This window comes from Panicum virgatum, chromosome 9N, assembly GCF_016808335.1.
Source record: "Panicum virgatum strain AP13 chromosome 9N, P.virgatum_v5, whole genome shotgun sequence".
NCBI classification, from domain to species: domain Eukaryota; kingdom Viridiplantae; phylum Streptophyta; class Magnoliopsida; order Poales; family Poaceae; genus Panicum; species Panicum virgatum.
In genome coordinates, this window is record NC_053153.1 from 5,935,869 (window position 1) to 6,214,225 (window position 278,357).

Below are 278,357 nucleotides of genomic sequence, written 5' to 3' on the forward strand. Positions count from 1 at the left end.
TCTTCGTCGTCGACATCAGACTCCTCCTCTTCCAATTCCAACTCATCAAGCCCGTCGCTCTGTCCCTCAACCCCCTCGTTCAACTCCTCCCCCTTCACGACCCTCAGTACCTTCCCACTCCACTCCTCGAACACCGCCTCGAGGTCCCCACCATCCACATCGCCCTCCCCGTGGGGGACCGCCTCAACAGCGCCGAGCGCGCGTAGCCACCGCGAGAAGCTCCTCGCGGCGGCGTTGAAGGTCTCTCCATAGGCCCGGGACCCGACCCCGAATACGGCGAAGCGAAGACCAGACAGCAGGAGCGCCCCCGCGCGGAAATCGGCGGCGGACTCCTCGAGCCAGCGAGCGAGGAAGGCCGCGGAGGGTGGCGGCGCGCCACCGTCGTGGGTGGGGACGAGGAGAAGGAGGAGCGGGACGGAGGGGAGGTCTTCGGGGTCGAAGGAGGTGGCATCAGTGGCGCTTACGGGGACTCCGACGTCCGCGGTCAGTCGGGCGGAGAGGCGCGCGGCGAGGGTCTTGGAGGTCCCGGTGGCGGAGGCGTAGAGGAGGGTTGGGATGGTGGTGCGGGCGGGGCCGGTGGCGGGGGAAGGTTTGCGGCGGAGCCGGATAGATTTGTAGAGGAAGAAGAGGGAGGAGGAGAGGAGGAGGAGAAGGGCGAGGTGGGAGGTGGCGGAGGCGGTGGTCGCCGTCGGGAAGGGAGGCATCGCGGCGGCGGTGCTTGGGGGAGGTGCCGGTTCGGCCCTTGGGTTTTGGGGGTTTTGGAAAACTCGCCTTTGGGCCGTGGTAGATGGGCCAAACGTATGTGATTGGAGACTTCATCCAAGAAAAAGGCAGAAACGTGAATTTGTGCAGATTCAAACTTGGATGTTTGATCGAAGGTGGAATTCTTGTGCAAAGGCTGCAGTATCTACACTGATAACACAATAACCTTTGAACAAGGAGTCAGTCTGAGCATCTGACAGCTGAATGTGAGAATATCACCATGCATCTAACTGATCATGTTATGAGCAAGGAGTTTATGTAAAATTGCTGGTCTCTTCTGCACAAATGCAAGAACAGAAACAGCTCAAAATGAGAGCAAAATACACATTGCAAAACTTTGCTGCTTGCCCGCATTTTACACTCAAATGTTCAGGTGTATGAATCTTTACAGAATGTTGGAACTTACAACAACACCAAGCAGTTGATTCAGTGTTACAATCTTTACATATTGTTACATTTTGAAACAACACGAAACTTGTATCTTGTACAACACCGTCTATATAATCAAGAATACTTTTCTCCGAACATGATGTTGCTTCGGAGGAACTAGTCGATGTAGCAGCAACCACAACCAACCATCGTTTTGGGCTTAAACTTGCCGGCAGATAGTTGTAGATGATTACCATATTGTGGTGTGCAATGAATGAACAAGTTTTTGTACATCTATTTCAGATTCACAGTTGATGATATCACACATCCAGGGGAAATCAACAACAGTATCACTCAAAAATTGGTAGGCCGGAATTCAACGGTTAGCTTATGGCCGCCATGTTGTTTTCTTTACAGACATGATACCCTCCTTATCCTTTCTGAATGTCATGACAATTTCCCAGTGTAGTGACTTCAAAATGGTCTCCAATGGGTCAAGGATCTCAAGTTTATCCCTGATGATGGCCCAACCTCCAGGCCTCAAAATTCGATCCATCTCAACAACAATAGTGACAGGTTGCCTACATCTACACAATACAAGAGTTGCACTTAGTAGAACTATAATAGGCTTTCCTGGTAATATAAATAAAGCATATCTGCAGACATGTCTTAGATATGGAGTTGGGACCTAAGAATTCATTGCAAGTACATGTGTTCTAAGAACTGGATGAGATACAGAACAAATAAGAACAACACAACAAAATTCCTAATCAAAGCAAGGCTACTTTTCAATGGCATACCTGATCTTCAAGCGTGAGAATAAATGATCAGCATGTAAAAGATCATAGGACCTTGGATACGTGCTAAATGGCTCACACCAATCATGATAGACACCAATCAGGCCACGCTCATAGATTATGGGCAGGGTGTCTGCAGCATGCACAGGAACAACATTCATGACCCAAACCTTTTTAGATGCCAATGCAGCTGCAAATCTGCAACAAAATAATCATCAGATGTTTCAATACGTGTATTTAAAGTACAGTGCATATTGTTGAGAGTAATTCTATCGAGCAATTTGAGGATTAGAATAGGAGATTTATACCCTCCATATACAGCCCTCATATCCATTACATTTCTGATATTTGACCAGTCAATGCCCAATCCATCCAGATATGATTTCTCAACAACAGCCTTCCAGTGGTTATGATCAGTAGCCACTCTTGTTTGCAAGTCCCCAAGCCACTCTGGGTAACTCTCAAGCCTCTTGGGCCACTCCTCTGGCCAGTCACTACCTCTTTCTTCAATACCAACAGGTGCTTTGTGCAGGCAATGTTTGATGTGCGTATACCTAAAAAAGGGAAAAGTGAACTTATTGGTGTATGGGAAAACATCTGAACCCATTGGCTAATAGCACAATGATGTAGCCCAAGTATCCATGATCCAAGTTACCATGCATTAGCTTTGTTCTGCTCTTCCTTACAAAATGGAGGGTCTTTTTTTGCTCTCAGATCATATTCCTCATTTGTGGCTGGTCGCTGAAATATCTTTACTCCAACCTCACTGACATCATCACTATTGTAAGATATTGCATTCCAACAAAGCGCAGTCATTGAAGCTGATATTCCTGAAACAGGAAAAGGTAACGGGTAAATGTCAATTGGCAGAAAGAAATATGAACCAGATTCATAAGATAGAAATAAAAAAAGCACAGGTAGTCACACCATACAGTACAATCTACAACACATTGATATTTGTGTTATTTTATCCCTTTTCTGTATATATATTACATAGTTGTACCGTTGCATACCTTCTTCGCTCTCTAGGTCAGCATCTTTACTTGATATAATGAAGTATCCTCCAGGGCGAAGAATTCTATTTATCTCTAGGAGGAGTTTTCCACCTAAACCATGGAATACACAATGTTGTTCAACATGCCAGTAGATAGTCAAATTATGATCGGAAGAAAGGAATGAAGCAAAACACATATGTACCATTAGAATGCCATGGTATGTTGCATTCACCACAGTGTATAGCATCAAATGCACCACTAGGGAAGGGTAATCTTCGTGATCCCAGACTGCCAACAGTTGCAGGGATTCCACGTTCAAGGGCAACTTGCGCAAGGTCTGTTTGATCATTTGTAAGGCCTAAAGATAGCGTTATCACATCTTTCTCAAGTAGAGCAATACCAAAGCCAGCACTTTTGCATCCGATGTCCAATATTATACGAATATTTTTTCCCCAGTCAATGTCAGGAGCCATCTGAATGACAAAAGAAAGTCACGTGCAGATTGAGCAAAGCAATAGAATACACACGTGTGTAAATGCCTAGAAGATTCGTTACGAAACACAGGTGGAATTAAAAATACAGATAATGTTAAATCTAAAATTTTGGCCAATGATTATATGTTCACGTAGGAGAACTGAACCTTTGGGATTCATAACATTTTGCTAGGACACTAAATACAGTATCATTCTACGTATCATCATAAAAATTAGACTCAAGATGATGCAACCACCTAGCAATCACCATATCGGAATCAGGACACATTAATTGAGGAAAACTATGAGCCAAGTAAATATGATTCATTACAAAATGCATAGAAGACTCATTATAAAACTAAAAGCCAGGTGGAATTGAAGAAACAAATAATATTCAATATAAAATTTTGGCTAATGTCCATTACGTTCATTATAAGTTCACATAGGAGAACTGAACCTTTGGGATACATAACATTTTCACTATGACACTGAATGCAGTATCATGCTATCATCGCAAAAGCAGTGTTTAAAAGGCGTCGCCTAGGCATCCAGCGGACCCAGCTTGCCTTGGGGAATAGTTACGCCTTGTCGCCTTTGAAACACTGGTAAAAAGGGGCTCAAGATGATGCAGACGCCTAGAAGTTACAATATAGGAATCAAGACACATTAATTGAGGAAAACTATAAGCCAAAAAGTAAGCATGATTTTCCAAGCTAGATCCCTCAATGGTGAGGCCATCATCACAAGTCACACCTAGCCTTTTACCGCATTCCGAGTGGCATGGGCGATCCTCGACGAACGCCAACTGTGTGCACTTGGGCAACTATTTTCCAAACATTGTTTGCATATTTCATTTCTAATCCCATCCCTTCAGATAAGCCAACTTAATAAACTTAATTTACAATTCAAGCTATCAAATAGTGTGCCGAAACTATTCAAGTGCTTTTTCTGCATACAAGTAGCTTGTATCTGATCCAAATGTGAAGGTCCAACAATTACCTCATCAATTGATTCCACATAATGTCTTGCTCCACCTTTGAACTCCCATTCATCCGGTGGGAACATCAAGTAGTCGCCACTGTGGTTCAGCCAGTTGTGGCCCTTAACATAATTTGACAGTCTAGGATGTGCAACATTCCCATACCAAACCTTCAAGCATCACAGTTCACCACAAGAACAACCTCAGCAATAAATCAAAGTTACTCATGTCTGATTATGAGCAACACCTTTTCTTGAAACATGAATTATGGTCCTCACCTTGTCCTTCCTCTCCGGCCATGGTGCGGGCTGTTTATAATCCTTGGGCAGTGACACCAGGCATGTCACAGGCGACCTTGGGCAGCTGCGTTCATGGTGCCTCTGGCTCCCATCCCCGTTGAAATCCACGCAAGGGATATAGTGGTAGCCGCTCTTGGCACCGCAATGCTTCCAGTGGTAATGCGCGCTAGAGCTGAACAAAGGCGGAAGCTTTCTCTTCTTACTCGGAGCCTTATTCTTCGCCACCTCAAAATCCTCGTCGCCATCACCCTCACCGTGCTCCTCTTCCAATTCCAGCTGCGGCGACTTCTCCTCCTCCCCCTCTGCAGGCGCCTTCCCCGAGTTGTCCCCGCTTTCCTCGGGCATAGGCAGCTCTGCCTCCTGCTCCGGTTCCATCTCCATGTCTGGCTCCTGCTCCTGTTCCGGCTCCTTCTCCTTAGGCTCTGTGTCGGTTATTGGAGCCGACTCGGAGTGATCGGCCTTTGCAGCGGCGGCATCCAGCGAGGCGGTGGCATTGGCGCGATGGGGATTGGCATGAGATCCGGACGGAGCAGGATGGCGCTTCTTGTGGCCGTGCGGGACGGGGCGAGGCTTTCGGTGAGCATGCCCGCCGTCGGCGCTGGTGCTGGTACGATTGTGGGAGGCGGTTGGTGGAGCGGCAACTTCGGCGGCGAAGGAGGATCGCTCAGTGGAGATCTGCTGGGAGGAGGAGGTCGGGGAGACGGAGGTCCAGATGATGGCGAAGGAGAAGCCGAGCCCGATGGCGATGCCGACCTTGGCGCCGAAGCCCAGCGGGGGACGGCGGCGCCAGCAGCCCAGGAGCGCGGAGGAGGGGCGGCCGGGCGGGCCGCGGGCCACCGTCATGCGGCGGCGGGCGGTGGGCCGGTGAGTTGGTGGGGGCGAGTCTGTCGGTGCGAGTGGTTGGCGTGGACTCTTGGAGGCGGAGCCGTGGAGGGCTGGAGGCTGGGAGAAGCCAAGAGAAGAAGCAGTGGCAGCGGCGGCAGTTGGGACAGGACTGGGAAGTGGGGAGCAGTCGAGCTCGAGCAGAACATGCCGGTTATTCTTTGCTGTTACTTCTTTTTTTTTTGCTGTTACTGTTGTGTTGGCCTGTTATTACAGCTGTGATTTTCTTTCACTAAAAAGTTGGCATCTGAAGCAGAACCTTAATTATCAGGGGAAAAAAAGAGCACAACCTGTGGTTCAGTAAACAGTATAGAATCTTATATTTCTTATAATTTGTGCATTAAAAAATCCTTATAATTTGCTGATCAAACACTATTTGGATTTTTGTGCATTTCCAGCACTAGATATTGTTACTCCGAAGTAAAGAACGTCCGCTCTCACGGAGAAAGGAATACTAGTTGCTCTGAATTTTGTTCGATTTGAATTACGGAGAGAAATGTGGCGAGTCACTGAGCTAGGACAGGCCACCAGCAGGTAGGTTTGGTGGATGTGGATGGTCTCTCTGCCCCTGAACAGGAACACCGGCACTTTGGTGCGCCGATCGATTGCACATGAACTCATGAAGAGATAGAAATCGCTGTGATCCTGCAGTTTAAGCAACTGAAAATCAGTTGCCCCAAGCATTGCCTCCGTGATTTGTAATTCTGCACCGAGTTCCTCACTTTTTCTTCTGTGTTTCTGAACTTTGTTGATCTTCCTGAAAAGGCTGAAGCAAGAAACCGTTCATCGAATCCAACACGTGCATAGCTAGCGCAATCTTTTCTTTTCTTTTTCGGAAGGGATGAATCTATATATCTTATATAAGTGCAATCTATTAAAAGTTATTAATGGTTATTTCTCTCACATGTGGTGAAGTCATATCATCATTTTATTTTCACCATTAAATCTGAATGAAAGCTCGTATCTTGGAGTCCGGCAGGCGGAGGTCTTGATCAAGTCAAGGTTCAGGGCGCGCCCGAGGGTCGTGCCCATGCCGTTCGAGGGTTCTGCAGAGGTGAAAATACGAGGGAAGGACGAGAAGTTGGCAGCACAGTGGCGGGAGCAGCGCCGAGCACGTCCCGCACAGCGTCGCAGGTTCCCACAGTATCGCCACAGCACTGGGGATGGCCTGAGCAGTGACCGGAGTTGGCAGATAAGACCCTGGTCGCAGCCACTGTGTGGAGTGGTGGCCTGACACCGTCTGATCTGGGTGCTGCGGCGGAGTGGTTGGCATTTAATGCCTCCGTACGGCGGACGAGCGGACGGTCGGCCGTTTTGTCCTTTCCGTCGAGGGGTGGCCTCGAGCGAGGCGAAGTTGGTCTGCTTCCTCGAGGGTAGGCTCGCTACCCTCGAGCGAGGCGGAGTCGCGGAGCGCTTGCCGAGGGTCTTGTCGGGGAGCCCTTGAGCGAGACGGAGTTTGCCCGCGGGTTCGAGGGGGTCCGAATGTGCCGCACTAAGTACGTGGGCCGTGGATTGAGCTTCTTTAAGTCCTTTCCTTTCCTTTAGATCGGAGAGAGGCTGTAGGCCTTCGTGGGCCCGGTTACCTAACGTGTGTTTGCGTTTTTAGGGGTGATTTAGTTCCCTGATGAGGGTGCCCCTAATCATGGTACCCGACAGTTGCCCCCGAGCCTTTGTAGTGGTAGGCATCAGCCCTGCAGAGGCTTGACCCCTTGAGGGCGTGACCCGGGTGCTGACCGTGGGGATCTTAGCTTGCCCGACGGTGCTCCGAAGAGCGTTGTCGGAGGAGATTGATCCAAGGGTTGGGGTTTGTTGTCGGAGAAGCAGTGAGGTGGCCACTCCGAGTTGTCTATGCAGATCACAGTCATCTCAAGCACCATGGCGTTGCTGCTAGGGATGAAAGCGGGAACGGGAAAATCCCGTCCCGACCGCTACCGTCTACCGTGTAAACCGATCGGATATCGTATTCACGGGAAAAACAGGAAACGGGGAAAAATCCGGGAAAAATCGGCAGTTATGGGAACGGAAACGGTTGGGGCATTTTCCCGACCGTTTTCACAGTTCCCGTATTTAGACTGGAAAATTCCAGCGGTTGTTCCCGTATTTAGAGAGACATACCTCCCTTTAAGCCCACGTGTTGTTTGCTCGGCTCGGCCCAGCCCAGTGCCGCCCCGATGCCCCGCCCGCGCCTGCCTACCTGGGACCAAACCCTAAGCCACCCCTCCTGGCCGCCACCTCCACCTCCCTTACCCAGCCGCCGCCTCCTCCTCCCATTCCGGCTGCCAACTCCTCCCTTCCGCGGTCACCTCCTCCTCCCCTTCCGGCTGCCACCTCCTCCCATGCAGCGCGCGGTGGAGCTCCCTCGTGTCAGCGCAGCAGCCCGCTCCTCAGATCCGCACGCCCTTGGTCGAGTTGGGGCGCGGCTGGGCGCCGTGCTGGCTGCTGCCGTTGTTGCAGCTAGGCACGGGCATCGCTTCGGGCCAGGGCAGTGCCCCGGACAAAGCTGCTGGCGCGCGCGGGCGTCCCCGCCTCAGCGCGGCGCGTGGATGATGTGCCGAATGAGAGCGTGCAGGTGCAGTCCACTGAGATCCCGTGGGAGCCGACCGCGTCGAAGCCGGCCTCCTCGCCGCTGAAATGCTCGTAGTAGTGGCTGCGGTGGCCCCCCTCCGACGCGGCGAACAGCAGCCCGCACGTGCAGGGCTCCGCCAGCTCGTGCAGCATCCTTGATGGGCTGGCTGCTCGCTGGAACTAGATGGGTCATGTGTGTGTGTGTGGATTTGTGATCTGTTGCTTGTTGATTCTGTGATGTACTTATTAGTTATGTGTTTTCTCAGTATAAGTTATGCATAGTGGTAACTATTTCACCGAGCTAAATGTTTGAAGTGGTAATATGTGATGGTGTTTCCGTTTTGAATTATCGATTCCCGATCGTAATCGGCATGTTCCCGATCGAAATATTTCATTCCCGATATCCCGTAATATCGTTTCCGTTTTCCCGTCCGGCTATTCCGTTCCCGTTCACGACCAGAAAATATAGTTACGGAAATGGTTAAGGGGGTTTTCCGACCATTCCCGACCGTTTTCATCCCTAGTTGCCGCTGGGAGTGTCACCGTCGTGCTGATGAGGGCGTTCGAGCTGGTCTACGGAGGATTTGATCCTCGAATGTGTGAAGTTTTCTCCACGGGGGCGCGTCAACGCACCCGCGGGTGTAGCCCCCGAGGCCTTGGAGGAGTGCTTGCACTCGTCCAAGGGCCATACGCGTTGCCCTGTTTGATCGACTGGGGTGGCTGCCCAGCGTCTTTTTCAGCCGGCCTCGGCGTGCCTTTCAACCGGCCTCGACATTTTTTTGTGCTGGGGCAGCGACCTGTGATTCTGTTGAACCATCTGGCATGCACGCATTGAGTGTGTGGGGTTTGGTTAGATACGTGGAACTTCACAATCGACGATTGCCGATTTATCCGAGGGTGCTGTGGTGCGCGAGGAGCCCCCGAGCCCCAGCCTGCGAGAAGGCGTTCAGGGGTCCCTTGACTTAGTTACGACCCTCGTCGCCCTTCCGCAGGGAGGAGGGGCGAAGCGCGCCGTGCTACCCATGCCCGGGCTGCGAGTCATGGCTGCTTCAGTGAGCTGTTATTGGGTGGTTCAAGTGGACGTCCGTGCCCCGTTCGATAAGGGTCGGCTTGTGGTCTGGAGACACGTCACATAAAGCGCTCGCAAAGGTTCACTAGGTGGGGCTCGGATCTGTTCGATAGGGTCCGAGGGCTCATGCTCTCCCTCGACGGGACCCCCCTGCTAGGCACCTTCGACCGGCCTCGAACACTGCGTAGGGCATCTCGAACTCCGCATTTGAGGGTAGCTTGTACGGCACACCCAAGTAGTCAATGGCTCTGGCGATCTGGGGCACCTGTCGAACCCTCGACAGGCCAGGCTTCGAACCCCTGATTAGTAAGGCCTCGAAATTGATTTCCTTCGACGGTAAGGAATCCTCGGAGGGAATATTCCGTGATGGTTTGCTTAAACATCGCGGAGTCGCTGGTCGTGCGCGCGGGTCTTCCGCTAGTTGTGGGTGACGTGGCCCAGTACGCGCTGGCTGTGCGGGCGCGCCTTTTTCAGGCGGCTGCCTCGGGTAGGCGGAGAGGCGTGGGTGGCGGCTGACGGATGGGACAGTGCTACAGTCGCTCCGCGCCTATCGGTTACCGCGCCACAATTATCATCGCGCGCGCTTGGGAATCAATGTGGCAGATTTGGGCTGCGGCGGCGAATCCGCCCGTCTTGATGGATAAAAGTGGGGAAGGGGGAGCGTTTGGGCTCACCTGGCCATCTTGCCTTCGCCTCCCTTGCCTTCTTCACCTCCACTGCACCCGGAGCTCAGAGCCGAGAGCGTGAGGAGGAAGAAGAAGAAGAAAGCGAGAGCGCACCTTAGCCATCGTCGAGCTAGCCTTTCGTGTTCTCCGCCCAGCTTGAAGCTTTGTCGAGGACGGAGGAGCCGCTGCCGTGGGGGAAGTCCACCGCCACCACGACGGTCTTGGAGCAGCTGGTCGTCGAGAGGCTGCTTCCGCTGAACAACAACCCGGAGCGACCGGTGTGGATTCCCCCGCGTCCGGAGGAGACCAAGCTGAATCACCCCGACGGCTACATCGTGAGCCTCATGCGGCTCCACGAGAGGGGATTCGGCCTCCCCATCGGTCGATTCATGCGGGCGCTGTGCGACTACTACAGGGTGGAGTTGCACAACTTCGGTCCCAACTCCATCTCGCAGGCGGCGGTCTTCGTCGCCCTCTGCGAGGGTTACCTGGGGATCGAAGCACACTGGGATCTGTGGATCCATCTATTCCACGGCGAGCTCTTCGTTGAGAACGCGCAAGGCTAGCCGAAGAGGTACGCCGCGCCGGCGGCCTCATGCTCCATTTGCGCACGAATAGGTCGGATCTGTACATCCCCTGCAGGATGACTACGAACAACGCCGGGTGGACCCGAGGGTGGTTTTACATGCGCAACGACGGCGGGCGGCTTCCGGCGTTCACCAACAAGGTGCTTCGGGAGAGGCCGGAGAATTGGGGTTGCGGGGTGTCGCCCTAGAGCAAGCAGGCCAAGCTCGAGGTGCTCACCAAAGCGCTGCAGCGCTTGACGAGGAAGGAGCTGACGGTGGCTGCCGTCATTGCGAATTTCCACCGGCAGAGGGTGATTCCTCTCATGGAGAGGGCGCTGCCGATCTTCGACCTTACCCTCGAGGCCCAGTACCAGGGCTCGAGAACGTCGGACGTGCTGCTCCCCCACAATGTTGCCACCCGGAGGGCGAAGAGTGCGGTGGCGGAGTTCCCCGAAAACCCAGATGATCTCTGGAAGATCAAGATGCGCCCCGAGGAGGGGTATATTAGCCTGGTATGTCTGGTTTTTAATCGTTGTTACTTTGGCGCTATTTCTCCCCCACTCCTTGCTCCTGACTTGGTCGCGTTCGCAGGGCGTGAGCCACAAAGGCTACGTCTCGAAGTCTCCGGTCCTGGAGGACCGCCAAGCCAACCGCCTGCGTGATCAGGCGGCGAAGATGAAGAAGGATGCGGCAAAGGAGGCCAACAGGAAGAGGGAGAGGAAGGAAAAGCACGCCAGGGAGTGCAAGATTGCAGAAGCGGAGGGCGCCCCGCGTACTGCCACGCTTGAGTCCACCGAGGAGGACTCCTCGGACGTGGAGCTCAATTTCTCGGATGACGACGACGAGGCGGTGATAGACGCGAGTTCCCCGCCGGCCTATCTAAGGGCTGACGGTGAGGGCTCATCGGTGGTGCTGGGCGAGGCGAGGCTCACGCCAGGGTCGCTGGTGGGGTCGCCCACCGCGAGGACAGAGCAGAGGTCGCCCACGCCGGCGGCGGGACAGAGATTGCCTGCGTCGGCAGCGGGCAGGAGATTGACCACGCCCGTGACGGGGTAGAGGGCATCTACGCCGGGGGCGAGGCAAAGGTCGCCCGCGCCAGCAGCGAGTGAGAGGACACCCGTGCCCGCGACAGGCAGCGGGGGGTCCGCGGCGAGCACGGGAACGCCCACGCAGACGGCCTCGAGGCCTCAGGTCGATCCGAGGGCGGTGCCCTCGGGTCAGTCATCGGGAGGTGCCAACGTGCCATCGGACCGGAGGAGCGGCACGGGCAAGCGCAGCATGAGCGCCCGGTCAAAGTAAGTGATCCTGACTTTACCCTTTGCATTCATCTTACTGGACCCTCCAATCCTGCTGACTTCAACGTTTCTTCCCCGATTGCCCAGCTCCGGGGCCACCGCCAGGAATGTGGCCCAGCTCGCGCCGACCAAGGCCCTCAAGACTGGGGCGCACGCGACGCCACACTCGGTGCCACGGCCCCTGATCGGAGTGGACCCGGTCTGTTGATGCAAAAATCAACACACTAGAAACTAAAGACACTGTTCGCCAAGCTTTAGAATGCAAACCAAGCGTGCCAGTCAGTTTGACCATTCAACAGACAAGGTGAAGATAATTCTTCTAAGGTCAAAGGGGATCGGCCAATCAGTCCGATTTCATCCTGGCACTAGTAGCGATAACAGCGCAGTAGAATAAAAGATGATAAATGAATAATCGGCCATGATAGATGAATAGCAGCACAGTTCGCCGTGAGGCCGATTTACAACATCCTGATGAGTATAAGCAACTCATAGATTCTCCAAACTACAACTTATGCAATTAATGATAATAAAGCTCAGGAGCTAACGGCTAGGAAACCGGTAGAAAATAGAGTGTCATTGGGCTTTTGATTCACCATGAACAGGACCATAAGCCAATGATGCTGCGACTAACATTACCACCAGTATTTCTAGATGAAACGACAGCGATGCACCCGGAAGTTACAGTCTAGAAATACTACTAGTAAAAGATTAATCTAATCTCACCAGCCAATAGATCTATCCATAATAGAACTCGTTCCCGAATACACTTGAGAAGCAGCCAAGATTAAGATGCAACAGGCTATTGAACAATTTATCGTCTATTTTATCAAGATAAATCTAATTAAATCAATCTGAACAACAAGACGATAGATTAAAGATAAATTAGCCGATGCAATCTTACTCAAGGCTAGAATAATTATGATTCTACCACATCTAGCAAGAGATAACTCTCACAAGATAGGGCAAAATCGATAACCGGTGAATACCGTAGATTCAGACAGAAGCGAATGTGCCGTCGGCCGAAAATCCAAGGTACTCGTGGATAAGGACCATATTCAATGACAGCCCGGAAGTTGAGATCTGGGATACCCGGTAACTTGTAGATGAATCTAGACGAAACCACAGCGATGCGCCCGGTGGTTAAAGCCTGGAACTCCTGGTAGACGAAGACCGCGGCGAACTGGAGATCGAAGGGATGCAGCCCAGCTTGCTGAAAAACTCATCAGAAATCTACATTACTACTACTCCTAGGACAGAAAGATAAATGTACTCGAGAAAGTAAATTGTTTTGTATTGGTCGTGTGACAAAACTTTTACAGAATTTGGGGACACGCATTTATACTCTAGACCAACTTGTCTGACAAGTAAAATCTAAACTAACAAAGAAATATTAAAATACATAGACTCCAATATCCTATTCGTGGAATCCTTGCTAATTAAATCCTTCGCCGCTGCATCCGTGCAGAGATCAATCACCAGGCGTAATCATCCTGGACTCCTTCCCGTGCGGCATATTTGATTCCTTATATTTTATTTAATCAACTTGCTATGCACAGGTCGCCCCTGACCTTCGTGTCCGTGAAGCCTCCTTTATTCTGTCTTGCATGCCAATCACGTAATCACCCAGCCAGATAAACCAAATAGCTCCCGCACCATTCCAATGAACTCATGCACGTGCAAACTCCATTCATTTAACTTGCCTCCATTATTAAATAATATAATCCGACCACGTTACTAACCATACTCAATTAATGGAGACTCCTCACGTGATGTAGCCAAATATGTGCATGCAAGTCTTATTAGCTTCTTGCCTTCACATGTGACCTTCATATACTCGCACGCTCCTGACTCTATCGGCAGCCGCCAAGGCATATCAACTTTCATGTTGATACTCTGTCTAAACACCAACAGCCGATTGCTTCATCATTCAAATTACATCAGATTTGTTTGTATCTGGTGTCAACACTAGCCCCCCCCCCCCCCATTTCGAAGTATGAAGTCTTCATGCTTCGAAACTCTATAAATCCAATGCCTCAATCTGCTTGATCACTTAACGGACTTGGGACGTCGGCTTCTCTTCTTTCACAGCCGATGTCCTTCTTCAATTCTCTTACCAGAATTTAGCTGATGTCTCCAGAATGACAACCATAGTACTTCAAGAACTGATAGATGAACTAGACGAAACGACAGCGATGCGCCCGAAAGTTAAAACCTAGATCACCTGACAGACGAAGGCCGAAGTGAGCTGGAGACCGTGGCGAACTTCTCTAGTACAACCCCTCATCATAGCCAATATTCACCTTCAAACTTCATCAGAATCGGTATCAGCAGCATGGGTGGCATCAGCAGCAACATCGTGATCGTCAGTCCCTGTTGCATTGGAAGTCTTGTTGCCGTCTTCGTGGTGTCACTTCAACTCGCAGCAACTTGCATCTCGGGAGAGGATGCCGTGTCTCTATTCACGGGTGCAAAGAGTTCATGCTTCAATAGCCGATTTGTTTGCAGGTCAGACTCCTCAATCGGTTACCCCTTTTAATCTATTCCACCGGCTATCACACAAAAAGCCACAGTAGCCGATGAAAGAATTTAAGAGCTGTTCGCCTGGCTAAAAAGGGTCATTCTAAAAAGGGTCATTCTAAAAAGGGTCAGGGGTTTATTTATAAATAAGTTGCATAGTGGAAGGGTTTGTTTGTGAATATCATAAAGGGCAGGGATGCTTTTGCATAAAAGCCAAAGGGTGGAGGGGTTCTTAATGAAATAGAGTAGAGGGGAGGGGGTTTTGGGCATAAATGCCCTTCTCTTCTTCCTCCCCGGGAAACAGAGGAGGGGTGTGTGAGGGGCGGCGGCGGCCCGATTCGGGCGCTCTGGCCGATGGCGTCGGCCGGAAGGGGAGGGGAAAGAGAAAGGAGGAGGAGGCGGTTTGATCCCTGGCCTCACCTCGGGCCGGGGCGGAGTGAGGCGGCGGGACGACGCGAGCGGGCGGCGACCGGCCTTGGCGGCGGTGGTGGCGGCGCTGCAGCTGGGGAGAGGAGGCGCGCGGGGTTTGGCGAGGTCGGGGTGGTGGTTGTGGAGCTCGGGGGTCTCTTTATAGCTGAGGGAAGGCGGTGGAGCAGAGGGGTGCCGGTGGTGGCCGGCCGGCGGCCATTAATGGCGCCTGGTGCCGCGGCGGCGCGATTCGCGGTGGCACAGGGTTGACAAGATGCTACGGGCAGCGGCAAGTGGCGCGCAGGGCACTGTAGGCACGTGGAGGGGCCCCCAGGAGCAGTGGCGAGCGGGACCGGGGCGGCCGGCGAGCGGCGCGGCCACGCATGCGCGTCGAGGCGGCAAGGGGCACGGCGGCTCAGCGAGGCAGGGCGCTGTGCGTGCGCGCGGCGCGGCGTGCCGAGCGCGGCGAGCTCGTGCGCGCGCTGCCGCGGCTCGCGCGGTGTGCGTGTGCGCGGGCCACGCGTGGGGTCGGCCGGGGTGGCGCAGGGTCGGCCGGGGTGGAGCAGGGTCGGCGCGTGGGAGAGGGAAGGGTGAACCGGGCCGGGCGTGAGCGCGGGCGTGGCTGCGAGCGGTGTTCGGGGGGGCACGCGGGAGCGGAATAGAGCAGAAGGGGAAGAGGGAGAAGGAAGGAGGGAGGAGAAAGAAAAGAAAAGAAAAGAAAAGAGGAAATGGAAAAGAAAAAGGAAAACGGAAAAAATGAAAAGAAAAAGGGAAAGAGGGAGAGAGATCGTGCGCGCGCCAGCGAAATCCGCGGCGGCGACCGCGGGCTGGTCGGCCACGCGCGCATTGTCGGGCGACACGCAGCGCGTCGCGCGGAGCGGGAAAAAGAAAATGGGACATCGGGTGATCGGGACAGGGAAAAGTCTCCGGAATCTAGGGTTTAGGGCTTTAGGAGTTTCTCGAGCTCAACAACGAAAATAATTTTGAAAATAACTTAGCGCGTGATTTATTTTGTGGATTTTCGGGATGTCACAGCGGGCTTGCTGGTTTTGCTGCTCCTGATAAGCCTTGAGCATCGGTGATCCGTACTCCAGATCCGTGGGGATGATGTCCTCGGCACCGTAGACGAGGTAGAATGGGGTAAAGCCCGTGGCTCTGCTTGGCGTCATCCTCAAGCTCCAGATTACCGAGGGTAGCTCCGCGAACCATCTCCGACTGAACTTGTTCAGCTTGTTGAAGATGCTCGGCTTGTGGCCTTGTAGAATCATGCCATTGGCACGCTCCACTTGGCTATTGGTCTGTGGGTGTGCCACGACTGACCAATCCACACATATGTGGTAGTTGTCGCAGAACGCCAGGAACTTCTTGCCCGTGAACTGGGTGCCGTTGTCGGTGATGATCGAATTCGGGACTCCGAACCTGAAGACAATGTTAGTGAAGAACAAGACAGCTTGCTCATACTTGATCTTGCCGATGGGTCGAGCCTCGATCCACTTGGAGAACTTGTCGATCGCTACCAACAAGTGGATAAAGCCCCCGGGCGCCTTCTGCAGCGGGCCAACGAGGTCCAGTCCCCACACAGCGAACGGCCAAGTGATGGGGATTGTCTGCAGAGCGTGGGCCGGTAGGTGCGTCTTGCGGGCGTAGAACTGGCAACCCTCGCAGGTCCGCACGACGTCGGTGGCGTCGGCGACCGCGGTGGGCCAGTAAAAGCCCTGTCAGAACATGTTGCCCATGAGGGTACGTGGTGCAGTGTGGTGATCGCAAATGCCGGCATGGATGTCCCAGATCAGCTCCCTGCCCTCGGGAATGGGAATGCGTCATTGCAGGACGCCCGAGGGACTACGCTTGTACTGTTCGTCGTCGATCAAGACGAAAGATTTGGTCCACCTAGCGATGCACCGCGCATGAGCGCGGTTCGAGGGTAGGACCCCTCAAATCATCCAGTCAAGGTACTGGGTGCGCCAATCACGTGGGGGTGGGGCCTCGTCGATCTCCATTGCTTCAGCCTCATCCGCCGAAGAGGTCTCGATGTCGGTGTCCATGGCCTCGGGCTCCTCCATCGAGGGATCCTTGGCCGATGGCTCGACGGCCGCAGCCCTCGAGGATTCGGGTGCCGCTCCGGTGGCTTCCGCAGGGCTCTTGAGGTCGACGGATGGTTTGGCATGGTCACGGGCAAAAACGTTCAGGGGAACGGTGGTCCGCCCGGACGCGATCTTGGCCAGTTCATCCGCTTCCTCGTTGTACTTGCGTGCGACGTGGTTAAGCTCGAGCCCATAGAACTTATCTTCGAGGCGGCGCACTGCATTGCAGTACACCTCCATCTTCTCGTTGTGGCAGCTTGCCTCCTTCATCACCTGGTCGATGATGAGTTGGGAGTCTCCCCGGACATCAAGACGTTTGATGCCGAGTTTGATGGCGATGCGGAGGCCGCTGAGCAGGGCCTCGTACTCTGTCATGTTGTTGGACGCTGGGAAGTACAAATGCACCACGTAGCGCATGTGCTCTCCTATGGGTGAGATGAAAAGTAGGCCCGCGCCTGCGCCGGTCTTCATCACCGACCCGTCGAAGTACATGAGCCAGCATTCCACTTGAATCTAGGGTGGGGGCAGCTGAGTGTCGGTCCACTCGGCTATGAAATCTGCCAAGATCTGGGACTTGACCGCCTTGCGAGGTGCATAGGTGAGGGTCTCTCCCATCAGATCCACTGACCATTTGGCTATCCTACCCGTGACCTCCCGGTTTTGGACTATCTCCCCGAGGGGGAAGGATGAGACCACGGTGACGGGGTGAGCCTCGAAGTAGTGGCGCAGCTTGCGCCGAGCCAGGATCACTGCATAGAGCAGTTTCTGGATCTGTGGATATCGCGTTTTTGTTTCAGACAGCACTTCACTGATGAAGGACACTGGCCTTTGGACGGGCAGAGTGTGCCCCTCCTCTTGTTGTTCCACAACAATGGCGGCGCTAACGACCTGAGTCGTGGCTGCCACGTATAGGTAGAGAGGCTCGCCGTCCGTTGGCGGTGTCAAGATTGGGGTGCTTGTGAGCGATGCCTTTAGCTTGTTAAGGGCCTCCTGGGCCTCGGGGGTCCACGTGAAGCGTTCGGACTTCCTCAGAAGTCGATACAGAGGCAAGCCTTTCTCGCCGAGGCGCGAGATGAATCGGCTGAGGGACGCTAGGCATCCCATAACCTTCTGTACCCCCTTTAGGTCTCGGATTGGTCCTATCCGAGTGATGGCCGAGACTTTCTCAGGGTTGGGTTCAATGCCCCGCTGGGAGATGATGAAACCCAAGAGCATGCCTCGAGGGACTCCGAACACGCATTTCTCGGGGTTGAGTTTTACCCCCTTAGCCCTAAGGCAATCGAATGTGATCCTGAGATCGGCTACCAGGTCGTCCGCCTTCCTAGATTTCACAACGATGTCGTCGACATATGCCTCTACGGTGCGCCCGATATGGTCTCTAAACACGTGGAGCATACATCGCTGATATGTAGCTCCGGCGTTTCTAAGGCCAAAGGGCATCGTGACGTAGCAGTACATGCTGAAAGGGGTAATAAAATAAGTCGCGAGCTGGTCGGACTCTTTCATTTTAATTTGGTGATAACCAGCATATGCATCAAGAAAGGATAAAAGTTCGCACCCCGCAGTTGAATCAACGATTTGATCAATACGTGGCAAAGGAAAGGGAACTTTAGGACATGCTTTATTTAGACTAGTATAATCTACACACATCCTCCATTTCCCATTCTTTTTCTTAACTAGTACAAGATTAGCTAGCCACTCGGGATGGAATACCTCCTTGATAAATCCGGCCTCCAAAAGCTTGTGCACCTCCTCGCCGATCGCGCACCGCTTGAGCTTGTCGAAGCACCGCAGGCGTTGCTTGACCGGCTTGGAGTTCAGCAGGATATCAAGGGTGTGCTCGGCGACCTCCCTCGAGATGCCAGGCATGTCCGAGGGGCTCCACGCGATGATGTCAGTGTTGGTGCGGAGGAAGTCGACGAGCACCACTTCCTATTTGCTGTCGAGGGCGGCGCTGATCTTCAGCGTCTTGCCGTCAGGGGTCTTTGGATCGAGGGGGACGTCCTTGGTGCCCTCGGCAGGCTCGAAGGTTCCCGTGTGCCGCTGCTTGGAGTCCATGGCCTCCTCGGCCATTCCTTGCAGCTGCGTGGTGAGGGCCTCGTCGAGCGCCAGAGCCTCGGCGAGCTCGACGCACTCGATGTCGCACTCATAGGCGTGCTCGAACGAGGAACCAATGGTGATGACACCCTTCGGGCCCGGCATCTTCAGCATGAGGTAGGTGTAGTTGGGGATCGCCATGAACTTGGCGTAGCAGGGATGGCCAAGGATGGCGTGGTAGGCTCCCCAGAACCCCACCACCTCGAAGGTGAGCACTTCCTTATGGAAATTGGCCGCCGTGCCGAAGCAAACAGGCAGGTCGATCTGGCCGAGGGGTTGGACTCACTTCCCTGGCGCAACGCCATGGAATGGCGGCTTGCTGGGGCGGAGCTTGTCCAGTCCGATCCCCATAAGCTCCTAGGTGTGGGCGTACATGATGTTGAGGCTGCTGCCTCCGTTCCTGAGCACCTTGAAGAAGCGGGTGTTGCCGATGATGGGGTCGACAACGAGCGGATACCATCCCAGGTGCAGGACATAGTCGGGGTGATCCTCGTGGCCGAAGGAAATGGTGTTATCCGACCAGTCGAGGTAGGATGGCGTGGCCTTGGTGACGGAAAAAACTTCCCGGTGCTCACGCTTGCGCTGCCGAGAGGTCATGTTCGTCGTCGGCCCTCCAAAGATGAAGAAGGTGTTCTCCACCAGGGGGAACTAGTCATCTCCACCCTTGTCGCCAGCATCATTCTTCTTGTCCGCATCGCGATTCGCGACGCGGTGGTAGTACTTGCGTAGCATCTCACATTGCTCGAGGGTGTTGTTGACCGAGCCCTTGTGGTAAGGGCATGGCTTCTTGAGCATGTCGTCGAACAAGCCGCCACTGCCTCAAGGGTTGCCTCGAGGGCCCTTGCAGTCTGGGGAGGCGACGAGGGCCTCGTCGGAGTCCTCCGCCTGCCCCTGTCCGTGCTGGTTCGGTGGGGCTGGCTTATTGCCTTTCTTTCCCTGCTTTTGTCTTTTGGCGGGGGCCTTGGTCTTGCTGCTGCCCTCTGCGGGCGCATCCTTCTTGCGCTTGTTCGCCTTGCCATCAAAGATGGCATCAACTTCCTCCTTGCCGGCGGCGTAGTTGGTGGCGGCGTCGAACAACTCGTTGGTGTTGGCGGGACGGCTTCGCGCAAGCTCGTGCACCAGGTTCCTGCACGTCGTGCCTTCGAGGAAGGCGTTGATGACCTCGACGTGGGTGACGCTGGGTAGCTCAGTGCATTGCTTGGAGAAGCGCCGCACGTAGTCGTGCAGGGACTCGTTGGGTTTTTGTCGACACCCCTTGAGGTCCCAAGAGTTCCTAGGGCGCACGTAAGTGCCCTGGAAGTCGCCCACGAAGATCTTGACCATGTCGGCCTAGTCATGGATCTGATCCATGGGCAGATGCTCGAGCCACATTCGTGTGGCGTCGGCAAGGTGAAGGGGAAGGTTGTGGATGATCACGGAGTCATCCGTCATGCCACCTAGCTGGCATGCTAGGTGGTAGTCGTTGAGCCAGACCGCAGGATTAGTCTCGCCCGAGTACTTGACGAGCGTGGTGGGCTGTCAGAAGCGTGGGGGAAAGGGAGCGGTGCGAATCTCCCGACTGAACACACGGGTGCCCAGAGGATCTAGTGACAGTCCCCTGTCTTCCTCGGGATCGAAGCGGCCACCCCGTCGAGGGGTGTACTTCCTCCCATTGATGACGTTGCGGGCATCGCCGTCGTTGGCGTGCCCGCGCATGTCGTGGAGGCGCTCCTTCGCAGGTGTCCTCTTGATGCGGTCATGCACCGAGTGTGCTCTCGCATCGTCGGCTGTGGCCGCCTTGCCCTTGTCTCCCGGGGGAGTGTGCACCGAGGCCTCGCGGCCCTGGCGTGCCGCTCATCCGGCCTTCGAAGCTGCCAAGCGCATGCGAGACGCAGAGCCCTCAGCCTGCTGCACCACAACCTGCTCAACGAGCATCTTCGCCTCATTATGCATGTTGCGTCCCTCGGTCGTAGAGGGCTCCGACATGGCTTGAAGCAGGTAAGCCGCGGCGATGAGCTTTTGGCTAGCCCTTTTTAGGTCTAGCGGTTTGTCGACGTTGCCGTCGGCCAGGATCTGCTCCCGAGCGACGCATCCCGCTGCCTAAGCTCGCGCACCGTGCACGGTGTGCTCCTGCTCAAGCGTGGTTCGTAGCAGTCGTGTCTGCCGACGCTCCTCCTCAAACTTCTTTTCGAGCTCCGTGAGTTGCGCCAGGTGTGCTCGCCACGACGCCGAACTTGACGAGGCGGCGGGGTTCGGAGGGCATGCCACCACTTGGTTTGCTGGTGGGGACTCCTCCTCGTTGTCCCCATCGTCGTTCGGTGCTTCATCGACCGCCCCATCCGCCGGCTCGACCATGAAGCACTCCCGAGTGGGATCGTAATCCCCCTCGCTCGAGTCTTCGGAGCATGTGAGGCAGTATGCCGCCGCGAGCTGGAATGAGCGGAAACCGTCGAGGTCACGGACCCCGGAGTAGTCCACGGCCTCTTCGGCCATGAAGTTGTCCATGAAGAAGTTGATGTCGTCGGCGATCGAGCCTGCCGTCTCGGGGTAGGAGTCATCTGGAGATGATGTGATGAGGTTGCGGATCACGAAGAGGTGGTGACCCGGCAGCTCCTCATACACGCTCATGTCGGTGCTAACCGACGAAGCGTAGATTGCAGCATTGGAGCGCATCTCGAAGGGAAAGGGCGACGGCGCAGTCGCGCCCTCCTTGGGAGGCTCCGGGGCTGCACTCGGTGGCGGTGGCGCTGGAGCAGGTGATGACAAAGCGGTGACACCGTCGGTCGCGACACTGAGCTGTGACATGCCAACCTCGACCCATGTGGCGGAGCTAAGGCGTACCGCCCTACGCCGCTCCATGCGCGCTAGCCCGAGCGCCTGTTGCACTGGGCTGGTGGAGCCGGAGCGTCGGGGTTGGCCTCGGCCGGGAGCAGCTCCATGTCGTAGCCGTTGCCGGTCGCGATGAAGTCGAGGCTCCCGAACCGAAGCACCGTGTCCGCCGGGAGTGAGCGTGGCTCGTCTGCCATCCAGAAAACAAGAGAGAACGAAGACAACGGTCACGCAGCGCAATCCCCTACCTGGCGCGCCAACTGTCGGTGTCCTGACCCGGCGGTCCGTCACCAACTAGTGAAGTGCTGTGTGATCTCTCTTCCTGGATGGTTGATGCAAGAGGCAACACAAAAACGCATGATTTATCCTGGTTCTAGCCACGGGGCTATACATCCAGCAAGGGGTGCCTGTAGTAGGGGTTACAAGCGAGGCGAGAGAGGGAGGGAGGCTCCCAAGTCTCTGGTAGAGAGGAAGACGATTGAGGCGAGTGCTAATATCGAGGCTCAAGAGCGTGTGTGCTCTGTGAGTTGTGCTAAGTGTGGAGAACAACCCAGATGGAGATCGTGGCACCGGGCGTGGCAGTCATCATGGGCATCGTCCTTGGCCTTACAAAGATCACGCCGGCGTCCTTGCGGCCCCCGCAGGCGGCGTGGTGGTTGCTGTAGAGGATTCGTCCTCCGCGCTCGACGTGGCGCCGTTCCGAGGGTCCGGCATGCGGAGGTCTTGATCAAGTCATGGTTTAGGTTGTGCCTGAGGGTCATGCCCATGAAGTTCGAGGGTTCTGCAGAGGGAAAAGTACGAGGGAAGGACAGGGAGTTGGCAACACAGTGGCAGGAGCAGCGCTGAGCACGTCCCGCACAATGTCGCAGGTTCCCACAGTGTCGCCACAGCGCTGAGGATGGCCTGAGCAATGACAAGCTCGAGCTGCTCATCAAGATGCTGCAGCGCTTGGCGAGGAAGGGGTTGACAGCCGCCGATGTCATCGCGAACTTCCACCGGCAGAGGGTGATCCCTCTCATGGAGAGGGTGCTGCCGATCTTCGACCTTACCCCCGAGGTCTTGGACCAGGGCTTGAGGATGTGGGACATGCTGCTCCCTCACAATGCTACTGCCCGGAGGGTGAAGTATGCAGTGGCGGATTTCCCCGACAACCCAGATGATCTCTAGGCGATCAAGATGCGCCCCGAGGAGGGGTACATTAGCCTGGTACGTCTGGTTTTTAATCATTGTTTCTTTGGCGCTGCATCTCCACCACTCCTTGCTCCTAACTTGGTTGCGTTTGCAGGGTGTGAGCCACAAGGGTTACGTCTCGAAGCCCCCGGACCCGGAGGAACGCGACGCCAACCGCCTGCATGGAGAGGAGGTGAAGAAGAGGAAGGACGCAGCGAAGGAGGCCGCCGCCAGGAAGAAGGAGAGGAAGGAGAGGCACGACAAGGAGTGCAAGATTGCACACGCAAAGGGGAGGCCACGGCCCGCCAGGCCCGAGTCCACCGAGGAGGAGGAGGACTCCTCGGACGTGGAGCTTAATTTCTCAGATGACGACGAGGTGGCGATGGGCACGGACTCCCAGCCGTTCTACTCGAGGGCTGACGGCGGGGGCTCATCAGTGGCACTAAGCGAGGCGAGGCTTACGCCAGGGTCGCTGATGGAGCCACCCCCCGTGAGGACGGAACGGAGGTCACCCGTGCCGGCGGCAGGACGCGGGTCGCCCGCGCCGGCGAGGGGCAGGGGATTGCCCGCGGCGGCGACGGGACAAAGGTTGCCAGCGCCGGTGCCGGACAGGAGGACACCCGCGCCCGTGACGGAGTAGAGGTCGCCCACGCCCATCACAGGGCAGAGGGCGTCCACGCTGGGGGTGAGGCAAAGGTCGCCTGCACCAGCGGCGAGCGAGAGGACACCTGTGCCCGTGACAGGCAGCGGGGGGCCCGCGGCGAGCGTGGGAACGCCCGCGCAGACGGCTTCGAGGCCTCAGGCCAACCCAAGGGCAGCGCCCCTGGGTCAGTCGTAGAGCGGTGTCAGTGTGCCGCGGGCCCAGAGGAGCGGCACGGGCAAGCGCAGTATGAGCGCTCAGGCGGAGTAAGTGATCCTGACTCTTCCTCTTACATTCGTCTTACTCGTCCCTCGGATCCTGCTAGCTTAAACATTTGTTCCCTGATTTCCCAGTTCCGGGGCCATTGCCAGGGATGCGGCCCAGCTCGCACCGACCAAGGCCCTCAGAACCGGGGTGCACGTGTCGCCGCACACGGCGCCGCTGCCCCTGCCCGTAGTGGACATAGCGGTGGAGGCCGCGAAGCTCCAAGAGGCGATGGCCCGGGGGACCCTAGACTCCTAGAGTCTCAGCTGTCCCGAGCGCGGGAAGGTGGAGGCGACGCCGGTTGGGCGGCGCTGCGGCAGCTGCCCGGCCCGACGCCGAGGAGGAAACCGGTCGGGGCGGCGCGGAAATCGCCGCCCGGCCGAACATCGAAGCCGGCGAGGACGGAGCGAACAACGCCGCCCTGCCGGTCGCAAGAGAAGGAGGAGCTGGGGGGAGCGCAGGTGCACCCCGCCGGCCAAAGAGAAGGGGAGATCGAGGTCCCCTCGGAGCCTTCCTGCGCCGAGGGTGGAGGAGGCGGCAGCTGGCGATCACTCGTCATCCCCTCGGAGTCTGAAGACGCCGAGCGGGAGGAGGGCGACACCTGGCGCAACCACATGGCCGTCGGGGGCCAAATCGAGGAGGGCCTCTCCCAGGTCATGGATCTTGTTCCGAAGGCGCTCCATGACTCCAGCAACGTAAGTGTTCTGTTCGCCCATTCTCAGTATTATGGGCATGTTTTCATCTTATGTTTCTTCACGCGCCTCGCCGTTTGCAGCAACTGCTATCCATGTCGAGGGAGAGGAACGAGGGGCTGGCGTGGCTACACACCAGAGTGCACTAGCTTGGCCCGCACAATGACACTCTGGTCGCGCGATTGGAGGAAGCCAATGCGCGAGCTGACCAGGTGACACCCCTAGAGGCGCACATCCGCGAACTGGAGCAGGAGCTGGCCCAAGCCATCGGTGAGCGCGATGCTCAGCGAGCCGCAGCTGACCAGAAGGCCCAGGACGCCGAGGCACGCGGGGCCGAGCTGCGGCAAGCTCGAGTGGCGCTTGAGTAGAAAGAGCAAGCCCTCGAGGCGAAGGAGTCCGAGCTCCAGAACAAGGAGTCCGAGCTCCAACGCGAGAGGGCAAACATCGCCACACTTGCTGCGGCCATTAAGGAGAAGGACGCGGCCCTCGAGGAGAAGGAGGTGGCCATCCGGAATGCGGAGGCCGCCCTCAAGGAGAAGGAGGACTCCTTGTCCTCGCTCGAGGAAGCCGCACGGGTCCAGCAGGAAGAGGCACAGAAGAATATCGCGGGTAAGTATTCAAAATTTCATTGTCATTTGACTCGAGTTTATCGCAACTTATCTTGATTCCCTTGTTCAGAGCTGAGGGAGAAGGTGACTGACGAGTCTGTGGCAAAGGAGACTGCCAACACCGCATTCACGTCGGTGCAGAACGAGTACACCGAGCTGGAGCGGACTGCCGTGGCCGTGTGTCAGGAGCTCGAGGGGGGCAGTGCTCAGTCTGGCAGCTCGGTGGCCAGCCGCCTGCGAGCGCTAGGTGGCCGGATCGCCGAGCACGCCAAGAGTACCTTCTGCCTCGGTATCTGTAACACCCTGGGTGTCTGCACAATAATTAAAAAGGTGTCTGCACAGTAATTGTGTATGTTTGCTATGCATCATGTGCTTGAATTGCTTGAAAATGATCTTTTTGTAATTATGAAAGGTTATATGTGTAATTATGATTTTATGCAAGGTCCTTTATATAGTTATTTGGGAATATAGCTTTTGTGGAGGGTGTTTTTGTAAAATTTCAGTGCATTTAATGCATGACAGCAAATTTTACTTTTAAGTCTATGTTTGAAGTGAATTTGCTTTGAAAAAGACAAAATTCCTAGAATTCAAAATCCCTTCAATGATTTTATTTTTAGCTCTTGTATCTTTGGTCAAATAAATTTTTGCGCAACATCAAAATTGTAGATCTTGAAAAGTTGAACAACTTTCATGTTGGGCACTTTTTCATTTGAGCCCTATTTTAAAAGTTATCGCTGGTTTACAGTTTAGTCCCTGGATTTTTTGGAAATTGCAAAATCGCCCTTAACCCCATCTCCCACCTCCCTGCTCTGCTTCTCGCCGCCGTCCACCGACAGCGCCGCCCGCCGGCGCCGTGGAGCGCCTTCCCGTCCATCTCGGCCATTAATTCGACGCGCGCTGTCACCCACGCGTCGCCCCGGAGCTCCTCCCCCTCCTGTTGCCTCGCGCTGGAGCCCCCCGGCCGTGCCACGCGCGCCGCCGAGTCCAGAAGCGCCCGCACCGCCGCCACCTCGCCATCGCGGTGGAGAGCCCGCTGCAGTGGCCGCCGTCCTCGTCTAGCGAGCGCCCGAGCCCTACAAATACCCCAGAAACCGATTCCTACCGCCCTTTTCCTCTCTCCTCGCTTCCACACCGCAGAACATAGCCGCCGCCCCGCTTGAACGCCGGCGAGCTCACCCCGCCGCGGAGCCGCCACCCCAGACCCGCTCCACCCCAATAGCCCCCACCATTAGCCGCGCCTCGTCCTCGCGCAACTCCCAGGCCGCTTCCCCTCGCCCAACCCTCACCGGAGCACCCTCGCCGTCGGTCGCCTCCGCCGCCGAGCTGCCCTGCTCCGTCGAGCTGCAGCTTCCGAGCCCCTCCCCGCACCCCAAGACCACCCTGTGGTGCGCCTTGAACCCGTGGAGCTCCCACACCCCTCCACCCTCGCCGCCGGTGAGCCCCTCGCCGGGAAACGGCCGGTCAACCGCCGCCTCCCCTCTCTGACCCGGCCAAGGGACCTCGGGTTGAAAGGAAAGAAAACCCAGGGGGTTATTTGAATAGGCCTAGACTCAGATGAATAGTGCCTTAGGGACTGCTTTGTAATGATTTTCAGAGATCTTTGAAATTCAATATCAATTCATAGAAAATTCATTAAATAGCAAATCTTGATGTTTTGGAATCCTCTTGAAGAGCTCTAAGCTGTAGAACCATAATATGTTAGGCTTTAGTTGCAAGTTTTTGCTGTAAAAATTGATTTGTGTTTCTAGTGCATAAATATTAGTTGTTTTCATCTTTTTCTTAACTACTGTATAAAGTCATGGCTTGCAGTGAAACTTTTATGGTAGTTTACTCATGTGACACTAGATTTGCTATGAAAATTTCATGATCAGTTCTATGTTGTAGCTATTTATTTGATTTAATCCTTGTTTAGTAGACTTTAATTATGGTAATTAGTTTCTATTCTTGTTAAATCATGAAAATATTCCTGAGTGTTCATATGGAGTATCTTAGCTTGTCCTGAAAGTTTGAGCTTCAGTTCATGGTTAGATCAGGAGCTAAAAATATATCTTTCTAATATGTTGTTCTGTTTTGTTTATTTTCTGTTATTTATTTCTTTGTAGATAAAATCATGAAAAATTCACTGTAGTTAATTCTTTTCTGTATAAATCTTCTGTTAAATTTTGAGCTTCCACTTTGCTCTAGTTTGACCTGTATAATTCAAGCTTTATCTAGGTGTTTTCTGAATGAAAGAATTGTTGTGATTATTTGGCTACATGTCTTGGCATGATTTTTGCAGGATAGCTTAGTCTGTTCATGTTCTGTTTAGGGTAATTTTTACTAAATTTATTGTTGTTTGTGATCTGAGTTGTTGATTTAATTAGCAAACCTTGAGTTAAATGCTATAGGAATCAAACACCACTCATTTTATGAAGTTAGTATCTTGCTTGTGCTGTTGATCATGATGCCTTGTGTAGTTAAATTTGTTATTTAACTACTCTATAAATGATTGCCCATGTCTGTTTTTAATGTTGTTCTTGCATTACATATAGACACGACTGCCTTATCGGACGGGACGTACGAGCTGATCCCGGAGTCTGACGGAGGTGATCTCGAAGCTCAAGTAAACACTGCTGAACTAACTGAAGCCCCGGACCAAAGTTCGGAAGAGCCTAGGGCTGAAATAGTTAGCAACTATCGAGAAGGCAAGCCCCGGACCTAACCTATATTTCAAATTAATATCATTTACTGTATTACTTACTTGTGCATTTACAGTTCTTAGGATTTGAATTGAAACCCTAGATGCATGATCCTAGGAACCTATGTACTGGACACTAGACTTGAGTTCGACTTCTTGCTAAGCTTATAGGACCGGTAAAAGTCGAGTGATTGCCTGTCACTCGCGAGCTTTATAGGAATTGCCTGTTTACTTTCTGTTATCAATATAAGGACGACGAACGGGGTTGTGATCGATATCATGACTTTATGTGAGACCCCGTCTGTGTTGATGAACTTGCTAAGGTCGCGGTGTGTGGTAGTGCTGGTTAAGTTTTTGAAAGTACTAGTCACATGCCGTAAATATGGTACGCGGCAAGCCTAGTAGCCGATTGGACCGGGGAGTGGATATACCTTTCACTCTCTCAGTAGGGATAGGTTTTATTTTTATGTTGCGCAACACTACGACTTCAAGGGACAAGGTTCGGCCTTGGAGCCCTGTAGTCGGGGAGAGTGACCCTATCCACAAGCCAGAAAGAAAGGTCAACGGTTGTTTGGGAATGACCCGACGGTGTTCCAGACGTGTGTACTAGGTTATCCTTGCAAGGTTGAATTTCGATTCAGAATCGTCCACCTCTCACGATGAAATGAGATTGCTTGATCTCTTTGCCACACAGAGTAAGAAGAGTAACAATACTTTAATCAATCGTGATGTTTGCTTAGATTTCTACCATGATTGGATAGTAGTTGCTTACATAGAATGGTTAATCAACTAGAATCTTGAAAGCTAAAACTTGAAAGTAAGGACATACTCTTTATTGCTTTTCAGCAAAAGAAAACCAGAGCCTCACAAAGCCTTGCATAGTCTAGCTAAGGTGGGCTACTTATACCCGTTGACGGTTAAGTCTTGCTGAGTATTAGAATACTCAGCCTTGCTGTTGAAACCCTTTTTCTGGTTTGAGTTTTGAGGATCAGATCGCTAGCTTGACCTATCCTTGCTCGTTGCCTCCTGGCTGGTCCGTAGAGTGGGATACGTCTTCGACCGGCAATGACTATGACGAGTGATACCATGCTTGGGCTAGCCTGGTATCCTTTTTGCGACGTGTTGTAGCCGTCGTGTTTTATCTTCCGCTGTTTAAACCCTGAAGCTTTACACTTATGGCTTGTATAACTGTTTTACTTAAGTTGGCTTTGTAATACTGGTTTTAACTGCTTTGTAATCGTTCCTATGCCTGTATTGTAAAATTGTGGTTGTAATATCTCTGGACTCGCCTTCGTGCGGGGTATGCTTGTTCGATCCGAGAATCGGTGGTTGTATCGGGACGTTACCCGACATACTAAGAATTGTTCCGTTTGAAGTGCGTTTAAGCTAATGTTGTCTTTATGGTGATGGCCTGCGCACTTGAGCCGGGATAATTTAGGCGGTTCTGCCACAGCATCCTGCGAGCCCTTGCCGTGGCCTCGATGCACTACATTATGGACCTCAAGAAGGTGTCGGCGGGGTACGTCGTCCCGAACGATGCTAGTGCGGACGTCGCGTCGGCCATCATGGACGACGCTGACGCAGCTATCGAGGAGTTCGCCACCATCCTGGCCGGGAAGCTCGAAGCTGACATCCCCCCCATAGCTAAATTTGACGCTGTGGATGACCCGCAAGGGGGGAAGATAACCTGTAGAGGATCTGGGCCTCGGAGCCCATGTAAATAAGTTAGTACTTGTCGTAATTGTACTTTCTGAATTAAGTAATTTGTTATTGTAAATCGAGAGCGTGGCCCATCGAGGCCTTGTGCGTTCGAGCCTTCATTTTTTCCTACTTTATTTCCGTGTTCTCGTATATGCCTTAGATAGGTTTCTGCGAGGAAGTTGCCGTTCATAAACGACTTAGGCGCAGGGAGGTGAGTGGGGATGCCGTATCTCGGAGGCGTAGGCGGTCCCACGGCTCAGCCGATCCCGTTCCTTAATCGTTTACGCCTTGCGTCTACCTTTCTGAGTATGCGAGAAACTTAGGCACAGAAATTTTTCAAAAAATCGTTGGCGATTTTGGGGATGTTCGGGGGTTCCCCCCGTAGTAGCCCCCGAGGGTAAAGCCAAGCGTACCTCAGTGTTCGTGCGCGTCCGAGCCCCCGAGGGTTCGAAAGATTCCCAAAAATAAATAAGTAAAGCATACTCTTTATTGCCTTGGGAAACTTTAAAAGTATAAGTACAAGCTATGCACAAAAAGCTTGGAATTCTAAGGATAGAAGCAACATAGCTGCTGTATATTCCAAGCATTGGTGAAGACTTCGCCCTTTCCGTTAGCTAGCTCGTTCGTGGGTGCAGCCCCTCGGGGGAGGCCTTCGAGGGTGTAGCACCCGAGGGTGGCCCCCGAGGGTACACGCGACGGAGAGGGAGACTTGTAGAAAATCGGCGGCTCGTAGAGCCCATGTAATCGGATTAGCGATTTTCCTTAAACATGTTCCTACGCGAGAAGACAGATTAATGTAAACCGACAGTGTGGCCGCTCGCCGTGGGGCCTTGTGCGTTCGTGCGCACCATTTTTGTTACTAAGTTTTCGTGTTTTCGTATGTGACTTAGATAAATTTCAACGAGGGAGTTTCGTGTTCATAATAGGCGTAGGGTGGTGAGGGGGATGCCGTATCCCAGAGGCGTAGGTGGTCCCGCGACTCGGCCGGCCCCGCACCGTAGTTGCTTACGCCTCGCATCTATTTTTCTAAGTATACGAGAATCTTAGATACGAAAAATTTTCAAAAAACGGTGGCGATTTCGGGGATGTTCGGGGGTTCCCCCCGTAGTAGCCTCCGAGGGAGGCTTGGCTTTGCCGAGGGTAAAGCCAAGCGTACCTCGGTGTTCATGCATGTCCGAGCCCCTGAGGGTTCGGATGATTCCCAAAAAATAAATAAGTAAAGCATATTCCTTTATTATTCCGGGAAATTTGAAATACAAGCACAAACTATGTACAAAGAGCTTGGAATTTAAGGATAGAAGCAACATAGCTGCTTAACATTCCAAGCATTAGTCCTGGGCGCCGTTCGTCGGAGTGGCTGTTGTGGGCGCAGCAGAGTTCGCCGGTGGCTCAACTGATACGTTCGCCGGTGGGCTTTCCGCGTCGTTCCTCGTGACGTCGTCCTGTTCCGCCAGCTTGACCATGAAGAACTCCCGGATGAGATTGTAGTCCCCGTCGCTGGAGTGGTCGGAGCAGGCTAAGCGGTAGTCCGCCGCAGCTTGAAATGCCAGAAACGCCTCGCGATCGCGAACTCCGGAGAAGTCCGTGGCGATGCATTCGCGTATGAAGACGTATCCCTCATCCGCGGAGTCGGGATACGGGCTGTCAGGTGGCAGTGCGACAAGGTTGCGGATCGAGATCAGATGATGACCCAGCGAGTCCTCGTACACACCCACGTGAGGGCCGACAGATGAAGCGTGGGCCGCAGCGGGAGCATGCATCCCGGAGGGGAGGGGCAGCGACTCAGCCGCGCCCTCTCCGGGAAGCACCGTTGCTGCGGTTGGAGATGGTGAAGCGGTGACGTTCTCCGCCACGATGCCGGGCTGCGACCCGCTAGCCTCGACCCGTGTGGGGGAGGTAAGGCGAGCCGCTCCCGCGGTCGGTGGTGGTGAGGTGACAACGTCCTCCGTCACAGCGCCGGGGTGTGACCCACCGGCCTCGACCCGCGTGGGGGAGGCAAGGCGAGCTGCTCTGCATCACGCTATGAGTGCTTGCCGCGCACGTCGGCGCGGGCGCCTCCTGCACCGGGGCGGCGGTGTCGGTGCGTCAGGGTCGGCTCCGGATGGGAGGATGTTCGTGCCGTAACCGTCGCCGGTCGCGGTGAAGTCAAGGCTCCCGAACCGGAGCGTCGTGCCCGCCGGGAGTGGGCGTGGCTCGTCTGCCATCCAGAAAAACAAAGAGAGAACGAAGACAACAAGTCACGCAGCGCCCCCCCTACCTGGCGCGCCAACTGTCGATGTCCAGACCCGGCGGTCTAGCACCAACTAGTAATCGAGCTGTGTGATCTCTCTTCCTGGATGGTTAGTGCAAGAGGCAACACAGGGACGCGCGATGTATCCTGGTTCCGGCCACGGGGCCGTACGTCCAGCAAGGGGTGTGCGAGTGCACTGTATCGTCTTGCACCGGGGGTGCCTGTAGTAGGGGATACAAGCGAGGCGAGAGAGGGAGGGAAGCTCCCAAGTCTCTGCTAGATGAGGGATTGATTGAGGCGAGTGCCAATATCGGGGCTTCAAGAGCGTGTGTGCTCTGTGAGTTGTGCTGAGTGTTGAGTTCTGCCCGGATGGAGAAGACTGAGACCGCCTCCCCCTTTTATAGGCACAAGGAGGGGCGGTGTACATGCACGGAAGAGGGGAAAGTCGTCGTTCTTCCCCGAATCGGGGGTGTGCAGTGGCTAACTACTGTGGAAAGTACACTGTGTTGTACTGGAGATCATGGCACCGGGCGTGCAGTCGTCCTGGACGTCATCCTTGGTCTTGCGGAGATCGCGCTGGCGTCCTTGTGGCTCCTGCAGGCGGCGTGGCGGTTGCTGTAGAGGGTACGTCCTCCAGGCATGGCGTGGCGGTGTTCCGAGGGCCATGCAGGCTGTGGTCTTGCCTTGGTCAAGGCACGGGCTGCGTTCGAGGGTCGCGCCCATACTTATCGAGGGTTCCTCCGAGGGGAAAGTACAATGAGTTGGCAGCACAGTGGTCGGCAGCAGTGCCGGGCGTGTCCGCACAGGGCGCCACAGGTGCCCACAGTGTCGCCACAGGGCCGGGGATGGCAGAGCAGTGACCGGAGTTGGCGGATGGGACTCCGGTCACGGCCGCTATGCGGCATGGTGGCCTGACGCCGTCTGACCCGAGTGTCGCGGCGGAGCCGTGGTCATTTAATGCCTTCGTACGGCGGGCGGGTGGACGGATGGCCGTTTGTCCTCTCTGTCGAGGGGTGGCCTCGAGCGAGGCGGAGACGCGGGTCGTTTGCCGAGGGTCTCAGCGGGGGACCCTCGAGCGAGGGGAAGTTCACCCCGCAGGTTCGAGGGGGTTCGGATGGGCCGCACCGCGTACGTGGGCCGCGGATTGGGCTCCTTTGAGTCCTTTCCTTTCCTTTAGATTGGAGGGAAGCTGTAGGCCTTCGTGGGCCTGATCGCCTGTTATGTGTTTTTGCGTTTTGAGAGTGATTTAGTCCCCGGGTTAGAGTGCCCCTAATTCTGGTACCCGACACGCGATGATTTTTTCACTATATGTGAAAGGGACAATCATATCTACATATTAATTTTAGAGACGAGGACTCCGAGTAGTTGAAAGATTTATTTTCTCAATAAAAGTGCATGTAAAAGCGACATTCACATGTACATACTATTTCCAGTGAGGAGGACTCCAAGTAATTGAAAAGTTTATTTATCAATAATTTTAATTTTTATTCCATATATAACCTCAATTTTGTTGTACTACCGAAGTATCTCTTAATTTTTTTAAAAATGATATCATGCCAAAAACAAAATGTTAATTTTTACTATTTTGTGACGTCATCCGTAATAATAGTTAAAAATTATAACAAACATCCTGCAGCAACACGTAGAGAATCGCCTAATTTATTTACAAGAATCAAAACATGTATATCTACCTCTATAATTTTCTAAAGTAAATAATGATTCCTTATGCATCAATTAGAATCCTAATCGGAACCGGACAAATAAATCAGAATAATAATCAGACAAATCAATCAGAATCCTTATCAAAACCAAGACAATCAAGTCTCTCACAATCACGACACATCATGCCCGCGAAGTGAATAAAGTTGGTGATCTTATATATACATATTACTAGCATAGTATTCGTGTTGCTACGGGTAATATAATAGATCTATATGATATCACTAACTTTATACTCGTTCACTTCGTGTACAGGCCGTATTGTGATCATGCGTGGTATTGATTGTCCAGGATCCGCTTGGGATTCCGATTATTTGTCCGGGTTCCGATTAGGATTCTAATTGTATTTGTGTTTTAATTAGAATTTCAGTTGACAAAAGGGCTAGTCCGACTGGCATACTGGACTATGATTTACCTGTCAATGATATAATACAGAGCAAATAAAAAATTTAAGTGGAAACTTCACTCTCTTTAGAAATAGTATACACTTGTACTCCCTCCGTTCCAAATTATAAGTCATTCAAAGAATCTTGGAGAGTCAAAGTTTTTCAAATTTGACCAAATTTATATAACAAAATGATAACATTTATAATACCAATTAAGTATCATTAGATTATTTGTTAGCTATATTTTCATAGTATATCTATTTGATATCATAAATTTTTGTGTTTTTTTTATAATTTTGATCAAACTTTAAGATGGTTTGATTCTCCAAAATTCTTGAAATGACTTATAATTTGTAACGGATGGAGTAACAATGTATGCTAGCGCAATCAGTAGCCCGTGGGGCAAATGTGCAGCGGCTGAGCTAAGCGGGCCGGGCTCGTCGATCTCGAGCTCCAACAGCCCAACTCCAACTGTGCGAACGGATTGACCGGGCCGGCACCTCGCCACGGCCGGCGCCGGCGGCACCCCGCGCGCACGTGCTTGTCCTCTCCTTCCCCAAGCCGCGACAGCGCCAGTCTCCTCCGCCTTTGCTGGTCCTCCCCCGCGCCAACTAAATACGAGCACACCGCATCGCCCGCGCCCGCGCGCGCTCACCGCCGCCGCCCGTCGCCGTCGCGCTACAGTCCGATCGGCGAGCTGAGGCGCCGTTACCCCGCCGGAAAATCACGCGCCACCCATGTCCCCCCGGGCGCAGGCGCGCGAACCGGCTGGGTGACTGGGTCGCGTACGTGTGGTCCTCCTTTTTCTTATCTCTTCCCGCCCCGGCTCCCGCCTTTCCCACGCACCATACAAAACCAACCATCGTGTACAGCAACAGCTTATGCTTAGCCATGTTCGTTGGAGATCACACGCCGACGACGCTGCTTTTCTGGTAGAGTATGGTGAACCAGCTCTTGCTTTAATCTGCTGGTGCTGCGACGGCCCGAGCATCCATATAAAGCGAGCTAGCCGCTACACATTGTGTGGCCGCGCGCGCGCCCTTGTCCAGGCTCGGAGGAGAGCGCCGGCGGCCGGCCATGTCGTCGTCGTCGTCGAAGCCGGAGAAGGAGGAGGAGAGGGAGGCGCCGTCGCCGTGCATGAATGGCGGCGCGGCGTCGTCGGAGGGCGACAAAGGCGGCGGCTATGGCGGTGAGGAGGGACAAGAAGGAGAAGAAGGCGAGCGGGAGTTCGCGGCGGTGATGGAGCAGCTGGCGCCGGAGGGCGTGCGGGCGCTGCACGCGCGGGTGGAGGCGGAGTGGGGGCCCGTGCTGCAGAGCGCGTGCCAGACGGCGGCGGCGCGGGCGCTGTGGGCCCGCGCGGTGCGCGACCCGGCCGCCACGGTGCTGGCCGGGGAGCGCTTCCTCAGGGGCCTCCACGAGAAGATGCGCCGCGACGAGCGCGCCGGCGCGCGGGAGGTGCACGGCGTCATGATCGCCGTGCGGACGCTCTGGTTCGACGCCCGCATCGAGGCCGCCGTCGACGCGCTCGGCGGCGACCCCCAGGTCGTGATCCTCGGTGCAGGTTCGTGCTACGTGAAACTCAAATTAATTAAATTAAACATCTCAGCGCCGGCTTTTTGCATGCACGATCGATGCGTGAGACCCATGCATTCTTCTTGGTAATACTCCAAACTGATCTCGATCCTGTGCCGACCGGCTTCTAGTTCGTAATTAAGTGACCTGCCTGAACCTAGTTCGTGTTTTTACAACTGTTATAATGAGAAAGAAAAGATATTGCCTTTTAATAAAAAAAACGTACTCAACACGGTCGCTAAAAAATAATAAAGAAAGACACGGCAGCTGAAGTTATCTTTCCTGTACAGAGTTCGAGTTTCTATCAATTTTAATTTGGATCCGTGCAAGGTGCAACTAAAAAAAGGTGAAAGTTACCCCCTGCAACCTGGTTGTAGGATTCACATGGCATTGGCACTTTGGTCCATGTAACTATTGTTTGGCAGTCTGACAAAAACCCGAAATAAAACGCACTTCAAAACTAGGAGCCTAATTCATGAGCAGCATTTTGTCTAAATGTAAATGACTTGGCTGGTCTTCTTCCACGCTGCCCATATATCTGTGGCGCGAAACTTGAGCCCCAGGCCCTCACCTCTCACTCTTGGACACGATCACACGAAGGGAAAAGGGACCTGTGTCCTTATCAAATAATTGTTTGAAGAAAAGCATGTAGTTGTATTGTATACAGTACACACAGGACTACAGGAGACGATCATCTCACGTACAGGGTTTACCTTTTCGTTTTTTTTCCGAATCCCGCCATTTGCCGGAAACGAAATTTCAGCCGAAATTTCGCCGAATTTCGCTAATTCCGAACGGAAAGAGAATTCAAATTCAAAAAACGAAATTTCGGTGAATTCCGACCGAAATTTCGGTGATTTCGACCGAAATTTCGGTGATTTCGACCGGAAAATGATGTCCGTTGTGATTTTCGTACTGTTCCCGAGGTCAAATGAAAAACTTTTGAATACCAACTTTGTTCAGTTTTTCGAGATCTACAACTTTTGTTTCAGGAACTTTTTCATTTGAGCAATGGTTTGAAAGTTATTTAATTATTTCAAAAACTACCAATTAAAAGTCTTGTCATTTCATGCGACAACTTTCATTTTCTCTCTTAGGCCTCAACTGGACTTTTATTATTCTTGTTATGGCGGATATTCCTATAAATTTTTAGGGACATTAGTTGATCCAATTGAAAGTTGTTTTAAATCCAGGACAAACATGATTTGAATTGGTTATCAATTCATGTGACAGTGTTTGAATTTTTTGTTTGATTCAATTTGTATAGAGAATTCCTAAAATGTAATTTGTATAGAGCGAGGAGGGGTCTGGAGAAATGTCAAGCTGCATCGGATACTAAAAAACTATAAATTCTACCTCATTAGACTACAAATAACCTTGTTTTTCAACTAAAATGTAATTTTAGCCTAGCAAATGATTTTAGATTTGAGTGTGTTCTAGTCCTATTTGCTCAGAAGAACACCTAGTTTTTTATCATATTTTTTTCGAATTTTTTATAAATATTTTTGAATTTTTAAATTTGAAAACGAAAAATGGCGAAAAATACCGAAATTTCTCTTCCCGGTAACTAGCGAAAACGAAAAAAAACACCGAATTTCGGCGAAATTCGACCGAAAAATTTAACCCTGCTCACGTACATAAAAAAACAAAAGAAAACAATTGTGGCTCGTAATGAAGACACCTGGCCACGTTACAGGCTTACATCAAGATGAAAGCTTATCCTGGCTGCAGCATTTTGATGCAAGCATGCCCAGCAGCTATTTTGTCCAGACTACAGATAGACCAAATCACACTCAACACGCTGATATTTGTGTCCTTGATGATACCGGTGTCTACTGCGATACTCTCAGATCCCTTCAGCTGGTCTCATCAGTTGGCAACTTGGCAGTTAGTATGATACACAATAGCGCGCTCCACCGCGCCCACAGTACAACATAGTAAAAAAAAGCTGTCGGTGTCCCGACCGGGGGCCCGGATCCCCACTAGTAAATCCTGCGTGTTTTCTCTTCCCAGATGATGATGCAAGAGGCAATCACAGTAACGCACGGTTTATCCTGGTTCCGGCCGCGGGGCCGTACGTCCAGCAAAGGGGGTGTGCGAGGGCACTGTATTATCTTGCACCCGGAGTGCTTGTAGTAGGGGTACAAGCAAGGCGAGAGAGGGAGAGAAGCTCCCAAGTCTCAGCTAGGAGTGGAGTCGGTTGAGATGAGTGCTCAGTAGTCCCTGAACGTCCTCATGAAGAGAGAAGCCAGAGAGACCAGACAGACCAGAGTCCAGGTAGACCAGAGTCTAGGGAGCGCTAAGGGGAGCCCGCCTCCTCCTTTTATAGTCACAAGGAGGGACGACGTACATGAGTGGGGCATGGAAGTCGCCGTCCTCCCCTGAATCGCGGGGGTACAGTGGTTGGACACTGTAGGAAGTACACTGTGGGAAGGCGGCGCGCGTCGCTGTCGTCCTTGATTCTGTCCTTGGTCCCGCGAAGATGGCGCCGGTCGTCCTGCAGTGTCCCGGAGGTAGTAATAGCGCGGGACGGCCCCGGACCCCCTGGTCGGAGTGCGGGCGTGCACACTAGAAGGTCCGGGGGACACGTGGAGGTCCCGGACTACGCAATGGGGGAGGTCCGGGCCCCGTCCATGTGCGCTAAGCGCTCCGCTCGGGAGGACACGTGACGTTACCGGACCCCTTCCCCAGTGGGAAGTGAGTCCGGATGGTCGGTGTCGGCAGAACAGGAACAGAAGCAGTGCCGGGCCTGTCTTGTCTCGCATCGCATGTCCCACAGTGCCGCTACAGCCTTCGGGATGGCGGAGCGGTGACTGAAGTCAGCGGATGGGACCCCGGTCACATCCACTGTGGGAGTGGCGGCCTGACACCGTCCGTCCTGGGCGTCGTGGCGGAGTGGCTGGCCTTTAATGCCTCCGTACGGCGAGTGGTTGGGCGGCGGGGCTGTTTGTCCCTTGTGCCGAAGGGTGGCCTCGAGCGAGGCGGAGATGGTTTACCTGCTCGAGGGTAGATCCGCTACCCTCGAGCGAGGCGGAGATAGTTTAACTGCTCGAGGATAGATCCGCTACACTCGAGCGAGGCGGAGATTGTCCGGCGGGCCCGAAAGGGACCCTCGAGCGAGGCGGAGATCGTTCCGCGGGCCCGAGAGGGACCCTCGAGCGAGGCGGAGATCGTTCCGCGGGTTCGAGAGGGATGCGAATGGGCCGCATGCTGGGATTCATTGAGTCCTTTCCTTTCTTCCAGGTTGGAAGGAGGTCGTGGGCCTTCGTGGGCCCAGTTGTCTTAATATGTGTTTGCGTTTTAAAGCGATCTTAGTACCACGATTAGGGTGTCCCTGATCGTGGTACCCGACAAAAACGCTCTCTCTCTCCGTTATCCACGGCGCCCTCTCCCTCTCCCACACACTCCGCCGCCGCGGCCGCCCCTCCGCCGCAGCCCGCCTCCTCACCCGGGCACCGCCACCGTCCCTCCCCCGCGCAGCCGGGCTGCGGTCCAGTGGTCCTCCGCCGTGCCTCCACGCCTCGTCCCCCACGCCGCGGGATGCTCCTCCACCGGGCGGACCTGCCACGTCGACCCCGCCTACCGGAACCGCCACGTCGAGCCTGACCCCGTGCGCGCCGCTGTACGCGGCTTCCTCTTCGTGCTCCTCGTCGAGCTCGTCTGTCTCCTCGTCGGTCCGGATCTCGAGCGACTCCGACGACGTGGGGCTGGTGCTGCGGAGGAGCAGCAGCGCGAGCTCGGAGGTGGAGAAGATGGCCAGCGACGTCGGGTTCCGGTTCCATGCCGTCAGCCCGGCAGATCTTCAGTGAGGCGGAGATCCGGGTGGTGTTGCCGGGGATTTGGCCCGGCGGTGCGGCGACAAAGGCGGGGAGGAGGGCGGTGAGGCACGCCGCAGCCACCGCGAGAGAGTGCGGCAACCATCGAGGCACGTGGCGGCCCGGGAGGCGCGCGCTTGCCGAGTTGGGGAGGAGCGCAGGGAGGGCGCGGTGGCCGGCGAGGTGCGCCTTGGGGGGCCTGGGGCCGGCATGGAGGCACCGCGGGAGAGAGAGCTCGGCGGCCGGTGAAGCGCGCGTCGGGGCAGCGAGGTTGGCAGGGAGGCGCGGCGTGCGGGAGGGCAGCTGAGCAGAGAGAGAAGAAAGCAGAGCAGAGTGAGAGAGAGAGACCACAGCTCCTAGGCGGCAAATCCATAGCCCGCGTCGGGTGTCTCTCCGAGGCTTGGGTCTCAGCTTTTCCTCCCCCCCCAAAGCACACGTGCCGCTCTGGGAGCAACCGGGTGCTCCCAGCCCAGCCTCCCCACGCTGTATAGTAGTAAGACTACTATATGCTAGGAAACTTTTGGCTTGTATCCTACAAAAAAAAAAACTTTTGGCTTGCAGCTAGGGGTCCCAACACTACACATACCAGAAGGCTTCAGAAACAGATTAATTTCACCTGATATTAGTGAGTTCGTATGGAGTTATTCCAACCCAGAAGCAAACTTAGGGTACACGCACAATTGAGAGCATGTCAAACCTTTGTATATGATAATGCTATCCTTCAACAATCTGATGTCTTCTCTGGAATTGAACGGAACAGGTAGAACAAGGCATACCCGAACTTTAAATGATGAAATGACTGAGCTGTAGAAATACATTCTAGGAATTTCATTTGGATGTAATGCCGTCATTGAAACCTCTAGGCTCAAAAATTCTGGTGAACCATACATTCGAACTTCTACTGTTTTCAAACAAATGTAGTACAAAGTTGATGAAGCAAGAACGACACATTTTGCGGTAGATGAAGCAGGTTGAGTTAAAATTTGTTTCACAACAAGCATCTTCATTTGCAGATAGGTTCGCCTCAAGAAAAGGCTCATTCTGATCATCAATCTATGTTCTCTCTCTCTCTCTCTCTCTCTCTCTCTCTCTCTCTCTCTCTCTCTCTCTCTCTCTCTCTCTCTCTCTTTTCAGGGATGGATGCGAGAGCCTATCGACTGAACTGCCTAAAGGAATGCACGGTATTTGAACTTGATTTCCCGGAGCTCCTAGAAATGAAATCTGATCTTCTGCACGAAGCAATGAGTTCTGCAAATCACCAGAAACTCACCCTGATGGCAAAATCATTGATTAGGGTTCCTGCCAACATACAAGATGGAGACTGGGTAACAAAGCTGCAGAGCTGTGGGTATGTTCCTGAAAGGAACACCATATGGGTGCTTGAAGGCATCATCTATTACCTTCACAATGCAGATGCAATGCAAGTCCTTGAAACCATTGCAGCCAGCCGGTTCTCAGCCTACACAGTGCTCCTGGCCGACTTCATGAACAAGAATGCGACATCGATCTCCCCGACAATGTACCATTTCTACCATGATAGCCCTGACCTCCTGCTGCCTTCAATTGGGTTCTCTAAGGTAACACTGACACAAATTGGAGATCCGCAGGCACATTTTGGGCTGCTAAGTCACCCAGAGAACCTATTTGATAAACTGAGGAGACTGCCAAGATCAATGGAAAAAAATCCGGAGGATGGCACACCATGCTGCAGATTGTATTTTGTGGAAGCCTCAGCCTCACCAGATGACCAGATCATGTGTCCACTGGATCACTACTTGGAATAGTTGGAGTACTTTTTTCATCTGATGGCATGCAGAATTCATTAGCATTCAAACCAAATATGATTTTTGTACAATATTTTTTTTGCTGAGATAATACATAAAATCTTGTCAATGAAAAATACAATATGAAAATTCCATCCTACTCTTTACACATTTCTTACGCTTTCTCAAAGCAACTGAAGTTTTGGAAAATATCACCAGTGCATATAAGCATACATTTAAATTATGGCGCATAAATATCCAAACGAAAGAAACATACTCCACTTTAGTTCCATGTGGTTTAATGAACAGTAAGGTATCTAAAGAAACTGGAGGCACAAGGTATACATGCGTAAATATTATAATGTAATAAACAGGATGATAAGTGGAGCACCACGTAGAGAACCATGTACATAGTAACAGAAACAAAATTTGGATATAGTGCCTGCTTATGGGCTTATTGCTACCATTGCATACGTCAACACAATAAATTCCTATATCTAATTCCACGTTTCCTTTGCTGGCAATTTTTTTTACCACAAGTAACATACAGATCAAATACACAATGTGTGTTCTACAACAAAAGCCCCTGATGACCAAAGGCAAATGAAACCTTAGCACAGGAATATAAAGAAAACAAAAATAATAAGTCATTTTTAAAGCCTTAAGAAAATTTGATGGAACTCAGCAAAAAAAAAGGTCTAAACACCTAGACAGTCTTTAACACTCTGTTCAAACTTGTCAAGGGCAGAGATAGTGCTCAGCAAGCCATCCTTCATCTTCTCTCTGCAGGACATTGAAAAAGATGAATGCCAGCATTTACAAAAGAATCCAAATCAATTCCATAGAAAATAAAGGTTTGTAATCCAAATCCTAAAAAAATAGATATCCATACAAAGAGTGCAGATTTTATTGTGAAAATCAGTTCATCCCGCATGACAAGACATTCCATACAGAGGAGATATGACAAATTGCTGCAGTTTGTTTCTAGTGATTTCCTAAAATGAGGTGATGGCATAGGCTATATCTTCTTTACTACAATATCAACAAACACAGAGTGAATTGATCTTCCATAAACAAGTTATCAAATAAATATCCCATAACAGAACATTGCAAAAGAAATGGCATTGCATAATGCAAAAACACGCACACATCCTGTCACCATATGAAACATCAAATTACTACATGTACTAGTAAAAGCTGCAGCATGTGAAGACTGAAGAGTCAATGCACGATAACAAATCTGGGGCTAAAATAAAACAAGATAAGCAATGCGTCCATGTTACCCACCTGTCACCAATGAGCTCAAAATTACTGTTCTCCACCACAGTTCCTAGGTCGGAGAATGACCTGCAGAAAATCAGTGAACCTTGAGTCCTGCAAAACAATACACAAAAGTTTATTGAGCTTCTCGTAACGCTAGCTAGCGATGGCCTTACTGTATGAGCTCCCCAAGCCTAGTATCAGCTTCAACCTTGAGAGGATCCTTATTGGCAAGCAGCGACGCAGCATTCTTCAGTATCAAACTGAACGTGCAGACCTGCAGGGTAATTTAATCACAGCCCTGGAGTACAAACAGCAGTCTGCCCTTGGTTGAGGCAAAACCCCCGTACCTCAACGCCAGTCTTCGACTGGAACGCGACGATCGAGTTCCTCTGCCGCGGAACGCAGTCCCTCCCCGCCGCACCGATCCGCCCCCTCACCTCCTCGGCGTCCTCGGCAGACGCAGTTGGGGAAGCTGCATTGCGCAGACACAACAGTTGCTAAGAATCTTACCGACATATCTGAACAGATCAGGCAAAACGATGGTCACCCGGGAGACTGGAATTACCGAGGAGAGCTTGGGCTTTGAGGAGGGTGTCGCGGGATGCGGCGATGGGCGCGAGGAGGAAGGACGCCGACTTCTTCTTCTGCTCCCGCAACAGCTCCTTGGGCCCAGCTGCACCGGGCCGACAGGACAAGAAGAGGGGAAGATAGTGAGAGGTCCGGCCACTGCAATGCGGAGAGAGGAGGCAGGCGACGGGAGGGACGCGGTCGTACGGATGCCGAGGGAGAAGGCGGCGGCGGCGGGGCGCGCCGGCGCCGCGGCCAGGACGAGGGCGAGGAGCACGGCGCGGCGGGAGGCGAGGCTCGGAGGCGTAGGCGGCGACGGTTGCGGGTCCGTGGACCTCCCGAGGGGAGAGGCCGCCGCCGCACCGCGGCGGAGAGGTGGCCTCGCCGGCGTTGGACCCGGTGGCGCGGCGAGCGAGTGGATGGCGCGCATTGGGCCGCTCATTGTGAGGGATACTCTGGGCGTGTGGGCCTCCAAACTTCGAGATCAACTCCAAGCCACACGCTGCACCCCGTATGTTACACATGTTCACGGAAATTACGTCTTCGGAGAGCTTTCACGGTAACAGACTCTTCCGCCTTCACGACCCCACGCGCGGGCGCCGGCACCGAGGGGGGCGTCTATTTGATACGCGTGGATGGCTGCGATTGCATCGCACAAGCCACCCACCGCCGCTCCCCTGCCGACCGCCTTTGCCTCCGCCTCCGACTGCTTTCGGCCACCTCCTTCTCGGTCACTGCCTCCGTCTCCGTCTCCAGCCGCCTCCGCCTCCTCTGCGACGCGCGCGATGAATAGACGCGCCCGTGCCGAGTGCCTCCCCTTCCCTTCCCTCCCAAGTCCCAAGTCAGAGAGGTTTAAAAAAAGTCCCAAGTCAGAGTAGAGAGCACGCACGCGCTGGACTCGGAACAGAGGCTAGTGCCCGTAGATGCGAGACGCAGCTCGCGACCACGGACGGCAGTCCAGTGGGTAAGGTGCGGCAGAGGGAGGAGGAGAATGATACGTGCAATGCAAACCATGCTGTTCAGAAACAGAATCGCATTTGCTTCCATCGATGCGGTCGAGTGCACTACTGGGATCCACGCCAACCACACCCATACGCGCGTGGATCACACCGCGGAGATCATATATATTCCCGTGTCGCTCTTTACTCTTGCAGCACCATTTTCTTCCGGACGCAAAAAGGAATCGCATTACTTTCTCACTCTGCGATGACGGGACGGTGACAATGCAGCGCAAAAGAAAAATACCAATAACTGACCGGCATCTTCACCTGGTAAGATGTGTGTACCTACCATGAAACCGGATGCTGGATTCCACGTGTCGTGGTGCTTTTAACCATGAATCAGATTCGAGCTAACTTCCAGCTGGATTAGTCTAATACTACTCTGATCCTGCTGTCACCATCGATCTCAGCATAAACAAAAGCGCACAACAGCTAGCTGGCTCGCTCTGGAGATCAGATCTCAGGAGCATTAGGCTATTCTCATCGCATCATAATTAGCAGCTAGTAGCGCCCAAGCTTGCATCACAAGCGCTGAAAAGAGCGTTAAGCTTTTGACAAAACCTATACGGTATAATGACATGCTGTATATAAGCAATGCTTATCAGCTCATCGCGTCGCATTAATGAAAAGGCCATCGCTTTACAGATCATTCGGTAGCCTAACTGACCGCCGCGTTATCCCTTGCCACTCTTGGCTGCTGCCGCTCGTTGCGCAAGGGAGTTCTGCCGTAGCGTGGCGTGTGAGAATGCAAATAGGTATCTAATAGTATTTCTTTAGTCAGATAAGTAGTTACGATAGCATGTAGTAGCAGAGCGCTCGATAAGGCAAGGTATTGCTGACAATACATACTCAATGTTGGTGTGAATTATTTTACCATTAGCATATGTGCTATAGTACTATAGTCATTGGCTTCATCAGTCTAATTGCGCTATACCTAAATTCCAATGCAGCCTCCGCCATTGATGACATGTCACTCTAGTTTATTTTCTTCTTAATTATTTAAGTAGAATATCATTATAGATCATTCATCAACTGTTTTTACCCGTCTAATGACAAAAAATACAGATAACTTGCATCCGTAGCATGGCCGTGGCGGGGCGTGCTCCTCGTGCGGTAGTCTGATAGCCGTGCACACTCACACTTGGTGGGGCCAGAAAAAGGAGGAAGAGGATGACAGAACCCAGCCTCCCAAACTCCAAAGGCGATCGATGCCAACCAAAGATTGGTGGCGAACTTTTTTCTTTTTTATATTTAAAAAGAGTCAAAATTTCAAAAATATATATTCGTTTTGAAAAATTTCAAAAATACCCCCGGTCGCCCTAAGGGGCGACAGGGGTCCTGTCGCCCAAACAACGGGCGACAGGACCCTAATGTAAATTTTTTTTGGAATTTGCAAAGAGGTCCCTGGCCGGGGGGAGGGGGCTTGTCGCCCCCCCAACGGGCGACAGGGGTCTCCCACACTATATAAGCCCTGGCCGCCATTCCCTTCTCATTTAAGCCTAAAAATTCAGAAAAAAAGAGAGGGGTGAGGAGAAGAAAAGCGGCGAAGTTCTGCCGAATTCCGCACTTGTGATCTACCGGTAACTTCCGTATGAATCCGTTGATATTGTATAATAATTAATTTAATTAGCGGATTAGCTGAATTAGATTTGGTGCTTTAGAACACTCGTTTAGTATTACAATTTCAGTACTATTACAGACATGTTTTTAAATTAATTATGAATTAGAATAGAATTATGACAGTACCTTATTGATATTGCAGCATAAGACAATAGAATTATGACAGTACCTATATTTTCACGCATCGATTTGGTATACGATAGGTGCATTATTGAAATTATTGTTCACCACACTATAGCGTCAATGTCTTCGTCAAGATCAACCTACATTCCGTGGAGCAAGTGTGACGCCACCGTACCCGAAAGAATTGATGTGCCAATGTGCTTCTGCGGTTCGTTATGCAAGTTCATGCAATCTGAGGTTTTAGGAGATGACTACGCTATGAGGTTCTTTATGTGTTAGAACTACGAATATGATCCACCTAAGCGATACGGCAAAGACCGGGCCAAGGTAGCAGGACAACAGACGCTATTTTTCTTTGTGACCTAACATTGAGTTAGGATTCTAACTTTTGTTGGACAAAGTCTCCTCCACCTCTTTGTGATTTTATGCAGTGGTTCGACACCGTGCAGTCGCAGCAGCCAAAAGACTTTATGGAACAATAAGCAAGGTGGGCTGCAGAACGTTGGTGCCGAATGAAGCACGAGGAACAGCAAGAGGAGAAGCGCAAGAAAGAGCAAGAACTGATCCGCAGGAGGATGGAGGAGGTGGATCGTAAGGCGGCGGCGGAACGTGAAGCTGACAGGGAGAGAAAGCGAGAGAGGGCACACCGTGCGAAGGAAGCCGGGCCCGAAGCAATTAGGAAGGGCAAATATCATCGGTGCACTCAGTAGAGTAGTACCATGTAATCCCGGCATTTTACATTCCATAAGGCATGGTAGGTTTAGATGCAACAAGAAATTACCTTGTCGCATGCACATGCCACTGCAATTAGTTGTTTATGTTTTCAGTTGAGAGCTTGACTCTGTGTGTTGTAACTTTTACCATTAATTTGCAGTTGTAGCCGAGAATCTATGAAATCTTTGAACTTGTCCTTAATATTTCCAGACCTTTTCATGTCACTAGAATACTAAGAAGCACACATTTAATTAATATAATGATAACAAATAAGAACTAAGAAATGCATTACATAATGTGAACCATCAAGTTTACATCATAATACAACAGTAATGAAACACACAACACACATGTAGTGGCATGTCAGAACCCGTTGCAAACTACGGTAAATAGATTCTGGACTAACCTAATATGCCTTGGGTAATTTAAAAAAATAATACAACAAACACAACGATGCAGCATATCACTAGCACTAGGTTACTCCTAGTAGCCGTACCCCCACGTAGGAAACTGTGTTGAGCCTTCTCCGCAGTATCCACCCATTGCAGGTGGTGCAGGCGGAGGTGCCGGAGGCGCAGGGCCCTTCTTCTTGTGACAAGGGCAGTTGCAGTAAGGAATAGTGCATGGTTCATCCTGTGAACCGGCAGCATTGCTGGTATCATCATCTTCGTCGTCTTTGTTACCCTCGCTCACTTCCTCATAATGGTTCACCTTGCATTCCAGATTACTCGATGAACTCCTGAACAGAATCAATTGGTGCAAGATCGACCCACCTAGTAAAACCACAGTTTTCTGAGCATCGGAAGACTGCAAAATAAATTTCATATAAGGTGTCTCATTGAAGATAAAGAAATGAAACAACCGAGTATTACCCATGCGTGTGGACATTTAAAGAAACGCCGATCGCCATCCATCCCGTCGGTGCACATATGCACTAAGCAGTCCTCACCATGTCTGCATTTTGGCCACGGTTCTCTACGGTTATCGTATTGTCGAGGAGGAGTTTCATTGGTAAATTCACTCTTGTGCTGTGGCAGAAACTTAAACACTGGTTCCGGAAATGAATCAGGTCCAAGAGGCCCCTCCCATATTATGGGGTCTCCCTTTCTTCCCCCTTTTCCTTTCCCAAAACCATAGTAATTCTTCCCGCTAGACCCACCTCCAGACATTGGGTATACAATGAGCTTTGGTGTTTGAGTGCTGTTGGGAGTTCACAAACTTCGGAGTATTTATAGGCGCACATAGGTTTGATACCCAGAGTGTGGAGTGTAAATGCACCTAAAAAGCCTACATGACAACACAGTGAAGATGCTAACTGACCTAACACTGAAAAGGCTATATTCGATTCTATAAATGACTACTCGATGCATCTCTGTGCATGTAGAGCATCTAAGTGCATGCAGACTCACAGCACTGCATTGCTGCCGCTCGGTCGATCAAGCCTAGATGCCACCTTCCCCACTACATGCCACAGACCTTTGCTGTAGAATGACAGGTCCGTCGTCCTCGCCAGAGAGACTGTTTTGAAGGTGAGCTGGTGTGGTTGCCGTGTTGTCACATCTTTTTGAAATGGTGGAAGGACACTACTATTGGGTTGTCGTCTTTTGTCACGTATGTCTGGGCAAAGAATGCGACATTTGGGAAATCCGTGATCGTCGTGCTGAGCAGTGGCAACCTGTGATCTCGTACTCGCAGCTAGATACACTATGGTCCATATTTTGAGCTATTCGAGCGTGTCATGAAGTTTACACTGTATGCGGTAGTCGTCATCATCGTCGGCGGGATCTCGGCCGCTAACTCCTACCGCACCTAACTTGTCCTTCATTAAATCACGGAAAAAATACTTGAAACTGCATCTTGCTCGACATATCTGTATATCACAGAATACTTATCGAGTTATACTCTTTACTTCACTACCTTATTTAATAATCCGTAAAAACTAAATATGGAATTCAACTACAACATATAAGTATTCATAACTACGTGATGACACTCAAATTCTATACTGCATATGCGAAATTCTATTCTAAATCGTAATTAATTTATAAACACGTCTCTAATAGTACTGCAATTGTAATAATAAACGTGTAGTATTAATTTTCTAAACTAATTTACTACTACGTAACTAAAGTATCATTAAACTCCTACTTAAATGGTTCTACTATAGCACTAATTAAATTAAATTACTCTACAATACCAATGGAAAAATACATAAACTAAATGTATTAACCTACAGATCACAAGTGTGGAATCCGACAGGGCTAAGCCGCTTCCTTTCTCCTCACCCCTCTCTTTAATAAGACAGCCCCCCTCGCCCGCGGGGGGAGGCGACAGGCCCCCCTGTTGCCCGTCGGGGGGCGTGCACGCGCGCCCCCGACTAGGAACCTCGTTGCAAATTTGAAGAAAAAAATATATTTAGGGCCTTTTGGCCCCATAGGGCGACCGGAATATATTTTTGAAATTTTTCAAAACGGACATATATTTTTGAAATTTTGATCTTTTTTAAATATAAAAAAGCGCATTGGTGGCTCCATTCCGTAGTTTCCGATTCCGGAGCGGTGGCTTTATGCCAGCGTGGAATCCAGGCCCAGGATTGCACGGTCAAGACGTGTTTCGTATTTATCGCGTGTTATCCGCAGGGGAGCAGCTAGTTTTGCTACCCATCCACCAAATATCTTCGGGAAATCGTGAAATGTGCATGTATTTTTTTAAAAAATATTATAAAGCTTGGGATCCTAAACCTACTGTCGGTACCTTGTAACAGAGATACCCACTGCTACTGCAACAAGGTAGGACTCGTGTTGTCATCCGTAACTACGCCGTAAGGGGCCCGGCTCTTACCTCACCGAGCCAACAGCTCCGGACCCGCTCCCCGCTCTGGGACGGGACCGGTGACGCCACGTGTCCCTGAGGAGGGGAAGCTCCGCGCCTTAACAGCCGGGGGCTCCGGACCTCCCACGGGTCTCGGACCCCCATATACTATCCGAACCCCTCAGCGGGGAGGGAACAGACACCCCGCCTGGGGCAGGTCCGGAGCCGCCACGTGTCCGCAGGCGCAGGCACGCGCACGGCCGCGAAGCTTCCTCGGGAAGACTCGCTCACCTACCGCGTTCAATACGGGAGATGTAAGTGCGCTCTGCCACAGCAGAGCCCGAGGCGACTTTTGCCAGGCTGCACTGTTGATCGCACGTTACCAAGGCACACAGTACAGCCGCTGGCGCCGCCCACGCCACGCATGTCAGTCTGCTACGCCAGTTGGACACGACGGTTTGCCTTCGCCCATCATGACGCCTACGCGGTAGACCCAACAGTTTACGCCGCAACCTATACTACCTCAACGGGCGCCTCGCCGATGGGACAGGTGAATCCACTCCTCGGTTAGAGAGTCCACAGGGCGATGAAGCGTATCCGGGGAGACATTCTCAACACTATAGCACCATTAATGTCTTCTGCGCAGTATACTATACATCCGCGTTGGACCCACCTGTCGGGGTCTCAACATTGTGTACGCGTCCCCTTGGGCTATAAAAGGGGACACCCGTTAGAGAAAGCCAAGGTCGAAGAAGTCCCGTCAGAGGCCAGTACCCAGCCTGGGCAGATGATAGATTCATTCTTACGCAAGAGCAATACAACTCACAGTGGATGTAGGGTATTACGCTCCGGCGGCCCGAACCACTCTAAATCCTCGAGTGTTCTTGTGTTCTTGCTCTCTAGGTAGACCTGCCGAATCGCTTAGCGCTTCCCCAAGTATTCACCCTCTAGGGTTAAGCGGGTGCACTACGTCACCCGGATGTAGGTCTCCACCTACGACACCTACCTTAGCTTATTTCCTTTTTCTTTTCTTTTTCTTTTTGCTCGGCAAGTTCTCTGCGATGTAGTAACAAAGTACTACCTCTGTTCACTAAAAACTGTTATTTTAGGCAGATATTACCGTTTTATTTTGTGCTACTTTTTCCTGTGTGAATGTCAATCTTTCATTTCTGAAGGAGTATTTGTACTCCGTCTACCAAGTCCAAAACTGAATATTATTGTATTCTTGTGATGACATTTTTAGATATTGTAGTTTTTTTTAGCTAATAACTCAATGTCTCTACCCATCTACCTTGCAAATACACGCAATACATATATTTTTCCCTACTTTTTCATGATATTTTTTAAATCCCGTATCATGGTTGCCATCATGCAAAGCTTCTGCATAATTTTTTTAAAACCATCATTACTCCTTTGTTTATTGTCAATACCGGTTTTGAATAGTAGATTGAAGCACACTAACGACTAGCATAAAATAACAAAATGACTTAATGCATGGGATATACCCAGATTGACTATGTATTGGAGCGGCGATAATTATTTTTGGCATTTTCTTTTCCATCGATGCACTGGTTTTTGTACGGATCTATGCATCAGGCACCTTCTTCTTCCTCACATTTGCATGCATGTACTCTACCTTCCTCTCCATCGGCACCCTCTACCTCTGTCATCCCCTTACTACAAACGACGTTCTTACTGCAACAACTTCAACTATTTCCTTCATAATTTGTGGCTGACACAATATCTTTTTTGCCATAACTGATGTACTTCCTCCATCCATAAAAAAAATGCAATTCTCACTTTTCGATGTGTCAAATAGTTTGAACTTTAACTAAAATTGTATAAAAAAGTACTATCATTCATGGTGCGAAATAAGTAGCATTAGATTATTTATAGAATATATTTTTATAATAAATTTATTTGGATATAAATTTAGTACTATTTACTATAAATTTGATCAAATTTAGAGTAATTTGATAGCTGCATTCTTCACCATAATCTAATATTACAGGTTTTCTAATTACAGGTATTTACCAAGCTTCAGTAAGGTAACAATTCACGTGCTGCGAAAACTTAGCAAGGCTATTTTTTTTTAAAAAAAACTTAGCAAGGCTCCTCCGTTCTGCCCTGTTTCCGCGGGTCCACCCATGACACCCTCGTGCGCTCATCTCATCTGTGGCGTGCGCGTGTGGCCGGAGCACAAGCCTCCGAACTCCGAAGGGCAGCCGAGCCGCACGCCATCCGTTACCGCCGGAGCGACGTCAGCAGCACAGCCCCCAACTCAAATCCATCTACACCCAGGAGGCCAGGACCCAGCGCCAGCGGTTCCTCCACCACCAGCCGCCCCCTCCCCGCGTCCGCCCCGCCCGCGCCCGCTGCCGCTGCTGCTTCCAACGCACTCGAGCTCCGCGGCATCCGCATCCGAATCCGCACACGATCCCCGCGCCACTTGCCCCGCCCGCCCGCCCGCCGGCCGGCCAATGCCCGGCGCGATGAGATGAGACGCCGCCGCCGCGCGGCGGTGCTCGCAGCCCCCCTCACGCGCGCCCGCATCGGGGATCCCTCCTCCTCCCACCCTTCCCCCACCAGCGCCGCATTTATTCCCTCCCCCAGCACGACAACGGTCACGCTTCCGTCGTCCCGTCCGTCTCGTCGCATCCGGCGCTGCCCCCCTATTTAAGGCGCGCGGGCTGAGAGCCAGCGATAATGCTCTTGTCCAGGAGGCCCCTCGCCGCCGCGCTCCACCTCGCGCCCCTCTCGCCTCCCTTGCTCCTCTTCTTCGCGTCCGCGTCGTCGTCGTGCTCGCCCGCCGCAGCGTCGGCCTCCGGCGGGTCCAGAGGTGCGTGCGCGATTCCGTGCATTCGTGAAGTTTTCTAAGCGGGGTGAGAATTGTGCTGTTTTCTCGTCGTGCTTTGTGAGGACGAGCGGTTCCTCTGCGATCTCAGCGGGTTGCCTGTTCCCGTGATGTGAGATGTTTTTATTTCGTGTGTTTCCGATCTCTCTCTCAGATTTTGATGGTTGTTTCCATGAAATTTCGTGGCTCCACGCTCCTTTTTTGAAAGTAATTTTACCGTTTTGGTGGAATTCATTGTGGTTGATCGCAGTGGATTTTGTTGGAATTTGATGATCCTGCATTTTGCATCCTCGTTTTCTCATCCAGCGTTTCAAGAGTTAGTGTGCATTGTTCCTGTGAGATGCGGCAATTCGGTTTACTCGTGATACCTCTACCACTTTGCCTGTATGCCCTTTTATTACGCTGTCACGTTGAACATCAAACGCTTTCGCAAACTCTGACATAATTCCCCGTCGTAACAACGAGCTTTTCTACTGATCATAAAGTACGGTTAGCATTTTTCAGTTTAGCTTGTACGGATGGTTAGCATTTTTCCTCTTAAAATACTGATCTACTATTGATCTCCTATATATCAGGTTGTAGTGCTGTAAGGATGGACAGCGGTGCAGTGGAAACAGCATCCACTTGGGCAGTATGGTCAACACCTTCGGCAGAACCGAGAAGCATTTCTATCGGGAAGGAGATATTCTGCAACAGGTCACTCAACATGAGGAACATCACAGCAGTGGGATTTGATATGGACTACACTCTTGCACAGTACAAGCCTGAGACCTTCGAGTCCCTTGCTTACTATGGTACAATTGAGAAGCTTGTGAAGGATCTGAACTACCCTGAAGAGGTTAGTTACCATAACAAACACGAATTTGCTTGATACATGAAGACAAAGTAACCAGATTGATTGCTTTCGTACTAGCTTTGTGCCTTTGTTGCTTCTAATTTATGATAAAATTGCACTGGCCCTTTCAATGCGTGCTTTAAAGAGAGGTTGGGACATAGGCCCCTGTTCTGTCTGTTCCAGATTCCACATAGTTGCTTGAACTGTTTTCTGCTGTATCTAAGACTGTACCATTCGGACGTCACAAAAGTTAGCGTGGCTCTTATGCATCATTTTATAGTTTTAGTCTCCAGACTTCACTAATGCTTTTAGAGGCCAGACTAGTTAATTTAACTAGTTACTCAGAGTTGCATGCGATTGATTACAGAGATATTCTGATAGTTTGTAATGGCATTTCTATACTTGTCTCAAGGAAGCACATCAGCTTTTGTTATGAAAGCAAAGATGAATTAGTATATTCTTTACCTGCGTTTGCTTTTATGTAGTTTTGGCTGCATAATGTCGGTGCTGTTCTTGATTGAAATTCCTTATTGGAATCATTGCTATTTGTGTTAGCAGGACTCAGTGGCCGTTGCATTGTTAACGTAGCAAAAGCATCCGAGCATAAAATTTGCTATCCACTTATTAAGCAGAATATTTTTTGTGAAATATATTTTCCTTGATTTTAGAATCCACCATTACATATTGAAATTTTATGAAAACATATCTCTTGTTGTGCTTGTTTTGGTTCAGAATTTGATTTCACTATTCTTTCATCATGCAGCTGTTGACTTGGGAGTTTGATTGGAAATACATGGTCAGAGGATTAGTTCTTGATAAGAAGAGAGGAAATATTTTGAAGGTCAGTTACAAATTAATTGCTTAAATTGCCCCCCTTTTTAGAACAAGGTTCTGGAAGCTTTGTGTCTTATTTATCGAAACCATAATGTGTTTTATCTTATTATTAACGAAGGGCCCAACCTGCTTGGGACTAAAAGGATTTGTTGTTGTATCAATGAAGGGCCAGCCACATATTTTTAAAATAAACAGAGGTCCGCATTTTGATTAATCTTTGGAACCTGTTGTTGGTGGTTGCATGATTTAGAATCAAAAGGTGTCTTGTCAAACTAATACATGCATTTGTTATTGAATATTCTACTTATTCTTATTTATCATGTATAATATAGTTCAAGCCATAATCACCAGTTTTGAGCTACCATCTGCAATTCATCAGTATTAGCATTAATTGTTCAATGAGCACTGTCATCATTATGGAAGTAGCAAGTGTTAGTTGTCAATGTGTAAATTTCAACTGGTTAAAGGGAATAACAAAAGCAGGTCTAGGCCTCTAGCATATTTTTTTATTTGATCTGTGTTGCAAAGCGGATATTTGCTGCTGTTTCTCAGTTTCTTTTGATCTTATTATTTATTGCATTTCTGTGCTGGATTTTCAATACTGTACATGTACCTTTTCAACGAAATTAACTCTTTTTAACTATTTGGGTGGTGATTATCAGATGGACCGACACAAGTATGTAAAAGTTGCATACCATGGTTTTAGGGAATTGTCGAAAGAAGAAAAAGTTGCTGCTTATGGGAGTACATTGATAAGAGACTCATTTGATGAACCTGATTATGCCCTTATAGATACACTTTTCTCATTGGGTGAAGCTTATCTATTTGCTCAGCTTGTTGATTTCATGGACAGTAATCCTGGAAAAGTACCTGCAGGCACAGAGTATGGTTATTCACATCTTAAATGTTTACCATACTGAAGGGACTTAAAATTTTAGGACATCATTTAAATACGAGTTTATGGTGCCAAATTATTAGATTAATTATTTTGCGTTTTGAAGAGCATATCCAGTTGTCCACTCTTGAATGTTTTTTACTCTTCCTTTTGGGAATTAAACAATATTTATCCAACATTACACAGCTGTCTATTCACAATTATCCAAATTTCTTTCATTGCATTTCTTCCATAAAGTTATGTGTACTATCTTTAATCCCCTAAGCAATCCGATTACCCTTTTCCTTTGATCATTTTATGTCAGCTTGTTTTTTTAATCAATGTACTGGGATCCATGTCGATTGAGTGCTGGCCATGCGTGTATTGATTCCCATGTCAATTCTTTGTCAAATCAGACATCCATCAGCCAGATTTGGACATGCCATGCCTTATCAATGACCTTTATGTAACCATGACATGCTATCCCTCATTTCTTTACTCTAGTTGTGGTAATTTAGGTTAGGTTCTTATTTGAACTAATTTCTTTTTGGCAGTCCACAAGCCTCATGCATACAGACCCCACCAGACTTTAATAGCATCCATGCGTTCAATAAAATTCCAGGATTTTTTTTGGAAGTTCTGGTGGTAATATTTCAAAGTATTAAGTTACCTGCTACCTTATGATGTGCCCTAGCACTATTAATATAACAGTCTTTTCCAATTCTGCTCTCATGAGACCAACAAAATCAGGCCTGCTGGCACATCATCGATATCTTCCACCACCATATAACAACACCATAAGCATGTAACCGAGAGGACTATCTACTTTTTAGCTTTAATTAACAGGGCAGTAGAGCCTTTTATGTCAAGGAAAGAAAATGTTGTTTACCTGTTGCTCTTTTAGTGTTTTCTTTCATTATTCTGTCTGGAGTTAACTCATCTTGAAACACAATAACTTAAAAGAAGCTTTGAAAGAGCTCAGTGCATGAACCAATATTATTTTTCTCACCTTTTCATTCCCCTTGCAGCCTTATGCTTGAGTTTGTACAAATTGAGGCTTTGTTTTTGAGCTTAAATTACTGTGTTGGTACAGCTATCCGCTTATGTATAAAGATGTGAGGTCTGCGGTTGACTTGTGTCATCGTGATGGAACATTAAAGCGGATGGTTGCGAAGGACCCTGGCAGGTAACTCATTTTCCTGTTTTTTGGTTAAGTTTTAATACCAGTCACCTGACAGTCTGGCACAATTGCAGTGCTAGATATATCTATAAAGACATACTTTTTTTTTTGCTATAGGGCTGTCTTGATTTTTATTTTGGCCCACACACCAATTGGCAAGCATGCATTCTTTCCGCAATGCTTATAATTATATTCTAGATGACCCTGCTAATTCGTGCAATTTGAATATTGCAGGTACATCAATGAGGACTTGGCAATTGTACCAATGCTTGAAATGATAAAAAAATCTGGACGCTCAACATTCTTGGTGACAAATAGGTATATGGCCCCTTTAGGAGTTTAGTAGGCTTCTTGAGACTTGTGTGCTGACAAACTTCTTTAATGTGTCTTAGTTTCTCTTAAATTGAACCCATGTGGTTCTACAGTTTCGAGCTTCTTCTTACAATCTATTTATTTACTATCTATACATGCACTTGTTCATGCAGTTTGTGGGACTATACCAATGTTGTCATGAACTACCTTTGTGGACCATACACTTCAGATGCAGGATCTGGTCTCAACCACAAGTGGCTTCAATATTTCGATATTGTAATAACTGGCAGGTTTGTCTTTTGTTCCCTGTTTCCCTCGCTCTTTTGTTGTTACTATTTATTTAGCGAAAGGATCAGAGGCAGCCGTTGCTGAACTTTCAGTTCAAAGCCAAGTTTCTTCCACGATGATAACCGTGCGGGACTCTTTGAAGTTGAGCCTGATTCCGGAAAACTTCTAAATGCTGATATTCAGGCTAGTAAATTTGTCAAGTCTATTCATCTCTATGGTAAATGTTTTTTAATTCCTTATATATTATATATACACATATATCTCCTGTTGTGAAGATTGGAAGCCCAAGATCAAGTCGTCAGCATGCAATGCCAGTTCACAAAGTTTACCAGGTACTTAATTCTTTTTGCAATTTTTTACCATTGTTATAGCAACTTCTCAGATGTGGACAATGGTCAAATGACTTTCTGTCCAACTTGTAACGGTGAAAATGATACCTGGCCACTTAACAGAATCAGTATTATTATGTTTCTTTTTTTATTTTGTATCATTATTTGTGCCGGCCGTATATCTTAGATCTAGCAACTGAATAAGTAATATCTACTACTGTAACTTTTCCAGGGAGGCAATGTTGGTCATCTTCACAGATTACTTTCTATTGCTTCTAGTTCACAGGTATGGGTACGCTTATTCTGGTTTAAAATAGTGTTTACTACATGCTTCAGTTGCCCAGAGATTCACTGACACTGAATGTGATATTAATTGTTGAATCAAATAGAATAATGTGTCGTACAATTTTTTAGATCCTCTATGTTGGCGATCACATATACGGAGATATTTTGCGCAGCAAGAAAGTTCTGGGTATGTTATTTTATCATCTACTGTTTAATTGCACTGGAATTTGATATATATTTGATAATTAAATATGGTAGTCTTAATGCAGACGAGTTTTGGTGCTGCCCACTAGTTAACTATGTGTAGAAGAAGTATACTTGCATGCTCGATCAATTTAAGTAACTATATGACAGTCATAGATCTTTCCTTCTAGAATTTGTGTTTGTGCGCCACTGCTCGTTGGAATTTGTGTGACACTTTCCTGTGGGGCTGGGGCACACACAAAATCAAATGGTACACACCCGAGCGAGCACACACGCACACATAAATCCAAGTGCCACACATACAAAGTTATTGTGTGCCTGGAACTTGTGTGCGCGCCACTGTCTTGATTTGGAATTTGTGTGACACTTTCCTATGGGACACTTCCCTTTCAATATTGCAGTTGTCCACTATATTCCATTCATTTCGTAATTCGTAAATGCTTGTGAATCTTTGAAAGGCTGGCGGACTATGCTGGTGATTCCAGAACTGGAGCATGAGGTGAAGCTTCTTTCAGAATCAAAGTCGACTCGGAAGGTATGAATAGCTCAGTTGCTTGTAAAAAGAAATTGATTCCTAACATGAGATCATATATCAACTGGGCAGAAGCTATGACATTCAGAAGCAGCTTATCAGTATATTTGAATTTTGCCAACTCAGCTTGAGACCAACATTTGCATGATCCTACTCAGAATTTCAAGTTAAACATGACCAAAAAAGTTTCGGCAACTTGCTCATATTGCTTTCATTATTTGCTATTATTTATTCTCACGAATTTAGACATCTTAGGATAATGTTAAGTTCATGTATACAGTCTATATTTGTCACCAGCTTGCTTGTATGTGGTATCCATTTCAGGAGCTTAGGCATCTTAGAATGGAGCGTGATTCAATTGAAGACAGAATCCATCATCTTGAATGGTCTCTTAAGTAAGTTGAGAATGTCTTTTAATTCAAACTTGCTTTAGCTGTTTTGCATTTGAATATGAGTATATTTGCAGTTACTTCCTAGACTATTGCTTTAGCTTTCATGAATGAACTTGAATTTTCCTAATGTATTTGTACTTCTGCAGCAGATTAGCCTTCAATCTTTCTATAGATATTTCCAGGAAGACTATACTAATAATTTTGTTAGCTGCACTTATTGTTTCCACTTTCAAAGAGCCTGTAAATACCTGCAATATGTTCACAAGAAAGTTATGCTGATCACATCCTTAAGCTTTGGGTTTATGTTCCATCTACTATTATTTTCCATTCTACATATAAATAAATGTTGTCTTTCTTTTTCTTGATGGTCTGTAGTTTCCTCATACATTTGCTACATGTAACCTCTCCTTTTTGTCCCAGATTTGATGATCTCACAGAAAATCAGAAGGAAAAGTTGTTCTCTGAACATGTCAATCTGCTGGTTGGTCCTTATTTTGATTTACTTAATTGTCGACTGGTTACTACATGAGAAATTATTTTTTTTGAACGAAATATTCACTCTCGCATGTGAAAAAAAGAGAGTAAAGGACGGTAATCAGATTTAGGCATATCTTATTAGACTAGGTATACTAGGATAACAAGTTGTGCCCTAGGATTTTTAAGGACCAGCATCCTGGCAAGCTGCTGATTGAAAATAATATTCAACTTTTGGAGTAGGACTTGTGCAAAACATTGTAGATTTCATATGGTAGTGTCAACTCCTGTAAACATTTTGTTGGTAACAATTTTTTTTCATAATACCATTTCCTTTCATTCTTTAATTGCAGCAACAGCGAGAGCATGCTCGTCGCCTTCATCAAGAGGCTCAAAGGCAACACCATCAGAAGGTAATGTGCTAGGTTACATTATTGTTGAGTATGTGCCGAACACTTTATGTACTCTTTATTCGATTTCAGTTTCATAAGGTGTGGGGACAGCTCATGAAGACTGGGTACCAAAATTCCCGATTTGCTCATCAGGTGCATGATGGATGACACAATTTGACATTTATAACACTGAAAAATGTTATGTGCAGCAATGTGTAGTGGACACGAGGTTTTATTTTTGCTTGTTTCCCCAGGTCGAGAGGTTTGCGTGCCTGTATAGCAGCCAGGTTACAAACTTCGGTTTGTATTCCCCCAACAAGTACTATCGCCCGAGCGAAGATTACATGCCCCATGAGTTCGATGTGCTTGAGCTGTAGGAGCAGTCCCTAGTTCAAAGCTCCCCGTTGTAATTGAACCACAGCAGGTTAGGTGGGTGATTTTAGCTTTGGGCATTGATTAAAATGTGTAGTTGCTGTATTTATCAAGCGAAAGATTCACTCATTGGACATGTTTTATCCGAGTATTGTGGGTTATGTATAGTAAATATAGTTTCACATAGAGCAATACATTTACCTGTATATTTTTTGTACATAACAAGTTTTAAGCAGAAGCAAAGGAAAGCAATGCCGATCGTGTCTTAATTACACGTTGTGAATTCTGTGTGTTTTGTTAAGTGTTTCAACCACATCCATTGTGTAGTGCCGCACCCTTTGTCAGGCTGAATTCTTGCTGAAAAGCATGTCTGGTCCAATATTATGTGCTTATAATCTCGCAGCTTAAAGGTTAGTGATGGAAAGGGAAGAAATTAACAAAAATGTGAATTCAGATTTATTATCTGAATCAGCTATGCTTGCGTATGAGTCTCGCAGCCAATTGCGCGCCCAAAACTCGAATGGATTGGCAAAGGGCTGAAAATAACTGGTCTCAATAGTTTCTGGAACGACCTCTAGCTACAGTAGCACGAGCATTCAAAATGAACTTCATTTTGCCGACCTCTGAGTTGGGGCTATATCCAGTCCAGTGACTATAGTTTTCATCTGTTCCCCTTTCCCATATGCAATAGTTCCAGTGTAAAATGATGATTCCTCTGACACAAATATTGGATTATGATGCAGGTTATCCAAGGAGATGTCCTCAAATTTGATCCCCCCTACATCCCATACCAGATTTCTTCACCCCTCATTTCAAGCTTTTGTTGCACCATCTAATCTTTATGTGTGTTGAATTACTAACCCTGCTTAATGGTTTGGGCTTTTTGATTTAATGGGTATGCTTTGGGCTTGCTTTGGTTGTTTTCCACTGCGCTGGGCCATCTAACAGTCTGATTCGATTTGGATTCTGCGAGGAAGCAGTTTGGTGGACATTTGAAGTATGTTGTGTTGATTTGGATCTAAACACATTTTTGCCCACGGGCTACAAACTGTAGGGTGTAAATGAATATATCGACGAAACCCTGACGGCCTTGAGGGCATGAAAATCATTCGCTGTGTTTGTTTGGCTGTGGCTGATAACTAGTGCTGATTTGTTATGAGAGAATAGTACTGCTGACTAGCTAGTAGCTGGTAGCTGGTGCTGATTTAGTATGAGAGAACAATACTGCTGGTTGATTGGCTGACAAAACAAGCCAAGCCACCTACTTCAAAAAAAAAAACAAGCCAAGCCACACTTGCTGACATCGTTATTGCCGTCGTGCGCCATACCCTTTCCCAAGCACACAACCAAGCCCCGCTGGCAAAAGTCGCAACCAGTCTAGTTTCATTTCTTCGGACTATTATTACCTCTATAGTCATATTATGTGACGTTTCAGACCAAAAAAAAACTACAAGCAATGCCAAAAACTTGCTGCCGAAAACGTCATTTAAAGTTCGCCGGAATGGGCCTCCCAAACCTTCTTGACCAGGCCGACGGCCTACGAGAGATCCAAACCGTCGATTCGCCGTTTCTTCCGGGCCAGCCCACGCCAGCCCAGGCCACGCACCCCGCAGCGCGTCTCTCTCCTCCGCCACCACCCGGCCATCTCTGCAGCCACTAACCCGCAGCCCGGCAGCTCAGACCTCCCTCCCTTTCGATCCGACCCCCTCGCCTCCGCCGCCTCGTCGCCGTTGAGGTCGCTCCACCATGGCGGCGCTCCTAGCCCGGCAGGCAGCGCAGGCGCTCCGCGCGAAACAGACGGTACGAATCATATTAACCCTATCCGCCCTTGCGCCGCGCTTCCAGATCCCCCGCAATCTGCTCGCGGATTCTCAGATCAAAGGATTGTCGTTCCTGGGTGCTCGCGTTCTGGTGCGTGTCTGATTCTGTAGTGCTGGTGTTGTTGCAGGCGCAGCTCGGCCCGGCCGCGACGGCGATGCAGGGGCACCTCCGGACCTACATGAACGCTGGGACGCCCAAGAGGTTCAAAGGTCGGCACCCTTCCCCTTTGTATTGGGCTACTTGCAGTGTTAGACTTACCCAAATTAGAAACCTCGATTCGTGTTGGATCGGTTCTAGTTCGATTACTTGGCAATTAGGCATCATGGAGTATGTAGTTAGTGCACTCAGTCTGTTGAATTGGTTGTGGTGCCCTTTGAAACTGCTTGGGTAAGTCTTAGATTATCAATAAGTTGTGATATCTAATCAGTAAGAAATGCTCAAAGCGGAAGGTCTTGTCTTGCTGCTTTGGTTAGCCAGTCAGAAGTTGATGGCCCTGTTTAGGAGAGCTTTTCTGAGACCCACTTAGAGCCCGTTTAGTTACCAAAAATTTTCACCCAAAAATTTTCACCTCCACTTTGAACACATGTATGAAGCACTAAATGTAATTAAATAACAAAACTAATTACACAGTTTGGATGTACACGACGAGACGAATCTTTTGAGCCTAATTAGTGCATGATTAGCCATATGTGCTACAGTAACCCACATGTGCTAAAGATGCGGTCAAATGCCTCAAAAGATTCGTCTCGCGGTTTCCAAGTGAGTTCTGAAATTAGTTTTTTAATTAGTGTTCGAAAAGCTCTCCCGACATCTGGTCAAACATTGACGTGACACCCAAAAATTTTCTTGTTTGGGAACTAAACGCCCCCTTATAAGCTGAGCAGGCTTTTCTGATAAGCCGCGATCTGGAGAATCTGCTGTCCTGAACAAGCAGGGTGTTTGGCTGGCCTGATTATTGTTGGTAGATTATCTGTTCTGGGTATGAAATGACTGTTATACCCCTGAGGCTGATTATACATCTTTTTGTTTGTAACACTGCTGTGAAACAATTTTTGCCATCTTTGTGAAGTTTGAGAAACCAATCTAGTTCCATTAAAATGTACCATACAGTACAATTCAAATTAACTCTCATTTGAACCATTGAAAGTGCTACAAAATACTAAAAATTACAACAATAAATCAAGTAGCAGGAAGGGCGGCCGGGCTCTGCTTGCTCCTGTCGATCTGGGCACTGCCTGCTCCTGTCGGGCAGTTGCTCCTGGCTCGAGGGCGGCGCGCCCAGCAGGTAGGGCGGCCGGGCGTAGTTGGCCGCGGGCGCTGCAGGGAGGACGACACGGCGGGCGAGCGCAGCAGGAGGAGGGCGCGGCAGGCTGGCGGGTGCTCCTTGAAGGCGGACAGGTAGGCAGGCGCAGCCGCGCAGCAGGCCGGGAAGAGACTGCGGGCGGGCGAAGCAGGAGGAGCGGCGGCCGGCGGCAGGGAGGAGAGGCTGGTGCCCAGATCCGTGCGGGGGAGAGGGGCTGGAAGGGGAAAAGCGCCGCATTTCCAGATAAGCGAGCCCCGAGCCGCGTTTCAAAACGCCGTGGTGGGGAGGATTTTTCTGCGTTGGCGGTCCAAATAAGCAGGTTCATAATCAAGGTGTTTGGCGGGATTATTTGGCTTTTTTCGCTTAAAATCTGAGTTAAGCGTTTCCAAACAGGGCCGATGATGGATTATTGTGCAAAGTTATATGTGAGCAGTGAGCTTTAACTTTTTAGATGTTGATATCCATGTTGACTTTGTTTGTGCATGCTTAATTTGAATTTTTTTGGTGCCACTGTTCTCTGGTAGTATTTAACACTCTTTAATTTACAGAGGATGAGGAGAAAGAACAGCTTGCGAAGGAGATTGCAAAAGATTGGAATGCTGGTTAGTAAGATGTTTTCCTGTGCATAAGACTAGAGTATTGCCTTGCTGTCTGGGTACTGATAGTTCTAATTTTGCACTTTCTTGCTTCAGTGTTTGAAAGGAGCATCAATACATTGTTTCTGACTGAAATGGTCCGTGGTTTGAGTCTGACGCTGAAGTACTTCTTCGAAAGGAAAGTTACTGTAAGTGAAAGTTTTGTATATGCTGTTATTTGTACTGTAATTGCTTGCTTGCATTGACTGTTTCTTCTATCTCACTACATCAGATTAACTATCCCTTTGAGAAGGGTCCTCTGAGTCCCCGCTTCCGAGGAGAGCATGCTCTCAGACGTTATGAATCTGGGGAAGAGCGTTGCATTGCTTGTAAACTATGCGAGGCTGTAAGTTATACTTTCTTAAGTCTAAGTTTATGATGATTTGAGTTCACATGATGAACAGGAAATCTAGCTGAGCAATAGTGGTTGTCCTGTTTTTCTGGAAGGATACTTAGCAAACTAAATTGGCATGGGAAAGTTTCAGTTAACGACTAGGATGGGATCTGGCTACCAGTGCCTGGGATTTTTTTTGGCTAAATTAGAATTTGAATGATTGATTGTGGAACTTTTCAGTTTCATAAGAATCAGTTTGGCATTAGACTTTTGAGTATTCTTGATTTGAAAAGAATGTTTAACTGTAAATCAGTTGGCAACAAAGTCAGTGCATCACCTCAATAGATGAGGCTTGATGCTTGAGCAGGTTGCAGTGAACACCAAACACAATCAACAACTGACCAATTATGAGAGTATGAATATGGTTCTCAAACATTTTAGGCTCCTTATGTCCACTGATTCACCAAAATACTTCTCTAAAAATTAATATATTTCTGAAAAATATTTCTATCAGAGTGATCTAGTGTATTGAAATTCTGGGTTTGTTACGCTCAAAACTGCTTAGCTAGTTAGCTCGTTCTAAAGTTTACTAGTGTAAACCAGTAGTATGGCTTAATATGGTCATATTATTGACAGTTCTCATAGAAATTAAGGTGTAGTTAATGATGCATTAAAGTCTGATTATTGAAAAGATCATTTTCTTACTTGGCATAAACAATTTCCAGATATGCCCAGCTCAGGCAATCACAATTGAAGCTGAAGAACGTGAAGATGGCAGTCGCCGAACCACAAGGTAATCAAATGGGTGCTTTTCTGTGATTTCTTGTCTGAAACTATGATTTAGATGCTTGAGGTATGTAATTGAAGTTTTATTCTGAATTTCTGATGATTTTTTTCCCATGCAGGTATGATATTGACATGACCAAATGCATTTACTGTGGTTTCTGCCAAGAGGCTTGCCCAGTTGATGCAATTGTTGAGGGGCCAAACTTTGAGTTTGCTACTGAGACCCACGAGGTAAACTACTTGATTATGGTGTAGTTTGTTATATCAACTTTCAACCTGTTGCTGGAAACTCATGTCATGCAACATACAGGAACTGCTGTACGACAAGGAGAAACTGCTTGAGAACGGTGACCGCTGGGAGACCGAGATTGCTGAGAACTTGAGATCTGAGAGCCTCTACCGCTGAATTTTTCTTCCCTTGTGATCTATAAAACTGTTGGTTCCCCCATTTCCTTGTTTTGCTGAACTAGCTGATAAATAAGCCAACTATAACTTGGGTACCAGGTACCATGTTTTTGTACCTCGACACCGTCAGACTGTTGTTGTATCCGAAGTGCCAGGGTGAAGGTGCACTGCATGTTCTTGTTACAATTGATTTCAACTGTCGTCAGGAAATACCATATTTTTGAACAACTGAACATAACACATGTTTGGTCTCCATGAATTCCCTGGAGGACCTTATGGGGCTGATTGGTTGGCTGAATTGAAGTCCAGCCAGGCTCCCCAGATACTACATACGCCTGATTGGATAGCTGGAGCAGTGGGAGAGATTCTCTCCTCAGCCTGGCTCTACGCATGCGGTCGATTTGCTCGTTTCTGGCGAGCCTGGTTCGCATGAGCATGGGAACCGTGCGGACTCAGAGAGTAGCGGTGCAAAATATTAAAGCTGACAGGGCAACCAATCAGACGTGCTACTCGTCCATGCTGCAATGACCCAGACAACCAAACAAAGAGCATTTGCATGGCATCAGCCTGGCCAGCGCGAGCCAGGCTCACAGGTGCGGGGCAGGCTGGGACGGTGCAAGAAACCAATCGCAACCTTTGTGTTCTCACTTGGCTACAGTGCCTCGGGTGGCTACCACCTCACTTGGCTACAGTGCCTCGGGTGGCTACCACGTCAGCTCGAGGAGGGTCCTTTCTCGCTTCTATTCTGCCGTGCCGTGTGAATTTGCGAATGAAGTTTGTCGTTTAGGCACAGCGTGACAGTTTTCAAAATAACTTCAGATGCCAAAAAAAAATTGCCGCTACGATATGGCTGCGACGCTAGGAACAGGGCAGGAGGACAGGAGCTCTCCAGGACTCTTCTTTTGAGCAGATCCCTGCATGACCTGGTCAAGCTCCTAGCAAAATGTGGTGGTTTCGTTCGGAACCGGCGGCACGGCCATGGTTGGTGAGCAGAAGCCTCACGATGCTGATCCGTTTTGAGCCGGCACAGGGTAAAGCGAGTGTTGTAACTAGTGGGAGGATTGAAAGTTATAAAGTACCTGTGAACCGGGGAACAAATGCTTTCGTAGCTCAGTTGGTTAGAGCACCCGTTTAGTAAGCGGGAGGTCTTGAGTTCGACTCTCAACGAAAGCAGGATAACATCTTTTTTGTCTTCTTCCTTTTTGCAATTCTTCCTTTTTGCAAACTTATGAGATCCAACAAACTTAATCTGTTCAATTCTTCCTTTTTGCAAACTTATGAGATCCAACAAACTTAATCTGTAGCTTCCGTCGGCATGGTTTGCAAGGTTAAGAGAGATCTAAAGCTTGAACATACAACATAAGGCCCTTCACAGTGTGTGCCTAGAGTGATGTCTAAAAAAGAAGAGAGAAGATTTAGGTATCACTTCGTATACTGTGGCTGGTAGAGTGATGCTAGAAAAATAGAAAGCGGTGCATCTACATTCACCGATGCCCAAACAATAAACAAATATAAAGATACTATAGCAACAAGAGGTTGATTGGAACCATGGCCATGCAGTCCATCAACCATCCTCCATATTTTATTTTTCGTGAGCCCGAGTTTGTGGATAGCATCCCTGCTAAATTTTACTCACACTGCAGCTCTTGGATAGCAATGATTGTTTTCTTCTTGTGGGGTACAGTATGTTTTCTAGCTTCACTCCACATTGTGGAGGGTCTAAAATTGTAGCCTCGTTAGCATAAAAAAGAAACGTGTTTTGGTTCAAGTGTTTAGTGCCAAATTTGTTTAGTGCCACATTGAGTAGGACCAAATTTTAGCACTAAACGACGCACACTCTGAAAGAGCAGATTTGATCATCAGGGCAGACGACCGACCAATATAGGAATAGCAAGTAGACTCTGCACACTCCCCGGTTAACAGGGTTGAAGAAAAACAGGCAGAAGTTTTCACTTCATCTGCAGCGAAATCAGTCGGAAGCCCGGGACATATAACGTATGAAAGCAAGAAAACTAGCAGGAAGAGGTAGAGTGAACCAAACAATTATTAAGCAAGACAAGATACTCAGGAGTATTCCATTACGACATGGTACTAAATCAGTTCAACAAACTGCAGAGAAGCAAACAGTAACACAACCCAAGACTCAAAGACTTTTCGACACCCATGGAGTGACGACACACAACAGATTCCAGGAAGCAGATCAGTACTCCTCGTCCTCCTCGTCCTCATCACCCCCGCCCTCAGCACCCACCTCCTCGTAGTCTTTCTCCAGGGCGGCCAGGTCCTCACGGGCCTCTGTGAACTCCCCCTCCTCCATGCCCTCGCCGACGTACCAGTGCACGAAGGCGCGCTTGGCATACATGAGGTCGAACTTGCGGTCGATGCGGGAGAACACCTCAGCGACGCTGGTGGAGTTGGAGATCATGCACACGGCGCGCTGCACCTTGGCGAGGTCGCCGCCGGGCACCACAGTTGGCGCCTGGTAGTTGATGCCGCACTTGAACCCCGTCGGGCACCAGTCCACGAACTGGATCGTGCGCTTCGTCTTGATGGTGGCCACAGCAGCATTGACATCCTTGGGCACCACGTCACCACGGTACATCAGGCAGCACGCCATGTACTTGCCGTGCCGAGGGTCGCACTTGACCATCATGTTCGCCGGCTCGAACGCGCTGTTGGTGATCTCCGCCACCGACAGCTGCTCATGGTAGGCCTTCTCTGCTGAGATCACTGGTGCATACGACGACAGCATGAAGTGGATCCTTGGGTAAGGAACCAGGTTGGTCTGGAACTCGTTCACATCCACATTGAGGGCACCATCAAACCTCAGGGAAGCAGTCAGCGATGAGATAACCTGCACACCCAAACAATTTTAACACAAATTAGCATCATTCAGGTTCACATTTTGTTCAGAAAAAAGATGTTTTAAAGCAGTACAAACAACACAGGACATCTGCAGGTGCCAAAAAAATTCAGTATGGTACCTGAGACACAAGGCGATTCAGGTTGGAGTAGTTGGGCCTCTCAATGTCCAATGAGCGCCTGCAGATGTCATAGATGGCCTCGTTGTCGAGCAGGATGGAGACATCAGTGTGCTCCAAGAGTGAGTGAGTGGAGAGCACGCTGTTGTAGGGCTCAACAACGGAGGTTGACACCTGGGGAGATGGGTATACAGTGAAGCCCAGTTTGGATTTCTTGCCATAGTCCACAGACAGGCGCTCGAGGAGGAGCGAACCAAGGCCAGAACCAGTGCCACCACCAACAGCATTGAAGACCAGGAAGCCCTGAAGGCCAGTGCAGTTGTCAGCAAGCTTGCGGATGCGGTCAAGGCACAGGTCAACGATCTCCTTGCCAACTGCAGGAATAAGAGCATAAATGGCACAATCAGGAATCAATCAAACATGGGTAGATCAACCAATTCCGTGGAACAGCAAAGTTTATAAATGGTTTGATTACTTGTGTAGTGTCCACGGGCAAAGTTGTTGGCAGCATCCTCCTTGCCACTGATGAGCTGCTCAGGGTGGAAGAGCTGACGGTACATGCCAGTGCGCACCTCATCGATCACAGTGGGTTCAAGATCAACGAAGATTGCACGAGGCACGTACTTCCCTGCGCCGGTCTGGCTGAAGAAGGTGGTGAAGGCATCATCATAGTGTCCCACAGTCTTGTCTCCGGGCATATGGCCATCAGGCTGCATGGAACAGAAAGCTGTTTAATGGCATACAGTCATACAGATTATAGCAGGACCAAAAAGGGAGAATGGTTGCACGCAGTTCTGGTTGCACGGGTTAAGCATTTCATCAATAAGGAGAGCGACTGTGCATTATGCAATGCATCAATTCAATTACTCATTTGATTTGTAAGGCGTGCTAACTAGTAGTAGTCTAGTACCAATCTGTCCAAGTCATTCACAGGAAAAAGAATCATGTACAGTCATATATAACGGTTGCACAGAGCTTTATGCACCAACACAAATTAAAGCATCACTCTAGTCCAATTTCGAATCGGATCTAAGAAATGGAACGAACATGACTAAAATTTCAAGAATCTAAACTTCATCCACACGAATTGAGTGATATTAGTGTTTCTAATTTAGTCAACTTCTAGTCCACGATAACTGAAACTTCAGAAATAGCGTAGTCCATCCACAGTTCCACACACAAACTCGTACAAACTGATCACTACGAACCGAACACACAACTGCTGACAATTGTTAACACTACATCTGACGAGACCAGGTGTGACTAGTGACCCACAACTACAAAAAAAAACAACGGGGTTACTTCTTAATTCCCTGCAAAAGGATTATGCACAACAAAACCCGCTACGAACCCAAACCAAGCCTTATCACAGTTTGAATCGCACAGAAAATGTTGAAGCATGCAGTTACTACTTAATAGCACCGATAGATATGACTAAATCCCCCAACAAATTAAGCCCAATTAGAATTCTAACGCGCTAGTAGTCTAGTACCAATCTGTCCAAGTCATTCACAGGAAAAAGAACCATGTACAGTCATATATAACAGTTGCACAGAGCTTTATGCACTAACACAAATTAAAGCATCACTCTGGTCCAGTTTCGAATCGGATCTAAGAAATGGAACAAACATGACTAAACTTTCCAGAATCTGAGCTTCATCCACACGAATTGATAAGTGATATTAGTGTTTCTAATCTAATCAACTTCTAGTTCACGATAACTGAAACTTCAGAATAGTGTAGTCCATACACAGTTCCAGACACAAACTGCTGGGGACAAACTAATCACTATGAACCGAACACAGAAGGGATGACAATTGTTAGCACTACTCAATCTGACAAGACCAGGCGTGACTAGTGACCCACAACTACCAAAAAAAAGACGGGGGTTACTTCTTAATTCCCTGCAGAAGGATTATGCGCAACAAAACCCGCTACGAACCCAAACCAAGCCTGAACACAGTTTGAATCGCGCAGAAAATTTCGAAGCATGCAGTTACTACTTAATAGCACCGATAGATATGACTAAATCCCCCCAACAAATTCAGCCCAGTTAGAATTCTAACGCGCTAATTGCATAATTCCTCGGAATTGGAAACAAATCAGAAATGAAACGACGAGGGATGGCGAGATATGGACGGGAGGAGGAGGAGGCGGCCGGACCTGGATGCCGTGCTCAAGGCAGTAAAGCTCCCAGCACGCGTTGCCGACCTGGATGCCGGCCTGCCCGATGTGGACCGAGATGCACTCCCTCATCTTGCTCCTCGGCTCGCCTCAAGATCCCGCACGCGAAGCCTTCGGATCAAGCGAACCTCTCTCTCGAACCGATCGGTTGCGGAGGCGAGCGATGGGGGGGACGATCAATCGATCGATCGAGCGTGCAAGGGCCGGCGTTTGTGAAGACGCCGCCGAGGTGAGGTGACCATCCCGCCCGTCCCCCGCGGCGGCTTTTATTGGCAGCGCGAGAGGAGGCGGCCGCGGCCGGCCCGTGAGGCCGTGACGAAAGACCTAACGGCCGTTTGATTTGTGCCTTGACGGCCTCGTTGGTGAGAGGGGCGAAGCCGTGGAGACAGGCAGCGGAGGTTAACGGCCGTTTTGTTTTGAACGTCGGGGCGAGGCTTGCGTAACCAGCGGCCGGCAACGTGGGTATGAGCTGGCCGGCGGGTCCCGCGGTGCCGGCGCCCTCTGTCTCGGCGATATTTACCTGCGGTCGTGGATGGTGTGACACTGACACGTGGGGCCGAAAGGTGAACAGATATATGTGGGGCCTATGAGTCATTAGCTGATTGCTGCGGCGTGGTGTTCGTTTGTGTGGAAGGGGAGCGTCTGTGAGGACGGCAGGGGAAGGGGAGTTGAAGTATGAAAAGGAGACGGCTGTGTTGGCCGCCCGTTTGAATTTTGAAATTTCGAAACGTGTATCGCACTGGCGCAGGAAAGTACGAGGCTACCCTTGGTCGCTTGGGCCCGCTGAGTGCTGATTCTTCATCTTCTACGCTTTGGGTAGGCCCGCAACTGTCCGTCCGGGTCGGAAGGGCTAGAGGGGCCAGGCTATCACGTAGTAGTGGCAAATGTTTGGGCCTTCTGAGGCTAAGGCCCTATTTAGTTTCCAAAAATTTTCAAGATTTCCAGTCACATTGAATTTTTGGACACATGTATGGAGTATTAAATATAGTTTAAAAAATAACTAATTGCACAGTTTAGCTGTAAATGATGAGATAAATTTTTTGAACATAATTAGTCCATGATTGGACACTAATTACCAAATAAAAACGAAAGTGCTACAGTAGCCGAATCCAAAAAAATCGCGAACTAAACACGCCCTAAATTAGTTGAGAAGCTTTTTATGTTGTTCCATGTGTCATATAATTCGTTTGGAAGAGCTTACATGGACTCGATTTTATTTCTTTTGTGCAAACCCAAGCATGTACCATGCAGCCAAGTAAAATGAGTTCTTTTTTTGGTGAAATGATTCAGGATAAATCTTTCCAAATAACCTCTTATACGATGTTTGGTTGGAGGCAATTAGTCGGAAAGAATGAAGTTTAGATGTGAAAAGTTTTAAAAATTTCCTATTTGTTTGGTGGGAATGGAAGTTTTAGTGAAATTTTATCAAATGGAAGAGGTGGTATTGAAGTGAAATTTTATTTTAAATGGAGAACGGATGTGTCTGCATCGTTATTATGGTTTAAGATTGAATCTCTCACTGCTAAACCCCACACAAAATAAAGAATATCAAAGCTTCCTTAAACCCCCACTCTTGAATCTTGATTCTCTATAGAAGACAAATAAATGAATAGAATGAAACATGAAACCCAAATGAATTCTCCCCCAGCTCCTACCACTAATTTTCAGGATGAGACTCCCCTGTTGTTACCCTTAGCTACAGACATGTGGGCCGGTTCCACGCATCAATGACTCTAAAGTTGGAGTTGCAAGTAGGGGTGGTATAAGGTCTTAATTTTTAGCCTAGATAATCTAAAGGCCGGGTCCTAAAAAGATCGGGCTCTAATCTTATTCAACTTTGAGCTAAAAAAATTAAGTGCCAAGTTGGATTATGAAGAAGTATTAAGGCCATGGTCCATTACCACCTCTACTTGCAACGTCAAAGGAATCACTTCCAAATTTCATGCCCCTACCCATCGTTTGCCAAACGGTTTTCTCCGTTAGTTTGATTTTTTTTTTTGAGAAACGGTAAGCTTTCATTGATGCAAACGGTCATTACACACAGAAGGTCAGAGAAATTCTGCCACACCATGAAGCCAAACAGATACAGAGAGATGATCAGCTGATCTAGCTAAAACATGAGCAACCTCATTACAACATCCAGTTACATGAACAAAAGAGTAGACGGCAGTAGAAGCTTGCACAACTGTTTTACTATCTTGGGTTATAATTCCTGTATGCGAACGATCATGGCTTCTAACCAGAGCTTCTGAACCAAAGAAAGACAATCAGTAGCAATTATGACATGACTGTATGGAAGCTTCCAAACAAAGAGAATTGTCTGCCTTACCGCAATAGCCTCTGCTAATTCAGGATTTGTGATCATATCAATACCCTGTCCGCAAGCAGCCAGAACTTCCGTTCTATAGTCTCTTACCACAATGCCCAAACCCATTCGATTAGCTTTTTGAAATATTGCTGCATCTACATTCATCAAAACCCATCCTTCCGACGGTGGATCCCAAAGTTTAGGCTTAAACGAGTCACACCTATTAAAAACGATAGGATCATACATATGAAGCAACACCATATCAACATATGCAAGAATCTTTTCAACTAAACAGTGGGGTGCACTTCCCTTTCTCCATTACGAACAACGTTCCTAACCTCCCAAATATGCCATAGAAATATCACAAAAATAGTTGCCTCTCTATCTGTACAGCCAGCCGAGACTTCAAAAGTCCATTGCCGAGGCGAAACAAAAGGTTTGAGCAATCTCTTAAGGCCACATCTTTTCTTCAATTCCCTTCAAATCTCAGACATATTGACAAGTGAGAAAGGCATGTTCTGTAGTTTCATCTCTCCCACAATGGCAACAGAGATCATAAATTGGGATATTTCTCTTTCTAAGCTGCTGTCCAGTTGGGAGGCAATTATGTGCCAATCGCCACATCACAATTTTCATCTTGGGAGGAACTTTGATACTTCACTTAGGCTTTGTTTGGCTCCAGGACTTTTTTCAGAAGTCCCTATCACATCAAAAGGAATCTTACTATTTTATAGTATTAAATAAAATCTGTTTATAAATGTTTTTTGACAGCTGAGTGCTTTTTTGCGAGACGAATCTAATGAGCTTAATTAATTCATAAATCGCTACAGTGATGCTACAGTAACCATTCGCTAATCATAGATTAAGATACCTCATTAGATTCGTCTCGCAGTTTAACCCCAGGGTTCTGCAGTTAGTTTTATAATTAATATTTATTTAATACTTCTAAATACTAAAAAGTCCCTAGGACTTTTTTGAAGTCCCTATTTCTAAACACCCCCTTACTCTTCCATTCTTTTGCAGTGCCCACTTGATCGATGATTCCCCTCTATCCTGTGCCAGCTCCTCATTCCATTTTGGCATGTTGCATGCCCGAACAATTCTACTTCCAGCCTGCCGGAGCAAGCAAGCGGCACACCGGCGTGCCAGCGTGCTCCTCTATCGCCGTCTCGCGGCGCCCGCGGGTTCCATTAAACTAATCTTGGCCCTGTTTAGTTGGAGCGCAAATTTTTTTGGTTGGAATTTTGCTAATTTGAAGTATTAAATAAAGTCTATTTACAAAAAATTTTGCACAGATGTGTTGTAAATTGTGAGACGAATCTAATGATGCTAATTAATCCATGATTAATTAATAATTAGCAGATGATTACTGTAACATTACTGTTGCAAATCATGGATTAAGTAGGCTCATTAAATTCGTCTCGCGATTTATAGTCTATTTATGTAAAAAAATTTATAAATAAACTCCATTTAATATTTTATGTATGTGTTGAAATATTCGATGTGACATTTTTTTGTGTGCAGGGTTTATAGTGTGGGAACTAAGATGTGTGCCGCGGCCGCTTCTTCCCGGCCCAAACTCCCGCCGCCTCCAACCCAAACTACTCGACTAGCCGCTCGGCGCGCACCTCTCCGGCAAGTAGCGACGGAAAGAAGAGACGAGCCTGCCGCTGCCGCGGAGCCATCGCCGCACCACCGCCTCCCGATCCGCCGCCCTCCTGCAGCCACAGGCCACCGGATAACGCGCGGCCAACCTTCCAAGGACGCGCGGCAACTCCCCGCCCTTCCCATCAAGAACCCACCCGAATCCCCCCCGCGGCCCCGCCTCCGCGCGCCAATCACCACCAACCCACCAGTAGCACAGCAGCAGCTCACTCTCGCCTCGCCTCCGCGGCAGGAGGAGCCATGCAGCCCGACGCCATCGCCCCCTTGCACCGCCTCGCCCGCGTCGCCGCGCACCTCAACCCGCAGGTCAGATATGTTCCTCGCCTTGCCTCGCCGGCCACGGCTAATCTACTCCCGACAGTCGAGACTGAAACGTGAAGGGTCGGTTGCTTGCTCGGTGCGTGCAGATGGAGGAGGACGCGGTGGCGCTGAGGCCCGCGGCGTGCCGCGCCAAGGGCGGCGCGCCGGGGTTCAAGGTCGCCATCCTGGGCGCGGCGGGCGGGATCGGCCAGCCGCTGTCGATGCTCATGAAGATGAACCCGCTCGTGTCCGTGCTGCACCTCTACGATGTCGTCAACACGCCCGGGGTCACCGCCGATATCAGCCACATGGACACCGGCGCCGTGGTAACATTTTCGTCCCCCATCTTTCTCGCTCGATCTGTGTCACTTTGCAGAGTGATGCCTACTAACTCTGTGACGCTGTTGTATAATCAACTGGGCATTAGCCACCGAGTGGCCCTTATGAGCTAATTATGTCGCAATTGCCGCATAACTGATCGATTTGGCATCTTGTCTAGTTTCCTAGTTGGTGTCACCCAGCTCATTATGTTACTCTATCTATTTATGCCTAGTTGGTGTCACCCAGCTCATTATCTTATCTATCTATGGTACATGGGATTGTGATGAGTCATCCGCATGTAATCACTTTTTGGTGTTCCTTGTTTGCTGATTGTTGTGATTACTCAGGCTGATGAAATTTCCGAAGTGATTAAAGAAAACATGTTTAGTGGTTCCTTCTTTTATTCAGATATGACTATGGAGTCTACAATTTCAGCAAAGCCTTTGCCTGAATCATCTGAAACTTTTTCTTTTTGAAGAAAAAAAAATCATCTGAACCTTTTTCTTTTTGAAGAAAAAAATCATCTGAACCTTGTTTCTGATGTACACTTAGTCTGGCAAATAACTATGAAAAAGTCTCTTTTCAGGTTCGGGGCTTCCTTGGCGCACAGCAGCTTGATGCAGCACTTACAGGAATGGACCTTGTTATCATACCCGCTGGCCTCCCTAGGAAACCAGGAATGACAAGGGATGATTTATTCAACAAGAATGCCGGGATTGTTCGCATACTTTGTGAAGGTGTTGCCAGATGCTGTCCTGATGCGATTGTGAATTTGATCAGCAACCCAGTGAACTCAACTGTACCCATTGCTGCTGAGGTTTTCAAGAAAGCTGGAACATATAATCCCAAGCGTCTCCTTGGAGTCACGACACTTGATGTTGTGAGGGCTAACACCTTTGTGGTATGAAGCCTAACAAAATTGCATTGCATATCATCTCTTAAAAAGCCTCGGCATATTTACATACTCAAGTACCATTGGTGTACTGCTCTCTTGGTCATTATTATAGGCTGAAGTGCTTGGAGTTAATCCAAGAGATGTCAATGTTCCTGTTGTTGGCGGGCATGCAGGGGTAACCATATTACCCCTCCTCTCCCAGGTACTGATCATGTGCTTTGCTGATGTAATAATATGGGCAGTGTTAATTCCCCATTAAGGAAACATTATCTAGCCTCTGAATATTAGGAGCTGATTTTAAACCTATTTATCTCCAGGTCACCCCTCCAAGCTCATTCACTCAGGAAGAAATCAAATATTTGACGAACCGCATACAGAATGGTGGCACAGAAGTTGTGGAGGTACAATGATATTTCAATTTTATGACCCTGAAGTTAGGCATACCCTTTTAGTGGTGGCACAGAAGTTGGCACAGAATGGTGGCACAGGAGTTGTGAAATTCTTCTAGCTGAAGGCATACCCTTTTACATGCCCTCTATGTGTTAGCATTAGTTCTAACAATATCTCAATAGTCACTATGAACTTTAAGGGAAGTATATTTCAGAATATCTGTTTCAACAACCACGAATGAAGTTGTTGGTGCCATTATCAATCGACATTTGTATAGCTCTACTTGCATATCCTGAAGCATATACATCTCTGCAATTGCCACTAGTCCAGTTTGAACCATTTCTTGAATTATTGTCGTTTCCAATTAATTCTGTCCAAGTAATTCTGTTTCCATTTGTCACTCAGGCAAAGGCTGGGGCAGGCTCTGCAACTCTGTCAATGGTATGTCATATATGGCTGCTTACTTCAGATACGTGACTACCTGAGGCAAATACTTTTACTAACACAACAAACAACTCAGGCTTTTGCTGCTGCGAAATTTGGTGATGCATGCTTGCGAGCAATGTGCGGTGAAGATGGCATCGTGGAATGCTCATATGTTGCGTCTGAGGTATCCTTACACCAGATCTGTAAATTCCTACTTCCCATCTTCTGAACATTGTTGAACGTTCAGAACAGTTCAGAGAGCTGTACTTATTTCCAGTAATCTTGGTCTCAGGTGACAGAGCTACCGTTCTTTGCAACAAAAGTGAGGCTGGGCCGTGGTGGAGCTGAGGAGATCCTCCCTCTTGGACCTCTCAACGAATTTGAAAGGTACAGTCCACTCAGTTTGTCGCTTAATAGTGCGGTTATCATAAATCTTTACATAACGGACTCTCTCAATCTAAAAAATTCCATGAGAGTAATACGTTTGCCTCTTCGGCGTTACAGAGTTGGCCTGGAAGCGGCAAAGAAGGAACTGAGCGAGAGCATTCGGAAGGGCGTCGCTTTCGTGAACAAGTGAAGTGATACGAATCGTCCCCGAGATCCTCGACCGTACATAGATGTAAGAGCGTTGTGGTATAGTGCTCCTGTACCTGTAAATATCACTTTTGTAAGACAATAGTAAAATAAGGTAATTACAATTTAGCAACCGTAACATTTCCCTTGGCATGGAATAAATCTTTCGTCTTAATTAGCAGCCAACATTGTGTTGCCCACTACTAGTGCATACTCTGGAGCTGCTTACAGTCGTCACCATGGCCGACGGGAGAAACTCGCCTAGCCACATATGGTGGTTCGGGCCGAATTGTCCGTTGGCCCAATGGGCCTTGGCAGAGGCGCTGAAACCTGAACTGACAGCCCCGTTCGTAGTTTGATTCACATGTTGTGTGCGTCTGTTTTTTTTTGGTCGTATGCTACCGCTTTCAGTGATTTCTGTTGACACTGCCACTGCCCTAAAGGCCAAAACCGAATTCTACAGGATCACAGCACATACGGGCAAGTGTAATGTGAAACAAAGCAGGAAAGCCGAGTCCACAAAGTTCTTCTCCCAGCTCAGCTTGTACTGTCAGTAACTTCAGAAGATGATGCTCTCCTAGCTAGTACAGCTACTTGCAGGATCCTATGCTGAAGAGTGTAGACCAGCTAGGGGTGGTAAAAGGTCTTACATTTTTGTTTAGATAATTTAAGGGTCGGATCTTAAAAGAGCTACGCTCTAATTTACATAATTTTGAACTAAAAAAATTAAAATTAAGTCAGATGGTGAAGACCAGCCTGTACTCTATAGACCCATCAGGGCAGCCATCACCCAGCAATGGTGTGTGCGCTAGTCATGCCACTCGCACCTGCTGCCGCTGCCACCAGTGGCGGATGCAGGATGGGAGATAAGGGAGGCTGAAACAATGAAGATGTTGATTTATACGAAGATTTAATACTGATTTGAGACTTTTGCTACAGTAATTTAAGTGTAATTAACTGCTCTTATGGGGGCTGGAGCCCCCCATCCGCCGCTGGCTGCCACGCACGGAGCAAGGAGCAAGGCTTCTTTTTCAACTGCTCCCACTCGCGCGGCACCGGCCGCTGCCTGCAACAGAAACACCCGACCACCGATCGATCCTTCGCTCGCGGCCGCGGAGCGCTTGGTGCGCGCAATCATATTGCCCCTCGACCCTGCTGCTCTGCCTCCCTGCCCGGCTGCCCGCCCGCTTGGCCTTCCAACCGTTTGACCTGCGTTCACTGCCGCCGATCGCCCGATCCTGTGCCCACTTCGCCCGGCGCGGCCGCGAGGTCGTGCCCCCATCCTCGCATGTCGTGTAGCGTGCGCATCTCGTAGCGATTCACATTGCCTGGTGCCTGCTTCGGTCCATGGAACCATGGATTGATCCGTCCGATCGGTCCGGATGGGCCAGGAAGAGAGCCCCAAGTGTGTAGACGTGTAGTGAGAAGGAAGGAAATGTTGGTTGACTTGGTTTTGTGTCGCGAAAGGATCCAAAGGCTGGCCTGTAAACGCTGCAGAATCCAGCCCTCTCCCCCACCGTCCATGCTTTCTTTGCATCCGTCTCCTTTTCCTGTGCACTTTATGGCGAGATTGGTTGCTTGCCCGCATGAATAAATATTGCACAAGATAAAAATTGTTAAATAATCATCACCATGATTCTTATTTTCCAAGATTATACTCCAATAGTCCTTAATTTATTTTATAATAGCTTAATATTGTTTTTAATATACATTAATATCAGATAATGTATACTAATTATGTACTAACCATATCATTGCTAGTGCAAATCAGTGCACCATGCAAGCCAGGTCCGCTGGAAATGGCCGCTGCCCACTTTCCTAGCCAGCATGGCTCTACCCACCCTTTTGCATCCTAGCGAGCCGGTACAGGCAATCAAACAGGGCTTGGCTTGCATCAACGGAGCTGGCCGGGCATACGTACGCGCAACCAATCAGTCCCTTACGGTGTGTTTGGTTCGAGAGCGGACTGGAACGGAGGCATTCCGTTCCGTGTTTAGTTCGAATGCGAATAGGATGGGGTTGAATAGGATGGAGCGGCTCAACAGCAGAATATTCCCGTAGATTTCAGGATGAGGCTGCTCCAAAAAAAAAAAAAAAGCTGGACGAGCTCACTCACTTCGGACGGTGTGAGCTCTGTCTCGCTCAGCTGCTATGTTGGTCCTCGGCAGACCGTGGCACCCCTCCGCGCACCTCCGCCAGCCGCAACCGCTCATCGCGGCGGGCCGCCCCTCCACGAGCTTTCACCGGCGGCGCTGCTGCCCGTTGCGGCGCGCCGCGCCTCCGTCCTTGATGCCACTCGTTGCACCTCCGCTAGCCACACCGCAGCTCGTCGCGGTGCCCCGCCCCTCCACGCGTCGTCGCGGCGCGCCGCACCTCCGTCGCTTGTCGCCGTACCCCGACCTCCGCAAGCCAGGCAGCGCCGGCCCTGGGAGGCTGGGAAGCGGCGGCCTCCATCGCTCGTCACAGTGTATGACATGTGGGCCCAACAAAATGGGGCTTAACCGAACAAGAGCCGGTTGATCCTTAACCTCTAACTAAATAGAAAATGAAGTCATTCTATCCCTCAAACTAAATATAGAATGTAGAGCCATTTCATAATCTATTATCTTATTATTTGGCCAACAAACGGAGCATTCATGTTTGCTCTCAAGGTCTAGAAATTCTCACGTTAACTAGAGAAAATAAAAGAAATTTAAATTACCCACCATTGCTATTATAAATTAAATTAGTCAGAAATACTCTTTTAACTTATTAGGCATGCACACCGCAACACGTTCCAATATGTTTATAGAAACAGAATCCATACGTACAAGAACAGGACATACGCCCGACACGGCACACCGGACAAGGCCGGATTTGACCATAGACTCAGCTAGACCATCCACGTTTACATATATGAGATAGGACGTTTCAATACGTTTGGCTTGAACACACTGTGATATTGTTGTGAACTTGGTAAAAATCATTAGAAGCTGTCCGCTCACCTCTATACTAGATGTACCGACATATAGCACGTGCGTGTCGCACGTACAGGTCGTCTGGTCCACCTTGGCGGCGCCCATGGACACCCTGCTCTGCTGCACAGACAGGACCTTGCACCCGGCGCGCCGCTCTTCTCCGCCGTCTCCGAGACTTCGACACCAACAGGGCCGCCGGGAATTGAAGTACCGCCTCACCAACCAGGCCAACGACGGCAACATCGTCGGACATGTACCCCGTGCACACAGAGAACGCCGTGGCCGCAGACTGCATACTCGGCGTCCTGGGACACCGGCTGACCGGCAGATCGATTACCCCCTCACGCGGCGCCACAATGCCGCCGGCGTGCTCTACTGAAAGACCAAACATGCGACGAGAGGAGGGTGAATAGGAGTCTCAAATCCGATTCGAAAAACCAGAGAGAAAAAAGTCCCTAAACACCTGATACATCTCAAATGGAGAGTATCAGTACCGCATAGCTCAGAACGGCTATAGTCACTAACGGCTATCGGCACTAAGAATACCCCACAGCGAATTGACGGTGGTCATGACCGGCGGTGGAGGTGGGGGGCGCGGCGGAGAGGCGCGGCGCTCCTGGCGGCCTCCGACGGCAGCGGCGGCGCTTGTGGGGGAGGAGAGAGGTGAAAGTGACGAGGAGGACGTAGATATAGAAGATGAAAAAACTCAAGGGATTTTTTGCATATATTCATGCTCCTTGAAGGGTTATGGACCTAAGTGGCACAACTTAACAAGTTCAGGGTGCCAGATTTCGATTTTGCGAGTTCGTGGGCCTAAGTGGCACCTGGGGACAAGTTCGAGGGCCGCTGGTGTATTTAACTTTTTGTGCAATTCTCTCCCCCTTGTTGACAATGCATCCATCAAGGTTCAACAATGCAAAAGAAGTGCAAAGCATGCCATGAAAAGGTTTAACCTACAAAGCTTCTCAAATAGACCAAAAGCATTGAAATATGCTACAAGTGAACTAAAACTTGAGAAGCGGGTCATAAGCAAGCATTCAAAGCCATCATGAAGATATTATGATATAATCAGGAGGCAAAAGCATGATTATGAGATTTAAGCATGTTTAAGATATATATCACCACATGAGCAAGCAACTAGCTAAAAAATCACTCTGTCAAAGATCAACTAGTTCACAAGTGCTCATACAAGGATGACAAGTTCTCAACATAAGATCATTGCTAACACATGCAAGGTATTCCTACTCATTTCCAAACTCACTGAAACCATGAGCCTACTTCTATCATTCTATGGCAAGCACATGTAACAGCAGAGCAACCTGGTGAATGGTTTTTCATTTAGCACTTGAAATAGCATGTAAACAAGCATTTCATTTGCATTTTCATATTTTGACCAAATTTAAGATGAAACATGAATGTAACCAAGGTTTATGAGGTGCCCCTTGGCACAAGTGTAGCTCAATATCAAAACTACCCCAAGAAATGCAAAGCATGCACAATGATAAGCCATATGTAAAGAAACAAGCATCCAAGCATAAGTTATCACAAGACTAGCAGTCTAAGCAAGAGCAAAAACTTAGCCAGAAGCTACTCATGGGTGAAAGACAATTAAAATTCAGATTCAAGTTAAATGCGCAGCTTCACAAGATTTCTATCGCATATCATCAAGAGCATAAGCCATGCATTGCACGAACACCACAAACTAAAGCATCAGTTCACATGAGCACATATAAATACTTAAGGTATATAAGAGAAGCTCAAAATGAATCTAATGCATAATTTACAAATGCAATGCATGTGAATGATACAAGTAGTATACAAGAACAAAAAAAATCCAAACCGAAAATCAAGTGTACACAAACCAAAATGAAAAAAAAGGTGTACAATATGATACAGAAATCGAGCAAGCCAACTCAGAAAGGGAAGCAAACTCCAAGCTCCCCTCGCAAACGAGCAAAGGTGGCTTGATCCAAAGGTTTGGTGAAGACATCGGTAATTTGGTTTTGGATAGCTACATGGTGAAGCTCGATATCCCCTTTTTCTTGGTGGTCTCTCAGGAAATGGTATCTCACATCTATGTGTTTAGTTTTGGAGTGGAGCACGGGGGTTTTGGCAACACTAATGGCACTCGTGCTATCACAAAGAAGAGGCACTCCAGAAAAGCTCAAACCAAAATCACGCAGAGTATAAGTCATCCAGAGAAGTTGAGAGCAACAGCTAGCGGCAGCAACATATTCAGCTTCAGTTGTTGATTGAGCAACGCTAGACTGTTTGCGAGAAGACCACGAAACAAGAGACGAACCCAAGAATTGACAAGTTCCAGAAGTTGATTTTTGATCCAAACGACAGCCAGCAAAATCCGCATCGGAATAACCACAAAGAGAGAGTGTAGAAGAAAATGAGTACCAAAGACCAAACTCAGGCGTGAAACGAAGGTACCTCATGATTCTCTTCACCGCCTGTCGGTGAGAGATTCTTGGTGAAGCCTGAAAACGAGCACACAGACACACGGCGAAGTGTATGTCCGGCCTCGTCGCCGTCAGGTACAAGAGGGAGCCGATCATGCTCCGGTACTCCTTCTGGTCAACCGCCTCTTCGTCTTCATCCGCATCCAAAGCTGTCGTCGTCACCATGGGAGTTGACAATGGCTTTGCGTCGGCCATGTCAAACTTCTTCAGCACGTCCTTCGTGTACTTGCCTTGATGCACGAAGGTGCCTTCCTTGCTTTGCTTGATTTGAAGGCCGAGGAAGAAGTTCAACTCCCCCATCATCGACATCTCGAACTCCCTGCTCATAGTATCTGCAAACTTGGCAACAAGAGCATGAGACGAACCACCAAAGATGATATCATCCACGTAAATATAAACAATTAGAATATCATTGCCTTGCCTGAGGAGAAAAAGAGTTTTATCAACCGAACCCATTTCAAAACCCTGTTCAAGCAAAAACGTTTTCAAACGAGCATACCAAGCTCGAGGGGCTTGTTTCAAACCATAAAGAGCCTTTTGGAGCTTGAAAACACTGTCGGGGTGTTTGGGATTTTCAAAACCTGGGGGTCGTCTAACATAAACCTCTTCCTCAATAAAACCGTTTAGAAAAGCACTTTTGACATCCATCTGAAAAAGCTTAAAACCTTTCGAAGCAGCAAAGGCAAGAAGAATTCGAATGGCTTCCAAACGGGCAACAGGAGAAAAGGTTTCTTCATAATCTATCACTTCCTTTTGGTAAAACCCCTGGGCAACCAATCTCGCTTTGTTTCAAACAACCAAACCGTTTTCACCCTGTTTGTTTTTTGAAAACCCACTTGGTTCCTATAGGATGACAGTTTGGTGGAAGTTCTACCAAAACCCAAACCCGGTTTCTTTCAAAATTTTCCAACTCCTCATGCATGGCATTTACTCAATTTGGATCAGAAAGAGCGTGTCCAACATCTCGGGGTTCAAAAGAGGCGGCAAAAGCAGAATGCGCAAAATGAGAGATCTGCTGAGTACCACACCTAGTGGTGCGTTCATGCAGGTTACCGATCATTTGTTGAGGTGGATGGCGTCGCTGAATGTGTCGCGGAGCCTGACGCTCTGAGGTAGCCTCCCCCTCAACCTCAGCTGGTTCCTCCTGGATTTCTTCTTCAACTTGGTCATGTAGGGGTTCATGTTGATGTCCTAGTGTAGTGGATGTAGATTCTGGACCATCAACAAAAGTAGTCGAGGTAGAATGTACAGGTGAATCAGCTGGAACTTGATCGACCCCATCTTCATCAGCACAATCTTCTACATCCTCTTCTTATTCTTCTTCCTCAAAGATGTCTTGTCCCAATTCCTGTTCATCTGCACACTCAAAAGTAGGGGTTGTGCAAGGCATAGTTTCATCGAATGTAACCTCACAAGTTTCTACGACTTGTTTAGTCTCAAGATTCAAAACACGATAAGCACGACTATGAGCTGCATAACCAAGAAGAATTCCATCCGAAGAACGAGATTCAAATTTATCCAAATTGCCTTGTTTCAAGATAAAACACCGGCACCCGAACGCTTTCAAGTGACTTACCTTAGGTGCACGACGATTCATAAGCTCATAAGATGTTTTCTTCAACAAAGCACGCAAGAGAATCCGATTCAAAATGTAACAAGCACTATTGACTGCCTCAGCCCAATACTTCCTAGGAGTCCTGTACTCATCGAGCATCGTCCTAGCCATCTCCACGATGGTCCGGTTCTTGCGCTCAACAATCCCATTCTGAGGAGGCACATAGGGAGAAGAAAACTGATGTTCGAGACCAAGATCACGACAAAAAGTTTTAAACCGAGCGTTCTTGAACTCTGTCCCATTGTCACTGTGAATAGCTCTAATGGGATCATATGGTCGCTCGGTCTTTAACCTCAAAATCAGATCTCGAACAAAGCCAAAAGTTTCATCTTTTGTCTCGAGAAAGTAGACCCAAGAATAGCAAGAAAAATCATCTACAATCACGAGAACGTACCATTTTCTGCCAACTGAACGCACCCGAGCAGGACCAACAGTGTCCATATGTAGAAGCTCAGCAGGGTGGTCAGTCATCACCTGATTCATAGGTGGGTGTGAAGAAGCAACCATTTTCCCGTGACGGCACGGAGCACAAACCAAATCATTTTCGAATTTCAGCTTAGGAAGACCTCGGACAAGATCCAAAGAACTCAAGCGAGATGGCAAATCAAAACTCAAATGTCCTAGTCGCCTATGCCATTTCTAAAGCTCAGAAGAAGAATTTGCAACCAAACAACGAGAAGGTCCCAAAGAGGTAGAAAAATCAGCACGGAAGATCTGACCCTCAGGGATGATCATACACACAAGCTCACCCTGGGAATCAAGAATTCGTGAAGAACCACGTTTGAAACGCACCTCAAAACCTTCATCAAGCAATTGAGAAACTGAGAACAGATTGTAGCCAAGAGGTCGAACAAGTGCAACACGTTTGAGAGTAACATTATCACTCACCTTGATCGCACCTTCAGAGATGATCTTACCTTTGTTGTTATCCCCAAAAGTGATGTACTCCTTGGTACTCACCGGGGTGAGGCTGGAGAACCATTTAGGATTTCCGGTCATATGACGAGAGCATCCCGAATCAATCAGCCGCATGTCCTCCAGACCTCCGACCTGCATTAGTAGCGAGAAGAGTGAGCAAAGGCACCGACACTGGGGTTAGAAAAACAAGTGTTGTACTAGTGTCGAGCCATCTGCTCAAAAGTGGGGTGAGCAACATCCACAAAATCACTTCTCCTCTGAGGGCGACCACCACGCGGGGGAAAGCGTGGTCCATCGAACCTCGGAGGTCTAAAGCTACGGCCGTGACCCCCAAAACCATATTGACCATGGCTTGGATCATGTCTAGCGCCCTCACGTATCTCTCCTCCACGTCTATGCTGCTCTCTTAGCACCACTCGGAGGAGGAAACTGCCTAGGCCTATGTACACCATGGACAGGGTGGTACAAGTCCTGGTTCCTCCACTGGCGCTCCCGTCTCTCAGCTCTCTTATGACGGTAACAAAACTCAGCTAAGTGACCATCTCTCCCACAATGCTCACAGTGAAACCTTACTCTCTCAGACTGTGGGTTCACTCTGGGTTCAGGCTTCTTGGTCTGTGGGTCAGGAAAGGTGAAAGCTTCTGATTTACTAGCTGACTGAGGCTTTGGTTGAAAGGGAGGACTGTTCTTAGCGTCTGAGGTTGTGCCACTTGGAATCCACACAGTGGGTCTAGGCATTCTCTGAGGCTTTGGATGTTCATGGGTAATGTCTGGGAGAGTATCAAGCTTGTTCTTCAGGTGATTTGGTTTCTCTACCCAGATAGGTTTCTTTGGGGTTTTTGGAGGTGGTTCAGTGTAAACACCATCTTTGGTAGGGATAGGCTTGGAAGTGGAAGCTTAGGTGTCAATCTTCTCAGCACACTCACCGACAAGCCCATAAACCCAATGATGATTCAAATGCTCAATGATCTTACCAACCCTAAAACCATCATGCCGTTTGAACTCACTGAAAAGCATGCCTAGTTGTGGTTCCCTACTAGACACCCAACTCAAAACAATTCTCAGATATTCATTTTCCTCCTCAGTTAAAGCTTGGATAGCCCTCAACTCATTCAGCTCATCCACTCGGGCTAAGCACAATTTGCACTCTGGAACACTTGATTTCTCAAGTTCTCTTATCTTAGCCCGAGCCTCATCAAGCTTACTCTGGAGAGTGGGACAAGCGTCACAAGCAGATAACAAAACGCGACTAGCCTTAAGCTCATCCAAAGAAGCCAAAGCAACATCTCTTTCTTCCACCAAACCAGCACACTTAGATTGCAAAGCTACTAAGTCAAGCATATGAGAAGTACATTCAGAACATTCAGAAGAAACAGACTTAGACTGAGCAGCTTTCAATTCATCAAGTTCAGAAACAACAGATTTAAGCAACTCAATTTCTTTAGCAGCATTTTCCAAATCAATCTTAAATTGAGTATGCCAAGCTTTGGTGTCCTTAATGAGCTTGTTGCGGTTATTCAAAGCATAAGTGAGAGACTCAACCTCAAGAACAAGTTCATCATAAGTTCTCACCTCGGACTCATTCTCAGAATCGCTGCTCAACCTCAAGAACAAGTTCATCATAAGTTCTCACCTCGGACTCATTCTCAGAATCGCTGATGTCGTCGTTCTTCTCATTTTTGGAGTCCTTGGCCATCAAGCAGTAGCCGTTGGAGTTCCGGTTGGCAGCGAAGTAGCAGAGGCCATTGAAGTTCTTGACGGCCTTCTTCTTCTGCTTGATGACGACTTCCTCTTCGCTTGAACTTGAGTCACTGGAAGTGGCGTTGGAAGTAGTAGAGTCGTCGTGGTCGCTCATGGTAGCAGCGAAGGCGCGCTGCTTGCGGTACTCCTCCTTGTACTTCTTCTTGTTCTTGTGACCCCCCCTTCTCGTGGCTCTTCTTTTTCTTGTCGGGGGACTTGGACTTGTACTTGTGGGAGTTGTACTTGCCTTTCTCCTTGTTCGGGCAATCAGCAGCAAAGTGACCCAGCCGGCCACACTCGAAGCAGGTGTTCTTGCTTCTCCACCTCTCCTTGTGGTTGTTGCTGAACCGCTTGATCTTCTTTGCGAACAACGCGAGCTCATCATCTCCAATTTCCTCCAGCTGCTCCTCTGTCACAGAAAGCAAAGCAGACAAAGCAAAGGCACTTGGCCTTGAGTTAGCATTAGCAGCCTGCCCAAAACTTGTTACAAGGGCCAAGGAGTTAGGATCCTTCACGTGACCCTCATGTTTAGTTCTGGGTTTAATATCAACCTCAGTTGATTTCAACTTGGAGAAAAGCTCAGTGGTGGAAAGAGTTTCATACCCAGCAGACTCGATAATAGCATCAACTTTTGTGCCCCATACACTTCGATCCAAAGAATGCAATAATTTCATTGCCTGATCATGATCAGTGTAGGGCAAAACAGCAACATTCGCTTTCATTTTGTTCACAATCGAAACAAAGCGCTGAAAGAGGGTATCAGTGGTCTCGCCGGGCAAATGTGAGAAGTTCTCGTACTCACGGCGATAGGTCTCGAAAAGACGAGCCTTCACTTGATTAATGCCCTCGTGAAAATTCTGGAGTGTGGACCAAATCTTATTGGCAAGAACAAGATCCTCCACTCGATCAAACTCAGCGTGACAAAGACTTGAAAGCAAGATATCAACAGCTTTGTTGTTTGCAAAATATTTGTCTTTCTCTTCTTGACTCACGCGATTTGGAGGAATTATGTAAGCCTCATCTTGAATAATTTCTCAAATACCCAGTCCTCTACTTTTCAGATGGGCTCGCATGCAAGTCTTCCAGTATTGATAATCCGTTCCATCAAAGTAGGGAGGGGCATTCGAGGAAGAGCTGTGAGTCGCCATAATGGATCACAGAACCGATTAAGGCAAGCAAAAGATCCTAACCGGCTCTGATACCAATTGAAGGACCAAACAGGCAACCAAAGAGGGGGTGAATGGGAGCCTCAAATCTGATTCGAAAAATCGGAGAGAAAAAATTCCCTAAACACCCAATGCACCTCAAATGGAGAGTATCAGTACCGCATAGCTCAGAACGGCTATCGGCACTAAGAATACCCCACAGCGAATTCGAATAACTCACGCGGAAGCACGACAGATAGAAACTCAAGCAAAAATCGTTTGCACAAACTCGCGAGCGACACTGAGACAAACATCGTTGGGAAGCAAAGCCACTCAAGAACTCAAGAAAATGATTAGTGCACTGGTGAAAAACAAGTTAGAGAGAGTGGAAATAAATCTAGCTAACACAAGCACAACTAAACTAATTTTTGTTTTGTTTTTCCTTTTAACTTAGCCCTAACAAAAGCTAATTAAAACTTCTCAAAAAGAAAACACCCTAACTACGCATGCAAGGATCTAGCAGAAGTTAGCTGAAATTACCATGAAGAAAAACTAATTAAATCTAGCTAATTAGCAAGAAAAGATTAGTATTAAAGAAATTAGAGAAGGGAGAAAACATGCTCACTGTGCTTGTGCTGCTATCGGCTTGCCTTGGACCCTGCACTCGTGGGCTGAACAGCTGCTAGCGCTGCTGCCCTTGCACTGCACAGCTGGCTGTCGCTCGCCGCTTGCCGAGAGCAGCGCCGCCGCCAGCTGCTGCGTTCCCCAGCGCGCGCGTGCTGCACTACACTTGGGCCCTCTGCACTTGCCGCTGCAGCCCCTGCGCAACTCGCGCTTGCATGCTAGCACTGCTGGACGCGCCAGCCAGGACCGCTGCTCCTGCTTGCCTGCGCACAACAACCAGACCAAGCGAGATCCAAACGAAAACCAAAGGGAAACAACGAATTGAATCAAAATCAACCGCCCCGAGGGCAAGAGGAGGGAAGGGCCTCCATTCCCAGCGAATCCATGGTACAAGGTCTCAAATTTCCATCACAAAATCCTAACCCTAGGGGAGAAGAGGGAGGAAGGAAGAACAGAACAGGGAGGGGCGCTCCAACACCAGAAAACCAGAAGGAAGGGTGCTAGTCGTCCAGTCCAACCATGGAAGATGACCCCTATCTTATCTCTTTAGCTCTCCACACAAAAAGACTAAATTACCCCTATTCTAATTAGCTAAGATAACCACCCACGCAGGGGCAATACAGTCCATATTTTTGTAGACGCATCGGACGGGCACGGCTCCTCTTCGACTTCTCTTCGCCTCGAAGCAAGCTCAGATATGATGCCGCGTGCCCTCCGCCCGGTTCTTGACCGCGCCAAGTCCGCCCCCGGTTTTGCGGCCGAAACCAGGAAACCAGACACCGCTGATGGTTTTGAGGCCCAAACCATCGAAACCGTCCGTCTCCGCTTGGCCGCCACGCGACCTCGCTGATGCCGGCACGTGTTGGACCTCCCGCCGCGCCTTGACGCCTTCGAGTCGTTCGTGCGCGCCCGCCGCACAGGCCGTCTACTTGACTCGCCATCGTCCTCGCCGACTCGGCCCACGTCGCCACATCCTTCCATCATACTTTCTTGTCGATCCGTGCACCATGTGGGCCGCCCGTGACTCCGCCCGGCATCTTCGGGTCCCTCGGCCCAAGTCTACTCGCGTTCATCCCCGAACCTTTCACTTGGCCTTCACCTCGCGCCGTCGACCACCGCGTCGCACCCTGCACCTGCACTTCACAACCAAGGCAAGCATCAATACGCAATGGTTGTCAATCACTCATCACATAGGGATGACCACCACTGGTCCTCATCTACCAAGCATTCGGGAGCGACAACTACACCAAGAACCTCACGCGATCGCATCCACCAACGGGCGTCGTCCAGTGGATGGGGCCGGTGCCACGTCAAGGGCGTGTGCGGGCTCAACAACTACTGCGTCCTCGGCCGCGACACACAGCCCAATTGCAGCTGCAGGTGTGTAAGGATCACCGGGGTGTCCGACCCTAGAGGGGGAGGGGGTGAATAGGGTCGCTAATCGCTTTTTAACCTAGGGCTCAAACTACTTGCATAAGATAAACCTAACACGTCCTACGCATGCTAGTTATGACTAAGGTTTATCTATGCTACTCTCTACTTACCTCTAAAAAGACTTGCAACCTAGCTAATCCTAATCAAACTAACTAGGAAAGTAAAGGTAGAGTAAGTGCGGAAACGTAATGCGGTAAGTAAAGAGGTAAGTGCAAGAGGGATGCAAACTCCCGAGTAGACACGGTCATGTAACGTGGTTCGGCATAAACGCCTACGTCCACGGGACACCGAGGCTCTTCCGATCACCGTCTTGCACTACGCTACCAATGGCGATGCCGGCAAGCAAAGGCAAGTGCCCACAAGACACCGAGTCTCGTGCACCGCCACCGTCTCTCTCGGTCACCCGGCCGAAATCCACTACGGAGCTTCTCCACCAAGGAGGGGGCCTCCTCTTCCCCCGCACAAAGTGTCGTTGCCACTCCACACCAAGACGGAGGGTCACACGACGGATCACAAGTTGCTTGCCGCAGCAAGACTTCTCTCAAGGGAGCTCTTGCAAGAACTAATCCCTATTACAAGCACTAAGCACTCTCACAAGTGTGCTTAAGCTTATATGATATACAATGAAGCTCTATGGTGGTTGGAGATGATCTTTAGCTCTTGTATACTTCCTTGAACTCCAGCACTCTCAAATGACCCGGCCTTGGGGGTATATATAGGCAGCACAAGCAAATATAGCCGTTGGAGAAAAAGCTGCCAGAAAACTGCGTAACGCCGGTTAATCCGACGTACCCCAAAAGCCATCATCGGTTTAACCGGTGTATGTAAACTGCTACGTGAAAAACTAGCCGTTAGCAATTAACCGGTGTATCGCCGGTTTAACCGATGCAATCAACCGGTGTATGTAAAATTAGCGTCGGTTTAACCGGTGATTGTAACTTCTTCACGTTCCTCCAAAAACCACCTCTCTGGACAACTGAACCGATGCAATTGACCGATGCATCGTCGGTTCAACCGGTGTATTGAATTTCTTCACAGTCTCTTCGGGCCTTGCTACGCCTCTCTTCTCTTTGTCATCACTTGAACCTAAAAGCCTGAGAATAGTCATCTTAACAATCATATTAGTCCAAGTGTTGTGTGTGTCATCAATCGCCAAAACATTATATTGAAATATGGCATGAGAGGCCATTTTCGCTACAAGGTGCCCGGTGGGGTTCGGCTTCATCGACTTCACCAACGCCATGAGCTTCAGGGGGATCCGTTGGGGCACGGTGCAGCGCGTTCGGCACGGTGTTCCGGAGCACACTGCACGAGCAGGCGGTGGCCGTGATCAAAGCGGCTGGAGAATGTGGAGGAGGAGCCACCGGAATCTGATCCAGCTGCTGGAACTGCGTGATCGCCCTGAATGTCGCACGGGCTGCATGCATTACTACCTCCTCGTGGGACGGCCAAGATCGCCAACTTGGTGCTCGCCAAGCTTGCTGGTGAAGGGGGAGGTGGCGCGGGTGATGGGCACCGACGAGGGCGTGGACACGACGGAGGTGGAGAGGACGGTAAAATGGAACCGTTCCATCCCACTCCGCTCTTCAACCAAACCCGCCCTTAGTTACACATGTGAAACCATGGAACTTTTGAGGATTGGCGGCTTGGTGGCTTGTAGCCTTGTAGGCTTGGAGGTGTGGTGTTTGTGTCTCCCTACTCTACCTTTAGCCACTTAGCCAGTATACTGTACTCATCACTTCCACTTGAGCCTGTCTGCCCGCAGCAACTCGCACCCGGTCTGGTCGGCTCGGTTGCCATCCGCAGGCTGGTCGATCCGCTGATCCTGTCAGGCGTCAGCAACTAACAGATTGTACGTCGAAGCATCAAGCACCTGCAGCGTAAAATTGGCACGCGGGTGGTGCCTCGTGACGGCGTGCGCCTCGTTTCGAGGTCGGCCCTGCCCGGTCACATGATGATGATGCCGTGCCGCCGCTCTTTCATTCCAGTGGCTGGCATTGGCAAATGGCAATGATGCTTGTTCGTAAGCTTACTTGTTCGTCGGCTCGCCGCCGGAGGCCCGGAGCGCTCTGCTCTTCGCCACTACACTGTCGCCAGGGAGAGGCAGGTGGGTGCGGAGAAAGCAGGGACCCGGCGCGGCGTCGTCTGCCATGCCATCAGAGCGCGCAGGCAGGCAGTAGCAGGACCCTCGGCATGGCTTTCGTTCCTTCCTGGCGCGGAAGCCCACGCCACGACTGCCCTGAACGGCTCTTCTTCGTCCTCACGGACGGACAGCGATGGCCGGCGCCCGCGGCCACCAGCCCGCCCAACTCCGACCGCGGCCAGCCGAGGAGATTCCGGACGGACCGTCGTCGCCGGCGTGTCTCGCGTGGTTGCTGCACGTTATCGCGGATGCCCGAGGCCATCATCCATCGATGAAATGACCTCCACACCGGATCTGCGTCGTGGGCTCGTGGCACCCCATCTCGCAGCGCTTGACATCGCCGGGAGTTGGGGACCGGTCCTGGAAGAACCATGTAGATCCGTTTGCAAGTGCTGCACGAGAGGTAGCGGCGGAGATTGGTTGACTCGGTTCGCCTTGCAACTTGCAAGCAGGTCCACGGCCACGTCTGGCCTCGACCCGGTGGTCATCGTGTCGCGTGAAATGGCGCGGCAGGCGCTGCACGTCCAACTAGCCCGTCACTTTACTGTTTGCCGCACCACCGTTTACCACAAACTGCAACAGTTACCACTTACTACTCTCCCTCCACAAGAGTACAAGACCGCCACTTCTAACTTCCTGCCTAAATTTTTCCCTTTTTCCTGCTCCTTGTCCTACCCACTCATCTTGTGTGTGTGTGTGTGTGTGTGTGTGTGTGTGTGTGTGTGTGTGTGTGTGTGTGTGTGTGTGTGTGTGTGTGTGTTTTGAACTGAAAATCCTCTCCACTCACACACTCACCCGATTCATGATTCATGAACATTGCCTTGAGGCTTCAGGTAAGCTAAGCAGCTTTATTTTACAAAAGAGAGGTAACCTAAGCAGCGATTTGCCTTGGCACCTGCAATCTGATGGATACATCAGTACGAGCGGAGAGGAGGGTGCTGCCTTTGGCGCGCTCACGTGGTAGGGGTAGGGGACTCGGCGGGCCTTCTTTTTTCTGAATGAGGTGGCCACTTAGCCAAAACCGGGGCCTACACTGCTCTGGAGAACAGCGACATTGCACACGGCAGGGAAATTGCAGGAGGGACCATTGCTCAGATCAATCCCTTTAGTTTCCTTTCTTTTCTTCTTTCAAAAAAAAGTTTCCTTTCTTTTTCTTTGCAAAGAATCCTTTTTCAGCTGCTTTTCTCGTTTGGTATATGCATCTTTTTTTTTTCAGAACAACGCTTGAACAAAGCAAGGAACGCCTGTTGCTGTTGACGTTACGCAGAGCATCTGATTAACAAGCCATCTCTTCGAACGGCACGCCTCCTTTGACGTTCTGGTCCAACTCTGTTTGCTTTCAAGGGATGCAAATCACCTTCTTTTACAACAAAAAAAAAGACGAAAAGATGTATTTTCAAAAAAAAAAGACGAAAAGAGAGACAGAAAGCAGGAACCAGATGCTTTGGCACCATATCTATTAATTCGTCTGGCAAACATGCTTTTTCTTCGCGAGCAATGTAGCAAGAGTGAGGAATGTTAAGTACTCTATCCTACTTGTGATGAGTGAATTGTCAACCGTGCGGTGTGATCGTGCGCTTGACCTTTGGATTGCAGGTACACGGGCATCAAATGTCGACAGAGAGCTGCCGTGGAAGTGCTGTGACCGATGTACCGTGCAGTGGACGGCGGTGAAGGGCAGCCGGGACCGGAGCTCGGGCCGGGCAGCAGCTGTGGCGTCCACTCCTGGATCGAGGGCGCAAGCGGTGACTGAAGTCAGGTTTCTTGGTTTGCGCCACAAAACCAAGCAGGCGGACGACGGTTGAAGACATCAAGTCGTGGAGGCACGGGCGTCGGTCTCGGGACTGATGGAGGGACGGGCGTCAACGGCGTCTAGGGCCTCGCTGCGGGCGAGGAGGTGACGGGCGTCGGGCGGCGTCTAGGGCCGTCAGAAGGCCGAGGCGGGAACGGCGTCTAGGGCCACGGCGTGGAGGCGGGAATCTTCCCGCGCGTGGAGTTTTTGCGGTTTTCTCAAAACCGGCCACCTACCCGGGTTTCGCGGACCTTCCAAAACCGCGAACCAGATCTTCATCGACATGGCGGCATCGCGGAGAAGACTTCGATTCGAAGAAAGAACCTCGGCCGTCGGATGAGTCCATGTATCTTTTCCGGTTTTGCCCCTACATGCCTTCTAGTTTATTTTCAGCTCTAGGGGTAGTTTAGTCTTTTGGGTTGAGAGTTGTTGGGGTATTAAAAACCCCCTCACCCCCTCTCTCCCTCTCGCTCTCTTTCCCTTGCCTGGCGCTCAGAGCAGGAGGGCTCTTTCTCCCGTGCGCCACCTCCCTCTCTCTGGTTCTTCCTCTCTTCTCCTCTCTAGGGATTAGAGGTATGGATTTTTGAGTTTTTGTACTGAGATTGATCGGGAAAGGAGGCCCAATCCTCCTTATGCCCTCCGGGGTTTTGAATTCAATTCAATCTCGTACGATTTGTGCTTTGTTTTGGATGAACTCGATTTTCCTTCGACGAATCTTGAGCACGAGACGACGAGTGGTTTTCTGATGATCGAGTGACTCTTTGTAGTGATTCTAATACATCTAACCTAGTACTAATCCCCCTGGAATCACGAGTTCACTCGAATCGAAGTTCTTGGCGTTCTAAAGAAAACCCCCGTTTTTGCTCGAAATTCTTCGATTCCTCCCAAACCATGGAGTGATTCGTCGATTCCTTCCGTGGACATGTTCACAAGTCCTTTGTGATCATGCCTGCAAAATTTGAGCTCCTCTAGACTTGATTTGACCCTCCAATCATCAAAGTTTCCAAAGGTCGTGGGCTGAAAAGCGTTTCTGGACTCTGTTCTTCCTAGCACCGGATGAACCGATGCTTTGAAGTTGTCCGCATCGGTTCAACCGATGAGTAGGGTGCTCTGTGTTAGGGTTTTGGCGTTTTGACTCGTTACACCGACGTATAGAAATTTCTGAGCATCAGTTTAACCGGTGTTCAGTGTGATTCGTTTTGCAGTGTCTCTGGACAACTGCACCGGTGTTCGAATTTTCGTTACGTCGGTTTAACCGGTGCTTGGAATCTCAAGTTTGTGGTCCCTCTGGACAACTGCACCGGCGTTAGTGTTTGTTTTTGCCGGATCATCCGGTGTGTAACACCGATTGAACCGACGCAGTTCAAACCCATCCATCGGATCAACCAGTGCTCACTTCTTGACTGCTGCCGGCTCTGTTCGTCGGTTGAACCGACGCCTTTCAAACTCAAGCGTCGGATCAACCGGTGAGTTATACCGTGCTGTGTCTTGCGCTGTTTCTTCACGTTTGCTTCTGCACTTGTTCACGCTGTTCCTAGGAGTGTTTAGTGTTGGTGTAACTCTTCATAGCTACTCCACACATCACCTAGGACTCGAGGGTTTGAGTGTACACTTGGAAATCAATCAAATCGCTTCTGGAGGTGAAATTTTTATTTGACTCCCATTCAAACCCCCCCCCCCCCCCTCTGGTGACTCCCATTCAAACCACCCCCCCCTCTGGTCGCCTTTTCGGTCTCTCAATGAGATCTGAATTCAAAGGCTTTTAGTGTTATCCACTTCGTCTGTTTACACAGAAGCAGAAATCGCATAAAGCAATGTAGCAAAGATTCTGATGTTAAATTCGACAGAGAGAGATAGCACTTTATACTCTAGTGCCTACATTGGAATATTGGATAAAGGAGATCAAAAGCTCTATTAAGGTGACTTGACGCGCTACAGACTCCTACATTGCAGCAGCAAAGCAAACACATTGTCAAACTGGAAACTGGGACACCACCAACGAACTTGAATATGTACAGCACAGGAGGCCAAATTTACTGCATCCTAAATTACGACCTAAGCTTGCAAGAATGGAGCGAATTTGCAAGGAACGATAACATTTTCAGTTTTGCATTACTCAGATGCTTATGAGATCTGGAGGCGGTGACGACGGAGTGCTTGTTTGCTGCTGTTGAGGATCTCTCGCTTCACCTGTTGGTGCTTCATTGGACCCTGGTGGAGCTGGATGTAGAGGACTGGATGCAGGGCCATCACATGCATTTGGTACCTCCTCTCCTTGCTTAGTAGATGGTTTTGGAAGCTCACTCAGGATCTGCACAACTTCCCTCATCGTTGGGCGCTGCACGCTCTGCTCCTCCGTGCAAAGTAATGCAACGTAGAAGACATGCATGACCTCATGTAGCGGAACAGTTGAGAGCCTTGGGTCCAGGATCTTCATCACTTGTTCTTTGCTTGAGTCTGTCATCATCTTCGCCCATTGGACAATGTCGACACCATCGCCGAACTCACCTACAGGCTTCCTTCCAGTGACCAGCTCAAGAAGCACAACACCAAAGCTATAGACATCGCTCTTCTCGTCAACCTTCAGTGTGTATGCATATTCTGGAAAGCAACAGATGACAATTGATAACAAGGTTAATCAATTAGAAAATAGCACAATCATGCTTCTGAAGGCACCAGCAGGACAGTTATAATGTTAAAACAGAAGATGCAACACTGAAGTAACTGATCTTAAGCGCATATAAAGAGATTTTTAATGAACCAAAAGCATCTGATGATTGATGGGCCCATTGCGAAAAATTAAAACATTTGATGTGTAGCAATACCAAGAAGCTAGGCTTACACGATACCTGTTTGCAATGCATGATTGAACCTAGTACAGAGAATCTTATAACAGGAAATAATCAGATAAGCATCGATACCCATCAAACAGTAAACAATGAACTCCACAAACAATGTTTCAGCATCTCGAATTTTAAAGCTACATCTTGTTTGGAAATTGCAGTGTTAATTTGAGAACTGAGATGTAATTTTTCCAGCTTGAACCATGTAATAAGCATTCCTACACTTATGATGCATCGATAATATTCAGATTCAGATTGAACTGAACTGGGACGGACTGATTTATTACCTGGCGCAATGTAGCCATATGAGCCAGCAATCGCGGACATGCATTCAGATGCCCCAGAATCCTGCAAAAACTTTGCTAGCCCAAAGTCGGCCACATGAGCTTCAAAGTTGGAGTCAAGAAGAATATTATTCGACTTGACATCACGGTGAAGTATCAATGGTGAACAATCATGGTGCAAGTAGCAGAGCCCCTTGGCTGCCTCAATAGCAATATTGTATCGGGTGTCCCAGTGTAGGTGCCCTCCCTTCTTGCCATGGAGCATCTCCCCAAGGCTACCATTGGGCATATACTCATAAACCAGCAGGTTAGTCTCATTGTTTGAGCAGAAGCCTAGCAGGCGCACAATATGACGGTGCCTGATTCTACCAAGTGTTTGTATCTCTGCTGAGAATCCATGATCATGTGATGAGCCACGGACCATAGCTGGGAGCCTCTTCACAGCGACAAGTTCACCATTTGGCATTGCCCCCTTATACACAATCCCAGCACCACCCTTGCCAATAATGTTCTCCTCTTTCAAGCAATCTAGCACGTCATCACTGGTGAAGCCCAGGCGCTGGAATGCAGTGAGTTTCCATACACGCGCTTCACTAGCTTTCTTCAGTGACCGGGCCTTCAAGATTGCTGCTGCAGCAAATGCAATGGAGCAAACCAACAAGCCAAGCACAATGAGGAGCTTGACGGTATTTGTCAACCCACCATGGCCATGGGGAGTGTGATCAGCACCAGCAATGCCGGGGCGGCATGGACCAAGGTATGGTCCACACAGGCCTGGATTGCCAACGAAAGATGTGGCATTGAAGTAGCTGAACTGCCCAGTCCCTGGCACAAGCCCAGACAAGTTGTTATATGAGAAGTCGACTGCGGTCAAGCTCTGCATTGTTGCGATGGATGGAGGTATCTCTCCATCAAGGTGGTTACGGGACAGGTTGAGGTAGTTCAGTATCCGCATTCCAGAGATGGCTGGAGGTATCTTCCCAGAGAGGTTGTTTTGGCTCAAGTCCAAGTAAGTGAGGAGCCGGCATTTCCCAATCTCTGGTGGCACACCTCCCTCAAACTTGTTGCTGCTAAAGTCAGCTTTGGAGAGCTGCTGCAGCCGCCCAATCTCCGGAGGTACATCACCAGAGAAAGAATTCCTATCAAGAAGCAGTTTCTGAACACCAGAGAAGTTCCCAAGGGATGCTGGCAATGCGCCGGTAAGCTGGTTGTTGGACAGGCTGATCTCGCCAAGACTAGGCGCTGCAACACCTGTCACAGCCGGGAAATTACCAGTGAGGAGGTTATCTTGTAGCTCAACTTGCGTCAGCTTCGGCAATTCGAAGAGCCCCTTCGGAATTGAGCCGTTCAGGTAGTTCTCCCCGAGACGGACGCGGCTCAAGGACTTGCACTGGCCGAGCGAGTCTGGGATGGCGCCAAACAAGAAGTTGCCCAGCGCGATGAGCGTCTGCAGCTTGCCACCCGCGCAGAGCTCCGGCGGAAGCGTGCCGGTGAGCTTGTTGGACGAGAGGTCGAGCAGCTGGAGGCGGCCGTTGCGGCCGAGGCGTCGTGGCACACCGCCGGTGAAGTTGTTCTCCCACAGCTGCAGCACCTCGAGGCTGGGCAGGTCGCCGACGAAATCGGGTATGTCGCCACGCAGCTTGTTCCGGAACAGGTTGAGCAGCGTCAGGTTCTTGAGCTCGGAGAAGCTCGCCGGTATCTCGCCGGTGAGCGCATTGTTGGACAAGTCCAGAGAACTGAGGCTCTTGAGATAGCCGAGCTCCGACGGTACGCTGCCGGTGAGGCCGTTCACCTGCAAGAACAAGGTGTCCAGATTCTGCAGCCTCCCGAGCTCCGGCGGGATTTCGCCGGAGAGCCCGCAGTTGGCGGCGTCGAGGCGGACGAGCTCGGTCAGGTTCCCCAGCTCCGGCGGCAGCCCGCCGGTGTAACTGTTGTAGTATCCAATGTAGAGCTCCCTGAGGCTGGTGAGGTTCCCGAGCTCCGGCGGTATCCTGCCGGAGAGCTCGTTCCCGGAGACGGCGAGGTACTGGAGGCGCGGCCACCGGCCGTACTCGGGCGGGATCTCCCCGGAGAAGAAGTTGCCGCCGAGGTGCAGGTGGCGGAGCATGGGCATCTGCGTGACCTCGAGCGGCAGCGTGGCGCTGGTGAGGTTGTTGTTGTAGAGGTCGAGGACGCGGAGGCCCCGGAGGCGCGCGAGCGCCGGCGGGAAGGAGCCGTTGAAGGCGTTGTTGGAGAGGTTGAGGTGGAGGAGCTGCTGCAGGCGCGCGAGCGCCGGCGGGATGGGCCCGCAGAAGGCGTTGGCGGCGACGGAGAGGCGCTGCAGGCCGCGGAGCCGCGCGAGCGCCGGCGGGAGCGCGCCGGAGAGGTTGAGCCCGGAGACGTCGAGCCCCACCACGACGCCGGCATCGCTGCAGGTGACCCCCGCCCACGCGCAGTGGTCGGGGGAGGAGGTGGCGTTCCAGGACGCGAGCGCGCCGGTGGGGTCGGAGAGCGCCGCCTTCGCCGCGAGCAGCGCGCCCGCGTCCGCGTCCGTGCCGCCGCCGGCCGCGCCCGCGGCGAGGGCCAGGAGCAGGAGCAGGAGCAGAGGGAGGAGGCGCATTGGGCTTCGCTTCCTCTCTCGGGTGCGGCGGCGGAGATGAGGTGGGAGGGGAGAGGCGGTCAGGCGGCTCACACCACCCGCTCGGCGAGGAGAGTGCGGACGGGAGAGAGTGGCGAGACGGAAAGAGGTGTGCTTCGTGTGGGTTTGAACACTGGAGTAGTACACTGCTGCACTGGATATCAAAAGGGGAAAAAAAAAGGTGAATTCTTTTTGGGTTTCTTTGGGTGGTGTGTGGGTTTTCATTTGGGGGATTGGGTTGCTTTTATAATGTGATCTTGGGGTCTTCCGGTCTCGGATGGATGGCCAGTTTTGACCACATTTACCTCTTGTTTCTTGTCTTGCTGCCACAATATGGTGGTAATTATTTTATTCTTCTCAAACCATTTTACTGTGCATCCGTGCTACGCTACCAAGCCCGTAGCACCTCGCCGTTCTGTGCCTTCCAGTAAGGCCGTGCACGGCGGCGTTCCGGGACGCAGCGCAGCCGGTGCGCGTCCAGCCGCGGGGGGTCGCGGAGCACGACACGATCATCCGAGGCCGGGGGCCACCAATCTGCCAGCGGCCCAGCGCGTGTGGCGTGATGGGCTCGTCGCAATAACCCTTCTCACCAACAACTCTGACCCAGCGGTACACGTACATGTACTTGTACGGTCTACGGGGGTATGGATACTACTGTGCCGGTACCACTTGTTTTTAATGATGGGATACGATGCCACCTAAAGTACCGTGGCTTGCACTCCTGGTCCAGCCACCTACGCGTTTGGTTCATCGTTGCAGGCAGCAGCCGTGCTGCTGCTGCGTATACCACACCAGGCGACGAGACGACGTGACGTGTTTGGTTTGGTTGGGCCGTTGTCTTGTATTATACGGTGGTGCATTCAGGGCTACGACGCTTCATGGCTCACCTGCGAAATTGACTTTGCATGTGGTGCAGCAGCATGCAGTGAATTGCCTTGCCTGCTCTCAGGATTTTTTAGCAGTACAGGCGGTACTGGTCGATCTTGTCCGACTGCTTGTATTTTTCTCAGGTTTATTACGCGCCCGTAAGGCTACATTAACGGCAGTTTTATAGCCTCACCAACATTGTTGACTCGCGTGTCGCAGCAGTGGCAGTGAAAAAAAAAGTTGTGCTGTTCAATTATCCCCATCAGTTTCCCCTGAATCGCAGCCAGTCTCTTGCACGGCAGGACTGGACGTGCAGCTCGGCAACCGCAACAAGCCATGAATCACAGAATTTTCCATGCTTACTACTAGTGCTAATCACAGTCACAGTTTAGTTAAGTACACTTGGACGTTCTGTCAGGTGTGCGATCATGCGTTTCCCCTGCGTGGAGTGCAGGGCTGACCCTACTATCTCATTCGGCAGATCAGAAGCACTCGAGCACGCCTGCTCGCCTGCTCCCCGTCGCTGGGCACTGGGTGGGCAACGTTCATCGACACACTAGTATCATTGCAGGCAGGCACCCTACGTACTGCCTCCGTTGCTGCCCAGACAGTGCGGGCCCCGCCTGCTGATCGCTGGCACTAGAGGACAGTCAAATCGCCGAAGCGGTCGAGCACTTCGCTGCTGCTGGCTGTTGCTGCCTCCTGCTGCGCCACGACCCAGAAGCCGTATCCCTTAATCCCTTATTCCTGGCGTCGCCTCCTGGTCGCCCCCCGAGTGGCAGGGTTAACCGAACCGTCGGTCAAACCGGTCCGGACCGGTTCCGGTTCGGTCCGGTATGAAACCGGTCCAAATTCAAAATTTAAATTTGAATTCAAAAAAATGAAAAATTCCCAAAAAAATTCTAAAAATATTTCAAGGTGCAAAGAATCTAATGGTGTCAAATTTTCTCAAAAATTCGTTCATTTAGTATGGTTTGCGGAATTTATAAGTTAAATAAAAAAATATGCATACGAAAGTATACAAATACAATATAAAAGTAGTATAAAAAAGGGTTGGAGGGTTCATTTAGACTAAAATATGTTGTACAAACATTTATTTAGTATACTTTGTGGGCATTTGAATTTAAACAAAAAAAGAAAAAAATTTGAATTTGACCGGTTACCAGTCAAACCGGCCGGTTACCATCCAAACCGGCAGGTATACCGGCCAAACCGACCGGTATACCGGTCGGAACCGGTTGAACGGGGAAGTTTGAATTCAAATTTGAATTCCACCGGTTCCGACCGGTAACCGGCCAAACCGGACCGGTATACCGGAACCGGAGGCCGGCGGTTACCGGTCACCGGTCGGATACGTTAACCCTGCACCCGACTCGCTGTTCTATCCTCCTCGCAGGTCGCAGCTTTTATGCGTCGTAGGCTGTGTTTAGATAACTGGAAAAGTGGGAGAAAAAAATCAAATGGGACACTGTAGCACACTGTAACACTTTTTGTTTGTTTGTAATAAATATTGTCCTACTATGATCTAACTATGCTCAAAAGATTCGTCTCGCAACGTACATCAAAACTATGCAATTAGTTTTTTAATACTCCATACATGGGTTATTTGTTATATTTAATGTTTCGATATGACGGAGATGTGATGGAAAATTTAGATTTGGGAGGAGGGGGGTTTTGGGGCATCTAAACACACCCGTAGTAGGAGTACTTGTCTTGGAGAAAAGGAACCGGTAGACGACGACGACTGCTATCATAGGAGCCAGTAAAGAAAACTGTTTCTGACTGTGCACCGTGAGCTTACAGCGACAGGCATTTAGATTTTCGACTGCAGTTAACTAGTGTCGAAAACACAGCGTGGTGAAAAGAAGAGGGATTTAGCCATATCAGGATGGCATCTGATCTGATCCGATGACAGGGGCAACACGCAATTTCCACGTCAGTCTGCATACTGCTGGGTGCAATCATCCACCCTTTTTTGTGTTTGCAAACTTGCATCAATCACCAAACGCCACACTTCTCATGAGCCTTTTTTTGTTAAAAAAGAACATGCTAATCGGTAGCTAACTAAAGGAGAGCTTAGGTAGTATAGTGACAGCTAAAAGAACCTCAGCTTTCTCTCCATTGTTAATACTAACTAGGCGAATGGCCCGCGCATTTGCGCGGCTAGTATTGAAAATTCAAAAAATTGCATGTCGTTATATTCTTACTTAAAGATTATACTATTTTTTACCATACATCACGAAGATTGTTGGTTAAAACAATTCAAATATGATCAACCTATAATAACAATTTGATTTGTTGAGCTTTAATAATATTATATATATAATTATTCTTAATTTTATTTTATTGTGATTGATTGTTGTTAACTTTAGTTTTATTAATAGTATATGTTTGTAACTAATACATAGCTAAATGATATTTTATATTTAATTTTTCATAATGGCATTGGTCGGTGATTTTTAATTAGCCACATGGGTATTTTAGGCTAATTTTTATCATAATGGCAGTGATGGGTAATTTTTACTTTTTCTATTTTTTTCCGATTAATGTGGGAATTTCTAGACCTTGAGAGCGAACGTAGAGGCTCCGTTTGTTGGCCAAATAATAAGATAATAGATTGATTGTTAAGCTGGTGAACGCGGAAAACCGAACGCAAAAAAACGAGTCGCCGCCTCTCTCGTCTCGCCTCCTCCCGCCGCGCGCGCCGCCTGAGCGGGCTGCCGGCATCCCGCGCGGCCCACGGGGAAGGCAGCGGCGAGGCCTCTTCCTTCTTCTTCGGTGGTTCCGGGTGGGCGCGGCCGCCAGGGCCGCCTCAAGGTTGCTCGCCGGCCACGCGGCGGCACTCCGCGGCGGCGGCGGTTGGCCACGGATCCGACATTGCCCCGGCCGGATTCGGTGGCCGCATGACGGGAGGTGCGGGGGGGGGGCGCTGGGATGTGGCGACGGCAACCGGCACGGACGGCACCGGCGGCCGCGGCTGGGGTTGGCGCAAGACGGCGGCAACGGCGGCGGCCGGTGCGGGGCGCGGCTTGCTCGGGGCTGGCAGCGGCCTGTCCAGGCCATGGCTGGCTCGGGGCAGGCTGCGGCTACGGTGGGGCTCCTTTCCCTTTCTCCGCGATGGTACTGCTGGGTCGACGTCATCTTGGTGGTGGAGCCGGGTGGTCTGTGCTGGGCATGTCTAGCACGGAGGCATGCTTCTGGCGTCGTGGTGGCGCTTTGGGCTGCGTCGGGCCTCCTTCCGGCAGTGACGTTGTGGAGGCGGAGGGGAAGTGGGCTGTGCAGCAGGTTTGGGGTGAACCGGGCGAAAGCCTTCACCGACAGCTTCTGTTGGTGGCAATGGTGGCGGCGCCATGGTGCGTCGCTTTCCCCGCTGGGGGCATTATTGTGGTGAGCTCCTCTACCATGTTGCTTGTGGGTCTCGGGTGAAAACTCTGTCCAGTTCTGGACGAGCGACGGCGGCGCCACCAGCGTCGCGCCCTTCGTGGAGGCGTCGCTTTTGAGACCCACAACGATGGTGGAATTGCGCTTAGTCTGTGTTGGCAGGAAGGTGCAGAGGGACCATGGGTGCTGAGATCTTGAGCCGCTGCATGGTGTTGTGGTGACTCCGGTGTCGGCTGGACGGAGGTGTCGCTCTCATAGCGGTTTCAGATATCTGAGTCCTTGGCAGAGGAGTGCGAGGCGGTGGGAGAGGCAAGGCCCCCACGCAGAGTGCCCATGATCAGTGTTTTCCATCGTCGCTTCGACGGGAGTGTTCTGCTGAAGATCGACTAGGACTGGGGGATTGACGATCGTGTGTGTGGCTTGAGGGCGATTTGCCCATGGTGGAGGAGTTTCGAGTTGCCGCTATGGTTTGCAGCGGGCCGCATTGGTGCAGCACAGCGTTGGCGACAACGGCGCAGCTAGTAGTGGCATCTTTTGGCTTTTCTCCCAGTTTGTGGTGGTGTAATATTTTGTTGTGTGTATTATTTACGTGCGTTGTTTGGGTGGTGGCGGTGGTGGTGTTTCGTTTCGGCGCGTGATGTAAACTTGCTATCTTCTTAAATGACATGGTAGTGCTCCTACCCTTTATTTCAAAAAAAACTGGTGAAGGCGCATTTTCACTGGCTAGGGGTAGACACTAGACAGACACGCTAGCCCAGACAGCAGCACATGAACATGTACCCTACTTCTGTATAGGCACAGCCCGGAACGAAACAAACATGGCCGCGCTGCATAAATAAACCGATCAACACAACAAAAGCACAAAAGCTATTGCTCCTAGGGATCGAATCATGAACCCCTTGCACGAGCGAGTTTTGCGTGAAATTGTGATGCGATTTCAAGGTCTCTCCTCCCTCAACCGGAAAGGCCGAGGCTCCTTTGCCCCACGCCCCATGTGAAGCGCCCTGCCTTGAGATCGGGGAAAGGAGCGGAGATTCTCCCTGCTCCTGTGGTAGGCGACCGTAGAAAAAACGGGTGGTTCCAAAGCGCGCTGGATTGGTGGTCGCCCTCGCATCCATCCAAGTTTTCTCACGCCCTGCTCGGTGCTTCATCAAACCATGCAGCTCCATGTGCGTGGTTTGAGCAGAATTCAGTCTCGGATGGATGCCTCCGTGTTCTTGCGACCGGAATTTGTGGCTTTCAAAGCAGTAAAAACCGTGGAGTATTTTGTGGTGATGGGAGCTATCTAGTGCTTGATTGGCCAGCGTTTTTCAACGGAAATGATGAGTCGAGCCCTAGGTTAGGGTGCTGATTACAAGCGCCTAGGCCCTAGAGGGACGTAAACAAGGGGGTGGTAGCGTAGTGTCTTCGCCCGTAGTGGTGGTGGTGGTGCTGAGCATTGGTAGGGTTGGAACACCTTGCTTTGGTGTTAGGGACGCCACACCACTTGCACGTTCCGAGCGGGGTGCATTTTGTCCCCTGTGGCATTTACTAGTAGTATCAGACACACGAGGTGCTGGGGGCCGTAGTACATGATTTGGACCTAAGATTTGTCTCGTCTAATACTTCTTCTATGAACTAATAGTAAAAATGTTTGCCCTCCTATGTAATTTGAGGGCACCTACTACTTAATTCGTTATTAGAGAATTGAGCTGATTCGTGTAAAATTCCTACCTTGCAAAGTACTCGAGATAAAAGGATCAGGGCTTGTTTGGAGCATTAGCCCAGAGATAATTTTGAAGATTAATAATTAGTTTTGAATTGTCAGACTAAGAATTATTTCAAGATAAATTATTTAGATCCATAGGCTAATACTCATCCTCTCTCTCCCATTCTCTCATCTAGGTGTTTGTGCAGACTCATCTTTTTTGTGGGACCCATGTAAATTAGTCTCATTAGCACTCCTTAGAGCAAGGGCAATAAGAGGGGCTTTAAGTCTCTTCTATGTCATCAAGAGACACTTTTTAGAGACATGCTATAATAACCTGTCTTTTAAATTGTCTCTTGTAGGGTATAAGGGCCTTGTTTGGTTAGGCACGCTAGGATTCTAGTGCGCCTCTTCTAGTCTCCGCATGAAAGACCAAATGAAGTCTATTTGAAAAATCTTTTCAGGAATGGGTGTAACTTTTCGCGACGAATCTAATGACGGTAATTAATCGATGATTTGCTACAGTGATGCTACAATGACCATCCTCTAATCGCGCGGTCAAATGAATCATTAGATTCTTCAGGGTCACTAGCGCGGGGTTTCTGAAGTTGGTTTTGTAAACTGACTTTGTTTGACATCGTAATTAGCGGTCAAACTGTCACTATTCACTAGCACGCTGCAAACCAAACAGGGCCAAGAACATTAAATTTGTACATAGAAAAACAATAAAAACTCATAAAATGTGTGCACAAGAGACATGTTGGGCTCTAAAATTGACTCTTGTGCTTTGTTTCTCGTGCTGGAGGCGTCTCTTAGGTAAGAGCCCATGACACTCTCTCACATCATTTCTCTCTCATCCACATAGGATTGTTGTTGATATAGACGGACTAATAAACCCTTATTATACCTGCTCTTAGAGGGTCTAAGGATTTGGGTGGTGCAGGGGGAGGGGGCTACTTCACTTTAGTCTACATGTATCGAAACATGACCTAGGTACTTCAAGAATTCAGCTAGAACCTAGATGATCCTGCTTGGAACAAAGAGGAACTCTTTTTCATCCCGTTGAATTCCTGCATGAATTAACAAATACGCATTGAGCCGTTTCGTGTCAAATACCTGCATCGAGGTAGCCTTGATGAATTGATATTGTGCATTGAACCATGACACGAGGACAAAGGCATGCGTCCAGATCAAGAGGGGCTCGCCCTTGCTTACACGAGTGGCGGTGGCCTGGTTGGGCTCCCAAAACGGACTGTGTGCTGTCTTCGTCCGAGCATCTCGATCGGATCACTTATTGGCTTCTTCATGCATTGTGCCCATGTTAATGTTGCTCTATCAAACAGCTCGTTTGGACCAAGGCACAGACGGAGTAGCTTTGATTGCCCATGTTTTTGCCTAGCACTCCTACTCAGGTTTGTTTGTACACTGCACATATAAATCAGTCACGAACGAACAATTGGCGTTTGCATTGCATTACGTTTCATGTTTTGGCACGGCAATCAACGGCAAACTCTAGCCAAATTCACCAAACTTTGATAGGTCAGGCAGACCCAAACAGAGGGCCTGCATCCTCTCATGTGAAGCAGCGAAATTGTAGTGGCGTGCTCCAGATCTTATCGACCTTCAACTGTTCAACCAGCAAGCAAACACGGCAGACGGAGATCAGAACGCTGCCATTTCCGTACTAGGTGCCTGTGCCGTCCTGTAGACACCGGCAGGTCAGGACAGCATTGCCCTGCCCCTGCAGGTCTGTAGGTCACGGCTTGCACGCCTTCTTCTGTTCCCCTGAGGCCTAGCGTTCCAGCCTTTTCGCACGGGCCTCGCCTCTTTCTTTCTGACTCCGACGCAGCAGCAGCAGCACCAGCACCACGTCTGGAGAAGCAATGGGCCGGCCGAGCCAGCACTAGCAGTCTAGCAGAGGCCCACTGTCCACAATCTACGTGTCACCTGACATTTACAGTCTCCCAGGTCACTCACTGGTGTTTTACTTTTACCACAGTGTAAACAACTTGAGCAAGGCCCTGTTTTCTTTAACCGTAAACCCTATAAAAAAAATCACATCGAATATTTTGACACATATATATGGAGTATTAAATAAAGTCTATTTATAAAACTTTTTGTATGGATGGGTTGTAAATCGCGAGACAAATCTAATGAGCCTTTTTAATCTATGATTTGCAACAATAATGCTACAGTAACCATCTGCTAATTATGCATTAATCATAGATTAATTAACATCATTAAATTCGTCTCGCGATTTACAACACATCTGTGCAAAAAAAAATCTTGTAAATAAATTTTATTTAGTACTTCAAATTAGCAAAATTCCTTTGCAAAATTTTTACATATAAACAACTAAACAAGCCCTAAAGATAATCCGTAGAAGACCGGTAGAGCGTAGCAAAGCCCTCGGAAGAAGTCAAACGGAGCCTTTGGCTGCGCCGGCGATCGGACAAGCCGCAAGGCTGGCATGTGGAATCGGAGCGCGACCGCAACGTGTGTGCCGTGCGGCTTCGGCAGCCGCCGTTCTGGCGTAGCATTCAGCACAACTGTTCTGCAGGTAGGGCATGAATGTGAAGAGGACCACCATGCTGCTGCCCGGCCCAGCTTGAATGTGGTCTCCAGGGCAGGTGAGGCTCAGCAGGGCTTATTCAATGATCTTGGACGGGAGGGATCCTACCGCACTCCGGCCACATGCTCCGTAGCCCAGCGCATCAATCATCCGACGCTATCCTGATCAACTGATCAGCAGGGATTGCTCATCATTTAGTTGCGCGTGTAAAGATTTTAAAATAAAATTTTTACACATTTAAATTATTAAATATAGACTAATCACAAAACTCATCTGTAAACTACGAGACGAATCTAATGAGCCTAATTAATCTATCGTAATGCATAATTACTGTAGCAATTTAGTGTCCAATCATAGCCTAATTAGGCTCATTAGATTCATCTCGTAATTTACAACAAACTATGCAATTAGTTTTTTATTTCGTTTAGATTTAATACTCCATGCATGTAAGATTCCTCTTTGATGTGATAGTTTTGAAATTTTGAATTTTGCAACTAAATAAGGGGCAACACCCGGCCAATTTGGCCACAGCAGCTCAGTTTGTCATGTCATCAAACTCCAGTGAGGCAGTGACCAGCATGCAGAACAGTATTCAGTTTAATCCAACAATCCTTTCAGGGTTTGCCTTTGAATACCAGCATTGAAAGCCTTTTTCATTGGATTTACTGAAGAAGGGCTTTTAAAGCCGCGGATGATTTACAGAATCTTGGTTCAAAATTCAGATTCACCCTCAGCAACCACTCTACAAAGGAAGGAAGAAAAAGAGGAGGAGATCATGAGACCTAGCATCTACTGTACAGGGTGGAGTGAGCAATGTCAGCAGGGTCTAGAGGCATCAATCTTGTGGCCGTGGCCAAAGGCAACAACTTGGCTGAAATCTGCTAGCATCTCTTCAGATCTCAGGAAGCCCATTACATTGGTGTCGGCAGCAGGCAGAAGATGATGCACACAGCAACCGAGGTTAGGAACGTCTGGCAGGCCATATTGTAGCCATGATAGCTGTTTTGTGCACGAGGAGCATCTCGAGGCCCTTCATTTCCTCTCCATGGACCACGAATCCTGCACAACAACAAAATCTTGCTCAGTTCATGCAAACTAGAGGTCTCCAAATCCTAGAATTTCTATTGGGGATATTTTTGGGCTCTTAGGCGCTATTGTACCTAGTATATCAAATTTTTCTTCATTTTACTATTTATTAACACATAATTAGATCTTATAACAACAACAACATAGCCTTTTTTCCCAAGCAAGTTGGGGTAGGCTAGAGATGAAACCCGAAAGAAATAAGTTCAAGGTTCAGGCACATTGATAGCTAGTCTCCAAGCGCTCCTATCCAAAGCTATCTCTTTAGAGATATTCCAATCCTTAAAGTCTCTCTTAACCGACTCATCCCACGTCAGTTTAGATCTACATCTACCCCTCTTTACATTATCGACCCGCTCAAGAACTTCATTACGCACCGGCGCCTCAGGAGGCCTTCGTTGGACATGTCCAAACCATCTCAGCCGATGTTGGGTAAGTTTCTCCTCAATTGGTGCCACCCCGACCCTATCCCGAATAACTTCGTTCCGGACTCTATCCCTCCTTGTGTGCCCGCAAAACCACCGCAACATCCGCATCTCTGCTACACTCAGTTGCTGGACATGTCGCCTTTTTGTAGACCAACATTCAGCACCGTATAACATCGCCGGACGAATTGCTGTCCTATGGAATTTGCCTTTTAGCTTTTGTGGCACCCTCTTGTCACAAAGGATCTTGTTAAAAAAATACTTGTTAAAAGCACCCTCCTATAGAATTTGGACATAATCAGATCTTGTTAAAAAAAATACTTGTTCCTTGAAATTTTGAAACAAACCTTCCAAGTACTTCAAGGACTTAAAAGCACAAAGTCCTATGTAAATGAAAGGGTTTATTTGGCGTGATGTTGATGCATTAATAGACATGTTAGTAGCTTGTACTAGAAGGGAAACAATTTACCTTCCTATGCAGACTGAAATCATGACTGCCAGAATGTTCCTTGCTGCCCTGGTATTGTGCGCTTTCTGTTCCTGGGTAAAATCCGCTCATCTTCCTAGGTTTTTCTGGTGTAGAAAAAAATGGCATTGACCTTCCACTGGACCACTGTTTTCTATCACCAGAATAAGGCGAGCAGCCAGAGGTCATGTAGTAAGAACTGAGGTGCTCCTGCCTACATATGGTAGGTGTCTCATGTTGATTTTGGAGCAAAGACATTGTTCTGTAACCATGTTGGAAAAAGCAAGTAGACAGAGAATAAGGCTCTGATTGTGGACTAGGGAATGACATGAACTGTGGCAGCCTGCTATGAGGTGGAAAAGAAGGTGGGGTTGTAACATCTGGGCTCGAGCTAGGCAATGGACAGCCTTCTACGGTTAAGCCTTGCTTAGCAGCCAATTTAAGAATTTGTTTCTGATTTAGCCCTGTTCCATAAAGAATGTTCCACAGGCTCCTTAGAGCCTCCCTCTGATTATGTATTACTTGATCCCGCATAGCCATCTCAATTTGGAGCTCAGCATTACTCATTCCCTAAAGAATGCATTATACACAGACAGCACGTGAGACATCACACTCTTATGATTTACATCAGGAAATATATTAAAAGTTGAGGGTTACTTACAAGAAGTCTGTACTGGCTGAGAATGTGTAGGTAGGTTTTATTGCCATTGTTACTGACAGCTTCCTCGATCATGTCCTGGAGTTGACGCCTGCGACTCTCATTCATTTCAATGTCCTAAGGGAAAAAGATCTCAAGGTTACTTGAAGGCAGCTAAACCAAAGGGAATAGAAGAAGATTAACACCTTTCTATATCCAGAACCAGCTTCATCATTATCACGGATGTTGTCAAGAATAACTTGTCTCCTTGATGTTAAGGCTTGCAGAACTGTAGAGTCCATTTCTTTCACCTGAATACAAAAGCATCAGTGTTCTGTAGCAATAGTCTATCATGGTATCCAAAAGTTAAAATTGTTCTTTGATTATACGATAATATATGTTCAAAACAGCTGCCTTGGCAAAATCTGTTTGGAAGGGCTAAAGATATCGGTGGCTTCAGATGTCCTATAAACCACAGTGTTTTTCCTAGAGAGAAAGGGGGAAATGGAAAAACACATATCCAAAGAGGCTCTCCTGAATAGTCCATGCTGTGCCTAGCTCTATAGACTGGTAACAGATTTGAAATTGATCAGGTAAACAGGAAACCTGATGCCTTGCAATAGCATCATCAAGATGCTGGAGCTCCAATCGGTTGCGCTTATTTGTTTCTTCAAGTTCAAACAGAGCCTTCTGCAGATTTATTCGTTCCTGAACATTCTCACCAGTTTCCTGGCTCAAAACATTTAACCAGGACAGCTCACTATCTGCAGCTTTTTCAGTAGGTTTTACACTTAATTGATGCTCCTTCTCAGCTAATTCCTTCTTCAACTGAGAAACCTCGACCTACAAAATCACAGTGTAATACATATCAGTATGATCTATGATGGAAAAACAGTAGGAGGTCATTTGTGTCTCATTATGGCAAACCTGGAGACTGTCAATCATCCTCTGATAGTCTTCAACATGAGTGTCAAGTGTTCCAATATTTTTCTACAAAGAACAAAGTAGCATAAGAATAATAGAAGTGACCTTAGATCTACATATTCAGAAGGTTCATTTGCTTCTATTTGAATTGGACAGATACTTATGATGAAGCAATGTGCATAAAATCTGCCATTTGACATCTTAATCTGCTTCTTACAGCAAAAAGAAAGGGAAAAGGTGCCTCACATGGACATGTGTTTTTATCTCCTTAGCACGGTCTGCATACTTGAGTGTATTGGTTGTGTGATGATACTGATCATCAGCTGGTGATATTGTAGCAACCATAACAGTTTGAGAATTACCAGACAGCCCATCCTTTAGAATTCGAGTTAATTTGCTGCAAATTGCTCCTATCAGGTAACTAACATAACAAAAAAGTGTCGCATACAGTAAAATCTGAAGTTGAAATACCTGTTGCGATAGGGAACATAGGCAAGACCTTTCTTGTTTTGCTTGCCTAGGGCATTGATGCAGTTTGCTAATGCAAGGAGCGACCGATTGATGTTGGCTCCATCTCTAAGTTTTTGCCCAAAATTGTTTGTTTCAGAGGCCCTCTCACTGCTCACAGAATGAAGCATTAGTAGTTGCTTTTCCTGAACAATGAATGAGAACAGCAATGAAACAGAATTGCTATTACCTGCCCGCAAGATCAACCAAGGCAAGCTTTCCACGAAGAACTTGGTTACCATATTGACCTTTCTGCTTTCGCTTTACAGTAATCTCGAGGACAGCATGTGACCTTGACAAAGAAAACAAAACTGAACCATTAGAATTGCATGTGCAGCTGCATAGCTTGAAATTTTAATAATATGTTTACACCGAATATCTATGACAACATTACAGAACTACATATCCATCAATAATATGAAGTGATATAATTCACCCTAATCTGGCGACATCGATCCAATTGTATTCCTTTTTCTCTTGATTAATGTTATGGTTTCTAGGATTTTTATTTTTTGTAGATTATGGTGGGAATTTGTAGCCCTCAGAGCGGAGGTGCCTTTAATCCACCAAATGTTTATATTTAACAATTAATAGAATGAAATATGTTAAATCTTATGACTGACCATCAATATCTCCATAAGAGTGTCAATAGCGTAGCAGGCTAAAGATATTAGCTACAATATAGATCTTAACCAGGAAGAAGAAAGAGTTAAGTTCTGACATGCAAGATATAAATAAATCTTAAAAATAAGCCATGGACATTCAGAAAAGAAAGCAGATGACAGATTCACAGATTACTTAATTACCGTGAAGAGGTAGCATTTGCTTCTGTACTCTCTGTCTTGCGCCTACTGTTGCCTATGTTCAACAGCTCAAGAATTCTATCTGCAGAATGAACCTAACAACAGAATAAAGTTAGAAATCATGCTGTTATGAAAAGCAAAAAATGACGCAGTGGTATATCCATTTTTTACAGAACGGCAGGGCAGAAATAAAAGCATAGGTTTTCATCACTCGCAAGGTAATTAAATAGTTTTTGAAGAAAAGGTTCATGAAACTGACATGGCATTACACTTATTTCTTAAGAATGGAAAATAAATAAATTACATATTAAAAGCGCTAAAGGTGTATCAAGGATTGACGCCCTCTGCTTAAATGTGGTGACAATGTCCCAAACATATAAAGATGGAGAAAAGCTGCTAATAAACTTAGATGTTAAAGAAATAGCCAAAAAAGTAGAAAGACAAAGTTAACTCTTTAGTAGAAGATGGAATCAATTTTCTCATTAACAGGGAATATTAACATTGAATAAAGTATAAAAACCTTAATGCTTCTCAATCCAGCAACTATTATGCCATGCTGAGGATCTTCTCGAAGCTCCAGGTGTCCAGAGGATTTCTCAAGCAAATCATAGATAACCTAGAATTCATGAAACTATTGCTTCAGAAAGTCTATAAGCATGTACGTTATAAATGGATAGTACTACAATAGTAAAAGATATATCAAACAACCTCATTATACACTTCCAGATATGAACATGAGACTTCAAATGTATCTGGACCGCCGTCCTTTTTTATCAGCTCAAAAATTGTACGAAAGCTAAGAACCATAAGGCCAGGATCACTATGGGTTCCAACCATAGTGTAAGTCTTGCCACTGTATAATCAAATAGATAAATATTAAGTGAAACACTATTACAATCATTTACCTCAAGATTAATATATTGCAGTGCTGCACCAGAAGGTAACAAAATATACAGTGCACTACTGTCAGAATGCCGACATATTGTTTTTTGCTGCTGCTAATAACTGAATGTTTAAAGAGTAGGACTGCCACATACTTCATATTATATTATGATGAAGAAAGACAAAGACAGAAACACTATATACCACAGCTCAAGGCAACTGAAAACATATAAGCAATGATATATTTTCAGTTAATGACGTAGGATATATAGCATTTAAACAAACATAAGAAAATGCAAATAAATGCATCGTGAGCTTGATTGCTGTTATCCATGATTATTATGCTTAATTACGATGGAATTTCAACAACTATGGTGCAAGTCATGCATTGCATTATCACAAAGTATTACAAACTAGAAACAAGCATGCGATTTGTATAGACAAACTTTTTATTGTGATTTGTAATTTGAAATGTATACCATGTATAGTAACGATGGTAACATACAAGATATTCAGAGCATTTCCCATGATGTTAAAAAGACGACAAGCAAAACAAAGCAGTGAATGCATACCTTCCAGTAGAACCATAAGCAAAGACTGTTGCATTAAGGCCTTGGACTACACCAGAAATGGTAGAGGATATATTCTTGTACACATCCTGAACAATTATGAACAGGATCACAAAATGAAAATGAGATTGTGTGAAAGTACATGTGATTAGCTATCACTAATTAGCTGGCAAGCACAAGTGTGTTGATGACCAAATGAGGAATATGCTAAATCTTATCTTACACTATATATACAAACAAACAATTTCAATTGTTCTTAGGCTATTCTGTCCTCGTCGTGCTATTTCCATATAAGTTCAGTAACTCAGCTTAGAGAAAAAAACTGCTTCAGTTGTTGTCGCAACAACTAAAAATAATGTAATTAATTTGTAAATTAGAAGATGAACATAATATAAAGGCAACTGATTCGTTGGGGCCATACTTTAACACATTCTTCCAGCCTAGGCTTTTGATAACGTTCTATAGTCTTGGAGATCAATACAACAAATCTACTGCTTTGTTCCCTGGACAACGTCTGAATTAGGTGCGGACCTGACGGTTAGTGTACATCACGGGTTGGCTATAGACTGAACTGAACAAAAGCTGTGCAATGGCTTTTCTAGATGCCAGCAGTACTGCTTCAACTGTCCAAAGCACGAGGCGCTCCTAATTCTAGCAAATTCATAATCAAGATAAGTAGTTGGTGGTTTGGTCTTTCAGAGCATCATTTCCTGGCAAGCAAGAAATGAGCTGTTTGGGAACAATCCAAGCTGAGGTGTAGATTCCAAAAACATACCATAATAAGCATCTGATCCCAAATGTCAAGCAATTACAGATGAGAGCAGAGAAAACCACACTCTTACATACCGAATTGGAGCATCCGGGTGGGTACACGTGATCAAATGTGTATCTCCTCTCCTTCGTCCGGTTCTGTATGAGGTCCAGGTAATCCTTTGACAGATCGGGGTCCAGCACAACCACAGTCTGGGAGAGAGAAACGCATATAAACCATCATATTGCCACCACTAATAGCGAAACAATCCGCGCATCAACAAAACCGCAGCAGCCTGTACCTTATCATCAATGACCTGGATGATATGCCGCGAGCGCCGCTGCTCGTCGTCGGTCAATGGCCTGCACTTGACAGCCACCTGCAATTGCAATGCACGATTACAATCGCGTCACCGCTATAACCAGCAATTGAGCAGCGATAATGGAAATTTCCAGGGACTCTCGTTCACAATAGAATGACGAACCTGTAGCGTGGCCGTCTGCTTGGACGCCGGAGCTCGGATGCTCGGCATTGCCCGGAACCTTCGCGTCAGCTGAGCCCTCCAAAAGATGCGATTTTATTATCTAACTACCAGAAAGGCGGAAACCAATACAAATCCCGGCAAACGCTTCGGAATGACGCCACGCCGAGGCGGCGGAAAGGCAAGGCGCATCCCCACCACCCCGCCACCAGCAGCGGCCGCTCCGAAAAGCCGACCGCGAAAAGGAGGCGCTGCGCCTGGCCGGCAACCAACCTCGAGCCCCGCCCGCCCGCCCGCCGCAAGGACAAAAGCCAAACGCCTCGGGAAGCCACTGAACGCCGGAGCGAAATGCCGCCGCGACCCGACCGCGCCCGCCGCAATGCGATCTCCCGGCGCCGCCCTCCCTTCCAGTGGCACCAAGAACGGGCCGGAAACGCTCCCAATTCCGGAACCGAACTGCCCTCCCACGCCACGCGGTTACGCGGAAAGGGAAGGAAAAAGGAAAACCGGCAGCTCAGGTGTGGTTTGGTGGGTGGCACGACGGCGCGCGCGGGGTTACGGGGATACTGACGGAGCGGGAGTAGATGAGACGAGAGGCAAGGGAGGACGACGAAGATATGGAGGAGTCGAGGAGAGGACTGAGGAAGGGGAGTGGGGGAGGAGGCGTTTTAATGGTGGAGCGAATAATTAATTGGCGGCAGCTGTCGCGGCCGCGGGGGAGAAGGCGACACGGGACGGAAGGGGGGAGGCGACCGTGGGGTTGGGACCAGTCTCCCCCGCCCGGGCCCACAGAGCGCCAACGGCCGTTTGGGCCTCCGCTGGCGCTGGGTACACGACGCCCCCGCCCGCACTGCAATGCTACATCCTCTGCCAGTGCCAGGTCTCCACCTCCACGTCTCGTCTTCCTCTAGCGCATCTCTCTACTCGCTCTCGTGCGCTCGAATCTCCTTGTAGAGCCAATGGTGGCCGAGTGGAGCTCACGATACCTCTCCCGTAAGCAACCATTAACAGACCATTAACGTTAGCGTGCGGGTACCAGCATTACCGGCAGTAAAAGCAGCCGTAACGCAATGGAGCTGAGGAGAATTAAGGTCACCACTAACCGTTGGTGACTCTCGTCTCACGCCATGCCCATCCTTGCGTTTGCGTGCGTACGCGCGTTAACACTCTCTGCGAGCTCTAATTGGCCGCTTGATCAAAGTAATTTCAGCGATAATGATGCGTGCATACTACTCCGGTGACCGTGTCTGTCTCGATGTTTAACTGTCCGCCGGTACTGCTCTGCAAAGCGGTACGCTACGTTGGATCGGATTCGGATCCGATCGAGGAGGGTGTAAGTGTAATTAGCTGAACAAATTACGTTCGCGGCCTATTTTGATTTTCGAACATGGATTGGAAGGAATTTAAAAGTGCTTGAAAGCTAGTAATGTCTCCCGAATTTACAGTGGTTTTGAATGGGGCAGCCAGTCTGTCAAATTAATCCCTTTCGGTGGTTCATATTTTCAAAACAAGGAGGGTCGCATGCATTAGCGACTTCAAGTGTGTTGCACCTAACACGAACATGTGAGACCTTTCTGGCGAGGCCGACGGGACTGTGCACTGCACGTGCATTCCCCGTCCCGGCCCACTTGAGCTGATGCCCCCAACGCGCGCGCCCTTTGAACTTGAACTCGGACTCGAATTATTTGAAGAAAAAAACGTGACAGAACTTAAGCTTCCACCTACAAGCTCGGCTTCTAGTGAATCGTGGATTCATGTCTCTGTTTCGGCCAGATGTTTGAATGCGTCAATAAAACTGGTGCCACCACGAAAATTCAAAAGTCAAACGAGCCTGGAGCCAACAACAACGAGGGGAGCACGCACGATCCTGTAGCGTGGGGCGGTGGCACCCTCCTCTTGTCCTCCGTCTTTTGAATTCAAACTCAGTCGGGAGCTTTCAAATGCCTCCACGCAAATCAAATATCAAATTCCAAGTTAGGTCATCTGCGTCCTAGAAAAACACAAAACAAACGGTCCTGGCGCGCGTAACCACCGCCCCTTGCCACGGGCGCTCGATCCGCGTCAAGATTCGTGCACCTTGGGTCCGTGCTAGCAGTACTACTACCGCGACGCGACAAGGGAGTTGGCTCGTGTGCACGTACGTACGGGGGGACCCCCCGGGGCGTGGCGTCGCCCGGCTCGGCTCGCGCATGCAATAATCGCGGAGGCGGCAAATGCAACGGTGGTTGACACGGACGCCGCTTCTGGCGACACCCGGCCCCCTCCCCCCTTCCTGCGTCGGCAGGCGCGGTCCCGTCCCGTCCCGTCCGGTTCCTCCGACCGCCGCACATCAATCATCCCCACGAGCAAACCAATCGAGCGCGAGCGCGAGCGCGAGCGGGGCCGCGGCCGCTGCGTGTCGCGGAGCTTTCCAGTGACACGGCCACGCCCACACCGGGGCTCATCTTAATCTAATCAGGGCCGAATCATGGCGCCGGTGGAACGAATGGAATCTAGCGCCCGGCGTCTTTTTGCCTGCCTGCCTAACCCCTGCTGCTCTGCTAGTGCACTATTTTACTGCCGCCGCGGGGCGGCGTACGGACGGCGTGCCGCGGCGGAGATGCGCTCGCATTTGCTCCCGCCGCCTCGTCGTCGCGGTCTCACGGGCGGCGACCGAGTCAGACCCCGACGCCTGCCACCCGGCGGCCGTGGCGCGCGTTACTCTGGTCACGGGAGGAGCAACCGAGAGCATGCGGCGAGCTGCCACTGCCAGCCAGGGCCTCTGGAGTCTGGGTGCCTGGTGGTGGCGAGCGCCCAGCCGGCGAGGCGAGGCGGCGCCGAGAGGCGAGAGAGCACACGGCGCATGTGCGCGTGGGGTGTGGGAACAAGCGCGCGACAGGATCTCCGCGGCCGCGTAAACAAATGGCATCAACTTGACCAGCTGAGGCCGGCAGATGCTGCTAGCCTGCGCTGGCCACCGTCGCTAGCAGATCAGGCGATCGCGCCGGATCGCACGAGAAGGTACGTTCCGTGAGCTGGGGCACGGGCCACGAGCACCGCTCGGTGCCGGTGGGTCACTTGGGATTTTTTTTCTCCCTCTCTGTTTCTCGTCGAGGTTTTATTATGGCGGCCGTACGCCCATGGCGATGGGTGTCTGTCCGTTCAGATACCGGCGGAATGGCCGCGGGCGGCTCATTTTAATTTCCCATCTCACTCAGATTTCACCCAGCGCGCAGCGGCAGTCCGGCAGGAGAATGATTCCGCCTGCTCCACGTCACGTAGGAGTACGTGACAAGGTCACGAGGAGGAGGAGCCAGCCAGCAGCCCATCCTGGGGATCGGGCAGTTGGGCCGCCGTGCACGGTTGCTCCGCGATTTCCTCCAAGGCCCGGGTACGCCCGCACGGCGTCGTCGTCACAGTAGAGCCCGCCCACCGCACGGCCCAACCGGTTGGTGCGTGCCCGTGCATCCTGCTGGGTGCCGGCAGAGGCCACGGCTGCTCCGATCCGCTCGCTCTTCGCTCACGCACCGGCCGCCGGCGCTCGTCGAACGGCGGCTTGAGGGACCTTGGATCGTGGTGTCCGCTCGCATTCACGCCTCCACCCCCCACCCGCCGCCGATTGTCCTTGCCCGGAGCCGCAGCCCGCGGGCGGTTATTCAAGGAAGCGGACGCGTAGCATTGAAGCGATCGCGGACGAAGAACGTAACGCGCGTACTAGTGCCTCCACCGAGCCAATAAACGAGGCCGCTTGGGGGGTGTACGTGCACGACGCGAGGCAAGATAGCGTCTGCCTGCCGGCACCTGACGCGTTAGAGCTGCCCCCAAAAAGGCGAAACGTGGATGAGAAGTCATGCAAAATCACCCGGAGTGATTTTTAGAAATCTTTGTTTCCAATGGTCTGATCCTCGACTCCTTACTTATTATTAGGTGGAGAAATCATTTTTCTGTTAGGAGCCTTGCCATTTTCTTCCAGGTCCTTTTTTTTTCATTTTTCAGTTAGGAGCCTTGCCATTTTCCTCCAGGTCCCTCTTTTTTGTTTAGAAACTCCACAACCACATCCCTATGTAGCTGCAGCCAATAGGTAGTGATTTGCAATGTATTAGGCCATGTACAACGCTAACCCTTAGCTAAGCGCTATTTAGCGGTTGCTAAATTCGCTTCTACGGAGAGTCGAACCTGCTACCAAAACTCTTGTAACCATTAGACTACAGACTCTTTCACGGCTATAGGAAATTTTTTGCACGAAAACTAGACTAGAAGGCGAGGATGAGGCCCAACACTTTAACGTGTGACACTTTTGGTGGGTTTTACACTACTAGGCCTCCATAAGAAAGGAAACTTTGTCTTGAGACCAAACAAAGAACTCGTTTTTTTAAGAAATAAACGAACTCGACAGGTTTCACCTTTTAAGCGATCGCTACACCTCCGTTATTTTTAGGAGAACGACGTGAACCTGTGATGGACGGTGCAAGCACCGAGTGACAGAGTTGGAGATGCCATTAAGGCTGAGATTACAAAGAACGAAGGAGGGAGGTAGAGCTAAATCCATCTTGATTCTACTAAACCAGCTATCAATCACACCAGAATGTTGCGAGGGGACGCGGCACTCTTCTATGCCCAAGTGCCCATCGCCATCTTTCCTTTTTGCGATGTAACAGCGCCGGCGCACGCCACTCCGATCCGAACGGAGGAGCAACCCCATGATCTCCTGCGGGAAGAACGCTGTGCCATGCCACGGACGGAGGCCTACCCGTCCGAGCACGAGATAGGAAAGGAAGCGATAAGGAGCGGCGAGGACGTGACCGGCGAGCCTGGAACCAGCTCCAGATGAAATGAAACTACAATGGCTAGTGGCTAATACTACAAGATAGGAGTCGCGGGCGGCAGGCTTGACTGGCCGGCGACGAAAGCATCACATCCACACTCTAGTCGGCTGAAAGGTAATCCGGGCCATACCGCACTACTGATGGTGCGTGCGACGTGACCTGCCGGTTAGGGGCGGACCATCGGTCACCGTTCGTTAGAGCATCTCCAACATATTAATCATATTTCTCTCCAATACTAAAAAAATTGGTGTTTTGGTGATAAAAGTGTTCCAACATATTACCAATCTGATCCCCTTACCTATAAATTTTTTGTAATTACCAAAACACAATCTGATCCCCTTACCTATAATTTTTTTTAATTACCAAAACACACCTCTCTCTCTCACCAAAATGAAGGGGATTTTCCCTCTACCCTATTCTTAGTGATTTGATTTTAGTAATCTACTGTAGCAACTATTATCTAAAATACAAAAGTAGCTATCGGTAATGAAGAGAGAATATTTAGGAGAGTATCTCCAACAGATTACTCATCCCTCTTTCCAATACCAAAAAATTAATGTTTTGGTGATGGAGATGCTCCAACAGATTACCAATCCGATTCCCATTACCTATAAGTTTTTGGTAATCACCAAAACACACCTCTCTCTCATCTAAATGAAGGGCATTTCCCCTCTACCAATAGCTGCTTTTGTTTTTTAGGTAAATATTCTCTCTCCATTATCAATAGCTGTTTTTGTTTTTTAGATAATGATTGCTGCAGCACATTACCAAAATCCAATCACCAATAATAGGGTAGAGGGGAAATCCCCTTTATTTAGGTGAGAGAGAGAGGTGTGTTTTGGTGATTATCAAAAATTTATAGGTAATGGGGATTGGATTGGTAATCTGTTGGAGCACCTCCATCACCAAAACATCAATTTTTTGGTAGTGGAGAGAGGGATGAGTAATCTGTTGGAGATGCTGTAATTTGTTGGAAATGCTCTTAGTAAGACCAGCTTGGCTGCTTCATCTCTGCCTCAAGATGGAATCAATGATCAGCTGGAAAACTCATCGTGAGATCAAATTTTCACACCGGGTGCTTTGGTATTGGTGCTCTCCTGATTAAAGTGCTGGAAAACTTTTGGTTCTAGAGAGGATCAAGTAAAAAATATCTGATTTTTCAATCACACGCTACTGATCACCACAAGTATTTGCTGAATGGGACAGGCGACATACATTCTGGGAAGCCTTGAGCCTAGAAATGGTTACCAGTTTTGCTATGCCAGAGGATTGAATTCTGAAGTTCCAACCACCGGCATTGTCTAATGCATGTGAATCTGGGCATAAGAATAGTGAAGTCCGAAGCTACTCTATCTCTGAATCTAGTTCTAAGATAAGCTTCATCTCCTGGGCAGCGTGCTCGACTGAACTTTCCTAGTCACACGGCACATCGCCATCTGGAATACCTAATCATCGTCAACCGCCGATCCACAAGACCCAAACGATACGCTGGAGACTTGGACCCGGCCGATCGGCAGCTCGGAGCATTCGGCGACGCGACGCATCATAATCATCCATTCGCGAATCAAACTAACGACTGGAGGAGACATACTATACGTCTATACCACAGAACAGCGAAGAAATTAGCAAGAATACCCGGCGGCACCGGAGCGTCGGCTGCCGGCTTCTTCTTCCAATAATTTCCACGACCATTTGTCATTTACCCATAGTTTCTTCCTCACCAAAGTGTAGTGCTCTCAACTGCTCATCGCTTGCTTTCTAGTTAACGAGCAGCTTAGCACCAACTACTTTTCATTTCCACAATTTATTCGGGTCTCAACAGAGAAATATATGTTTATCGGTAATACTTTTCTACACCTTAGGTGTAGCGTTAATTCTACACTCAGCAGTCAAATTATTGACCGAAGTGACTAGAAATTACTGAACCGAATTACCAAATTACTAAATCAACATTCAGCAAAATGTTGTTCAGTAATTTTGTGCAACGGTTGTTACTGAAAATTTCTTCAGTAATTAGTTGCGTGTAGCTACACCTAAGGTGTATAATAGCATGTGGAATCGTTTATTGCATTTTATAAGTATATTTTTAATAAAAAATATTCAAGATATGTTGCGTTGATCCTGTCACCGCATAAATATCAGAATTATGTCACCAATCTTTATAATTTTCTCATCGGCCAGTAAGGCTAGTTAGAGTGAACACATTTTCAAAAAAAAAAGAGGCTAGAGTGAACACATTTTTACAGTTCAACAAACCCGACAAGATAGAGAATTAGCGATAGGCACAATTTTAGTGGAGTCACGACCGTATTTTGCCTTTTTTTATTTATCTTGATTAATTAACATTTGTGCAGTCTAATCAAGAAAAGGAAAGGGGGTAGCGTTAACACCACACATGTTGCACGTTGTATTGTACGCGCAGAAACTGATGGAGACGCAGCGCCCCTTTTTTATTTGCTTTGCGAGATGCGAAAACGACAGCAGCCGAACACGGTGGGCGCGAGAGAACGAACATTCCATGCACCGCACGCACGGGTGATGCGGAAGCGGGCCCCGGCCCATCCCGTCGCGTCCTTGCCCCACATGTCAGTGGCACGTAGCCGCGGGTGGTTCAGCTACGCAATGCACCCCGCCACCCCGGCGTCCCAGTCGGACTCCACCACTTCGCCACTCGCGCCGCCACTGCCGCGCGGGGCCCACCACCACCAGCATCACCCGGCGCCCGCGGAAGTGATCAGGTGCGCGAGACGCATCTGCATCTGCCGCTGGTGCGTGCGTGTGTGTGTGGGTTCAGGGTTCTCCTCCCTCTCGTCTCGTCCCGGGTTCCCCGTGGTCAACTCGCTTGCCTTCCCCCCAGCGAGGCAGCGACGACCGCGAGGCGCGAAGCCGACGAAATCGGCAAAGCAGGCCACCCCCAAAAAAGCGAGCGCCCTACCTGCGCGTACCACCTCCATGGCCGCGCCATGAGGCACCCCCGGCCCGCTCCACGCTCTCACACCCCCGCCCCCACCGCTCCACTTCGCTCGGCTCCGCCTCTGCCCGCCACCTCCACCACCACCACCACCGCCTCCCCATGCTTCCGCGCTGCCGCCTCGCCGCCGGTGCCTTCTTCTGCCTCGCCGTGCTCCTGCTGCGCGCGGACGCCCAGGGGCAGCCGCCGCCTCACCAGCCCGCGCTCGCGCCGCAGGACGTCGCCGCGCTCCGCGGCCTGCGCGCGTCGCTGGGCGTGCGCGCCCGCGACTGGCCCGCCAGGGCCGACCCCTGCGCCGCGTGGCGCGGCGTCACCTGCCGCGCCGGCCGCGTCGCGGAGCTCCGCCTCTCCGGGCTCCGGCGCACCCGCGCGGGGGCACGCCGCGCGGCCTTCGCCGTCGACCCGCTGCGGGGCCTGACCGCGCTCGAGACGCTCAACGCCTCGGGGTTCCCGCTCCCGGGCCGGATCCCCGCGTGGTTCGGCCGCGGCCTGCCGCCGTCGCTCGGCGTCGTCGACCTCCGCTCCGCCCGCGTCAATGGCGAGCTCCCGGCCGATCTCGGCACGTCCGGGAACCTGACCACCCTTGTTCTCTCCGGTAACAGACTCTCCGGCCCCATTCCGGCGTCGCTGCTATCAATCCCTGGTCTCCGCGTTCTCGATCTCTCCAGCAACAATCTCACGGGGCCGCTACCGAACCTGCCTTTCCCTGGCAGTAATGGAGCTGGAGTTCTGTTCAACGCTTCTGATAATTCCTTGTACGGCGCTATCGGTGATGCCATTAGGAAGCGGTTCTGGGTTATTGATGTGTCAGGAAATTACTTCGATCAGGCCGTTGGAACTGGCTTTGAGAATTGGATCGATGGTTTAGTGGATTTCAGAATGAACTGCTTGTCTGGTGCCGCAGGCCAGCGCACCCGTGGAGATTGTGAGGCGTTCTACACGAGGAATGGGGTGAGGCTAGGGGAGGTTCCCCGGCCATCATCACCATCTCCGGAGCCACAGCCACCACAGGTGCTTCCAGTGCCATCAACGGGCAAGAGAAGGGACAAATGGAAGCACGTATTGGCTGGGGTCCTTGGAGGTGCTGCAATTGTGGTAACTCTCGGTCTTGGTGCGCTGGTGTTTTGCTTGTTGAGAAGAAGAGGAAGGGTGAGACTAAGAACAAGAGGAGTGGAGCAGATTGAGGAGGGCATTTGGTCTGGGCGGAGGAGTAGCAGTGTGAATCCTGTCACAATGTCACCCATGGCATCCCCCGGAGCCAGTGGTTCACCAAAGGGTGTTCCTATCATCATAGATGATTTCAACTATGACCTGCTGCAGCGTGCAACAAGGGGTTTTGGGGACAACAACCTTGTCAAGCGTGGGCACTCTGGCAACATGTACTATGGTGTCCTGGAGAGTGGCTTCGAAGTTGTCGTCAAAAAGGTTGATCTGAAGAGCAGAAAGAAGTGGCAGGGGGAGTTGAGCTTCCTCACAAAGCATAGCCATAGGAGGATTGTTCCATTGCTGGGCCATCTGGCCAAGGATGAGGAGCAATTGCTCGTCTACACATACATGGCAAAAGGTGACCTCACAACTGCACTTCACAAGAAGTCAGTGGAAGTTGAAGAGGGGTTGCGCTCATTGGATTGGATAACAAGGCTCAAGATTGCAATTGGTGTGTCTGAGGCCTTGTGCTTCCTTCACGACGAGTGCAGTCCACCGTTGGTTCACAGGTATCTTAAGCAATATTGTCTTCTTTCCTCATTTGCTATTGCTATTGTATACAATGAGCTGTTGGTTGGTGTATGGTAGTTATGTAAATATTTTGCTGTGATATATGGCTATTTTCAAAATTAACATCATGGTGGAACAGGCGCTTGCTATTTAATGATTAAATTCACCAGAGACAGTAAGTGGGATAGTGATAGATGCAGGTGAATTTTTCAGCATGTACATTTTAAATAGTTAGTAGCTGCATATTTGTGGGTGCCCTGCACATAGGGTCTTGTGGTCCTTCTGCATCAATTGGCGCATTGTATTAACTGAAAGGAAAATAGTATGTGCAGGCTCCCATTCAACATCAATTGCATGTGAGGACAGCAAAGCTTAAAGTTCTAAATAAACACAGCATGATCTATTTAAACGAGTATCATCACCTCCATGGTAATTGTTAATTCTAACATGATTCTGCATTCTAATAACTTGGTTGCTTTGTGAAAACATCATGTCTCCATCATGATGCTGCAGTTATTGGTCTCACCACTCATTCTTAGAAACTCAACATATTTAATTTTCAGTTTTGGTGCACTTGACTGTCTCCATTTATTGCAATTACCCAATTTGGTTGCCTCATCTTTCTATTTACATGGTTTTGAGTACGCAATTCTGAATACCAGCAAATTACTGTAGTTCTTTTGATTTGTTCATAATCATTGTTCCATTAGTGCATGCTTTATTATATCTTTCTGATATCTTCGTTTCATCTATAGAGATATCCAAGCAAGCAGTGTGCTTCTTGATGACAAATTTGAAGTGCACCTTGGGAGTTTGAGCGAAATATGCGTTCAACAAAGTGAAGGGAGCCAAAGTTTCTTCTCTAGGATTTTCAGATCCTCAAAGTAAGATTTCTACACCATCCATGTTCCTTATAGAAGGAAAAACTAGTATGTCTGATCAGCCGAGTGGTGTTAATACAACAAAATTGACACAAAAAGATGCACACTTTAGCTTCAATTTTATACCTACAGGCTACACTACCATCAGGTGCATTGAACTAGAGAATGGAGACCATGCACAGGATTTTTTTTCTTTCTAAAATACAGTGTGAGCTCAAAGATTCCCCCCTGTGAGAATGTTTAGCTATATGCTTATCTAGAGAATCCTCATAAACAATTTTTAGTATCCCTCTTGCAAATTGTAATATTATGGCCTGAACCGCACTGTCATTGCACTGTAGGAATCGATGTTTCTGTAAGGTAGGTTTGGTTCCACCATTTCCCCTAAGAAAATGTACTGGGCCAAGAAACACACTAACCATACGAACTTTAAGTTTTGTTTAGAATTATACATATACAAGGGTCCTTTGCTGATGCTAGTGCTTGTTTGTTTCTAATGGTAGGTCCCTTGACAAGAACACATCAGGTGTGTAAAGCGCCCATCAGCTCTTTCATTCAATATTTGCAATCTCAACTAAGAGCTCTGTTCTGTTATGCAAAATAAAGTAGCATGATCTAATACTATGATATATGCTTCTCACCTAACAGGTCCACCAGCTAGCTCCTCATACGACGTTTACTGCTTTGGGAAAGTGCTACTTGAGCTAATCACCGGAAATTTTGGTGTGAGTGGCTCAAATGATGCTGATTCAGATGAGTGGTTGGCAAGAACATTAGGTTACATCGACGCCTATGACAAGGAGAGTGTCTCAGGTATTGTGGATCCTTCCCTTGTCGTGGATGAAGACCATCTGGAGGAAGTATGGGCAGTGGCTATTGTCGCGAAGACATGCCTGAATCCAAAGCCCTCTAGGCGCCCACTTGCTCGGTACATCCTAAAAGCGCTGGAGAACCCACTAAGGGTGGTGCGGGAGAGGGAAGAGCTCCACTCCCATTCATCTCGGCTCAAGAGTACGTCATCTCGAAGCTGGCGTTTTGCATTCCATGGAAACAAGTACCAGAGCTGGGATGTCATGCCAACGTCGGGGAAAACACTTGCTCAGAAAAATAAAGCCAAGTCCCAGGGAACTGCAGGAAGCGATGAGGATGAGGACAATTTGTTCTCGTTCAAGAGGGCTTCGCGGGAGAATTTCCCGGATCCTGTAGAGTTGGAAGACAGTGTTGTTGTGTAGGAGTACCACAGATTAGCAATACTTTGGTGTGCATCTCTTTGATGCGACAAGGATGAGGACAATTCGTTCTCGTTCAAGAGGGCTTCGCGGAAGAATTTCCCAGATCCTGTAGAGTTGGAAGACAGTGTTGTTGTGTAGGAGTTTCAGATTAGCAATACTTTGCTGTGCATCTCTTTGATGCATCTAGGTAAAAAAACTGTGTATACAGAGTAGGCCTCCTTTACTTTCTCCCTCTCTTATAGTTTCAGTAATCTGTACTGGAAATAAAGAGCTTGAAATGACACCGCAGGTGCGCGGTCCTTGAAATGCAAGCCATAAAAAAAGCTTCTAATCAGATCCCTTTGCCAGACTTATGAATTCACAGAATTTTAGTGGATGAACATGTTGTGAATTTTAGGGGAGACTAAATTCTGGTGCTCAAGGTGGATCTTGATTATCAGATATAGAAGAAGGGAATGATTGTGATATCAGGCATAGCCACCGTTGCGTTTGGCTGCCAAGGAACAAGATCGAAGGTATCTTCATCGCGCCCTAAAAAAAGGTATCTTCATTGTTTCTTGCTTTTGTTCTTGTGTTTTTTTTTACCGTGATCAATCAGCAACGAAAGAAATTCCAGTTCCAGAAATCTGCCGAAATGAATGGAAAAATATGTTCAAAACAATTAGGTCCCACTGAGATTTGAACTCGGGTTGTTTTTTTACTGTAATCAATCAGCAACAAAAGAAATTCCAATTGCAGAAATCTGCCGAAAAGAATGAAAAATTATGTTCAAAACAATTAAGGTCCCACCGAGATTTGAACTCGGTTACTGGATTCAGAGTCCAATGTCCTAACCACTAGACCATGGGACCATTTGGTGAACATTTTGGGAACAAAAGATCCTACTTTTTTGAAAGGTCTTGTGACTGCTGCCTGCCTCCTCAACTCGTTAGTTGTTTTCTAAACTGTATACTGATACCATTGCACTGTCATAAAACGATGAAAATATTGAGAGGTAACATCATTGACTAGCGTTCCCAACTTTTTGTCCAGGTGTTTAGTTGCTTGAGAGGTACTATATGGGGTCGATCAGCGATCAGGCCTGAATCAGCGACAAAGATCTCCTTGTATAAATTTAAATATCCACAGATTCCACACACGCAGAGCTTCCGATTATTATTTTTTTTAAAATGAGCTACCGATTAGTGAATAACCATGGAGAGAACACAATCACAATGCGCACATTCCTAATCTATGTTTCTAAAAAGGCCTCTCCTGCAACACAATTGATCTTCTAACCAAACAACGCGCTAGCAGAGATGTGCAGGCTTGGTTGCGCTTGCGAATATGCATTAATAGAGGTGAGTGTGCGTACGCTAGTATCTGAGTTATACTATGTAATTGCAAAAAAAAAATACTAAGGATGATAAATGGCCCATAATTGTCTTCTGGGATGCGTATTACAGAGGATGAGATTGGAAGGACATGGAAGAGATCACCATGGTGCGGAACGATCAGGAGAGAGGACATCTAGGCATTGAAGGCTGAAGCTGCACGCCTGATGAACGTGCCATGTGCGTCTAAGTCGTCCGGCGCCAACACAGGCCGCGCCATCGGCTTCAGAAAGCTGCAGGCAGCCGCGAGGCAGGCGCCGCCAGGCAGTTTTTTCTTTTTTCTTTTTTTGAAAAGTTTCGCCAGGCAGGTATGCCACCTAGAAAAAAGAAGCCAAAATAATTAAAGAAAAACTTGGCACATGCTCATGTAGCACGCTTTCCTTGTAAAAAGTAAGTTTAGCATATACTTGATGCATCACAGCTCCAACTGCAGGGAAATAAGAATTTCCTGAGGGCTAAGAACTTTTTATAATAAACGAATTAATGCATTCTGCCCGAGAAAAAAAAAGTCTTTTGATATCTCTTAATTTCATTTCCCTTCTATAGTCACCTGGCAGACGAAAAGGCCCATTATCTATATGGGCTTCGCCGAAACAAATACAAGCCCCCGTCCACCTACCGGTTCTGCGCTAAGACCGTCCACAGCGATAGGAGTAAATGGAGGAGTAAATCTACTGTTTGACACTGTAGATGTACTGTTTGGCACTGTAGACAGAGAGGGCGTGGGAAACGAGGCAAGAGCAAATTTACTCTTGCTCTTGCCATTGTGGACAGCCTAATAGGGCCCAGAGACAAAACACGGAAATCTCTCGAAACGACCATCGCCGCCGGCGCGCCGCTACCATGGCCGCCGGCCGTGGCCAAACCCTCGGCCGGAGCAGCTTCTCCCGCGCCACATCCAACCCGGCGGCCTCCTCTTCGGGCGCTGCCTTCGTCTCTTCGGGCATCCTCGACCTCGACAGTAAGCAGCTTCTTGCTCATAAAATCTCCTTTCCAGGCCGTGTTTGGTCATGTGTTTGGCAAATTTTTTTGAAGAAATGGGTCCAACGAGGGGGGCCAGCGGGGGGACCCATGGGCGACCGCGTTATGCATCCCCGTGACCCATCCCCGCTCCCCGGCGCAACGATGCGCCCTCCTCCCCGGTCTTTTTTTTTTTGAAAAGTCCTCCTCCCCGGTCTCCCTCCACGGCTCGCGCATGAGGCCTCCTCGCGCATCGCCCCGCCGCATCCGCCTCTCCGCCGCCCCCAAACCGCCGCTCCGGCCCCGCAATCCGCCGCGCCGCCACCCCAATCCGCCGCTCCAGCACCCAATCCGGCCCACGACGGCCCTCATCCGCCGCGGGGGTACATGCCACCGCGCATTCCCTCCCCTCCAGAAGCTCGGTCCGGCCTCGATCCGCCGCCGGCTCCTTGCTCCGCCCGGTGAGCCGTCCCCCGTGGTTGCTTCCCCATACTCCGTGGGCCTGGATCCGCGAGGCCGGCGACCCTCGTGCTCCGTTGCGTGCCCCTTCCTCTGTTCACTGGCACCGGCCCCCCTCTCCATCCGGCCCCCATGCGCCCTTCAACCCCCTCCGCCGCGGCGCCCCCGTTGGTCGTTGCATCGGCCACCATCCTCGTCGGGTCGGCCCGGATCCACTCTTTGGCAGCACGGCTGTACTCCCGTATGCAGCACGCCGCCTCCGTTGCCGCTCCCATTTGCGCCGCCGCCGGCCTCACCTGCCATCCGGCCCCCTAGGCCGCTTGCCGCCTGCCATCCCCCCGCAATGCCACTTTTTCAGGGCCGCCCCATGGCCGGAGGAGGGGAGGACCCCTTCCGTACCTACTCCCAGCCGGACCCCCGGTTTGCCTCCGGGTATTACCCCTTGTTCCCCTCTTCTTGGACCCAACCGGGGGCCGCCGGAGGCAGCCAACCGCAACCGCATGGGTTCTCCGGAGCCATGAATGCGCCGTCCCATGCCTTTTCTGGGTACGACCAGAACGCCCTGTTCTTCGCCTCGTCCGCTAGCGCAACGGCGGCCGCCGGAGGCATGGCTGGCCCGGCGCATGGGTACTCAGGGTACGGCCTCACCTCGGGGTTCTTCGAATTAGCCCCACACGCTGGGTACGCCCCATTGCAGAACCCGCAAGGCATTCGACATCCTCCCCGGCACCATGGCAAGGTGGCCCCTATGCATCCCTTCCGCCGATTCCGAGGCCTCCAGTTCCGAGCTCATACGGTGAGTGCCCTCCATAGGTTTGCACAATATTCACAGCTACAACAATATGTAATTACCTTGGTTCAATTCATATGAGCAGGAGGTTATGACGAGGGCAGTAGTAGGTATGCCCCTGTTGACATGGCACCGCCCCCCCCCACACCCATGGTATGCGCCGCCTATGGGCGATGATCCCGCTTCGTCTGCAGTACCTGGACATCCAAGGACCCGAAGCCAGTCACGCAGGCAGGCCGTGTCCCCCGTTGCTGATCGGTCTACCAACGACGATTCAATGGCATCGGATGGTGGCGACGATGACTTGTCCTTGGTGAGGCAACCTAACCTGTTATCATTCCATTGCACTTGTCACTTCCACTGCTAGGTGCATGGGACATTGGCAGCAATAGATAAGCTGAATGGTCATATTCCTATTGTCTTTGCAAAATTCTGATTGTACCTTGGAAGATGCATTGGAAAATTTGTGGTTGACGTGCAAACATCTTAGTCTCTCCATTCATCTGTCTAATATTTTTAAGTCCTGTGCAGAAGTACCGAGCTTTTGTAGTTTGATTGTCCTGGTTGCTGCTTAGGATACCTTCTCCTTTCTGCCTTTTTATGAATTTGGTGTCCTAAGAATTTGACTATGCACTAAGTCTGCCAGTAATGTTGTATGCATGATATCTGAACATTGTGATGTTAGTACTCGCTCTGTGAATGTACTATGTTCTGTTATGTCATTGTTTAGGTCTTACTGAAGTAACATATGATGGATATTTTTTTCATTGTGGTATACTGCATGTTTCTTGCTGATTCGAATTCATTTGGAATGCAGGCCTCCAGTAGTGGTGACAATGCAGGATTTATTGGAAACGCTGCAGGCGTGCAAGAAGACGAAGGCGACGTGGACAGCTCGGGATCCGAAGCGGACGACAGCAGTTCCGAAGGAGAATCAAGTTGGGGAAGTGAAGGTAACTCCAGTTCTGAGGTTTATGAAGAGTTGTACAAGGATTGGGAAGAATTGTTTGGAAAAGAAAATCCTGTGTTCAAGGGCATGAAGATTGTCATGGAGAGTACGAGGATGACAACTAAACTTATGAAGAAGGCCATCGTTCTAGGTATGTACCTTGTACCATGACACTTACTTCTGCAAACAAACCTAGAAGGATACCTGTGGAGACTGGAATTCAATGGGTGGAGAGGACACTGCTAAGTCCAAGTGCTTGCACCAACATGTTTAGGTTGCAAGCTCATGTCTTTGAGTTGTTACATGAGCAGTTGGTTGCCAAATATGGGTTGCAGTCAACTTCAAAGATGTCGTCTAGAGAGGCTTTAGGAATGTTCTTGTACATGGTGGGCCCTTCACAACTAGTACGACAAGCAGAGAATAGGTTTGAGAGGTCCATCTCTACAAAACGATTCGTGGGCTCATTCCCTGAAACCTGGAAAGGGCCACGTTGATGTATTTAAAATCAGCCGTTGGATCAATGTTGGATGGTCAGAGAAAGCACCAGCGTAGCTATTCCACAGCATTCTAGATCGCTCCACCATCGTCAGTGTTAGAGTTTTTACCTGCTCCTTCCTCTCTTCCCCTAGTTGCTGCTGTTTCTTCCCATCCGAGCCACCATCACAATCGGAGCTCACAAGAAATCTCTATAGGAATATGGGGTAGCAAAAACAAAATTTTTCTACCACATAAACCAGGATTACTGCAGTTATAGATCACGGGATTACCACTAGACGCGCGGTTGTGGAACTTCTGTACCGCGTCGGTGTGGTGCAGATGGAAGCCGGCAGTGCAGTTGCGTGAACTTCCTTACGAACGGCTCGTCCTTGTGCAGCAAGCGCAGCACCTCCACGAAGTCCACACGTACGGGAAGAGCTTCGCACTCCGGATTGCCAGATCTGCGAGAACGAACTAGGGCTAGATGTACGAGGAGGAGGAACAGGGAGGGGTTGCTACTGTAGCGCGCAGTTACTATAGCAAGGGTTACTGTAGTGGGGTGCTACTGTACCCGCCCCCCTCAGTATTTATAGCTCCTTTGGGCGCCCCTTAGGTGGGCTTCCATGGGCCCCACCTTAGGCATCCCCTAATGGGCCAACTGAAGCCCCCTATTAGTGCATCTAACCCCAGTCTAATTTGGATCTCATTCTCATTAGGCTTCTGGCCCTTAAGTGTGTGACCCTATGGGCTCACGCGTGAATAGACATGGTCCAGTACTCCTATTGGCCAATAGTTGATAGCGGTCTCTAGCAAGACGTGTCAACTCCTAATCACGCGCGAATCATATCTGTCGAGCCGTCACAATCTTATACATGTTGTTCCCTTTGCCTCACGATATTTGATCTTGCTTGAAGCCGACCACTCTTTCTCGATTCTGTGATTCGGAATACTTGGTTAACTCTTAACCCCAGCATGGCCATGCATTTTCTGATCCGAATCACTCGAGGGGTCCAGAGATATCTCTCTCTTGTAGAGAGGGGCAAATCCCATCTTGACCGACTATGTCTCACGGCATACTTCTTGACAGACCCGAAACCACCTTTATGACTACCCTGTTACGGTGCAGCGTTTAATGACTCCTAAGTAAGTCGGTTCACATCTTGAGTACATACGACGATCTCAGATCTTAGGATATAACGTACATATTGTGTAATGAGAAGTCATCATCTCGTGTTGGGTCAGTTCAGTCTCATGTCTCACATGAGCCCACATTATTAGTTTGACATCCCATGTCCATGACTTGTGAAACGTAGTCAATCAACTAATACATGTGCTAGTCTAATATTCATGTGTGTCCTCACATGAACTCCGACTAGGAATATTTTAGAATATTCATACAAGTATAGAGTTTCACAAATACTTCACATAAGTATTAATCAATATAAGTTGTCATCCATGAATATTCAAGGTACACTTTATTAACCATGAATATAAGGAAGTATGATTGCCTCTAGGGCATATTTCCAACAGTCTCCCACTTGCACTAGAGTCAATCCAGAATGTATCTAATACCCATTGCTCTTGTGTGCCTCTCATACTTGGGCTGTGGAAGGGGTTTTGTCAACGGATCTGAAATGTTCAGGTCCGTGTGTATTTTGCATATCTTGATCTCACCCCGATCGATGAACTCTCGAATGAGATGAAATTGCCGCATAACGTGTTTGCTCTTTTGGTGATTCCTTGGCTCCTTGGCTTTGCAATGGCTCCACTGTTGTCACAGTAGAGATCCAGCGGGCTAGAGGCATTAGGGAACACACCAAGCTCAATAAGGAACTTCCTTATCCAAACACCTTCCTTTGCAGCTTCCAAAGCTGCGATGTACTCGGCCTCTGTCGTAGAATCGGCACTGTCTCCTGCTTGGAACTCTTCCAGCTAACAACACCACCATTTATTGTGAACACGTAACCTGATTGGGATTTTGAATCATCTTTATCAGTTTGGAAGCTAGTGTCGGTGTAATCCGTTACAACGAGCTCTTCCTCACCTCCATAGACCAAAAACACATTCTTAGTTATTCTTAAGTACTTAAGAATGTTCTTCACAGCTGTCCAGTGACTCTCACCCGGATCAGACTGGTATCTGCTTGTAACGCTTAGAGCATAAGAAACATCTGGACGGGTATTTATCATTGCATACATAATAGATTCAATTGCCGAAGTATATGGAACTTTGCTCATGCGATCTCACTCATCAGTTGTCGTAGGACACTGGCTCTTGCTAAGATGTGTGCCATGTGACATAGGCAAGAACCCTTTCTTCGCCTCTTCCATGTTGAACTGTTTCAACACTTTGTCAATATAAGTATCCTGGCTTAATTCTATAAGCCTCCTTGATCTATCTCTATAGATCTTGATGCCTAGTATGTATGCTGCTTCTCCTAAATCCTTCATCGAAAAACTATTTTTCAATGAAGTCTTTACGGACTCAAGCATATGAATACTATTTCCAATCAGCAGTATGTCATCTACATACAAGATTAGAAATGCAACATAGCTCCCACTTTCCTTCTTATAAACACAACCTTCTTTTTTGTTTTTAATGAAGCCAAACCCTTTGACTACTTTATCAAAACGAATATTCCAACTTCGAGATGCTTGCTTTAATCCATAAATGGATTTTTGAAGCTACCATATCTTTCCAGCATTGGTCGGATCGACAAAACCCTCGGGCTGCATCATATACACGTCCTCAGTCAGATTTCCATTAAGGAAAGCTGTTTTGACATCCATCTGCCATATTTCATAATCGAAATATGCAGCAATAGCTATAATAATCCGAACAGATTTAAGCATCGCCACGGGCGAGAAAGTCTCGTCGTAGTCAACTCCTTGAACTTGTCGAAAACCTTTTGCGACAAGTCGAGCTTTATAGATGTGAACATTTCCATCTATATCTTTCTTCTTATAGATCCATTTGCATTCGATGGTTCTCACACCATCAGGCGGGTCTATCAAGTTCCAAACTTGATTTTTCTTCATGGATTCTATTTCGGATTTCATGGCATCTTGCCATTTCTCAGAGTCAGGGTCTGCCATCGCCTCTGCATATGTTGCAGGCTCATCATTGTCTAACAATAATAATTCCCGCGCTGTGCGAAGCCTTGTTGACCTTCGTGGTTGCGGAGGTACTTCTGTTGCCATAAGCATCTCAACTTGTTCAGCTACATTAGCGTCACTTGTAGAGTCTTGTCCTATTGGCTCATCTCAAACTTCTTCGAGTTGCACCGTTCTTCCATTTTTCTCTCCTTTGAGAAACTCTTTCTCTAGGAAAACTCCGTTCCGAGCGACAAACACTTTGCCCTCAGATCGATTGTAGAAGTAATACCCTAAGGTCTTCTTTGGGTATCCCACGAATATGCACTTATCCGATTTGGGTGCAAGCTTGTCAGACTCGAGTCGTTTGACAAATGCTTCACAACACCAAATCTTTAGAAAAGACAAACTGGGAGTCTTGCCAGTCCATATCTCATATGGTGTCTTATCTACGGATTTTGATGGCACCTTATTTAATGTGAAAACTGCTGTTTCTAGAGCGTAACCCCAAAATGATAACGGTAGGTCCGACTGGCTCATCATTGAACGAACCATGTCCAACAGAGTTCGATTACGTCGCTCAAACACATCGTTTCTCTGAGGTGTTCCAGGCGGCGTAAGTTGTGGAACAATTCCGCAACTCTTTAGATGATTGCTAAACTGACGGTAGGTGAAGTTGCATCGTCCCGACGGCCACAGCAACAACTCTTGCATTATTGCCGACGCGGAAGTCAACTTCTCTTCCAACGCTTCTACTCTTTGTTAGTCCCTGCATCGAATTGCATATGTGAGCAACCGATCCAGTATAAATACCTAAGAATTAACATAAGAATCAGCGAGGAATATTTCTATAATATGAATAACAAGCGTACCTGAGGTGGAAGAACGATTCTTCAACGAGGCGAGGTACAACTTGCAATTCCTCTTCCAGTGTCCCTTCTCGTGACAATGAAAACACTCATTATCTGCAGCTGGTCCAGGTTTAGCCTTGGGTGCAGAGTTTGGCTTAGAGTTTGCAATCTTAGCCTTGCCCTTCTTTTTCCAAGAAGAACCTTTCTTCTTGAAAGCAGGCTTGTTCTGGACAGCCATCACATGGCTGCCGCTTGTGCTCTTCTTGATGTCACTCTCTGCTGTCTTGAGCATGCCACACAGTTCAGTCAGGCCCTTTTCAGCCCCATGCATATGGTAGTTCGAGATGAATTTCCCATAGCTTGGCGGTAAAGAGGCGAGAATGAAATTGTCGGTACCCCAGGACTGGGGTACCCCCTCTTGCTGTGTCTGGGCAAGGATCTTGTAGTTATCCTTAACTACATCCAAACAGCCGGACCCCTGAGGTCCGGAGTCCTGTTCTCCCAGCAACGCTCCGGACCGTTCCACAGTTGGGAAAGGTCCGGAGACACCACGTGTCCCGGAAGAGGCAGGAACTCGTGTGCGAGCAGCCGAGGCTCCGGACCTCCCACGGAGACCGGACCCCCACGGGGTCCCGGACCCTCATGGGGTCCCGGACCCCCTGCATAATAACCGGACCCCTCACTAAGGGAAGAGATCGACGCCCCGCGTCGGGGTGGTCCGGGGCCGCCACGTGTCTGCAAGACATGGCCGTTTGGGTTTCCATACCAACGTTTACCCACCATTGCATTTATTGCGGTAGGTGAACGTCTGCATTGATATAGCAGAAGCTGAGGCGTTTCATTGACCAGGGGATACTATTGATCGCGTATTACCAAGGCAGTGGAGCCACTGGCGCCGCCCATACTGCGTCTGCCAGTCTGCCGTAACAGATGGATACGACGGCTCAGCTTCGCCCATTATGACGCTGCATAATAGCCTCAGCAGGCCACGCCGCAAGCTACGCTACTCCAACGGGCGCCTAGCTGACGGGACAAGAAAAGACCCCCTGAGTCAGAAGAGCAGCAGTGTGCATATCGGAGGAAAGATTCGCTACAACTGTAGCCACAGTCACGTTGGGCCCACCTGTCGGGGCACCAACGTCCTATGTATCCGCTCCCCCTTGATCTATAAAAGGCGGGGCGCCGCTAGAAAACCTCAGGCTGCGAAAGAGCCAAGGCCAGCAGAGGATAGGTTCATACACACCAAGAACAATACATCTCCCAGTGGACGTAGGGTATTATGCTCCGGCGGCCCGAACCACTCTAAATCGTGTGTTCTTGAGTCCTTGCCTCAGCGTAGATTCAGCCCCATCGCCTAGTACTTCCCCGAGTACTCCCTCACTGGGAATAGGCGGGTGCGCTCCGCCACCCGGCTGTGGGTACCCCTAGAAACCCCACGATATTTTGGCGCCGTCCGTGGGGAAGTCAGGCGCAGGTTGGATCTTCGGGCTTCTGGGCCGTGCTCATCCTCTGCAACGACGAGCGAGAAGATGAAGGAAGGCAGGGCCACACTCACTCCACATGCCATGGCACCGGCGCTCCAACGCCCTCGGTGCGGCGGTGCACGGCAGCGGCGCCTGCTGTGCGTCGCCACTGCGACACCTCAGAGCCGGCGTAGCACGCACAGCGGAGGCGCCGTTGCGCGCTGCCGCTCCTACGTCGACTCAAGGTTTTCTCTCAAGCAACGGCCACACCTCCTCTGCGGTGGCATGGCGTCGGCTCAAGGCTTTCTCTCAACATGGAGCCTGGAGCCGACAGCCATCCCGGAGGAAGTTGACCGTGACGTCCTGCCGTCTCCAGCACCGGAGATCCACCTCAGCGTTGCTCGGTGCTGCTGCTGCAGACAGGACCCCGCCACCAAGTGCGGGGGCCCCTGGCGCTAGCACCAAGGACAAGCCGGCGAACGACCGCGCTTCTCCACGCGTCGCACCGGTCCATCTGCTGCGCAAGGGTGTCTGGTCTCCAACGGCAACGGCAGGGGGAGGGGCCTCTTCCATTCAAAGCCAAAGAATTTGTCTCATGCCATCTAGGCATGTGACAGCTCTTAGGCAAGGAGGGGTCCCCCGAGCTCCCGAGGTGATGCTGGATGATGCGGTTCAGGCACATCCAGGGCGCCTTCGCCTCCGAAGAAGAACGCGTTGTATAGCATGCAGCCGTAGGTTACTCCTAAGAAAGGAATGAGAGAGTTTCTCCTTTGTAATAGCGTGGCGTCTACGTGTGTGTCCAGAGCGGTCAAGGTCCGACCTTGTAAACCCGACCTCTGGCCCTATCACACAAACAGGCAAAAGCGGTCCGGAGCGGTGGAGGTCTGACCTCGTAATCCCGACCTCTGAAGTATACCGTGATAACCACAATGATAAAGGAGATTTTCTTTCTTGACCTTATCTCGGCTCCACCCCGGTTACGTTCATTCTTTCTGGTTGGCTGTTTTTTTCGGTTAACCATTTTTTCCTCCCAAACAGAGTCTTTACCTTTGTTGCTAACAATCCAAGTTAAGTTGCTGGCTTGTGGTCAGGAGAAGACACCCCTTCTAGCTGGAAGGCAGTCCGGACCCCTAAGGACCTGCTCTGGAGAAGTGATATTTGTATCCTGGGGTAGAGAAGCTCCGCGTGGCTTAGCCTGGTAATGTACCCTAAGTTTACGTACTTCACTGCCCTGTTACAAGTACTCTAGTATCCAGGACTGCTGTCTTTAGAGGTCCCGGGCTCTCTTCTAGTATAAGGCTTGGTTTCTTTGCACCTTACTATGAGGTCCGGTAACATGCTTCATCGGATTGTCAGCAACGGTCGCTCCAAGTCCACTCCGGTGGCCCGCTCCGGCGGAGACCGCTCGCCACGGTCGCTCCAAGTCCACTCCGGTAGCCCGCTCCGGCGGAGACCGCTCGCCACGGTCGCTCCAAGTCCACTCCGGTGGCCCGCTCCGGCGGAGACCGCTCGCCACGGTCGCTACAAGTCCACTCCGGTGGCCCGCTCCGGCGGAGACCGCTCGCCACGGTCGCTACAAGTCCACTCCGGTGGCCCGCTCCGGCGGAGACCGCTCGCCACGGTCGCTACAAGTCCACTCCGGTGGCCCGCTCCGGCGGAGACCGCTCGCCACGGTCGACAAGAGCCGGGTCCGGGAAGTGGCGCTTACTCCCTGAGCGATCCGAAGTCTGTGTAGCCGCTTAGCTTGGTTCCGTACCCTAAGCCTACACCTTCGTCGCCCAATGGAGAGCACTCTAGTACCTGAACCTGGCAACAGGCATACCGGCCTCAGGGGTCCGGGATGCCCGCTCTCTCCATGAGCACACCAACGCAATCAACTTGCGTAGGAACACATCACGATGGTGGCCCCACCTGCGGGTTCGTACCTCACCCGAGGTGGGCCCGGGGGCCACTGTCGGTACCCCAGGACTGGGGTACCCCCTCTTGCTGTGTCTGGGCAAGGGTCTTGTAGTTATCCTTAACTACATCCAAACAGCCGGACCCCTGAGGTCCGGAGTCCTGTTCTCCCAGCAACGCTCCGGACCGTTCCACAGTTGGGAAAGGTCCGGAGACACCACGTGTCCCGGAAGAGGCAGGAACTCGTGTGCGAGCAGCCGAGGCTCCGGACCTCCCACGGAGACCGGACCCCCGCGGGGTCCCGACCCTCATGGGGTCCCGGACCCCCTGCATAATAACCGGACCCCTCACTAAGGGAAGAGATCGACGCCCCGCGTCGGGGTGGTCCGGGGCCGCCACGTGTCTGCAAGACATGGCCGTTTGGGTTTCCATACCAACGTTCACCCACCATTGCATTTATTGCGGTAGGTGAACATCTGTATTGATATAGCAGAAGCTGAGGCGTTTCATTGACCAGGGGATACTATTGATCGCGTATTACCAAGGCAGTGGAGCCACTGGCGCCGCCCATACTGCGTCTGCCAGTCTGCCGTAACAGATGGATACGACGGCTCAGCTTCGCCCATTATGACGCTGCATAATAGCCTCAGCAGGCCACGCCGCAAGCTACGCTACTCCAACGGGCGCCTAGCTGACGGGACAAGAAAAGACCCCCCTGAGTCAGAAGAGCAGCAGTGTGCATATCGGAGGAAATATTCGCTACCACTGTAGCCACAGTCACGTTGGGCCCACCTGTCGGGGCACCAACGTCCTATGTATCCGCTCCCCCTTGATCTATAAAAGGGGGGCGCCGCTAGAAAACCTCAGGCTGCGAAAGAGCCAAGGCCAGCAGAGGATAGGTTCATACACACCAAGAACAATACATCTCCCAGTGGACGTAGGGTATTACGCTCCGGCGGCCCGAACCACTCTAAATCGTGTGTTCTTGAGTCCTTGCCTCAGCGTAGATTCAGCCCCATCGCCTAGTACTTCCCCGAGTACTCCCTCACTGGGAATAGGCGGGTGCGCTCCGCCACCCGGCTGTGGGTACCCCTAAAAACCCCACGACATTTTGCCTCTGTCGGTACCCTGCAACTGGGGTACCCACTCCTACTGTGCCAAGACTCGCGTAGTTATCCGTAACTACGCCCTAAGGAGCTGAGCAGCCGGACCCCTGGGGTCCGACTCCATCTCACCGGACCAACGGTCCCGGACCCGCTTCCCGCTCGGGGACGGGTCCGGTGTCACCACGTGTCCTAGAGGTGGAAATGCTCAGTACCTGTGGCCGCGGACCCGGACCCCCACAGGTGGGTCCGGGACCTCCACGCGCCATCCGGACCCCCGCAGGTGGGTCCGGGACCTCCACGTGCCATCCGGACTCCCGCAGATGGGTCCTGGACCTCCACGTGCCATCCGGACTCCCGCAGATGGGTCCTGGACCTCCACGTGCATATCCGGACCCCCGTGAGCTCTCGGCTCAGCTAGCTGCTCGGGAGGGGTCCGGAGCCGCCACGTGTCACGCGGGCGCGGGCGCAAGCCTTCCGCTGGAAGCTCCCTCACCCACCCGCATTAAGTGCGAGTGGTTGAGGTGAGCTCTGCTGCCTCTGGGCACGGGGCAGCTTTTGTCAGTCCACACTATGGATCGCCAATTACCGACGCGGCTCGTCATTTACCAAGACAAGCATTAAAGACTCAGCGCCGTGCGCATGCGCGACGAGTCATGATGACCAGCTACTGACTGGAGCAACAGTGCACACTGCTACAGTGGACTGAGTCAGTAGTTCGGCGCTTCATCATGACCTTGACGCGCGGCTGCAGAGGCTAGACTCTACTCTGACAGGACAGCTCAAGACCATCCCTGGTCAGAAGCTACGCACGGAAGCCGACGACAAGATCTCCAGATCTGAGGCATTGAAGGCCAAAGTGTAGTTTATAATACATCGCCGGGTCCACATGTCGGGGCCCCGCTCAGTGTACGTGCTCCCCTTGGACATATAAAAGGGAGAGCACACCCGCTAGAACACAGATCCTCAGACTCTCTCAAGACTCAGCTAGAGAGCGCAAGCAATACAACACACAGTGGACGTAGGGTATTACGCTCCGGCGGCCCGAACCACTCTAAACCAGCTGTGTTCATCGCGTTCTTGAGTGAGATCGAACTATGACTAGCTAACCCCCGAGTTCACACCCTCTGGGCTAGGGCGGGTGCCTTCCGCCACCCGGCTGTGGTTTGCAGCACCACGACAGAAATCAGTGGCCAATTCTTGGCCAAGTGGAAAGCCCAGCTTCTCCAACCTCTGTGTGTAACCAACCATCTTGATTATATGCGGACCCACTGCAGCGCCTTCTGCCAGCTTGCTCTCGACAAAGGCCTTGGACACATTGAACCTTTCAGTCCTGGCCTGAGTTTGAAACATGTCCTGAAGCGTCACGATCATATCGTGTGCCTCATGGTTTGTCTCAAACTGCATCTATATGTCAGGTTCCATGCAAGCGAGCATAAGGCAGCTTATTTCAAGGTTGTTGTCACAAGCCTTTCTGTAAGCAGTCTTTTCCTCAGCAGGTGCATCATCAGCAGGCTCTTCTGGTAATGGGGTGTCCAGAACATCTTCCTTTTTCTCTGCCCTGAGAATAATTCTCAGGTTGCGGATCCAATCCGCATAGTTAGTACCATTCAGTTTGTCCTTCTCAAGGACCGAATGCAATGAAAATGATTGGGTGTTATTGCGGACCATGATCTACAACAAAATAATAATGCTCATGTGAACAGTACCCGCCACCCCTCTGTATTTATAGCTCCTTGGGGCGCTCCTTAGGTGGACTTCCATGGGCCTCACCTTAGGCATCTCTTAATGGGCCAACTGAAGTCCATTAGTGCATCTAAGCCCAGTCTAATTTGGATCTCATCCTCATTAGGTTTCTTGCCCTTAAATGTGTGACCCTATGGCTCACGCGTGAATATACATGGCCCAGTACTCCTACTGGCCAATAGTTGATAGCGGTCTCTAGCAAGACGTGTCAACTCCTAAGCACGCGTGAATCATATCTGTGGAGCCGTCACAAGTTTATACACGTCGTTCCCTTTGCCTCACGATATTTGGTCTTGCTTGAAGCCGATCACTCTTTCTCGATCTTGTGATTCAGAATACTTGGTTAACTCTTAACCCCAGCATGGCCATGCATTTCCTGATCCGAATCACTCGAGGGGCCCAGATATCTCTCTCTTGTAGAGGAGCAAATCCCATTTTGACCGATTATGTCTCACGGCATGCTTCTTGACAGACCCGAAAGCCACCTTTATGACTATACTGTTATGGTGCAGCGTTTGATGGCTCCTAAGTAAGTCGGTTCACATCTTGAGTACATACGATGATCTCAGGTCTTAGGACACAACGTACATATTGTGTAATGAGAAGTCATCATCTCGTGATGGCAACACCACTGACTTTCCTATTAACATAAGCCTACACCAGGGGTCAGCATTGAGCCCTTATTTATTTGCTTTAGTGATGGATGAGGTCACAAGGGATATACAAGGTGAGATCCCTTGGTGTATGCTCTTTGCTGATGATGTGGTGCTAGTTGACGAGAGTAGGGCAGGGGTTAATAGGAAGTTAGAGCTGTGGAGATGCACGTTCGAGTCGAAAGAGTTCAGACTTAGTAGGACCAAGACCGAGTACATGATGTGCGATTTCAGCGCGACTAGGCATGAGGGGGGAGACGTTAGTCTAGATGGACAAGTGGTGGTCCAGAAGGATACTTTTCGGTATTTAGGATCGGTGCTACAAAAGGATGGCGACATTGATGAAGATGTGAGGCATAGAATTTCAGCTGGCTGGTTGAAATGGCGGCAAGCTTCTGGCATCCTTTGTGACAAGAGGGTGCCACAAAAACTAAAAGGCAAATTCTATAGGACAACAATTCGTCCGGCGATGCTATACGGTGCTGAATGTTGGCCTACAAAAAGGCGACATGTCCAGCAACTGAGTGTAGCAGAGATGCGGATGTTGCTGTGGTTTTGCGGGCACACAAGGAGGGATAGAGTCCGGAACGAAGTTATTCGGGATAGGGTCGGAGTGGCACCAATTGAGGAGAAACTTACCCAGCATCGGCTGAGATGGTTTGGACATGTCCAACGAAGGCCTTCTGAGGCGCCGGTGCGTAATGGGGTTCTTGAGCGGGTCGATAATGTAAAGAGGGGTAGAGGTAGACCTAAACTGACGTGGGATGAGTCGGTTAAGAGAGACCTTAAAGATTGGAATATCTCTAAAGAGATAGCTTTGGATAGGAGCGCTTGGAGACTAGCTATCAATGTGCCTGAACCTTGAACTTATTTCTTTCGGGTTTCATCTCTAACCTACCCCAATTTGCTTGGGAAAAAAGGCTATGTTGTTGTTGTTGTAGAAGTCATCATCTCGTGTTGGGTCAGTTCAGTCTCATGTCTCACATGAGCCTACATTATTAGTTTGACATCCCTATGTCCATGACTTAAAAAACATAGTCAATCAACTAATACATGTGCTAGTCTAATATTCATGTGTGTTCTCATATGAACTCCGACTAGGAACATTTTAGAATATTTATATAAGTATAGAGTTTCACAAATACTTCACATAAGCATTAATCAATACAATTTATCATCCATGAATATTTAAGGTACACTTTATTAACCATAAATACAAGAAAATATGATTGCCTCTATGACATATTTCCAACAATCTCATGTCAAACGGAAGGTGTGTGATCTTCTCTATTTTCTATCTCTCAAATGCCTGCTTTTTGCTCCACCATGGCAGCACGCCAGCTCCACGCGGCCGCAGATTCCCGGCCCGCCTCCTCCAGCACGCCATACGGCTGCAGCGTCCTCCCTCCCGCTGTGACGCGGAACGCGCTAAGGAGCTCGACGGCGATGCGCGTGCAGGCGACCTCCACGACGATGGCGACGGGGTGGTGCTGGTGGAGAACGTGGTGCGCCAGCCGCACGCCGCGCTCCCGCGGGTGCATCGCCCATAGCACCATCAGGCCGCACTCGACCTGCCTCCCTCTCTTGCTCGCCTCCGGTTCTCCTCCTCCCGAGCTAGCACACTAAACAGCTCACCCCCGACTCCCTGAAGCCTCTTCCCTACCTCATCTGTTGGTGGAGAAGCTGCATGGTGACACTTCAAATGAATGACACCCAGCCGCCCACCAACCACTCGGGAAATGCCTCCAAGGCAATGTGTTACCTGGACAACATCCTCAGGAGTTGTAGCAACTAATGTACACGGACATCTAGATAAATCCGATATTATTTTCCTGCTATCTAGTTATTTCTAATGCAGGAACAAGTCATACAAAAAAAAAAGCTGAAAGCACATACATTGGCCACTGTACTACCCATTTCTTCCAAGTTTTGTGGAATAGCTATGTGTGTCATTTGTGGTAAGCTTACCTATTATTGGCCATTGTTCTACGCATTCAAGTAAGCCTACCTATTATTCATGTTGTAGCTCTGATTGATTCAAGTTCTGAAGATGAGAGTCCCAACAGCTGACAGTATCATAAGGCGTGGAGGGCAAGCGATTCTGATCTATCAGTTGTGTCAAGCAAGGGATGAATCGACAATGCACCTTATGGCCAAGTGCTCATATGGAGAACAAGTGTGGAACATGGTGGCGGCACGAATCAACCGGTGATTCCCCAACTTAATGATGTGCACCAAATCAAAGAATGGTGGGCTGGAATGACTACTGCAAACAACCTGCAATCACACTTGCACGTCATCATATACACAGCATAGATTCTACAGATAGGAGCAGGGTTATTCGACTGACTATGTATAGATAGATTGTACTTTTGTGCATAATCTTGTTTTCTCTCGCTTACCCAAATTGTAAATACTTTGCTTCCTACTATAATGAAAGAGCAGAGCACCTGTTATTTTCCTCAAATAAAAAACTTCTGATGAAGAGGTTGCTACTGCCTATTATGCGATTCTGATATCATATCTTTATCCTATTTATCCTTAGATTTTATTTTCTTGGAGCACTATTTAGATTAATATTAGGTAATTTTCTCACCATTTTCACCAAGAAATTATGCTTCTGCATTTAATAGAAAATATACATGTTGATGCATGATCCGCAGTTTATAAGATATATATGTTATGGTTCCTGCATCATATATCCTTATATGCTATCATAATATCTTTATGCTGCATAAAAAAAATATGATCTCCCTATTCGAATATCCCATGTATGAACAAAAATTTCCAGTTCTGCTAGATAGTGAGATGCACCAAATAAAACAATTTATTGGATCCAAGTTTTCACCATAGTATATCATGTCTCAGCATTCCACCATCAGGCTAATCCACCATACTCTATGGTCACTACCTGGAAACTGGCTGACAACAAGCTATGAACATATACAAAAAAGATCAATGAGCACTCCCAAGGGCAACAATTAAGTGCAAAAGAAAATATTGGGCTCTTGCCATCTTGGCTCTTAGATTGGCAAGTTCATTGAAAGTATTTTTTGTCATAAAATCAAATATAAATAACTTATTAAATTGGGCAATTCCTCACTTTCGCAATTGTAGATGGTCTAAAGTTTTAGGTGGATATATAATCTCAATTGCATGCAAGGCATGCTTCATGTTTCTGCTTATACATTTGATGCATTATTACAAGTTGTACTAGAAGGGAATAGGTTGGTGATTAAACAACTTCTTCCACAACCTCTCACAATATGAGCTAATTGCTTGATCCTATGTCATAATGTTGCTCCCTTTATCCATTAACCTACAAAGGGATTGATTATTTGTTTTTAATTTACCTTGCCATGATTCTAATCGAAATTTCTATAACAATACTTTTCTAATCTTTTATTCATTTATAGTGGAAACACCATTGAATTATACTTGCGCAGTGCAGGAGTTCTTAAATGTGAAGGAGAATCAGTATTTCCATCATAAAATAATACTGCTAAACCTATATTATTAATAATTAATTAATCACAAGTTTTCTACAAATGGTCAGGTCCAGCTGGCAAGGCAACGCCGCGCCCCACGTTTTCTAGTGGAGACTGTTAGCCGCAAATTCAACCATGTCTTGTCTTGTGTGACCAAGCTTGCCAAAGATATAATTGCACCCAGGGATCCCACATTCAGTTCTGTCCACTCGAAGGTCGCCAACCATAGGTCAGCTCCTTTCTTCAACAATGCAATTAGGGCAATAGATGGAACACATGTGAAAGTGATGGTTCCTTTTAGTAAAGTCGGGCAATATGTCAATAGGAAGAATGAAAAAACTCAAAATGTCCTGGCCATTTGTGACTTTGATCATCGCTTCACATTTGTTGCTGTGGGGGTTCCTGGCTCAGCACATGATTGGACCATCCAGCAGGATGCCGTTATCAAGTATGGGCCAAATTTCCCCCATCCACCCCAAGGTACAATATTGGTATTTCTGAAGTTTTTCTTTTGTGCACTTAATGTGTATACTAGTTCATGTGATTGGTGCAATATACATGCAGGGAAGTTTTATCTGGTCGATGCGGGGTACCCGAACTGCCTGGGATATCTATCACCGTACAAGGGGTGTAAGTACCATCAACAACAGTGGCGACATGTAGCTGAACCATCTGGTGAAAGAGAGGTATTTAACAAAGCTCATTCATCTCTTAGGTCCGTCATAGAGCAGTCTTTTGGGGTGTTAAAGATGAAGTGGAGATTGTTGTTGGCTGTCCCAAGCTATCCGAACGTACCCAAACCAAAATAATTCTTGCATGTTGTGGGCTCATAATTTCATTGTGGACAATGATGATGAGGATGTGGACTTTAATGTCACTGCGGCTTTTCGACGTTTGGCAATGGTCGACGAAGATGATGAGGAAGCACAGGAGCGCTGTGAGGCCGATGAAGTTGATGATGATATAAACATGAATTTTGTACGCGATGAAATTGCACATGCTTACTATATGGCACAAGGGAGGCATTGAGAAGGATGCTACTTATTCGCTATGTGAGAGTTGTGTTCAGGCAGCATTTCATGTATATGGTTGTAATAATTTGTCTAAGGATCATATATCTGTTCGACTGCAATCAACTGAGAACAACTGTATGCTTTAGAGATGGAATATTTGTATTAGGATAATATTTGTTTCAGGATAATTTTTATTGTTCGAACTCAATTATGTTTGTATGATGTGTGGCGAATTCATGTGTGTTATTGGTGTGCACTTAGCAATTTCATTCCTTTGAGGACACAATGTTGTGTGCATGTAGCATTTTTTTGACTGTGGCTGAAATTTTTTTGCCAAACACATGCAAAAGTTTTCATGACATTTTTTCATGGCCCAACCAAATGTGGTCCCTGTGGAGAAGATTCATCTTTCTCTTTTTTATGTTCCACGATTTTTTTCTTTCTTGTATCGATGTTCAGCCTTTTTTTAGCTGTGTATCTGCGTGTTTTGATAGAAAAACAGTGCCAATTAAAGTTTTTGGCAAACCTATATTTGCCTTGCCTCTACCTCCAGGTTTGGGTAGGGAGAACTGATATGGCTTTATCTGGAATATGTGCAAGTGGAACACAACGATATAGTAATTAGCTTGGTAGGAGTACGGAGTACACACTAGATGTGCGTTAAAGTTAATTAATGTGATGAAGACTGCATAAGACTTGAAATTGCAAATTGAAATGAAAACAATGCTTGTATTAGAAGTTTGTGATGTGCATTGGTAATCACCAAATCGCCATTTATTGGCCCTCTCTTGCAGGGCTTTTGGGTGGTGGGTGGGTTCCTTCTTGGCTCAGTCGTAATGATCATGGAAGACTCTGATGCACCACACCACCTTCTGCTTCTTCGATGCTTCATGGCACAATGCGTCATGCACAAGCAGCCCCTGGTCTTTGCAGGACCTTTGAAGGAGCCGCGGTTGTTCCGTGGTACACTGCCTGCTCCTGTTTCGTCTTCAAAGGAGGATGGAAGGCACCGAGTGATGGGGGCTGGAGCATGTAGTGATGGACGAGGAAGTGTACGTCACCTGAATAATTTTCATTAGTAAGTTAAATTGCCAACTAGCATTCTTCTTTTTATATTGCTCTGGATATGTTATTTCACAGGATGAGGGTTTGAGGATAGCTTGGCAGTATAAGAAATATTTTGGGGATGAGAAGGCTTCTATTCTAGTGCTGAACATCCAGGTGGGTCCTTCACTCCCTGTCTTAATCTTTCGTTTTATTCTTTTGTTGTCTTGTTAGTGGTTTTCTGCAGTACACATATAGCCACCTGTACAGTTCAAAATTTCGTGACATGGATAATTAGAAAATATATTAAAAAAGTAGAGAGCATCAATCAGTGAGCAAGCTGAGCATTTCTGGCTCTTTGCCTTTGTAATCAACTCATTGATGCTGATCCTAGCTCATTTGATCAAGACCACACAGGTTAAAATTTTCATCAAGGCAAATATATAGTACTGTTGTTGAAGCTAAGCTTTTATCATATTCCCTTAAGATGTCCATGACAAGTCTGACTCATTTAGCATCGTTAGACAAAATAAGCAAGAATTCAGCAATGATTTTGATTTGAGGAAGCCTTTGGAAAGGCATTTACTTAATGGGCAGAATATTGAATGTGTAAGCACTCAAGAGGCAGACAATCTCAGAGACCTCCAGGATCACTGTTCCACTTTCTTATCCAAGCTTCCAGGGTGAGGTTAATTTTTATTTTATTGTTCAAAAATTGCTTCCTTTGAGGAATATCATGGTTTAGTTGCTGTACCCTTCATCACCTGTTAGTCTATCTGAACATGCTGTTATTGTTCAATAACGATAAGATTGGTTATACCCATGCACTGTGTGTCTGCGCTAGTTTTGATTCTGAACATCTCTTTTGTTTTCCGCATTCAGAAAAGATGGTGAAAGTTTAGCTGCTGGGAGAAATGCTATACAATCACTCTGTGCACCCCAGTGTGGATACTTTGAGAAGGCATTTAACTCAACATTATCAGTGTGTTAAAAATGTGAAGCCTATTTGTTTTTATTCTTTTCTACCTACATTTTGGTGTGGTTGCAACTTCCAAGTCGTTAGATCTTCATTTGCAGGACTGGGACATGATCCAGTTTATCAGGTCGCTGAAGGCCATGGTGCGCTCATCTAATTCTGCTGCTGTTATAACATTTCCGAGTACAGTTCTGTCAAATTCCTTTTGCAGGAGGTGGCAGCATCTTGCAGATACACTGTTGTCCATCAAAGAAATTCCAGGCAAGCTTGACCTTCAAACTTTGTGTCTTGATAACCATTTCAACCTGGTATATTGTCCAGCCTTTTGATTGCCTGGTTGTGGTTACAAATGAGGACAAAGACTGGGCAAAACTCCTCACAGGATATCAAGATATGGTTGGTTTTTGACAAGTCCATAAGGTGGCACAGACTAATAGCCAGGTACCGAAGTCCTTCGCAACTGCTGTAAATTAAACTTTGTGCTGAGCTGTTCTGATGCTGTATATGTTGACAAGCAGGTCCCTATGATCTTAGAGGCATCCACACTTTCTCTGAAGCTGCACAAGAGGAGGTCACTGATGCTAGAACGGTTGAACCAGGCTCCAGTCGATGGGTCAAGCGGGCCTTCATCTGCTGCATCAGGCAGTTGCTCATCGTCACAAGGCTCACAGCTTGATTTCTAGTTCAGATTCAGATGGTTTGACAGATCTAACTCTAACATGGCAGCACAGCTGTGTTACATACCTGTTACTCTAGAAAAAAAATGCAATTTTTTGAGGTTTAGCTCTTAAATTAGGCTGGAGACAGTTTGATGACTGACGTTAATTGGACCCCCCCCCATGTATCTTTCAGCTTGTTGTACACCACTGCCAGTAGCATTTGAACAGGCTAAATTTGTGTATTACTATCTGCTGGTGGCAGGTGATTCACCAATTTATACTAAATTTGTGTATTACTAGCATACATTTGCGCAAAGTGACAGTTATGCTGACGCAGCTGAATAATTTGTGGTATTCACGAGGACGGAAATCCGGGAAGGAGTTGTGAGGCCAGTCTCAATGGAAGTTTTATGGAAGGTTTCATAGCAATAAATATTATCAGTTTTGCTAATATGGCAATGAAAGAGAAGGACGAAGTTTCATAGGATGTGAGGAGAGTTTCATCACCATAAAACCCATCTGGCACAGTTACCTCGTTTCCAGTCTAGATAATTATGCTCATAAAATTCCCACTGAGACTGGCCTGACAAGGCCAACAAGTTTGCAGGTGATGTCAAACGCAAAAAGACAGTTTCAGACATACGCACAGGGACATGAGTCATGAGATACCAGGACAAGACACATGGCTGGAATGGCATTATCAGTCGAAATAAGTTCGACCTTGAAACCCCCCTTGGACGTACCAGCACAAAGATTGCTGGTGACCTTGGCCGTGCAATGCTCTTCCCAACAGAAACACCCCTATCTGCCAGTTTTTTTTTTTGAGACTATGTAATCTGGAAAACACCCCTAGTTCATCTACACTCCGTAATCTTACCGTAGAAATATTTCCTTTCCCATCTCAACTAGAAATAAATGTAGTCAAAATAAAGGAAAATTTAATAAAATCTTATGGGGGTCAACTAAATGGATGGGTCCGATTAGTTGTCGCTTCAGGCGACATATGCGGGAGCCATCGCCTGAAGCGGCGTCTGTTTCCGCAATGCGGCCCATATTGGCGGATTGACATATTTGCTGATTGACATATTAACCGCTGATTGACATTAACCGCTTGTGTCTTTGACATATTCTATTTGACATATTCGCTGACTGACATATTCACCGATTGACATTAACCGCGATTCACCAACTGCATCGCGCGTGTCTTTGACATGTTATATTTGACATATTAACATATTTAACTGTTTGTAAAAAAAATTGAGCATTCTCAGGAAAAACTAATTAACATTCACAGTTTAACATTCTTTGTTGAACCCAATCTCTTCAAAAAAAAACAATTAACAATCTTTGTTTAACATTCTCAGTTTAAAATCTGATTCCTTAAGATCTGGAGCAATGATATCCTTTTCATTTGCCTCATGAGGAACAAAACAGTGCAGTGAAACATCTTCAGTTATCTTCAGTGAAACAACACCTGTAGAATAACAATCATTTCATGTATGCTTATTGAGCAAATTATAAAAGGCAATTCTTACGGAACAAACAAACAATCTTAGTTTTGTACACTATCTCACCTGAAATTGTACTTCTTCATAAACAGAGTACTTCTCAGATACCAAGAGCTGAAAAATCTTTGTCCTTTAGAAAAGAAATTTCAAGTCATTAAGAGAAAATGAGTATTTCTGAGCATAGATTTTTTTTGTTCACAACCGTAAAAAATTTGTTTGATCATAATCGCTTCAATGTTCTGATGCATAAACATAACATTGTTATGGGTTCGAGAAACTCACATGTCTCTGACGAAATTTTTTCATAAATTCTGACTCGACCTTGTTAAACCTGCTTGTTAATAATTGAAAGAGAAATTTTGCATGAAGATTATTGAAATCTGACTGCAAGAACAGATTATATATAGAATATGTTATTCTGTGAGCTGTTACATCATAGTATAAGTCTTATAGGATACATTATGCAGTGAGCTGTTAGGTAATAGTATAACTTACATTTGAGAAGAGGTCAATGCTTGAACCATTAAATGTTTGCATGAATTGGATGACAAAGATTCCAGAATAATATCTAAGCATGTTAGTAAACATCTGTTAGGGCATTTTGAACAAGTTTCTTGAAAATGGATGGAATCAATGTAAAATAAAACTTACCTGAAAACATGTTTTGGAACTGGAATGTAACTTACACCAAACTCATTTATATTGTAGCTAACAGAGGTAGCAAAGTTGTTGTTGAAGAATTTTCTAAAGTTATAAATTACTGAATGCACAATTGGTTTTGCAGTTTCAGAATTCAAATCGGAGTCGAGGACATTGAAGTTCTTGGTCATGAAATTGACAACAATCAACACCCACTGATTGTTAAAATGACAAGGAATGTGCACCTAGGAAAAAACATAAATATTCAGTAGTTTCCTGTAATCCAACAGTTTGTGTATCTGATATCAATGAGTAGAAATAAGAACAAAACTAAATTACCAGTCCAACTTTGTGTATCTGAAATCCAACAATTTCAAGGTAGTTGAACTTGTAACAATTAAAATCTAAGTCTTGTTTCATGAGAGTAGACTGCAATAATAAAAGAAAAAAAGAATTATATTCCAAGAGTGATTAAAAAAACAAAAAACAATAATGTGTGATAATCACATAATACTTACCACTACATTCTGCTCAAAGTAATATTGAAAGATGTGCCCTTCAACATTTGCAATTAGTTTTTGATGAGAAGAAAGCATTTTTGAAAAGCAATTCATGACATGGAAGTGTATCCAGCCGCCTTTCATCATTGACAAAGATAATTTATACTTATCTACCCAACAATAACCATTCTGGAAAACTCTTTCACTCCTTCCATGAAAACAAAAATGCACATTTTAGAGTGGAGGAAAACATTTCAGAACTTGGAAAAATAATACTGAAGCATGTTTTGTACAGCGGAAGAAATATAAGGGTAATCATACCTGTTCTCTTTTTGAATATTGCTAGTCATTGCAAGATAAAGTTGAATTTCTAGCTGACTTATTTCAATCATTTGGATTTTTTCATTCTGAGTTTGTTGCTGAGCTTCATCTTCAATCATATCTGCACATTTCTGAAAACCTCTCTGCAAACTTTTCATCAAGGAATCATTCATGTCTTCAATTTGTGCAGTAACTGTGTTCTTTTCTACATGTGCAGTTGCTGGGTTTTGCTTAAACTTGTTAGCATCCAAATCTTGAAACAGATCAAAATTTGGGAATTCGTTATCATTTTTTGAATTACCATGTGCTGATAAAGATCTCCCATAAAAACATTCATTCAGTGATAGTCCGAAATATTTGTTTGGTAATGGCAAACTATGCTCATGAAGCTTTGACGCTGGCTGGCTCGAACTGGTTGTATCTTTATGTTGAGCATTGTGGGAAGTTGTAGACAACTGTGATGCTGTAATCTTCATATCCAGAAGCATAATCAGTGTCTCTTTTTGTTCTTTATTGGTCATTGCAGGTATTTCTTTATTCTCTGAACCTTGGGAGGAAAAAACATATATTCTGATTTAGTAGTTTGCTTAAATAAAGAAATAGTACACTTTAACAATATAAACTACTGATAATAAAATAGATGCAGAACATAATGTAAGACAAAACAAAATCTTTGACTTTGTTCAAAAGAAAATCAATAGTAACAAGCATGCAGAACATAGTGTTTGTGAAAGGAAGTGCATAAACTATAACATTGACTGATTATTCATTTCTACAATGAATAATGAGGAGAAAACTCTGAAGTCCAAGGTATAACTACTGAGAACATAGCAAATACAGAACACAATATGAAACAAATAGAACTTAATATATCCACAGAAGAACAAATTATAAACAAAATCGACAAACAGTTGTACTCATTAAAGCACATAGCTTGAGTACAATGAAAGCACATTACAGTTACAGTTGTATATTGAGTACATACCTTGAGCAAGCTCTAGTACATCTATTTTCTTTTCAGTTTCAAGTGACTTCAGAAACTTGTCAGTATCATCATTATTAATAATGAGATGGAGCAAGTCTTCAAAACTTATATTCTGGCCAAGAAAATCCAAACATTCAGTATTATTGTTCATGAAATCCATATTAGCAGCTTCAAATACTGATGAATATCCATCTTCATGTACATTAGAAACTATGTTGAGGACTTGTAGCACAGGAAAATATTTCAGGAAATACTGGAAATCCTCTTCAGTAATAGTTGATTCTTTCAAAACTTGGCTTTTCTCAACAAGTCTTGGCAACAAATCTTCTTCTTCTGAATCGGTTTCTTGAAGAAAAGTACAATCCTTTGTAGAGTTTACTTTTGCAGATATATATGACAACACATTATGTAGTGAGGAGCAAATAGCAGGGATGGAATTTGGCATACATGAATGTTTAAGTTGGGTAGACAAATATGAGAGAAGGTCTTGAATCTGAAAAATGTAAGACAAGTTCGAAACAAATTCGGCAGAAAGAAAGAAAAACATTTATTGACTTGGACAACTTACACTTTCTTCAGTTGTAGATGGGGAAATTCGGTTCACAATATTCTTCACGTCATTGTGTATAGTTGTAAAACACTCTTCTACTGAGAAACAATCTTTAAAAGGTGCACAACATAAATGTTTCATCTGAATGGAAACATTTATAATTAGTTACAGAAACTAATTATAAGCTACAGAAATTTGTTCTTTAGTTACAGAAATTGTTGTTACAGTTTTTCCATGAACTCTAAACAAAGATACAACTCTTATAAGCTACAACTCTGTAGGATGTTGTTACAGTTTTTCCATGAACTTGTTCTTCAGTTACAGAACCTTGTTCATCTAGTGAATCAACTTTGTTCTGAAACATAACTTTGTTGTTCTAGTTATAATAAGTTATTGATATCAAATAGTAAAACATGTACTGAATGAAGTACAAAATGCATTAAAATGAACTGAAAAGATAACTATGTAAGCATCATAAAGTACAATTCTGTACAGTTCAATTAAACACTTACTTGTAATGCACCAAAACTTCCATCCAGAGAATCAACTGAATCGAGTACTGAGATTGCATTGACAACCTTCTGAGACCAAAGATGTAAATGAGGGCATTGCAGTCCTAAGTCAAATGCTGGACTAATGAGGAATTCGAAATTAGCCAATCCATAAATGTAAAAAAAAACAAGTTAGAAACATGGAAGCTAATAAATCAAGTAATCCAACAATGACATTTGTCATACCAAAAGTATGTGTAAGTATCCAACAATGTCATTTCCTTGAATTTTGTCACGATGCTTCTGAAACTTTTCGATATATGATATTAACCAGTCCAAGACAAAGGAACACCAATCTTTACATCTAACAGTTGCAATGTTCAATAAATCCGGGTAATATCTGCTGCTGCAAGTTCCTCTTGAATTTGGACAAAGAAATGCAGCCAAAGCCAGCAGGAGAAAAGTTCTTCCAAAATCGCAAGGAGATAACTGAGAAGATATTAGACTTGACAATTCTATGACTGTTGGATTCCGTCCTTTACAAGGGATATGATTCTTAAACCACTGATAGGCTTCTAGAGTACCTTTCTTCTGAATAGGTATTGGGCCATCTGGAATTCCCAATATCCTTTGCACGCACAGAGCATTAATTGTGAATGAGAACCCATTTGGAAGTTGAATTGTTCTTGTAGCAGTATCAAAATGATTTATTAGCCAATGAACTAGTTGCAAAAGAATTGTAGGACAAGACAATCCTAGTATATTGCTGAAACCTAGATCATTGACCACTGATTTCTGCTCAGGATTTAGATTGGAGATAGCATCAACAAAGATTTCAATTGAATTTTCTTGAGAGAACACCTGAAATATATGAAAAAAATTCATTAAAATCTTCAATGACAAGGTTCATTTTGTTTGAAAAAAAGGAATAAATAGAAAAGTTTAAAATTACCTTTGATCTTTTGATTGCAGTACCATCTTTACTCACTGTTTCAGGCAAACATCTTTTAGTGTTGACATTCATCTTGTAGACTGAATTCAAAAGAAAAATGGTAAAATTAAAAAAGAATTTAAATCTCGTAATGAGCAAATAGTCCACACTACTAATGTAAACTATTCACTGTATACAGAAGATTGAAAAATAGTGATACAGGTGATACATAACATACATTTGTACCTGTGAATAGGTGTTGACATTGAAAGAAAGTGGACAAAAGTATGATATGCACTAATTAAAAACAAGGAGGGAACTGTGAAAAAAGAACTGATGAATAAGGAACAGGTATAACTATTGAAAAAACAATTGTCGCCATTAAAAACTATACACTTATGTTCATTGGAAAACAATAAATAAAAGCAAACAGTTATCATCAGTGCAAGCAAACAAATTAACTGTGTATTTTCAATAAAATATTACAGAGATGTCATTGACTAAGTGAATCACTAACTTGCAAAATTGAACATGCAAAATTAACAAAATTATTAAACAGAATAGAATTAACCCTAACATCAGTGACTGTTACATAGATGTCATTAACTAACTGAATCACTATTACAGAGATGCCAAGAAGGGCTCCTGAATTCGAAGAAGGGCACAGATGAATCCCCCTGATGAATCAATCAGTCGAAGCATCAGAAAATCGCCAAAGAAACCTCTAACCTGACGAAGTGGAATGGACACGGATGTAAGACGAAATCAGCAAGATCACGAGTAGATGGATTAATCATATATTACAGTGAAAAGTCGAAAAACAAAGGAAATTTCTTATGCACTTGCCTTTTCTCCATTTCTAGTGATGAGTTGTTCGCGTGAGACTGAGATGGGTTGTCTGTTCGAGCACGGGAAAGGGGAAAGCTAAAAATATCTGTTGGGGCACAGGGAATTACTGATATACCCTTAGCAATTGCATAGAACAGAATAGCCTATAACGTGAAGTACACCCGAAAAGACGTTGGTGCCCCCTTGTTCCTTTCCGCTCTGCCAAGTAAACAGAAAATATTTTACTCGCGCACGAGAATATCAAATTGGATCATGGATGATGAGGATAAAATGGAGGATTCGACTGCGGGGCCAATTGAATCCCGTCAAATTGTAAAGGTCAGTTTAATGTTCAATTACAACACTATCTGATTGTATTGTTACTATTCTTTTTGCGTGCTTCCAAAACCCAATTGGAATACTTTAAATTTTCTATTCATAAATGCAGATTGCATGCCATGAAACTGACAGGGGGAGTTTATCAAGACCAAATGCAGGTTGTTCCAGATGTTTTTTTACCCAGGAAGATTGTGCAATCGCTATGCAGAAAGGTTCGTTCTGAAGGCATATTGTTCTCTTTGATAATTGGAAGCTGTTTAATATTAGTTGACATGTTCTCCAGGTGGTTTGTACAAATTCTGGGAGCCCTGCTGAGTGCAAGAGCAAAGAGAATGAAACATCAGTGGCAGTGACCCAAGTTGCTATTGGATCAGAGAGCATGACTTCATCAAATAAGGTTGGTGAAAGATTTGCTTCATGAAGAAATGTACTATTGAAATTTAGTAATTGTTTGGATATAATGCAATTGGAATTTTAATTTAAAAAAACTGTTCCATTGATGCAATTATAATTTTCAGAACATAGGATGTGAAGATTTGCTGGAGCAAGATGTATTAACCAATGACACATATTGTCCTGGGGATCAAATGAATATGAAGAATTCTGATATAGTCGAAGAAGATTTGGTGGAAGACAGATGTCCAGATGATCTAAATATTACTCTTTCATTTACAGCAAACTATGAAACAACAAGTGGTTTCAGTGTTGACAATAAATCGGAAGGCAGCAACGAGGTAACAACAAGTTGCATAGAATTTGAGGCCTATAAATCTGTATATGTGCTGCAAATTAATCAAACTGACAATGTTGTAGGATCATTTTGCTCCAAAGAACTGTGATGATGAAGAAACTTCCAGCCTTCAATCAAATGTAGAACTTGTCAGCAAAGTTCAGGTATGTAAAAAAAAGAAACATGACTTGTTTTATGACACTAATCAAATGGCAATGTTCTGCATTGGATTTGTTTTATGACAACAAACAAAAAGTGTTGACAGCTTCATATCTGAAACATAACTAATATGTGCAGGAAATTGTATCTATGTTGGAGAAAGATATTGAAATATATGGGAGCCAGCCAGGACCAGAAACTGAAGGAAACAAGGGAGAACCAACTGAAGAAGAAAATGAAGATGATGTTGTGGAATGTTAGGAAGAGGAATACTTTTTTCCAACTCCAGATGAGGTTGAGATTGCAAAAGCACCAGAGGAGGGGATGACATTTAATTTAATTGATGAAGTACAACGCTTTGTGAATGCATATGGACAATTATCTGGTTTTGCTGTTGTCAAAGGAAGAAATTATAAAGATAAGAAGATTACTCTTGTTTGCAACCGCTTTCGAAAACCTTCTGATACAACAAATCCAACAAGGAAGAGGAAGAGATATGGAATACCAAGATCTGGGTGCAAAATGAGAGTGACAGTCTGCATCATTAATGGAAAAAGGCAAATGACGGCTGTGGACAACAGGCACAATCATCGTCTAGTATGCAGTGAAGAATTGACAAAATTTTTTCTGAAGCATCGCCATATGTCAGAGCATGAGAAGAATTTTTGAAGGATTCTTCAGCAACACAGGATAAAGCCTCAGAAAATAATACAGATATTCAGAAAAATGCATGGCACTTTCAAGCTTATGAACTTCACAAATACTGATTTGAAGAATTTAAGGCAATCAGATAAACAGAAAAGAATTAAGAATACTGATATTGATAGAGCAGTTATGCTAATAAATGATCTTCAAGTGCGACAACCGGGATTTTATTACACAATGCCCATAGATGAAGATAATACTGTAAGAAGCTTGTTTTGGACAGATGCTGAGTCAAGACTGAATTATGCACTATATGGTGACTTTGTGTCATTTGATACTACTTTCGGCACCAACAAGTACAATATGCCATTTTCTCCTATTGTAGGCATAAATGGCAATGGAAAATCAATTGTGTTTGGTTGGGCTTTACTAGAAGACCAAAAAGCTACAACATTCAAATGGTTGTTGGGCACATTCATTAAGGTTATGGGTGGAAAAGAACCTGGAGTTATAATTACTGACCAAGATGCAGCGATGAAGAAGGCTATTGCTGAGTTGTTTCCATCGGTTGTCCACAGAAATTGCTTTTGGCACATTATGAGGAATGCTAGAGAGAATTTGGCTCCTCTGATAAAGGAAAAGCTAGAGCTAGAACCAGTGCTTGTGAAGTTGATATACTATTCACTGACTGAAGAAGAATTTGAGGATGGATGGAAAGAAATGCTTGAGACTTATAAAATCAGTGAAAACGTATACTTGCAAATGATGTATAACTCAAGGCAAATGTGGGTCCTAGTATTTTTGAAGAAAGTGTTTTGCCCATTTATTAAGTCTAATGGAAGAAGTGAAGGAATTAACTCAGTGTTTATGGACTACGTGATGAGAAAAGACAGGATTGAAACATTTTTGGAACAGTACCAACTGTTTCAAGAGGATCAGCAATGTAAAGAATATAAAGACAGATTCAACTCGACCGTGCTTGAACCAAAATACAGTACAAAGCACCCAATTGAGAGGCATGCGGGAAAAATCTACAACAGGGAAATCTATGAGAAGTTTTTGCATCAAATACATTTGGCCGATGCATATATGGTGAAGGAACTGATTAAGGATGAAAAGTACATTGTGAAGAGAATAATTGATTACGATGAGCAGGAATACTACAACAATTCATTCCCTATAGAAGTGGATCTGAAAGCAAACATATTTGATTGCATATGTTGTAAGTATGACAGGGATGGCATACTATGTTGCCATGTATTGAGGCTGTTCACACAGATTGGTATATACAAAATAACTGAGAACTATATCAAGAAAAGGTGGACAAAAAAATGGAAAGAAGATGCTCTGGAAAGTATGAAGAAAGACAAATTACAGCAGCAATCAAATCAGACTAATGCTGGAACAGATGCAGCACTAACATATGCAATGATGATGACTAAGAGTGCTGATCTGTGTGCAAATCTATGAAAGGATACAGAAAAGTCAAAATATTTTATGGAAATGTTGGAGAGGTTTGAATCTGAAATGGGAAGTGCTAAAAGCACAGAGCAGATAAGTCATTCAGCTTGCAGTATAAGTAACCTGAAAGACCCACCAATTATACCAAACACAAGTGTTGCAAAGGGGAATAGATTGCTCAGAGGATCAGAAAAGAAAAGAAAAGAGCTGGAACAATCGAAAGTGAGACAAGAGGATGCAAGTGAAGCCACGAAAGCTACAAAGAAACAATCATCAGAACCTAAGTAGACCATTAGGAAGCAGCCTAAGAAGACAACTGAGGAATCTACTAAGAAGACCACTATGAAAACTACTAAGAAGATGACTGAAGAGATTAGTGGGACAGAGCAGTAAAAAATTATGTACAATAGAACAAATAAATAAATTTGCAATATCTAATTAGTTAATGTACTTTAGTATTATAATATTTATGATGTACTCTGGTTCAATGAAGTAGACAGATTACAAACTGAATTCATGTGGCTGTTTTGTAGTTCAAGATTGTAATATGTGTTCAGATTACAATATGTGTTCAGATTGTAATAAGTACAACTCTGTAACTGAACTTATTGGAGCCTATGTCTTCAGAGATCGTAAGAAGCACTTTTGTAGCATTGTCCCTTATATACAGAGTTGAATCAGAACTTTTTTGGATGCTTGCCTTATCTGGGTACATCCAGATTTCGTGCTAAAATAAAAATAGAAAGAAAAAAGAAACAAAAGTACTACAGAGTTGAATCAGATCTGGGTATATTAATGGCTGAGAAAAATGCACGACTCTCTTCCTAATACAAACAGAGAAGGCTTAGAAATAAAAAATAGCATATAAGAAATATTATACATAGCCAGGAGGAACAAATATATTGGATAACATAATTCTTCAACAACTGCAGATCCCAATATTACATGAAAATGATAAATCACAAACTAAATACAAAAGTACTGCTGATTACATATAAGCAACTGTTTCCAAGTTCATATGACAAATAAACTGATCCTTGAATTAAACTAGAACTAGACACATACCCTAAACAAACTAATGATAACTTAACGAGTTGATCAGCAACTGAAGCAATTAACCTGTAGATAACTCTTCTGTTGGCCTGCAGCGGAGTGTAGATTGTAGGTCTTCAAACTAGTTCATGTAGATGATTGTCCCAGCATACATTGGATCATTGACTGCTGGGTACACCATATCTACACAAAAAAGATACAATCTGTGGTCCAAAAGCAACCATACGACCATGAAAATCACGAACATGAGCCTGGTTGTCAAAGGCAACATAGAGAGAACCATCAAAATTTGCAGAAATATGGTAGCCAAGATGGCTTCGCATCATGGAATGAACCACAAAAACAGCAAGCCAATGTCTATCATACCCATCACCAATAACATGAATCCTCATGAGATTGGTTTGGCGACCAAAACCAATGCCAAAAAAACCTGTCACTGAAAGTGCAAGATGGGCTTCTGTATCCCTGACACCTGCCATGTGCAGAATTGGTCCTCCTCCAACATTGTGATGAATCGGTGGAGCGATACCTGGGGGAAATCCACCGCCATGGCCATCTCCATGATGCGCTGCCATTTCTGCAGAACTGAAGTTGACGAGCAATGAGTATGAAACTGCTCATTGCCTCACGCAAAGGCGAGCGAAACAGAGAAAAAGACTGGTGGTTACCTGGGAGATGCTTCCAAAACTCCAGAAATGCACGGGGAAGAGCCGGCGATGGGGACGAGAAAGACGGTTGGACTCTAATTAGAGTGCTTGTAGAAAAGCTCGCTTTGCAGGAAGGGGAGGGAAAAATAATGACCAGCACGAGGATAAAGGGCGGCGTGGGAGTAAGGTGCAGTTAATGAAGTAACCGACCAGTGCATTCGTGGGTAATCACGCTTGTGAAAATAAAAAAGAAAAAACATAATATGGAGAAAGTGTGCAATTAATAAAAGTGTGGTTACGTGGAGATTTAGATTGATATGGAGTTAATTAATAATTCAAGTTTATTAGAAAAAAACATAAAGGTAGCCATTTCTGTCATTTCATGAATTATCAAGTCATTATAGAAAAAAAGAAAGTCATAAAATTTTCTGGGAGCAGTTGTTCTAAGGAAAGAAAATTGTGTTCGCAACGATATTTAATTTGTTCGTTTATAATCATTTTAAAGTTCTGATGCATAAGCAGTTACAACAGAAGTATTACTTATTGTACTACTATGAAAAGAATGTTAGCTGAAATATATTGTCTGCATGTTATATATAGGTAGAAAAAAAGGTAGAAAAAATGTGCTATCGCAAGAGGTACTAGTAAAATATGTTGTCTGCATGTATTAAAAAACTTTGTAGCTGAACACAAATATGCAAACTTTGAAGTAGGTAAATGATTACAAATTTCTAGAACTTAAAGAGTAGCAGTAGCAGCAGGACTAAAAAGAAAAACGACCATTAATGTTCAACTACTTTGAAAAACACTGTCCTGTTTTCCTAATCCTAGACTCTCAATTTTGAACTTCTTCAGATACACTACTCTTTATCGTAGATTTGTTGAGCTCTGAATTGAACATGTTGTATGCCACCATCTTTCTATACTTCAATCCATCATTTTGAAAAAAAGAAACAATAAAACATATTAAACCTGCTGAAAAAAATGAAAGCAAGTGATTAAACAAACAAAATTTAAAAGAGCTTACATGATTAACTTGGACACATAACCATTCCAGTAGTTCATCAACATCATAACAAATATTCCACAGTCATTCTTGGAATGAATATAAATATAGTTAATGCATAAAAATAAAACACAATTATATGATAGTTTGAAGAAAATAGAAAGAAAGAAGCTTACTTTTGAAACAATGAGTGGCTGTGTTTTGGGCATCTTGGTATGACAAAATTATAATTATGAAGGTCCCTATCACAAATTTGAGCAACTTTACAAGTTCTCTAGAGATTGAATACCTGGGTGAAAAAATGGATGTCAAACAATTTTAAAAAGAAAGGCATATTAAAAGATGGCATAAAAAAAGGATAACAGTACCAAATTATCTGCAACATATTTCATAGTATTATGTGGCAAGACAGTTTCGGATGTGCGAATCACAGGATTGAGAAACTGAACTTGCTTCAATATGTAGTCGAGACAGATAAGGATCCAGTGATCATTCATAATTATGGGAAACATCAGCTACAAAAAAAAGGGAACATGAAAAAAGAAGTGAACATGAGAATTTGAAAAGGAAGAGGCGGAAATCTGAAAAGTAAATTTGTACCAAATGTGCATTAGCAATATCCATGTCTTCATTTATTCTTGTCAGCTCTGCTTCTGTTGACTCTGGGATATATGTCTTCTGATCCATCATCAGTTTATCCTGCATTATTTGTCATAAATAACAATAAATCATGAACACACACACACATATATATATATATAGTGTAATTCTAAAACTAGGTGAAATAAAAATTAGAAAGATACCACTAAACAAGGAGTGAATGCAACTTTTTTGCAATTATATGGACGTTCAGAATTGTTCTTATGGTCATTGTTGAAAAATTGAATATACACTATCATCAAATCTTGATGAACAAAGCCTGTAGGCTGAAGTGATAGTTTGAAATTGTCATAAGAACATTCAAAACCACACATGGACACAACAGTAGGGCTGAAAAAAAGAGTATTAATAAAAGACCATAAAAGAAAACTGAAAAGCCATTAATAGTTTAAAAAGCTTCTTACGATTCTCCAATGTCATTGTTCTGAAAGTGTTGCAGACGAACATACTTTATATATGAAAGTTCCATATCATAACTAATGTAAATGTTGACAGACGAGTTTTCATCATCAAATGTTATAGATGATGTCTTGTGCCTTTTCTTCTGGTCAATTGGACGGGAGCTCATTGTTGCCTTCCTTTTAGCATATACTGCAGTTAGAATGTTATGAATAATCAATAGGATGATACTACTAAGAAAAATAGTGAGATAGTAGCAGAAAAAAGAAATGTTGAAAAAATATGATTATGAAAGAAATGTTGTGCAACACCAGATAGTTTCACACTCTTGACGCAAAAATTCTCTCTCGAATAAATGGGTCGAATTTATATTTGATAGGTTTACTTAGCCCATTAACATTTGTACCGTACAGCCCATCTTTATTTATTCCAATGAAAGCCCAGTGAAGGATGGCACCGACCTCTCTTCCTATTAGAAGCAGCCAGGCATTCTCGCGACGCGCTCAGAGAAGGTTAGGGTTTACCAGTTGCGACCGCCGCCGCCACCATGGGACACTCCAACGTGTGGAACTCGCACCCGAAGAACTATGGCCCTGGATCCAGGGTTTGGTAATCCTCTACTCCCCTAGCCCCTGGTTCCTTCTCACCTAATCGGAAAATGTTCCAGTGAAACTGCGATATATCTGTGCTGTGTCCGGCGTTGAATCCTTCAGGTTGAGCTTGTATTTGGGGTTTGGTAGTTCCGAGATCAACTAGATTTGCGTGCCCTTACGCTTGTGGAGTAGTTAAACGAGATGGTCGCTAATGGATGCCGTGATATGGGTTTGTGATTGCAGCCGTGTGTGCGCCAACCCCCACGGCCTGATCCGGAAGTACGGGCTCATGTGCTGCAGGCAGTGCTTCCGCAGCAACGCCAAGGACATCGGATTCATCAAGGTACGGCCAAAACCTTCCGGCCCTTGCTTCCTTCACTGCAACATAGGTAGTGGTTTACATGGTTGAATATTGCACAACCGTACGTGTTATCCTGTTCTGCTATGCCATAGCCCATACTATGCCTCGCCACGATGTATCTGTGTTGGTCGAACTGGTACTAGTTTATATGGTGGTTTCATGGTTCCATAGAACTGAAACTGTTAGAGATGGTTCCCATAATATTTCACTTATATCCTGTTGTTAATGGTAGCTTGGACGTTGCATAATTTCGTGCTCCTGTTCTGTGGTAATCTGTTGCTTTACATATGAAATTTCTGTCTTTCTGGGTCACCAGTGTCATCTCCAGGCTAGTATCTAGTAAATTGTTGAGATTGTGGTGTGATTGTCCGAAGATTGTACCTGGTAATTTACAGTATTTGAAGTAACATCCTAATTCTTTTATTTTCAATAGCAAGGTTGTAGCAAAACTATGGCTCATATTTTGGTAGTTAGCAATTTTTAATGCCTGTGAAGTCTCCTATTGTAAAAGTTGGTCAATAATCGGCATGTTTATTTGCAAATCCCTTATTATCTATTATTTGTACTATGTACATTAACAGTCTAATTCTTTTATTTGCAATAGTAAAGTAGTAGAAATATTATAGCTCTCAGATTTTTGGTAGTTAGAAATTTGGAACCCCCCATGAAGTCTCTTTTTGTAAAGTACAAGTTGGTTTATAGTTGGCATGCTTTTAATGATGCACGTGGACGAAAGCTAAGCTCTGAAGCATGCTGGTTTCCACATATTCAACAGGTGTTTTTCATTGTTTTAGAGTTTCTGAATGCCTGTTTTCTGATAAGATACTGGGCATTTTATCTGTTGGTTAACAGTTCTGCCGTGTTTCTTTTTTAATTCTGAAATTTTTAGGTGTGTATTGGCCTGTTCCATTTGGCAATTCATGTGTGTCCAAGTCTTTTATTTTAGGGAAATTTGTCTGTGTCACACTCTGAAAACGATGATTTGTGCGCTGCACACCGAACTTCTTGATTTAGTCTGCAACACATCCTGAATTTGTGTTTTTGTGCACTGCACATTAGCCCCCTTAAACAAATCTTTTACAAATCTTTTAAACAAATCTTTTACCCCTCCCTCCCCTTCCGCCCCGCCCCGCGGCCGCCCGCCGCCGGCCGTGCCCCGCCATGGCCCCTCGACGGATCTCCCTCTCCATCCTCCCTCCCTCGGCCGTGCTCCGGCGGCGCGCCCGCCGCCACGGCTCCCACGCTCCCGGCGGCCGCTGCTGCTGCCGCGGCCGGCACCATGAACGGCGGCGCCACTGACGCCGCCGGCGTGGCTGACAAGAAGAACTTGTTCGTGGGCGTGGGCGGCGTGGGCGACCTCCCGGGCTTCCCCGCCGTCGGCGGCGGGTACGGCGACGGATTCGGCAACAACGGCGGGGGCGTCTTCAGCGGCGTCACGGGCCCGCTCGGCGGCGTCGGAGGCGTTGGCCCGCTCGGCGGGGTCGGTGGGTTCGGGCCCCTGGGCGGTGGCGGCGGGGTCGGTGGCTTCGGGCCCCTGGGCGGCGGCGGCATCCCGTTAGGCGGCTTCGGCGGCGGCGGCGGCGCCCCGGCGTTCGGAGGCTACGGCGGAGGCGCAGGTGGGGGTGCTGGCGGCGTCACGCCTTGAGAGCTGCTGCACGAGCCATGGCGACGCCGGGTCGTGCGGGGCCGGATGCGCCCCCGGAGGGTGCCTGGCGTTCGCCGGGTCGTGCGGGGCCGGATGCGCCCCCGGAGTCTGTAAAAAAGTTTGGGCTTGCTGTTTGACTGTCTGTGGCATGCTCGAGTAGGGTGTGCCCGTGTCGTGTGTTGTTGATCGGATCCAGTGACTTGTGTGCTCGTGTACCAGTTGCATGCTTAGATGGTTAGTTCAATGTTATGTGCATTTGGAAGGTTTCCTTAAGCAGCTAAGGGTATTTTGGTCTTTCCACATAACGTTCTCTCACATCTCAGGATACAAAAGAGTTGTTTAATGGGGGTGGTGTGCCACACACAAAATGAGACATTCAGAGTGTGCTGCAGACTAATTCAAGGAGTAGAGTGTGCATCTCACAAATTCATGTTTTGAGAGTGTGTCGTAGACAAATTTCCCTTTATTTTAAAAAGCCCATATTTCTCATAGTCGTGCTATGTTCACCGGCACAAGCATATCTTGTTCAGAGAGTTGGTGATTCTAATTCATTGAATAGTTAAGTGAATAAGACACTAGACATTCTAGTTAGGTTCTAGCGAACCATTGTGATGGCGCATTTTATTTGAGGCTAACAATGTGTGCTCTTGTTATGCAGTACCGCTAAAAACTTGAGAGGTCCGAAGCATCACGAGAATGGGAGCATGGATGAGGAGCATCTTCTGCCCGTCTTTTGCTTAGTACTGTGATAATCATAACATGTAATGAATTATTTGGGTTTGAAATGGACCAAATCGTATTCTGGCTGGCACTCTAGTGCACCCTAGTTGAGCATGTTGAACCGCTATTATCAGACTAATAAAATATTGTTACTATTGAGGCTGTATTGGAGTAACTCGTCTGAGAGGTTCATGCCATTTTATTGCCGCTGCATCTGCGCTGATTTAGTCACACGTCTGTGATTTAATTGTTTGCTTAATTATTTTGAGTCACTACGGTGTCGTACTTGTATCAACTACTACCTCGCTTAACCGGGCACTCGCTGAGTTTAACGGGGACAACATTTTTTTTTGAGAAATTAACGGGGACAACATGTGAGCTCCCTTTGGTAGCCAACTCTCCAGCCAGATGCGGACCAGCTGCTGCGATGGGCTTGAACTTTAGTCTATTGGGCAAGGCCTATAATAATAGAGATTTGTCTCCACAGCCCAGATGTAGCATGGTTAGCCTGCTCGCATCGTTCGTCGTTCACTTGTTCGCACACTGCCGAGCGCTTGAAGTTTTTTTTTTCTTTTGAAAGATTAAGCGCTGAAGTTTTCATGCGGGGAAAAATAAAGAAAGAGCAACATAAATAAAGGAACAAAAACCACACTTTATGATTACTTATAATTATATTAAGTTGAATATTAATCCTTAAGGTAGCGTTCAGAAATGGCCAGAAGGGCATTTTGGTCAATTTGCGCCTTGGGACCCATGTAGATAACAGTGGAAACTAACAGATACTAACGGAGTGTCAAATAGGCAACCAAAATTTCACTTGATGTCAAATAGGCAACTTCTGAAATTTCGATGTCAAATGAGCAAACACTACTTTTTTGGGTTAATTGGAACTGTGCCATTATAATTTTACCATTTTTGAAGCACGCCACTACTTCTCAAGAAACTACGCTCGTGCCATTACAATTGACCTGCTGTTGGAAATACACCATTATGTACGCCAGACACCATGTTGGGCCCAGTTGCAGGCGTATCAATACGGCCCCGCCCCCTCCGTATTTTCGTATGGACCAAAATGTTCCTGCTACTGTCATCTCTCTACTCACTGACATGTGGCCCCCACATGTCATCCCCATCCTTCTCCTTCCCCCACATACCACATCCGCCGGTCCGGCCATGGGCTCCTGCTCGCACCATTGCACGCCGGTCCGCCGCCACGCTCCTCTAGCTCGCCCGCCGCCGCACCCACCCTGCTCGCCGCCATGCGCGCTCCTCCTAGCGCCGCGGTGTGCCCCTTTCACCGGCGAGCGGGAGGCTGCGGCCAAGCTCGCCATGGTGTGCGCTACCATGAAGGACGGTGGCGGCTTTGGGGTGTGCTGCTTCTTGCGTGGCGGCGGCGGCGGCGAGAACCAGCGGAGCTCGCGACCGGAGCTCGGAATCGGCAAGCAGGAGGAGCATGCGGCGGCGAGCAGGGCGGGTGCAGCAGCACGCGGCGGCGAGCAGGGGGGCCGGCAGCACGCGAGCAAGAGGAGCGCGGCGGCGGACCGGTGTGCGAGCAGGAGGAGCCCATGGTGGGGGGGAACCGACGAGGAGGGACCGGTGTGCGACCAGGAGGAGCTGCACCTGCACTTCCGACGAGGCCGACATCTGCTACTCGGCCGCCGATTCGGGGTGCCTCTGCCCCGTGGCCTCCCAGCCGGTGGAGGCGGGGGGTCGGACAGCGACGACGGGGCGTCGGTGGTGGAGGGCGCCGGGCAGATGCTCGAGGGCCGGGACAAGGTCTCGGCAAGATCCGGGAGGTCATCGAGGGGGAGAGGAGAAGAAAGGATGGAGGAGGCAGATGACGTGTGGGGCCGTATGTCAGTGAGGAGGGAGTGAACAGTAGCAGGGGTATTTTAGTCCCTACGAAAATAAGGACGCCTGCATGTGGGCCTAAGACGGTAAAAGACGTAGAAAATGGCGTATTTCCAACAACAGATCAATTGTAATGGCACGAGCGTAGTTTCTTGAGAAGTAGGGGCGCGCTTCAAAAATGGTAAAATTATAATGGCACAGTTCTAATTAATCCTACTTTTTTTGTGTCAAAAATCAACCAAAACCTTGTTTGATTTGCTGCGATGGGCTTGAACTGTAGTTTATTGGATCAGGCCCATACTAATAGACATTTGTCTCCACAGCCCATATGTAGCATGGTTAGCCTGCCTGCTCGCACTGTTCGTCCTTCGCGCACTGCCGAGCGCTTGAAATTTTCATGCGGACTTCTCCATGCAAGGTGGGGTTACGTTCAACTCATCAGCTGTGGTGGTGCTGGCTTGCTGGTAAGGGCGAAGCTAGAACGTGGAACCACTGAGGTTAAATGTAAGCGAGGACGGAATTATTAACACTATTAACATCAATACAGATCTGACAGAGCTCTTGGCCTGAATCAGGTCTCAAGTCTTTTGAACGAGACGTGTTGGCCATCGACACCCCCTTCACTCTATCCTTTCTCCGTTCAAACTTCTATATTTCCGTTTTCGTTAAAATGGATATGGGGTGAGCCTGTCTCGAAAAAAACACACCAATACAATAGTTTTCTATTGAAAATTTTCCAACTCGTCTCCGCCCTCCAGTAACCACAGGGGAGCTCGTGATTTTAATTTTTTTTTACCCCTTTATACTTCGCCACAGCTGTGCAGGTCCACGACGACCATTCATTCCTCCGAGGCTCCGATCGCTCGTAAGCCGCGAATCACCAATTTCAAATCCCTCTTGGCTGGACCAGCGGCCTTCCCCTGTTCAATCATCCAACGCAACGCAGCCCAGGTGTCTGGGAGGGAAGCTTCTTCGCTCCCGGCGACGCGCGGACGAGGACGCCGGCGACGGCGAGCGCCCGGGACAGGTGGGAGCAGCCCGCTGCCCGCGCGCGCGCTGCGCCTGCACGGCTGCACGCCGCCGCTCGGCTGGCACGCCACTGCCGCACCACGGCCCCAGGGTTTACCTTTTCGTTTTTTTTCCGAATCCCGCCGTTTGCCGGAAACGAAATTTCGGCCGAAATTTCGCCGAATTTCGTTAATTCCGAACGGAAAGAGAATTCAAATTCAAAAAACGAAATTTCGGTGAATTCCGACCGAAATTTCGGTGATTTCGACCGGAAAATGATGTCCGTTGTGATTTTCGTACTGTTCCCGAGGTCAAATGAAAAACTTTTGAATACCAACTTTGTTCAGTTTTTCGAGATCTACAACTTTTGTTTCAAGAACTTTTTCATTTGAGCAATGGTTTGAAAGTTATTTAATTATTTCAAAAACTACCAATTAAAAGTCTTGTCATTTCATGTGACAACTTTCATTTTCTCTCTTAGGCCTCAACTGGACTTTTATTATTCTTGTTATGGCGGATATTCCTATAAATTTTTAGGGACATTAGTTGATCCAATTGAAAGTTGTTTTAAATCCAGGACAACACATGATTTGAATTGGTTATCAATTCATGTGACAGCGTTTGAATTTTTTATTTGATTCAATTTGTATAGAGAATTGTTAAAGCATTCTGAAAGGTGTGTTTTCCGGCAGTTTTCCAACGGAAAGTTTTTCCCTGCTCTATAGATGGTGACAATTCTCTTGTGGCCTAAGATTTTGGTCACATGCATGCTGTGGATGCAAGAATTTGACCTTCTCTTCTTATCCTCGGGACTGGAATGGCGTCGGAGGAAATTCACTGGAATCAAGGTTACAGTCACCGACCTACTATTGCAATGCAAAGCTTTCTTCCACGAAGTGGGGGCAGATCAAAGGCCACAACTGACTTAATCTGCAGTTGCCAATGGAGAAGAATTGCCAATGGAATTTAACACGTATCAGCAATGACCACAACTTCAAAAAAAAAAAAACTCCCAAGTCTCCACAGTTACCGGCTACAAAGCTAGAAGAAGAGCCAGATCGAGGGCCTGGTTAAGAATAATAGACTACAGCATACAGAGGGCTTTAGCTGCCATCTCATTCGATCTCACCGCTACATACAAAAGAAAAGAGCTGCTAGATGATAATATAAAAGCAGATGCAAAAGGCAAAAGCGAAGCAAGATTGACGACGAGCCTAATTGGACAGCACGAGGAAACCAGATCTACTAGTCTACTGATGAGAGTATAGTCCACCCGGGCCGGTCGATGGATCATCATCCTAGTTGTAGGTATGCATATGAAATTGAATAGGTACCTCACCAATATCATGATAAACCAAAGTCTAGTTGAAGTCGAGGGGAGAAAACAAATTTTTGCACATGAAATGACGAGTCATTCAAATTACGGTTTCAAATGTTAATTTTAGCCTAGCAAATGATCTTAGATTTGAGTGTGTTCTAGTCCTATTTGCTTAGAAAAACACCTAGTTTTTTATCATATTTTTTACATATTTTTTTACAAATTTTTTTAAATTTTTGAATTTTAAAACAAAATTTACCGAAATTTCATCTCCCGGTAACTACCGAAAACGAAAAAAAATACCGAAATTTCGCCGAAATTTTGAACCCTCCACGGCACCAGCGCATGCGCAGCGCGCGCGCCAGCCAGCCAGCCAGCCCGACGCCGATCCATGCATTGCCGCGGCGATTTTTATTGGGAGCAGCCTGGAATCCGAGCCGCTGGTGCCTGATGGGTGGTACGAGCCCCACAGCCAGCCACGTGGGGCCCCGGCCCTAGCTGTTCCCAGCCTGGACGGATGGACTCCAGCGTAAAAGCGATACAGGCCAACGCCACTTCCCTTGTGCGTCCACACCCTCTCACTGCCCTGTGGGGCCTCCGGCTCACGCGGACCCACGGGCCTCGCAAGTTGCTTGGGGTCTCCCTGTGGGCTGGGAACGGGCATCATCGGAGGGTGGCCGGATTAGTTAATGGGAACACTAAAAAAAAGTTAATGGGCAACTTGGGAAATGGAATAATGAGGCGCTTATAATTTGATGGATACGTGCAGGCGGGCCCACCGCCGCAGCTGCTGGACATCGCAGCATCAGCCCTTAAACCTTCTCCTCTCTTTTTTCCCATTTAAAATAAATAGAATAATTTTGCTTAGATTAGATCAGAGATGAGTCATCGGCATGGAGTGAGGCAGGGTTCACTGTTCCTGCAGCAGTGGCTCCTGGCTGTTCTCTGCTGGGTCAGCTGAGTAGTCCACCAACACCCGTGCGTGCGAGCGTGTCCATTTCTTTTTCTTTTTAATAATAAATAAATAATCCTTCGCCCCTGCGGCTCGCACATGACGGATCCGCTCCCTCGGCCACCCTGGATTAGCGCGGGTATTAGAGCAGTCCCGATTCTACAACTCAGCTAATTTCTACAGTATTAAATATATTGTTATGTAAGTAAAAAGTTGAGGTGACAGCAAAATTAATGAAGAGATAAAATAAAATATGAAGAAATCAAGTCTCATGTAAGAAATCACATCTACACGAAAACCAAAACAAAAAAAAAATTGGAGAGGAATAGGAGAGAGAAAATAATTTATTTTGAAGAAACTATCTATTAAAGATATAATTTCTATGAGTAGTGTTTATATGACATGGCAAGTATAAAAATTACTAATAGTTTTTTGGACTGGGACTAGTCCTTAGTGGATGAGGGCACCAGCTGAGCCTGAGCTGACCTGCCACGGTAGTCTACCCCCCCGCATTGGATTCTTCAAAACATTCCGGGCGCGCTCGGGCAGCTGACCGTGCTGTGCTGGCTGTCCTGCACATGACGGCTCCGGCGCGCTGCTCGCCTCGCCCGAAACGACAATTCACGGCACCTGAGAACCCAACGTGCGGCGCCAGCAGACGATGGATGCCAACAAATTACCGTTCCAACTCTCTTACATGCACACCACAGTGGTTTCTGTAAAAAAAACAAATACTGCTAACTGCTGATATTGTGGTTTGTAAATTTCTTTTGGAGTTTTCTGTTTGATCTTGTTCGGAACAAGAAATGCTTAGCTTTGTCAACATGGTCAAGACTCAAGAATAGCGCATATTCCGGAGATTAATGCTGTGCTTTAGTAAAAGACTAAACTAGTAAAATCTCTGAACGAGTAAACGCAAATGGCAAGTAATAATCCCCTACTGCCTGGCTCGCAACATCAGCTGCCAGCTGCGAAAAAGTCCTGCCACAATATTCGCCCTCCGGGTGAAACCTATGACCGTTACAAAACGGAAAACGCAACACTGCAACAGCAGCCGCGATGTTCCACGCGCTGGGCCCACGCACTCAGAGGTCCAATCCCAGCTGGTGCCTCCAACTGACAAATGGGGTCAGGAACACAGTTCGGTGGGCCCACGCTCTCTCGTTGGCTGGCGCACACGAGTCGCAGGCTCGCAGCTGCTAGCTAGCCCCAACTCCAACCGAAAAGGAAGCCGCGAACCAACCGGGATCCCCCATCCATTACCGGGGATCCCCACCCGGCGCAGGCCAGGCCACAGCGCAACAGAGCCGCGCGCGCCCGGCGCTGCCCGTTCGGATCCCGCGCGGCTCCAGCTCGCCCTCGTCCCCACGCACACCTCCAGCGCCAACCCCTAACCCCACGAGCCGGCACTGACGCATGGGCCCCGTCGTCTGGGCCCGCGCGCGAGTGACGGGTCCCGAGCCGAGGCGCAAGAGGGCGTAGGTGGATTGGTGTCTCGCGGCCACGGCACACCAGGATCCAGCCTGGCTCCTCTCCTCCAGTCCTCCCACCCCACGGCCCCGGCGTTTCCTTCCACACCGGATTCTTATACTACCCGCCCAACTCCTCCCCCAACCCCCATTATCTCCCTCGCCACGACGCCATCTCGCCCTCGCTCGCATCGCATCGCATTGCGCCGCCCGCCGCCGCCAATCCGAGCGGATCTGGGCGAGTCTCGCGCGGATTTCGGGAGGTGTGACAGCAGGAGAGCAGCGGCCATGGACCCGTGCCCGTTCGTGCGGGTGCTGGTCGGCAACCTCGCGCTCCGAATGCCGGTGGCGCCGCCGGCCGCCGGCGCCGGCGCGGGCGTCCACCCGTCCACGTCGCCGTGCTACTGCAAGATCCGGCTCGGGAAGATGCCGGCCCAGAGCGTCCCGGCGCCGCTCGTGCCCTTCGATGGCGGCGACCAGGCGCCGGCGTCCGGGGCGCTCGCCGCCGCGTTCCATCTGTCGAAGGCGGACCTGGAGTGGTTCAACGGGAAGCCGTCGCTCTTCTCCTCGCGCGGGGAGGCGGTCCTGAAGGTCGCGGTCTACGCCGGCCGGAAGGGGAGTACCTGTGGTGTCAGCTCCGGGCGGCTGCTGGGGAAGGCTACCATCCCGCTCGACCTCAAGGGCGCCGAGGCCAAGCCCGCGGTGCTGCACAGCGGATGGATCTCCATCGGGAAGAGAGCCGGCAAGGGCAGCCCCGCGGCCGCGGAGCTCAGCCTCACCGTCCGCGCGGAGCCCGACCCGCGATTCGTGTTCGAGTTCGACGGCGAGCCGGAGTGCAGCCCGCAGGTGCTGCAGGTGCGCGGCAGCATGAAGCAGCCGATGTTCACCTGCAAGTTCGGGTGCCGCAGCAACAGCGACCTGCGGAGGCCGGGGATGCACCCGGAGCGCGAAGGGGCGTCGGGGAAGGAGCGCAAGGGGTGGTCCGTGACGGTGCACGACCTGTCGGGCTCCCCCGTCGCGATGGCGTCCATGGTCACGCCTTTCGTGCCCTCACCGGGTACGGACCGCGTGAGCCGCTCCAACCCGGGCGCGTGGCTCGTCCTCCGCCCCGCCGGCGATGGCGCCTGGGAGCCCTGGGCGCGCCTCGAGTGCTGGCGCGAGCGCGGCGGCGCCGGCGCGTCCGACAGCCTGGGCTACCACTTTGATCTCCTCCTCCCCGGCGTGGACCACGCCGTCCCCCTCGCCGAGTCCTCCATCCCCTCGTCCAAGGGCGGCAAGTTCGCCATCGACCTCACCGCCGCGCAGCCGCTCAGCCGGGGCGGCACGCCGGGGTGCAGCCCGAAGGGCAGCGGCGACTTCAGCAACTGGCCTTTGGGGAACTACCGCGGGTTCGTCATGTCGGCCGCCGTCCAGGGCGAGGGCCGGTGCAGCAAGCCTACTGTGGAGGTCGGCGTGGCGCACGTCGGGTGCGCCGAGGACGCGGCGGCGTTCGTGGCCCTCGCGGCGGCCGTGGACCTGAGCATGGACGCGTGCAGGCTCTTCTCGCACCGGCTGAGGAAGGAGCTCTCCCACCCGCAGGCCGACCTTCTCCGGTGACCCACCACTTGGCAACCGGCGGCGACCACGATTCACGAGCAAATTGTACATAAGTTGTTGCGGCAGATGCGTGCTTTAGCGTTAGTTTGGTGGAGTAGTTCGATTCGGGTGATTGGCTAGTTGATCAAGATCACCTTTTTTTTGTGAGCGCGAGCGTGGTGTGGTGTGATTTTTTGGTTAGTTGCTTCGCTTTAGCCATGTAGGGCGTCCTCTTTTTTGGATCTCTATAAATCAATCCAGTGCAATTCGTGATCAAGCAAGTGCCTCCAGTTCGATTGAAAATGATCTCGATGTGTTCTCGCGATGACGGAAATTCAAATTAAGGCAGGTTGCCGGCATCACTGCCTCCACCCCGCGGCAAAGCATAGAATCTAATCTACAAGCTCTCCTTTTATGTGGTTACATGCGACAGTGCCTTTGCATTTGCAAACAGGTTGGATTTTCAAACAGGTTAGTCGCAGATCGGGCTGTAGATCATCAACGCAGGCACAGCAGTCCAGTCAATCTCGGCAGAAAGATTTTCAAAAAGAGAGTGGGGAAAAAAGGAGCGTGAAGAAAGACAGGGCAAAGGACAGTAGGAGCTGCGTGGAGGCAAGAGGCATGGCATGGCAGAGGAGGGTGGACGGAGGTGGTGGGGGAGCACGGCGGGTCGCCATGCCCCTCCAGGGACGGGCGGGCACTGTGGCGCGGCAGTGGGCTCGCGCCGACGCCCACCACTCGTTGGCCGGGCGGCGGGGGCCGCGCGAGGGAGGCGGGCAGTGGAGTGCGGACGCTAGTGATGACCAGTCGTGCTGGTGAGTTTGTTGGGATTGGCGCCCAGCTGGGCAGGGCATGCTACTCCTTTTTCCCTTGGCTGTCTGCTGCTGCCGCGGTGGAGCTGGGTGCCTGGGTCCGTCCGCTCCGGGCAAAAAGGAATCCAACGCAAACCACCAGTTGGAGTACGCCTGTTTGGCTCCAGGACTTTTTCCAAAAGTCCCTATCACATCAAAAGGAATTTTACTATTTTATATTATTAAATAAAATCTGTTTATAAATGTTTTTTGACAGCTGAGTGCTTTTTCGCGAGACGAATCTAATGAGCCTAATTAATCGATGATTGGCTACAGTGATGCTACAGTAACCATTCGCTAATCATACATTAAGATACATCATTAGATTCGTCTCGCAGTTTAGCCCCAGGGTTCTGCAGTTAGTTTTATAATTAATATTTATTTAATACTTCTAAATACTAAAAAGTCCCTGAGACTTTTTTGAAGTCCCTGTTTCTAAACACCCCCCAGAACCGAACGGAGAGGAAGCAAGACGGATGACTACGGTTCATGCTTGCACACTGCACACACCTACACATACACCTCTTTTAAAAGATAAAAATGAGGATTTTAGTCGATCCCATGCAAACACACGGCGTGTGGTTAGGATTCTTGGTTTTAGCAAATTCAATTGTTGCCCGCGGAGATGTTTTCAGGGCCTCTTGGACCAGCAGCGACTTGTTGTGGCCTTCATTGAACGCCGGGCTAGCAAGGACAACCAAACCAAACGACCTGATAGAGGACCTTGTTGGAGTTTCAGTTAATATTCATGACACACCTCCAGCAGAGTGCACACCACACACGCCTAGAAAATGCATGTTAGCCCAACCCATGGCAATGCAGATCGGTTGGGGTTCCAGGCTTTTACCCAGGGTTCACATTACCGCTACAGTAATTCCGGGATTCGTTTTTGACCAAAAATTTTGACTTTTAGATTTTTGAATTTGGAATCCGGGAAGCCAAAAACCCGGACCGGGAAATGCGTCCCACACAGTTCCGGGAACGGGAAATTTTCTCGGAAACCGGACTTCCCGTCCGGGATTGTGAACCCTGCTTTTACCATGGCAACGATGCGATCGATGTCTTTGATTAGGCTATGCCGCTATATTACCCTGCGTGAACCTTCGTTCTTTGCTAAGGATTAATCTCATCTTCGAATAATGGAATACGTGTGGGACTTTGAATTAACACCTACCGCGACCGGCTGCTATCTCATGCATTGCTTATTTTGCTTCCACACACGCAAGGCGTACGTACGTCTCGTCCACCGGTAGTTTTCAGAGTCTATACACGTATAGGCACGTAGCAACGCCGTCTTATAATTTCAGAACACAGCCGTCGACCGTCGTGCACAAAGGGTTACGCTAGCTTCTCGCCGCCCCAACCGGATCGGATTTCGGAAGTTCGGAACCACCAGTCCAGCCCTGATCTGTTGCTTCATTGCTTGATCACCGCGAAAACGATGCGCGGGCGCGCGGGAGGCGGGCGGTCGACGCGACGACAGTTCAGAGAGAACCCCCCGGACCGCAGCCCCAGCCAGCTAGATAGCCCAACCGGCCAGGCCAAGGCAGCAAGGTTTTCTCTGGTCGTCGTCGTTAAACACATCCAAATCACGCCAGCTCACGCCGCTCTGGGATCATCAACGGAAAAACCGATGAGGCATGCACACGGACGCAGCCGCGCGCAGCTCGTCACGCGACGCCAAACCCACAACGGACGCCGCCGGGTCCGGTCGCCGTCGGGCGGGCCCCGGGCTCTCGGACGGACGCCGCCGCGCGCGCTGGCGCTGAGCACCGCACGCCACACCACTCCACCCGGGCTCGCGATTGGCCGGTGGCCCGGCGCGTCGGCCGGCCGGCCGGCCAGCTCTGCGCGCGGGCGCAGCGGCGCGAGCGCTACGGCGCCCGTACGCTAGGGCCGTAGAGCTGACATGATCCCACACGCTGACGCAGCGGATCCGGCCCCCATCCCTGTGGTTGTCGTCAGCCCCGCGTAACGTACACGCACGTACGGCGCCGCTTGGGCTTTGGCCCTTGCATGAGTTGCATCGGCCGGGCCGACCGGGATCTTCTGTGCCCGCCCGCTGCGTACGAGCCATCGAGAGCTCTGGTGCGCGGCGCGGCGTGACGACTATTCGGTTTATGTGTAGCCACCCTACGATCGCCAGCTACGTCGACGGGTGAGTTGGCCGGCCACCGCGTTATGGGCCGCCGTACCGCCGCGCCGTGCATGCAGTGCAGCTGTTTCGCTGCGCTTTCAGCAGGGTGCAGCTGCATGGGCAGCAGAGTACTGATTCATTTCGTGCCGAGCACGGGCTGCGTCCCTCGGGCGGCAGAAGTGTCTCGCCTGGCGCGTAGTAACAGCGGCAGAAGAGCTAACGACGACGGAGCGGCGGCCGTTGCCGACGGCGTCGGACGGTGGAGAGCGTCGGCGAAGGGAACCGCCCTCCCTCCCGGGATCGATCCACCTCCGCTCCCGTAGTTGTGTGCTTTGGAGGTTGGATGATGCGATGCGATGCAGCAGCGGTCGTAGACTTGTGGGTTGCTGACTTGTTGCAGACTTGCAGCTTCGCATGCCGCTGCGTTTCATCCAAACTGTTCGGCTGGGCTTTTCAGTTGGGCAGCTGGTGGCTTTCTACGCGCTGTTGCAACAGTATTTTTGTGAGGAGAAATGGTAGCAGCAGCGGTTGAAAGCGAGCTTAGCCCAGCCAACCGAACAAGCCAGCTTCCCAGCCCGCATCATCTGCCCGATGAATGGGCTGCACCCCGCTTTCAAAAGAGGGCCCAGCCCAGTGTTAGTCCTCGAGGCCCAAGGTCCGCAGGTTTTACGAGATGCACGGGGTCCGACATCTAACGGCTTGCGCATTTTGCAAACTCAACACCTTTTTCTCATCAAACTAGAAACACGAATATGCGGTCTTCTTTGGTGACAATCTCATCTCTTGTTCCTCCAAGCGCCAGATCGCAGTTTCGCATTCGAGTGCTGAGGCCGAATACAGAGCTGTCGCCAATGCTGAAGACGATGGAAGGACAATTGCTGAGAGGGACTCTTGCATAACGCCTCGCCAATTAGGATCAGCAAGGCCCCCGCGATATGAGCGAGGAATAGGAGACAGCGTCGAGGCAGTGTACATGGACGGGAAGCACAGCAGCCCACTCTTCGCACGTGTGGTCATACCATGTTGGTTAGACACAGGCTGTGTCGGAACAGCACCACATGGGAGAGGTCGAGGAGGAACTGGCCCATTGACAGGCCGCCGGGAGTAGACGTGGACGAACTCCCGCAGGGGCCGGTGGGAGGCAGGTGCGGGCGAAGCCACGGCCGAGGCGACAGGAGCAGGCCGCGGCGTGAAGACGAGCGGCGCTGAAGAAGCGCCGGCTGGTGGCGCACCAGGTGGCGCAGCAGGGGATGCCGAGGGGGGCGCCTGCTGGGACGGGGGATGCTGCTGGAGATGTCGCAGGTGTCGCCGGGGGAGCTGGGGCGCCCAACACGGGGAGCGAGCCCAGCTCAGATCGCGTCGAGGGCGCAGAGGGGGCCGCATGTGGCTGTGCAGCGGTCGCCAGGGGAGCTGGGGCGCCAAACACAGTGGGCGCCCCCAGCTCAGGTTGTGCCGAGGATGCAGAGGTCACCGCACGTGGCTGTGCGGCGGTCGCTGGTGTACCTGCAGGCAGAAGCTGTACGGGTCCAATAGGAGCATGTACAAGGTCAGAGTGATCATAAAGAAACTCAAAATCTGCTGCACCAGGAGGTGTGGGCTGCGAAGAAAACGGGAACGAGGTCTCATCAAACACCACATGCCGTGAGATAAGAACTCGGTTGGACTGGAGATCAAGGCAGCAGTACCCTTTGTGGTTAGCAGAATATCCCAGGAAGACACACGATGCTGAATGTGGAGCGAGTTTGTGGGCTGCAGAGGCGGAAAGGTTGGGATAATAGAGACAGCCAAAAACCCGAAGATGACCATATGTTGGGGCCTGCACCTGGTCATGAGGTCTTAGCGAAGGTCGCTTCAGTTGTCCCCTTTTGTACCACGCCACCTAGCTCCATCTGTCATGCTTGTCAGCTAGGCCGTCATACTCGTTTGCCTTTTCAGTCTTCGAACTCGCGTGCAACGAGTAATTTTGATTTGTGGTCCTCTCCAGTTCCCAGTGTCTCTGGTTTTAAATATTACTTAGTTGTTCTCGATGACTGTTCTCATTACATGTGGACTTTTCCTCTGCGTGTTAAATCTGACACCTTTTCCACACTAGCAAACTTTTTCTCTTATGTGCGCACACAGTTTGGCGTCACGGTGAAAGCTGTCCAGTGCGACAACGGGTGTAAGTTTGACAACTCTAGCACTCGCGCCTTCTTCCTCACCAACAGCGTTCACCTGCGCATGTCCTGTCCATACACCTCGCCTCAAAACAGTAAAGCTGAGCGCATGATTCGTACTGTTAACAATGCTTCTCGCTCCCTACTGTTTCAGGCCAGTATGCCTCCCACGTATTGGGTAGAAGCTCTCCATGCTACTACACATGTGTTGAACAACCTCCCGACCAAAACTCTGCAGTTAGCCACACCCCACTTCTCTTTGTTTGGCACTGCCCCAACATATGGTCATCTTCGGGTTTTTGGTTGTCTCTGTTATCCCAACCTTTCCGCCACTGCAACCCACAAACTCGCTCCACGTTCAGCATCGTAGACTCTTTTCCTTCTTTCCTCTCGTGAAAGAAAGGAGCCGAGAGGCGCCACTGCCGCCGCCACCGTTTGCGGCCCCCGTTCCCTCGCCTCCGGCCTCGATGCCGGTGGTGACGAGGAGCGGGGGTCCGTCTCTTCAACAGATCGCCTGTCTTCGTAGGGTCTTAGTCGAGTCCACCTAGGTCTAGGGTTTGCTCATCGTCGATGTTCGGCAGTGGAGTTATGTTTTGCCGGAGGAGTGTGGCTCCTCTGCGGCTTGCTTTTCCTGGCGACGTCGGCGATGCGGAAGCGACGGCGGCGCTGCGGAATAATTTCTCCCAGCCTCTTCCGTTCTCCGATGGTGATCTACTCCGACGTTAACGGAGAGGCTGGGGAGACCGGAGACCTGTCCAGGAGTCGAGGGCCGGCGCATCGTCGTCTTCTTCAGGTGATGATGTTGTTGACCCTGTTAATCTCAAGGAAGATGATCTTTGGTGAAAATCTGAGTTTTGCTCGGGTTGCCGGCGGTGGAATCGATGGATGCGTCGTGGGTACGGGAGTTGGCCGATGCGCCTGGGAGGCAGTGTACTCGGCTGATTCGCCTAGAAGTAAGCCCTTCTCTGCGGCCTCCATCTTTTGGAGTTTGGTTCTGGTGCCCGACGACGATTGGGAAGCGGTTTCGGCGGCAGTGACGAACGGATCTCTGAAGGCTTCAAGGAAGATGAACAGGAGTTTTGGACTTCTTTGTATTTTTTTCTTTGGGGTCCTGTTTGTGAAAGAGCTGGTGTAATGCGCTAAGATAAATACATTCTCCTTCTCAAAAAAAAACTAGAAACACGAATATAATACGAAGATGCCGATCGAGACGTTTCGATTATGCTTGCGTAAATGCAACGGACATAATAGATTGTGAACTGTGATTTTCCAGTCAACCACAAGCAGATGGAGGAGAGGGGCATAAATGCAAAGGACATAATAGTTCGTTCAACAACCATCACGTGGCCTCCTCGACCCCTACAGCCGCCGCCGCAGAGTCTCCCAGCGCCGTCCCCTCGGCCCCCCTCCTCTATCCCTCCGGTGGCCTCGCCGCCGGTAGGTGGAGGAGCGGGACCCATCTTTTTCATAAATTTATTGAGTTTTTGTAGGGTTTGGTTCTCCAGTGACATCGACGAGTTGATGGTGACGATGACGGTTTGGAATAAGGTTTCTCCGGCCTTTCCCTACCTCGACGACGTCCGTTCTAGCGCCGACGATGGCCAAGTGGGAGTTAGTTCTGCCAGATCTGAAGGTTCTCTTCATATCTTTGCAGCTGGTGTGTTAATCAGGAGATGCAGTTGACTGTCTTTTGTTGTGACGACTTCGACCTCTTCTTTTGATCTGTTCTGCGACAAGATCCGGTTTCTTCAACCCTCTGTTTCGGTGGTGAAAGATTGCAAGCCTATGTTGCTTGGAGTGTCCCCCAGCCGATGTTCTTTCAGCGATTGCTAGATCTCGTTATAAGCAGCGAGTGGTTTTTGCGGTCTTCAAAGTCTTGTGTGGCGATGACGTTTGCAGGTGTTCCTTTCCCTTACTACCTTTTCAGTGTATTTTTCAAGATCCGGTGGACGACGAACAATCGGTTGAAGAAGACGACCAGAGAACTCTTCGATGTAAATTTATTTTCTTTATGTCGTCTTGTGTCAAATTATCATTCTATTGTACTACCAATTATTTTTTTTATATGAATTAGATACGAGACACCTTTTATGTCTTCTTAAAAAAACCACAAGCAGATGGGAAGCGTGACACCTGACACGCACAACTCGCATCGGAGGCACAAAACAAATGGCCCCTCGGCCCCTCTCCGGCTGGGGCGCTGGGCGTCATGGCGGGCACATGACCTGACCACCGGCGCCGCGCCACCACACCACCGACCCCGCTTGCCGTCGACAGTTTGACCGGCACGCCTCACACAAACCAACCCCTTTCCTTTCGAGCTCTGCGCCCCCCGCCTTTGGAGATTCGGTGGCCTTGCTCGATCCGATCCGCTGCGCTCACGGCCCGATCGGTTGCGATCAGCCACGCCGAGGCACCTGTCGAGCGCTCTCACGCTTCGGTGTCCCCCGTCGGGTCCGAGTGCTCTGCAGCTTTTACTCGGACCGTCTGGGCTCCTCGTCTCGCATTGCATAGCTCCGTACTCGCTTCTCGGTTAGCATTCATGGCGTCCGCTTGGTGTCCGTCCTCCCAACTCCAAGTCCTTCCCGAACCGACAGGCGGCAGTGATTGCAGCGCGAACCCGTGAAGGCGGTTTGGCTTCAGGTTGTCTCGGTCGCAGCGTCCCCGCGAAGGACACGGAAAGGGCAGCCTTACCTTCTTCCTCGCATCGCATCTCCCTCTGCGCCTCTGCAGCAGCCAAGGAGAACGACCTTTTCAGGAGTCCTTTGATCCTTGCCCTTTGGTGAATGCTTGCTTTTTTTTTTTCCTCCACAGGTGAACATCTTTTCTTACAACTAGACTAGATGTTTTCTAGCTGGGTTCAATTTGTTCTTGACGAACATAGCCGTAAACACACAGTAAACACTGTCTTCACTCACTGCTCAATTAGTGCCTGGCTTTTAGCCTTTTCCTTTGCAGTGGTCTGTGTACAAGCCTGCCGCAAAGTGATCCCTGTCCCGGTCACCATGCTGAGGCCGTCGTCAAGCAGGAGCCATAGAAGCAAGAAGCTCAGGCCAAGCCACGGTCTCCAGGTCTTCCTGTTCGTCGCCGTCGGCATCTGGATCGTGTACCAGCTGACGCATTCGTACGGCAAGCGGCGGGTGGTGACTGTGGAGACGGACGGCATCGGCGGCGAGCCGGCACGGCGCCGGCTGGGGACGAAGGGCTCCGTCGACTTCGCAGCTGGCCAGGCGTCTGTCGGTGACGTTGCTGGGGTCGGGGACGGGAGCGACGCCGGACGGGGAGCCGACTCGTCGGACGATCCTTCGAGCAAGGCTGGAGACGGCGACGAGGAGGACGACGACCAAGAGGTTGATGAAGATGATGGGGTCGATAGCGATGCGGAGGACGGCCTTGCCGCTGACGAAGAGGAGGATGACAGAGATCTCCAGTCTCAGGACGGCAGCAGTGAGGATGAACTGAAGACCGCGCACGGCGAAACTCAGAAAGGACTGAACACAAGCATTGTTCCTCCGGTGAACGCCACCGACACTCTGCAAGGCGGCGTTGCTGTTCTACTGGCGAATGCGACTGGCCGTACAGCAGATGGCACTACTCTGACTGCTCTGAAGAACCCTGCAACAGTTGATCTGTCGTCGTTGCATGCCAGAGGAACAGCTGGTGATATTATTGAGAACAAGCCGTTGGCGAACATTGGGTCTTCAGGTGAGAATCGGAACCTTCATATCAACAAGAACGGGGCTGCAGCAGACACTGTCGCAGGATATGGCATCTTGAGCTGAGAATGCACGCTGCTATCCCGGAGAACTCAAATTTTTCCTGCCGATTAAACGGCGTGCTCAGACAGAAGCGCGCCCAGCTGATGCTACATTGGTTTTGTTTCTGTTCGTTAGGTTAGTTCGTGGTTCTTTGTGTTCTTGATCAGATGTCTTTAACTGTAACAAAGTATTGTCAACAGCGATGGAGATGCTACTGCCCGAAGCATTGTCTTCTTGGTGCAGTGATAGATTCCCGAGTAAAAATCTCATTGTTTCCGGAAGTACTACAGTTTTGCCCAATTTCTGACACATTGCTACCCAGCTGGAATTTAACATAAAAGTTGGGATTCATTAGCACTCAAGAGTCAAGAATACCCTAAAAATGGCCTTAAACTCGGCCCACCACCATTTCTGCCAAGAAATAAAAAATAATAATTAGGTTGTGCCTTGACACCAATGACACCGTGAAGTCATCAAAAGCACAAGCCACAATCTGAAGCAATCAGAATATAATAGCAAGCTTTTGATAATAGTGACACGGTTTCCTGAAACTGCAAGACAAACTTGCATGTGATCTTTGATGCGGATGGGACAGAAAAAGAAAGCAAGACAGGTAACAACTAACAACACAGTTAAGACCTGACTGTCAACACAAGAGTTTCGTCATTCTTATTTCATGTTGCAGCAAATAGGTTTCAATGGAAAAGAAAAACACTGGAACAACCAGATAATTATGCATGACTCCTGACGGTGTGCTGCTATTCATGCTTAATGGTGGTCCTTCTTCTCAAACAGGCCATCAGGTCCTGCAGTAGAGAATTACATGATGTGTCAGAAATTGAAAAGCGTATTCATAATCAATAACATTAAGTGTCCTGACTCCAACACTCGTCCAAAATCATAATTACATTTACTGTTCACAGCTAAGTTGTAAGTTAAAGAGCTTTTGGATTTCGAATGGCGTTTTTCTATCTATATACAAGACAGCTGCAATGCTTCAAATAATTATAGAATATCTTGCATGGAGTGAATGGTCTGTTGCATACAATATTTGGAACAAATTACTGCAAGAATACTTGGTACATTTGACAATACATGTTCGAGTGCCTGAATTCTTAACTCTATGGGAGAGTTCTGGACTGCCAGGGCAGAATGTATACTCATGCGCCATGCTAGACATGAATGAAACAAATTAAATAGAACTGGGATCCCAATACGACTGCTAGGGCGGAATGTTCATAAAATACAAGATTGAACTATGCATTTCCAAAATGTGTACGATGAACGGAGCCAAACTGAACTGGGGTAAAGGGTATATAGCATAAGCATGCATGGCTTGTGAACATTTAGGACATGATGTGCAAGTGCAATCAAGCTCAACCTATATGTTATTTCCCAAAGCACATTAGTCTGTGGTGAAACAAGACCATAGGACACTTCATATTTGAATTGTAAAATTATTGAATAGCATTTAATTGTACCGTAAAACCTTTCAAACATTCAAGATTTCCAGCTAAGTTTCCATTCATTTGAGATGAGTCAAATCCATTTTAGTTTACACTTTCAGTCATACATGACTGGAGGGCAGCCTCTTCCAGTGTCATATTGGAGAAACTAATGGAATCATTCATCCAGCCTACTTATTCCCGAGAGAGTTCCTGGCTCGAATCCCATAACACAACCACCTAGTGTTTTGATCTCTAAGTGTAACAGTAGTCTAAAACAAAGCAATCGTTTATTGCGATGAAACAAATGATAACAACGTGCCTCCTGAATGTTATTCATGAAGCTTGTCAAGCTACCAGACAGATGCATCCAATAAGTTAACCACGTTGATAGTCATAATATGAAATGAAGAAATCTGTCAAATAAACGCTAGGTTGTAAAGCTGTTCGAGGTCAATGGCGTGCAATCATCTATCACACCTTAATCCCGGTGGGCACGTTACCAAATCAAGTACTAATCACTAACGCATTTGAATCAAACCACATCGGAGTGAAACAACTCAAAGAACGTCAACTAGTAACCAGATCGAAATGATAAAGAGGTGGACGATCCATACCCCAGGGGAACTCCTTGTTGCGGATGTGCAGATATGGGTACGCCTGCAACAACACGAACAGAGAATAACAACGACGCGTCAGACTCAGCACATATCTAATGAGAGATTCCAACAGCTCGAGAGCGAGATCTAACCGGCGGCTCCTCGAAGTGGGGGTGGCCCTTGGAGAGGTTGTACGCCGCCAGGAGGGTGCAGGTCACGATCCCGGCGTAGGTGATCTTCTCCCACTTGGCCGTCTCATCTGCGAACGCGGCAAACACAACGCGCGAGACCCAAATCAGGAACCGATCGGGACTCGCGAGGAAAGAGGAGGAGCGGAAAGGGGGTCAGCGCGAGATGTACGCACAGGCGTCGTCGTGGACGGAGGAGGACATGCGGCGCCTCGCCGGCGCGGCGCGCGCCGCCAGCGACCGGAGGCCGGATCTCGCCGCCGCCAGAGCCATGGGTGGTGTGGTGGCGCCGCTGGTTTTTGGGGGAACGGGCAGAGATTGGAGAACAATGGTTGGTGATCGTGGCTTTACCTGGTTTGGTGCCGTGTTCACCCCTTCATGGTTTGGGCTCATTTTGGGCCGTGGGCTTCATACTTTGTACCGGGATGCAATGCGGGTCCATGTGAGGTCGGTTATACGTGGGCCAAACGATACATGATCCAAGTTATATTAACGGAGCCTCTCAAAAAAAAAAAGTTATATTAGCGGAGTGGCGAAATTGCAGATTGTAAAAGCTTCACGTTTGTGCTAAGTATTTTTTTCAAAGTGAGTCTTCTCCTTTCTCGAACTCTCTCGCCATCTACAGTTGAGAGCATGAGACCGCGAGGCGATCTGCGTCCGGCGCCGATCTCCTCTGTTCCCCTTCCACTCCGGTGGCTGGACAGGCGCCGAAGAGGATGGGGAACGAGGAGTGAGATGGTTGGTGTACAGGTACCTATCTACTATAGGTAACTCAGCTCAGGTAGCTCTCGCACGGTGGAGGCGGGACTGTAGCGGCGGAATAAGAAACTCCGGCTTCTTCTCCGTCTCGCTGGTGAGTCATCCGATGCCAGTGATGAGCCGGAGTGGTGTGTGTCCCTTGGATCTGGGAGTTTCAGGTCTGGTTGGGTTCTTTTGTCCCTCTCTTGTCGTCGCCGATTTGGAGAGGTTTGCTTACCAACCAGAGATGAAATCGGGTTGGTTGCTAGTTACCATCTGTCTTTGTAGTTTAGTTTTCCTTCGGGGTTCTTCGTCGTCCGGCGGATTGAAGCTTATGCAGGTTCTTGGGGCATCAGGTTCCCCATAGCTCGACGATGTGATGGCCACCGGTCATCTTCAGCCGGATCGTTCAACGACAACAAAGCATGTTGTTTTCGATATGCTACTCAAGACGGCAACAACAAACTTTCTTTCTTCGCCGGGAGGAGGCTAGCCTCAAGTCGCGGATGCCAGTCGCCGGTGGCGAAGAAAACCGGGAGATGGTTACAAGGATTGGGCTGTAATTTCTATTTCTTTCAAGGATATTTTTATAACACGGGCTGTAATCACCCAGAATATAAATGAAATATTTTCTAAAAAAATGTTTTTTTCAAAAAAAAAAAGAAAAACGCACCAAGTGTTTTTAGGGGTACCCAAGTTTCTGCCATGCAACCTCAAAAAAAAAAAAGTTTCCGCCATCCAACCAACTTAAAATAAGATATCTACAAGTCATTCAAGCATTTACTCAAGTGGTTCGGTGATAGATAGATTGACTCGTGCACGGACTTGGACTGCTCTCTTTTCTTATCTCTAGATGCAGAGAAGTAATATAAGCTTGCTTTGTTTCGTAGCTTTTTCATTTTTCAGACGAGCATCTGCAATTTTATATGACGGTAGGAGTGTTTTAGACCTTAAATTTCTTTTTTTTCTCACACCTCCAAATTAAATCATGCTGAGGTTTGTAGTTTGGCCGGCCATGTTTTTTTTCTTCAGAAACTGAACCAAGTCAAATTCAGACAGCCTATATTCCACAGTACATTCAAATGCGACATTGCTCATGATTTTCTGATGGTCAACAGTTCAGGGCAGCTCAAGTCAGATGATGTTTATCTTCATCTAAGCAAGCATCCAAAACAGTCACAAACAAAGCTGTGATACAAGTATTCCATTCACACGCCTGACAGTTTTGGGGAGGCTGAAGTGAGGCCGATGGCATCTTTCTCCCGCCGTGATTTTGGACGTGGCATGTGTCAAGTCTCTTTCACTCTGTGCGCAGATTTTTCCAAGTACTGCTACCTCGTGCGTTCCGATTCCTACTGCCCAGACGTAGTTGGCATTTGCTTTTTTTTTTTGGGTACAAATCTTCGTGGACATGAACTTTACAGGTACACTGTCTGATCAAGGAGAATTGGTTGACCCAAAATTTGTGCCTCTTGCAGCAGCTAACTCACTATATTGCAGAGCTCACACTTTTTTTTTTCCGGAAGAAACAGGGAAAAATGATTGGTACATCACAGAGTTGTGGTAGAACTTATCCTGAGTCTCCATCGCGAATCTGACCGTGAAGATTGCACCCCCACATGATGTATACGAATCGTATTTAATTTTTTTTGCATTGTATATGCACGGTTGCTGCCATCGAAGTCAGATTGATGTGGACATAAAGTTACTTTTCTACAGCGACATGTGATACAAAGTAGTACCTGACCCACCCCTGTCACCAGTGCCTCGTTTTGACCAAATGGGAGTGTGACAGCGCCACTACGTGATATTTTAATCTTTTTCTTTGAAAATTAGTGATATTTTAATATGCTGTTTCAGCTCCACCAGCTTACTACTTGTGCACGTTTTACTCTATGGTACATCTTTTTTTAGTACGTGATACCATGTTGTCACTGAAAACAAACATGCCCAAATCATATGATAGCATAATGTTAAAAAAAAGACATACTCGATTATATGTTCAACATGTGATTTACAAATAACTCATGATTCATCAATATAATGGATTAGGAATTGCACAACAGTATATTTGAAGACCTCCAACATTCAATAAATAAATTTATATGTGATGTACATACACACACACTCACTCTCTCTATGTGCATTACTCATTCAAATCTTAAAATAGTACCGTTATCCCATGTCTATTAACATAGAAATAACTAAAATCAAATCACAATAAGACTGATGATCTTCATTAGATACAAGTACTTCTAGGTACTCAAGTGTACCTAGTTTTTTGAAATATATACCACTGCCATTTCAAATGTACATAAGGTACCTTAGAAAATATACACCACCAATAAACAATATACACCACTAATAACTGACAGTATTATTTGAACATGCCGGTACACCATAAAAAAGGTTAAAATGATTCACTGATATAACAGTGTAAAGATATTACATGTATCAAAATATACAACACTTAATTTACATGAGTCTTATACATTTATCAATATAGAACATGTACGTCCACGAGATGCCCACAGAAGACGCCTTGCGGCCACCTCGCAGAAAAGAAAATAAAACAGGAAACATAGTCAAAAGAGATGAAACTAGCAGATCTTATACAAATAAAGAATAATATAAAGGCAAGAACAGCAAGAACTCGCACACCACTAGCAAAATCGTTTTCTCTCTCGTCTTTTCATATGTGATGCAAATAAAAAAAGAGAAATAAAAAATAAATTGGAAACCGAGAGGTGACTTGATAGTGTGCAGATCTCCTATCTCTTTCTCCGAAGAACACAAACACCAGCTAATTAAACAGCTCGAGGCAGACCGCGGCGCCTCGCGGTGGTGGCGGCCCCTGCCCTCGGAGCTTTGCTCCTCCTCGTTCTCCTTCGCGGTGTCGCTGAGCTTGCGCCCGTGGGTGCCTGCGGCAGCGGGGTGCGGAGCCTGCTCCTAGCGGCCGGAGCAGCAGCGACGAACGAAGTGGCTGACGAGTGGAGGCCAGCCGCGGCATGCGCGGCTGTTGCCGGCCAGCGGCCGGTGATGTGGACGAGATGGACCTCGTGAAGTGGCGCGGGATGAGCACCGCCTCGGCCGCCGCGGGGGTGGCGCGCCTGGACCCGTGCCGAGTAACCAGGCCGCCGCGCCGCACTTCGGGATACCCAGCAATGGCCGCTGGTCGTCATCGGTAGCATGCGGCCGCCCGCACGGAGCCGCCCCTGCTGCTGATGGTCTTCTTCCCGAGCACGGAGCCCTTGCTGCAATCACACCCTTAAGGGTGGTCTTCTTCCCGAGCACGGAGCCGCCCCTGCTGCAGATGACCTGCTCTGCGGCCACGGCAGCTGGTGCGTTGGGCGCCGGGACGCCGGCGGCCTCGACGGAGGACGACAGAGGCTGTCTCGCCAGAGGAGGACGACGACACGGCCACAAAGCGCGCAGTGCCGCTGCTTCCGGCCTCCCCACCGCCGCTCTTGTTCTGGCCCCGGCCATACCACCAAGCGCGGCGGCCGCGGAGTCGGCGAGGAGAGCGAGGTGTTGGCCGTCGCCGCTCGGAGCAGGAGGACCATGCAGGCGACTGGAGCGCGAAGACGAGCAGTCGGTGGCGCCGCTCATCGAGCTGCGACGCGATGGGAGCACCGCCGCACACAGCCCCGCTGGCCTCGGTCGCGCCCATGGACAGAGGATGACGACGGCGCGGCCGCAGAGCGCGCGGTGCCGTTGTTAGTGCCGCTCTCAGTCGGTGCTGTCGGTGCCGCTGCCGACGCCATCGGCAACGTCGTCCGTGAGGGAGAAGAGGCGGTGGAGCTTCCGGCGGCCGGGTTCGGCGGCAAGCAAGGCCGACGCGGATGTGTCCGCCGGCCAGGGGCAACAGGGCCTGCTCGCGTCCTCGTCGTCGCACTGCTTCTCGGAGGCCGCGGTGTTGCAGGACGTCCAGCGCGCCATCGCCGAGGTCGCGAGCGCCGCCACACCGATTGCCTCGCTCCTGCTGCCAATGCCGCATCGGTGGCTGCGCCCCCCGCAGATGCTTGCGAGCTTTCCTCCCCTCGTTTCCCGCCGCCGCACGCTGCCCTGCCGGCCGCTTGGATCCCATCGCGTGGATCCGGCGCCTGCTGGAGGCGTTCCTGCTGTGCGAGGAGGAGTTCCTGGTGCTGGCAGCCGAGGCGCGCCTGCTGTGCGAGGAGGAGCTCCTGGTGCTGGCAGCCGAGGCGGGCCGCTGCGGGGCGCTGCCTGCGCAGGCGGAGCGGCTGGTGGCGGAGCGCGGCCTCGTCGTGCTCCGGCCGCGCCGTCCTGTGCCCCGGCCTCCGTGCTCCGGACCGCGACGCTGGGCTGCCGCGCCGTCCTGTACCCTGGCCTCCGCGCGCCGGACCGCGACGCTGGGGCTGCCGCTCCGTGCTGACCCGCGATGCCCAGTGCACCGGTCTGGTGCAGATCTACGCCGGCAGCCGGTCTGCTAGGAGAGAGGGCAGACGGAAGAAGAAGAGGAAGAGAGAGGGCGGAGGATTCAAATGATTTTGAGATGTACCCCTAAGGCCCTAACCAGATCTGTTCAGGATAATACACCCCATGTCTACAGCAAAGAACCCAAAAATACATATGTATATAGTACAACGGAATATAAAATAGATGACTGGGTACAGCACATATTCCTAGTACAAGATGGACGGTCGAGATAAGAACCTCCATAGCTGCACGGAGTATATTATTCTAGTTCAAGAAACAGTCACTTATCTCTCTGGGTGTGTTTAGAGATTTAAAAAGGTGGGAGAAAAAGTCACATCGGACACTGTGCCATTTTTCGTTTGTTTGTGGTAAATATTATTCTACCATGACCTAACTAGACTCAAAAAATTCGTCTCGCAACGTACATCAAAACTATGTAATTAGTTTTTTTATTTACCTACATTTAATACTCTATGTATGGTCATTTGTTATATTTAATGTTTCGATGTGATTTTGATGTGATGGAAAATTTGGATTTTATGGGGGGTTTTTGGATCTAAACACACCCCTATATCGTCAGTCAGGCAAGTTACAGGAGACAGACGAGACAACTAGTCCTGGAGTCACAGAGCATAAGTCATCTCATCTCATCTCCCTCCGGAGAGGCTGGTCATCGTCCCGATACTCATCGCCGTCGCCGTGGACGACTCATGCGACGCCGACACGACGAACGAGTCGAACCCTTCGCTCCGCATGAGGGCGAGCATGCTGAAGCTCAGGTGCGCCGGCGTCAGCTCGGGGAAGACAAATGTCGCCGTCAAGGTACTGCATCACCTGCCGCATGCTCGGCCGCGCGACGGGCAGCGGGTGCGAGCAGAGCAGCCTGAGCTTGAGCGCCAGCGTCGCCTCGCCGGCGTCGTACTCCCCCTCGAGCCTCGCGTCGATGACCTCGGCGAGCGACTCCTTCTGCCAGTGGTCGAGCACCCAGTCCACCAGCATGAGCTGGGTGTCCGTCATGCTCTGCTCGACGGGCCTCTGCCCGCAGACCACCTCGAGGATGAACGCGCCGAAGGCGAACACGTCGGTGAGAGGGGACGCCTTCCCTGACCGTGCCAGCTCCGGGGCAAGGTACCCCATGGTGCCGACGACATGAGTCGTCTGGGGGTCAGCTCCGTGGTCGTACAACCTCGCGAGACCAAAGTGTCCTAGCCGTCCGTTCATCTCGCTGTCGAGAAGCACATTGCTCGCCTTGATGTCGCGGTGGATGACCACCTGCTCCCAATCTTCGTGGATGTAGAGCAACCCTGATGCCACGCCCTTGATGATCCTAAACCTCTGCACCCAATCCAACGTGGTCTTCTCCTCCTTGCCGTACAGGTACTTGTCGAGGATGCCGTTTGTGACGGAATCCTCAAATTAAAACTCTCAATTAAGTATAATGAAACTCTCAATTAAGTATAATGACCGTCATTTGAACACGTTGGACGCATTACCTTAATGGTTTAATTTGACAGTCCTTTCTCAGCCCACGTCCCGATCGAAACAACACCGATAGTCTCACACGAAGGTGAGCGCAGATGGTACAAGCACGACAAATACTTAAAATATAGAAACATACACAAGACTCTGACATAAATTTTACAAATCAAGTTGTAATGCATACATAATTTACAAACTTTACATTACTGAAACGCAGATTCGAACAGAGGGAAAAAGCCTACAACTAACACAAGTGTACACCGAGGAGACCCCTAACTAAGCGTCTGGCTCCACAACCTCCCATCCCTCGGCGTCCCGGCAGATAAACCTAACGCAGCAGGGACAGAAGTCTACGTCTGTGTGTCCTGAAATAATGTTTCAACAAAACCCCTGAGCAACTAATACTCAGCAAGACTTACCCGACTATGGGTATACATAGCCGACGTATATAGACATGCAAAGCTTTTGGCTGGTGGTTTATTTTGCAGAAAAACGTCTAAAAGTGGATCCTTATTTTCAATATTTTCGCTCCAGGTTCTATATAGATTAACCATGATCTAATATTTGCATAGACCATCTAGAACAAACATGATAGAACATTAATCAAAATTCAAAATAGAATCAACATATATAATATATTCCATACCCCCATCTCATATTACTACGATGTGACTCGGTGATCATATCCGAGAGCGACTGACGGCGAATCGACCCGATTTAACCTTGCAAGGTGGACCTAACCAACACGGCACGTAATAGCCCCGTCGGACCACACGCACCAACCATTCCCCTCCCCGCCTCGAACTACAGGAATCAGACCAACGACATATAGTCAGCCGAGCCCTACGAGAGACCACCAAAAGCAAATACGTACAACTCATTTCTCCGCGGCCACTCGACCACCCTAGGAGTTGGTTGCGGGTTCCTGTACTTTCAAAGCAAAACAGTACTATGCTTACCGTTTTCGACTACCTCCTACTCCCTGCATGCGGTTAGTATAGTTCAAACATGATCAGCAGGGGCCTCAACGGTACGGTCCTTAACCGACATAGACGGACCTACACTTTTCCCCGCCCGGTCTCAAATTCTGTTTTCCGTTTTCTTTCAAGATTAGTAACTCATATATGGAAACATAAAATAACATATATCTTGCGAGTAACTTGAAATTACTCGACTTCTACCGAACCTTATTTAGCATAGCACATCTATCGTCGGACCTATACTAGTATAGAACTCATGGTAACTAAGGGTTATGCATCTAAGGTTCCATACAACTCCTATGACTTTAATGCACAAGTAATAGACATATATATAATTAATATTGCATATTTTGAAATAGGGGTTATGTACCGGAGCTTGCCTTCGGGCTTTTGCTCAGAGCTGGGGTCAGACGGGCCTTGGGCCGGGTTCTCACACCTCTCCTCCTGGGCTTGATCCGGCTGCTCCTGCGGTGCCGCTAGCACCTCATACACGACTCCCTCGGCGACGGTTTCTACATGCACGCATATGAAATGATCGAGTGCAACACAAACTATACAATCACTAAACTTCGAAATGAAATGTCCTGCGGACTGTCCGCGCCCAAATGGCGGACCGTTCGCAGTACAATTCCGCAGACCCACCAGAACCAACTTTGTCTCTGGACAAACTTCAAAACTATTGGGCGGACTGTCCGCTCCCAAATAGCGGACCATTCGCAGTTTAACTCCATAAAACCACCAGAGGCAACGACGCCTCTGGACAAATTTCAAACTCTACGGCGGACCGTCCGACCCTCCTTGGCAGACCGTCCGCAGTTCACTCTGCCAACCCACCAGAGACGACAAAGTTTCTGGACAAAATTCTAGACTCTACGGTGGACTGTCCGCTCTCCAATAGCGGACCGTCCGCAGTTCAACCCTGCGAAACTAACCAAAGACAACATCTTCTCTGGACAAATTTCGAACTCTACGGCGGACTGTCCGCTCTCCAATTCTGTGAAACCATCAGAGACAACAACATCTCTGGACAACTTCTAACCTGACCTGTGGACTGTCCGGCTCTCCTAGGCGGACCGTCCGCGATTCCTGTCTTTTGACACCGCGCGCCGCCACCAGTGAGGTCGGCGCTGTAGCGCGGCGCGCCGCTACCACTGATGGTGACCCGACCGACGGCGAGGCTAGCACTACACCATCTACTGGACGAGACGCACATGGGCATGGGTGATGCACGCAAAAAAATCAAGCCAAACCTAGTCGGCGACGTGCAGCTCGTGGCGGTAAAAATGACCTCGTCGAGAACGTGCGTGGAAACAATGTGAACGAGGAGGAACGAGGGGAGCACAAGCATTAGCGGCTTACTTACCGTTGATTCAAGCTCTTGGACGAAAGAAATGGTGACCGGGCGATGGAGTTCCACGGTGAGGTCAAATTTGGGCGAAACTCCAACCGGCGGCCAGGGAATCCAGGATTCCCGGCGAGGTGGGGGTTGTGGCTATGGTTTGAGAGGTTGAGGAGGAAGCTAGGGAGGTGGTTAAGCTTTGGGTGCGGTGGATTTGAAATCCATGGAGGGGAACTCGCGGATTCGGCCGGCGAACGGGAGGAGCTCACGCTCTGCTCATGGCGTCGGGAGGGAGAGGGAGAGTGAAACGAGAGAGAGAGAGAGAACGAGAGAGGAGCCCAGGGTGGGTGAAGGGGAGGCGCTCGCCTTCAATGCGGCGTACTGGGATGGCCGGGGAAGGCTCGATGGCCGTCACGGGGCGGCGACCGACAATCCTTGGTCACGGAGCAGGTGAAACAGAGCGTGTCGTGGATCTTCCGCCGCCCCAAGCGGACTGTCCGTGAGGTAGGGTGTTACAATCCTTCCCCCTAAAAGAAATCTCGTCCCAAGATTTTGATGGCGATGCAAAAATTGAAACGAGCGAAATGTTAGGTACCTTGATAGGCTTGTAGCAACTCAGGACACTTGGATTGAACGAATTCTTTCGTCTCCCAAGTAGCTTCCCGCTCGGAGTGATTGCTCCATTGCACTTTATACAAATCACTGGTTTGATTCCGAGTGACCCTGTTTTTGTGATCAACAATTTTGATTGGATACTCTAGATAGACAAGATCGGGCTCCAGTTGCAACTTCTCTATGTCAATCACTTTTGCTGGAACATGAAGGCATTTCTGGAGTTGAGAGACATGAAATATATTATGAACGGCGGACAATTGGGCAGAAAGTTCCATGCTATATGCTACCGGCCCACACCGCTCAATGATAGGAAAAGGCCCAACATAGCGAGGGGCGAGCTTTCCCTTCACACCGAACCGTTGGACCCCTTTCATTGGAGATACCCGCAAATAAACATTATCTCCCACTTGCAATGAAATTGATTGATGTTTCTTGTCCGCATAACTTTTCTGCCGAGATTGGGCTATCTTCAAATTCTCTTGTATGAACCGGATTTGTTCTTCCGCCTCACTGACCATATCAGCGCCGAATACATTCCTTTCACCGGCTTCTGACCAATTCAATGGAGTTCTACACCTTCGCCCATATAGTGCCTCAAAAGGAGTCATTCTGATGCTTTCTTGATAACTGTTATTGTAAGAAAATTCTGCTAGAGGTAGGCACTCATCCCATTTCTTGCTGTAAGAAAGTACACAGGCTCTAAGCATATCCTCTAGAATTTGATTGATTCGCTCAGTTTGACCATCAGTCTGAGGATGATAGGCTGAACTGCGAATAAGCTGAGTACCCAGAGATGCATGTAACTATTCCCAGAAACGGGCAACAAACTGTGAGCCTCTGTCGGATATAATGGTTTTTGGAATACCATGAAGACTCACAATCCATGCAATGTATAACTCAGTGTATTGGTGGGACTTATACCCTGTCTTGACTGGAATAAAGTGCGCGGACTTAGTGAGGCGATCCACTATAACCCAAATAGAGTCATATCCCTTTGACGTGGGAGGCAAACCAACAATGAAGTCCATACTAATATCCTCCCACTTCCACGACGGAATATCCAAAGGCTGCAACATGCCAGCAGGTCTGAGATGACTTGCTTTGACCCTTCGACAGATGTCGCACTCAGACACATATTTGGCGACCTCATGTTTCATCCTGGTCCACCAAAATCGCTGCCTGAGATCTTGATACATTTTGTTACTACCCGGGTGAATGGAATACCTAGAGAGGTGAGCCTCATCAAGAATTTATTTCCGGAGTTCTAAATCCTTAGGTACCACCAACCGGTTCTTAAACCATAAAACATCATCGCCATCTAAATGGAAGCATGCCACTCGAGGGTCATGTTCCCTAAGCCTTTGCCTAATCTTTTCCATGCCAATATTGTTTTTCTAAGCCGCAATAACTTGATCTCGAAGTGTTGGAGTGAGAGTAATGCTAGCAAGAGTACCTTCAGCTACAATAGCCAAATTCATCTTCTCCATTTCTTGACATAGAGTCTCATGCAACACCGTAGCTGAGATGCAGCTGCAACTCGCCTTGCGACTCAATGCATCGGCAACCACATTTGTCTTGCCCGGGTGATAATGATTTTCCATATTGTAGTCCTTAATTAACTCTAACCACCGCCTCTGACGCAAATTCAGCTCGCTCTGGGTGAAAATATATTTGAGACTCTTGTGGTCTGAATATATATGAACCGGGTTACCCATAAGATAATGCCGCCAGATTTTCAATGCATGGACCACTGCTGCTAGCTCAAAGTCATGAGTAGCATAATTCTCCTCAAGCTGCCTGAGAGCTCGTGAAGCAAAAGCAATCATTCGCTGATCTTGCATAAGGACGCAGCCATGTCCCATGCCTATGGCATCACATTAAATGTCAATGGCCGAGTAATATCGGCTAAACCAAAACAGGGATGAGGGCGCAGCCAAAACTCATACCTGATGCATCACAATAAACATCAAAAGGCCGAGTAATGTCCGGCTGAGCCAAAACAGGGGCCAACGTCAATAACTTTCTCAAAGTCTGGAGAGCTTGTTTACATTTGTCGTCCCAAACAAACTTCACCCCTTTCTTAAGCAATTGTCATGGGCCTAGCAATTTTGGAGAAGTCCGGTACAAACCGGTGATAATAACCTGCTAGCCCAAGAAAACTTTGGATCTCTGGAACGGAGGTAGGAGCCTTCCAATTCAGGACATCCTGAATCTTACTAGGATCAACAGAAATTCCATCTTTGAAATGATATGGCCCAAAAATTGGACCTCCGTGAGCCAGAAATCACATTTACTGAATTTGGCATATAGCTTGTGCTCCCGCAGGCACTGAAGCACAATGCGGAGATGCTCTGCATGCTCCTCTTCATTCTTGGAATATATAAGAATGTCATCAATGAAAATCATGACAAACTTATCTAGCTCAGGCATGAATACCGAGTTCATGAGATACATGAAATGAGTAGGGGCATTTGTTAGCCCAAAAGATATGACCAGATACTCATAAAGCCCATATCTGGTGGAGAAAGCTGTCTTAGGAATATCCTCAGCTTTAATCTTTATCTGATGATAACCAGAGCGAAGGTCAATTTTTGAAAATACCTTGGCCCCGAATAGCTGATCAAATAGAATATCAATTCTGGGAAGGGGATATTTGTTCTTGATTGTGACGGCATTCAAAAGTCTATAGTACACATACAACCTAAGACTTTGATCTTTCTTCTTAACAAAGAGCGCCGGACAGCCCCAAGGCTAAGTGCTAGGACGAATATATCCCTTATCAAGCAATTCCTGCAATTGCTTCTTTAACTCAGCTAGTTCATTTGGTGGCATCCGATAAGGTCTTCTGGAGATCGGTGCCGTCCCCGGTTGCAATTCAATGGCAAACTCCACGTTATGATCCGGTGGCATACCGGGTAAATCATCTGGAAATACATTCGGGTATTCACATACCACTGGAATTTCTGCCAAACTTTTGCTCTCAGCGTGATTAACACTAGGGGGCAAAGATTCCGGGTCCCCAAGATGCAATTCCATAGACCCATGAGTTGGAGAATTGATGTGCACAGAACCTGAGGAAGTGACCAAAAGAACTCTATGTGTCTCCATCCAGTTCATGCCAAGTATAATATCCACTCATTGAGTTGATAAGACTATGAGTGCCGTAGGAAAAATTTTTCCCTGCACCTGTAATGGCACTTGCTTAACAAATTGCTTGGTGGTTAAATTTCCGCCGGGTGAGTGAATTTGGTACAGTTTGGACATGACTTCAATCTTCAATCCCAGCATAATAGCACTCTCCTTGCTAATAAATGTGTGTGAAGCACCAGAGTCGAATAATATAGTAACGGGGCGATCGTTTACAGAAAACGTACCCGCCATTACTGGAGCTCCCTCGGGGATACCCTCAAGGGTGGTGTAGTGCACTTGTCCCGGTTTGAAGTGAACCACTTTGTTCTTTTGATTCTGCTGACTGGACTGCTGGCCTTGCTTCGGCGGCATGGGGCAACTACGTGCAAAGTGTCCAAGCTTGTAACACCCTAATTTAAATTTCAGCTTTTAATAATAAATTTAATTGGCTTTATTTAATTTTCTAAGGTTTATTGTGTTAGACTGGCATTTAATCCAATTTTGTCCCTCAAGTAATTAAAATTTTATCATAGGTTTACTTTTAATGATGCATTCATGCTGGTGCATTTGTTTTATTTGTTTGAGTGTTAGAGTTGAATTCAAATTCAATTTTGAATTCAAATAGATTTGGTTGAGTTAGCTTGAATAGGAAAAGAAATAGATAAGAAACCCAGCCCAAACCCAAAACAAGAAAACCAAACCCAATAGGAAGCCCAAACTCGGCCCAGCAGCCCGGCCCACTCACCTTTCTCCTTTTCCCATCCGCACCAGCCCAGCTTGGCCCAAGCGCCGCAGCGGCCCATACCGCGCCCCCGCTCCCACACGGCGCTCCGCCCAGGCCAACCCGCACGGCCCCCTCCCTCAGCCCGCGCGCGACGCCCCGCACCCCGGCCCACCTACCAGCGCCCACGCCTCACTGACTACGCTGGCCCGCAAGTCAGTTGTTTCCCCTTCCTCCGCCCACAAACCTCGCGCCTGCCCCTCTGTTCTGTTTCCGCCGCGGACGCCCGCTGCGCCGTGGACCACCCGGCCCTGCAGGACCCACTGGACAGTCTCCCGTGCGCGCTCAGCTTCCAGAAGCTTCCCCACCCGAGCCCGGGATCGCGCGAGATGGTTGCGCGATCCGTTTCCTCCGCGTCCTGCGCCGCCGCGATCTCCGGCGCGATTGCGCCGTGCGCGCACGCCCAGACCCTGGTCCCGGCTCTAATTGGCGCCCGCACCCCCTGCAACCCTCCCCTCGCCATACCGCCGCCACCTCTGCAACCCAGCGCCACGCCCGCACCCCAGCGCCACGCCCGCACCCTCTGCGCCGGAGCGCCATCGCGACCTCCACGCCGGTGAGTCTTTGCGCCGCCACAATCCATCATCTCCGGTGACCTCTGGACCTCTCTGACCCTTCACCGGCTTCGCAGAGCGACCCCGAGGCTTCCCGTGGAGTCCGGAGGACCGGAGCACCGCCGCATCGACCATGCCCACGAACGCCGCCCGCCTCCACCGCCGGTCTTCGCCGCCGGATCCCCTGCACGACCCCCACGCTCGATTCGAGCCACGGTGAGAACCGTCGCCACCTCCTCTCCCTTTCTAGCTAGGTTTCATAGCCGGTAGACCTCCCCCGAGGCCAGAACGCCCTGCGCCGGCGAGACCTCGCCGCGCCGAGCTGCCTCCACCGTCGAGCTCCACGCTCCAGCCATCCCCATGCCCAGCTTTTGCCACCAGTGGCTTACGCATACAGCGTAGGTGCCTCCCGACCCAGCCCCCGTTCGAATCCACCCCGGGAAGACCGAGTTCGGTCTTCTCCGGTCGTGCGCCGCCGCGGGAGCGCGCCGCCGGCGAGTCCCGCCGCCGCCCGCGCTTCCCTTTGCCTGTAGCCGCCCGATCCGAATCTTACGGCCACGATTAGATCCAAAGGCCATCAAACCTGAGCCCTCAGATCTCGATCCAATGGATCAGATCTGAAGATACCCTTTCGCCTGGCAAATTTGCTAAAGAGACCCTAGGTTTCTTCTAAATCAACCCGCGGTCCACAGCCATTCAAAAATAATTACAGTTTAGGCCTGTTTTATTCACTTAGGCCCCTGGCTTTTCTCAGATTAGTACCCGCAGTCCAGACTTGACGTTTTTGCGTGTTAGACCTCGGATCTTTCTGTTATTTACGTTTAGGCCCTCGGTTTTAGCAGAAAAGTCCCTGGAACCCTGTTTTTATTACAAATAAGCCCCTAGACCTTGTTTTTAGCGTAGATTATGCGTTCTAGCTCCGATTTAGGCGTTCTTTATATCCACGCGATCGTTGTAACGCGTAGAATAGTTTTAGACTAGTTTAGTGTGCTGTTTTTATGTATTGATGTACTGTTTCTTAGTTTTTGTTAGTGTTTGCTTGTATGCTTATTATTGTGCATTGTTTTGGCCATATGTTCGTGAGTAGACGTTGATCCATCTGAGGAGCCCCAGTACCAGTACCCGGAGCAGCCGTCTTCCGAGCACTTTGAGTAGCAGCAGGAGCAGTACGAGGAAGGCAAGTATAACATGAACAACCTATCACTTTTAAATACAATTTCATAATGCATTTTAATACTGTATGCCTATAAGGACATTCCTAGCCACTTTATATGCTTTATATATCCTTTGGGTTGCATTTTGTTTAGTTGTGCTAGGTTGCTGCGCTATAACACACTCGGGTCCTTTTTAATTAATTTGATTAATGGTTTACTTGAACTTAATTCTGAGAGTGGCCCTCTGTGCTTCGTGCTTGGGTGGCTCACGTCTCATTAAAATATGGTTTTTGTAGAAACATGGTTTAGGGGGCCAGCACGGTGCTTAGTGCTTGGTTGGCCACTCTCCATAAGGACCGGTTCGTAGAGCGACAACCTGGGACAACAGCGCTACCACAAGGCTAGAATGGGATAGACTTGGCTTACTAATTAGGTCTTTTTGGTTTGGAGTAATTTACCTGCGGGGCAAGAGTAGTAAGCTTCAATGGTCCCTGCTCCTCCGGCTGGTCTGTGCTTGGTTTGCGCACCTGTGCTTGTACCCCCGTGAGGTGGGCCCCATCGTCGCTGACCTAACTCTCGCGGTTACGCCTTACCAACGAGATTCTTTGTAACAGCCTCGTAGTGAGTCGCTAGTCATCTCACCTAAGGAAGTGTGATGAACAACTGGCGTAGCTCACGGCTTGTGGGTAAAGATGTGCAACCTCTGCAGAGTGTAAAACTGGTATACTAGCCGTGCTCACGGTTATGAGCGGCCCAGATCCTCCTTTTGATTAGTGGGGTTGTCTCCTTCCGACGAGGGAGGTGCCTCTCGGGGTTTCCTTGGTGGTTTCGATTTGGTTCTCAGTAGTTCTTAATTAAATTTGATTAATTACTATGTAACTGGGTTTATGGTAATTCATCAATTTGTAGTGAATAGCTTTAATAAAATTTTGCCAAGACTTAAAAGATAATGCAGTTGAGTCAGCCAATCTTAGAGCCTCATAGTTTGTGTTATACTTGTTGAGTACAAGTTGTGTACTCACTCTTGCCTCTTCTTTACTTTTTCCTCTTGGCTAAGCTACTGCTGCTCAGTTCCTGCCGACACGAGGGAGTTCGCTCAGCGCTACCAGGACTACGAGGACTTCTAGGCGTTCGTCTCCCAGTCGACGTCCCTGTGGCGCCCTGCTCAGCTTCGGAGAGCTTTTATCGTTTTTGTACTTCGCTTCCGCTGTATCAGACATTTTGTCATTATTGTAATAAATAACATTCTTATTTGCTTTAATATGTATTTTTACGTGATATGTGCTATGATATACTGTTCATTCCGTTGTATATACGTGTGACTTGATCCTGGCACGTATATGATTGCTCGGTTTATGTCCTTTTATAAACCGGGTGTTACAAAGCTGTCCGCAGTTGTAGCATGGGAACAAATTTGGGCGCACCCCCTGCTGCGGCACCTAAATCTTCTGCTCACTCTGCTGAGGAACAGGAGGCCTGGCAACCCCCTATGGCTATGGTTGATGAGGTGGCCGATATCCCCACTGCTGCTGTGGTGGCCTGAACACAGACTGGTGCTGGAAGGGGGCTCACTGTGGGCCCGACTGCACCAGGTGAAACCTTTGGGGAGTGCTGCTGGAAGATCTGGTTGCCGGCGCCATTCTCTTCTTCTCTGTCTTATGAGCTAGGTGGGCGTCCTCTTGAATGATCGCCCCGTTGACCAGCTCACTGAAGGTGTCAAACTTGATCATCGCCAGGCGATCCTGAAGCTTGCTGCTAAGCCCCTGCCGGAAACACGCCTGTTTCTTCTCATCAGTATCCACGTGATAACCGGCGTACTGTGACAGTATGTTGAAGGCCTGGGCATACTGCATCACATTGTTGTTACCCTGCTTCAGGGCTAAGAACTCTGTGAGCTTTCTGCGAATGACCCCTGCAGGGATATGATGTGCCTTGAATGCTTCTTTAAATTGCGCCCAGATGAACCGTGTACCTTCAGGGAACATGGCCACATGATTGTCCCACCATGTGCGTGCAGGGCCCCCAAACTGCTGGGCTTCAAATCCTGCCTTGTCTCCATCATTGTACGGGTGCAGGGTGAACTTGGACTCAATGGTTCGGAGCCAACTGTCCGCTTCCAATGGCTCATTCGCTTTATGGAAAAACGGTGGCTGAGTACTCAGAAATTGCTCATATCCAAGGATAGGTGGCTGGTGGTGATGTTCGTGCCGTTGCGCTCTGCCCTGCTGCACAATCTCATGGAGGAGTGGCGTCTGCTCATCTCGCCCCGTTAGCATGGCTGCAATGGCTTGGGCCAAATCAGGAGGTGCTGGTGGCGCTCCGGCACCGTCGTTTGCCATTCTGCATTTAACCATGACAAGATTAGTTCCATCATCTAGATTAAATAAAACAATCCCGATAGTACTAATCCTTCTATTCATAGCACATTGCAGAATGTAGAGCTTCAAAATAATTCGGGATGATGCTTGCAGGCGGGGCCAGGCGGTCCGACCGGCTCAGTCAATCGGTCTGACCGGTCTGCCCTAGTCCAGCTGAAAAATGTATGGCAGACTGTCCGGTGTACTAGGGCGGACCGTCCGCATTGAAGGAATTTTGGTTCACCGTACCGTCCGCTACCATTTAGCGGACTGTCCGCTTCACATTAAATCTACCCAACTCAGTTTCAGATGGTTCTGTGTGTTTTTCCTCAACGGCCGGCGGACCGTCCGCATACCATGACCGGACCGTCCGCGAGACTCGATCAAACTTCCAGACAGAGTCTGCCCGGTCTCGCCAACAACACTTTCGCAACGCTCCCGCCGCGCTTGTAAAATCGTACGACCCGAACTTTATCTACAAAGGTCGTTAAGACCTTAAACTCACACCCTCATCAACTCCTACGGGAAAAATCCCAAAATACAACAAAAATATGATGCATGCTCGCCCTACGCTAGAGATTTATTTATATTTTTTATTTTTGGAAAACCATGAAATTAGGCACGCCCATAACACCCTCGGTGCGTTTCAGCTATAATACCAGCTGTGACGGAACCGCCAAATTAAAACTCTCAATTAAGCATAATAGCCGTCATTTGAACACATCGGGCGCATTAACTTAATGGTTTAATTTGACAGTCCTTTCTCAGCCCACGTCCCGATCGAAACAACACCGATAGTCTCACGTGAAGTTGAGCGCATATGGTACAAGCACGACAAATACTTGAAAATATAGGAATATACACAAGACTCTGCCATAAGTTTTACAAACCAAGTTGTAATACATACATAATTTACAAACTTTACATTACTGAAACTCAGGTTCGAACAGAGGGAAAAGGCCTACAACTAACACAAGTGTACACCGATGAGTCCCCTAACTAAGCGTCTGGCTCCACAACCTCCTATCCCTCGGCGTCTCGGTGGATAAACTTAACGCAGCAGGGACAGAAGTCTACGTCTGTGTATCCTGAAATAATGTTTCAACAAAACCCCTGAGCAACTAATACTCAGCAATACTTACCTGACTATGGGTATACATAGCCCACGTATCTAAACATGCAAAGCTTTTGGCTGGCGGTTTATTTTGTAGAAAAGCGTCTAAAAGTGGATCCTTATTTTCAATATTTTCGCTCCAGGTTCTATATAGATTAACCATGATCTAATATTTGCATAGACCATCTAGAACAAATATGGTAGAACATTAATCACAATTCAAAATAGAATCAACATATATAATATATTCCATGTCCCATCTCATATTACTACGATGTGACTCGGTGATCAAGGTGCTCATATCCGTGAGCGACTGACTGCGAATCGATCCGATTTAACCTTGCAAGGTGGACCTAACCAACACGGCACGTAATAGCCCCGTCGGACCACACGCACCAACCATTCCCCTCCCCGCCTCGAACTACAGGAACCAGACCAACGACATATAGTCAGACGAGCCCTACGAGAGACCACCAAAAGTAAATACGTACAACTCATTTCTCCGCGGCCACTCGACCACCCTAGGAGTTGGTTGCGGGTTCCTGTACTTTCAAAGAAAAGCAGTACTAGGCTTACCGGTTTCGACAACCTCCTACTCCCGGCATGCGGTTAGTACAGTTCAAACATGATCAGCAGGACCATCAATGGTACGGTCCTTAACCGACACAGACGGAGTTACACTTTCCCCCGCCCGGTCTCAAATTCTATTTTCCCTTTCCTTTCAAGATTAGTAACTCATATATGGAAACATAAAATAACCTATATCTCGCGAGTAACTTGAAATTACTCGACTTCTACCGTACCTTATTTAGCATAGCATATCTATTGTCGGACCTATACTAGTATAGAACTCATGGTAACTAAGGGTTATGCATCTAAGGTTCCATACAACTCCTATGACTTTAATGCACAAGTAATAGACATATATATAATTAATATTGCATATTTTGAAATAGGGATTATGCACCGGGGCTTGCCTTCGGGCTGTTGCTCAGAGCTGGGGTTAGACGGGCCTTGGGCCGGGTTATCACGCCTCTCCTCCTGGACTTGATCCGGCTGCTCCTGCGGTGCCGCTATCACCTCATACACGACTCCCTCGGCGGCGGTTTCTACATGCACGCATATGAAATGATCGAGTGCAACACAAACTATACAATCACTAAACTTCGAAATAAAATGTCCTGCGGACTGTCCGCGCCCAAATGGCGGACCGTCTGCAGTACAATTCCGCAGACCCACCAGAACCAACTACGTCTCTGGACAAACTTCAAAACTATAGGGCGGACTGTCCGCTCCCAAATAGCGGACCGTCCGCAGTTTAACTCCGCAAAACCACCAGAGGCAACGACGCATCTGGACAAATTTCAAACTCTACGGCGGACCGTCCGACCCTCCTTGGCGGACCGTCCGCAGTTCACTCTGCCAACCCACCAGAGACGACAACATTTCTGGACATCACTGTTGCAAATCATAGATTAAGTAGGCTCATTAGATTCGTCTCGCGATTTACAACCCATCTATACAAAAAGTTTTTTAAATAGACTTCATTTAGTACTCCATGCATGTGTCGAAACATTCGATGTGATGTTTTTTTTGTTTACGGGGTTTATGGGGTGGGAACTAAACAGGGCCTAAGCAAGCATCCAAAACAGTCGCAAACAAAGCTGTGATACAAGAATGCCATTCACACGCGGCACGCCTGACAGTTTTGGGGCGGCTGAAGTGACTCAAGTGAGGCCGATGGCATCTTTCTACCGCCATGATTTTGGACGTGGCATTTGTCAAGTCTCTTTCACTCTGCGCAGATTTTTCCAAGTACTGCTACTTTGTATTGCGTTTGGTTGACCCAAAATTTGTGCCTCTTGCAGCAGCTAACTCACTATATTGCAGAGCTCACACTTTTTTTTTGGAAGAAACAGTCACTTATCTCCCTATATCGTCAGTCAGGCAAGTTACAGGAGAGACAACTAGTCCTGGCTAATGTACTGGTGCCATGCTCACAGAGCACAAGGGACCAGGATCAGGTGCAGTTGTAGTAGCGACCGCAACTTTGATAGTTGCGGCACAGATGCCATCCAAATGTGATCCGACGGCTCCGTGTAAAAGAGTATTGTTCGTCTTCTTCCTTTCTCCCACACTGCAGATGCCGTTTGATTGATTTTGCTGCAGATTCCAAAGGCCCGGGTCAGATTGCCTCCCGCTCCCCAGTGGCATCGCCGGCGGTAGCAGTGTTAGCGACAGCAGGAAGCTGCCGGCCGCGCCAGCCCCGAGATCGAGCAAGGATGACGCCGCGCCGGCCGTCGCTACCGACAGCTCCCGCCTCGCGGCGTTCCTGGCCTCGACATCGCTCGAGCCCAAGCCGCGCGCTCTGCAGCCGCCGGCGCAGGCCGCGCCTTCCTCATCCCCTGCTGCCATCGCGACCCGGATCCCCGCTCGCGACCACGGCCACCACCAGCACTACTCCGACTTCTCCGACCCCGCCTCCCCAAGCGCCGCCGGATCCGTCAACGGTGGCGGCGAGGTGCTGCTCCAGTGGGGCCATAACAAGCGCTCGAGCGGCCGGCGCAACGCCACGTCCGCGAGCGGCTCCTCGCCGCAGCGCCGGGCCGGCGTCAAGATCCAGCGCCACTCGCCCGGGCCCGCGCCCGCGCCCCCGAGCAGGCCGTCTGTGGCAGCCCCGCCTAAATTAATCCGGCTTAAGTGCGCTAACCCTCATCAAAATGACAATTAGGGTTAACACGCACTTAAAACGTAGTAATCCGGCAGTGCTGTCGGATAAAATCCCGATTAAACCACTTGAAATAGGATCGACAAAGCAGTTCAGAGAATACAACATTCCGCAAATTTTACTGTACAGAGAATAAAACTGAATTATTAATACAAGCCGAGTTTGAATTTATAAAGGTATAATAGAGTTCAAGTTTGACGAAAAACGGACGATAGTCTAGCGTCGAAACCAGACGTCATGATGAAGCCCGTACATGACGTCAACTGTAACCTCCGTTGCATCACCTGAAAAACAAAGCCACAAGCAAGGCTGAGTATACTAATACTCAGCAAGGCTTACCCGACTAAGGGTATACTTAGCCCTTAATCTAGACATGCAAGGTTTTTGGCTTGAGGGGTCTGTTTTGCTGAAAAGCAGTAAAGAGTAGATCCTTAATTTCAGTTTTAGCTTCCAATTCTAGTTCAATTAACCATTCTAGGTGAGCATCTATCCAATAGCATACATGGTGGAAAACAATTATCTTTCATCATTAAACCAACCATATTCATCATCATCATCATCTTTCACTTCTTACTCTATGTGGCAGAAGGGTTAAGCAGTCCCAAACCGTGAGAAGCGGACGATTCGAATCGAATTTGTTAACCTGGCCAGGCAGACCTAACACACACGTATGGGAACCGAGTCACCCACACGACTTTTCCCCTTTCTTTCCGGGTTGTGGATCAGGGTCACCCACCTCGACTACAAGAATCCACGCCACGGTACAACGCCGGGTCGTGAGCGTTCTTGCACCCGCATGTGGCCGCATGAGAACAACGTTCAAAGAGGGTGAAAGTAAAGTCCACTCGCCGGGCCAATCAGGTACTTAAGCTTACCGATTACCATATTTCTCGGCATGTGGTTAGTACGTTCAAAAGATTAACCACCACTACCACACACTGCGGCCTTATCCATTTTCACTAACTAGACGGGGTATCACAAGTACCACAACCCCGCCCGTGAGCCTTATAGTTGCAGTATGTAGTAAACATTCAACTCCTATAAATCTCGCGAGTGACAGAAAATCACTCGACTTCTACCGAACCATTAGCATAGCCAACTAGCGACCTACACATACTAGTGTTCAAGCATAGGTACCTAGGATTATGCAGCTAATGTTCCAAGCAACTCCTGTAAACTTAAATGTGCAAGTAGATAGAAACAATAATAAGTTGCATAAATTTAAAATAGATAGGACATGCTCCGGTGCTTGCCTGGAATTAACACTAGGTCAGTGCTAGTTAGAGAATACTGCTCGGCGAACATCTGCCTTGGTCGTGCACATCGGAATCCATCCGTCCATCTTCTAGATGTATCCACCATTCACCGTCTCCTGGCTCGGCTTCAACATCACATCCTTCACGTGGTACATCTATCGTACCTAAATGAAATGCAACAATGCATATGTATGAATGCAAAGTTCCGAGTTGTTTCGCAATTTAGGTTTTATTATTTTTCCTTCACGATAAAGTTGTAGTCCAACATGAGGTGAGTTTGGATGTGAAACTTCTTAATTAACATTTCCTGGGCAGTCATTTATAGAGTAGTTATTTAACACAACTTAGTTCATAAAAGAACGGGGTGGTTTCAAAATCTTACTAACTCATGTAACACCGGCACTTTAACAAAGACTAATTCACCAGTGTATAGTCTAACAATAAAGTTCCTCCTAGCTAAAGGTTAAATTGTATAGGTCCAATAGTGCAATTAATGGCAGTGAAAGCTTAACTGAACATTGACTATCCTAAGATGAGATTACTATAAATTTTTCAGATTTAAAAGATCAGTACACAAGGCATGAAAAATAAAACAAGTGATCGCTACATTAATCAAGTTTAAGTCATACAAACAATTATACTGAGTTTCAGGGGCTCAAACTTTACTGTCATGATTATGTACTCAAGGGAAAGCTCTAGTAAAGAAAATATGAGATCTTTCTAATGAAGGAAACTAGGGCTTTCGATTTACAAAGTTTATTCATGAATAAATCAAAAGGGCTAGTTATACATTACTAAAAATTTCCAAAATTTTTCTGTAGCATCTATAAACAAAGCTAAGGCTGTCATAAAAATTTCAGCTCAAGAAAACTAGTATAGGACCCTGTCGATTTAATTTTATTTAACACAGGCATAACCCAAGATCTAATGAAACCTATAGCTATAGTTGTCAAAATGTCCTCAAATTTTTACAGTAATCTATTAATCTAGGATTTAGCACTCTGTCCAAAAACTAGCCTTGGTTCATGACTACAACAGGAGATACATTTGTGTGCTATTTAATCTAATCTTTATCCTAGATTAAAATAGAAGCATAATATGAATATGTGACTGTAACAAAAGTTGTAGGTTTTGATCTAAGGATTCCAAAACATTTTAGTTTTCATTTATATGATTTTTCCAAGCTTTTATATGGAATTTACAAGTTTTCTGTTTTTGAAAATAAAAAGAAAAAGAAAACGAACTCTTGCATCTAGGCCCCTGGAAGTTTATTTCTTCTCAGGAAAAGTCCCTGGCGGATGGAACAGAATAGGGGAGGGGCGGTGCTTCGTTTTCCGGCGTCCAGGCTCGCCGGCGGCGAGGGTTAGGGTGGGGAAAAGGTAGAGGGGACTGAGCCACACCTCTGGGTGTCCTTGGTTCGCGGGGAGAAGGTCCGAGGCGGCGGCTCCACAGGCGCCGGCAGTCGGTGGCGGAACTGCGTCGCGGCGGCGGCGTTCCGGCGACCATGGGCAGGGGTGGCTGGGCTTGGAAGCTCCGTTGGGGCGAGATGAAGCTGTTCCCGAGGTCGATTGGAGCTGGGGAAGGCCGGATGTGGGAGCTCGGCGTGGATGCCGTGGGCGGCGGCGCCATGGGCGCGACGCGAGCTTACCCGCGAGCAGCTGGGGCAGGGGTCGGGCTGCCGTGTCGAGAGAGGGGAGGAGAGCGAGATGAGGACGCAAGCAAGGAAGGGAGTGAGGGCACTGGGGAGGTGGAGAGAAGGCGCACGACACGGCTCGGCGCATCGTCGCCGTGGCGCGTCGAGCGGCCATCCTCGACATGCGCGTAGGGAGGTAGCACCGCGTGGAGGGGCCGAGAGCTTTCGGGAGAACCCAGGGATGGGGGAGGGCTGGGGACGCGGCGAGGGAGCGGCGCGTGGCCGACGGCGAGACGGCGACGCCGTCACGGCGGGAAACAGAGGAAGGGGATGGAGGTGATGGCAAACTCGTAAATAACTCGAAGTTCCAAAATTTCATTTTGTAAACTAAATTTTTCTCCATTTTCTTGACCTCAAATGAAAAACTCTTGAATACCAAAGTTGTTCAAAATTTCGATATCTACAACTTTTGTTTTAGGCAAAAGTACATTTGAAGCTTTGTTTAAAAGATAAAAATTAAAACTTGAATGCATCTGAAAATGTCGTATACACTTCGGAAATCAACTTTTCCTCCCATTTTTGTGTAGCAACTCGAAAACTTTGAACACGAAAGTTGTTCATTATTCGAAAACCTATAACATTGGTTTTGGGCAAAAATTCATTTGAGCAACAGTTTAAAATTCATTTTTAAAACCTGCTCGTTACGATTTGAAAAATAACTTAAATGTTTAAAAATTGTGATTTGAAGAACTCGTCATTTTATGAGTAAAATTTTATTTTCTCCCCTTGACATCAACTAAACTTTGGTTTACCATGATGTTAGTGATATGCCAATTCAATTTCAGACGCAAACTTGCGTCATTTTTAAAAGTTATTTAAGTTTTCTCACCTGAGTTCAAATACACATAAACACACATACATAGAGACATTCATGCATACACGTGCATTCATTTCAAGGCTTCTTGGTTAATTATGCATGATGATGGGTTTAACATTACTTGCTTAGCATTTTAAAATTCCGGGATGTCACACCGTCCTACACCCACCTCGCCCCTCCTGCCGCGCTCCGGCGCTGGCATTAGGACCTCCGACGCGCACCACAACAGCGATGCCCTCCCCCACCACCACAGGTATGGCCCCTGTCGGGAGAGGAGAATAACGTGGGAGAAAGGAAGAAGACGAACAATACTCTTTTACACGGAGCCGTCGGATCACATTTGGACGGCATCTGTGCCGCGACTATCAAAGTTGCAGTCGCTACTACAACTGCACCTGATCCTGATCAGGTGCAGTTGTAGTAGCGACTGCAACTTTGATAGTCGCGGCACAGATGCCGTCCAAATGTGATCCGACGGCTCCGTGTAAAAGAGTATTGTTCGTCTTCTTCCTTTCTCCCACACTGCAGATGCCGTTTGATTGATTTTGCTGCAGATTCCAAAGGCCCGGCTCAGATTGCCTCCCGCTCCCCAGTGGCATCGCCAGCGGTAGCAGTGTTAGCGACAGCAGGAAGCCGCCGGCCGCGCCGGCCCTGAGATCGAGCAAGGACGACGCCGCGCCGGCTGTCGCTACCGACAGCTCCCGCCTCGCAGCGTTCCTGGCCTCGACATCGCTCGAGCCCAAGCCGCGCACTCTGCAGCCGCCGGCGCAGGCCGCGCCTTCCTCATCCCCCACCGCCGTCGCGACCTGGATCCCCGCGCGTGACCACGGCCACCACCAGCACTACTCCGACTTCTCCGACCCCGCCTCCCCGAGCGCCGCCGGGTCCGTCAACGGTGGCGGCGAGGTGCTGCTCCAGTGGGGCCATAACAAGCGCTCGAGTGGCCGGCGCAACGCCACGTCCGCGAGCGGCTCCTCGCCGCAGCGCCGGGCCGGCGTCAAGATCCAGCACCACTCGCCCGGGCCCGCGCCCCCGAGCGGGCCGTCCTACACCCACCTCGCCCCTCCCGCCGCGCTCCGGCGCTGGCATTAGGACCTCCGACGCGCACCACAGCAGCGGTGCCCTCCCCCACCACCACAGGTATGGCCCCTGTCGGGAGAGGAGAATAATGTGGGAGAAAGGAAAAAGACGAACATTACTCTTTTACACAGAGCCGTGGGATCATATTTGGACGGCATCGGTGCCGCAATTGTCAAAGTTGCAGTCGCTACAACAACTGCACCTGATCCTGGTCCGAGCACAAGTCATCTCATCTCCCTCCGGAGAGGCCGGTCATCGTCCCGATACTCATCGCCGTCGCCGTGGACGACGCATGCGACGCCGACACGACGAACGAGTCGAACCCTTCGCTCCGCATGAGGGCGAGCATGCTGAAGCTCAGGTGCGCCGGCGTCAGCTCGGGGAAGGGCATGTCGCCGTCAAGGTACTGCATCACCTGCCGCATGCTCGGCCTCGCGCCGGGCAGCGGGTGCGAGCAGAGCAGCCCGAGCTTGAGCGCCAGCGTCGCCTCGCCGGCGTCGTACTCCCCGTCGAGCCTCGCGTCGATGACCTCGGCGAGCGACTCCTTCTGCCAGTGGTCGAGCACCCAGTCCACCAGCATGAGCTGGGTGTCCGTCATGCTCTGCTCGACGGGCCTTCGCCCGCAGACCACCTCGAGGATGAACGCGCCGAAGGCGAACACGTCGGTGAGAGGGGACGCCTTCCCTGACCGTGCCAGCTCCGGCGCAAGGTACCCCATGGTGCCGACAACATGGGTCGTCTGGGGGTCAGCTCCGTGGTCGTACAACCTCGCGAGACCAAAGTCTCCTAGCCGCCCGTTCATCTCGCTGTCGAGAAGCACATTGCTCGCCTTGATGTCGCGGTGGATGACGACCTGCTCCCAATCTTCGTGGATGTAGAGCAACCCTGATGCCACCCCCTTGATGATCCGGAACCTCTGCCCCCAATCCAACGTGGCCTTCTCCTCCTTGCCGTACAGGTACTTGTCGAGGCTGCCGTTGGGCATGTAGTCGTAGACCAGGAGAAGTTCACCTTTGCGCCGGCAGTAGCCGAGCAGCTGCACGAGGTTGCGGTGCCGGAGGCGGCCAATGCTGACGACCTCGGCGACGAACTCCTTTATGCCCTGCCTTGATTCGTGTGACACCCGCTTCACGGCGACCTCCATTTTCGATTTCGGGAGCACTCCCTTGTACACCCTCCCGAATCCCCCGATCCCGAGCAGCTTCTTGCTCTTGAATCCCTCTGTCGCGCGAAAGAGGTCCTTGTACGTGAACCGGTGCGGCCCGAACTCGACCTCCCAGTCTTCTCGCAACTCGGCGTACTTGAGCCGCCTCCGGACGAGGACGACGACGACGGCGACCACGCCGAGGACGAACGTCGCGGTGCCGATCGGCAGCACGATGTCCAGGACCTTGGACCGTGGCTTGGGGCCGAACCTTGGCAGCTTGGGCAGGCCGGCGATGTTGATGGCCGGAGCAGGGCCGTCCATGGCGAAGCTCCAACCGAGCACGTAGTGGCGCGACCGCACCGTGCCCGTGGCGGACGAGAAGCCCACGTACACCGGCTCCACGAGCACATCCGAGAGGTTTTGCTTGGCCGACACCAGAGCCCTGGAAGGCTTGGCCATCTTCAGGGGAGCCAGGAACACGTCGATCTGCGCGGTCGCGGCGTCGTAGTCCACCCAGACTTGCATGGCCTTGGCGCTGATGAGGGACAGGCTGTGGAACGCGCCGGTGCCGTCGTCGTGGTAGCCGGCGTCGCTCACGTTGGCGGACGTGAGGCTGTTGATGTCGATGCCGACGTGGTTGTCGTTGGGGTCCTTGAACTCGGTGCTGCGGATAGTGTCGAGCTCGACGCCGAAGATGTGGTTGCTGGCGTTGCCGTTGTTGGAGGAGTTGAGGAAGCCAAGGTACTGGCTGGGCAGCGCGGTGGAGAAGCTGTTGTTGCCGGCGAAGAAGACGATGCCGTGGCCGCTGAGGTCAGCGTAGGGCGGGATGATGCCGAAGACGAACGACGCCGAGAAGGAGCGCACGGGCCCGTCGGGGGACCGCCGGAACGGCATCGGCGTCGGGTACACCGCGTGGCCCATGAGCTGCGGCGTGCCGTTGGTCAACTCCAGCATCCCCGTCGGCGTGATGACGGCCGTGCCGTCCAGGGTCAGCCGCGCGCCGGCGAAGCCCGAGTACACGAACTGCTCCTCGCCGGCGCCGAGCACGACGATGCCGACCACGCCGGCGAGGAGGATGCCGGCGGCGAGAAGAGCGCGCGCGCGCCTCAAGTCAACCATGATGGCAGCAAGCTCTGGCAATTCGCATGAGCCGAGCTGCCGCTACTTGAGATCCACGCTTGCAGTGCCGTCGCGCTCTGCCGGCAGCCGTTTTATAATCTCAAGCCAGTTAGCTTGAGCAACTGGTGGTGACCAGTCCAAGCTACTGAATTTTATTGGAATCTAGATGAGCACGGATGACTTGGTGCTGGTCGTGGTCTTCTTCTTCCTCCCCCTCCTCCTCCTCCACGCGCGTGCCAGTCTGCCGATCCAGTCTGATCGGATGGGAACAGGCCATTCCTCTCGGCCTTGGACTCTGACTGGTCGGGGGTGGTCCAGCACTGAAGTTTCTCCCCACGCCTGTTGTTTAGGCGGCGTCCGTTTTCACGCTCGCGTCGCGGCGACGTGGACGCCTGTGAACGACCCGGGCAGCGCGTGGCGCGTGGCCGGCAAGTGAGTTCACCGGCGGCGTCCCGAGTGTTCTTTTCTAGATGTCGTTCGTCACGGTGTGGAAATGCTATCCGGGGCGACATGAGCGCGGCCGTGAGAATTACCCGGGGCGTGTCACTGTGCCGGCCTGTGCCCGGCGCTGCTGGATGGGATGGGACGGCGACGGCGGTTGCGCCGTGTGGCTGCCGGGCCGGCCGGCGGATAGATGCTAATCGCGGTTAGAGTGAGGCCGATGGGCGGCCAAGATCTGGAACGACCAGCGACGGGAGCCTAAAATTGAAGCTGATCGGAAGACCAAGGTTTGCAGTTGGCAGTTGCAGTCAAGTGGCGGTGGCGTTTCGACCGCCCATCGGGTGTTGACTTGACAGGGCCTTCCACTGCCCCAGCAGGTAGGGATGAGAATGATTGGAATTTTTCTATATTTATTATAAAATTAAAAAATTAAATACGGTGAAAAATGATAATAAAATTAAAATTAATTGTAAATTATAATTTTTATATTTTTATAAAAATGGAAACAGTCAAAAACGATATTATAATATGAAAAATGATATCCGTCGTTTCGAGAATTTCTCATTTCACTTTCGCCCTACCGGCATAGGCAGGCCTAGAATTTAGAGTCTAGGTGTTCAAAATTTTGTTGTGCAAGGGCTTCGTCATATGTTGTTGTGCAAGGGCTTGGGACACATAATCTGGCATTAAGGGCTTGTTTGGCAGGGCTCCGGCTCTTCCAAAAACAGCTCCGGCTCCGGCTCCTCAGATGGAGCGGCTTCTCTGGTGGAGTTGGAGCCGTTTTAGAAAATGTTTGGCAAAACAGCTTCACTTGTTAGATTGATGTGTAAGCCGCGTGAAGCCACGATTTCATGGCTTCACCTTGCCTCTGTAAGCCGCCGATGGCTTCAGGACCGGCTTCACACGTGAAGCCGGTTACAAAACAAACGTTTGGGAGGGCTTCACCTGGAGCCGCTCGTGAAGCCGCTGGTGAAGCCCTCCCAAACGGGGACTAAGTATATGTAGAGCCTATGTTTAAAATATTGTACGTGGGGAGAGAAGCGGTTTACTTTGCAGCTGGGGAAGATAGGGATGATATCAGGAACAACAGGGAAATGTTCATGCTAAGGTGAGTATCCTGGAAACAGATCACGTCCTGTGTCCAAAGTGATATGGGGCTGCTGTAACAACGTGACTTTGACCTTCTGGTCAACAGAAATACCATGTTTCTTTTTGCAGTTTCTAAAATTCCACCCTCCATGGATAGTTCAGCGTGGCCTGATGAAGGTAAAAGTCCATTTTTCGTTTCATGGTTTGTAATGAAGTTTGTGTTGTGTGCTTACTGCTTAGTATACTGGTCCTGTCTTCTTCCATGGATAGTTCAAATTTGCAAGATATAAGCTCATTCTTCCATGGACTATTTGGTTCATTAGTATTGTTCAGTAATTATGTGATCCACATCAGCATAATGTGGAAGGCTACATGAGTCTTCTGTTAACAAGTGATGCAATTATATTGATTCTTGAGGCCCCTATTTAATTCAGTGCGAGCAAATTAGTACGAACTATTTCTTGATTATTATATACCATATTTTTTCATCGCCTTATTGCATTGAGATTTCTATATGATAAACTTATTCAGTAATTAGTAGATTAGAATATTCAAAACAATGTTGCTTACTATATCTTCAGTTGACATTGAATTGCTATGATGTCTTTAACAAAAAAACATTAATTATAACAAGTAATAATTCTTTTGAATTTTTTGTCACCCGTAGCAACACGGGTATTCAATTACAACAGAAAATATGGAGATTCTAGATACTCTCACGCCGATCTGGGTCCTACACATCTGCCACGTCCAAGCTCCATTGTCCGTCAGGGTGCACAAAATTGTATCACATTTTTTTCTTAAAGAAAAGACAACTACCGTGAGGGTGTAAATTCACAAGCTACATATCAAACTGATGATGGAGTTCCTATCAAACAGGAAATATTTTTTATACTAAAGGAGGAAGATAAAGGATAATTGGGGAAAGCCCAAATATACATATTTCTTTAGAATTACCATTGTAGTGCCAATAAATCAGTACACGCATGTTGAATAGAGTTTCTACCAAGATACCTGAAGCGTCCCCTCATAAGACTTAAATGTGAATATCAGTCTCAGGAGGCTGATAACACATTTATTACATCAGATGGTACATCACCGTACAATTCTACGCGGTAATGGGCAGTGTAGCGCCACTATCGCGAGGATAACAACTAAAACCCACACAACGATATTAACTACGAAGAGGTCATCAGAGTCTTGCGCCATACGGAGCTCCTGCGGGTGACCCGATCCACAGGCAAGGTTGGGTGTAGAACGGAACCCCTACTCGACATCTTCGAAAACAAAGTCTGAATCTTCCTCTGTAAACATTAGGAAAGGGGTGAGTACAAACGTACTCAGCAAGTCCAACCACACCCACGGAGGGGGTATAAACAGAATACATGCACAGGATAGATCGAGGATAAGGCTAGGGTTTTGTTTGCGGAAAGCTAATCTTTATGCATGGGTTTATTTGAAAAAGATTTTCTTAAAGCAATTCTTTTATAACCGAGTGGGGTTGATCCACACAGGATCCAGGTTTTAAATTACTATCAGACTCCTCATCCGCCGTAGCACACGGCACAGCTGTCGGACACTTTCCAAAATAACTCACGCCAACCCATCCATTCCCAGAAAAAACACTAGTTGTGTGACCAAATCATAACTCGCCCAGTACCGTGGGCACGGCTATTCGAATAGATTTTAACTCTGCAGATGTGTGCAACTTTACCCACAAGCGGGGTACCACAGCACGATCACCTTAGTGTCGGTGCAGATCCCAACAAAACCATTACCCACCTTAGCTAGACCTGACTAGCCAACACGGGATCCACCAAGGGGCCATTGACCTATCACCGAGGTTTAACCGGGGCATAAGTCACGCAGAGCTTATCCCTTCATCTTAGTCACCCGTTGCTCTCATATCTTCTGATGGCTATTAGACAAACCAGTGGGGTTTATGCTAAGCCGTTGCTACATACAACGGTCGAGTGGTTTGCACGATGGTTGAGTTAGGCAAGATGACACATCAACTCGGTCCTTAATTGTGACGAGATGGATATCTCCCAACCTTGCTCAACCACACAGGTACGAGCTCACCATTCGACAATTCACACAGAAGTGTCATCCATCCCATCCGACTCATCTTTCAAAAATTTCACATTTTCCACTTCCCACACACTCACACATTTTCCTTTTATAAAACAAGTTGTACCACGTTCGAGGTCCTACGCATTCTAGCAGCGATTAACATCCAAATAGAATATATCATATTTAGACATTAATCTAGGTGGTCAAGGAATGGTCATAACAAATCAAGGGGTGGCTATCCAACCGGGTTTTAGCAGCAAAACAACATGCAGTTTTAAAAATAGGCCAATAGGTTGTGTTTACAAAACTGGGGCAAAATATGCATCAAAGGATGACATTGAACTTGCCGTTCTCAAAGCCTTCCGGGAAGTCCTGATCGAGGTACTGTCCTTCGAGTTCGGGGTCGCGGTACTAGTCCTCGCACGCTTGCTCGTAGTATTGCTCGTCGACGGATTCTCCCTCATTCACACCATGATCTACGACGCACACAACAAGCACACAATAAAGAAAAAGAAATAAAGATTTTATCGTTGAGCACGAATCGGGAACAATTAAAATATAGAGATAGAAGTAATATTTTTGGGTGGTTTTCTAATGGCACGGCTAAAATTATGTCAGAAATGGTGTGGTAAAGTTTCGGGGCAAACGGAGGATGTTTGATGCATGAAATGATAGGTTACATAGAGGTTTAGGGCTAAACCAGGATCAGGGCCTATTTGTAAATATTTCCGAGAGGGCAAGGGCTTGATTGGAATTTTAGAAAATACCCGGCTACTCTAAAAAAGGGCATGGGTATATTTGGAATTTTGGTTATGTGGTGGAAGGGTTTGTTTTGTAATATAATAAAGGAGATGTCTTCTTTTGCAAAAAGAGCTAGAGAGAGAGGGTGGACTCTTAAAGGAATAGTGAGAAGGGCAGGGGGGTCTGGGCAAAAGTGCCCTCTTCTTCCTCTCTCCCGCAACCGAAACAGGGGAGGGGGAGGGCGACGCCTGGCCGGCGGCCTTGGGGCTCGACGGCACTCGGGAAGAGGGGGGAAAGGGAGAGGGAGGCACTGGGGATCGATTTCCCCATTTAATTTGGGCAGTGGCGGTCTGTGGAGGCGGTGCCACGGTGGCGGGTGGCGACCGGCTCTGGTGTTCGTGGCGGCGGCTCGGCTCTGGTGATCATTGGCTAATAATAACAGTTACAAACAAATGTGCGGAATAGGTTGGGGCATTGTAGGAATAAGTCTACAACTTTAGCTTGTGAAGTCTACAACTATAACAAGAACATGCTAATAACTCGGGGCACTACAGGACTAAATTGAAACAAAAAAAAAAGGAGATAAGGAGCAGGGTGCTCTAAGCTCACCGTAAAAGAAGTAGCGCCTCTATACATGTCCGTGCTGTGGAGGGATCTTAGCGTGAGCTAAGATGATCGTGAAGACAGGTCCATGAGTCGCCATCGCAGCTGACAGTGTTGGCACGCAGGGTACCATCCAAAAATACAGACACTCCTTTGCGGGGCCCGAGCATCAGAGCATGTATCTGCATGCAGCCACGAAAGAAGGAAAACAGCCTGAGGAAGCAAATCACACAAACCAATGATGGAAAGAAAATAGAAGGAAATCACGTGAAGCCGCAGTTGGCAAGGCGATAGGACTTTCTGTCACGATTCAAATGATACTGCTTTTCCACTTGTAATTGATTCACTGAAACATGCAACAAATGGAAAGTTGTAGCATTAGTGAAATTAAAAAAAGTCCCCATATGGGGCATAGGCATATTAGCAGTAAACTACAGTTAACACATATATTTCCTTGCTACTATTGAACATGAACCTCTTGGAATGAATTTAGCCCATTATTCAAATAACTAAATGTCTGAATAGCCAAAATTCAGATAACCAAATCATCTGAATAGCCCACTATTTTTTCTTCTCTTGCCTACCATCCAGATCAATGCATGAACAATGAATGCACAAGTGTGCAGTAACCCCAAAATTCTGAATCTAAGACATTTTTCATGGACGTATAGATATTTTTCTGAATTGCCCAAATTTCACCATTGCAGGGGGATGATACTAATGCCTCATATATTTGTGTCAGCAAGACCGTCACAAGTATGAACTAATCGAATGACTACTGCATTAACAGACTGAGAAACACTTGACGCGCCAAGTTCACCATTCCAACCACAACAGTAAGGACATGAATGGAATGGAATCTACATCCGATGCAATGGAGGAATTTGCCTACACAATGACAGACAGATCTCAAGAAGAATCAAGCATCTCTTGTGATTTCTGAATTGGTAACACGACAAGATATTTACCTTTAGTCCATGCTTAATTATGCTGGATATTTGATCCTTGGAATAAGCACAGGAAGTTACAAAAAGAGGGTTGACTGTCAATTAAAGTAGCAAAGCCAAAGGAATGTTAGTTTACTTCATACCAGAAAATGCAGCATTTAACATTCTTGGCAATGCTTACTATTCAAATTCAAGGATTCAAGCTTTGTAAGAAACTGATCTGCAAGGCCTATAGCATTAGTAATTCCTAAAAAATAGCACAATCAGTCTGCAAACCATATTAATTGGTTCATTGGCATAAACGACCAGTATTGGGTGACTGGGTGTACCCTATTTGTATGCATATAGAATATGGGCAAGTCGTAAGCATGAAAAGATCATGTAGCACAGCCCGGTCTCTAGTTATTAAGTAGTCCATCTCATCCACAATGACCAACCTGGAATTAGTAGCATGCAATTGAGTTAACAGGCCTAAAACAGCAGGAAAACCCAATTTTCACAGTGGATATAAACAGTTATTACATCATTCTTCTTGGAGCTAATTCCATGTTAGAAAATATGCTCTGAAGTTGCTGAAGTGGTGGCAGTTTGTTGCTTCCCTTCTTACGGCTCTGAAATTGTCCCGGTATCTGCATTAAAACGTCACTTAGGAACTACAATTTTGGTTGAATTGGACATGCATAATTAAATAGATCGAGTATATAACTGCTTGTTAAAACCAAACACAAATGAGAAAGCAGTAAAAGCTTGTAAAAATGACAAAACTAATATTTATAAAATGCAGAAATGTCTCTGTACAAGAACAGACATGAGCACATGGCATTCTCTTATTTTTGCTAATCGAATTCACTTCAAAAGCTAATAGATCGAAATATAAAATGATGGGATTAATCCGTGTATATCTTGATTTTACCGGTTTTGGGAAAATTCCGCTTAGATCCATGGAAATATAAACAGTACTCCATCCTCAAAACCTAGATCTGGGTGAGTCTGACATCCTGGAAGGAAGAGGGAGAGGACAATGTAAATCGCGGAGGAGACCTTTCGTGCAGCAGGGGGGCTAGACGCCCATGGGGTTGCCTGAGTTGGAGCTGCAGCTCCCCTGGGCCATGGCAGCCTACTTACTACCGAGAGAGAGAGAGAGAGAGAGAGAGAGAGATTGAATCCAGAGGGGGGAGGCGGATGGCTCACCGTAAGAGGGTAGAGATCCGGCATGAGCCACGAGACGGCCCCGCCGTCGTGGGGGGGCTCCAGCAGCGGCTCCACGGGCACCATCTCTCGAATCTCCTCGCCCTTGTCCACGCCGCCGTCCTCGTCCGCCGCCGCCTCGACCTTATCCTGCGCCCGGAAACAAAACCCACCCATGGTCAGCAACTCCGGCTGGAAACCGCCACCGAATCCAGCGCGTACAAACGCGTGGGACGCCGCATCCTTCCGTTGGGTCTCCAGGAACAACTCCTTCACCGCCCCGTTGATCTGATCAAACAAGTGGAACAACATTTCATCAACAGAGAGAGAGATGCTGCGCTGCGACCATGAAGATCGAGGAAGCCGAGCCGAGCCGAGCCGTGCCCAGCCCCGACCCCCACCCCCACTGCGGATCCGACCCTAGCCCCAGATCTGGGCCACCCGTTCACCTTCTCACTGCCAGCAGGAGGAACCGCCACCGCGGCCCCGCCGCGTCCTCGACGGGGCAGGGGGCGCGTCCAGCGCCATGGGCTCCAGCCCCAGTGACGCCTCCATGCGTCGGGGTTGGGAACGGAGGTCGCTGCGCCGGGTGAGGCCTCGCGCACGCCGCCGTATGGGGAGGGATGGCCCCTGTCTCTGCTCGCCGCTGCCGTCGCCCGGCCATCCCGCCGCGCGCGGGCCCAGCCGTCTGCCGCCACCCACCTGGCCCGGACACCGCGCTCCTCCGTCGCCGGCACGCGCCGTGGCCGGAGGAGGGCCGGAGCAGGGCAGCCGGGTGGAGGGCGCCGGCGATGGGATCCCGCCGCGCCCGGCCCCACGCGGAGGAGGCCGTGGCGGTGCTCGAGGCCGGATGCGCCGGAGGGAGGAGGGAGGGAGGGGCGCCGGCGAGGGAGTGCTTGGGAGGAGGGGCGCCGGTGAGGCGAGGAGAGGCGGAGAGGGCGACAGTGTTGTGCTCAGTCCTCGGGGTTGGGATGGGATCACGCCGGGGCCGTGATGCTCGGGCGGGATTCACGGGCGGATTGGGAGGCAGGAATTGAGCTGCCGGACCAATAGGAACGCGGGTACGCAGGGGCGGGTAGAGTCCCCACGGTGAAAGAAAAACGACGGATGGAGGGGCGCGGCCTCCCGATTGCACTTGTGGGAGTGTGATTTTCAGTTCACCAGACATCCTGTCAACCACTTTACCAGACATCCTGTCAACCACTTTACGCTTACATATGGGTTTTAAAGGGGTTGGTTGTGAGATGAGTGGGTAGATTTTGCTTGGTAAAAAGTGTTTCAATTGTTTAGGTTCTTTATAGTATAGATTAGAACTAAGATAATCATTATCAATTCCCGTGGCAATATGCATACATATACGTCTCCTAATTCTTAGTGATTGCCATTTTAATTTATTTAGATTCTTTCTTCGTACCCGCAGCAACGCGCCGGGAATCCTCCTAGTACTAATCTCCATTCACAAATAATTGACAACTTTGACTTTACTATTCAAAGTTTGACCTTCAATTTTAAAAAAGTGCATTGTTATACCATTTTAAACACGTGTCATACTTAAAGTATTCTTGACACAAAATACAATAATACTCTAAGTGTTTTCGTTAACTGGATACTTTTTAAATAATTAGTGGTTAAAGTAGCAATAGTAAAAGTCAAAGTTGACAAGTATTCCTGAACGGAGGTTAGTATTAGAGAAAATCCTCACCAGATCTGGTGAACAACATGGTGCACGGCAACTCAATGGAGCACACATGAATGACAGCGGCGTCAGCACTGCAACTCGGAGACGAATGGGAGCAATCGGTTAGAGGAGCAGAAATGAGAGGGGAAGAAAGTAGGGGGGCAAGATGCATAAATCCAGGGGCCAAGGATGCCTCACGCGCACATCACGTGCCCTGAGCGACAGGTTGGGCCACGCTGGTCAGCCCACGTTGGCAAAAAAAATCACTAACCGAGCAGATTTGGACCTGCGGTGAACCCAACAACAAGTTTAATGGGCCAGATGTTCATTTTAAGAGTCAATGGGCCTATTTGACACAGCAAAACAAGTTTAAGAGGCCAGATGTTCATTTTGAGAGTCGATGGACCTATTTGACACAACGAGACAAATCCATGGGCCTGCAGTGCATTTTACTCTTTATAAATTTCTAAAACAAGCAAAATTCGTTCAAAAAATAAATCAAGCAATGATTCTCGGTCCATCAATCGGAATCCAAACAAACCAATCCAAATTCTAATCGGAACCCGAATAATTAATAATTCGAATCCCAATTGAAGTCTAGACAATCAATGCCTCGCGCGGTATATCTAGGTACACGGAGCAAAAAATTAGTAGTCTCATGCATGTATATCTAGGTAAAGTTTATATTTGATGGGGGGCAGGCACCCAGGTTCACCAGCGGACCCCCAGCGGGCCCATCCTAAATGACACCAGCCCAGCATCCCATTAGACGCACTCCAGCAAAGTCCACGAGGGGCACGGACGGATGCCAACCTCCGGGGCCCGGCCCATCCAGGTGCCGACCCTTTGAAGAGGGACACGTGGAGGCCTCCCGACCAAGGACCCGCCGGGTCCGCTCCGTACCGCGCGGTCCGTGCCGTGCGCACCAAGAATTCCGCTTGGTACAACAGGCGTGCCGATCAAGCCAGCTCCCGTTCATCCGTACACGCCGCCCAATCCTGCCACACGCCACGCCCGCACGATCAACAGGACCCCTTGACATGGACACAGTGTCAGGCCGTGCATCCTACTCGGCCTAACGGATGGGGTATGGGAGAGGGCGTCAACGAGCCCTATCCCGCACGTCGTAATGATGACTCCCACTGACGCCACGCCATTACGCCAGGGACTGTGACAAGGCAAAGCCGCCTGACCATGTTAGGCGCCCCTCAACGGTCGTGCCATCCTCGGTTCGGAAGCCACGAGGGAAAGGACATGCGGCGCCAATACGTACGGGGGTACCCATACGGACGTACTGGGGAGAAGACGACCGCCGAGCTCCAACCGAGCACCAAAGCCACTCCGACTGACCAAGATGGGACAACAGTTTGACAACCCGTCGCCCAAGAAAACCGACCAGACACAGTCTCTCCACTCTCGACCGACCGAGCGGGACCCGCCGACTGATGAAGATGAAGGACCCCCCGGCAGACTAATATATCACGATAGAAATATGTAAATTGCAGGCCCACCTTGAAGTATAAAAGGCCCCTCACGTGGGAAAGGGAGTTCGAGAGAACAATCCAGCTGGAAAGCTTGAGTGGCCGCACCCTCGTCCTATCTGGCAACCCAAGAATTGAACCCACTGCTGGAGAGGTCGGGCCTTGGAAGAGAGAGGGAAGAATCGGACCCAAAAAGGTTCGGTTCCCGGTGAATAGAAAATGATAAAGCCTGCATCAGACGTCGTGATTGGTGCAAGGACTTGTCCGGCCAGATAAAGCAGAAGTAAAAAGGTCTAGTTTAATTTGACATGGACCCCGTTCTACTAAAGCTGCATGCATCGGCTTGGTCCGTTGCTACCTGGCTGTCTTTTTTGCCACGTACCGCACCCATCACTGGAGAAGGCCTAATCTCCCCCTCCAACTTTAAGTATCTGGGCTCGAGCAATAGAGCAAGAGAACCGCCCCATACTGGGTTCGTCGGCCATTCCGATTCAACGCACGAGACACAAGCAATCGAGTAGTTTGTTCGTCGGCCATATTCCGAGCCGACAATATTACTGTAGCAACACATGATCACTGTACTAGACTACTAGTCCAATTAAAAATATATATTTAATAATATACAATCTTAAACTAAATGCAAATGATACAAACTATGAAAAAACTAGAAAAATAGTTTGAAAAAATAGAGACAAAAAATCAAGATATGAATACAAAAGCAAAACAAGTATAAATATAGAGGAGAAAGGAAAAATATTTTGAAAATAAAGAAAAAGGAGAAGAAAAAACTAATCATGTCCAAGCATAGGCTGTATGCCCATATGTTGCATTTTTTTTTTGAATCGAGGCCGGCTCCATTTCCATTACTTAAAACGGAAATACAGAAGTTTAAAGGTGGAACCAGATATCCGGAGGGGTGGGGGTGGGGGGGGGGGGAGATGGGAGGACTAGGGAGAAAGTTTAACCCTAGCGCGTGCATCCATCTAGCTTGATTCAAGCCGGACAACAGCGCGAGGCCTCGGAGAAACAGAAAGCAGATATTACAGACCCAAAAGAAGTTCTAGTTTTTAGCAAAGCTAGGTAGAACAGCAACCCAGCGAACAAATTCATGGCGCTAGAAGCAACATCTTCTCAGAGCAGGCCTTCGTCGTCAGTGGCCGCGTCACTTGAGTCTTGATGAGGTGGGGGAAGAAGCATCCTCGTCGGTGCTCTGTTGTGACTGGCAAGCATCTGGCAGGCCAACGACACCAGCATTCCCACACCTTCTTTGATCTGATCCTGTACCGCGTCCTTGTGATTTGTGAGTTGTGAAGCCCTGCCCAGAAAGATAAATGCCCATATGTTGCATGCATGCATAATAAATCATGTCCAAGCATAGGCTTTATTCCGTGAGCAATGCATGCATGCATGGAATAAAATCAAGGGAGCCAGACTGTTGTGTGCGCTCTGGGCTAAATTAATCTATTTGCTGAATTTGTGCTTAATCACTCGAGTGATTTGATGGGACGTGGGATTTGTACTACTCCGAGCGATATATAGCCTCTCGGTGCCGCGCCCAGTTTTCACTGGACCTCTCCCATACCGGCCCAGATACCCCTGTAACGAAATCTGTGCCGCTCGCTGGGTATCGACCGGTTTGGGCTGTTCCGCTCGTTCTCCTCGGTCGGTCGGGTAGGTGGGCTGCTTAGCTCACCACACGTGCTGGGCCAGAAAACCATGGGCCGGGGTCACTTACAAGTTACACCGATCCACACCATTCCACCCAACAACTGGGCAAGATAGTACTCCTAGGTAGGTAGGCAACTGCCGCAGGTCATCCGCCACGTCGCGCTCATGGAACGGACGACCAGCAGGTACGCACCCTCCTGTGGCCTGTGGGCGTGGGCACGCCCATGGCAGCCAGGGAGGCCAGGACGCAACGCCGGCGAGTTAATGCTGCAGCTCCTACGTTGTTGTCCCAGGGGGTCCGGCCAGCCGCGCGCGTCCACAGTGGAAGAGTACACACGGCTGCCGTCGCCGGCCCGCAGCCGCCACCTCCTGCCGGCTCTGCTCATCACCCCGGTCGGCAGCATACGGCGTGGATTTACAGCGCTGCCGTCGTGTTCGTCGATCGCCGCCGGCACTGTGCGCGCTACAGTGCCTCCGGCCGGTTGCCCTGGCCCCTGGGGTGGAGGACGCGGTTGTTGGGCTGATGATCCATGGAATCGAATCATGCATGGTGATGCAGGCTTGAGCGGCGGTGACTTCAGCTGTGCCGCCACCGCCGCGCGCACTGTGCGGCATTGCTGGCCAGGCGTACGAACCACCCTCCGTGCACGGACAGCGCGTGAGAATCGTACAAGGAGGGCAGCAATTACAGCAGGGTTGACAGTAAGGACAGGCGTGTACGAAGTTTGTACTACCTCCGTCCCAAAATATAAGTAATTTGTTTACTTTGTTGATATGGTGGTTTTTTTTCATAAATTTTTTTGAATAAGACGAATGGTTACATATGAATAACAAAATTCAACAAATACTTATATTTTAGGACGGAGGTAGTAGCATAGAATTGCCTGTCAAAGGAAATAGTTCATCCATCTGGATCTCTAGGACGACGGGCGACCTGATCGATCTCCTCGAGTTTACATTACCAGGTGGGCTTCAGCTGGGCACAAGCCCACAAGCTGAGAATATGCTGATCAAAAGTTCAGTCTGTCTTCAGTCAAAAAGTTGAAGAAAAAGACATGCATGACGCCTAGGAACGTTGCAGAATTACTTGCTACAGATCGAACAGCAACAATGGCCATCCACAGTTTTTTTTTTGCCGGTAAGGGAGAGCTTTATTGATTAGATAGAAGGATTACAATCGTTCTTGATCAAGTCAATGACGCCATCCACAGTTGAAAGTGCACACCATCCACCTCAATAAATCCTCATCAGCAATCACACCGTACCTCGAGCAGCTTTATTAGCTAGGTTTTTTACCTTGCCACTGCATGTCATGGATGTGATTCCACAGTAAACCCCGTACCAGGGGCGTAGCTAGGATTTTGGGTTAGGATGGTCCAGAGTATATACATAATACAAGTTTAGAATTGCTTAAACAACTAATATTGTATTAATAAAATATTTTACCACTTCAAACATCTTAAAATCAATAAATAAGTCTGAATTTTGCATACATGTTGGATTGTTTGATGGATAATTACTATACTTATACCTTGAGCTACTAATTTTAAGGTGGTCCATGGCCCACCTGTCCACCTAGCTAGCTGCGCCACTGCCCCGTACCATGGATTGGCAGCAGGCCGGCAGCTTCGCTGGGCGTCCGAGCATGCATGTGACGCGCATGCAGCAGGAGCGATCGATCTCGACACGTCACGACCCCAGCCGGTACATGCCGTCCGCCATGTACAGCACCGCCGCCGCCGCCGCGGTGCCCTGCGGGGCGTGGAACCCGCCCGCCGCCTCCACCATCGCGAACGGCATGTCCTCCGATGTCGGCTTCCAGCGCCGCTTCCGCTGGTTGATGAACCAGTTGTTGATCTGCTTCTGGTCCAGCCCTGTCGTCTCCGCCAGCGCCAGCTTCTCCGTCTCCTGTGTGCGCAGCCGGCCGCCGCCGCAACAACACGTTGGAAAATTGTCAGTTCGTGCAACAACTAACACAGCTAGCTGCTCAGTGCATAGAGATCGAGAGATACTAGGGGTCGTACGGAAGGGTAGGGCCACTTGTAGTGCAGCTCCCACCAGTGCAGCAGCTTCTGCCTGGCCTCCTTCGGGAGCTTCCCTTTCTTCTTCCTCTTGGAGAACTCCTGCCGGAGGCCGCCCAGGTAGCCGCCGTACTTCCTCAGGAGCTGGTGCTTCAGCTCCTTGTCCTCGGCGCAGGGATCGATCTCTTCAGGACAGCTCGCGTCCTGGTCATCCTCGGACGAGCCAGCGCCTTCACAGTAGTTACTGTCTGCAAGTGTAGAGATCGATCATAATAAAGTTTGTCACTTTTGTTCTACTGATGAAGAGAGATCTGAAAAGTTTTGGTTCGAAATTAGGGCCACCGAATTATGAAGAGATCTGCAACCCAAAAAAGCTCCCCAGTTAATTATACCTGTTTAGACAGGTGAGATGGTACGAATGAACAGTCGACCTCTGAGCAAATGCTGCTCATGCTAGCCATGCAGCTACAGTAGATCGAAGCCTAGGCCACACTACGTACACAAAATAGTGCTACTATGATTGTTGCAGCTCTAACACCCATGCATGACACAGGCTTTATTATCAACTTTGAACAGGTACTTTTTTTTCATTTACAGCGACGAAGAGAGAACATTATAACAATGTGCCTTGTAAGGATATAGTAGCCTCCTGCAGATCGACCCTAGACATAAGGATAATATATATATCTATTGTCTTATTATTTGGCCAACAAACGGAGCCTCCACATTTGCTCTCAAAACCTAGAAATGTTCACGTTAATCGGAGAAAAATAAAAAAAATAAAAATTACCCACCACTGCCATTATAATAAAACTAGCCTAAAATACCCCTATACTTAATTAAAAATTACCCACCAATGCCATTATGAAAAATTAAATATAAAATATCATTTAGCTATGTTCAGTTACAAACATATCTTATTAATGAAAACTAAAGCTAACAACCATCAATCAAAATAAAACAAAAATAAGAATAATTTTATGCATAATATTATTAAAGCTCAACAAATCAAATTGTTATTATAGGTAGATCATATTTGAATTGTTTTAACCAACAATAAGACATAATTTACGATAATGAATAAGGTGATATATAGTAAAAAATAGTATAATCTTTATGTAAGGATATAACGACATGTAAATTTTTGAATTTTCAATACTAGTCGCGCAAATGAGCGGTCTATACGCCTAATTCACTTTTAATTCAAATATTTTTGAAAAATCAATTAGGTAGCGAAAACAGATGGCACTGACTAATGAACAGTAAAATAGAGGAAAACCAACTACTGCCTAAAAGTCGTATGTATGCAATCTTTCCGCACATCTTGCAGCAATTGGGGTTTCTAAGCTGCGTGATAAAAAAAAACTGGGAGGATGATGACGTTTTGCATGCGTGATAAAAATTGTAGTTTCTATACACGCCAATCAAGTTTCGCACAAGAATGGCTAAGTTTGATGGATTTAAAATCTTCAAGTGCTACTAAAATTTCAGATAGACACCAGATACAGGAATCAAAACACTCATTCTAGTTTTTGAATAAAATGCTTGTTAGGCTGCGGCTTACATATAAAACTTCTCTAGTTAGCAATTGTTGATGAATATGGATAAGACCGAGGCCTCTAGCTGCTGGGGCATCAGGAATGGTAACAGATAAAGTTCCATGCTCCTTTTCACCAAAAGGTTTATATCATTAATTCATTATCAGTTCGTGTGTATTTATAAAAAACAAGTGCACACCCTTGGGTAGAGTCATTAGGTACTACATGTCCTTGTAAAAAAAAAATGGTTTCATTGGTTCCCGGTGTTGTTCTCTCTTACTAGCCATCTTTTTTTTAGTATACTTACTAGCTATTCATTGTGGACCTAACAATCATATACGAGATTACAGTTTGACAAATTATCCCATTTCACTAAATATGTCCTAGCTTAACCGCATGGCAAATCAACACCTGAATTTCAAATTTTCTACTTACCTACAAAATGTATTACACCAAGATAATGTACAAAAAGGGATAAAGTGTATATCACATAGCTAGTTGATACGCTGGAGTGAAACTGGGATCTTTCTGTAAGCATTTGGAAGATGATGCATGCTGCTAAAAGTCTTACAGAGATTTAACCTGACCTTTTCAGTATCTGAGTTAACAAAACCACAACTAAAAATTCTAGTTTTATGTAGTAATGAAAATGAAAGTGAGCAAACGGAGAGGGTCCAGCAACACAATTGAAATTCGACAAAGCACTTGTTTTACTAAAATTCTGAGAAGTAGCCAAGTAGGCTAAACTTCAAAGATAACAAAGATCAGCAGGAAGGCAATGCTACTCAGCTGGGTGACCATATATGTTCTGACGCCTGTTTGGTACACGTACGTCATGCTGCCATGCATGGCCCCATTGCTAGTCATATTTGACACGCATGGAACATTGCAGGGAACAAGAGATTGTGCATTGTTTAATTTCTTTGGGAAAAAAGATCATGGTTATTCAATCATTTACTGTTTTACCCTGCAAGATCAATTGCTACAGAAAAACTAATAATGGATCTAGCCTGTCGGACAAATTAAGCATGAAAGATGATCCAGAAACATGCACGGTACTACAAAAAATTCAAAATATTAACACCATATGTTTCTAAGAAATTATCCAAGAGTATACAAAAAATGTCTCTTCAACAAGGATACTAACATATCACAGTGGGGTACGAACAATATTATCTGAAATAGACAGGCAAGCAGAACAGAGGAATTCGGATGAGATATTTTTTTCATGCTTAATGGTAACATCGTTCGATGTAAACCCTATGGTCACAACTTACTCATTTTGGATGGATTTGACAATTAATTTCTAGTGTGACATATTTATCAACATATATACCTGTACTAAAATATTATAAAACTCTATTTCAAGATAAATCAAGTCATCATTACCTACTAATGTCCGTTGTGTCCCCCCACCCCCAAGTATATGTCGCAATATATATATATATATATATATATATATATATATATATATATATATATATATATATATATATATATATATATATACACACACACACACACACACTAACTACATGAAGCAGATGGTTATTGACACGTCAAGAAACAGCGCTACTACATTGAACAATGAAAGGACGCATGCAACCATGTCAAGTGTGCCATAGCTGGATCTTCACCTCTACTGTAGTAGAATAGATCAGGAGACAAAAGCCAACAGTGTAGTAACAGTACATATCCATCTCGATCAGTGTCGCTATTTATTTGGCTACCCATAATACTCGCGGAGACACATAACAACAGGTGGCACCGCTCATCCACCGCCACACGTGCGTTCCAACGGCTAACTGTACATGTTACTTAACGAGCTTCAGATGCTTTCATTAGTTGTTAGCAGTAATACCAAGCTAAGAAGAAGACCACGCTCTGTTCGGTTCCAACCAGCCAGCAGTGCTAATCTCTTCCGTCAAATTAGCAGAAGCCACCAGCCAGACACAGTGGTATTTTTCTCTTACAAATCAGTACTAGCCACCCGCCACAGCAAGGCGAGTTGACGTTACCTGAGTATATCTTTTTAACTGGCTACTCACAAATAATAATGCCGCATGCAAAGGAAAGAAAATATCATGCGCAGTAAAGAAGAATCAGTGACTGAAAACACTCTGATGTCTCTCCTCAGTAACACCATGCATGCAACTGAAGGGTAAAGACCCGTATTCTGCTCCAGCATTATATTCCATGGCGCATCAGCTCTCCAATATTATTGAATATACGATGGTGAGCTAATGAAGCTAATAAACGAGAGGTGGAGATAGAGCCATGAAACCTGGTGCTAACTGTGTCCTCGTGATGCTCACTATACTACTACTGATGGATGCTCTATAGATTAAGATTATGCTTCAATCATCAAACGAGTGGACTAATGCATGCAAACCTTATCCCCTCCCCGAATAAACAAAGCAACAAAACTAAAGGCAAGAATCCAAAGAGGGGGAAAAGCTGGCTCAGTTCCATCGCATAAACCGAACACCATTTCCCGATGTGGTAAGCTACCTGTCTCAAATAAAAGAGCTATACAAAAACAAGTAGTATTATTTACCGGTGATCGAATCGAGCTGCCGCTCCACGCTCTTGAAGAACTCGGCGGCTTCATGGATCGGCCGCGCCAGCTCCTCCTGGTACTTGACCAGCATGTTGCAGTAAGCCTCCTGCAGTGGCAACAAGCAGGCGCAGTCGATTATTTGAGAGCAACATCTTGGACGGCAGAAGTATCGCATGCGACGAACGAACTGAATCGATCTGTCAAAGCACGACGGACCATGAACTGGTCGAGCTCCGGGTCAGCGCGCGCCGGCTCGTGCCGCCGCCAGCTTGGCCCCGGCTGCGCGTCCAGCTTCGCCGCCATGGCCGAGAGCCTATCCGACACATCCGGCGGCGCGCCGACCTACGATCGATCGACAAACCAATGACATATAACTTTATTTGATACATCTCCTGACAAGATTAAACTAGACCTGTGCATGGCTTCTTGTGTTCTAACCTTTTGGCAGTCCAAGTAGGCGGCGACGAGAGCCGAGTATTGGGGGTGCGACATGATCTTGGCCTTGATGGTCTCGGCATGATCTACCGGCGAAATCTCTCTTTGCAGAACTGCTCCGGCCATCCTGTGGCTACTCTGCGACCCTGACGGGTCGGCAAGTAACTGCTGCAGCGCGAGCCGTGAGATGTGGTGATGCCCGTCTGGCGATGGAAAACCCTGAGCCGACGACGACGCCGGCAGAGGAAGCTGCAGGAAGGAAGCCTTGGAAGCACTGCTCCCGCCTCCGCCGCCAAGATCCCTGAAGCTATCCATAGTCCTTTCTTTGTGTGCCAATCAAAAGAGAAAGAAGGCGAACTGATGCCAAGACTCAAGAAACCCTAGCTAGCAGTGGATGGGAAGGAGAGATGAACTCACACATATGCTTGAGAGATGTTTGGGATGGAAGATCAGCAGAAGAGGGGGTGAAGAGAGAGGAGGAGAGGTACAGGGGGTGAATGATATGCTTGTGTGGCTGGTGGCTGGCTTTGTTCCCATGTCAAGTCAGAGTAAAGAGGAAGCGCTGTGCGTGTTGCTGTTATAGTAGCTGCCGCTGTTACAGGCACAGGACAGCTGCCTGCGAGGGAATACTCAGCTCGAATAGACAGAGGTCCTGTTTAGTTCGCTTTACATGTGAACGCGAAATTTTTTTGCGAAAGAATCTTACCAATTTTAAGTACTAAATGAAGTCTATTTATAAAATTTTTTGCACAGATGGTTTGTAAATCGTGAGACGAATTTAATGATGCTAATTAATCCATGATTAAGAAATATTTAGCGAGTGGTTACTGTAGCATCATTGTTGCAAACCATGGATTATGTAGGTTCATCAGATTCGTCTCGTGGTTTACATCCCATCCATACAAAAAGATTTGTAAATAGACTTCATTTAGTACTTCAAATTAAAAAGATTTCTTCGCAAAATTTTGTATTTACGACTTTTTGTGTTTACGGGGTGGGAAATAGGGCCAGAGACCAACCGATGCAAGCGGGAGAAGATCCGTACCAAAGGTGCAGACGCATCATACATATCACATGCAGATGCGTGATCTTTTCCTTGTTCTTCGTCGGTGTCTGTGTTTAGATGCGAAAAGTTTGTGAAAATTGAAATTGAAAAATATTGTAGCATTTTTTGTTTGTATATGGTAAATATTGTTCTACCATAGGCTAACTAGGTTCAAAAAAATCATCTCGCAATGTACATTCAAACTGTGCAATAAGTTGGTTTGTTTATCCATATTTAGTGTTCTATGCATGCGACATTTGCTATATTTAATATTTTGATTGGACGAAAAGTTTGGAGGAACAAACACAGCCAGTGACGTCTCTTGTAGCTGGACGGATTTTTTTGTAGCTGGACGGATTTTTTTGAGGCAACGTTTAGTTCCCAAATTTTTTTCTACAGTACATGTTAAATCAAATTTTCGAATACATGCATGCATGGAGCACTAAAAGTAGTTAGAAAAAATAATTAATTACACAGTCTAACTAAATCCTACAAGATGAATCTAATAATATTAATTAATTTATTATTAAATATTAATTATTAAGTAATAACGAAAATGTGATACAGTATCTAAATACAAACTTTTTGGCCAACTAAACACCCTTGAGGTTTCAGGTGTCGACGGCCCTGCCGCAGGAGCAGTCAGGACAGTGAGTTGTTTCATCTACAAGCAGTAGCATGTGTCACATAGCTGGGACTGTAGACTGGAGTTACAGGCAACAGCTGCGGTGTTCCCCGGCATGTCGTCTCTCTCCGTCAAGATGGAAAGATTCTTGGAAAAGTAACATGCTATACTAATAAATATACGTTCATGCCCTTGGCAGTTGGCTGTTCCCTCCAGCCTGTTTCTTCCCCCTCTCTATTCCCAGGTCAAAATTGTGGAGATAAATCAAGGCTCAAGTTATGTTTGACGGTAGCGACAGAATAATACGACATGGATATATACAAGTACTCGTGGAATCTAACGATTTTTGGCGAAGAGCTAGCATGCATCCCAATGCAACCACCACCTGGTTCCATTGTGCACATTAGGGTCTCGTTTATGTTTCACAAAGGCTATTGGTAACGGTACCCTTGAAGACTAAGAAACTTGCAAAGGATTAGCTAGTGGGGTCGTATTAGGTTATGTGTCAGTTTAGGTACAGTTATGTATAGTTTAGTGGTGTGGCTCAATCTATAGTATGATCCACAGTTGCCTTTGATCCAAGGGCATTGCATGTTATTTCCAAAGGAGTAAAGTCCATCACCGGTCTGTAAACTTGTGTCGTTGTGTCATCCCGGTCCTTAAACTCACAAATCGACCGTTCAGGTCCTCAAACTTGTCCATCCGTGTCATCTCGGTCCATAAACTTATTCCACTGTGTCATCCCGGTCCATAAACTTATTCCACTGTGTCATCCCAGTCCCTAAACTAGAAAATCAAACGTTTACATCCTTAAATTTGTTCAATCATATCATTTCAGTCCCTAAACTTGATTTTAAATCTCATATGGATCAAACACAAGGTGATCTACAATTTATATATCAAAAAGTAATTCATAACTTTTTCATATGAACTTGAATGAAGATAAATTTTATATCAAAATGGTAGCCCTCGACGTAATCTACAATTTTAAAGTTGAAATATTTTTGAATTAAAACTGTTTAGGGTCTCAAAATATTGTTGTAAGTTTATATATTTTGAAATTTAAAAGTTAAAATTAAAATTTTGGACTCTAAACAATTTTAATTAAAAAATTTTCCAACTGCAAAGTTGTAGATCGCGTCGAGAGATACAATTTTGATATAAACTTTGTCTTTATTCGAGTTCATATGAAAAATTATAAATTAATTTTTGATATAGAGGTTTTAGATCGTCCGGTTTGGACTTAGATAAGACTCAAAATCAAATTTAGGGACTGGAATGACACGACTGGACAAGTTTGAGGATCTAAACAATGGTTTATAAGTTCAGGGACTGGAATGACATAGTGAAACAAGTTTGAGGATCTAAACAGTCGATTTACGAGTTTAGGGACCGAGATGACACATCCGAACAAGTTTAGGGACCGGTGACGCATTTTACTCTTTCCAAAGTATATATTCTCCTATATTAAAACATTCTCGCTACGTTCCTACCCGAAACATACATACGGCACTTACCAGTTTACCACAAATACAGTTATTGTTCAAGAGTTAGATCAACTTTTCAGGATGTCTTACAAATTGAATTTACCAATGCAAATTTTCCCAAAACGGTTTTGGGAAATCTAACCCATGACTCCTACTCCCTCTATTTTTATTTACATGTAGTATTAGGTATCTACTAAGTCAAATTTGGCCAACTTTGACCAAAGTAATAGAAAAATAATAACATTTACGATATCATATTTGTTTCATTGAATTCACCATGAATTATATATTGATGGTGCATAAGTTGGGTAGTACCGTTGTTATATTTTTATTTCTATAAATTTAGTCAAAGTTAGCTAAATTTGACTTAGAAAAATCTAATACGGTATGTAAATAAAAACAGAGGGAGTAATTAAGAGCTCAGCGTTAGACAAGTTGTTATAACTGATAAGAAGGCATTCAATGGCGATAACAGCTAACCAAGTTCTCCCTCCTCCGACCGTTTTAATCTCGTGACAAATGGGAGACTGGCAGTATATATAAATCAGTCACATTAGGAACCATCATGATTTGAATATGTCTAATCAAGGTGTAAAGTCTGATGGGATCCTCTAAGCTATAGTCGTAAAAGTAGACTCTAATAGACTAGGATTGGGTCGCTAACAAATAAGGACCGGAAAACTTATCCAGAATAGGAACCAATAAAGTTTGAGCAAACGCCGTAACAGTCGAGAAAAGATTACCTCGCGAATAATAAGCAGACTGCCTAGATACATATAGCAGTGCGATGGACACAACCAGCAGCTCTCTCCCACCGCCAACCAGGCTCGATCGCACCCTCCATCAGATGAGAGAGAGAGGATCGGAGCCCGTGTTTTCTGCTCGTCCTGTCACATCCCTGTCGAAAGATGGGCTACTGCGAGTAAGCTCAGTTTTTGCTGTGCAGCCAGGGCCTCAGGCACATAATAAAGCTCGCTCTGGTTCGCACAGCGGAAAGAACATCCTGTGAGCAAATATATGCAGCCTAATAATAGACCCCGTACAGGAAGAAACTAACTGGCGGGAAGAAACTAACTGGGCCGGATTCTCAATGGGTTGCTCGTGCCGCTGTGGCCTCCTAAATTTGCTCGGGGGCCATGTCCGAGCGCGCGAGCAAAAGGCCCGTTTTGCTCCTGAGTTTTACTCGGACCATTGTGGACAGTCTTAGGCTAGCGTTTTTCCTCCCGCAGCGGGGGACGCTAAAGGCTACGGCAAGATAGCGTTCGACCTGCCGAACGGGGAATCTAGCGTTGGTAGCGCAGGCACGGTATGCTCCACGTCAGCGTGCTCCCGCCGCTGCTTCCAACGGCCCCGCTTTCTCGCCCGGGCTCGGAACGGAAGGGAGGCAGCAACGCCGCTGACCACCGCGCGCAGGAGGGAGAGAGAGAGGATGGTGCCGCGGCCATGGCTCCGGCCGCCGCACGAGCTCGGCGCGGCGGAGCACAAGGTCGCCGGACATCGGTGCGCCAGATCTGCGCATCGGCGAGGGAGGAGGGAGGAGGGGGAAGATCTGTGCGGCGGCCGGCGGCTCCGTGCAGCGAGGGAGCAAGAGGGGGCGGCGCCGCACGGCAAGAGAGGAGGGAGGAGAGGACGGCGCTCGCCGCCACTCCGCCACTGCAGCTCGGCCGCGCCGCCATGGCCTCCACCGCCGTGCACCGCGACGAGGAGCTGCTGCTTGAGCTCGCTCCCTCCCGCGGCCACGCTCCGTCCGCTCCTCCGTCCCGCGGCCGCGCTTGCAGGCGCCGCGCGCGCGCCCGGCGCGAGCAGAGAAGGGCGAGGGAGGTGGAGAGGGGCCCTACAGGACGGGGAGGACGAGGGAGATGCTGGCAGGGGAGCTCGAGGGCCGCGCACCCGCCGCCATGGCCGCAACTGCGTGAGGAAGGAGGCGCCGTCGGAGCACAAGGAGGGAGGACGGAGGGCCGCGCCGGCCGCCGCTGGTGCCCCGCCTCGCCGGGAGGGCCGCATTCAGGCACCTTCGAGGGAGGTCCGCGCGGATCGGACCGGCCGGGAGGGAGCTCCGCGCGTGTGGCAGAACCGCTAGAATTAATCTGGTTTAAATGTGTTAAACCTAACCATTATAGATGAAATAATTAATAAGCAGTTTAAATAGAGAAATTTGATAGTCTGTCGGGTAAAATCCCGATAAAACCACTATAATTTCGGATTGAAACAACATACCTCACGCGAAGGTGAGTTCAGATATTACAATGACCATAAATTTTACCATACAACTTAAATAGTAAAAATTATTACGAACTAAGTTTGAGGATTTAAACAGGATACCTTAGAAAATTAAAAGTAGAAAACGGCAACTAGCGACGATATATGACATCATGATGATGTCAATCTCACCAAGCATTTCAAAGATTATCTTAAAACAAATTCAGAAGCAAGACTGTGTATACTAATACTCAGCAAGACTGACCCGGAGAAGGGTATATAAAATATCCCTTTAACTAGACATGCAAAGGTTTGTGAAAGCTCTAGGGTTTACTTTTGCTGAAAAGCCACAAAGAGTAGGTCCTTAATTTCAAGTTTTAGCTTTCAAGTTCTAGTTGTATTAACCATTCTAGATATGTACCTATCTAAGCAAACATGGTAGAAAAATTAACATCATCCAAACATAATTAGAATCAATCTTGTTTCTCTTCTTACTCTATGTAGCAAAGGGATTAAGCAGTCTCAATCATCGTGAGAAGCGGACGATTCTGAATCGAATTCCAACCTTGCAAGGATAAACCTAGCACACACGCTTGGAGCACTGTCGAGTCACTCCCAAGCGACTATTTACTTCTCATTCCAGTTCATGGATCAGCGCCACTCTCTCCGACTACAGAGAACCGCTCTTCTCTGCACCCGTGATTGTTGCAACATAACTTGACTTTCAATATATTTAACTTCCTATCTCTAAAAGAGAGTGGAGGGGTATGTCCATTTGCCGGGCCGATCAGTTACTAGGCTTGCCGCGTACCATATTTACGGTATGTGGCTAGTACTTTCAAACACTTAACCACCGCTACTACACACTGCGGCCTTAATAAATTAGTAACACAGACGGATTTCAAATGAAACTGTTGACCAAATCCGTCCATGGTCCTTATAGTGATTGCAAAAAGTAAACATTCAACTCCTATAAATCTCGCGAGTGACAAAAAATCACTCAACTTTTACCGGTCCTATTAGCATAGCATCTAGTCGGACTCTATTTCTAGTGTTCAAATAATAGGTACCTAGGATTATGCATTTAAGGTTTTCATTCAACTCCAATAACTTAAATGCACAAGAAATTAGTAATAAGTTGCATAAAATAATAGGATTATGCACCGGGGCTTGCCTGTAGTGATGTCTACAGAGTCAGTGGACTTTGGTTCTTCCGAATCAAAGTTCAGAGCTTCAGTTAATTCAACAACGTTGACCTGAGTTTCGGAGAAATCCCCGTCTGATTCCTGGATGAGTTCGAACGTTCCGTCGACTAACGATATTGTTTCTATATACAATGCATTAGTTGGAATTAGTGAAGTGCTTAAGTATAGCTTTCCTTCACTAAAGAGTTGTTATCCAATAAAACTCAAGTCAAGAAAACAATCATTTCATTTTCTACTTACTGGGCAGTCATTTATGGAGTAAAAGTAAACACAAGGAACTCCATAAAATAACAAAACTAACTACACTAAGAACATGGTTTGAAGTTAAAAGGGGGATTTATTTCAAAATAAACCAAAGAAGGGTTTTTGAATACATCTTTTAAGATATACGCAATATATAGAGAAGTAAATTTTAAAAGCATGAGTTAAAATTCACTAATGTGTTTTGAAATTTTTAAAAAACTTGACATGCTTCAAAGATTACATGATTCAAAGCTTATTTAAAACATGGCTCCAAAATAAAAGATATAAATTTAAAAGATCTATGAACTAATCCTATTTTTAAATTTAATCACACAAGGAATTTCAAACTTATCACACCAAATGATAGATCTATTTAAAAGGAACGCAACAAAATTAATTTCATATTTTTCTGATTTTTCTACATTTTTCTAGGATTTTTCAAAGTTCAGTTTTCAAAGAATTTGCACTCTTACAGAAAGGTCCTTATGAAGATTTGAAACATAACACGTAGGCCCTTGGCCGGTTTCAGGAACAGAGGAGCAGCGGCTGGCGTTTTTCCCGGCGAGGGAGGTCGCCGGCAGTGGGGGACAAGTTAGGGAAAAGGGGGAGAGGGCTAAGCCGCACCTGTGGAGGGTCTTGGGAGGAGCGGAGGTGGTCGGAAGAGGCCTGTCCGCGGTGGCTCCACATGCTCTGGCGGCCGGCGGCGGTCTGCCTTGGCGGGGCGGCGCTCCGGCGGTTGTGGGCGTCTAGGAGAGGGTCGGCGAGCTGCACCAAGGCGAGAGGAAACTCTTCGTGAGTCTGGCTCGGGCGGAAAGGGGTCGGAGGTAGGGTTGCCGGCGAGGAGTGCGGGCGGTGCGGGTGAGCTCGTCGGCGGCGGGACTCCGGCCAAAATCCGGCGAGGGAGGCTATGATTGGAAGGGAAAAGTGGGGGAAAACAATTAGGAGCTCACAGGGGTTCGATTTGATGTAACAACAGGGGCCAGAGGAGGTCCAGAGGTGGCTGCCCAAGGTGGCCGGCGAGCGGCGGCGGTACTGCTCGCCGTCAAGGTAGTTCTAGCGAGGGGGAGGGGTAGTGGTCGGGCCGGGAGCACTAGAAGATCTAGGGGAGCCGATTCAGAGCCTCGAGTTGAGCGGAGAAGGGGCGGAGGGGAGGGTCCACGTGCGCCGACGAGCGGCGGCGCCAATTGTGGCCGGTGGCTTTGGTTGGTGTCGTGCGAGAAGAAAGAACTCGGCCAAGGCTATTTATAGCCAAAGGAGGGAGAGGATGAGCGCTCAGGGAAGGGGATAAACTCATCGGAGACTGTGGTCAAAAGGCGGCGGCGAAGCAGCTTCTCCAGGGGGCGGACCGGCGAGGTGGTGGCGTGGCGCGCACGCAAGGCGCCAGCGGAGGCGGTTTAGATGGTGGCGGAATCTTGCTCGCGACGCGCGGGGCGGCGCGGGGCAGCTGGCAGGCGAAGCAAACCGGCGACGAGGCCAAAACGCCGGCTGCGGCGGCCAAAACGGCGGCAAGGGCGGCGCCCCTGTTTCGGACAGAGAAAGAAGCAGAGGAGGAAGAAGAAGGGTGGTTTTGAAATTTCCAAAAATATCTGGGACTAAACTGAAAAGTAAACTTTCCCGTTGATCTAGGGCTTAGATAAAAAAAGTGCCCAACATGAAAGTGGCTCAATTTTTCAAGATCTACAACTTTCATGTTATGCAAATTCTCACTCGTTCAAAGGATTTGAAGATATTTTCAAAGATCCAAATAAACTTTATTCCATTAAGGAAAAATACTTTTAATAGCAAAATTACAACATTTTTTGGCTTAAATGCAATAATGCTACTAAAGTAATTATTTCTAGCATATTTGCAATAAATCCCATAACAAAGTTGAAATTTCTCCCTAAGTCAAAACTTTTGCACAAAGGGCTTGCAATTTTTCATAATTACCAAAATACCCCTATTTTGCACTGCAAAATTTTTAGCAATCAAACAAGAATAAACATATTATTCACATACTAAACTTTAACTTAGTAACTAGACACCTGAGGTGTCACAATCCGGCCGCCGCTGTCATGCCCCGCGGGGCCTCCATGGCTGCCGCCGCCGGAGTGCAAGGAGGGAGGAAGGAGGGCCGCGGCCGCCGCTCCGTCCTGCCGTGGATGGCCTGTCACGTCCGCCACTCCGCCTCGCTGTGGATCTGAGCCGGCGCGAGTGGATGGAGCAGGGGCCGCCTGCTCGCCGCCGCCGCCGTCCGCCCATCCCGCCACGCGCGACTGGAGGAAGGGCGCGACCGGAGTAGGGGCACGGCCGGAGGAAGGGCCGCGGGAGGAGGGGCGGCTAGCGCTCCAGGAGAATAAGGGGCTCAAGGAGGAGGGGCGGCCGGTGCTCGAGGAGAAGGAGGGGCGCGTCGCGGCCTGGAGAAGCCGCCGGCGAGCGCGGCCGGCGGGCGCGCTCTGGAGGCGGCCGCCGCACGCATCCGGCGAGGCCGCACGTAGGGAGGGGCGCGACGAGAGGGGAGGGTGCCGTGCTCGCCCACGGCCGCCGCCACCTGCTCCTCGCCGTCCTCACCCGCCGGCCGCCGGCGAGGGGCGTAGGGCAGCACGGAGGGAGGTAGAAGAGGAGGGGATAGGGAGGGAGAGAGGGATTCCGGGGGGGAGAGAGAGGGGATGGGATGGGGAGGGAGAGAGAAGGTGAGGCTGACATATGGGGCCCGCGTGAAGCGTCCCCTCATAAGAGAACACTTAAATATGATACAAATATCAGTCCCAGGAGGCTGATAACACATTTATTACATCAGATGGTACATCACCATACAACTCTACGCGGTAATGGTCAGTGAAGCGCCACTATCGCAAGGATAACAACTAAAACCCACACAACGACATTAACTACGAAGAGGTCATCAGAGTCTTGCGCCATATGGAGCTTCCTGCAGGTGACCCTATCCACAGGCAAGGTTGGGTGCAGGATGGAATCCCTACTCAACGTCTTCGGGAACGAAGTCTGGATCTTCCTCTGTAAAAATTAGGAAAGGGGTGAGTACAAACATACTCAACAAGTCCAACCACACCCACGGAGGGGGTATAAACAGAATATAATGCACAGGGAAAATCAAGGATAAGGCTAGAGTTTAATTTGCGGAAAACTATTTTTTATGCAGAAGTTTATTTGAAAGAAATGGGTTTTCAAAAGCAATTATCTTGCACTGAGTAAAACGTAGGGTTGATCCACACTGGATCCCAGTTTTAAGTTGCACACGGTACAGCTGCCGGACACTTTTCCAAAACAACTCATGTCAACCCATCCATTCTCAGAAGAAACACTAGTTGTGTGACTGTTGACGCTCCTTAGCGCCCCCGATTTGTATACCGCAAACGCACGGTTCGTGTAGCTTTTCCTTTAGAGTATTTCCCCAAGGTTTATCAATCCACGGAACCAAAGATACAAGAAATAATCTACTAGCATAGAGATTCCTTTGTGTTGAGATGGTGAAAATGAATCTAATCTACTAAAAACGACAAACACCGAAGGTAGCAAGAGAAAGTTAGAGATAACCAATCTAGATCACCTAGATCATGCATATGTTGTAGTTCCAGCTAGATGTAGTGAAGTAAGATAGATGTGAATCTCAATGAAAAGCATCTTTAAACTCAAAATCTCCAATCCGATCCCTCGATACCCCACCTACTCAGTGGCAACGCCCTGTCACGACGCCGCCCCTTTGGACGAAAGTACCCTGAAGCAAGTCGAACCCCCTTTGGTAGTTCCGCCGTGAACCTCTAGCCACCATGACTACAAGATCATGCTAAGCGATATATCTCGATAATAGATCTAAGATGAAGCAAATTCAAAGAAAAGAACGAAATCGAAAGAGAGAACATGGTCGCTAAACATTCGGAATCACAAATAACTTCACCATGAATGATTGTACATCACAAGATCACAACCGGGGCCCTACCTTGATCTTGATGATCCTATCTCCAGAACTATGACGTGGTCTTCCTTGCAAGGTTCCCACGTCGGCTAGGGAAGCCCCTAGACAACTAGCACGACCCTCGGCTCTTCGAGAGGTGTCCCTCTATCTTCTCTGCTCCTTGGCGTCGTCTCCCGAATTGATCTCTGCGTGAACCTTGGGGAGGGGTCTTTATATAGCCTCAGGGAACCCTAGGTCAAAGGGGAGGCCGAACCGCCTCAAAAAGGGGCTGGGCCGGCCAGCCCAATGGACCCAGGCTGGCCGGCCTGGCCTATTTCTTCGCCGCCTCGTGTCCTCCTTTCTCCCCAAGTCTCCTGGAGTCTTCTAGAGTTTATGCCTTTCAAGATTGCACCCCATTAGACGTCGTTATCTTCGAGATTTCTTCGAGGAAAAGGATAGGATGGAAAATCCTTCCTTAAATCTCTCTTTGCTTTGCTTAGCCCCGAAGTATCTTGATCTTATCTTGTGGGCTTTGTCCTTTAGGCTTTATTGGAGGGTGGATGTGCACGAACGGGCCTCTAATCATCATGGCCTTCGGTCCTTTGTTCGGGCTTTGGCCTTCGTCTTTCTTCGTGTCATCGCGTGATCGTGGGCCTCGTCATTTCATGCTCCAAAATTGGTCAAAAAACCTGCAAAAACGAAGTACCTCCAAAATATATGTACAAACGCGAAAACGACCAATAATTGGGCCGAGGTTAGGATGGTTAGTGATTTTGATATTAAATTCATGCCATTATCAAAGTTAAACAGGGGATAAAATGGATATTTAAGGAGCGCCAACAGTGACCAAACCGTAACTCGCCCAGTACCGTGGGCATGACTATTTGAATAGATTATAACTCTACAGAGGTGTGCAACTTTACCCAAAAGCGGGGTACCACAACACGATCATCTTAGTGTCGGTGCAGATCCCAATAAAGCCATTACCCACCTTAGCTAGACCTGACTAGCCACCACGGGATCCACCAAGGGGTCATCGACCTATCACCGAGGTTTAACCGGGACATAAGTCACACAGAGCTTATGCCTTCTCCTTGATCACCCGTTCCTCTCAGCTCTCCTGATGGCAATCAGACCAACTAGTGGGGTTTATGCTAAGCCATTGCCCATACAACGGTCGAGTGGTTTGCACGATAGTGGAGTTAGGCAAGATGACACACCAACTCGGTCCTTAGTTGTGACAAGATGGATATCTCCCAACCTTGCTCAACCACACAGGTACGAGCACACCATTTGGCAATTAACACAGAAGTGCCATCCATCCCGTCTAAACTCATCTTTCGAAAACTCCGCATTTTCCCTTCCCACACACTCACACATTTTTCCTTTTATAAAACTAGTTGTACCATGTTCGATGTCCTAAGTGTTCTAGCAGAGATTAACATCCAAATAGAATAAATCATATTCAGACATTAATCTAGGTGGTCAAGGAATGGTTATAACAAATCAAGGGGTGGCTATACAACTATGTTTTCAACAGTCAAAACATATGCAGTTTTGTAAAACAGACCAATAGGTTGTGTTTATAAAACTGGGACAAAATATACATCAAAGGATGAGATTGAACTTGCCGTTATCAAAGCTTTCCGGGAAGTCCTGATCGAGGTACTGTCCTTCGGGTTCGACATCGCGGAACTGGTCCTCGTTCACTTGCTCGCAGTACTGCTCGTCGACGGGTTCTCCCTCGTTCACACTGTGATCTACGATGCACAAAAGCAAGCACACAATCGAGAAAAAGAAATAAAAGTTTTATCGCTGAGCTCGAATCGGAAACAATTAAGATATGGGGATAGGAGTAATATTTTTGGGCGGTTTTCTAGTGGCACAGCCGAAACTAGATTAGGAATGGCGTGGTAAAGTTTCGGGGCAAATGGAGAATGTTTGGCGCATGAAATGATAGGTTAAGGGAGTGGTTAGGGTTAAATAAGGATCCAGGGGCTCATTTGTAATTAGTGAAGGGACCTGATTTGGAAATATCAGGGTTATTCTCGGAAAGGGTAAGGATCTATTCATAATTATTTCTATATGGCAGAGGAACTAATTCTCAAAAAGAGAGAAGGGAAGGGGCTTTTTTGTAAAAGGTTATAGAGAGGGGGTGAACTCTTAAATAAAAAGGAAAAAGACCAGGGGCCTAAGGGCAAAATGCCCTTTCTCCTTCCTCCCTCCCGTGACCGAAACAGGGGAGGGGGAGGGGGGGTGTCGGCGGCCCTGGGCATGGCGGCGGCCAGGGATAGGGGCAAAGCGAAGAGGGGACCACGACGGATTGATTCCCCCCATGATTCGGGCGGCGGCGACCCGGGGGGGCGACGCCACGATGCCCGGCAGAGGCGGCCGGCGGCGGCCCTGGTGGCGGCGTTGCGAGGCGAGGGAGGGGGCTAGCAGCGGCGGACGAGCTTGAGAGGGTGGAGGGGGTCCTATCCTCGCGCTTACCTCGGCCGGAGGGGCGGCGAGGTGGTTTGGCCACGGGGTCGGCGGGCGGCGGGCGGGGTAAGCTCACGGCGGCGGCGCTGCTGCGCAGGGGAGAAGGGCGCGCGGCGGTGGTCGAGCTCGTGGAGGTGGAGGGCCGCGCGAGGGCCTACTTATAGGCGGGGTAAGGCGGTGGAGGGAGGGACGCGGTGGCGGGCGGCCGGTGGAGGGAGGGAGGGTGCGCAGGGGGGAGACGAGCACGTGGAGGGGCCCCGGGCACTGTGCTTGTCGCCGAGCGGGCTCGAGCGGCGAGGCGGCGGCGCTGTGCGAGCAGTGCGGCTTGGCGGGTGGCGCGGCGAGGCGAGGGGGCCAGGCGACTGGACGGGTCGGCGAGCGGCGCGGCCGCGTGGCGCGCGTGGACGCGCGTGTGGAGCGCGTGGGGCGGCCGGACGCGCGCGCGTTCGCGGACGGAACGGTGGGGGCGGCGCCGAGCCGAGCGGTGCTCGGGAGCGCTCGACAGATGAGAGGGAGGAAGGGAGGAGAAGTAGGGAAAAAAGGAAGATGGTAAGAGGAAAAGAAAAAGAAAAGGAAAGAGAAAAAGAGAGAGAGGGGGGAGCGAGCGCTGGCGATATTCGCGGCGGCGACCGCGGGGTCGGTCGACCCCACGCGCTGTGACGTCCGGTCGGACGGCGATGCACGTGGAGCGAGGAGAAAAGGGAGATGGAACGGTGATTGAAATCGGGTGTCGGGACAGAGATCTGATGGGGAATGTTTCGGTGGAATTAGGGCTCAAGGGTTTAGGAATGATTGAGCTCAATGATGAAAAAGAGTTTTGAAAATTATTTTTAGCACGTGATTTATTCTGGTAAATTTTTTGAGATGTCACACCGTGGGTGGGTAGTTGGGATAAAGGATGAAATATAGAGTACGACGGATACAGAGAAATTATGTATAGAGAAGATAATTTTGATGATCAAAATAAATATACGCGAATGCAGACAGCCTAATCCTCCACTCCATTCCATCCCGTCCCAGTTGGCAATGCCTTGCAGCGCCTATACTAGCTCGACCTATCCTTGGCTAGGCTCCGGCCTCTAGAGAAGAATATAACCAGTAAACAGAAAGAGAGATCGTGACATAGAAACTGAAACTGAAGACATACGAAGTACCGTGACTCGAGTCATCAGAGGTCGCTGTTAACCACCTAACAGTTTTTAATTTGGCTAACCAGTCAGGGAACTATTTATATATGCAGGGTACAGTCGAGTTGTTCGGCGCCTGTACGATGATGGTGTAGTATTATTTATATGCAGGCCTCGTAGTGTCACAATCTCATGCATGTTTCATCTGATGCCGTGTTTAGATGCCGTAAAGGCAAAACGTAAAAATTTTATAAATTGTTTGGATGTTGTACTAAATGTAGTCGAAAAATAAATTACATTATAAAAATTGATTGTAAATCGTGAGATGAATCTAATGAGCCTAATTAGGACGTGATTAGACACTAAATTGCTACAGTAATATTACAATAAATATGCTATAATGATGAATTAATTAGGCTCATTAGATTCGTCTCGTAGTTTTCAGACGAGATCTGTAATTAGTTTTGTAATTAGATTACATTTAATACTTCAAATATTAAAGATTCTCTAACAAAAAGGCAAAGACACAAAATACAAAGTGATCTAAACACATCCTGAAATACTAACCAAAGGACATAATGGTCAAAGAATCCCATCGAACAGTACTGGATGGGACTTATTAAGGCCTTGTCACCTTATCAGTTATCACGTCGTCTCGTGTACCCCTAGACACTATGGTTGATGCTATACGTGGCCCTCGTCTGTCTTTTTGTAGGTATTCTGTCCTTTCCAGGGTATTTTAATTATGCAGTTTCCGAATGGCCCTGTTTAGTTTTTAAAAAATTTCCTACACTACCCATCATATTGAATTTTTGGAGACATGTATGAAGCATTAAATGAAATTGAAAAAATTACTAATTACACAGTTTAACTGATTAGCACAAGATAAATCTTTTAAGTCTAATTAATCCATAATTAAATATTATTTGTTAAATAACAACGTAATGTGCTACAATACCAAAATCCAAAAAATTTCGCCAACTAAACACACCCCATGTATTCGTACTAGTGCTGATGTGTGTCTGAGTTGGTATAAAGCTAGCCAACAGATCTGAGCAAATTACGTTATTTTGCGTCTTGCATTGGAGCTGGAAACCGAGTCCATCTGGCTCACTTCTGCAGTTCATGCATTTTAGCATTTAGGTCGTTAACGAGCTACAGCACTTTCAATGTTCATTTCATGGATTTCACGTGAGCAGATTAACACCAGATTGTCGTTACCTAGCATCTTTTAGTTTTGAGAGGACCGGCGACGCCAGGATTAAAGAAATACAGTAAAAGCTAATAGTAGTGTAGTACATCAGGCCGAGGGTGTGTGCAAGAGACGAATGCAAGCAACCAAACATGGTAGCGGTAAAACAACAAACATACTCATGTCATGCATGCCGGGAAAAGGGTAGGAGCACTGACCAATACTGAGCCTCTGAATCTGGTCGGAGCCCGGCGCGAATCGCGGGGGCAGGGCGCGTGCAGCTAGCGCAGCAGGGCGCCCATGCACCCGGTCCAGGTCATGCCGTCATGGCTGGGCTCCTCGCCGGCATTTGCTGGCCCCCGACGACTCCCAGATCACTCCACCAGTCTGGTCTCGTCAAATCTCTGATGGAATCAGGAATCCCTCCATCGATCATTTCGCTTGCCTGCGTTGCTCTTGCTTGCTCCTAGCCGACTGACAGGATCCCACGCGCCTGTGCATATGGCAAGAACTCAATTATTGGCAGCAAGCCAGCAAGTCCCACAGCAGTTACCGACTTGGCCTTTTTCAAGTCCTAAGCCAGCAAGGAGCACTTCCAAGTCCTAAGAATGCAAGGGCACTTGAAGCTACCAACCAGTTGGTAATCCTACTTACCTGACGTGCAATTGCTGTTCAAGAAGAAAATATTCGTTGTCTGGTTCTCAATGTGTTACCCTGATTTAATGGATGGGTCATCTACTCATCTAGTTGCATCATGCCCTCATAACTCTGCCTGCACACAACAAAAATGCAATGTGAGTATGTGACCAGAAACTCCGTCTTCCAACACTAGAAATACACAAAACTCCATTTGTCCGGTGGGAGAAGGAGAAACATAACCTGGAATGAAGTAGCAATTGGGCCTTGCAACTTCCATAAACCTGGAAAGGCAGAGTAGAGCACACAGGTAAACCGAGCAAAAATCTAGACATGCTTCGGACCCATATGGGCCACGTTCACCTCAGCCCAGAAAAATTATGGGCCACCATGACCCCAGTCCACATAAACAATGAACCACTTTGACCTCAGCCCAGATAAATTACCATTTTTCATGGGGGCTGAATTGACTGAAGCATCTGTGTGGCTAGTGAAGTGTTCTATCACCATGCCCATTTCCCTGTTGTAGATAAGCCAATTTTACCAGCCAACCAGTACAGCTTTTGTTTTTTTAAGACAAAGCAAACCAGCACATTAGGGAGCGCTAGCTACATGACAAGTTACTTTCACAAAGATTATCGAGAATGCGGGTGATGGCAAATATATACATACTTTTCTTTGTCATTGCTTCTGGCATGTACTCCCTTTTGATGCGATGTCATAGTCTCGTGCACGAATTACTTGACCGCAAATCTGACCACCTTTTTCACCAGGCACGTGTTCACGAGACCCATGAGTTTCAAAACAGTAAAAACCCACAACCAACCAAAGTATATTTTAAAGTTTGAACAGAAAATTAAACTGAATATATGAAAGTGTTCAAATTTTCTGACTGTAATTGAAGGGAAAAAATCTACCAGTTTGCCGGCATGCCATTATATAAGTTAGTAAGAGCTAATGCATGCAAATCCTCAAAAAAAAAGGAGCTAATTGTATTAAAATGCCCACGCCATATACCAGGCTTAATTTTCGCTATGCTTGAACACAAACATGTTAAGAATAATATGACATAATACACTAGCATTCCACGTCTAACCTCAACATCACAGCAACGAGAATGGACATATTAGGAAATTACATTAAGATAAAATGATGTCTTGAAAGCAGAGACGTGCATAACCAGCCTGATGGGAAAGAGGGAAAAGACTGCACAACATACCTTAATAAGATCCATTTTTCATATCTTGATTCTACATGTTTGAGGAAAAAAGAAGACATAACTTAGAATCTCATAAGATTTTCAAATGAATTTCACTCAACCATTTTAGGACTTACTTACAATAACATCCTAACATTTATTAAATTACAGATCATAAAGAGCATGCCTAAAAAGAAAAAAAATGAAATTACAGATCATAAAGAGCATAGCCCCCAAAAGATCACCATGATGATAATGAGCCTGCATCACTACACCATGGATCACGGATAATGACTAAAGGGTCAAAATGGCAATCAGTCACTTATTCTGCGAGTATATCTCAAAATACTTGGAGATCAAGCAAATTCTTTTGACAAAAGCACAGCTCAATTGAGGCACATAAAAGAAGCAGAATGTAAGTAATGCTTACAGGGTTGGTCAGCTTCCATGGAAAGATTATTAGGAATCAAATGTCCCCAATAAGTATAGTTTATCAGTTTTCCAAAGAGCAAGTATGAACTGAGCAAGTACGAACCGACATAATCCAGGAGTTTCAGAAGGTGCAATCTGAAGGTCCTATCATCAAATTATGAGAACTTCCATCATAAGTAGCAGCTAAAGATGATAACATCAATATTAGGGATCTGCACTATATAAAGCATATTTTAGCTAATAATAACTTAATAAGGGGTACCGTGCTATCCATATAATAAAATGTGTGATTACTTTGTTTTTCCCAATGCAAATTATATTGCGTTCATATTTAAATCTTTCCATGTGCAATCAGTATGTAAACCTTTGTTAGGCATGTCTTTTCTGTAACATGTAGCTTTGTTTTTTTGTTTTCTCAATTATCTTAGTATTGTGGCATGCAGGAGGACTCATTTTTTAGATAAAAAGTACAATATGGTCTTTACAGATTATCACTGGCTAGTGTCTACATATGCACAAGGTTAGCAAACAGCTCAAACTATAGAATAAATAGGTGCAATATATCCAATGAGATCCTAGAATATTGTATTTAGTCATCTAGGCAGATCAGATGTCATGGGCAGTCAGGTCTTATGGGCCGGCTGGTCAGGCCTATTAGGGTTAGGTTTAGGGATCAGATTAGATCTTACTTAGGGGTCAAGGAACCCTCTCTATATAAAGAGAGGAGATATGTCATTTAAGGCAGGCAAGAATTATGAGAAATCAGTCTAGTCCCAATCCCCAATTCGTCTCCCCAATCTAGATCCAATCCCATCCTAATCAGCCGTCGCCGTCCGGCTATCTTCCCGGCGGATGTCTACCCCGTTATGAACTAGGTTCATAACAACTGGTATCAGATTGCTCGGGTTCCCCTTCCATGGCCATCATGGAATCCCTGCAGAAGGCGATTGAAGACATGAACACCATGATGACCAAGATGAACTCCACCCTGGAGACCCTGGCGCCGCTGGCCCCAAGCGCCGCTGACCTAGCGGCCCTGCCGGGCAAGGTCGCAGATCTGCTGAAGACGATGAATGACGCCGGCAACCGTCTTCAATATGTTGGTGTCGCTGTTCAGCGTCTAGGAGCAGGAGAAAGCTCGTCTGGGTCTAGCGTGCAGCCGCCGCCGCCGCCGTCCTTCCGCGTCCGTGTGGGGCGACTACACCTCCGCTTCGTCAGATGGAAGGCACCGTCAGCTAGGCGTTTGTGGCCACGAGCCGGCCGCCCATGGCGCCGGCCGCAACAAGGTCGCCTCCGCAGTCCGCTGCCTGCAAGCGCGCGATGTAGGTCGATGCGAGGCCGCCGCCACCGATGGCCGCTGCGGGGTCGCCTCCGCTGGCAGCCATGGAGGGCTTCTTCGAGTCACCGTGTGCCGCCACCCTTCTACTCCGTCTTGCAGGTTTCCACTGCATGTCCTCGGCCGCAGATTGCGGCAATGAACGGGGTGACGGAGCATGCCTTCCCCGTGGGGATAGACACGGAATTGGGCTTGTGGTGGGCCAAAAAAGCTGCTGATTGGCCAGTGGGCTGTCACATAATTCATGACACAGCAGTTCATAACATCAGATCAGATAAACAAACTACATGGTCTAGGGTGCACAAAGACCAGGTTCAGGAAAAGCTTTTGCAGCGACTGCTGATGGCTGCATGATGGAGATTCTAATCCAAAAGAAACAACAATTAGAAAGAGAGCAACCCAGATCACACCACCACCGATTAAACAGTATTTTATTACAACCACGGCAGTCACCTTTTTCCATGCCAATAATACACCTCCTCTGAGTCCTCCCTTTTCAGCACATAAACACACCGCCCAGACCGCCATCATGACTAACCAAGTTTAGACCCTAATCAACATTTCTTCTGCCCCTCACAAGAGAGCTCCAGAGCTCGAAGGGGGAAGGAGAAAGAAGCCACCATGGGGAGAGCTCCATGCTGTGACAAAGCTAGCGTGAAGAAGGGCCCGTGGTCGCCGGAGGAGGATGCCAAGCTCAAGTCCTACATCGAGCAGAATGGCACTGGCGGCAACTGGATAGCCCTGCCGCAGAAGATAGGTATGTGCCCAATACGATTGGCATACGCTACTCAGCAGAAGTAGAAGAGAAGGCTAATCAATTGCGCGTGCTTGTGTGCCTGGGGCTTGTGCAGGGCTGAAGAGGTGTGGCAAGAGCTGCCGCCTTCGGTGGTTGAACTACCTCCGGCCAAACATCAAGCACGGAGGATTCTCAGAGGAGGAGGACAGGATAATCCTTAGCCTCTACATCAGCATCGGCAGCAGGTACAAGTTCAGTAGAGGTCTAACCGGCCTAGTGTCTTCTCTTTGATCAAATTGACCATAGAATTAGCTGCAATCTGGTAGGCAAGCACATGGGTACGGTAGAATCTATGATCTGACCAGACCATGCATGCTGCGGTCTTAGGTGGTCGATAATAGCGGCGCAGCTGCCGGGAAGGACAGATAATGACATAAAGAATTACTGGAACACGAGGCTCAAGAAGAAGCTCTTCGGCAAGCAGTCCCGCAAGGATCAGAGACAGCAGCAGCAGCAGTTCATGCGCCAGGCCACATCAAGTGATGGGATGAAGCAAGAAGCAGAGACCGGGGATGTAAACGGAAGCAGCGGCCTGCCGGCCATCAATTACAACTGGCACCAGCAAACCATTGTTGGGCCAGTGCCAGGTATGATGATGGAAGGCCATCGCATACGAGACGAGGTAGATGAGTCGATCCGGAAGCTTCTTTACAAATTAGGAGGACCAGGCCCTTTTGCGACTCTTCAGGTTCCGCAGTGCGTTCCTCCAATGTGCGAGGGAAGTCCAAGCATCATGCTGCCATCATGCACGGTAGACACCACCTCCCTTAACGAAGGGGGCATGCAAGGTTCCAGCACATTGCCAGCGCTGGAACTGGATCAGAGCTTCCACTTCAATCAGGTCAAGCTGGATAGTCTAGATTGTTTCTTTGGCATGGGTACTGATCAGAGCATGAGGTGGAGTGAGGTGAGCCCATTGGTTTGCCCTAATAATACTGTGGCTTCTAGCTCGCAAGGGTTGCAGCCGTACTGTCATGTTGACGAACCGGCAAACCTTGGGATGAAGTAGTCACTGGTTTATGTTTTCATGTACATGCATGATTGTGATGTAAATTTGTACTATCATTCATTGGGAATGGTGAAGATGAGAGTTTCTTTGAGTTAACAGCAATAGGGTCTTCTCACCACTCCTAAATGAGAGAGATGCCTGATTTTCAGGTGTCTTTTGAGTTTCTTGAAATGGCAGTTTCCTCTACTCAGCTTGCTCTTACAGAAATATTTACAGTTTTGGTTTGTACCGATTGCATTGTTCTGTTAGTTATCTGGTTTGAATCCAGTAGTTGCACCCAGTGCTGACCCTGACCTAGAGGCTAGAATTATAGTCTGTCACTAACGCCATAGGAATAGTTTATTTAAACAATCTATAAGGTTTGCCTAATTTTGGTAGAGAAGACATGGCCTGGACATCACTAGAATCCACAAGATCTGCACTTCATGTGATATGAAGTAATAGGGGACGTAGACAAATCGAATCCTACTATCCCAATTTTTTTCAAATGCCAATGTAGGAGGAAATTGCTGCTTAGAGCCTGCAGCCTTAGATTTACAAGGGTTTTGCATGCATGATAAATATGGACAGAAATCACTTAGACCCTTTTTTTCAGAATTCTCTATATTTCTGTACTAAATCTTCTAGCCATTTTGGCAATGATGAATTTTGCATCAAAGTGGCACAGGATTCATCTGATGATATTCATTGCCGTAAGTTATTCAAGTAGTGTCTGTACTTCTTTGTGTTGACAATTATATATTTATATTTGAAGTTGGAGTGTGAAATGAAGAAATGTGCACTTCATTTCCATGGCCGCCAAAAGAAATGATCAAAAGGTTGCTCCTATTTCATTTCTTTGGCTCAATGCTTCATTGCGGTCCAGTGTTCAGACTGGAATGGCGTATGTTACTTGTCACTAGCCAATTAAGTGCATGCTTAATTTATCACCGAGAAAAAATATAATCACGGCTTGACTTCTGCCATAATGATTAGCCATCACTGGAACAATTTTCCGTCTCTCTAACTTCAGGTACTATATAACTGTACTTATGTGTTTTTCCTACGACCAAGGAAAATGTCAGCTCAACAAACATAGCAGACTTTCCCATCGCTGGAACCACACGTTGAGTCAACAGGTTTATTAATTATTATGCGCGCATTAGTTTCCCTTATGTATGCTTGCATAAATGATAACATACCGTTTGTCCTAACATGTGAACTATGAAGTAAGAAAGATCTTAGAAATCTCGGGGTACTAACTCCTATGATTGTTGAAATATTTTAATGGTATTGCTGGTACGTTTTGCAAAATAAATTCTGAAAACGTGTATTCCAAGTAAAACAAAAGTAGCAAATCTACAAACCTGCCATGGAGATGCACATGGATTTTCTCACCCTGGAGTGCCTGACCATATAGTTTGCACCACTGGATGTGCCATGAGATAAAATCCTGCGCTTAAGACAAGGGATTAGCAGCACACATTAATCTCAAAGCTTATCAAGAGGTAGTAAAGCATAGGAGGAGCTCCTCAAAGCAAGAAAGGTTTCATACTCCAAGGAGATTTCTTCTACTTGAGTTACATTGATCGATTCCACGGTAGTTTCTGCTTGTTGTATGTGAATCGCATATTGCTGAAGTTCTGGAAGAGCTAGACAATCTTATCAATTACAAGAGTTAATTGCACGTGACCATGTTTGTAGCTTTTTTTCTAAAAGAAGATCATATGTTCAAGAAAGAAACACTCCAAGTCTGTAATGTGATTAGGATGCATAAAGGACAAGCAATTCAACTAATAGTTAGAAAGAAACAGTATAGTAGTGCATGCCATAGTCAAGATGATAACTTCATAGTCCAAGCCATAAAGTAACTTGTGTGTGTATACTAAGGGCGCCCGCAGCAGGTGCCGTTAGGCTCCACATAGGAAAGAGAAATTAGAGGGGACAAGAAAGTGTCGCCAGAGCTAGCACGCGTCCCCGTGCTGAGCGGGCCCTGCACATGCTGAGGGGGCCGGCGGAGTGCAGATGCGTGAGAGAGGGAGGTAAGGTATGTGAGTCACAGACTCAATAAAATATATATTATAAAATATTGTGAACCGTGTCAAAAATAAGATTGTTGAATAGATGATCTATATGTACTATATATAGATGAGGTAGGCATTGTATAGAGAGCAGATCTTACTTTACTGTTGCGGACGCTCTAAGAAGTCAATGCCGCTTTGGTTACCTAACCTCTGCGTAGGTGAGTTATAGGCTCGTTTATAATGATGACATGATGGGACAAAGGTCATCTCATCTGTCACTAACAGTTGGCGTGCGACAGAAAATTTCATGGAGTGAGTGAGTCAATACATACCAGCCAACAATTTGACATTTCTACGAATTCTTATGTCTGACTACAGCTGTTTCTAGTTCTGTTCTGTATTTTCTTTAGGCTTATAATCTGTATATTGTGAATGAACACAAGGATTCGGATGGTTATCACACCAAGAGATAGAAAAAATGGCCGCACTATCCGTGCCTCAGTACCTTAAAAATAGGAGGGAATAAGTGAATGTTACTTTATAATCAAGCAATCTTAATACACAGTATATAAACTGATCACTCAGTATATAAACTGATCACTCACCCACAGAAAGACATCCTGTAAAATGGGAACGATGGTTAGTAACTTGTTAACTTGATGAATAGTATGGAAATATGGATACAGCACATATTTGGAGGCTGGTACCTTCCAGTAAAAGCTCAGTTTCAACTGGAGTCCAATACGGCAACACCTTACACCTGACACCTGCATGAATTAATGGACCGTTAGCTCTATTTTCAGAAGTAACCAAGTGTTAATAGCATATTCTGTTATAAGGCTCTTGTCATAAATTAGAAACAACAGCACCAAAAAGATACACCTGTTAACAGTGAGATCAATCCATGATAAAATTTGAAAAGACTGACGCTGTCACAAAACAGAATAGTCCTGTGTGGCTACTGTCATAGATTACAACAGAAGAACGGATAGGGTAAGAGATCTCATATAGATATGGACATGAAATCCTTACGTGGAAAACACTTTTTAATCAAGCACTCTGATACATCAGCAGTGAAGTTTCAGAGAATTGTGAACTGAACGCTAGAACTATGGTGGTCACCTTCTGTTGAGTCAACAAGTAAAGGATGGCACTGCAGACAGCAAGCATACCTTGTTTTACAGAAGTTTTGCATCTAGGACCAAGTGAGTAAAAATGTCATCACCAATGAGAACATTTTTAGAACAGAAAGTTGGTTTGGTTTATGGATCTATTTCGTTTGTGCGTCAAACTTCCTTGTTTTCCTGCAATCTCTCACATCTATAGTATTTGTAGGGACAGTTAAACAGGATAAAGGGAACAAATAATGCCTATATATCTTTTCTTTACTAGGTTGTTAAAACTAGGGGCCAATGCATGTTTCTTGTAGGGGCGGCTAAACTCTTGGGCATAGACTGCTTAGGCAGTGGTTGCTTGTTTGCTTACTGCAACCAAACTTCAGTGGATCAACATGAAATAGGAATATTGTAATCAGTAATTAATTGTAAGAACATGTAACAAAATACAACCAATTAGGAAAATACATAGTAGGACATGCTTTTTGCGAACACAAGTATGTTCTGTAACAAATCTTGGGCCCTGAAACTCATAACAAGAAGCCCCCGCAGACAAGACTGTAAAACAAGATAAGCTCTACACGCACACCAAAAAGAACACGCGAGCTACAAAAATTTCATATAAATACCATGACTATGGCTGCAAAGTGGTGAGAATATCCCGCCCAACTAGGTTTCTCCTAGATAGAGCGCCTTGCAAAACGTCAAACATTCACAACTTGATGCACATGCCATCAACACAGCTGAGTTAGTTTATTTCGTAGACAAGTACTACCTGCGCCTGAGACAAGAGCTAGATAACCAACACCATGATGTTAAATTACTCAATAAATCTGAGAAAGGGCTCATTGTTTATTGCACGACAGGGACAGTCACTAAGATCGATTGTGATGTTGCTTAGCTTTTCTGAAGGTATAACACGAAAGTGCTTAATCTAGCGGCCTCCTTCCCCCACATCCTCTAGTGCCAGGTCGTAGTTAATAACTGATTTGTCATAGGGCATCTATTTTATTAACTCGTTGATTGTTCCATTACAACAGGAAGATGACGATATGGCTCTGATTATGTTGTCTAAGGAAGGATAGAGGAATAATCATAATAAAACAGGAAGACTAACCTCACTGGCTATCCTCTTCTGTATGGCTCCATCCTCAATAATTTTATCCTGTATTTGTTTTTATTATATTTGAACGCCAGCAAGTTTGTTGCATAAGAAAAATATAGTTACCTCTGATGACAGGAATGAAAAGAATAGTAAGATTGTTGCTGAACCATCATGTCATATAAAGATAATGAAAATGGCGAAGAAAAAGGAAAGATGCAACATGCCACAGCATATGAAACGTCCAGGAAGGATGCATTAAACTTCAAGTTATATGATCTTATTCACATAATAAAAGGCACAACCTTTGCAGCTATCACAAGTTTCACGAGGGGGTCCACATGAATGTCCTACAACTGCAGATGTCAATTGAACGGTTCTTGCTGTAATTGCTGTATTCCTAAATTGTGCAGACAGGGTTTATGTTACATAAGTAATTAAAAAGATAAAAAGTAATACGATATTTTGATTGATTCGATTGGGAATACCTCAATCGGCCTTAGCCTTTATATTTATAGGCCGGGGAAGTCGTACCCCTCTCCAAGTCGGTTTATATAAGAATTTCCAAAATAAAACGAAGCCTACTCGGATTACAACTGGACAGACCGGTCGGCCTCTGAACTGCCAGAATTGGCTGTCGACATATGCCCCCCTGCTTTTTGGTGAGTTTCACAAATCAAAAGTAAGAAATATCCTGATGTACATGTTTTACACAGAGTATACAAGTCTAAAAAATAAAACTAAGGGCGATATTCAATACCGGCCATCTTCGTCCTCATGCACTTTGCCATACGCTAGGATATAACTTCTTCAAGTACCTCCCATTGATATCCCTTGGTAGACGCTCACCTTGCACCATCTCCACCATATACGAATTACCGGAGATAACTTTGATAATCTTGTATGGACCCTCCCAACTTGGCGACCATTTGCCAAATTTGTTGATTTTCATCCCAAGAGGCAAAATTGTCTTCCAAACCAGATCCCCAACCTGAAAAGATTTAAGTTTTACCTTTTTGTTGTAAGCTCTGGCCACCCGAAGCTTGTCTTTCTCAATCTCCTTCAAAGCCTTCAAACACTTGTCGGTCACCTCATCAATATTATCCATCATCAAATCATGATAATCAACAGCGGAGAGGTCATTTGGCTTTACCAATCTATATGCATCCAGATTTACCTCAACGGGTAAAAGTGCCTCTTGACCATACACAAGCTCAAAAGGTGTAACCTTAGTAGCACCATGTCTAGATATACGATGAGCCCACAATGCTTCGGATAACACTTCATGCCACCTCTTAGGATTTTCTTCTATCTTCTTCTTGGCAAGTTTGATCAAAATCTTATTACTAGACTCGGCCTGCCCATTGGCCTGAGCATAGTATGGAGATGAATTGAGCAACTTAATCTTATAAGATTCGGCAAAGGCACGCACCTCTTTTGATATAAATGAAGAACCTTGATCCGTTGTCAAAGTTTGTGGAATGCCGAATCTATGAATAATATGCTCAGTAATAAACTCAATTACCTCATTATGTGTCATATTCTTCAAAGGAACCGCTTCGGTCCATTTATCGAAATAATCCGTAGCAACCAACACGAAGCGATGCCCCTTTGAAGATGGATGATTAATTTGTCCAATGAAATCCAACCCCCAACCTCGGAACGGCCATGGTTCAATAATAGGATGCATTAACACAGCAGGCACCAATTGTAAATCACCAAACCGCTGACATTCTTCACACTCTTTATAGTATTTGAAACAATCGGATAGCATGGTGGGCCAATAGAAACCGGCCCTTCTAAGTAACCACTTCATTTTGGGAGCCGATTGATGAGTACCACAAATACCTTCATGAACCTCACCCATAGCAACCCGGGCATGATCCGAGTCTAAACATTTGAGAAGCAAATCTTCGGCAGTTCGACGATAAAGCTCATCGTCAATTAAAACATACTTAAAAGCCAAACGCCGAATATTTCTCTCCGCTCCACGACCAGGATCTCTCAAATATGATATAAGAGGGACCCTCCAATCCTGAGCTTCGGCCGAGACAATTGAATCGTCTTTCTTGGCCGAATCAGAACCAATAGCAGCATTACCGGTCAGACCGATCTCTGGACCGGTCAGACCGGTCTGGGCGGTCAGACCGGTCTCGCTGACTGGTCGGACCGGTGCATCCAGAACTAGACACTCGGCTTTCGTTTGCATCGCCTTGCGAATGTTGAAATATTTTTTCGTAACATTATAGCCAGATGCTTGCTGAGCCAGAGTATTTGCCTTTCCATTCTCTTCCCTCGAAATATATTTGATAATAAATTCATCGAAAGAAAAAATAATATCGAGGCATTTATCAAGATATGCATTTAGAGAACCATTATAGCACTGGCATACCTTAGATACTTGCTGCACCACCAAAAGAGAATCTCCAAAGGCTTCAACATGCTTCACGCCCATGGATTGCAAGAATTCCAAGCCAAATAGAAGAGCCTCATATTCAACTTGGTTATTTGTGCACTCTTCTTCCAATCGGTTTGAAAATTCAAAAACAGCACCATTCGGAGAAATAAGAACAGCATCAATCCCTTGACCATCATCACAAACCGATCCATCAAAGTACAACTTCCATGGTGTGCAAGTAATATAGCCGACTTCTAGATCATGCTTGTCATTAATCCGATGCTCAATAATAAAATCCGCTACAATTTGGCCTCTCATAGATTTTAAAGGTTCACAAGCCAAATCATATTCAACCAAAGCATAAGCCCACTTGCCGATTCTACCACTCAAAATCGGTTTTTGTAACATATGCTTGATCACATCGGTTTGACATACTACTATGCAAGTACTAGATAGTAGATAATGCCTTAATTTGGTATAAACATAATAAAGAGACAAACACAACTTCTCAATAAATGTATACCTCGTCTCCGCATCAATAAGTCGTCGGCTTAAATATGTAATGATATACTCATTCCCTTCGGTTTCTTGAGTCAAAACAGCCCTAATAACCTTGTCTTCAGCAGCCACATAAAGTCTGAAAGGTACTCCTCTCCTAGGTGCTTTGAGTACGGGTGGCGAAGACAAATAAATCTTGATCTTCTCAAACGCTTCTTGCTGTTTTACCCCCCCCCCCCCCCAGTAAATTCGGTTTCTTCTTTTAACCGAAGAATAGGAGTAAAAACATCGATCTTCCCGGACAAGTTAGATATAAACCTTCTCAAGAAATTTACCTTGCCCAAGAACTTCTGTAAATCCTTCTTGCATGTAGGGGCTTCAACCTTCCACATGGCTTCAATTCTTTTAGGATCAACCTCTATTCCCTTCTCATGAACAATGAAGCCAAGAAACTTTCCAGCCGATACACCGAAAGCACATTTGAGTGGATTCATCTTCAAACCATACCGGCGCATCCTCTCAAGAGCAAGTCTCAAATCGGCTAAATGATGATCCAAACCGGCCGATTTAATGACAATATCATGAATGTACACCTCCAAGATGACACCAAGCAAATCATGGAAGATTAAATTCATAGCTCTTTGATAAGTAGCACCCGCATTTTTCAAACCAAAAGTCATAACAACCCACTCAAATAAGCTAACAAATCCTGGACATCTAAAGGCCATTTTAGATATATCTTCTTCAGCCATGAATATTTGATTGTAACCGGCGTTACCATCAAGAAAACTAATGACACGATGTCCGGAAGCCTCATTGATCAACATATCGGCTATAGGCATAGGATATTCATCCTTGGGAGTAGCTTTATTAAGATCTCTAAAATCAATGCACACTCTAATTTTCCCCGAATCCTTTTTCTCAACGGGCACAATATTAGAGATCCAATCAGCATAACGACAAGACCGAATAAATCCAACATCAAGTAAACAATTAATTTCAGTTGTAATTCAGTCATAAATAATGGGATTGAAATGCCTAACCGGTTGTTTATAAGGTCTAAAACTGGCTTTAATCGGTAAACGATGCTCAATAAGATCACGACTTAAACCGGGCATTTCATGATACTCCCAAGCAAAGCAATCAACATATTCCTTTAATAAATTAACCAAATCGGCTTTATATTCAGCCGATAAATTTTTGTTTACAAAGGTCGGCCTAGGGATAGTTCCATCACCAATGTCTACTGTTTCTAAAGGATCGGCCGATGCAAACCCTTGGCCCAGCTTGTCTAGATCATCAGAATCTTCAATGGCTTCACACATATCGTTCGTACGCTCCCGATACTGATCTAGCCTCTGCTGTAACCACTCTGTGTTGGATCGGTCTGACCGGTCGGGGTGTCCGGTCTGATCGGTCGGCTCTGTGCACCGAACGGGATTGGACCGGTCTGACCGGCCGGCACAAGCGGTCTGACCGGTCGCTTCTGGAGCTTCTGTTGTACTCATCTGATTTACATTAAATGATTTAGCTGATTATCCATCGGCTTTAGTACAGCAGAAACAAAACCATCCTTAGTGCAACTAATCAAATCATAATCGAACAGATCCACGCCCGATAAACACTTGACGTTGTCGTGTGCACTAATAGAATCCGAATCGGCTAAAGCAACAAAGGATGAAGTGTTCCCATGGACAATCTCAACCTCATTGCCGATCCACTGAACAAGAAACTGATGCAAGGTAGAAGGAACGCACTGATTAGCATGAATCCAATCCCTCCCAAGAATCAAATTGTAGTTACCTTGCACCTCCGAGACGAAGAAAGCCGTAGCAAGCGTCTTGCTCCCAATGGTGAGCTCCATGGAAGCAATTCCCTTGGCGCTAAGGGGCTCGCTCCCTCCAACACCACTGACCGTCATGTTTGTCTTGATCAAGTCCTCGTCTTGGCCACCGAGCTTCTTGTACAGCGAGTAGGGCATAAGATTTACAATGGCCCCACCATCCACAAGCATGCGAGTCACCGGCTTTCCGTTGATGTGTCCACTCAGGTAAAGAGCCTTCAGATGGTTGTCCTTCTCGCTTGGCTTCTGGAACACAGCTTCACGAGGCCCAAACAGAAGATGAGCCAAATCCTCTTCCGGAACCACGAAGTAATCCGCAGACAAGTGCACCACATTAATCTCCAAGTTGGTGCGCTCCGGAGACGCTTCATAATCAACCAATTCCTCGTCTTCTGCTGTCAGAGGAACTGCTGGGGCTTCGTCTACAGAAGTAACCGAAACGAGCGGTGCCGATACGGCTGCTGGCTCTGCAGTAGGCTCTACCGGTCTGACCGGTTGATCAGAGCGATCTGACCGGTCAGCCGCGGCGGTCCGACCGGTCTGGCTGGCTGATCAGCTGTCTTGACCTTCCAAACCTTGCTCTGAGGGAACATGGGCCTGTATCTGTTGAAGTCCTTATCCCTCATCTTCTCTTTCTCCTGCTCCTTCTTTTCTTTGTTGCGAAGGTGATGCAATTTCCTCTTCTGTGTATGAGTTAAACCTGAAGGGCACCACCTAGGCTGATGGTACTTGTCCGCTGCGCTCTTGCTGCTACCAGCCTCATGATCATTAGCTATGAGCGGCTTTTGTGAAGGAACATCAGCCGATTCTTCAATATCCATCAGCTTTTTGCCCGTGTCTTTTATGGGCACTTTGATTTCACCGATTTGAATAACATCGGCTTTAGACTTCTCTGGATCAGCAACAGGCTTCTGCCCCTTGACACGATACTCAAATCTTGGAACAGGAGCCTGGCCCGACCTCTGGTGAGACCGGTTTGACTGGTGCATCCTGCAGCACTGAAACAGATTGGCGTGGCCCCAATCGGTCATGCACGGGTACTATGGAGCTTTCTCCTTGATAATGTGGAGGATAAGGCATCGGAAAGCACTGCATGCATATCCCCCCATGCTCCCATGCCGGATTTGTCGTATTTGAAGCCGGAGGCACCCATGGCATGGTAGCACACATCTGGGGAGGATACAATGTGACAACATCACCCCTGTGCCTGCTGGATTTCCTCCTTGGGGACACTGGACGGTCTTGACGCGGTGATGATCGCGGTCTCTTTTTTAGCGGCCTTTTGTTTTGAACGGCCTTTGTGTACTTGTTCAACAACTGGTTGAAGGTGGGCTTCTGATTAGCAGTTCTTCCCTGTACCTTCACCTCGTTGGTCTTCCAAGTACCCACTTCCGGATGCTTTGGCTTGAAAGTCCGGGGACGGTCACCAGAGCGGTCTGACCGGCTGGAGGAACCGGTCTGACCGGTCGGAGACACCGGTCTGACCGGTCGTGCTTGATCAGCAGACCGATTTTCTGGTGGAGAGCTTCCTTGCCCCCCGAGTCTGGGATTTCTGACTATGATCTTCAGAGTATTCTTGCCATCATCAGTCTTCTCCTTGATGACTTCCCGGGCAAGGATTTTGTCACTTGTATCCATCGGTCTTGGATCACCAATGACAACATTCTTCCCCTTAGCTCTTTTGGCTTGTTCCGGCCGAATGAGCACTTTTGGATTGTTAAATTCCAGCGTATGAACAGGGAAAGGAGCTTTGTCAATTTGCATCTCAGAAAGTACCAATCGTCCTTCATTAATGGCCGATTGTACCTGTCGACGGAAAACATTACAATCATTAGTAGCATGAGATGTAGAGTTATGCCACTTACAATATGCATGTCGTTTTAGTTCGTCGGGAGATGGAATAGCATGTGACAATCGGTGTTACCATTCTTAAGCAATTCATCAAAAATCCGATCACACTTAGAAACATCAAAAGTAAATTTCAGCTCCTCTTGCCGATTATTTTGAATCGGCTTGAGAGACAGAACTGAACTGGGTTTGGCCTTTGATGGCCAAACAAACTCAGCAGCATATACTTCCTTGCTATCATCGTCCGAACTATCCGAATCATGATCAAGAATATGTGTGTTGGACCGATGAGGCTTGAAAGTATCTTTGGCATTTTTAAGTTTAAACTCTAAACCCATAACTTTGACTTGCAAGAAATTCACAGTATGATATTCAAAGCCCTCGAGTTTCTCTTTCAAATAAGAACGTAAACCATTAAATGCCAAATCCGCCAAATCCTTTTCGGAAATTGTCAAACTAAAACACCGATTTTTAATTTCTTTCAATCTTTTGAAATAATCCGAAGAAGATTCATCACGTCCTTGCTTAATCGATGTTAAGTCCAACAATTTTGCTTCGGTTTCCCCACTAAAGAAGTGATCATGAAACTTATGCTCCAACTGAGCCCAATTGCGAATAGAATTAGGAGCAAGCGAGGAAAACCAAGAGAAAGCCATTCCAGTCAAAGATAAAGAAAATAAATGCACACGCAAAGCATCATTGAAACCGGCTTCTCCTAATTGCAAGACATATTGACTAACGTGTTCCCAAGTCGTACGAGAATTATCACCATTAAATTTAGTAAACTCAGGAATACGCCAACCAGCAGGAAAAGGAGTAAAATCAAACTCAGCGGGATAAGATTTTTGATATAAACGTGTAGTACCCATATCCACCCCAAGCTTACTTTTAATCGCATTTGCCAGATCCTCTTTGAACTTAAGGAGATCGTCCTGATAGTGCTGGCTGGTATAAAACTCAGAAAAACGATGTGCATTAGAATTTCCATGCGCCATCGTCTGTGAAGAAGTCGGGATCGGTCCTTGGTTAGGTCCAGATCCTCGTGGCCCACCCGCTATAGTAGTAGTGCGAGGTGGTGCATACAGTGACAATTCATTAGTTCGGCTAGGGGCAGCCGAACCTGGAATTATCTCGAGAGGCGTCGGCGACGGTACTGAGTAACCGGTCTGATCGGTTTGATAACTGGTCTGACCGGTCGGACCGGTCTGTGGGACCGGTCCGGCTGGTGCTGTGTGCACGGTCGACGGTGGCGGGGTTTGCCCTGAGAACGAGTTCGGCGGCATACCATAGAGTAGTTCAGATTTGAACTCAGGGGTAGCCGAACTCGGATCTAATGAGTTAGGATCTGACATGGGTTGTTTACCTTTAAGCGCATCAACATTACTACTCAATTTAATCAAAATTTCACCCGCAGCAGCTTGTGCAGCAACAATCTTTTGATCCATTATGGATGACATTCTATCAAACATATCAGAGGGAGAGAGGCTTACATTGGGGATCTCTTCAATCTTATCCTTGCTAAGCTTGAGAGACGGCAGTAAGAACTCCTCCACCCTCTTGACGAGGCCACCACGATCCTTCTTGAAGCCTTTCAAGAATTGTGCCTTGACGTGCTCCTCCACAAGAAGGTAGGTCTTGCGCTCCTCTTCGGTGAGCTCCTCCATTGTAGCCGTGATGATGTTTTCCTTGTCGATCTCTGAAGAGCACATCTTCTTCAAGGAGTAGATTAGATCGGTTTTAAAACTAGATTAATCTGTCCCCAGCAGAGTCGCCAAAAAGTGTGTTGACACAGAATCACGCCAACACACTCGAATGCGCTAGAACGCGCAGAAGATCGTCAAAACGATCTGAACCAGCGATGCCCTGGCGGACCGATCTGACCGGTTCCGCAGACCGGTCTGACCGGTGTGGAGCAGAGAACCGCGAAGACCTAGAAATGCAAGCTCGGGAGGGACCCCGTCGGAGCTTGCGCGGCTAGGGTAGCTCTGAGGTCGGCAGGCCACTCAGAACGTCTTCAAACGTCGTCGAGACGAAAGAAGAAAGCAATCTAGGGTTGGAAAAGACTAGGGTTTGAGAGATAAAAAGTAATGCGATATTTTGATTGATTCGATTGGGAATACCTGAATCGGCCTTAGCCTTTATATTTATAGGCCGGGGAAGTCGTACCCCTCTCCAAGTCGGTTTATACAAGAATTTTCAAAATAAAACGAAGCCTACTCGGATTACAACTGGACAGACCGGTCTGACCGGTCGGCCCGACCGGTCTGACCGGTCGGCCTCTGAACTGCCAGAATTGGCTATCAACAAAGAGTTATAAGAATACTCAGCATAAGAAACTGGAGTGCTTAATCAGGACATGATGCACAAAGTTTCACTTACACCACGAGTGGACTCCTCACAGTGAACTGACTACACAGTAACACACACAGCAGAAGTGCTGAAGTGCATCCTGGAATTAGTTTATGAGGCTACACATGTTTTGCGTGATTATCATAGAGCCATATAATTTTTATACAGCGAACAGCCATTTTAATATCGAAAGATACTGATATAAATAGCCACTAAGACTACGTAAGTATGCATAGATTCTGTTGAATGTAGTTCAATTAAGATGAAAACCTAATTGCAACACATGGTGTTTCTGCAGTACCACATTTCACTAGACCTTGGGCCACTACCGCAGAAGCATCGACCCCAAGCCCTAGGTAGCACTCTGTGTCTTAAGATCTGAACAGGTTCCAGCCACACCATATAACTCCCGGCAACCGCCATTGTCTCAATACACGACTGGATTTGCGACCCCCCCATATCAGCTTAATGTAGTTCGATCATCTGTCGACTCGCGAACAAGAGCTATCCATTCTCCCCGCGTACCGTACATCGATTTCACGAACCCAGATTTTACGAGGAATCACGCGAACCAGGCTAACTAATGGGACGAATCGGAGGGGAATTTTGGTACCTGGGATGAGCCGAGAAGCAGCGGAATTCGGCTGGATGGCAGCGGCTTGTCAGCACGAGCGAGGAGAATCCGATGAGCCCTGTAGATAGATGCGCCTAGATTCGCCTCGCTCCGCCCCCCGCCTCTTCGAGCTCCCCACCGCCGCGGACGCGGTCCACTCGATTGCCCGATCGGAATGCGGCGGCGAAAATTTTGGCGGCACGGCGAGGTGGCCAGCGAGAGCGCAGCAATAGCATCACGTCGGAATCGGAACTTCGGAAGCCGCGCGAGGAAGGGTCGCATCTCACATGGGCTTGAATAGGCCTTTGTTGGGCCAACTGCTTTCGGCCTCAAGTTTTCCTCAGAATTCGTGGCCTCGAATGTGTCATGAGTGTTCGGGTGGAATTCCCATGAAGGGCCGCGAGTTTGAAGCTTAAATTATGGACGGCGGATTTTGATGGGCTTGAGGATTGGGCCAGATAGAAAGATGTAAAAGAAAGAAGAAATTGAGTACCTGAGTGGCTGAGTGGGCTGGGCAGAATATAGTATGGCTTCTGGTCTCATTTAGGCCCCGTTTGTTTTCGCTTTTTTGGATCTCGCTTTTCTGAGAATCAAGATTCTGAGATAATTTAGCTGCCTAGAGAATCGGCTGTTTGGATAAGCTGGGTGTTTGGCAATCTTGATTATTTTGACCCGATTCTCTGAGTTGAGTAGTAAAATGTCTGAAATGCCCTTGAGACTGATGATATCTCATTTTTTGCTGAATACGAGCAGAATTCAATAATTCTTATATTTTTTGAGTATCTTGACTATAGTTAGATCAAATAGATTAATATCACAAATAGACCTCTAGAGGTTAGCCATCACCGTTAGAAATGGTGGGACCCACCCGTCAGTTCCACAGTCCAGCCTCCCCTCCTCATCTCTCGTCCTCCTTCACTTACACACTGGACCCACTGTCTGTTTCATCTCCTACCTCCAGCGCGCCCTGCTGCACGCCCACGCATGGCCAATCTGAGGCAGTGCCGGGCCTCCATGGCCACTGGGGCGCCGGGGACAGGAAGGAAAAAGGGGAGCGGAGGCGCGCCAGCCTGCGGGCTCGCCGGTGCGATTCCCAGGACGCCGACGCAGATCCGGGCGGTGGGCGGCCGATGCGCAGCGGTGCGAGGCGTGGAGCTGCGCCAGGGGCTCCGAGCGCGCTGGTCGGCGGCGCAGAAAGGGCCAGCGGCGGAGAAGGGGCCCGGCGGCGAGGGCTGGCGGCGCAGAAGGGGGAGCGGCGCCTGCAGGGGGCGGCGGCATCCGCGCCTGCAGGGGGCGGCGGTGAGCCGGGAGATCGACGGAGGAGGGGGGTCTCGTGGGGGAGACGGGGGCAGGAGGGGGTATCGGGGGAAAATCCGCTCGATTCTCGTCTAAGCGAGTCGGGAGACGCGGTGGGAAAAATCCGCATGCACGTTGTACCGAGGATTCTCAGAGACGCCGCGGCCCGCATAATCGAAAAATAAGTAAAGCGTTTGGGTGGGCTTCTCACTTATTTGAACCGAGAATCCGCTTATAAGCGGAAATAAACAGGGCCTTAGTCCGATACGCCAGGGATGTTTTTCATGGTCGCACATCTCTGGGCCTTTCTATGAGAAATTCCGTTCTACTAGTCCCATATGGAGAGATCTCTCTCTAGCGTTAAAGTGGAGAGTTCTTGCAGTTTTTTTATACAACTAGCGAAAATGCCCGTGCTTGTGCCACGTATTTGAAAAAGATTATTTCAAAATAATTTGATTACATCAACAACTACTCAAACATTAAATTCTTTATATATTTTCTTATTGAATGGAAATTCGATTATACAAGAAATATATCTACACAAAGAGTTCCATGTATTATTGCCCCTCGTATGAATAGCTTATTGACGATGGTGATGGGTAGACCGATGGAGGGGCACTCCATAGAGACAACAAACATTCAAGCACCAATGGCGATTCCAAAATCATGGATATTGAAAATGTACCATAATACCTTTAAAAATGATGTAAATGGAAAGTGTACCATAGGACATTATAAATGATTACGAAAAATGCACCAAAGAAAAAATATAAATAGAAAGTTCATCATAGGATATTACCATCAATTCCCGTTCCTTCTTTAAAATTTTCCAAAATAATAGGCAATTGTCTCACCTCCTTTAACTTAACTTCAAAATGATAGAGGATTCCCTCATATTATTTAATTTCTTTCCAACATAATATGCAATTAGCATCAATTAGTTCTAAGATTAAGGGAACAGAGAGGGGGCGGCTTGGGGCAGGTGGAGAGGTTGCGGTGGGACCGATGAGTGAGTTTATAGGTGATAAAAGTTTGATTTTTTTGATAGATTTATTTTCTAAAGCGTGATTTTGAGGCTTTCTCAAAATTTTGGTAGCCCCTTAGCCCTGATAAGTGGGTTCTATGCGAGGTGAGAGGTATGTCTAATCTTAATGAAAAAAAGATTTTCAATTCTTTCAACTTTTATTTTTTTATACAATTACGTGGGTACGAAACAGAAACATCGCTTGTTACTGTTTCCTATTGTGTCCGAGTGCTTGCCTAAAACTCCTATGGTGCATATATGTCTCAACTCTAAAAAATTATTAATTATATAAATTCAAATATGATTGCACCATTATGTTCGTCTTGATAAGGATGTCAAAAATAAGATCCCACTTAACTATATTTTGGGCAAACTCGTGAAATAATAAATCTTACTTTCTCTATCGTATAAAATTACTATTTTATGTATATTATATTGACAAGTAACTTTTATCACATAAAAGATATTTTTGGAAACTGCGTATCATCTTCAGTAATCCACAGTCCACGACCCCAGTAATTCGGTTCATTCTGCGGATCCGAAGCAACTCACTTAACTCCCCACCATCACCGATCCAGTTCATCAATTAGTTCAAGTTGCAACTGTTGCCAACGTCTCTCGAGTCTCGAGCCGTGGAGCTTCCATGTGCCCGATACCCACCATAAAAAAATATTAAAAATATCCCCTCCAATCCATCGCAACGCCGGCGCTCCAACGGCTAGTTCCCCCAACCCGCCGACCCTCCACCCGCTCACACTCCCCTCCCCGATCTCAAATCCTTCCGTAGCCCAAGCCACCCAACGCGCCACCGGGCACCATCAGAGCCGAGCACCACCTCAGCTTCCTCCCTCGCCGCCGCCGCCGCCGCGCCCGTGAGCTCAGCTGCCAGCTCGACAGCCCGCCGGCCGACGCCCCGTCGAGGATCCAGAACCGCATGGGGATCCCCTCGCGGCACCCGGACCACGAGGAGGAGGGGGAGTACGACGACGCCGTGTTCTACGAGGGCATCCAGGCGCCCAAGTTCGTGGACCTCACCGCGCCCGACGCCGGCCGCCCCGACGACGACCCCGCCTGGTTCTGCCTCCGCGTCGGTAAGTGGTCAACCACATCGCAAGCCCTTCTCTATTCTTCCTAGCGCCTGCATTATGCAGGTTCTGAGGTGTCGAAGGGTCCTGATCCGTGTCGTGGTACGCAGGTTGTGACCAGAGCCATGAGCAGGTCGATCCGGAGGCCCTGGACCGGAGCTTCTTCATGCAGGTTCGTCCCCTTTTCTCCCCTGTACCTCCGTTAGCATCACCCCGTGGAATACCAAGCGAATTCATTTTGATCGAGGATGTAATTCGCATTGGCACTTTGGCAGGTCATGGCGGCCAGAAGCCCCAACGTGCGACTGCAGAAGGCGATCAGTAGGACAAATCAGAGGTGCGAACCGAATCGCACGCTTCCTCTCCCGATACTCGCTGATTTGGTGATTCTTCGAATTCTTCGTTTCGGATTCACAAGTCCCTTTTTTTCAATTAGTGCAGCTCGATGCTGAAATGCCCTCATTCCGCGCCGCCGAAGCCCCCAAGGGCCCGGTTCGCGAGGCTGAGCGCGGGGACGGAGGCCACCGAGAAGGCAGCGGCCAAGCCCAAGCCAAGGGTCCAGCGGATATGCGCCCTGCGAGCGTCCCCGACCCGGACCAAGGCCTCGAGGCTCGAAGCTCCCAGCGCGAGGAAGAAGGCACTGACGACGCCGCGGAGCAAGACTGTTCGCCCGAGGCAGGAGCCGTTCCTCAGCGTGAAGCACCAAAAGGGGCCGGTCGATGGGGCGGCGAGAAAGGGAACGGTCGTCAAGGCTCTGTTTATGAGCACGCCAGAGAAGGAGCCTGCCCGGACGCCGGCCGCAGACAAGTGCAAGAGCAAGGAGGTGGTGTCCGAGGTCTGTTCCAAGCTGAGGAAGCTGAACTTGGCGTGCAGGGAGGTGCCGAGCAGGTACATGTGTCACCTGACGAATCCGAAGGCTGCCAATAAGGGTGAAGAATCCATGGCGGCGAAGTACGAAAAGAGGGGGCAAGAATCCAGGACGAATGCTAGGAAGAAAATTTTAGGACGCTCGGCGAAGTGTGCTGATGCTGAAGCTGATGAAGAGAACAGAAATGGTTGTGCTAACACTGCTGCCGATGAGAACTCACGTACAGAAACTGCAAGCTCCAATAAGCAACGAAAGGTGGTGCTGAAGGAATTGAGAATTGAATCGGATACATGTCGTGCTGACGATGGCAACAAGGAGAATGTGTCAAATGCTGACCAGGCGGTTGAAGAAGCCTTGAACAATTCACATTCTGAAGATGAAAACAGACAGTTGGAGAACAACGAGAATGTTCCTCTGAAGGTACATGAACTGATGGTACTGAAAAACGCAGCTTTTATCAGTAGTTAGGGTGCAAAGAACTTGACATATTTCTGTGGATCAAATGCAGGTAGCTAAAATGCAGAACAAAGTGCATCCAGAGAAATCAGGAAAGCTCAAGAAAACTACCAATCCTAGGCCCTTCAGGCTGAGGACTGATGTGAGTTACTAACATCCTTTTACTCCCATTATTGTGCAGGATTTCACTAAGTTACTAACATCATTTTACTTTATAGGAAAGGGGAGTTCAGAAAGAAGGAAACCCAGAAAAAAGGCAGCCCTTCGCAGAGAAGAACTCCATTGCAGTAGATGGAAACAGAGGAGTGATGGTAAGCTTTGTCACTTCATCAGCTTTCAAACTCCCAAACATTTTCAAGTTTCAGGAACCCTGCGGTCTCACTCACTACTGACTGCTCTGTATGTTTGCAATACTATTTAGCCAACGGACAAATACACCAAAGGAAAGGGACGAGACAAGCCGCTCTGTGGCGACACCAAACAGGTGAGCATTGATGCTTCCAAATATTTCCAACTCTAGCTCAATTAGCAACCCTCATGCTGATCTGTGCATACCATATACGTTCAGAAGAAACAAAGCACACGGATCGCCATCGGTGGTCATCAGCTCGGTGAGGCCAAGCGGGCCTTCAACAGCATCCGGTGCAATAACACTAGGCCCGCAGTGACGAAAGGCAAAGTTGTTGATAAGTCACAGAGAGCTGCAAAGGTTGCATCTACAACAAGAACGGCCAAGACAGCAAGGTTTGGAAATTTTTTCCCGGCAGTGTCAGTAGTAGTAGTCGTTGCGCTGCTGCCTACTGCGTTACCCCCTGAGGCCCTGACACAAAATTTCTTTGTTTGTTCAGTGGTCTCATGGCGCCTACTCAGATTGGAAAGGGTAGGAAAACTTCAGTGAAGCTATCAAGGCTCCAAGCAGCAGCTGCTTGAGCGAGTAGACGATCGATCATGGAGGAAAATGGGGAAACTGTGACAAATGTTTTATTGTCTGCTCCAACGATGAATTCTGTATTTACCCGCTTCAGATTCGTTTCCAAAGTGTTTTGTTAACAGTATTTTTTTTAGTGGATTTTGTTAACAGTTGACAGCAGGAAGGATCCGAACAGTTCTTTGTGCAACCTTTTTGTGGTGAATTTCTTCTGCTGTGTACCCCACCACAATATTCTTTCTGGAACATGTTCGTTATGTGACATGTTTCGGAATCGATTCTTTCTGTAACCTGTATTCTGTAACGGTGTAACCTGTAAGTTAAACTGAGGAAAGAGGAGGCCCAGCCAGCCCATGTGGCGTTTTAATCTAGCCGTGGGACTGAGCCATTTCATTTCATCCCACTACTAACTCGTTGTCCTTGTTTTGGGCTTTGTCCCATTTTCTGTTGGTCTGAAACTAAAATTTCCAACTCAGGGTTTTCACGAATTACTGACGCGCTGCCGCCCAACCAATCCGAAACCGCTACCAGCTTTGCTGGTCCTTCATCGTTGCTCTCCTTGCCCAGCGCCCAAGCCCGGCACGGACGCCATGGACCACTGATTGTGCAGTACTACTACGGAGTGCATCGCACGGAGCAGATACATTTCCATCACCACGAATACGGACGGCTGTCTCGTCATCTCCGCCATGAATCCATCCATCCATGGCTGGCCCCGTCCCCGGCGCCTCTGATCAATGCTGCCATGGCCGCCGCTGCTGGCCGAGCTGCCATGGCGATCCGGCGAACAGTGCCACGGATCCCGGATTCACTGCTGTAATAAAGGCCGGGCGCTGCCTTGCACCTTGCTGCTTGGCGCCTCAGGGCCGAGGATCAGGATTCAGGCGTGACGCAGAAGCACCGCCTCCTCTCGTGCGCCAGCGTGGTGACCTGGGCCTTGGTGGTGCCCTGCTGCACCGCTGCACGCCTGGCTACGTACGTGTCTCGACAGCCATTACTCGGTGCCGTCGGGGTCCTGACAGGTGACGGGGTCGTCTTACTGTCTTAAGTGTTGTTGTCATCGCGGCATTGCTATAGCTTGGCAGCTGGCACTCCTGCACCTGGTGGTACGCCACTTTGTAGGGGTGCAAGTGGATGACCCTTAGATGCACCTTCGATTTTTTTAGTTCAAAATTTTATACTAGTTTTTCAAATCGAGATATAATTTTAAAAAATTAGTATAAAATTTTGAACTATAAAAAGTTGGAGGAGCACCTAATCGTTACCAATTAGCACCCCTACCGCTTTGTTTGCGTGTGGCCAGGCCTTGCCTCGTCTCTGTTCGTTACTGTTTGTTGCTAGCCCTTTGCAAGCCAAAAAAAGGGCATGCCGTCTCGATCGGTCACAGCGACTTGCTACTTGCTCTTGACCGTAGCGGCATGAACCTTCCCCTAGCCTCGCATGTATTCCCAGACGGGCCGGACAAACGCCTTGTCCAGCTGCGGTTCGCGTTTCGGCGCGACACGTTTCTGATCTGACCGCGTCAGTTCGCGCGCCGGGGGATCGGATCACCTGCGCGCGGCCCGCCCGTCGGCGTCGCCGTCTTTTGGCGAGACAGGCACATGGGCTCGCTCGCAGGATGCCGTTAGGCGTCAACACCCGCATTCACAGACCAGGCGAGGTGGTTAGGCGACGGGAGCCGTTGCTTTGGTGCTTGACCCCCGAAACAATCCAAGAACGCCGGCCTCCGGCGGCAGGCAGACGGCAGGGTATACGTAGTAGTAAAGAAATGCGTGGGTTTCAACGGGCAACCACCGGCAGGCTGACGAAAAACCACCGGCTCGTACGCTTCTCCATTAACAAAAGGGGAGAGTACAGGCAGTAAGACAAAAGGTGCAGAAGCGAACGAAAGGCTTAGGCCCGACCACTTTTCTAAAACTCGCTTATAAGCTGAGCAGGCTTATCTAATAAGCTGCGATCTAAAGAATCTGCTGTCTAGAAAAGCAAGGTGTTTGGCTGTCCTGATTATTGCTGGTAGATTATCTGTCCTGTATATAAAATGACTGCTATACCTGTCGTGGTGCTGCAAACCACAGCCGGGTGGCGGAAGGCACCCGCCCTAGCCCAGAGGGTGTGTACTCGGGGGTTAGCTAGTCTTAGATCAATCTTCCTCAAGAACTCGATGAACACAGCAAGATTTAGAGTGGTTCGGGCCGCCGGAGCGTAATACCCTACGTCCACTGTGTGTTGTATTGCCTTCCCACGAGAGTGAGAAGGTGCGAGAGTTTCAGCCTATCTGGATTGTGGAGATTGTCTTGTGCACAGCGGGCACCTCCCTTTTATATCTCAAGGGGGCGCGTACACGGCTGTTGGATCCCCGACAGGTGGGTCCAACGATGCGATATAAAATAACGGGGTGTTCATACATTATGGCGTTGCAGGCGAAGGAGATCTCTCTCTTGGATTCGCTTGCCTGCTCCCGGAGCCCTCCGTCCATCATGTCTTGGCGCTGTCTTGTCGAGACGGAGCCCGACGCAGCTAGTAGCATCGCCTGTTACGTAGCTGAGTGGCTGTGTAGGGAGTGGCGTAGGTGGCATGATGGAAAAGTGCCGAGCCGTCGTATCCATTTAACGCGGCAGACGGGCTCTGCGCGGGCGCGGCTCAGGCAGCTCCACTGTGCTCCTTGGTAATACGCGGCGCGCAGCGGGGCCTGACAAAAGGCTGTCTTGTGTGCCGCGGCGGCAGAGCACGCCTTGTCCATCGCATTAAATGCGGTAGGTGGGCGAGTCTTCCTGCAGAAGACTCGCGCACAACCCCACGTCTCCGGGACACGCGGCGGCTCCGGACCCCTACACGGTGAGGGGCGTCCGGACGGGCGCAGGAGGTCCCGGACCCCTCTGGGGGTCCGCGGCCTCGGCGGTCAGCTCGGAGCTTCTCTTTTGTGTAGACACGTGGCGTCACCGGACCCATCCTCAGGCGGGGAACGGTCCGGGGCCGTTGGCCTGGTGAGGGAAAAACCTGGCCTGTGGGGCCTGGCTACTCCATCTTTCCCGCGCAGCTACGGGTAACTACGCGGGTCCCGCCTTGCTGCAGTAAGAGTGGGTATCCCTGTTACAGGGTACCGACAAGCTCGGACAGGTGAGGCAGTGGAGGTGGGATCTGCTGTCTTTATTACTTTCCGTGCAATCGGAGCAAAACTAACCAATCGGAGCCCAGTGTTTCTGCGGAGTAAATGAACTCGCTCGCTTTTCGCTAGCACATGCTGAACCGCCCGCTCTGCTCTTTTTCCTATTTCCTCTCTCATCCACATAAGAACTCGTCCGCTTCTCGCTCACTGTAATACTTGCTCTAAGATTGACCTTTGGCCCTGTTTAGTTCCCACCCTGTAAACGCAAAAACACAAAAACGCAAATTTTTACGAAGGAATCTTGCTAATTTGAAGTACTAAATGAAGTCTATTTACAAAACTTTTTGCATGGTTGGGCTGTAAATCAGGAGACGAATCTAACAAGCCTACTTAACCCATGTTTTGCAACAGTGATGCTACAGTAACCATCCGCTAATTATTGCTTAGTTATAGATTAATTAGCATCATTAGATTCGTCTCGCGATTTACAACCCATCTGTGCAAAAAGTTTTGTAAATAGACTTTATTTAATACTTCAAATTAGTAAGATTCATTCGGAAAAAAAATTTGCGTTTACATAAAGGGAACTACACAGGGCCAAAATCTTCGACGACGAAGTGTCAGGCCCTGAACGCGCTCCCCACGTCCGTCCTAAGGCCCTGTTTGGGAACGATTAACTCAGATTTTAAATGAAAAAAGCGAAATAATCCCGCCAAACACCCTGATTATTATCTGGCTTATTTGGATCGCCAACGCAAAAAAATCGGCTTTAACACGGTGTTTCGAAACGCGGGTGCCCCCTCGCTTTTCTAGAAACGCGAGGCGTTTCCCACTCGGTCCTTCTCCGCCTCGCATCCGAGATCTGGATCTCGGGGGCGTCACCCGGCTCCACCTACCTACCGCCGGCCGCCGGCCCTCTCCCTGGCGCCGGCCCTGTCCTCCTCCTGCTGAGCATGGGCTCCCGCTACGCTCACCCGGCCGCCGGCTCTAGCTCCCGCGCTGCCAGCCGCCGCCGCCGCCGGTCGTCTCCTCCCTTCCGCGCCCATCCTCCCTCTCCTCCATGAGCGTGCGGCGCAGGCAGGACCGCCAGGAAGCCAATCTCTGCTCCCGGCCGCTAGTCCTCTCCGCCTGCTGCGCCCTCCGGCTGTGACCGCCGCTGCCAGCTCTCTCCTCCCTGCTGCGCCCACCCTGCATCTCCTCCATCGAGCAAGCAGGCCGCCCCTGTCCTCCATCGCAGGCACCAGGAAGCGCGGCCCTCGCCAGCGAGCTCCGCCCTCCTCCCTCCATCGAGCCACCAGGGGGCAGTACTTCGAAAGTGAGCACAAGTGGCTCTGCAAAAATTCCAGATAAGGAGCGACCTGCCGACTCCTTACATTCCCGGCCTTGCTGGCGGAAGGTGGGAGGAGTGGCGCAGGGATTGGGTGATCGCCACCACCGAAGCCAACGAGCACCTTGCCCTGCCGATCGCGGGGGCCGCCTCCGACAAAGCATCCTGGAGGGCCAAGCCGTCGCTGCAGCCGGAGTTCGACTCCGTGCTGGACAAGATCAGGTCGCTGGCGGAGAGCGGCCTCACCTCATGGCACGTGCTCGGCGACTTCGTGAAGCGGCGGATCGCCCCCCTGAAGCAGCGGCCACGACCGGCGTGGAGCTTCACCGGCCTCAACGATTGCAGCAGGACCCACCGCGGGGAGGGAAGCGACCTGACCCAGGAGGCCTTGGAGGTCCTGGTGCGGAACGTGACGGGAGACACCTTCATCCCGGAGAACCTGATCCTCCCGCAGGGCATAGTCCCCCTCTGC

The 278,357-nt window shown here is 48.2% G+C and overlaps 23 protein-coding genes, 1 long non-coding RNA gene, 2 other non-coding genes and 1 pseudogene across 38 annotated transcripts in view; 15 read left to right on the top strand and 12 right to left on the bottom strand.

Moving 5' to 3' along the window:
* The window catches only part of LOC120688642, a 9,417-nt gene extending 3,760 nt beyond the window's left edge, over window positions 1-5,657 (bottom strand). Inside the window, exons 1-9 of the mRNA XM_039971039.1 lie at window positions 4,654-5,657; window positions 4,396-4,545; window positions 3,126-3,396; window positions 2,942-3,034; window positions 2,584-2,758; window positions 2,237-2,482; window positions 1,932-2,126; window positions 1,521-1,718; window positions 1-813 (exon numbers count right to left, since the gene is read on the bottom strand). The exon at window positions 1-813 is cut by the window's left edge and continues 157 nt beyond it. Of these exons, the coding sequence (XP_039826973.1) occupies window positions 1-813; window positions 1,521-1,718; window positions 1,932-2,126; window positions 2,237-2,482; window positions 2,584-2,758; window positions 2,942-3,034; window positions 3,126-3,396; window positions 4,396-4,545; window positions 4,654-5,517 (3,005 nt within the window). The 5' untranslated portion in view covers window positions 5,518-5,657. The remainder of the gene's footprint in view (window positions 814-1,520; window positions 1,719-1,931; window positions 2,127-2,236; window positions 2,483-2,583; window positions 2,759-2,941; window positions 3,035-3,125; window positions 3,397-4,395; window positions 4,546-4,653) is intronic.
* Window positions 5,658-34,446: 28,789 nt separating this feature from the next.
* On the top strand, window positions 34,447-41,038 carry LOC120689931 (putative S-adenosyl-L-methionine-dependent methyltransferase Mvan_0910). The gene is made up of 2 exons (XM_039972386.1): window positions 34,447-35,278; window positions 40,239-41,038. The coding sequence occupies exons 1-2, from the start codon at window positions 34,795-34,797 to the stop codon at window positions 40,886-40,888; spliced, it is 1,134 nt and encodes a 377-aa protein (XP_039828320.1). The 5' UTR covers window positions 34,447-34,794; the 3' UTR covers window positions 40,889-41,038.
* A 257-nt stretch (window positions 41,039-41,295) lies between these two features.
* Window positions 41,296-43,186, bottom strand: LOC120689932. Of its 2 annotated transcripts, none has more exons than XM_039972389.1 (6): window positions 42,905-43,186; window positions 42,696-42,803; window positions 42,478-42,602; window positions 42,339-42,404; window positions 42,155-42,241; window positions 41,296-41,650 (listed from the first exon to the last, which is right to left on the bottom strand). In XM_039972389.1, exons 1-5 carry the CDS (start codon window positions 43,137-43,139, stop codon window positions 42,176-42,178), a joined length of 600 nt encoding a protein of 199 aa, XP_039828323.1. In that variant the 5' UTR covers window positions 43,140-43,186; the 3' UTR covers window positions 41,296-41,650; window positions 42,155-42,175. The 2 variants fall into 2 exon arrangements, with proteins under 2 accessions (XP_039828323.1, XP_039828322.1); XM_039972388.1 differs by having other exon boundaries at window positions 42,155-42,214; window positions 42,304-42,404; window positions 42,905-43,180.
* Window positions 43,187-51,249: 8,063 nt separating this feature from the next.
* LOC120689933 (5'-nucleotidase domain-containing protein 4-like) lies at window positions 51,250-59,395 on the top strand. Of its 2 annotated transcripts, none has more exons than XM_039972390.1 (17): window positions 51,250-51,805; window positions 52,396-52,658; window positions 53,419-53,496; window positions 54,152-54,372; window positions 55,457-55,549; window positions 55,778-55,861; window positions 56,029-56,145; window positions 56,236-56,326; window positions 56,419-56,475; window positions 56,705-56,758; window positions 56,887-56,944; window positions 57,420-57,496; window positions 57,818-57,888; window positions 58,306-58,366; window positions 58,713-58,772; window positions 58,842-58,904; window positions 59,006-59,395. In XM_039972390.1, exons 1-17 carry the CDS (start codon window positions 51,673-51,675, stop codon window positions 59,126-59,128), a joined length of 1,704 nt encoding a protein of 567 aa, XP_039828324.1. In that variant the 5' UTR covers window positions 51,250-51,672; the 3' UTR covers window positions 59,129-59,395. The 2 variants fall into 2 exon arrangements, with proteins under 2 accessions (XP_039828324.1, XP_039828325.1); XM_039972391.1 differs by lacking the exon at window positions 51,250-51,805 and adding an exon at window positions 52,284-52,304.
* A 1,349-nt stretch (window positions 59,396-60,744) lies between these two features.
* On the top strand, window positions 60,745-64,642 carry LOC120689934 (NADH-ubiquinone oxidoreductase subunit 8). The gene is made up of 8 exons (XM_039972392.1): window positions 60,745-60,923; window positions 61,072-61,153; window positions 62,796-62,849; window positions 62,940-63,031; window positions 63,115-63,228; window positions 63,942-64,009; window positions 64,122-64,233; window positions 64,313-64,642. Exons 1-8 carry the CDS (start codon window positions 60,870-60,872, stop codon window positions 64,406-64,408), a joined length of 672 nt encoding a protein of 223 aa, XP_039828326.1. The 5' UTR covers window positions 60,745-60,869; the 3' UTR covers window positions 64,409-64,642.
* An 864-nt stretch (window positions 64,643-65,506) lies between these two features.
* TRNAT-AGU lies at window positions 65,507-65,580 on the top strand. Its single transcript has one exon. It is a non-coding gene; the product is annotated as a tRNA-Thr (tRNA).
* An 853-nt stretch (window positions 65,581-66,433) lies between these two features.
* On the bottom strand, window positions 66,434-69,869 carry LOC120689935 (tubulin alpha-3 chain). Its single transcript, XM_039972393.1, has 4 exons — window positions 69,552-69,869; window positions 67,864-68,098; window positions 67,392-67,762; window positions 66,434-67,261 (listed from the first exon to the last, which is right to left on the bottom strand). Exons 1-4 carry the CDS (start codon window positions 69,642-69,644, stop codon window positions 66,608-66,610), a joined length of 1,353 nt encoding a protein of 450 aa, XP_039828327.1. The 5' UTR covers window positions 69,645-69,869; the 3' UTR covers window positions 66,434-66,607.
* A 3,611-nt stretch (window positions 69,870-73,480) lies between these two features.
* LOC120689936 (malate dehydrogenase, glyoxysomal-like) lies at window positions 73,481-76,636 on the top strand. Its single transcript, XM_039972394.1, has 9 exons — window positions 73,481-73,851; window positions 73,953-74,171; window positions 74,753-75,067; window positions 75,174-75,263; window positions 75,379-75,462; window positions 75,857-75,892; window positions 75,972-76,061; window positions 76,170-76,264; window positions 76,382-76,636. The coding sequence occupies exons 1-9, from the start codon at window positions 73,786-73,788 to the stop codon at window positions 76,452-76,454; spliced, it is 1,068 nt and encodes a 355-aa protein (XP_039828328.1). The 5' UTR covers window positions 73,481-73,785; the 3' UTR covers window positions 76,455-76,636.
* A 2,572-nt stretch (window positions 76,637-79,208) lies between these two features.
* Window positions 79,209-86,572, bottom strand: LOC120689937. Its single transcript, XM_039972396.1, has 3 exons — window positions 86,042-86,572; window positions 81,847-84,540; window positions 79,209-79,782 (listed from the first exon to the last, which is right to left on the bottom strand). The coding sequence occupies exons 1-2, from the start codon at window positions 86,531-86,533 to the stop codon at window positions 84,130-84,132; spliced, it is 903 nt and encodes a 300-aa protein (XP_039828330.1). The 5' UTR covers window positions 86,534-86,572; the 3' UTR covers window positions 79,209-79,782; window positions 81,847-84,129.
* Window positions 86,573-95,070: 8,498 nt separating this feature from the next.
* Window positions 95,071-99,244, bottom strand: LOC120689938 (leucine-rich repeat receptor-like serine/threonine-protein kinase BAM1). Its single transcript, XM_039972397.1, has 2 exons — window positions 96,417-99,244; window positions 95,071-95,887 (listed from the first exon to the last, which is right to left on the bottom strand). The coding sequence occupies exons 1-2, from the start codon at window positions 99,010-99,012 to the stop codon at window positions 95,403-95,405; spliced, it is 3,081 nt and encodes a 1,026-aa protein (XP_039828331.1). The 5' UTR covers window positions 99,013-99,244; the 3' UTR covers window positions 95,071-95,402.
* An 8,889-nt stretch (window positions 99,245-108,133) lies between these two features.
* LOC120689939 (kinesin-like protein KIN-8B) lies at window positions 108,134-115,754 on the bottom strand. The gene is made up of 16 exons (XM_039972398.1): window positions 115,069-115,754; window positions 114,886-114,963; window positions 114,680-114,796; window positions 113,837-113,922; window positions 113,091-113,235; window positions 112,903-112,998; window positions 112,386-112,477; window positions 111,770-111,871; window positions 111,544-111,690; window positions 111,319-111,469; window positions 111,076-111,138; window positions 110,755-110,991; window positions 110,355-110,459; window positions 110,173-110,286; window positions 109,515-110,081; window positions 108,134-108,596 (listed from the first exon to the last, which is right to left on the bottom strand). The coding sequence occupies exons 1-16, from the start codon at window positions 115,114-115,116 to the stop codon at window positions 108,570-108,572; spliced, it is 2,175 nt and encodes a 724-aa protein (XP_039828332.1). The 5' UTR covers window positions 115,117-115,754; the 3' UTR covers window positions 108,134-108,569.
* Window positions 115,755-122,680: 6,926 nt separating this feature from the next.
* On the top strand, window positions 122,681-127,004 carry LOC120689940 (probable LRR receptor-like serine/threonine-protein kinase At2g16250). Its single transcript, XM_039972399.1, has 4 exons — window positions 122,681-124,556; window positions 125,313-125,441; window positions 125,942-125,964; window positions 126,087-127,004. The coding sequence occupies exons 1-4, from the start codon at window positions 122,944-122,946 to the stop codon at window positions 126,668-126,670; spliced, it is 2,349 nt and encodes a 782-aa protein (XP_039828333.1). The 5' UTR covers window positions 122,681-122,943; the 3' UTR covers window positions 126,671-127,004.
* A 446-nt stretch (window positions 127,005-127,450) lies between these two features.
* Window positions 127,451-127,521, bottom strand: TRNAQ-CUG. Its single transcript has one exon. It is a non-coding gene; the product is annotated as a tRNA-Gln (tRNA).
* Window positions 127,522-129,159: 1,638 nt separating this feature from the next.
* On the top strand, window positions 129,160-144,984 carry LOC120689941 (MAGE-like protein 2). 2 transcript variants are annotated; one of them, XR_005681510.1, is made up of 5 exons: window positions 129,160-130,258; window positions 130,338-130,565; window positions 131,070-131,352; window positions 143,816-144,440; window positions 144,509-144,984. XR_005681510.1 is itself a non-coding variant. In XM_039972400.1 (4 exons), the coding sequence occupies exons 1-4, from the start codon at window positions 129,239-129,241 to the stop codon at window positions 144,550-144,552; spliced, it is 1,575 nt and encodes a 524-aa protein (XP_039828334.1). In that variant the 5' UTR covers window positions 129,170-129,238; the 3' UTR covers window positions 144,553-144,982. The 2 variants fall into 2 exon arrangements, 1 of the variants encoding a protein (XP_039828334.1); XM_039972400.1 differs by lacking the exon at window positions 143,816-144,440 and having other exon boundaries at window positions 129,170-130,258; window positions 144,509-144,982.
* A 2,819-nt stretch (window positions 144,985-147,803) lies between these two features.
* LOC120689942 lies at window positions 147,804-149,919 on the top strand. 6 transcript variants are annotated; one of them, XR_005681514.1, is made up of 5 exons: window positions 147,804-148,035; window positions 148,124-148,204; window positions 148,606-148,710; window positions 148,910-149,444; window positions 149,522-149,919. It is a non-coding gene; the product is annotated as an uncharacterized LOC120689942 (long non-coding RNA). The 6 variants fall into 6 exon arrangements; XR_005681516.1 differs by having other exon boundaries at window positions 148,124-149,146; window positions 149,215-149,444; XR_005681515.1 differs by having other exon boundaries at window positions 148,124-149,022; window positions 149,105-149,444.
* Window positions 149,920-163,974: 14,055 nt separating this feature from the next.
* On the top strand, window positions 163,975-167,008 carry LOC120689943 (40S ribosomal protein S29). Its single transcript, XM_039972402.1, has 3 exons — window positions 163,975-164,123; window positions 164,351-164,450; window positions 166,772-167,008. Exons 1-3 carry the CDS (start codon window positions 164,062-164,064, stop codon window positions 166,778-166,780), a joined length of 171 nt encoding a protein of 56 aa, XP_039828336.1. The 5' UTR covers window positions 163,975-164,061; the 3' UTR covers window positions 166,781-167,008.
* A 6,502-nt stretch (window positions 167,009-173,510) lies between these two features.
* Window positions 173,511-175,283, top strand: LOC120689944. The gene has a single exon (XM_039972403.1). The coding sequence runs from the start codon at window positions 173,720-173,722 to the stop codon at window positions 175,025-175,027; it is 1,308 nt and encodes a 435-aa protein (XP_039828337.1). The 5' UTR covers window positions 173,511-173,719; the 3' UTR covers window positions 175,028-175,283.
* A 7,086-nt stretch (window positions 175,284-182,369) lies between these two features.
* Window positions 182,370-184,156, top strand: LOC120689945. Of its 2 annotated transcripts, none has more exons than XM_039972404.1 (2): window positions 182,370-182,964; window positions 183,094-184,156. In XM_039972404.1, the coding sequence occupies exons 1-2, from the start codon at window positions 182,937-182,939 to the stop codon at window positions 183,930-183,932; spliced, it is 867 nt and encodes a 288-aa protein (XP_039828338.1). In that variant the 5' UTR covers window positions 182,370-182,936; the 3' UTR covers window positions 183,933-184,156. The 2 variants fall into 2 exon arrangements, with proteins under 2 accessions (XP_039828338.1, XP_039828339.1); XM_039972405.1 differs by having other exon boundaries at window positions 183,109-184,156.
* Window positions 184,157-184,402: 246 nt separating this feature from the next.
* Window positions 184,403-186,505, bottom strand: LOC120689946 (cytochrome c oxidase subunit 6a, mitochondrial-like). The gene is made up of 4 exons (XM_039972406.1): window positions 186,317-186,505; window positions 186,105-186,211; window positions 185,971-186,013; window positions 184,403-184,714 (listed from the first exon to the last, which is right to left on the bottom strand). The coding sequence occupies exons 1-4, from the start codon at window positions 186,411-186,413 to the stop codon at window positions 184,677-184,679; spliced, it is 285 nt and encodes a 94-aa protein (XP_039828340.1). The 5' UTR covers window positions 186,414-186,505; the 3' UTR covers window positions 184,403-184,676.
* Window positions 186,506-191,785: 5,280 nt separating this feature from the next.
* Window positions 191,786-200,101, bottom strand: LOC120688643 (L-type lectin-domain containing receptor kinase SIT2-like). Its single transcript, XM_039971040.1, has 2 exons — window positions 199,826-200,101; window positions 191,786-192,725 (listed from the first exon to the last, which is right to left on the bottom strand). Exons 1-2 carry the CDS (start codon window positions 200,099-200,101, stop codon window positions 192,024-192,026), a joined length of 978 nt encoding a protein of 325 aa, XP_039826974.1. The 3' UTR covers window positions 191,786-192,023.
* A 6,475-nt stretch (window positions 200,102-206,576) lies between these two features.
* Window positions 206,577-207,548, top strand: LOC120688644. Its single transcript, XM_039971041.1, has 2 exons — window positions 206,577-206,632; window positions 206,987-207,548. Exons 1-2 carry the CDS (start codon window positions 206,577-206,579, stop codon window positions 207,546-207,548), a joined length of 618 nt encoding a protein of 205 aa, XP_039826975.1.
* A 3,909-nt stretch (window positions 207,549-211,457) lies between these two features.
* On the top strand, window positions 211,458-212,597 carry LOC120688645 (annotated as a pseudogene).
* LOC120689947 (L-type lectin-domain containing receptor kinase SIT2-like) lies at window positions 212,483-214,975 on the bottom strand. The gene has a single exon (XM_039972408.1). The coding sequence runs from the start codon at window positions 214,655-214,657 to the stop codon at window positions 212,621-212,623; it is 2,037 nt and encodes a 678-aa protein (XP_039828342.1). The 5' UTR covers window positions 214,658-214,975; the 3' UTR covers window positions 212,483-212,620.
* A 3,634-nt stretch (window positions 214,976-218,609) lies between these two features.
* LOC120688646 lies at window positions 218,610-222,931 on the bottom strand. The gene is made up of 8 exons (XM_039971043.1): window positions 222,925-222,931; window positions 222,189-222,691; window positions 221,743-222,027; window positions 221,074-221,180; window positions 220,881-220,988; window positions 220,573-220,798; window positions 219,611-219,950; window positions 218,610-218,736 (listed from the first exon to the last, which is right to left on the bottom strand). The coding sequence occupies exons 1-6, from the start codon at window positions 222,929-222,931 to the stop codon at window positions 220,789-220,791; spliced, it is 1,020 nt and encodes a 339-aa protein (XP_039826977.1). The 3' UTR covers window positions 218,610-218,736; window positions 219,611-219,950; window positions 220,573-220,788.
* Window positions 222,932-227,690: 4,759 nt separating this feature from the next.
* LOC120689948 (homeobox protein rough sheath 1-like) lies at window positions 227,691-233,682 on the bottom strand. 3 transcript variants are annotated; one of them, XR_005681518.1, is made up of 6 exons: window positions 233,124-233,682; window positions 232,902-233,027; window positions 232,683-232,791; window positions 228,591-228,817; window positions 228,169-228,474; window positions 227,691-227,908 (listed from the first exon to the last, which is right to left on the bottom strand). XR_005681518.1 is itself a non-coding variant. In XM_039972409.1 (5 exons), exons 1-5 carry the CDS (start codon window positions 233,433-233,435, stop codon window positions 228,256-228,258), a joined length of 1,011 nt encoding a protein of 336 aa, XP_039828343.1. In that variant the 5' UTR covers window positions 233,436-233,682; the 3' UTR covers window positions 227,973-228,255. The 3 variants fall into 3 exon arrangements, 1 of the variants encoding a protein (XP_039828343.1); XR_005681517.1 differs by having other exon boundaries at window positions 228,591-228,835; XM_039972409.1 differs by lacking the exon at window positions 227,691-227,908 and having other exon boundaries at window positions 227,973-228,474; window positions 228,591-228,835.
* An 18,797-nt stretch (window positions 233,683-252,479) lies between these two features.
* LOC120689949 (transcription factor RAX2-like) lies at window positions 252,480-254,118 on the top strand. Its single transcript, XM_039972410.1, has 3 exons — window positions 252,480-252,978; window positions 253,073-253,202; window positions 253,345-254,118. Exons 1-3 carry the CDS (start codon window positions 252,843-252,845, stop codon window positions 254,024-254,026), a joined length of 948 nt encoding a protein of 315 aa, XP_039828344.1. The 5' UTR covers window positions 252,480-252,842; the 3' UTR covers window positions 254,027-254,118.
* Window positions 254,119-270,814: 16,696 nt separating this feature from the next.
* Window positions 270,815-273,823, top strand: LOC120689950. 2 transcript variants are annotated; one of them, XM_039972411.1, is made up of 9 exons: window positions 270,815-271,206; window positions 271,311-271,372; window positions 271,476-271,537; window positions 271,642-272,488; window positions 272,577-272,666; window positions 272,743-272,835; window positions 272,946-273,008; window positions 273,093-273,268; window positions 273,373-273,823. In XM_039972411.1, the coding sequence occupies exons 1-9, from the start codon at window positions 271,050-271,052 to the stop codon at window positions 273,452-273,454; spliced, it is 1,632 nt and encodes a 543-aa protein (XP_039828345.1). In that variant the 5' UTR covers window positions 270,815-271,049; the 3' UTR covers window positions 273,455-273,823. The 2 variants fall into 2 exon arrangements, with proteins under 2 accessions (XP_039828345.1, XP_039828346.1); XM_039972412.1 differs by lacking the exon at window positions 270,815-271,206 and having other exon boundaries at window positions 271,310-271,372; window positions 271,637-272,488.
* The last annotated feature ends 4,534 nt before the right edge of the window (window positions 273,824-278,357 follow it).

What these genes read in the sequence shown, in the direction of transcription:
- LOC120689931 (XM_039972386.1), top strand. Translation starts at nt 34,795, where the DNA reads ATGTCGTCGTCGTCGTCGAAGCCGGAGAAGGAGGAGGAGAGGGAGGCG. An exon ending in GGTCGTGATCCTCGGTGCAG is followed by an intron (nt 35,279 to 40,238) that starts GTTCGTGCTACG and finishes CTCTCTTTTCAG; the next exon opens with GGATGGATGCGAGAGCCTAT.
- LOC120689932 (XM_039972388.1), bottom strand. Translation starts at nt 43,139, where the DNA reads ATGAGCGGCCCAATGCGCGCCATCCACTCGCTCGCCGCGCCACCGGGT. An exon ending in CAAAGCCCAAGCTCTCCTCG is followed by an intron (nt 42,603 to 42,695) that starts GTAATTCCAGTC and finishes TGCGCAATGCAG; the next exon opens with CTTCCCCAACTGCGTCTGCC. An exon ending in TTTGAGCTCATTGGTGACAG is followed by an intron (nt 41,651 to 42,154) that starts GTGGGTAACATG and finishes AATGTCCTGCAG; the next exon opens with AGAGAAGATGAAGGATGGCT.
- LOC120689933 (XM_039972390.1), top strand. Translation starts at nt 51,673, where the DNA reads ATGCTCTTGTCCAGGAGGCCCCTCGCCGCCGCGCTCCACCTCGCGCCC. An exon ending in ATCTGAACTACCCTGAAGAG is followed by an intron (nt 52,659 to 53,418) that starts GTTAGTTACCAT and finishes TTCATCATGCAG; the next exon opens with CTGTTGACTTGGGAGTTTGA. An exon ending in GATATTGTAATAACTGGCAG is followed by an intron (nt 56,146 to 56,235) that starts GTTTGTCTTTTG and finishes CTGAACTTTCAG; the next exon opens with TTCAAAGCCAAGTTTCTTCC.
- LOC120689934 (XM_039972392.1), top strand. Translation starts at nt 60,870, where the DNA reads ATGGCGGCGCTCCTAGCCCGGCAGGCAGCGCAGGCGCTCCGCGCGAAA. An exon ending in CTTGTAAACTATGCGAGGCT is followed by an intron (nt 63,229 to 63,941) that starts GTAAGTTATACT and finishes AACAATTTCCAG; the next exon opens with ATATGCCCAGCTCAGGCAAT. An exon ending in GGCAGTCGCCGAACCACAAG is followed by an intron (nt 64,010 to 64,121) that starts GTAATCAAATGG and finishes TTTCCCATGCAG; the next exon opens with GTATGATATTGACATGACCA.
- LOC120689935 (XM_039972393.1), bottom strand. Translation starts at nt 69,644, where the DNA reads ATGAGGGAGTGCATCTCGGTCCACATCGGGCAGGCCGGCATCCAGGTC. An exon ending in GCCTTGAGCACGGCATCCAG is followed by an intron (nt 68,099 to 69,551) that starts GTCCGGCCGCCT and finishes TGTTCCATGCAG; the next exon opens with CCTGATGGCCATATGCCCGG. An exon ending in TGAATCGCCTTGTGTCTCAG is followed by an intron (nt 67,262 to 67,391) that starts GTACCATACTGA and finishes TTGGGTGTGCAG; the next exon opens with GTTATCTCATCGCTGACTGC.
- LOC120689936 (XM_039972394.1), top strand. Translation starts at nt 73,786, where the DNA reads ATGCAGCCCGACGCCATCGCCCCCTTGCACCGCCTCGCCCGCGTCGCC. An exon ending in CCGCGCACCTCAACCCGCAG is followed by an intron (nt 73,852 to 73,952) that starts GTCAGATATGTT and finishes CGGTGCGTGCAG; the next exon opens with ATGGAGGAGGACGCGGTGGC. An exon ending in TATTACCCCTCCTCTCCCAG is followed by an intron (nt 75,264 to 75,378) that starts GTACTGATCATG and finishes ATTTATCTCCAG; the next exon opens with GTCACCCCTCCAAGCTCATT.
- LOC120689937 (XM_039972396.1), bottom strand. Translation starts at nt 86,533, where the DNA reads ATGATGAGCTCGCGTTGTTCGCAAAGAAGATCAAGCGGTTCAGCAACA. An exon ending in ATTCTGAGAATGAGTCCGAG is followed by an intron (nt 84,541 to 86,041) that starts GTGAGAACTTAT and finishes CTACTAATGCAG; the next exon opens with GTCGGAGGTCTGGAGGACAT.
- LOC120689938 (XM_039972397.1), bottom strand. Translation starts at nt 99,012, where the DNA reads ATGCGCCTCCTCCCTCTGCTCCTGCTCCTGCTCCTGGCCCTCGCCGCG. An exon ending in ATATGGCTACATTGCGCCAG is followed by an intron (nt 95,888 to 96,416) that starts GTAATAAATCAG and finishes GTTGCTTTCCAG; the next exon opens with AATATGCATACACACTGAAG.
- LOC120689939 (XM_039972398.1), bottom strand. Translation starts at nt 115,116, where the DNA reads ATGCCGAGCATCCGAGCTCCGGCGTCCAAGCAGACGGCCACGCTACAG. An exon ending in CTGGATTGAGAAGCATTAAG is followed by an intron (nt 112,478 to 112,902) that starts GTTTTTATACTT and finishes TTCTGTTGTTAG; the next exon opens with GTTCATTCTGCAGATAGAAT. An exon ending in ATTTCAGTCTGCATAGGAAG is followed by an intron (nt 108,597 to 109,514) that starts GTAAATTGTTTC and finishes GTTGTTGTGCAG; the next exon opens with GATTCGTGGTCCATGGAGAG.
- LOC120689940 (XM_039972399.1), top strand. Translation starts at nt 122,944, where the DNA reads ATGCTTCCGCGCTGCCGCCTCGCCGCCGGTGCCTTCTTCTGCCTCGCC. An exon ending in AGGATTTTCAGATCCTCAAA is followed by an intron (nt 125,442 to 125,941) that starts GTAAGATTTCTA and finishes TTCTAATGGTAG; the next exon opens with GTCCCTTGACAAGAACACAT. An exon ending in CCTTGACAAGAACACATCAG is followed by an intron (nt 125,965 to 126,086) that starts GTGTGTAAAGCG and finishes CTCACCTAACAG; the next exon opens with GTCCACCAGCTAGCTCCTCA.
- LOC120689941 (XM_039972400.1), top strand. Translation starts at nt 129,239, where the DNA reads ATGAGGCCTCCTCGCGCATCGCCCCGCCGCATCCGCCTCTCCGCCGCC. An exon ending in TCCAGTTCCGAGCTCATACG is followed by an intron (nt 130,259 to 130,337) that starts GTGAGTGCCCTC and finishes TCATATGAGCAG; the next exon opens with GAGGTTATGACGAGGGCAGT. An exon ending in GCGACGATGACTTGTCCTTG is followed by an intron (nt 130,566 to 131,069) that starts GTGAGGCAACCT and finishes TTTGGAATGCAG; the next exon opens with GCCTCCAGTAGTGGTGACAA.
- LOC120689943 (XM_039972402.1), top strand. Translation starts at nt 164,062, where the DNA reads ATGGGACACTCCAACGTGTGGAACTCGCACCCGAAGAACTATGGCCCT. An exon ending in GGCCCTGGATCCAGGGTTTG is followed by an intron (nt 164,124 to 164,350) that starts GTAATCCTCTAC and finishes TTGTGATTGCAG; the next exon opens with CCGTGTGTGCGCCAACCCCC.
- LOC120689944 (XM_039972403.1), top strand. Translation starts at nt 173,720, where the DNA reads ATGGACCCGTGCCCGTTCGTGCGGGTGCTGGTCGGCAACCTCGCGCTC.
- LOC120689945 (XM_039972404.1), top strand. Translation starts at nt 182,937, where the DNA reads ATGCTTGCTTTTTTTTTTTCCTCCACAG. An exon ending in TTTTTTTTTTTCCTCCACAG is followed by an intron (nt 182,965 to 183,093) that starts GTGAACATCTTT and finishes CCTGGCTTTTAG; the next exon opens with CCTTTTCCTTTGCAGTGGTC.
- LOC120689946 (XM_039972406.1), bottom strand. Translation starts at nt 186,413, where the DNA reads ATGGCTCTGGCGGCGGCGAGATCCGGCCTCCGGTCGCTGGCGGCGCGC. An exon ending in CTCCGTCCACGACGACGCCT is followed by an intron (nt 186,212 to 186,316) that starts GTGCGTACATCT and finishes CCGCGTTCGCAG; the next exon opens with ATGAGACGGCCAAGTGGGAG. An exon ending in CCCACTTCGAGGAGCCGCCG is followed by an intron (nt 186,014 to 186,104) that starts GTTAGATCTCGC and finishes GTGTTGTTGCAG; the next exon opens with GCGTACCCATATCTGCACAT.
- LOC120688643 (XM_039971040.1), bottom strand. Translation starts at nt 200,101, where the DNA reads ATGGCGAGGGGAGGGTTGCAGGGGGTGCGGGCGCCAATTAGAGCCGGG. An exon ending in AACAGAGGGGCAGGCGCGAG is followed by an intron (nt 192,726 to 199,825) that starts GTTTGTGGGCGG and finishes TTTTAATTTGAG; the next exon opens with GATTCCGTCACAAACGGCAT.
- LOC120688644 (XM_039971041.1), top strand. Translation starts at nt 206,577, where the DNA reads ATGATTTTGGACGTGGCATTTGTCAAGTCTCTTTCACTCTGCGCAGAT. An exon ending in CTCTGCGCAGATTTTTCCAA is followed by an intron (nt 206,633 to 206,986) that starts GTACTGCTACTT and finishes ATTTTGCTGCAG; the next exon opens with ATTCCAAAGGCCCGGGTCAG.
- LOC120689947 (XM_039972408.1), bottom strand. Translation starts at nt 214,657, where the DNA reads ATGGTTGACTTGAGGCGCGCGCGCGCTCTTCTCGCCGCCGGCATCCTC.
- LOC120688646 (XM_039971043.1), bottom strand. An exon ending in CGGATCTCTACCCTCTTACG is followed by an intron (nt 221,181 to 221,742) that starts GTGAGCCATCCG and finishes GTTTTAATGCAG; the next exon opens with ATACCGGGACAATTTCAGAG. An exon ending in TTAGCTCCAAGAAGAATGAT is followed by an intron (nt 220,989 to 221,073) that starts GTAATAACTGTT and finishes TACTAATTCCAG; the next exon opens with GTTGGTCATTGTGGATGAGA.
- LOC120689948 (XM_039972409.1), bottom strand. Translation starts at nt 233,435, where the DNA reads ATGGATAGCTTCAGGGATCTTGGCGGCGGAGGCGGGAGCAGTGCTTCC. An exon ending in CCTACTTGGACTGCCAAAAG is followed by an intron (nt 233,028 to 233,123) that starts GTTAGAACACAA and finishes GATCGATCGTAG; the next exon opens with GTCGGCGCGCCGCCGGATGT. An exon ending in CGGAGCTCGACCAGTTCATG is followed by an intron (nt 232,792 to 232,901) that starts GTCCGTCGTGCT and finishes TTGCCACTGCAG; the next exon opens with GAGGCTTACTGCAACATGCT.
- LOC120689949 (XM_039972410.1), top strand. Translation starts at nt 252,843, where the DNA reads ATGGGGAGAGCTCCATGCTGTGACAAAGCTAGCGTGAAGAAGGGCCCG. An exon ending in AGCCCTGCCGCAGAAGATAG is followed by an intron (nt 252,979 to 253,072) that starts GTATGTGCCCAA and finishes GGGCTTGTGCAG; the next exon opens with GGCTGAAGAGGTGTGGCAAG. An exon ending in TACATCAGCATCGGCAGCAG is followed by an intron (nt 253,203 to 253,344) that starts GTACAAGTTCAG and finishes CTGCGGTCTTAG; the next exon opens with GTGGTCGATAATAGCGGCGC.
- LOC120689950 (XM_039972411.1), top strand. Translation starts at nt 271,050, where the DNA reads ATGGGGATCCCCTCGCGGCACCCGGACCACGAGGAGGAGGGGGAGTAC. An exon ending in ATGGAAACAGAGGAGTGATG is followed by an intron (nt 272,836 to 272,945) that starts GTAAGCTTTGTC and finishes AATACTATTTAG; the next exon opens with CCAACGGACAAATACACCAA. An exon ending in AGAACGGCCAAGACAGCAAG is followed by an intron (nt 273,269 to 273,372) that starts GTTTGGAAATTT and finishes TTGTTTGTTCAG; the next exon opens with TGGTCTCATGGCGCCTACTC.